Raw genomic sequence first — 244,962 nt, forward strand, 5'->3', positions numbered from 1 at the left:
ATCTGCCTTTGTTGTCTTTTTGGGGATGCCCTTTCTTAATTTAAACTATAAGGATACTGTATTGCCCCAATGCTATTGAATAAAAAACCAAGCTTTGGGACAATTGCCCTGAAAGATTCTGATCGGTGCAGGCTTGGAGGGCCGAAGGGCCTGTTCCTGTGCTGTAATTTTCATTGTTCTTTGATTATGAAAGGCTCTCTTTCACTGTGCAATTCATGTCCTTCTTTCTTCTCAGAGAGGAAGGAATGGTTAGAGATGGGATCATTTAGATCCAAAGATGAACTCTGTTTCTCACCACTAAAGCTGTCAGACCTGCTGAATTTGTCCAGCATTTTCTGTTTTTACTTCAGATTTCCAGCATCCACAGTATTTTGCTTTTATATGGTGAGAGATAGGATGAGGGGCTGGGTGTGGGCTTTCTTTGAGTAGAGGTAATTACAGTCGTTTAGAAGGATGGAACGATTGCTTGGAGAAAATGTTAGTGGGTATTGTGTCAAGGAGTGGTATTGTAAGATATGGTTGAGAGGAGATATGTCATGGAGATATAGAATTACAGCACAAATGAAGGCTGTTTGGCCGATAGTGTCAGTGCTGTCTCACCTCGGAAGCAATTCACATACTGCCACAACCCTCTGCCTCCCGCTCACCCCCATCCCTGCACATTCTTTCCAATTGCAAAAGTGTAGAAAGAATTACAGCACAGAGCAGGCCACTCTGCCCACTGTGTCCCCTTCAACTGAAAAACGAGCCCCCTTACAGACTAATCCCATTTTCCAGCACTTCATCCATTGCTCTGGAAGTTAAAGGAATTCAGGCACCGTTTACATTAATTAAGAATTTATGCCTCTACTACCCTTTCAGGCAGTGAGTTCCAGAATCCTATCTCTAGGTGAAAATATTTTTCCTTATTTTGCCTCCAATCCTTGTACCAATCACTTTAAATCTATGCCGTCTAGTCACTGAACTGTTTCCAAAGGGCAATGGGTCTTCCCCATCCACTCTTCATGCTCTGCTCAATTTTCCGACATCTCAATAAAATCTCCTCTCAGCCTTCCTGTTCTAAGGAGAACAGCCCAAGCCTATCCAATCTTTCCTCATAGCTGCAATTTTCCAGTCTTAGCAACGTCCTTGTAAATCTTGTACCTTCTCAAATGCAATCATATCCTTTCTATAATGAGGTGACCAGAATTGCACACAATGCTCAAGTTGTGGCCTAACTAGCGTTTTATATCGCTCCAACATAATGTTCCTGCTCTTGTATTTTATTTCTTGGCTAATAGAGGGAAGTATTCCAGATGCCTTCTTAACCATTGGTACAGACTATGGCTGAAGGCCTCTTTTTGTCCTGTAAAACACTATGATTCTATGACACCTTGTTGACCTGTCCTGTTACCTTTAGGCATCTGTGGACATATACTGTAAGGTCCATCACTTCCGTTACACCTCTCCGTATCCTTCAGTTTAGTGTGCACCCCTTTGCTTTGTTTGACCTCCCCAAATGCACCTCATACTTCTCCAGATTAAATTCCATTTGCCACTTTTCTGTCCCACCTGAACAATCCATTGATATCGTACTGTACATAAGAACATAAGAACATAAGAAATAGGAGCAGGAGTAGGCCATCTAGCCCCTCGAGCCTGCCCCGCCATTCAATAAGATCATGGCTGATCTGACGTGGATCAGTACCACTTACCCGCCTGATCCCCATAACCCTTAATTCCCTTACCGATCAGGAATCCATCCATCCGCGCTTTAAACATATTCAGCGAGGTAGCCTCCACCACCTCAGTGGGCAGAGAATTCCAGAGATTCACCACCCTCTGGGAGAAGAAGTTCCTCCTCAACTCTGTCTTAAACCGACCCCCCTTTATTTTGAGGCTGTGTCCTCTAGTTTTAACTTCCTTACTAAGTGGAAAGAATCTCTCCGCCTCCACCCTATCCAGCCCCCGCATTATCTTATAAGTCTCCATAAGATCCCCCCCTCATCCTTCTAAACTCCAACGAGTACAAACCCAATCTCCTCAGCCTCTCCTCATAATCCAAACCCCTCATCTCCGGTATCAACCTGGTGAACCTTCTCTGCACTCCCTCCAATGCCAATATATCCTTCCTCATATAAGGGGACCAATACTGCACACAGTATTCCAGCTGCGGCCTCACCAATGCCCTGTACAGGTGCATCAAGACATCCCTGCTTTTATATTCTATCCCCCTCGCAATATAGGCCAACATCCCATTTGCCTTCTTGATCACCTGTTGTACCTGCAGACTGGGCTTTTGCGTCTCATGCACAAGGACCCCCAGGTCCCTTTGCACGGTAGCATGTTTTAATTTGTTTCCATTGAGATAGTAATCCCATTTGTTATTATTTCCTCCAAAGTGTATAACCTCGCATTTATCAACGTTATACTCCATTTGCCATATTCTCGCCCACTCACTCAGCCTGTCCAAATCTCTCTGCAGATCTTCTCCGTCCTCCACACGATTCACTTTTCCACTTATCTTTGTGTCGTCTGCAAACTTCGTTACCCTACACTCCGTCCCCTCCTCCAGATCATCTATATAAATGGTAAACAGTTGCGGCCCGAGTACCGATCCCTGCGGCACGCCACTAGTTACCTTCCTCCAACCGGAAAAACACCCATTTATTCCGACTCTTTGCTTCCTGTCGGATAGCCAGTCCCCAATCCACTTTAACACACTACCCCCAACTCCGTGTGCCCTAATCTTCTTCAGCAGCCTTTTATGGGGCACCTTATCAAACGCCTTTTGGAAATCCAAAAACACCGCATCCACCGGTTCTCCTCCATCAACCGCCCTCGTCACATCTTCATAAAAATCCAACATGTTCGTCAAGCACGACTTTCCCCTCATGAATCCATGCTGCGTCTGATTGATCGAACCATTTCTATCCAGATGCCCTGCTATCTCCTCCTTAATAATGGATTCCAGCATTTTCCCTACTACAGACGTTAAGCTGACCGGCCTATAGTTACCCGCCTTTTGTCTCCTTCCTTTTTTTAAAAGGGGCGTAACATTAGCCGTTTTCCAATCAACCGGCACTACCCCAGAATGCAACGAGTTTTGATAAATAATCACTAACGCATCCACTATTACCTCTGACATTTCTTTCAATACCCTGGGATGCATTCCATCCGGACCCGGGGACTTGTCCACCTTCAGTCCCATTAGTCTACCCAGCACTGCCTCTCTGGTAACATTAATCGTATTAAGTATTTCTCCTGCTGCCAACCCTCTATCGTTAATATTTGGCAAACTATTTGTGTCCTCCACCGTGAAGACCGACACAAAAAACTTATTTAAAGACTCAGCCATATCCTCATTTCCCACTATTAACTCCCCCCTCTCGTCCTCCAAGGGTCCAACATTCACTCTAGCCACTCTATTCCTTTTTATATATTTATAAAAACTTTTACTATCATTTTTTATATTAATTGCTAGCCTAGCTTCATAGTCTATCCTTCCTTTCTTTATCGCTTTCTTAGTCTCTCTTTGTTGTTTCTTAAATTTTTCCCAATCACTTGTTTCTCCACTATTTTTGGCCACTCTGTACGCAGCTGTTTTTATTTTAATACTCTCCTTTATTTCCTTCGTTATCCACGGCTGGTTCTCCCTTTTCTTACAATCCTTGTTTTTTGCTGGAATATATTTTTGCTGAGAACTGAAAAGGATCTCCTTAAAAATCCTCCACTGTTCCTCAGCTAGCCTACCTGCCAGCCTGCTCTCCCAGTCTACCTTAGCCAATTCATCCCTCATCCTATCATATTTCCCTCTGTTCAAACAGAGGACACTGGTTTGGGACCAAACTTTCTCCTCTTCCATCTGAATCAGAAATTCGACCATATTGTGGTCACTAGACCCAAGAGGGTCCTTCACAATAAGATCCTTAATTCTACCTACCTCGTTACACAATACCAGATCCAAAATAGCTCGTTCCCTCGTCAGTTCCGTAACATGCTGTTCAAGGAAACTATCCCGACAGCATTCTAAGAACTCTTCCTCCATTCCACCCTTACCGACTTGAGTCTGCCAGTCAATGTGCATGTTGAAGTCCCCCATGATTATTGCCGTTCCGTTTTTACACGCATCCCTTATCTGCTTGTTTATAGCCCTCCCTACCTCAACATTATTATTCGGGGGCCTATATACCACACCTACTAGTGTCTTTCTCCCTCTACTATTCCTCATCTCTACCCATAACGATTCCACGTTTTGTTCCTCAGAGCCTATGTCATCCCTCAGTACTACCCTGATATTATCTCTTATTAATAGCGCGACCCCACCACCTTTTCCTTCCTGTCTATTCTTCCTAAACGCCTGATACCCCTGGATATTCATCTCCCAGTCCTGGTCACCTTTCAGCCACGTTTCTGTAATGGCCACTAGATCGTACCCACTTGTGCTGATTTGCACCATCAACTCATTCACCTTGTTCCGAATGCTTCGTGCATTCAGGCAAAGTGTCCTTATTCCAGCTTTTATCTGAACCCGCTTTGATGAGTCGCGAACACTGTCTCCCTCTACTCCCTTATCTAAATTACCGCCTTCATTCACTTGCACCCTCTCCTCTATCATTAATTTTGTAATTCCCCTTACCCCTGCATCCTCCCCCCCATCAATTAGTTCCTTGATCCTAGTCAACTCTTCTAGCTCCTCTCCCCCCAACCTATCTAGTTTAAATTCTCCCCAGTAGCCTTAGCCAACCTACCGGCCAGGATATTGGTCCCCGTAGTCCACAGCGTTCCTTCCTCCTCACTATCAACCACGTGACCAGATTTTGTGTTGGCCCCTAACATTTAAGTTCAAATCATTAAAATTTACCACAAAACCCCGTAAGTAGGAACGTTGAGCTGCCATTCTTGTCCTTCTTTAAGTCATGTTTCTGTAATAGCTATGATATCATAGTGTCACATTTCTACCTGTGCCCTCAGCTTGTCTGTTTTACTCGTTATATTCCTTGCATTGAGCACTGCCAACTCTTTTTTTTATTTTATAATCTTTGTTTCCTCTGCCTTCCAGACTTATTCAGCAATTTTCTGCCTTCCAATTCCATTTCTAATTTTGTCCCATCTGAATTCACCCTCAGGTCCCCATGACCATGCCAAGCTAATTTAAACCCTGCCTAATAGCACCAGCAAACCTCCTGGCAATATGATACTGTTAAATGTAGTGAGAAGATGGATAAGCCACAGAGATAAGTGGATAAAGTTAGAGTATGACAGGGTGGTGGAGAGTTTTGAAGTTGGCGGGGTGGGGGGGCTGTAGAAAGCTGAGGCGACCAAGTGGATCATTTTGATCTTTCATATGAAAAATATCCATGAGCTCATCACACTTGATGAGGATCAGAGAAGGATGCAGCTTGTCACCAAGAAGAGAGGTTTGGGATTATTTTTCATCCTCTGGGATAATCCCATATTAGTAAAAGGACTTGGCAGTAATGGAGGAAACACTTTTTTACTTAAGGTCGTTGAGCTACACCTAGTGGTGAATGATCAGGCCAATCATGTGCCTGGTGAGGTCAAATCTGGAGCTATCTCATGAGGTGAAAATTGACCAGCACTTAGTTTTGGAAATCAAGGCAGTACTGTTGCCGCAGCAAGGAAACAAGTAATTGCCTGAATTTGGCTGAATGAATGTAGTTCAGTACAAATGTGTGATAAACAAATCATGTTTGACTAACTTGATGGAGTTCTTCAGTGTACTTATGGAGAGGAGTGGTAAGAGTAGTGTGGTCGGTGTTGTGTATGTGAGCCTTTAAAAAGCATTTGTTAAAATACTATATAATAAACATGTTACAAAATTGAAGTCACTGACTACACAGAAACAAAGCTGGCAGAAAACAAAAGATTAGCAGTGAATCAAAAACAGAAAATGCTGGAAAATCTCAGCAGGGCTGACAGCTTCTATGGAGAGAGAATAGAGCCTATGATTCAAGTCTGGATGACTCTTCCACAGTCCAAAGATGTGCGGGTTAGGTGTATTGGCCATGGTAAATTGCCCCTTAGTGTCCAAAGATGTGTAGGTTGGGTGGATTAGCCATGATAAATGTGTGGGGTTACAGAGATGGGGCAGAGTGGAGGGCCTGGGTGGGATGCTCTTTAGGAGAGTTGGTGCAGACCCGATAGGCAGGATGGCCTCTTTATGCACTGTAGGGGTTCTATGATTCTATGGAACAGTAATGTAAGGTCTTCCCCATTCCGCAGCAACAGATGGTGCAAATTGCAGCGCAGCATCACAATTCAGGAGATCCTCACTGGGACATATTGAATTGTCTCACTAGAATGTTCTGGGCACCTGAATTTCACCTGCGGTCTGCTCAATGGTGGCTCAACTTGCAGCTTGGCATGACTTGTATTTCTTCTCTGTCTCCATCGTGGGTTCCTTGTTGGTGTCAACAGCCATCTCTGGGGTTTGAAAAGCATGGGCACTGAGAGTGTCAGAGTATGTCGGGGTTCCTAGGTTACCGAGCACATACCTGCAGGGTCAGTTGGCGATGTTCGCAGAGCAGTTGCACGTTGATGGAATGCAATCCCTTGCTGTTAATGAAGGGTGCGGGCTGGCCTGTGGGAGATTTGATGGCCACATATCTGCAATATATTATACCTTACACCTTGGGGAATCTAGTGATGGTGCTGAATCCTCTAGCTCTCCCAACCTAACTGTCAGTATTAGTTTGATTGCGTATGTATTGATTGGCCCTCCTGAAGAGGGCATCAATCACCACCTTGATGCCACACCCATGTCCAGTGGGAGCCTGGAATGAACTGGAGGTGTGGTCCGTAACAGACACTGGCATTGTATGACCACTAATGCCATTGGAGCTCAGCTCTTCTGTCATGATGGCGCACAACTCGTGACCTCTTGGCTTCTCTGACATCTGGAGGTAGTATGTCCTCTGTCTCTATATCCTTGTTGCATAGTACCTTTATTTGTGCCCTAGGGCCTACTCGCAGTCCCACCATAGCCTTCTGCCACTTCCCCATTCCAAGGCTGTCTGTGCAGGTGGCCAAAAGATTGCTGATGTCTGGATTTGTGTGCTCGCATGTCCTTCCCTTTCAGGTTCCCCTCCTTGCTGGAGGACCCATCTCCTGAAAGGATAGTTCTACCTGGGCACTGTTGGTCTGAAGAGCTAGTTGATCCCTCTACACTATCAAGCACCACCCTCTCTCAGGACTCTCAGTGAACCCAGAAGCTTGATGGAGACTTGACCCTAAATCTCTGACATTAGTTTCCCCTCCTCGATGCAAATAACTTTGGCAGCACTGCACCAGCCTTCCTGTGAAGGCAAACTGCCTGACCCAAGTCTGCCAAATGCAGCAATGACCTCAGCTGCTGCCCGCTTTTAGAACTACTCAAACAAATATGTGCCTTAGAAAAAAATTTCACACATTCCTCTCACATTGAAAGTATTGCACTGATACCACATTTGGATCTTATCTGTTGCCGAGCGAATGCTGCCTCCCTGTGGCAAATAGCTAGTGACTCATGAGCCTGCAACTACACAGGTCATTCAACACTTATACGGTGATCATGTTGCTGCTCCTCCAGTGCTTATGCTGTCAAAGTATGTGAGTTTAGTGAGAAGGCACCAAATCAGCATGCTGAAGCAGCAGTTAAAATATGCCTAAATCACCACGAGTAATTCATAAGCACCTAACCTCGGCCTTTTGGCTAAGATCAAGCGTCGGACCAAGCCCAAGATGGAGTGCAGTGCCTCATCTCATCAGCTTGGATCTTGTTTGTCCCTTTCATGGGGACCTTGAATTGGATTCAATTGGAATTTGAATTTAGTTTTTGGAGCAAGCAAGGAATGAATTTGGGTTTACCCAGTCCACTCTGAGCATTGGCTTTGTAACTTAAGGATGGAGTAAAACATTTTTTAAAACCTCTGCAACCTACTGGTAAATCTGGCCTTTAGTTTCAGGTTTCCCAGGGGAGAAGTAATAGGGTATGATGGTGGAATTTTGATGAGATGGAGTCAGGCCAGACCCTCGAGATGGATTCCATTGGCATCAGGCTAACAGCCAGTATGTTTTTTCTCACTGGGTATCACTTCAATGCCAGACCACAGATGTGACAGGCATTGGCTGAGGAAACTCAGCTTTGAGGAGACCCCACCCATAGCGATACCTTTTCAGGTATCAGGGAACAATGTTTGAAGTGAATGAAGGCCCAAATAAGTCATCATCATTCGTCCTTTAGTGTTGAAGAATACCATCTTCATTTGTCATCCAGACGTTAGGCTGTGTGGGTGCGAAGGTGGCTGCTGAGTCCTATCTTGGCACAAAAGGTTCTAGTGCAGTGATGAAAGCAAAAAGAGCCTGGCAGATAGTTAGAGGCACTGTTCTCATTAATTTTACATGCCTTGCGCTTGTTTTGGGCTGACACTATCTATTGCTGCTCGTATGCTGATGCGCCTTTGACAATTGCACTCCTCCAGGCTGAGTGACCCTGGACAAGGGTCTCCCATGATGCAGTGTCAATTTTAAAGTCCTAGGGGGAGGCTTTCAGGGTATCCTTGAAGCATTTTTTCTGGCCGGTCAAGGGAAGCAAATCCCCAACCATCTGAACATCCCAAGACTAAAAATGGACTACATTAAACAGCAGCTCATTGATGATCTAGAGAAGAGGCTAAATAACATTCAGATCCCCTCAGCCAAAAATTGAGGAAACCTGGCCTTCCCTATGGGATACTGTGTACACCAAAGCTTTAGAGATACTTGGTCCCACCAAGCGCAAGCACCAGGACTGGTTTGATGAAAATTACACTGAGATCGAGCATCTTCTTGAGGAAAGATACAAGTTACACAGAGCGTACCTAAATGACAAGTCTACACCATAAAAACTGCTTATAACAACCTCCACAGCACAGTGCAATGCAGAATCTGTGAGATGCAGGACAAGTGGCTGTGTCAAAAGGCAGATGAAATCCAAGTCTATGCTGATAAAAATGACATGAATCGCTTCTATGAATCTGTCAGGTTAGTCTTTGGTGCTCAACCAGCCAGCTCCTCTCAGTTACTCAGTGCTGAAGGGACCATGCCACTCACAGTGAAATCTCAGATCCTGGAGAGGTAGGCTGAGCATTTCAATAACCTCCTCAACAGACCATCCCACATCATAGACAAAGCTATAAATCGGCTGCCCCAAGTCAACACTAACCCTTCTGTAGACGTTTCACCCACACTGCTGGAAATAGAGAAAGCTGTATCAAGTGGCAAAGCTACTGGAGCCATTGATCTATAAATACAGTGGATTGTAGCTGCTTAGGAAGCTCACTCAGCTCTTCCAGTCCACGAGGGAGCAAGGGGTCTTTCCACAAGACTTTAAAGATGCCATTCATTGTTGACATCTATAAACACAAAGGCAACCACCAGTCCTGCGGCAATAACAGAGGAATATCTCTCCAAACAAAACCACACACATAATCACGCAGAATCACTGAGCAGAAACTGATAAACCAAGTTCCGCCCACATGAGTACGGCCTCAACCGGGATCTTGGGTTCATGTCACACTATCTGTAACCCCCACGACTTGCCTGGGCTTGCAAAATCTCACTAACTGTCCTGGCTGGAGACAATACACACCTCTTTAACCTGTGCTTGGCCCTCTCTCCACTCACATTGTCTGTACCTTTAAGACTTGTAAAGACTCGCATTCCAACCATTATCTTGTAAATTGAGTTTGTGTCTATATATGACCTGTTTGTGAACACAAGTCCTCATTCACCTGATGAAGGAGCTTGAGACTCCGAAAGCTAGTGCTGCCAAATAAACCTGTTGGACTTTAACCTTGTGTTGTGAGACTTCTTACTGTGCTATACCATCTACGATGTGGAGATGCCGGCGTTGGACTGGGGTAAACACAGTAAGAAGTTTAACAACACCAGGTTAAAGTCCAACAGGTTTATTTGGTAGCAAAAGCCACACAAGCTTTCGAGGCTCTGAGCCCCTTCTTCAGGTGAAGAAGGGGCTCAGAGCCTCGAAAGCTTGTGTGGCTTTTGCTACCAAATAAACCTGTTGGACTTTAACCTGGTGTTGTTAAACTTCTTACTATACCATCTACAACAGTGATCTCCAAATAGTCGATCGCGATCGACAGCTCGATCTTGGAGTCTCGGAAAGCCGATTGTCATTGGCTGGCAAACCACTGCCAAATATGCATGGGACTTCAGCTTCTCATTATGAGGAACGAATCAGCTCATTGGCTGCTGATCCACTGCCGAAAATGCATGGACTGGGCTTCTCATGATGATGAGCGAATCAGCTAAATGACTGTCGAAATGCAGGTGCCAAAATGTGGACTAAACTGAGTGAAGATAAAATGATGTGTGAGGTGCCAGGGACCTCCAAGAGGGCAAAAACCTACCAGGAATGGGAGAGCTATTGTTTTTTTACAAATGTCAAAGATAACCGCTAGTGAGCAAGGTTATTAACTTCTTTCATGCAATGACAATTGTTGTCAAGATCGTCAACTCAATTTGTGCCAGAGCTCTGCAACATCGTTTGTTCAAATCGTCACTCAATGAGCTAGATGCCACCTACTGTGAGCTAATCCTTCATGCAGATGTGAGATGGTTAAGTTGAGGAAAAGTCCTCCAGAGATTTTTAGATCTGCTCCCTGAAATTATCACCTTTCTTAAATCAAGAAATGAGGTGCACAGTGAGGCTGTCAGATAATGTGTGATTGACAAACTTGGCGGGCAGGATTTTATGGCTTCGCTTGAGCAAGACCGGAAATTCCCACCCGAGGTCAACGGACATTTCTGTTGTCCGCCCCTCGCCTGCTCCGATTACGTGGTGGACGGGGCGGTAGAATTCCGGCGGGCATTTCTAATGGACATAAGTGCAAAATTGAACAAGCTGAATTGTGAACTGCAGGGGAGGGACAGAAATTTGTCACACATGATCAGTATAGTAAATGTGTTCAAGTTGAAACTGGGCCTGTGGTCTTTCCAGTTAAAGAACAAAATTACTGAGCACTTCACAAATCTGGAGAAAATCCAACAACAGGTCAAACAGAAAGGGCTCCATCCATACAAATTCTGTGACCACCTGAATAAATTGGAAAAGAAATTCAACAATTTCAGAAGTTAGACAAGAAGGAACAAATCATTATGTTTGTCTCAAACCTTTTTCTTCAAATGGACATTGGAGAACTGACAGCAAAATTTCAGTAGATGTTCAAACAAAGCAGTGAACTTAACATGGAAATAATCACCATGCAAAATGACATAAAACTGAAAGCTAGGTCAAGGGACAAAGACTTTTGGGGACTTGTAAACAGAGAGAAGTATCCTCTTCTGGGATCCTTTGCATTCAGGATGAAGGTTTATTCTGTGAGGTGTCTTTTTCCCAGATGAAAATCATCAAGTCCAAGTATTACACTCAACTCACAGATGTACATTTGATGAACAGTGTGAGGCTGGCCATCTCAAACTGTGACCCAGACTTCACAGCACTTACAGCTAGTATGCAAGCACAGGTGTCACACTAAGTGAGCATTATGCATCAGTACATTTTGGGGGTTTTTAATAAAATCAAAATTTTAAAAATAGCTCTCGTGTTGCATTTTGATGCTAAAAGTGATCTTGATCTTTAAAAAGTTGAAGACCACTGATCTACAACATGCACTGTAGTAACTCATCAATGTTCCTTAGGCAGCGTCTTCCAAACTCACGGCCACTACCATCCAGAAGGACAAGAGCAGAAGATACCTGGGAACACCACTACATGGAGGTTCCTGTCTAAGTCACTCACCATTCTGACTTGAAAATATATTCATGATGTGGAGATGCAGGCGTTGGACTGGGGTAAACACAGTAAGGAGTCTAACAACACCAGGTTAAAGTCCAACAGGTTTATTTGGTAGCAATCGGCACTAGCTTTCTGCTCCTTCGTCAGGTGAGTGGGAGATCTGCTAACAAACAGCAAACAGGGCATATAAAGACACAAACTCAATTTACAGAATAATGAATAATGATTGGAATGCGAGTCTTTACAGCTAATCAAGTCTTAAAGGTACAGACAATGTGAGTGGAGAGAGCATTAAGCACAGGTTAAAGAGATGTGTATTGTCTCCAGACAAGACAGCCAGTGAGATTTTGCAAGTCCAGGCAAGTTGTGGGGGTTACAGATAGTGTGACATGAACCCAAGATCCTGGTTGAGGCCGTCCTCATGTGTGCGGAACCTGGCTATCAGTCTCTGCTCAGCGACTCTGCGCTGTCGTGTGTCATGAAGACCGCCTTGGAGAATGCCGAATATCAGAGGCCGAATGCCCGTGACCGCTGAAGTGCTCCCCAACAGGAAGAGAACAGTCTTGCCTGGTGATTGTCGAGCGGTGTTCATTCATCCGTTGTCGTAGCGTCGGCATGGTTTCCCCAATGTACCATGTATGGTGTTGTTAGACTCCTTATTGAAAATATATTGCCATTCCTTTACTGTCGTTGGATCAAAGACCCGAATTTCCCTTCCTAACAGCACTGTGGGTGTACCTACACCTGCAGCGGTTCAAGAAGGCAGCTCACTACCACCTTCTCAAGGGCAATTAGAGATGGAGAATAAATACTGGTCGAGCAGCGATGCCCACATCCCATAAAATGAATAAAAGAAAATGTGTGAACCATGGAAGTGATTGGTAGTGGGTTATTTCACTATATTGGAAGGGGTGTGTTGCATCATAGGCAAGTCTGATTCTGTTTTCACCTGATGCCCACATATGCACAGTTCCCATCAGGAGACACTGTGCATAAATTGAAACAGGAACCTGATATGATTTTGTCCCTACCTAACACAGGCAGTTACTGAGTCCGATTGTCTCACCGTTATTGTGATCCAGATTATAAATCGAATCTGCGACATTTTCATCTGTATTGTTGCACAATCATCTCAAGAGTGCTCCAAGGTTCCAGCTTCAGTTCCCTCTTATTTCAGGTTTCCATGCTGTCCTTTCACATGTGATGCTAATGATTGTACTGGACCCCAATACTACAGCTCTCAATTCCACAAGTGGGCTGCTTGGCTGACCTCAAGTTGTGATTGAGCCAAAATTTCACTGCAAACTTCGACAAGACCCCTGATGTTAAGAGGACATTATTAACAAATGGTCAATCCCAACTAATATCCTATAATAAGTAACTTAAATTGCAGTTGTCAGATCATGCTGAAGGAACTGTTCAATGCCATCTGGTGCCCTCTACTGGCAAATCCTTTCAGTGAATCATTAAAATCTTACTATGGCTATTAGATAATATGATCATTATTTGCGGATTGTAAAAAAATTGTTTGGTTTAATTATGTAAAATGTCAACATTTTCTTCAACTTTTGATGGAGTTGGGATTTGTTTTCACCAAAGTTATTAGAATAAATTCCCAAAATAAAACGTTTTGCAGGCTTCTGGCAATCCAATTTATTAATTGATCGCTTAATATAACTCAATGCCATTGAACAAAAAGATCCTACAAAAGTTTCCTTTTTTTAGAAGAAGAAAATCATCAAAAAAAGGCAAAGGAAACTTAACAATTTCAATAATTATTTTTCTACCCATGTGTGGTGAACCATCGTTGGTTCCCACTAGATAGTACTGAGCCAGGGTCTGGCCAGTACTACAAGTATGTATATATGTTGCTGTTGGGGTTAGGGATGGGTTGTTCTACTTGTTGCTGTTGGGGTTAGGGTTGGGCTGTTACACCTTGTATTATAGTTATTATGGTACATCCCAGTCGGGCTCCGCCTCCTGGGAGAGGTATAAAGGTCACTGCTCTGTCTGGGACCCCTCAGTCTGGGATCGTGTATATACTTAGTAGCTTCGTTGTAACAGCAAATAAAAGCCTTTATTTCCTGAGCATCTCAAGCCTCGTGTGTGATAACGCGCATCACCATGTCAGGCGCACTCCAGTCCCTGAGGTGGCTAGTGGCCATGGGACATCTCAGATGTGTTAGCTGATACCATGTGTTCCTTCAGGCATTAATGAAACTGCAGAGGTGATGTGATCACCCAAAAGACCCCCACCTCAAATAGATCTCCGGATGACCACCTTAGCCGTCCCCAGATCCACATGCTGGCCTTCTGACCTACCCACGCCCCTTTCCAGCTGGTCAAAGTGCAGGAGCACAGGACTGAAGTGCAGCCAAATATTCAGGAATCTTCAAATAACATAACGAGGCTACAACTTCCACGTTCCTTGTAGACATGTAAAGCTGACCCATTCAGAGCGCAGAAGTTACAAGTTCAAGCTCAAAAAATGTTTTGTCAAACATGCAATACTCTCCACTGCAGGGGAAAATTAGTATGTACAGAGCCCTTTATTAGGGAACCTGGCCTCTGTCAGACAGTGAGATGGCATGCCAGGACCAATTTGTAATGGTATGCAAGCACTCAGAAAACTTCCAGTTTCATGATGCTGTCAGAGGCGTGACTTTGAAGAATGCAGCTCAAAGATACCCAAGAAACCCCTCTACATTAGCATTAAGCAAAGTTCCCAATGGAAGGTCCTTCAGGTGGCCTGATGTGTTTATCCAGTAATTTGTTGTGATGTTTAAGTCCCAGACCCAGTAAATTTAATAATGAAGGAAATTCGGTCTCAATTCCAGCTTCTGATTGCTATCCAGCAGGAAAATGGATGTGATCAGGATTCTGATATGGACATTGCGGTGGGAATTTTACAGTACCTCATTGAGCATTTTTTTGCCAGAAGGTCACTTAAAATCAGACAAGTGGTTAGCACACTGCCTTTCTGCCCACTCACTTCCCGGCCCTCCTGAGCTGTCCCTCCATAATAGTGGGCAGAGTAAGGCATCAACCAGCCCTTAGCCTATGCAGGCCTGTAACTGACCAATTAATGGCGAATTAAAAGCTAATTCCATCTCGGTCTCTGTAATGGGCGGTAAAAGGCAGAAGGAAGTGACTGGACTGCTTTTTCAGCATTGGAGATGAAAATGTTGGAAGGGAGGGGTACCTCCTTAGGAGGGGTGCCCTGTGTATATCAGAATGGCACGACCCTGAGAAACACTGAGGATCAGAGGGACCTTGATGTGAATGTACACTGGTCCCTTACGGTAATAGGACAGCTGGATAAAGTGGTTAAGAAGGCATATGGTGTACTTACCTTAATTAGCTGAGGCATAGACTTTAAGAGCAGGGAGTTTAATCTGGAACAATGTACAATGTTGGTTAGGCCACAGCTAGAGTATTTGTGCAGTTCTGGAATCCACATTATAGGAGGGATTTGATAGCACTGGAAAAGATGCAGAGGAGATTTACCAAGGTGTTGCTTAGGCTGGAGAATTTTAATTATGAAGAGAGATAGGATAGACTGAGTATATTATGTGGCACACAGTGGCACAATGGTTAGCACTGCTGCTTCACAGTGCCAGGGACCCAGGTTCAATTCCGGCCTCGGTCATTGTCTATCGAGCTGTAGTTTGCAGTTTTGGGTTCCAGCATCAACTCCTGTAAGGCCATCTTCTGAGGAAGGTGCCCTGCAATGGTAAACAGGATGTGGAGATGCCGGCGTTGGACTGGGGTAAACACAGTAAGAAGTTTAACAACACCAGGTTAAAGTCCAACAGGTTTATTTGGTAGCAAAAGCCACACAAGCTTTCGGAGCTCTTAGCCCCTTCTTCCGGTGAGTGGGAATTCTGTTCACAAACAGAGCTTATAAAGACACAGACTCAATTTACATGAATAATGGTTGGAATGCGAATACTTACAACTAATCAAGTCTTTAAGAAACGAAACAATGTGAGTGGAGAGAGCATCAAGACAGGCTAAAAAGATGTGTATTGTCTCCAGACAAGACAGCCAGTGAAACTCTGCAGGTCCACGCAACTGTGGGAGTTACAAATAGTGTGACATGAACCCAATATCCCGGTTGAGGCCGTCCTCGTGTGTGCGGAACTTGGCTATCAGTTTCTGCTCAGCGACTCTGCGCTGTCGTGTGTCGCGAAGGCCGCCTTGGAGAACGCTTACCCGAATATCATTCGGCCTCTGATATTCGGGTAAGCGTTCTCCAAGGCGGCCTTCGCGACACACGACAGCGCAGAGTCGCTGAGCAGAAACTGATAGCCAAGTTCCGCACACACGAGGACGGCCTCAACCGGAATATTGGGTTCATGTCACACTATTTGTAACTCCCCCACAGTTGCGTGGACCTGCAGAGTTTCACTGGCTGTCTTGTCTGGAGACAATACACATCTTTTTAGCCTGTCTTGATGCTCTCTCCACTCACATTGTTTCGTTTCTTAAAGACTTGATTAGTTGTAAGTATTCGCATTCCAACCATTATTCATGTAAATTGAGTCTGTGTCTTTATAAGCTCTGTTTGTGAACAGAATTCCCACTCACCTGAAGAAGGGGCTAAGAGCTCCGAAAGCTTGTGTGGCTTTTGCTACCAAATAAACCTGTTGGACTTTAACCTGGTGCTGTTAAACTTCTTACCATGGTAAACAGAGCAAGATCTTCTGATGCCCACCTCATGCACCTGTACTCGCCAGCCATCAAACATGGGGTTGAATATTGTCCTACTCCTCTAATTGCCTCTGCATTGGATTTGTCTTCTCTTTTCTTTCCCTGCATACATCCCAACGGAAAGGCTGACAAACACCTGAAGGCTATTTCCAGCATATCAGGAAGAATTTCCCCACTCAAAAACACTGACAGGCAAATTCAAAGTCAGTGGAGGATATTTCTGGTAGCTACATTATTTTACATTTCTTAATTAAATTCAATTATCATCACCCCTGCCTCAGCATCCTTCTCTGCAGACTTGGACAATACTTTTGGTAAATTTGTCAAGGTCATTGAAGATGGTTCTGAACAGCAGGGGTCCCTGCTGCTTAGAAGATTGCTATTTAGCGAAATATAAAGCATTGTGAGTTGATACTGCGGTATTTGTGTTTCGTGCATATGAGCTACTTTGTAACTGAGAAACTGTATTAATCAAGTTGTCAATACCTTTGCTATTGGATATGGTAGCTTGTCCATCAGCATTGTTCTCTTGACCTTTCCATCTTTCTGATTTAATATCTTGCAGCTACTGAGTCCAAAGCTTTGTGTAAATAAGGTTCTGCAGGGGAAGATAAGATGCATCTGAGGATACTGAGGGAAGAAAGGGTGGAAATTACAAAGGCATTGGCCATATCCTGCCAATCCACTTCAGAAAAAGGGGCAGTACCAGACGACTAGAAAATTGCAAATGTCATACCCTTGTTAAAAAAAGGGTATAAGGATAAGCCCATCAGTTCGAGGCCAGTCAGCTTAATTTTGGTGGTGGGAAAGGTTTTGGAAACAATAATTCGGGGGCTGGGGTGGGGGGGGGTGGTGGTGGTGGTGGTTCACGTGATGTGAGTGTGGGAAATAGCTGTGTTTCCTGTGAGCTCTGGCACTACTCAGCTAGAAATCCTTTCATTTATTGTGCTCATACAGCCCATACTCAGCTAACTCAGGACTGAAAACTCCATATTATGTCCCTGGAAGCTTTTTGGTTAAACTTTGCTGACAAATTGCCGAGAAATATTAAGAAATCCAACGACAAGAGAGAGCAGCCTGGGGCAACTGGGGTGGAGTCGAACCTTCAACATGGCAACTTGGTGAATGAACCAGCTGTTGAGGCACTTTCAAAAGGTGTTACATCTGATGACTGCTAACATTATCAAGGTCATTGATGAGAAACTCGGGCAATCTCACACAGCTACCTTGACTACAGTCCTTCACACCCCTGTTCCTTAAGGACTCGATTGCATTCTCCCAGTTTCTTGGTCTCCCTTACATAGGTGCAGTTGATGCGACCATCCATACAGATACTTCCAATATGCCTTTCTTCTTTCTCACCTAAGGATTCCCCCCCAATCACGGTTGACAGGGCCCTTGACCAGCTATGTTCTATTTCATGCACTTCTGTTCTCATCCTACCTTCTCCCTCCCAGAACAATAATTGGGTGCTCTTATCCTCACTTTCCATCCCACCAGCCTCTGCATACAACAGGCCATCCTCTGACATTACTGCCACCTCTGGCGTGATGCTACCACCAAGCACATCTTCAATTCTCTTTCCCTTTCAGCCTTCCGAAGGGACAATTCCCTCCACGATACCCTTGTCCACTCCTCAGTCAGTGCCTACAGCACTGCAAACCCCCTCCCCCACTGCCCACTTTCCTATGGCATTTTCTAATTCTCAACTATCTGTGTGGACTCCAAGAGTATTATTGTGGGGCACAACTTTAAATTGGGTGTGCTGATGAGTGGAAAATGTTACACATATTACTCACTCACGACTGTATTTCAAACTTCCTAAATCAGTTGTGGCACCAATCAAATCAAATGTAGAGGAGCTCCACCTACATTGTCTTGATAATGTGCCTAAATACCAACTGCAAGTCATCATCCTTTAATACAACATTGTGACCGCTACCATTTGAATCTTTTAATCTTTTCGAGGGAAAACAAATCTGGCAAATATAAAGGTGGAATTTTGCCATTGGCTGATACCCATTTGAATTTGATTTGGCATCACTTCAAAATAATTTCACTTTGTGTTTTTAAATTAGCAAATAGCTGTTAGCAAAACCTAGAAAAGATATAAAAAGGACACTCACTTTCTGGTAATTGGATTGAAAGGTCTGTGTTCTATTTGGATCGCCAGGAGAGTTTCCAGTTTCTAGAATCCCTCTTTCTCTTGTCTTTTTGCCTTACATTCTCTCAGTAAGCTTCATCATGGGTGCTGCTCAGGACTGCTTCATTTGGATGGAAGAATACTTGGAGGAAGAAGAGCAGCAGCATCTGCACCTAGTAAAAATAACAGGTGAGGAAGATGTGTGTAAGCGGCAATACCCCATTCACAATGGGCACAGGCCTCGAGCCACTTTCCCTGGGTTTATCTGAAGAGTAGTGCATCGAGAAGCTGCGCTTGTGGCGGCACAGTGGCACAGTGGTTAGCACAGCTGCCTCACAGTGCCAGGGACCCACGCTCGATTCCTGGCTTGGGACACTGTCTATGTAGAGTCTGCACGTTCTCCCCGTGTCTGTGTGGGTTCCCTCCGGATGTTCCGGTTTCCTCCCAGACGTGCTGGTTAGGTGCTTTGACCTGAACTGGCACTGAAGTGTGGCGATTAGGGGAATTTCACAGTAACTTCATTGCAGTGTTAATGTAAGCCTTACTTGTGACTAATAAATGAACTTTACTTTACTTTGCCTTGGCAAGCTATTGCAAACCTCCACAGGCTCCTGCAACAGGACCTGGTAAATTGGGTCAGGGTAAGATTTGGATTCGTGCTTTTCCAGTGGTTGTCAGAGGCACCACAACCCTTAAATTGTTCATTCCAGTCCACTACAAGAGGCATCAACTGCACCTGTCAGTTAGCAGTTCACCGCTACATTAAGTAGATCACCGATGCTCTGTTTGTCAAAGCTGTCAAGAAGCAGAGGTAGTTTTAAGTGATATATGTTTGTATTGTTGGATATTAGAAACAAAATATAGATTGAAGTGAATTTAATTTAGTGTTTCTGTGTAAAGAAGGGTTAAACTCTTGTTAGATTCATATGAAACAAAGGTATCTGATGGAAAGTGAAGCAGTTGGGGAAGTTGGTTAGCGAGGAGTCAGAGACAGATCTAAAGGAATGGCAGCATTTGGTACCCTTATTTCCAGTCTTCAAAACAATAGTATTTTGTTGGGGACTGAGTACCTAAGGTTTTGTATGGATGTTTGGATGCCTGTGGCAATTCGAGACAAAGGAATACTGAAAGGAGAGTTGGAAAATCTGGATCCTTGCCCAAACAGCCGAGAAAAAACCTTGTTTAAGATGATAGTTGGAAAATCTGGAAGTGAATCCTTGATAAAAACAGTTGAGGGCAAGCAATGTTTGAAAGAAGATTTTCAAGCATGTCTTCTTGAGCATGGAGTTTGGAAATATTCATGTGACAATCTTCTGGGGATAATTTGAGGTGAAATTCACAGAAGATTGATTGAGTGGCACCTGCCGTTGGGTTTGAAAGTGGATGTTTTCTGACTACAGTTAGCCTATTGGGTTCTGGGGACTGTGCATTTATTGAGAACATTGTAGTATAAGGTATATTGTGTAACCTGTTTTATCCTTGAAATCTGAGTACCTTTATGAAGATAAGGGGGGAGTGAAGGAGTATTGTATTATAGTCACAAAAACAGATAATGTAAGTTTGTACCCAAACAACTGTCACAATCCTGTAACAGTCTACCACCCACCTACCCCCACCCTCCAAACATTTTTCCTTCCAGGGACATTGCAAATGGCTGCTGGGGACCAAGGGGTAAGGGAAACACCCGACAAATATGACTGTTAGTACCTCTCGATAACCCACCATGCCAAAGCGGGGTGAAGATGCAGATGTGGTGGCATCCTGAAAGATGGCACCATGCACAGCTCCCATTGTGTCACTGCCAGTCCTGTGGGGCTGGGGCTCATCACTTCCACTGACCTGCGACTGAGCAGACTGCTGAAGCTGGGTGACTTCTTAACTGTTTGATCCACCAAAATCTCAAAGTTTGACACCTGTCTCTGTATGGCACATGTCTACTTCTTAAAGCCACAGGAGACATTTGAGCCAAGGGTCAGCATGGCAGCCATATGAGCTTCCACTAAAGCTACAAAGGCTGGTGACTTTGACTTACTTTGAGAAAGCCTGTCTACTGAATCCCTGGAGGTGACCACAGCCACCTGGGTAGACTGCTTTTTCCATACAAGATGACATGGCCACACATTCAGCCATAGTGCTGAAACTCCTTGCCAGGTTTTCCAATGCCTCATATAACCTCATGTCCGAGGCCAGCAGTTTACTTTGACTGCTCCCCCTGTATTCCTTAGCTCTTTCCTGCACATCAGATCTGGGAGAGGATCTCATTCTCTAATGAGTTCTCAGTTGAACTGGCAGCTTTGTAGTTTAGACCTCTGTCTTATTATCTAACCCACACTGTGTGACAACTCGTGTGCGGGCATTCAGGGAAAGTGAAACATGTGATCATACGTCTTCAGGAGGATTGTGCTTCTCTGAGGTATTTTCTTGATAGGGCTTTTGATACTCAGAAGGACCTGGAGGAAAAAGCATTGATAAAAGAGAATGGCACTGAGAGGCTAGAAATCAGCAGGTAACAAACAGTCTTGAAAATGCAGCTTGAAGTTGTGAACATTGATGAATAATTGTTGAGTTGATAAGTAATAGCAGTCACTTTGCTCAGCTGGTTTCAGACTACACTATCTCAGCAATCTGTGCTGAAGCAGTCCTGGGCTGGCTGCCTGACAGACAACAGCAAGGACACAATCACAATGACAAGGCCAAAAGCAGCAATGCTGTCACCCAAGAGAGGACAGTAGGCTCCTGCGCCATGGAGGCACAGCCACTCTCTCAGGACAACACCACAGCAATGCTACTGGTCTGTTAGGAAACAAATTGATGATCTGTTGTGATATCCTGGGAAACTCGTGAAGTAGTGACAACCAGAGCCACAATGACAGCAGTCTGAGCTTGAAAAGCAGCAGTCTGAGGTTCCAATGCAGAATTCAATAGAAGCCGTGGTATCAGGCATCAAACACAGCTTCATGATGGGTTCCCCATGTGCACTGATGGAAATGACCACTCATTCCATCTTGGAAAAGATAGTGTCTAATAAGTTCTATGCAATGCTCTGCTCCACATTGGAGCTGGACTCCACGCACCTTGACATTGTGTGCAAGCTTTCTGGCAGTTTTTTCAGGGCACTTAAACATTTGGTTGTGTACGCCTGTCATCCTTCTTTTGTAGCATGGGCCATCAAATTCCTACTATAAAGAAACATTCTGAGGGGAGGACACAAGTGGTTAACTAAAGAAGTTAAGGAAAGCAACAAACTTAAGGAAAAGACACATACGGCTGCACAAAGATGAGTGACAGGTCAGAGGACTGGTCAGAATATAAAAAATGGCAGAGAATGACTGAAAGGTGAATCAGGAGAAATAAAATTAGAGTCTGAGAGGAAACTGGCTAGAAATGTAAAATTGTGTAGCAAAGGTTTCCACAGCTTTTTAAAAAGGGAGTAGTCAAGTGAGTGTTGGTTCTCTGGAGAGTAACAATGGGGAGTTAATAATAGATAATAAAGAAATGGCGGATGATATGAACAAATATTTTGCTTCTGTCTTTATTATAGAAGATACAAAAAATCGTTCCAGCAATAGTTGTAAGTTTTTAAAAAATGTTTATTTATTAGTGTGAAAAGTAGGCTTACATTAACGTTGCAATGAAGTTACTGTGAAAATCCCCTAGTTGCCACACTCTGAAAAAAGACCTGTTCAGGCACACTGAGGGAGAATTTAGCATGGCCAATGCACCTAACCAACACGTCTTTTGGACTGTGGGAGGAAACACACGCAGACACGGGGAGACACACAGACAGTGACCCAAGCTGGTAATCAAACCCAAGTTCCTGGTGCTGTGAGGCAGCAATGCTAACCATTGTGCCGCCGTGCTGGAAAGGTGAGAGGAACTTGGTGAAATTACAATCACCGGGGAAGTGGTACTGAACAAATTGTTGGAGCTGAGGGCTGACAAGTCTCTAGGTCCTGATGGACTTCATCCTAGGGTCTTAAAAGAGGCGATTAATGAGATAGTAGGTGTGTTGGTGTTAATTTTTCAAGATTTGTTAGATTCTGGCAAGGTTCCATCAGACTAGAAAGTAGCAAATATAACTCCTTTATTCAAGAAGGGAGAGAGGCAGAAAACTGGAAACTATAGGCCAGTTAGCTTGATGTTTGTTATGGGGTAGGTTTTAGAATCGATCATTAAGGAGGTTATAGCTGGGCACTTAATAAAGCCCAGAATATTTTATGGTTTATTAACTGCTCTTTCCACCCGTCCTGCCCCATTCAATGACCTATGCATCTATACACCCAGGAGCATCAGGGTGCTCCTGCACCCCTTTAAGAATTTCACCCCTTATTTTCTATTGTCTCTCCATGTTCTGCCTACCAGAATGAATCACATCACTCCTCCCCACATTGAACTTCATCTGCCTCCTATCTGCTCACTCCACCAACTTGACGATGTCCTTTTGAAAAAAGACACTTTCCGCTTCATAGGTTACAATATTTCCAAGGTTTGTATCATCTGAAAATGTTGAAATTGTCCCCTGCACATTAAGACCTGGATTATGTTATATTCCACCATGTCTGATAAGAAGGGCAGTGTGACACTGAGTCACATGCAATATGTTTGGCTAATGTGACTGCCATGGTTTTTTTTATGGCCCTGCTCTGGTCTTGTAGACACTGGGAAGTCCGGCTCTCTGTCACCACTGTCTATAGCCCTGCTGCCCTCATTGACTCTGTGAGGTCCTGCTCTCTGATATTGTTGTTTATAGACACAGTGCTCGTGCTGACTCCCGTAACATTCCAGAAATAATTGTAAATCATGAGGTGAAAGGAAAGGAGGAACTGAAAACAATTACAATAACCAGGCAAAGGGTACGGAAAAAATGATTTGTGCCAAAATCTGACAAGTTCCCAGGCCCTGATGGATTTCATTAATGATCTAAAAAGAAATGGCTGCTGAGATAGTAGATGTGTTGGCTTTAATTTTCCAATATTTCCTAGATTCTGGAAAGGTCCCACCATATTTAATCCCTCTATTCAAGAAAGGTGGGAGACAGAAAGCAGAAACTACAGGCCAGTTAACCTAACATCAGCCATCGGGGCCCAGTGAAGGTCTCCCAGTTAAGATAGAGATGAAGAGAATTTTTTCTCTCTCAGAGGGTCATCAGTCTGTGGAATTCTCTTTCCCTGTGGTTGGTGGAGGCAGTGTCATTCTATATTTTTAAAGCAGAGTTAGGTTCTTGACCAACAAAAGGTGGGGGTGGGGGGGGGGGGGTGATGGGGTGGGGTGGTAGGCAGGAAAGTAGAGCTGAAGCCACACTCAGATCAGCCATGATCTTATCAAATGATAGAGCAGGCTCGAGGGCCAAATGGCTGAATCTTGCTCTTAATTCATATGTTTGTATGTATGCTTGACGTAGCTGCTGTGTGCAAGAACTGTGAATTGTGGGTACAAGCATCGAAGGTGCTAAGTATGAGAGTGTGAAGTAAATCATGTGAATTGAAGCACTGAGTACTGATTGAGGGGGGTTGTTGGTAGATGGATGGTTAGGTGTAGTGAACTGAGCAACAGATAAGGCTAGTAGTGGAATCGATAGGATCTGCCATTTGAAGATTGATCTAATTCAGCTTAACAACTCGTATCATATCACTAAACTTCTTGCACTGCATCCATGTTTTTGTATTTAGAGTTATGTGCCTTGCATTGGTCTCTGCTGTTACTTCTATCCTCAAGAGATTACTGCCTCCCAAGTCAAGGCTGTCCTGCCATCCCTGCCAAGGAAGAACGTCCTTCCTTTTTTCTACACCTTGTGGTAATGTTTCCTTGCATATTGTCCACAGAGGCTTTTACAAAGAATTTTGATTATTTTGCAGACAAACTATCTTATCCAGCCACCATTGGGATCGCTCGATCATCAATAGATAAGCCGCTCCTTCTGATTTATTTTTTATTTTTTATTAACACTACCACATTTAACTTGTCAATGAGTATAGTGGGCAAATCAAGTTCTCACAAAGGTATCCCCAAAATGCAGTAGAGGTTGTAGCGGAATAGTGGCACAGTGGTTAGCACTGCTGCCTCACAGTCCCAGGATTCGATTCTGGTCTTGGGTAAAGGGCATTCCAGTTTCCTCCCACAATCCAAAGATGCACAGGTGAGGTGGATTGGCCATGTCTAAATTGTCCCTTAGTGTCCAAAGATGTGATGATTAGGGGGATTAGTGGGGTAAATGTGTAGGCCTGGATAAGATGCTCTGTCGGAGAGTTGGTGCAGACTCGATGGACCAAATAGCCTCCTTCTGCATGGTAGGGATTCTGTGATTCTAAAACATTTTAAAAATGAAAGTGCAAAGCAGGGAATGCAACATCACCTTAAGAGGTTCATTTCTGGTTTAAATAGATCTCATTGCATCTGCTAGAAATTGTATGCTTAAAGTGGACAGGCTGTCAGGTTCCTGACACAGTCAGTTTGACAGCCCAGCAATCAGATTAAACTGAGGGCTGAGTGGTAAAATTGCCTTACTCTGCCATCATCGCAGGGATTATCTGTTTGCCCATCACTCATCCTCATTGTCAGTTCAGTTCAAGTTGTCCAAGTTGAAACTGGAATCCATTGTCTGGATTTTACTTGTCCCTACTTAGCGTGTTTTCAGTGGCAGGGGATGAGTGGGGTGGGAACGTAAAATAGGGGTGGTGCCAGCCCACCAACCCCCTGCTCAACCCTAAGCTCACCCCTATAATAAGTAACTGGGTGGGTGCTGAAATCAGCAGCCTGTCCACCATAAGTCAATAGTCAAAGGTCATTTGAGCTTGTAAATAAGTCAAATTGACCCCATAATACACTGCCCCATGCCATTATATGGTTGGCATGTGCAGATATTTTTCAAAGGACTTTTTCAAGGAATGGGAAGGAAGGGGAGATACCATCTTCAGGGAGGTGCCCTTTGCATCTGGGATGGGCAGTCTATCTATGATAAAAACCCCTTTTCTTCCTACCTGCCTGATCTGTAAAACACACCACCCCAACCCTCCCGTGCTCCTTCCCAAGCTGCCCAAATCCTCCCCACCATATATCCAGGACTTATTTTGATCCAGGTCGATCTCACCTTCTTCTTGAGCCTGGCTGCAGTTCTGGCAGTGGCCACTAATGCGCTCTTGGTGCTGACCAGACTGCTTGAGCTGCCAGCCAATTTCTCCCCAGTGAGGAGTAGAGGTCCCACTGTCAGACCATTGTGCCCACCCGCAGCATGTGACGTGGGGTGGGCTGGCGTGGAGCAAGCCGACTTCACATGCCTTTGCTTCCAAAAGGGGGTGAAGCTGCCTGTGCACACAGTCCCATGTGTTGCCAAAGGATTAAAAATTAGATTATTTATCATCATCACTATTTCTGTTGCAGCAAACAAAGCTCTGAGTATCTTTCAGACCTGCAGGAGAACAGGAAGCCCACAGATTTCCAAATGCAGCAGAGGCCAATTGCAATGTCTCCACCATCTGAGATTGACTAACTCAACATAGGACGGTGCTCGAACCTGATGATTTGAGGTTTGTTGCTTTGTACTAGAGTCAATGGGCTGAATTTTCCTGGCCCTTTGGGGCTGGGGGTAGGCTTTGGGAGTGGAAACCAAAGTCTTTCTGCTTCTGTATCATATTGGCAGCCATGGGAAAGATGGCGATTTGAACCCCGGGTGGCCAGTTCAGCCACTTAAGTGATCAATTAAGGGTCACTTCCTGCATCCACAGACATTTTACCCGTGTCCGGAGAATCTGCCACTTTGTGGAGAGATTGCTAATTGAACCCTGGCAGTGTCAAAGCAGCTTCCTGTGGGGTGATCCTTCCTTTACAGGCTCTCGATGGCCCATGGAGAGTCCCCCCTCCCCCAATTGTAATGGCCACCCTCATGGCAACAGAACCCCCTGCCCACCTGATTGTCAAGGCCTCGTTGCCTGGCATGGTCTTTCCTCAACCTATGTCGGCACTCTGCAAGGGCACCCAGCCATTGAGGTTCCCTCTCCCTAGAGCTACAACCTGAGGAATAGCCAGCATTAACAGTGGTACTGTGTGGCTGCTGAGCTGCCGGAAGCTCTTTAACCTGCTATCTGGATTGGAAGTGGTGTTGCCTCCCGCTTTCGGCCCTGACAGTGTGACTTGCCATAATCAACAAAATTCAGCCCAGGATTTTCTCTCTAAACATTTGGAGAGGCATTTAGAATTGTTACTTGATGATTTATGGACGGCACAATGGCACAATGGTTAGCACTGCTGCTTCACAGCGCCAGAGACCCGAGTTCAATTCCGGCCTCGGGTCACTGTCCGTGTGGAGTTTGCATGTTCGCCCTGTGTCTACGTGGGTTTCCTCTGGGTGCTCTGGTTTCCTCCCACATTCAAAAGATGTGAGGGTTAGATTAATTGGCCATGCTAAATTGACCCTAGTGTCAAGGAATTAGTAGGATAAATATGTGGGGTTATAGGGATAGGGCCTGGGTGGGATTGTGATCGGTGCAGACTCAATGGGCCGAATGGCCTCCTTCTGCACTATAGAGATTCTATGAATTTGACATAATGTTTGTCTATCAATTTTTTTTAGAGTTTTTGTAAATTGGTGATGTATTGTCAACATGTTTGAGTTGTAATGCCTCCATCAAGAAAATATCTAGTGATTTAGAAAAAAATAATAAAATGACTGGAAGCAGAAAGAAGTTATTAACTTGCTGGAAGCAAACATTATCAATGTAAATTTTGTTCAGTAGGGCATGGGGATCACATGGCACCAGTCTCACATCATTGTGTTATCGAAGCTAGTTTGAAATATGCCAGTGATTTATCTAAGTACCTGTCACAAATCAAGCAAATGAGCACTGGTTTAATGAATTTTTGTCTTAAAATAGCTCAGAACATTTGAGCCTGTGCAGACCTAGTCCTTGTGACCCATTGGATAAAGGATACAAAACAACATTCTGGACAGAATGTTCTTGATCATTTTATGTATTGGTTCCCACACCATTTTTCCCATCCTCTCTGGCTAAAGGTGTTATATTCTTGCTCTGGTACATTTCACTGGGTTCTGCTTGCCTTTCGATTACCTCCTTCAATAGTCACTCTTTATGCTTTAACTGAATAGTGAATGTTCACCTATAGCTTTATGATTGGAGATCACACTCACACCCAGTGTTGACCTCAATGCCAACATGATGTCAGCACAACCATTTTTCCCTCTTTAACCTAGGGGTTCTGAGGGCAATTGTGTTCCCCCATCCATTGCCTTGGCTGAGATCAGCTGAATCAGTACAGATCAGGGATTATGGGATCTTCCTGGCCTGTGTGTCCAGCAACTTATGAGCTAAACTTGCTGGCCATTAGGGAGCCTCTTCTTGATTTTATTCAAAGCCTTTTAGTTCCAAGCACAATTTTTTAAAATTTCAGGATGGAAAACAACAATTATATTGTTAGCACAGAGACGTTTATCCACAAAATCAGGCAAGGGCAGATCTTGGATAGACTAGAGAGAATCCATCTCATACCCAGCACCTTGGAGGACCCTGCCTCAAAAATCACCTTAGGCTTATTTGTTTTATCTACTTAAGTATAGTTCCCCACTATTGGGGCTTTACCAACTTTAGCTGGAAAGCTAGAGGTTAGCTGTTGTTTAGGGTATATCAGTGTGAATTCATCACCCGAAATGTCCAACCTTCATTTTCCTTCAGTTCATTAAAAGGGAATCCTTCAGGCCTGCAATGTGTCAATGACCATTTCAAGGACTGATTAGAAGTGGCCTAGGAGTAGGTACTTGTTACATTTACAACTTGGATGTTGTGAAAAATAAACATTTACCCGATCTTAAGGCTTAAACATGCAAGAAAGCCCGTGTGTGTCTGATGTTAAACATCACAGCACTAAAGGTGTTAGAACACTCCTTCTCTAAAATACATCTTGTTGCAGTCAACAAAGAGATGAGAAAAAGGAGAAATTATCCAACATCTCCTGGTCCAGAACATATTACACAGAAGATTTTTAGAGCATCAAATGCTTTGACACAGAGAGCGGGTTTTCCCATCTGCGCTCACCCAAGACCTGAAAATCCTGCCCAAGGTCCCAACCTTTGCATGGTCTGCCCTGCCCACAATGATTCCCGTGGCGGGAGTGGTTGAAGTAGTTATTCCATTTTTCAAGGAAAGATTGGAGAGATATCTGCAGTAGATGAAGCTGCGAGTGAGCTGGATTTAGGAATTAAATTTCAGACACAGAGCTGGCACAGACAGAATGAACCAAATATCCACCATCTGTGTTGTAAACCTCAGTAGTGCTGCAACTATTGGTTAGGATTCTTTAAAAAAATCTTAGCTTCATATGGAACCAGGAGGAGTAAGAGTGCTTCTTTTGACTTCACAGGAGTTCTGAAGGTACTACCAGTCCCTGTTTGGCTTCCTCCCAATCATCTCTTCCCCTTTCAGCACCTACCTGAGGGTCATTGTAAAAACAACAGTGGCTCAAAGTTGATGTCTGCCTTGCCGGTGAGCTAACTGCAGAACTAATGTAGTTTAAAAGTGGTCTGCAGTCAAATTTTGAGCAGGTCTCAGATGTATTCATTCAGCTGTGGGAATTGTTCCTTACTCTCAGTTCATCCTGCAGGCTACGTGATCCAATTTCTATTCTTTGACATCTGCTGTAGGGCACAATGTCCTCAAATTTGCTGATACAGTTGTAGGAGCACTTGGACAGAGGGTTGGAGATAGGTTGGAGATTCTCTCTGGAACAAGGAGAAGGAAGACTCCTGTGACGGCAGTTCAAGGTTAATTAAGAGGTGACTATGGTTATTGATGCCAACTTCATGGGGTTTAATTTTAACTGCTCCCAACCAGATCGGTTATCAATATAGTTCTGGGACATTTACCATTCAATTGGACCCCAGAGGCCATTCTTCATGGGTAAGGCTGGGAAGTGAGCATAGGCAGCTTGCTTATTCAAGGAAGATATCAATGGTGAACTCAGTTCCATATGATATCCACATCTATAAGGTTTCCTGCATTGACAATTGTACAATGACCAGGAATGGTGGTGTAACTATCCCTCTGTATCCCAAAGATACCAAGAACCCTGCAACTTCCCTGACAAGGATGAGCTAGCTCAGCAAATGTCAGAGACTGAATCATCTCACTTCTATCTCTTTTTGCCTCACTCCTGTACCAGTCAAACCTTTTGACAACGAAGCTAGTGGGGTAATCCAGATTGCTGATGGTTTGGTTTTAATGGAATAACTGGTCTCGTTTCATTCCCAAGCTTTAAAAGAAAACCTAAGTTCTGTGTTTATAATAATTTCACATATACTAACATGGATATTGAAATAAAATCAAACAAAATATCTGACATTCTTACATTTTATAGCACACTAATCAAATAGACAAAATGTTCAAAGTTGTATCAATGTACACAGTCGTGAGCTTAACCTTCACAACTGACACAATTCTGTGATATTTGTAGATCATTCATCTCCACTTTTTTACTCAATACAACCATATGAAATGAGAACAGGAGTAGCCCATTTGGCCCTTTGGGCCTGCTCCACCACTCAATAAGATCATGGCTGATGTTTTGAGTTCCACATTCCCTTCTAACCATGATAACCTTTGATTCCTTCACCTAACAAGAATCAATCTATCTCTGCCTTAAGAATATTGGGCGGCCCCATTTCACCCACCTCCTGAGACAGAGAATTCACAATCACACAACCCTCAGAGAGAAAAAAATTCTCCTCATCTCTGTCCTAAAAGAGCGACCCCTCATTTTAAAACAGTGCCCCCTAGTTCTGACTCAACCACGGGAGGAAATATCCTTTCAACCTCCGCCTTGTCAGGACCTTTCAGGATCTTATGTAATTCAATCAAGTCATCCCTCACTCTTCTAAATTCCAGTGGGAATCAGACCAGTCTGTCCAACCTGTCCTCATAGAACAATCCCTGAATGACTTCTGAATCCAGTGCCTTTCTTTTTAATATCCCTTTCCATTTTAATATCTAAAGCTGTACAGAATATCAAATAAATGCAATTCAGCATACTTTTTTTTTGCATTTTTTTTTCTCTGAACAAAAGCTTGAAACTCAGCTGTGACGCAAACTAAGAGGGCAGTGAGTTGCAGAGACTGACATTTATTGTCATTTTCTTTCTATTTTATGCTAATGCATCACTTCAATTCAGACATGACCATTCCTGAAAAGTTCAATCTTTTCCACATGAAACCACTTTCTTATTGTAATAAGCAGCCAGGCAATGTCAAGAAAACTAAAGAATGCATTTTTATTCCTTGTGATGTTCGGAGTTTGGCAAACAGCTATCAAAGCTGTACCTCTCTCCCAACTTATAAATAGAAATGACATACAATGCATACAATGTAGCTGTGTGGTATTCTAGACTGCCCTGGGGTAGCTCTTCAATTACCAAATTATTCTCAGCTCCCATGAAAGCAGCTTTAACCTCTCGAGTTTCCCTTGTGTGTTTTCTTTCTGCAATCAAATGAGTCCTGCTGCTGCTGCCAGCGAGAATGGAGAATTTGATGTTCAGTCAAAACTCTATTCACTGCAGCTGGACTGGAGATCCCCAGCTGCGGGCGAGATCGGAGAATTCTGGCCCATTTCATAGGAGCATGATTAAACAAAAACTAACACCAGTCCAGATAAGGAGCTCTTAAGAAAGGTAATCACAGAGAAAGGTGTTAAGGAGTGTTTTAAAAGAAGGGAAAGATAGTAAGACAAAAAGTTTTTAGGAAGAAATATCAGAGCTTAAACATTATAGATCACTTGGGGAGGGGGAACTTGGCAGTGTCGGGGAGAGGGACCATTGAAATGAAGTCCTTGAGTTGAGTGGAGGGGAAGTGGGCTGTGACAGGTGAGCAGCAGCGATACTGCCATGGTGGTTTTGTGGGGAGGGTGGAGAGCTCCCAATAATTGTGCTATTGTGGGGGGAGTCGGGGGGGGGGGGGAGCTGGAGAGAGCCCCTGAAAATTGTGCCGCGGGAGGTGGGGGGCAACCCCCATACCTTCCTGCTGGAGGGTTATAGGGGGAGTTTAATGCTAGTTCTGATTGGGACGCCCTTTAAAGGTGGCATCCCAATCTGTGGAGCTGGCCTTGTCACCTTTTTCAGGCTCTGCCAGACTGATGGTGTGAACCAGACCCTCTAATTTTATTTTCGTCAGAGTGGCTCAAGATCTGGTTTGAAAATTTGGCAGTACATCTGGAGAGATACACACCAGTTTTCAACCAGAGCTTGGCACTGAAGCGAATTATGGGAAACTTCCACCCTATGAGTGTATTTTACAACCAAAAGGAACGAGACAGGTAAGGAACTCATTGAAATTCATGGAATTGGTTTTAAAAACAAAATTTATCAAAATCGGTTTTGGATCAAATTGAGAAAATCTCAATCCAAATGAGATTTGACAAGTCTGAATTCACATATATCTAATATTTAAATATATTTTCCTCTGCTCTGTGTCAATGCCATTCTTTATAAGGTCTCTAAGAGGTTAAGGGAGTCGCCTGATTTAATGTAACCTTCTGTTTTCTTATTATATTTTCAATTCCCTTCTTTTCATTGAGACACCACTTTACACTTGTGCCAAATTGAGAAGAAATGGGATGTTTAGATAAAAGATCTTCATGTTCACAACCTCTGGCAATTAAACAATGGAAATCATGACAGCTGTAAAGACAGCTCTACAACGTTAAGCATTCCAGACTTTGATTTGATCTGATTTGCCATGACTGGACTCAAAACTCAAAACACTCAAAACTGGAAGGGAGCAAATATCCTGGCTGGGAGTTTTGCTAGAGTGTTTCGGCAGGATTTAAACTAGTGTGGCAGGGGGGTAGGGAACAAAACAGGAGGTCAGTAAATACTGAGGCTGGGGTTGAGCTGGGGGCCAGGGCAAGGCTAGCTAAGAAGAGGAGCACTCTGGAGGAGGATGACCTGACTGGGCCTGGAGGTCTGGAGTGAATCTGCTTCAATGCGAGGAGCGTAACGGGTAAAACAGACGAACTTAGGGCCTTAATGCTTATGCGGAATTTGGATGTGGTTGTGGTGACGGAAACTTGGTTAAAAGAAGGACAGGACTGGCAGCTGAATATTCCGGGGTATAAGTGTTTTAGGCGAGACAGAGGAGGGGCTAAAAAAGGTGGGGGAGTAGCGATATTAGTTAAGGAGCATATTACCGCGGTGCAGAGGGTAGACAACTTAGAGGGGTCATGTACTGAGTCGCTGTGGGTGGAACTCAGAAACAGGAAAGGTGCAGTCACTATGCTGGGGGTGTACTACAGACCACCCAACAGCCCACAGGAAGTGGAGGAAAGGATATGTCAGGAGATTCTGGATAGGTGCAGAAAAAATAGGGTTGTTGTAGTGGGGGACTTTAATTTCCCTGGCACAGACTGGAAAGTGCTTAGAGCTGGGGGTCCGGACAGGGAGGAATTTGTAAAATGCGTACTGGAAGGTTCTTTGGAACAGTATGTAGATAGCCCGACTAGAGAGGGGGCTATACTGGACCTAGTTCTGGGAAATGAGCCCGGTCAGGTCGTCAAAGTTTCGGTAGGGGAACATGTGGCAAATAGTGACCACAACTCTGTTAACTTTAGGATAGTAATGGACAAGGATGAGTGCTGTCCTACGGGCAGGGTGCTAAATTGGGGGAAGGCTGACTATAGCCGGATTAGGCAGGAATTGGTGGATGTTGATTGGGAGAGGATGTTCGAGGGTAAGTCCGCGTCTGGCATGTGGGAGTCTTTTAAGGAACTATTGATAAGGCTGCAGGATAGGCATGTGCCTGTAAAAAGGAAAGATAGGAAAGGTAGGATTCGAGAGCCGTGGATAACCAGGGAAATTGAGGATCTGATTAAAATGAAAAGGGAGGCGTACGTTAAGTCCAGGCAACTGAAAACAGATGGAGCTCTGGAGGAATACAGAGAGAGTAGGAAAGAACTCAAACGGGGAGTTAGAAGGGCAAAAAGAGGTCACGAGATGTTCTTGGCAGGCAGGATTAAGGAGAATCCTAAGGCATTCTATTCATACGTTAGGAACAAAAGAGTTGTCAGGGAGAAAATCGGACCTCTCAGGGACAAAGGAGGGGAATTATGCTTAGAACCCAAGGGAATAGGGGAGATCCTAAATGAATACTTTGCATCGGTATTCACGAAGGAGAGGGGCGTGTTAACCGGGAGTGTCTCGGAGGGAGGTGTTGACCCGTTAGAGAAAATCTCCATTACAAGAGAGGAAGTGTTAGGTTTTTTAGGGAACATTAAAACTGACAAAGCCCCAGGGCCTGATGGCATCTATCCTCGACTGCTCAGGGAGACGAGAGATGAAATTGCTGGGCCTCTGACGGAAATCTTTGTCGCTTCTTTGGACACGGGTGAGGTCCCTGAGGATTGGAGGATAGCGAATGTGGTCCCGTTGTTTAAGAAGGGTAGCAGGGATAACCCAGGAAATTATAGGCCGGTGAGCTTGACGTCCGTGGTAGGGAAGTTGTTGGAGAGGATTCTTAGAGACAGGATGTATGTGCATTTAGAACGGAACAATCTCGTTAGTGACAGACAGCATGGTTTTGTAAGAGGGAGGTCGTGCCTTACAAATTTGGTGGAGTTTTTTGAGGAAGTGACAAAAACGGTTGATGAAGGAAGGGCCGTGGATGTCGTCTATATGGATTTCAGTAAGGCATTTGACAAAGTCCCACATGGCAGGTTGGTTAAGAAGGTTAAGGCTCATGGGATACAAGGAGAAGTGGCTAGATGGGTGGAGAACTGGCTTGGCCATAGGAGACAGAGGGTAGTGGTCGAAGGGTCTTTTTCCGGCTGGAGGTCTGTGACCAGTGGTGTTCCGCAGGGCTCTGCACTGGGACCTCTGCTATTTGTGATATATATAAATGATTTGGAAGAAGGTGTAACTGGTGTAATCAGCAAGTTTGCGGATGACACGAAGATGGCTGGACTTGCGGATAGCGAAGAGCATTGTCGGGCAATACAGCAGGATATAAATAGGCTGGAAAATTGGGCGGAGAGATGGCAGATGGAGTTTAATCCGGATAAATGTGAAGTGATGCATTTTGGAAGAAATAATGTAGGGAGGAGTTATACAATAAATGGCAGAGTCATCAGGAGTATAGAAACACAGAGGGACCTAGGTGTGCAAGTCCACAAATCCTTGAAGGTGGCAACACAGGTGGAGAAGGTGGTGAAGAAGGCATTTGGTATGCTTGCCTTTATAGGACGGGGTATAGAGTATAAAAGCTGGAGTCTGATGATGCAGCTGTATAGAACGCTGGTTAGGCCACATTTGGAGTACTGCGTCCAGTTCTGGTCGCCGCACTACCAGAAGGACGTGGAGGCGTTAGAGAGAGTGCAGAGAAGGTTTACCAGGATGTTGCCTGGTATGGAGGGTCTTTGCTATGAGGAGAGATTGGGTAGACTGGGGTTGTTCTCCTTGGAAAGATGGAGAATGAGGGGAGATCTAATAGAGGTGTACAAGATTATGAAGGGTATAGATAGGGTGAACAGTGGGAAGCTTTTTCCCAGGTCGGAGGTGACGATCACGAGGGGTCACGGGCTCAAGCTGAGAGGGGCGAAGTATAACTCAGATATCAGAGGGACGTTTTTTACACAGAGGGTGGTGGGGGCCTGGAATGCGCTGCCAGGTAGGGTGGTGGAGGCAGGCACGCTGACATCGTTTAAGACTTACCTGGATAGTCACATGAGCAGCCTGGGAATGGAGGGATACAAACGATTGGTCTAGTTGGACCAAGGAGCGGCACAGGCTTGTAGGGCCGAAGGGCCTGTTTCCTGTGCTGTACTGTTCTTTGTTCTTTGTTCTTTGATTTGATTTGGTTCATTATTGTCACATGTATTAGTATTCAGTGAAAAGTATTGTTTCTTGCACGCTATACAGGCAAAGCATACCGTTCATAGAGAAGGAAAGGAGAGAGTGCAGAATGTAGCATTACAGTCACAGCTAGGGTATAGAGAAAGATCAACTTAATACGAGGTAGATCCATTCTGTAGACTGATGGCAGCAGGGAAGAAGCTATTCTTGAGTCAGTTGGTACATGACCTCAGACTTTTGTAATTTTTTACCCGAAAGAAGAAGGCAGAAGAAAGTAAGAAAACCCAACATCTCAATTTCAAAATGTATTGGGTCTATATCGAATACCGACTAAACTTGATTCATAGAAATCATAGAAACTCTACAGCACAGAAAGAGGCCATTCGGCCCATCGAGTCTGCACTGACCACAATCCCACCCAGGCCCTACCCCCATACCCCTTCATATTTTATCCCACTAATCCCTCTAACCTACGCATCTCAGGACACTAAAGGGCAATTTTAGCATGGCCAATCAACCTAACCCGCACATCTTTGGACTGTGGGAGGAAACCAGAGCACCCGGAGGAAACCCACACAGACACGAGGAGAATGTGCAAACTCCACACAGACAGTGACCCAAGCTGGGAATCGAACCCAGGTCCCTGGAGCTGTGAAGCAGCAGTGCTAACCACTGTGCTACCGTGCCATCCCATATTTATAATTATTATTTTATCTTAATTTGTAACTAATCTTAATGGGTGGGCCATTGGCGAACACAGTGTGACCATCAATGGCAGCATGTTGTGTGACGGAAGCACCATTTCAAGGTGTTTACAGTGTGGCTATGAACTGGAGATTTTCCTGATTAGGATAACATGAAGGGGACGAAGCCCAGATCAAAGCCCACAAGACTGATTTCGACTTGTCACAAATATAGAATATCAACTGTTGATATTCGTACTGATTGCTGCAGGCTGCAGGAATGCTGACCAAGTCTGAAACATCTCATTATATTACATATAAAAATACATACAAATTTGGAGAAATTTTGGAGAGGACGTAAAAGGAAATATTGAATTTCAGGAATCAAATGATAGAAACTGAGGAAAGTTCCTTTCATAGTTTATGGAGGGAAGGTTTGTTTGCATGACACTACCTCATACTGAGGGTAGACTGTGCACCCAGCCACCATCTGCACAACTATGTGGGTTTCTTGATATATTTGGAAAAAACACACATGGGTCAATCAATTAACAGCCAGCGCTATCTGTTCCCAGCGAATTGATTGGTCTACTTAGCACTGCTTGAAGTGACACTATGGATCCTATTTTACCATTTTGATTCTAAGTGCTGGGCGGACTTGAAACTGAGAGTGTTTCAGATCGGACTTTTAAACCCGTTCTCAGGCGCCCCATATGCACTCTGCCTGAAAAAATATCAGCAATTCCAAATCGCGCTGCACAAGCCTGTGGGTGGGGCTTAATGTGCCTGAAACCCTGCAGCTCCGATCGGCGTCTCCAACTGCGCATGCGCAAAAAAAAAGATAGAATGCGGCTCCCCTAGCCCAGATAGTGCCTCCCCCTGGCCCCCACAGACATTGCCCCACCCCCACAACATTACTGACCCCCCCCCACCCCCCTACCGATCTCAAGCAGAGAGCTGTTGGACGCTCAGCACTTACCTCTTCACTAACTGAAGCGCCCGAATCGGACTTTTGCGGAGCATGTCTGTTTTGTGCTGATTCCAGATGGGTGAACGCGGTGATAAAGGGGGAGGTGCCGGTAAGGTTGGGCGTGCAGTCCACTAAGTCAATTTAAATGCATACAAATGCATTTGTATCAGAGGCAGAATGCCTTGGCTGCAGATGTGTTCCTCAACTGGAAGGGAACATTCTTGCCTGGCGATTGTCCATTAATCCGTTTTGTAGCGTCTGCATGGTCTCCCCAATGTACCATGCCTCGGGACATCCTTTCCTGCAGCATATCAGGTAGACAACGTTGGCCGAGTCGCATGAGTATGTACCATGTACCTGGTGGGTGGTGTTCTCACGTGTGATGGTGGCATCCGTGTCAATGATCCGGCACGTCTTGCAGAGGTTGCCATGGCAGGATTGTGTGGTGTCGTGGTCGCTGTTCTCCTGAAGGCTGGATAGTTTTCTACAAACAATGATCTGTTTTATTTACTTTTACTTACCTTTAAATGAGCAGAAAGAAAATCTTGGTTTAAATAGTTTATGATCTCTGTCATGTTTTATGGACATGACAGATCAAAGTGACCCTTGATATAATTGTGAAAAACAATTTGTATTTCTTATAGCAGCTATCATGACCTCAATGTCCCAAACCTTAGACAATCACAATTGAAGTGTTGGCCCTGTTGTAATGTTGTTCCTCCCAGATATTCACAAAAGAATTCAGCAATTGATTTTAAGTAGTGGTTACTGTCAGTAACAAAATGATTATTGATAATCAAATAGGATCAAATTTCAGGGTGCTGTTGAAATACCTCGGTTGGAATTTTTTGGCCTTTCATGCTTGTTGCAGCTGCAAGCTGGGACAGAGAATTTGGCACTCAGACTGATCTCCATTCACTGCAGCAGGACCAGAAAATCTCGCTGGCATGAATGGCTGGAAAATTCTGCCCCTAAAGTCTTTTTAAAAAAGTGTTTCTATCTGAAATAGAAAGTCAATGTTTCAATAATTCATGGTATTTCAGTGGTTCAAAAGTTTGCTAAGAGCATGATCTTGAATGAGATGAGCACATGGAAAGTTCTTTAATTTACAAGCAGAAACTGGATAACATGTTCATGACAAAAGGGGAATGATAGCAACAATTGTTAGGATGAAAATAGATTCCAGGCAACATTTGCCTATCATTATAATTTATTATACCGCGAAGTAGAATGGAACTACTAGTTCGCAACCCTAATCGCACTGAGCTAAAAGCATGCCGGGAATTGGGCAGTGTTTAATACAAAACTTTTTTGGCTTGTTGTAAGGTGTCTGGAGATAAGTAAACCCAACCATTTTAATCTGTGCCTGTAAAATTCTTAATGACCTTGGCATTTATTTTAAGGAATAGAGAGTGTGGGAAGCGGAGGAGGAAGAAAAAAAAAATCTGTTACAAGCATACACTAACCAATCCCTTCATTAACACTCCCTTTAGATACATGATTTGTGCCATTTCCTTGTGCTGAAATTGTCACAAAACCATACACTTAAAAAAAGCTGTTAATGCCTCTCCACTAATTGTACATTGGCGTTGACTGACTCACCTGATGAAGGAGCAGTGCTCTGAAAGCTCATGATTCCAAATAAACCTGTTGGACTTTAACCTGGTGTTGTGAGACTTCTTACTGTGCCCACCTCAGTCCAACGCCGGCATCTCCACATCAATTGTACATAGCACTCTCTTTGCAAATATTCTGCTCCCTGATTGTTCAGTCAACTTGTTCAGTGAGTACAAGGGATTCTCAGTTCCAATCCCTAGGCCTGGAATTTACTCTCAGTAAATTTTATTCCCGAAGGCAGCATGGCGAGAGCGGATCTAAAACCTGCTCCTGCCTAAGATCACATTGTTAATGTGATATTATGCTGGGAGGCCAATTAAGGCACGACAGCATGTAACATGTCTATTGGTTGGGTCTCTGTGGGGGCGGGTGCAGGAATGCATCGCGCGTCAGGTCCAATGCGGACCTGGCAGGGGTGTTTAAAACCAGAGGAGGCAGCTCCCTGATGGCTGCCAGGAATAGTGGGGGAGGCTGAGGGCACTGTGTGACTTGAGGCAAATAACTTACCATCCAGCAATATCATCAGCGCCAGGAGGCCATGGAAGGCAGGAGATTATGTTGGATAGGGTAAGTGCTCCCTACTAGCAGGAGGTCAGTACCAGGTGCAACATCCTGATGCCCAGGGACGACAAGAGAAGGCCTGGACCGAGGTTGCTACCCAGATCAGTGGGCATGACATTGTGCATTGCACCTGGCTGCATTACCGCAAAAGGTTCAACAATCTTTTGTTGTCGGCAAGGATAAGTGCAGAGATGACATGGTCCTGTATGGAGAGGTGTAGTTGGGTATCCATTCCCCTGTGTGTTCAGGGGTGTGTATGCAAACTGACATTGAAATCTTTGATGACAAAGCTGGACTGTGGCAATGCATTGGCGGGAGAGTGCCACAGTGAAATGGCCACTGAATGTCCATGTTGGGTGAGGCATCTGGAATGAACCTCAAGGAAGATGGAGCACTAATGAGCCTTTCCATTGTCCCCTGTCAGGAGAAGACAGGCCACAATACTGCAGATTGCCACCAAACTGGTAGGAGCATCCCCAATCTGCTGGTCCTGACTCAGAGTGAGAAAGATGGCCTGAATTTCGATTGCCCCCGGCCAGCTTGCTCCTCTGGTCCTGGTGAGACAGGGAGTCTGGGATGAAGGTAACTGTGTAGGTGCCAGATGTGTGTGCCGCAGGTACGGGAGAGGTCACAGCCCCCTCATCAGAAAGTGAGCTTTCCCAGCCAGGGTGTCCATTGAAGTTCCAATGAAGATGTCACCATGCAGCAGATTTCTATTGTCCCAGCCGGCCACCTCGCATGCATAGTGATGATGATGATTAAATTCACTGATATTGTGCCTTCCTTCTGCAGAGGAGTCAATCATACCACTGCAGGTGGAAAAGATGTAACTTTAATCTCCACAAAATCTTGGCTCCAGGAAATACTGCTGCCTAGGACCTTTAATGGACCTCCATAAATAATTTACAATTCCTTGGCGATGATATTTGGGAAAATACTAGAGAAAGATTCTAAAATTACATGTCATGGCTGCCAAAAAGTCAGAAATGCCTGCCGCGACACATCAGTATGACGCTGGTTGCCAGCCTGTCTCCTTTGAGGAAAACTTATCACTTTGTCAATTAATGTCAGAGACTCACTGTTAAATAGTTCACTTGATGGATGGTACGTTAATCTGCATGTGTTTGTTCCCCAAATTTCTGTTTCTTATCAAGACCTCTCACATCTTTTCTTTATCATAGATAAATCTACACATGCTGATCGTGTTCATTGTGCCAAGTGATAAAATACTCAATAATACTTGACTAAATGAATGTCTTCAAGGAATCGAGGGAAATGGGAGATAGAGAGGAGGTTGGAAAGAAGGCAAAAGTGAAGAGGGATTATTTACTGGATTGTTCATGTATACCTCCTGGTGAATGGTCAAGGGCAACCCCAGCTTTATGTTATCTAAAATAACAAAAGGAGAAGGTCATTGAAAGGTATTCTTTTTAATGTGATATGGATGTCAATAAAACAAGACTTTGGCCTTGAAATTGTTTGGATGTTCCAGTGAGCTCTTGCTGTAACTCTGACATCAGGTCTGGGGTGTTAGGCCACGGTTGGGGCCTGAACCTCTGAAGTTTCCATTTCTGACAATGATCCAGTCACCCATGCTGAAAATGAAGACACGATTACCTAAGCTGTCCCACTAAATGGTGCATTATTGTCATAGAATCATAGAATCCCTACAGTGCAGAAAGAGCCTATTTGGCCCATCGAGTCTGCACCAACAACAATCCCACCCAGGCCCTACCCTCATAACCCCACGTATTTACCCTGCTAATCCCCCTGACACGAAGGGGCAATTGAACATGGCCAATCAACCTATATCTTTGGACTGGTCCTGGGACCTCCCCATCAACCAAAGAGAATGAAGCTTTCCCAAAGCACTGTCAAGTGGAAATAATATAACCTTAATCTCCACCTTGGTATCTGAGAATGTGCAAGATATGTCATCTAAGATATGTCATTCATCTGCATAAATATCATACAATATCTTTGTGATGGTGCATCCACAGTTGGAAAATGCTCCTCGGGGAGAAATTAAAACTTGTTTTGAAGCGCTTGACCACAATCTACCACTTTCTGAGGGGTGGGGAGGGGGGGAGTTGAACCTGACACCTCATGGGGGTCAGGGTTTGGGGTGGTGTGGGGGAGACTATCGGTGTGCCCTCACACTGTTGAATCCCTGTTCCTACAGACTTCTCCCACTGAAGTTGCAAGCTTTTTCATGGTCATTGGTGGAACCCCATGGTGGATATAATTCTAGTTTTACATCCAGTTGTAAATTCGTGGGTCCTACTGAGGCACTTCTGCTCTTCACCGCTCCACAGCAATATTTGAATAATTTTTTAAAAACCTATTGGTTGTGGGTGTCTTTCTGGCATTGGATCATTTCATCTTCCCATTGCCACTATCAGTGAGGCCAACATGGGCGAGCTGCCAATGGAGTTGTGGCGGACGCTGATAGCTTTCCCAAATAACGTTAGCGAGTTAAGGACAACTTTTCAGCTACTCCTGGTTGGGGTACGTGATCTCTGCATGATCAGACAGAATGACTACAAAGACGTCTTCGAACCTACTGAACTGTAACCAACATGCTACAGCATGATGGAAGGTTGTGGAAAAACCCAAGGCCGCACAGGGCAAACTAAAATGCAGCAAGATGGAGGAAAACAATCAGCAAAACAGTCTGACTTGTAAAGAAGCTCCAGAATCAAAGGCACAGAGGAAGAATAGCCAGGAAAAAGCTCCAAAGAAAGACTTGGAAGTGGAAGGTAGATGTTTAAAATTCCTCACTGCAGTAGAAGACTCCATTGGATTTCTTGGAAGCCCAGCTGCACAGTCAGCAGACCCAGCAGGGGTGAGCTAAGACTTTTAAATTCCAGGAGAAAGCAAGCCCTGAGAAACTCTTCAATAGTTCAGTGGTCAGACTGCCTCTTCAGTTGGAAAAGCTAGATCCCTGAGACAGCTTCCGAACATGTGCTGTTGTACTCACTCCAAAACAGCAAAACAAATTCATTTTTAAGCATGTGTGAGAATCTTAATCTCTAAATGCAGCTGAGAGCAAGCAAGCAGAAGCCAGGATTCAACAAATTCACAATATTAAAGTACTAAACAAGAGAACTTTGCAGGATGTTGACATTTTTGTCCAAGCCGAGCACGATTGTATCGGGACCCACCAAAGCTGATAAGAATGGGAAATTCCTTTGTCTTTGACACCAGCCGGAATTCTCCCAAAAAGGTTCCAAGTGTCAAATTTGTGTGAAAACTGGAGTAAATCACGCAGGTTTTTTCAGTGGGAGTTCAAAGGTCACTAGCATGAATATCATTAAAGCTCAGTGGGCGGGGCCTATTCTCGCTGGAGAGACTGGCAGCATAACGCTGAGCGGGCTACTGCACATGCGCCGATCTGTCAGCGCCGAGATCGGCGCATGCACAGTAGCCCTGCACTGCCAGCCTCCCGATTGCTGGCCAGTTCGATCGTTGGCCAGTCCTGCAGCCCCTGCATTGCTGGCCCTCTGTCCCACCACGGCCCAATCACTCGACCATTCCCGGGCCAGCCCCGAACTCCTGAACCCCTCCCTCCTGGCCTGCCCTGACTTCCAGCTCCCCCCCCGATTCCCCAATCCCGCAATCCCGACTTCCCCCATCCACCACAGTCCCGAGCCCTCCCTGCACACCCAACCCCCCTCCGCAGTCCTGACCCCCCCAGCAGGCTGATCCCTTTCACTGCACCCCCTCCCCAGCCCGCCCCAGTTGCTGGCCTCCCTCCTTCCCCCATTGATCCTGTCTGCAGTGTGGCAGCAGGACCCCCACTGATCACCCACCAGGCCCCACCCCCATCAGGCCCCTGCCCCCATAGGCCCCTCCCCTTTGGCACTGCCCTATGTCTGATGGGTGGTAACAAGATGCCCCCTGGCATTGGCACTTTACCCCTTGGGCAGTGCTGGGAACACAGGCTGGCACTGCCAGGGTGCCAATGCCCAGGGGGCACCCCCCCTGCCGCCCAACCCTCTGGGGGCCCCAATTGCTCCCCCTTTCACCCCATGGAGATCGGGCTGCTAGTTCCCCGAAAGTGGTGAGTTACTGTAAACCCCACTGGAGTGAACCACTCTGGCGGGACGGGGGAGATGCTAGCAGGCCTGGAGATTTCAGACCCGGGCCCAGTAACCTCATTTAAATTATATTGAAATTAACATTTAAATTATTTCTGTGCCTCCCCGCCAATTTCCGGCGCAGAGCTGACGCCGCCGGAAATCCGGCGTTCGGAGACGCTAGTGGGTCGCGAACGCATGCGCGAACTCCGTGAATTGGCCGTGGGAGAATCTCCTGGCCCGCTGCGCTAATTTTTTAGCGCAGCGGGATGGGAGAATCACAGCTACTATCTTGAAATTCAACATATTGAACCATGGGTCAGAAATCCACATTTTCAGATCAAATCTGACCAATTCAGGGTCCAGATCAATCACATATTTGGGGAGTTTGGAGGAAAAGATTCCTAACAGAGCAGATTAACAAAATACTTTACTCGGCAGGCCCGATTGCAGACAATATTACTGCAAAACAGAGAATTAATGAATAATCTGCTGTATTTGAAGAAGTACTAAAATTATTTGATGTTTATTTTAAGCTAAGAAAGAGTAAAATACTCAGAAGAGCTAAATTTAATAAGTGAGTCCAGTATCCAGGAGAACCTGCCAATTCATTCATCAATGATCCGTACAGGATGGCAGAAGGTAGCGAATGACAAGATTAAATCTGAATTTATCAGAGACAGAATAGTGGTAGGTGCATTATCTAATCTCATGCAAGCAACAGAAGGTTTAACCCTGGAAAAGGCAAACCAGACAGTTTGGCAGTCAGAATCTGTGAGCAGCACAGAACCAGCTTAAGAGGTGAAAATAAGCAGAGGCTAAGTTACAGTTCAGCTCGGAAAGCAGCAAAGACACAGGACACTTCAGGCTAGGGAAAGCAATTCCCAAACCAGCCAGCAGAGTGACCATTCTAACGCTGTGGAGAAATGTGCTCCCAAAGGTGAGACCAATGTCCTTCACTTTCAGCCCAATGCTCCCAGTACAACAGGATTGGACACTATAGCAAACTACGCAAGATAAAAACTCTGAAACTCACAGAAGGTCCAAAGATTATCCACAAGATCGAGACTGCAAGCATAGAAGACACATAGCTAATTTTAAATTTAAGTTTATTTGTTAGTGTCACTTACAAAAGGCTTACATTAACATTGCAATGTAGTTACTCTGAAAATCTCCTCGTCGCCACACTCTGGCGCCTGTTCGGTTATACTGGGGGAGAATTTAGCATGGCCAATGCATCTAACCAGCATGTCTTTTGGACTGCGGGAGGAAACCGGAGCACCTGGAGGAAACCCACGCAGACACGGGGAGAACGTGCAGACTCTGCATAGACAGTGACCCAAGCCGGGAATCAAGCCCGGGTCCCTGGCGCTCTGAGGCAGCAGTGCTAACCACTGTACTATGTTTTTAATTTTTTTAAATTAATTCGTGGGACATGGTGTCACCGGCTGGCTGGCATTTGGTGCCCATCCCTAGTTGCCCTTGAACTGAGGGCCTCGCTCAGCTATTTCAGAGGGCAGTTGAGAGTCAACCACATTGCTGTGGCTCTGGAGTCACATGTAGGCCAGACCGGGTAAGGACGACAGATTTCCTTCCCTAAAGAACATTAGTGAACCAGATGGGTTTTGCTGACAGTTGACAATGGTTTAATGATCATCAGTAGATTCTTAATTCCAGATATTTATTTTTATTGAATTCAAATTCCACCATCAGCTGTGGCGGGATTCAAACCCATGTCCCCAGAACATTAGCTGAGTTTCTGGATTAATAGTTTAGCAATAATACCACTAGGCCATCGCCTCCCCAATGTATTTGGAGTGAGGTCAAAGATCTTAGTTTATCATTTGGAATGCAGATATTTCAGTCAATGGCCGTTTCACAAATGTTAAATTAGACCCGAGTCCTGTTGGAAAGAGAACAGTGGCTAAAAGACCCTTGACTTCAAACAACAGACCCACCAATCAATGGACCAGAGCAATCTGACTTCTAGTCATAGACATGATTCAAGAACCAGTACTTGGCAGTAAACAAATCTTTGAGCTCTTGTACATCATCCATAACCTGCCTTTCTCTTTCTTGAGCAGGTATGCCTATGTAGCCCTACATCTCTCAAAATAGCAGAAGATGCCAAGACAACCAAGACATTGTTGTTAATCATCCAGAACTGCAGCTTCCTGAGTCCCCAAACAAAAAAGGAACATCCTGACAGGGGATTCGCTCCGAACTGTATTCTCGCTTTGCAAAATAGGTTGCCCAATCTCATTACAGTTGCTGGAAAGCCCTTAATGGTCAAACCAGCCAACCACCCAAGAAGTAACCATAATGCCTGCAGTGAAGGATGTAAAAGAGAATGAGCAGCAGTCTGATAAACCTCAATGTCCAGCAACGAATGAAAACATACCCAGATGCCAGTACAACCTCCAAACCTACAGGAAGAACTCGTAGGGGCGGCACGGTAGCACAGTGGTTAGCACTGCTGCTTCACAGCTCCAGGGACCCGGGTTCGATTCCCGGCTTGGATCAATGTCTGTGTGGAGTTTGCACATTCTCCTCGTGTCTGCGTGGGTTTCCTCCGGGTGCTCCGGTTTCCTCCCACAGTCCAAAGATGTGCGGGTTAGGTTGATTGGCCAGGTTAAAAATTGCCCCTTAGAGTCCTGAGATGCGTAGGTTAGAGGGATTAGCGGGTAAATATGTGGGGGTAGGGCCTGGGTGGGATTGTGGTCGGTGCAGACTCGATGGGCCGAATGGCCTCCTTCTGCACTGTAGGGTTTCTATGATGATTTCTATGAGCGACAGGGCCAACCATTCCTCTGATAGTAGTGTGAACAAGATGCAGAAGGGTTATAAGCCCTCCAGACTGCCTGAATCTTTGGATTCAAGGACTTGAAGGGAGGAAATGGGGTAGTGATAATGTGCTAAGTACAATGTAAATGTTTGAATGTGTTGAATAAAGATTTGGGAGGAGATTTGGCATAACGGTCTGGCACACTAGGGTTAACGTGGGACTGAGCACAGTGCCACCCACACAGTGATGTAAGAGAGCACATGACCTGCACTCAGGTCAGTCTCGTGTTGGGCAGGTGGTGTGTAGCAGCAAGCATGGAGACAGTTCCTAGCTTGTACCTTTACAGTATTTGTGTAAATAGTTTTAAGATTCAATAAAGATCTTAGAGGGTGCAAAAAACTTCTTCAGACCTACTGAACTGTAACCAACGCCCGACAACATCTGACCAGTACATACTTGCTGCATACCCTAGGCTTAATAAAAGGTAAGAGAGAAGTTGACTATGTCAATAATGGGACAACTGTGAATCCAACCAGAGAGAATGAGGGGCATAAAGAAAAAAGAAAAAACATTATAAAGAAGTAAAGGCAGAATCACAGAATTGTCACAGTGCAAAAGGACGCCATTTGGCCCATCATGCTTACACTGGCTCTCCAAATGAATATCATGGCTTAGTGCCATTCCCCTGTCTTTTCCCTTTGACACAGCACATTGTTTCTATTTAAATAATTGTCTAATGTCCTCTTGAATGCCTCGATTAAACCTGCCTCCATCACAATTCCAGGCAGTGCATTCCAGACCCAACCACTCACTGTGTGAAAAAGTTTGTTCTCACATCACATCTGCTTCTTTTGCAAATTGCTTTAAATCTATGCCCTCTCATTATTGGTTCTTTTATGAGTGGGAACAGTTTTTCCCTATCTACTCTGTCCAGTGCCCTCATGACTATGAACTCTATCAAATCTCCTCTAGGCCTTCTTCTCTCTAAGGAGAACAGTCCTAAGCTCTTGAATCTATCCTTATGACAGAAGTTTATCATCCATGGAACCATTCTTGTCTTCTGCACGCTCTCTGATGCGTCACATCCTTCCTATAGGGTGAAGTTCAGAACTGTACACAATATTCCAGCTGAGGTCCAACCAATGTCTTGTATAAGTTCAGTATAACCTCCTTGCTCTTGTACTCTATGCCCTATTAATAAAGCTTTCTCCACCTGTCCTGCCACCTCAATGATCTATGCACATATACACTCAGGTCCCTCTGCTCCTACACCCTTTTAAGAAATTTACATTTTATTTTATCTTGTCTCTCCATGTTCTTCTTACCAAAATACATCACCTTACACTTCTCCACATTGAACTTCATCTGCCACCAATTTGTCTATGTCTTTTTGAAGTTCTACACTGTCCTCTTCACAAGCCCAGTGTCATCTGCAAACTTTGAAATTGTACCCTGCACACCAAGATCTAGATCATAAATCAGACTTGAAGAATGTGAAGAAGAACTGGATTCAAAATATAACCATAATACAATGAGAAAAGCATGAAAGCAATACAAGGAGAGGGTGCAAAAGCAAAAGCTAAAAGGGGATTAGAGAGACACAGCCCCCCCCCCCCCCCCCCCCCGCCCCCCGCACATTACCCTGGGGTGGTTGTAAAATTGTACGTTTGATTTGATTTAATTTATTATTGTCACATGTATTAGTATATAGTGAGAAGTATTGTTTCTTGTGCGCTATACAAAACATACCATACATAGGGAAGGAAAGGAGAGGGTGCAGAATGTAGTCTTACAGTCATAGTTAGGGTGTAGAGAAAGATCAACTTCATGCAAGGTAGGTCCATTCAAAAGCCTGATGGCAGTAGGGAAGAAGCTGTTATGCATGGATCGTTGTTCCTGGCATCCATGCATGCCCCAATACAATTTTACCAGCTGCAGGGAAGACACTGATTGATATAATTTTTAAAGCCTGGACAAACTTAATCAAAAAGATTTACTTTGGGTGAATTAGAGTTGGGTGATCCCTGAGATTTGTGTGATTTTCTCTAAACTGACATTTTATACTTGTTATCTAGATAATGCTTACAACACAGATATATCATTGAGCATTTTTAAACAGTCAGTCAAGGTCTTCAGGACAGGAGGCAATGGGAAACATTGACAGGGAAAATTGGTTGAGCAAAACTCTGTCGTGAATGAGTACAGCTCCCCTCGTTCAGTGAGGTTTCAACTGCAATGTAAACAAATGATAGTTACCAACCAAAACAGAAATGTTGCAGCAGAGTCAAGCAATATAATCGCAATCTAGTTCTCAAAGATAATTAGTATGCTCGTGCGCTACAAATTAGATTTGCTTAGAGATGTAACTTTTAAGTAGGTGCTGGCATGCTGATTAGGTTTCACTAGCTTTCCTTCAGAGAGTATGGGTGCTACTGACTCTCTTCTACTCAAACAACATTAACTCAAAGGCATGATGAGAGATTTATCAAATTAACGCTGTAGCTTCGGTACATCGAGCTTACACTCGACATGGATTCTGTTTCTCAACATCCAAATCTATCATTACCTACAATTAATTTATTTTTCTTCTTCCATTCCTTTCTTCATTGTTTTTCATAGAATCATAGAATCCCTACAGTGCAGAAGGAGGTCATTCAGCCCATCGAGCCTGCACCGACACCACTCCCACCTGGGCCCTATCCCCGTAACCCTATGTATTTACCCTGCTAATCCCCCTGGCGCTAAGGGGCAATTAGATATGGCCAATCAACCTAACCCACACATCTTTGGACTGTGGGAGGAAACCCACACAGACACAGGGAGTATGTCCAAACTCCAGACGGACAGTCACCCGAGGCTGGAATTGAACCCGAGCCTCTGGTGCTGTGAGGCAGCAGTGCTGACCACTGTGCCACCATGACATTCTTTATTTTCTCCTTCTCCTTTGTGTAGAATGCCAGTCAAGAGTGCTTTCAAGCTGTGGCATCTACTGAGATTAAAAGAAGCAGAAATTGGATATGTAACACTGGAGATATTTTGTTATTTGTTTGTCAGCATATGGGAATATCTTTGACTAAGCCACATTAACATTAATCTGAGGATTACCCAGCCGTGACAGAACCTATCCAATTTGTCATGAAATCAATTTGTATTTTTTGTCCCTGTGTGTTTTGTAAGCTAGCATCCATGGAGATTATAACATTCAGGGCACGGGATGTTCCCATACTTGTTATATTTGATCCTGGCTAGTAATAGTGAGACCTTCTTGAAGTGTTTGGTTCGGTTACTCAAATCAGTTCGCGGATTAGTGAAGAGCAGTTCAAAGATCGGTCAGTTTTGGTCAGAGTGCAGAACAGGAGAAGAAGCCCCATGCAGCTAAAGTGCTGCTGTTAGCTCTAAGGAGCTGGATTGGCAGTGATGCCATCACTGGAAGTGAAGTGTGTCATGTGATCCAGTCTCAGTTTCACATTGACCTGTGAGGAGAACACAGCACTCACAACTCTGCTTCTGATGTCTTTGAACTTGTACCTTTGCACAGCTGTTCTTATGTACCAAGTCTAAATAAATGAACCCACAACATAGTTACACCATCCTTTCTGAGTGTGGTGCCTTTAAATCATTATAAAAATGAGACATGATGTTCAGTGATGGTGACGGTAAGATTAAGTACAGGTATGATATGATAATCAGCATGTTACATGACATGAGACCGCAACAAACTTGCAGCCTCAGACACTGTTTAATCACAGGAGGGTGACTGCGCAGAAGACACGACATCGAGATAGTGTTCAATTAAAACGTTAGTAAGTAGATGAGTTCCTCATGGTGGGATTGCAGTGCATGGCATGTGAGTTCAGTAAGCGGGATTGCAGTGCATCAAGAGGACTAGTACAGGTTTAGCTCAATCGAGAAAGATGAGTGACCGGGTTGTGGGCTGGAAGAGAGTGAGCAAAAGAGAAAGTCAAACAGAAAAAAAACAAATAAAACCATCAAAAACATTGGCCAGAGAAAGTTGTGATTATAACAAATGACTTCAGCAGTGGCTGAACAATAAATTGAATAAAACAAAGAAGGTTAGAGGGATCAAAAGAGAAAATCTCAGCAGGTCTGGCAGCATCTGTAAGGATAGAAAAGAGCTGACGTTGAGTCCAGGTGACCCTTTGTCAAAGCTCTCCTTCTCTTTTGGTTTCAGATTCCAACATCTGCAGTAATTTGCTTTCATCGAGGGTTAGAGGGATATTGTCAGAATGTCCGCAAAATTTGCCAGTTTGAATTGGGATGCAGCTGACCTACTATCCAAATTGAAAATGTTTAAACAGCTTACAGAGCTACAGCGGGAGGGCGGGGGGGATACTCCCAAAAGTGCTGAACTGGCGGCAAAACTGGTCTAGATTGCGCCAGTTCTGACAGTTCAGCTTCTCACCTGAATCTCCGCACTCTGCAATGTAGAGGGCCCAGTCCTGAATCTCACTAAAAACCCAGGGGGGGTGGGGCCTATTCATGCCGGAGTCTGACAGTTCCAGAACTCTGCGCATGCGCAGTGGCCCCAAACTGTCAAATTCCCATTTGCTGGCCTGCCCGATCGTTGGCCAGCCCGGGACCCCCGCAGTGCTGCCCCTCCAGACACTCTCATGGCCCGATTGCAGCCCCCACAACAATTCCTGGGCCAGCCCTGACCCCCTCCCCGTCCTGGAGTGCCCCGATGCCCAGGCCCCAGCAGTGGGATTCCCCAACAGACACCCCCCCCCCCCCACCCGACTGACACCCGAGGGTCTGACCTCCCAGGGTCAGACCCCCCCCACGGAGACAGTCCCCCCCCCCCCCCAGCAGACCACTCCCCCCTGCCTGCCCCAATCGCTGACCTCCCTCCATCCCAGACCGATCCCAATGCAGAGTGGCAGCGAGAACCCCACCCCCACCGATCATCCCTAGGCCTTGCCCACAATAGGCCCCACCCACTTGGCACTGCCCGATGCCCAATGGGCAGTGCCAAGGTATCCCCTGGGTATGGGCACTTTACCCCTTGGGCAGTGCCAGGAGGCACAGGCTGGCACTGCTGCAGGGTCTCCCGCTAGCTCCCCGAACGTGGGGAGCCAGTCTAACCGCCGGAATGAAGTACTCCTGGTGGGGTGAGAGATTTGATCGGGACCTGAAAGGTCCCAATAATTAACACATCTAGATATTTAAAATAGATTTAAAAAAGATTTACCTGCCTTCCTGCTGATTTCCAGCGTGGTCTGGCGGGTGACAGCTCGCCGGCCCTGGGAGATGCGCATGCATTCCCCAAGCATGCGCAAATCCCCTTTCAAGGCCACAGACACGTGTCTCCCAGCTGACCTGCCAGAAAAGTGGCAGGCGTGGATGGGAGAATCGTGGCCATGGTTTCTTGATTGAGATGTGTCAGAACCAGACAAGCAAGCTATAAAAGGTTACCGAGCATATGGGAGTGTGGGTCCACACAGCCTGAACATATCAGGATTAACAGAACATGGAAAGGTCTGTTGACCTCGGGCAGGATTTTCCAGTCTTGGTGCGACCATGGCCAAGCAATCCCACCCATGGGCCTCATTGGAAGATCGTATCAGAACTTTTGTAATCATTGATTAGAGTTTATGTCATTTGCAGAATGTTATGATCCTTGGCCAAATCTTGGATTGTTGTGGGGTGCAGGAGTGGTAGGCGGAAGGGAGCTAGATCTGGTTTGGGACCAATGGCGCTTTGTTTAAAGTCGACAAAGTTTGAGATTCAAGACACTTACTAAGTGAATAAAACCACAAGGGCAATTTAGCATGGCCAATCCACCTAACCTGCACATCTCTGGACTGTGGGAGGAAACCGGAGCACCCGGAGGAAACCCACGCAGACACGCGAAGAACATGTAAATTCTGCACAGTCGCCCAAGACTGGAATTGAACCCAGGCCCCTGGCATTGTGAGGCAGCAGTGCTAACCGCTGTGCCACCGTGCTGCCGCTTGCAGGGTTTCAATTTCACCTTCTGAGATTTGCCCCTCTTCTTGATTTCTGAGTACACTAAAGCATCCTCTTGCAAGCACAATTTCAGGTATTTGGCAGTGCTAAACGGAACACCATTGCTCCAAAGGGCTACTCCTGCCCCAGTGGCCTGCAGCACGGAGTCAACAAATTTTGGCTGCCTTCTCAGATCTTCATGGTCTTCTCTTGACATAAGGTCTGTTTCCTGCAACATTTCCTTTAAGTTGAAGCCTATTTCTCTGCTCCTTTCTTTTAACTTAATTTCATGGGACTTATTTCTGTCCCCTGTCTTTGTCCCATCCCAGGCACCTCCGTTTGGGATCTCTCCCTGTCTCCTTCCCTGGTTTGTGACCTCTCCCTACCCACCATTCTGCTCCCTGAAAAACTCACTCAATAATGGCGCTCCTTCCTGGTTCATATTAATATTTTATGGGGTGTGGGCCTTGCTGGCTAGGCCAGCATTTATTGCCCATCCTAATTTCCCTTGAGAAGGTGGTGAACTGTCTTTTTGAATTGTTGCAGTCCTTGTGGTGTAGGTACACCTACAGTGCTGTTGGGGAGGGAGTTCCAGTACTTTGATCCAGTGACAGTGAGGGAACAGAGATCTTGTTTCAAGTCAGGATGGTGTGCGACTTGGAGGGGAACTGCCAGCTGGTGGTGTTCCCATGTGTCGGCTGCCCTTCTCCTTCTCGATGACAATGGTTTGGGTTTGGAAGGTGCTGCCTAAGGAGCCTTGATGAGTTCCTGCACGGCATCTTGTAGAAGGTACGCACTGCTGCCACTGTTTGTTGGTGTTGGGGGGGAGTGAATGTTTGTGAAAGGGTTGAAAACAAGCAGGTTGCTTTGTCCTGGATGTGTTGAGCTTCTTGAGTGTTATTGGTGCTGCACCCATCCAGACAAGTAGAGAGCATTCCATCCTGACTTGTGCCCTCTTGATGGTGGATAGGCTTTGGGCAGTCAGGAGGTGAGTTACTTGCTGCAGGATTCCTAACCTCAGACCTGCTCTTGTAGCCACAGTATTTTGGTGTGCCTAGATGATAGAAACATCAGTAGCAATAATGGCCCTTAATTTGTTGGTAAGCTCTTTCAGGATATGTGTGACAAGTGGAATATCGATCACACATCGATCTACATCGGAGAGACCAAACTCAGACTGGGTGATCGCTTTGCTGAACACCTTTTGTCCATCCGCAAGCAGGACCCAAACCTTCTTGTCGCTTGCCATTTCAACACACCACTCTGCTCTCCTGTCCATGTGTCCGTGCTTGGCCTTTTGCAATGTTCCAGTGAAGCCCAGTATACACTGGAGGAACAGCGCCTCATCTTCTGATTGGGCACTTTACAGTCTTCCAGACTGAATATTGAGTTCAACAACTTCAGAGGATAAACTCTCCCCTCCACCTTCACCCTGTTTCCATTTATTTCATTTTATTTCTTTTTTTCATCTTATTCATCCATTTTTATTACTTTATATTCTTATTTTTATTTTTCCACTTCTAAAATCTCGCTTCCTATCTTGTTTTCCATCCCCACCACAGTCCTCCCCACTTCACTAGGGCCAACTGTCACATTTCTTAGGTTGTCCTTTGACACTCTGCACCTTTGTTCTGCTATTCACACATTCTGATCTATTAATGGACGCACTTAGCACCATTCTCAGCCTTTTATAATCACCATTTACATTCCCTTTATATTTTTGTCTATGATGGCCCTATCAATTACAGCTCTCCCAACCCCTTATCCTCACCCTCATAGTATACATCTTGTCCTATTTTCCATGTCTTGAGCTCTGACGAAGGGTCATCCTGACTCAAAACATTGGCTCTATTCTCTCTCCATGGATGCTGTCAGACCTGCTGAGATTTTCCAGCATTTTCTGTTTTTGTTAAAGATCCCATTGCACCATTGTAATAAAGAGCAGGGGAACTGTCACAGTGTCCTGGCCAATATTCATCCTTCAAGTAAGGTCACAAAAACCGATGATGGGGCCATCAACAATTGCTGCTTGTGAGAGCTTGCTGTGTTCAAATTGGTAGTTGTGTTGCCTACATTAGTGATTACACTTTAATGGCATTTTGGGACATCCTGTGGTCAGGAGGAATTGCACTATATAAATACAAGTCTTTTTTCTTTCCATACCCATGGTGATCTCAATCTTTTAGGCCATAAGAACAGTCATACCATCTCTCATGAGTGCGGTCAGTGCTGCCATTGTTCTAAAGCCCACATTCTGAGATGAAGTCTTAACTGTCTTCAACTTACTTGGAGAAGGTCTTCCAGAAATCATGAAGAAGGGATTCCTGAACTTCATAAATACCCATTGTGCAATGCTCAGATGGATCGGATTTCATAAGACATATGGGGGCATTCAAGTCTTGGAGGAGGTGTTGCTTTGCTCCTCCAATTAACTTGGCTCATGTAGATCAGGCCCAGGACAGGGTGATTTGGTCGCTCGCCCTGTCTTGTCAGCCTGGATCTGAAATGTCTCAACTTGTTGAGACTCTGAATTGGATTTGATTTGATTGAATTGGAAAAGTATTAAAAAAAAGACATATGGGGGCATTGCCTAGGGAGGCATTTGTAACTTATTTTGTTAATACTGACAAGACCATCAGTGCAATGACTCTACACCAACTCCAGCAAGGAGGGCTCTTAGCATCAGATGTCTTCTCAGGGATTGTCCTGAATGCAAGTGGCAGGTTTTTATTTGACAAGTAGACTGTCAGTATCTCTACTCCATCCACTAGAGTAAATAGGAGTGGAGCACGTAAACAACCACCATAGTGAGCAAAGTTGCAACAGCAAAACACATTAAGAATATACATCACAAACATCCCCCAACTGGATTGAATTAATTCACTCTTATTGTACTTGCAATCAATGTTTTGTTCAATATGCAGAAAAGAAAGCGTCAGTTGTCTAAGGGGCAAACAAAAAAAAAAGAATATCTAAATCGTGAAATTCCCCCTCTGGTTGCCTAGAAAGTCCTGTGGCATTGAAGTTCAGAGTAATGCTGCTCTTCATTATCATTGTTTGTATATTGACTTAGTAAGGACTATTCTTTCACGATAAAGGAAATGTCCCTAATTCCCCTGTAACCATCAATGCCTGCCAACCATGAGACGTGTCAGTATATTTAGCTCTCTGACGAAGCAACAAATAACAGCGATGTACAGATGAATAAAGTGAAACCAATGTAATGTGAAATATTTACAAATGAAAATTAATTTTGAAAAACATCCATGTCACCTTTGTGCTCTCATGTTAACAGGAAAGTTGTGGCCATGATGTAGAGCGTAATGACTTTACTGAGGCCCATGGTGTGGACATCTTAGAATATGAGCTCCCTGATGAGGGCAGTAATGGCTTGTCCAACCAAGGAGCCCTGCCTGTGTATATAATATGGAGTGTCAGGATTACTGGCACTCCGGGTTTATGCTCTGCATGAGGAAGTACCTGCCTGAGTGTTGCTGACTATGCAAATACATCTACGTTTGGTGAAAGGACACTAGCCTCGGAGGAGTTATCTCATTGTATCTCCCTGTTTGACCAGAAGGCTCTTTAATAGGCCACCAATACCTGCTGCATTGTCAGCTGACATCAAGTTTCATCAATGAAAAACTTTCCCTGGCTTTGAATTGCATGCATTTCCCATGCACGCCACCCACACTTAGAATTTTAACTTCATATAGGAAATGGGAAAAAGTGAGAGAAAGTAAGTGGCACACAATTCTGACTATGAAGTTAAGAACCACACACTGTTGCCAAAATACCGGCCACTGTCTCCGTGGTTCAACTGGTAAATACATTGCTCACTGTGCTAAAGAAAAGGAATAACTTTGCATTACAATCATGGTCTTATCCTTTCCTTCGGATTTCCCAAAAGTGCTTCATCGTCAGTGTTACTGTTATGGTACAGTTGATTTCAGGAAATAGGTACAAATATGATTTACTCGATTATTGTGCAACTATTCACGTTATTAATTTGGTTATTGTTATTTCCTGCAGCTTGAATAAGCAGCAGATCTTAGCAAACACACGTCGGAATTCTACCGCTTCGCCTGCCACTGAATCGGAGCCGGCGAGGGGCGGACAATGGAAATGTCCGTTGACCTCGAGCGAGGCTGTAAAATCCCGCTCAGATATTTTAGTGCATTCAGTCTTGTTAAAAAAGTACCAGAAAGTTATATCTCCTCCTTTTAAGGAATGACAATGACATACTTAAGAATAGGGCTGTTCTCTTTAGAAAGAGGTGCAATCTATAGTTAACATGGTAGATGTCCCCAGTCCCTCTCTGCTAATTATACTTCAATAAATTCCTTGCAAAACTCCAGTTGTCACTTTTTGTTTCTATTTGCACCATGGTCGTTCCTTGTGTCTGCAAATAAACATTCCATAGTTAAAGCATGCTCTCACCATGCTGATGTATTAAGAAGGTTAAAAGATGAATGGATAGTACATGTCCATTCTACTATGCAGTAAAATTGCAAAATAACTGGCTGGCTACAAACAGCAGATGGGGATAACTCTAAGTCTACACACACAAAACGTGCAATTGTAAAAGTGGAAAGGGGAAAGGTTTAAGTGTGACTTACTGTTCACTGTTTGAACTAATTCAAACAATGTAAAGCTCCTATTAATAATCCTGATCAAGTACCATACTGGAAAGCATCATGAAGACATTTGATCATCTGTCAAAACACAATCTGATATGCTTGTGTTAATTATTGGAGAGGACAAAATGTGGAATTTTGCCTGCAGTTTTTGGCACCCCATCATCAAAGATAACTCCCTAGAAAGACAGAGGAGACAAAAAAGGTGAATTCTAATTTTAGGTTGAATTTGATCTAAAAAAAGCAAATAGGAATTAACTCACCAGGCAAAATGAGAAGAGGAATATGATGCAGGGTTTAAAAATACTGACAAGAATGGAAAATGCATCGCTGAATAGATCATTTAACTTGGTGGCTCCCCATACCACCCATGTCCGACTAACCCCCTTCCCCACTACCCTCTCTCGACATCCGATCCACCCTCCCGAAGTCCAGTCTCTACGTGTGGGGATGTCTGATCCCCAAATTAGAATGGCAGACAGACAGCGATATGGACCCGACGTGGTGATTTGCAATGGGAATGACGTTGCTGTGGTAGACGTCTCAATAAGAATCGAGGACAATAATAACTCCTTGGAAAAAGCATGGGAGGAGAAAGTAAAGAAATATCAACATCTTACCGAGGAGGTCAAACAGCTAATGGGTGGATCTACCGTGAAAGTTTTCGGGTTTATCATAGGAGCCGGGGTAAATGGTTTACACAAAATGGTTCATTGATGAAATTCCTCAAAATCCAGAAATTCAAATCGTTCGCAGAACAAGTCACCTGATTGGCGTTATTAAAGACTATAAAAATTTACAGATTTTTATGGACAACTAAAGTTGCCCCACTCTTAACCACTTTTATTGATTTTTTTAATTCTTTGCATGTTTTAAAATGCATTTTCTCTTTTTATATTTTTATATAGTTTTAGTCAATAAAGTCTATTGTTTATATTATATATTTATATGCAACAGTGGTGTCACTTGTCAAATGATGAGGGATTAATTACCTTTTGTCAAAAGAAGGGTTTTCTCAGCTCTTTGTTACCCCACTTGGTTTTTATTCTGTGGCAGCAAATGTGACTAATTTAATATTTTACTAATTTATTCATTTGAATTGTGTTACCTCCCCAGTTCGCTCGGTAGATGGATTTTTTTTTGCGTGGACATGCCACAAATAAAAACATAGAATGTGCATCATAATTTGTGATGCTTTTCAATAGTCCCAAGAGCTGACGCTGCCAATGTCCTACCACCACTGATGTTCAACTTCACCTCCAGATTTCTGACCCTCACTAACCCCTGTGACAGATCCCCCATCTCCTGGATGTCCGACCCTTCCTTGATGTCTGAACTCCCTTGTCTGATCACCCCACACCCTCTGTCTACACTTCCCACTGCCTCAGCAAAGCAGCCAGCATAATTAAAGACCCCACACACCCCGGACATTCTCTCTTTCAACTTCTTCCTTCGGGCTAAAGTTTGAGGTCACGTACCAACCGACTCAAGAACAGCTTCTTCCCTGCTGCTGTCAGACTTTTGAATGGACTTACCTTACATTAAGTTGATCTTTCTCTACACCCTAGCTATGACTGTAACACTACATTCTGCACTCTCTTGTTTCCTTCTCTATGAACGGTATGCTTTGTCTGTATAACACGCAAGAAATAATACTTTTCACTGTATGTTAATACATGTGACAATAATAAATCAAATCAAATTGTTTATGTATTATTCTTGAGTCTGTGTTTTCATATTTTTCTATTCCTTCACATTCTTTGTTCAAACAAACTTCTTCCTCTTCAATACAATTTTCTTTGACCCTTTCATCCAATTCCTGTTTTCTGATGATCTATTTGCTTCATCTTCCTTCTGTGCTCCAGTAGGTCCAATATTTCACCCGTTATCCACTTTTGTTTTGTTCTCTTAATTTAATTGGACTGGTTCTTTTTAATTATTTTAACAGTGATGTTTTGAACACTTCCCATGTTGAAGAATTTTTTAGCTCTTCAATGTGGTTTTTTAGAAGATAGAAGAACATGAAATGCTATCTTTATGGGACTGATACAATCAGAAAGAGCCATAGAGATGAAAAATGATGTATTAATGTAATTTATTGATTATAGTAAGATGAAACATGAAGAACTGGTAGTCATGTTAGAATCTTTTGACCTTAATGGCAAAAATCTTAGGATAATAGGAAATCTTTATTAGGTACAAACTCCAGCTGTAAAAGTTGTAAAGGATCTAAAGAATCTAATTGGGTGGCACGGTGGCACAGTGGTTAGCACTGCTGCCTCACAGCTCCAGGGACCCGGGTTCGATTCCTGGCTTGGGTCACTCTCTGTGTGGAGTTTGTACATTCTCCCTGTGTTTGCGTGGGTTTCCTCCGGGTGCTCCGGTTTCCTCCCACAGTCCAAAGATGTGCAGGTTAGGTGGATTGGCTGTGCTAAATTGCCCCTTAGTGTTAGGGGGACTAGCTAGGGTAAATGCATGGGGTTATGGGGATAGGGCCAGGATGGGATTGTGGTCGGTGCAGATGCGATGGGTCGAATGGCCTCCTTCTGCACTGTAGGATTCTATGATTCTAAGGGATTTTGTGAAGATTTAAAAAGGGGTCAGACAAGGGTGGTACCACCTGCCCCCACACTCGCCCCCCGATGTATTCAATTTGTACAGTGAAAATACTCCTGGAGTGATTGAAAATTTTCCTGGATTATTAGCTGCAGCTTACAACTGTAATAATGTAAGATTCACTGATGATACTGTTCTTCTCTTCCACCTTCTTCTGTCGGGAAAAAGATACAAAAGTGTGAGATCATGTACCAACCGCCTCAAGAACAGCTTCTTCCCTGCTGCTGTCAGACTTTTGAATGGACCGACCTTGCATTAAGTTGACCTTTCGCTACACCCTAGCTATGACTGTAACACTACATTCTGCATTCTCTAGTTTCCTTCTCTATGAACGGTATGCTTTGTTTGTATAGTGTGCAAGAAACAATACTTTTCACTGGATGCTAATACATGTGACAATAATAAATCAAATCAAATCAAAAAATTTTACTACTGACTGAAGAGAAACCGCAAAAGATTTTGGCTAGAGTAGTGAGTGAAAGTGAGAAGAAAGAGCTGAGGATAAATGGTGAGGAAACAAAATGCCAAGTAGTCTCCAAAAAGAAAATTATCGTGGCAAATAAGATCAAAGTGAAGAATGAAGAAGTAAAACATGTAACAAACTTTGTTACGAGGAAGTATGTTAACGTCAGACAGAGAGTGCAACCAAGAAATAAGACAAAGGATTGGAATGGTCAAAGATGCATTTCAAAAACATGAAAAAGAAAATGATCAACACAAAATTAGCCCTGAAAACAAAACTGAGAATATCTGGAATGGTACATCACACCAATTTTGACATACACAAGTGAATGTTCGGGTGATTAATGAAGTAACACCGGGAAGAATTGACTTTGCCAAGTTGAAGTTCTTGAGACGAATAATAAAAAGATCTTGCACTACCCATGTGCCACATTGCCGGGTAGATGTCAGTGTTGTAGCTGTACTGGAACAGCTTAACTAGGGGTATGGAGAGTTCTGGAGCACAAGTCTTCACAGTATTTCACAGTAACTTCATTGCGATGTTAACGTAAGCCTACTTGTGACACTAATAAATAAACTTTAAAACTTTAAACTATTATTGCCTGAGTATTGTCAGGGCCCATAGCCTTTGCAGTATCTAGTTCCTTCAGCTGCTTCTTGATATCACGTGGAATGAATCGAATTAGCTGAAGACCGACATTTGTGATGCTGGGAGCCTCAGGAGGAGGCCAAGATGGATCATCTACTTTCCACTTCTAGCTGACAATTGTCGCAAATTCTTCAGCCTTGTCTTTTGCACTGATGTGCTGGGCTCCTCCATCATTGAGGATGGGAATATTTGTGGAGCCTCCTCCTCCAGTGAATTGTTTAATTGTCCACTATCATTCACAACTGTATATGGCAAGACTACAGAGCTTAGATCAGATCTGTTGGTTGTTGGATCGCTTAGCTCTGTCTATCACTTGCTGCTTCTGATGTCTGGCATGCAAGTAGTCCTGTGTCGTAGCTTCACCAGGTTGACACCTCACTTTTTTGTATGCCTGGTGTTGCTCCTGGCATGCCCTCCTGCACTCTTCATTGCACCAGTTTGATCGCCATTTTGATGGCAATCGTAGAGTGGGCAGAAGGAGTCCATTTTTGCACTAGCAGATATGGTGGACCATGTGGGTTACAAATTATGGTTGAATACAATTTTGCTGCTGCTGATTGTCCACTGCACCTCACCAATGCCCAGTATCAAGCCCAAGATCAGGTGCAATGTGGTTTCTTGTCAGCTCGGATCTAGTATGTGGGGCCAATCAGTTGGATTCAATTTGAATTGTTTCTTGGAGCAAGCAAGAAGATGGATTAAGGGCTTGCCCAGTCCGCGGTAGCACAGTGGTTAGCACTGCTGCTTCACAGCTCCAGGAACCTGGGTTCGATTCCCGGCTCGGGTCACTGTCTGTGCGGAGTTTGCACATTCTCCCCATGTCTGCGTGGGTTTCCTCCGGGTGCTCCGGTTTCCTCCCACAATCCAAAGATGTGCGGGTTAGGTTGATTGGCCAAGCTAAATTGCCCCTTAATGTCCCGGGATGCGTAGATTAGAGGGATTAGCGGGTAAATATGTAGGGATAGGGGGATAGGGCCTGGGTGGGATTGTTGTTGGTGCTGACTCGATGGGCCGAATGGCCTCTTTCTGCACTGTAGGGTTTCTATGGATGTTTCTATGGATGTTACTCCGCGCATTGGCGTTGTAACTTTTATAAAGGTCTTGAGTTGCTAGATCTGTCCTAAATCTATCCCATTTAGCATGGTGTAGTGCCACACAATGCAATAGAGGCTTTCCTCAATGTGAAGATGGGACTTTATTTCCTACCAAAACTGTTAAGGACAAATGCACCTACACAGGTAGATTGGTGTGGACAAGGTCAAGTAGGTTTTCCCCTCATCACCTGCTGCATATTTGCTTGTTATTAGTTTTTGCTATTGTTCCCATAACAGATTTTTTTTGCCATAAGTGGATAGGGTTACATTGCCCATTCCAGCAATGCATGTACTGATCCCTGTATCTTTCAAACCACACCTCCACATATGTATATGCAATCACTAAGAAGGCTTAGGTCCAGCTAGCAGAAGTCAACCCCGTGCCAGGAGCAATAGGACGGCTAATATTAGTGAAATGAATCCAGATTTAAGAAGCGACAGGGTAGAAGGAATTAGAACTTTAACTCAAGTTTTTGCAAATTGCCATTTCGCCGCATTTCGCTGCTCTTTTACCTGCAGTTGAATCGGCCCTGACTGCTAAGTGCGAGGGACTGCTTGCTTGCTCCCGTCCGAGTGCTATATTTATCAATCCTCCTGGCCATAAAAGGTCGGGACTCTGCCTTTGACATTCCACTGACGGGAGACATTATTTTTGTCCAAGCCTTGGAGCGAGTCTGCACAGCCTTCTCCCTGCCATCGCTCCCCTGGATTCACCATCCCGAGTCTTTCTGGACAGCATTCACGCCAAAAAGCCCAGGCAGACATCTGACATTCGGTAAGGGCGCTCGGTTCTCAATCAGAGCGGAGTTTGTGATTTAAACGTTAGGCTTTGGTCTGTTTAAAGTGTCCGCCCCCCGTCAGCAGCCGTCCGCTGCTGTTCTAAATGTACCTCCAGAACTTAGCTGGGTGGGCAGCCCGCCCTCACAAACACTGAAGGGTTTTTTTTAAAGATTATTGGTTGCAAACAGGGAATGAACTAAGATTATTGAAGATTGGATATCAGTTTTGTCAGAGTATTTTCCCTGACTGTTTTGAAATAGAAAAGCAAAGGCAGAAGAAAGGAAAGTTTGACCAAAGACAAAATATTGTATTTACAGTGAAATTGTGGTTATTGTTATCTAAAAAAACATATTCGTGTCAATCACAGCTGATTTTGAATTTGCACAATCCAGTTCAAACCATTATGGGTGATTCGAATTGATTCGAATAGATCTCATTGTATTTCACATATGTACTAGAACATTTCCAAAAATATATACAGCAGATTTGCATTTCTGATAATGTGGTGTAAAACGTAAATGCATTGTTGCACACTGTCTACTGAATAAGTTCTTTGAAACCTTAGCTGCGGCGGTTTAAATGTTACTTGGCTTTGGCCATCCAAGGGCCGGACCAGAAAAGGGCAGAAAACGAACCGGGCAGGCAGGCAGAGAATACGAAGTCCCTCACATTTTGGAACGAGCGCACTCCTCTCTATAAAGCAACAGGCTCACATTCCCCATTGCTGTCTTAGCAACTTTTGACATTCATCTACCCTTGTTTCTCCGGTCCCCTGAGTGTTTCTCGATTTTGTCCATCTGTGACCAGGTTTGGAGAATTCGCCCAGCAGCCCGGGAGCGGTTTGCACTCTTCGTGCCCAAGCATGTCCTCGATGTCTCTACCTTTCTACCAGAAGCAGCACCGGCACTATGACCGCGCTTACCGCGACTCCACGCTGTCCTCCACCATGCAGCAGTACCGCCAGGAGGAGAAGCGCAGCACTGCATCTCACTCCCACAAGTAAGTCTCACACACACACACACACCGTGCCCGCCGGGGGGGCTGCAACACCAACACAAACCCGACAACCCAGACTTTACAAAAACTCCACAGATGGAAGGCTGATACCTAAACTATGTCATAGAATCCCTACAGTGCAGAAGGAGGCCATTCGGCCCATCGAATCTGCACTGACCACAATCCCACCCAGGCCCTATGCCTGTAATCCCACCTATTTACCCTGCTAATCCTCCTGACACTAGGGTGAATTTAGCATGGCCAGTCAACCTAACCCGCACATCTTTGGACTGTGAGAGGAAACCGGAGCAGCCGGAGGAAACCCACGCAGACACGGGAGACTGTGCAAACTCCACACACACAGTGATCCAAACCGGGAACCAAACCCAGGTCCCTGGCATCGTAAGGCAGCAGTGCTAACCACTGTGCCACCATGCTGCCCATGTTGATGCACAATTATCTCGATGCATAAACAAGCAAAATAATGCGGATGCTGGAAATCTGAAACAAAAACAGAAAATGTTGGAATAATTCAGCATGTCTGTGGAGAGAGAAACAGAATTAACCTAAACAATCCTTCCACAGATCAATCCATTCCTCTTAAAAAGGATCTTTATAAATTAATGCGTTGTTTGGACCTGGAATACAGGGAACGGTGTTATAGACAAACAGCCTGTTAGATTTTCATTATCAAACTACTCCAGGATTCATCTTGCAGTGCAATCTAAATTAAAAAGCTCAGAAAACTGGGCAGTTATGTGCAAAAGGTTTATTGCTGGCCTGAGGTGAACTTTTATGATAGGTTGACTATATTTAGTCGGCTGTCCTTTAGACACTTGAAGCTATGATTTATTCATTAAAAAGGGATCAGGCAGCCTTGGCAATCTCTTCTAATTCAACTGCCTTGACGTTGAGAAGTTTGACTTTCTTTCTGGTCTTGCTCACTTACATGTTGCTGCATCCCTGTATTTCATTCAATTTCCTTGGATAGATTGGCTAATTTTGAATTTACACTGTGATTTTACAAAAATGCTGGCAATCTGAATGAAATGTAGAAAGTATTTGAAATAAAATACTTGAAAAGCAAAGAGCAAGCTAACAGTTTGGGCAGAATGATTTTCCAGGAACTCAGTTCTGATGAACGATCTGTTCCAGAAAAGGTAACCCTATTTTTAAGATGCTGACAACCCCCACTGTTTACTTTCAGCACTTTTTTTTGTTTTGAATTTATGTTGAGACTCTTGTTTCTTGCGGATCTCTAACCCTGCGGTAGATTATTGTGGATTTTAAGTTGAAATCATGTTATGCGGTTTCCCAAAGCCTCAAGAGAAGAATGCTATGCAGAGAGGGCGCCCATGGCCAACCTTAGCATCTCACCAGGCATAACTCCTTGTCTGTTTTGTTGATTGCAGTAAGAGTTTTAACAACACCAGGTTAAAGTCCAACAGGTTTATTTGGTAGCAAATACCATAAGCTTTCGGAGTGCTGCTCCTTCGTCAGATGGAGTGGATATCTGCTCTCAAACAGTGCACAGAGACACAAAATCAAGTTGCAGAATACTGATTAGAATGCGAATCCCTACAACCAGCCAGGTCTTAAAGATACAGACAATGTGGGTGGAGGGAGCATTAAGCACAGGTTAAAGAGATGTGTATTGTCTCCAGACAGGACAGCCTGCAAGTCCAGGAGGCAAGCTGTGGGGGTTACTGATAATGTGACATAAATCCAACATCCCGGTTTAGGCCGTCCTCATGTGTGCGGAACTTGGCTATCAGTTTCTGCTCAGCAACTCTGCGCTGTGGTGTGTCGTGAAGGCCGCCTTGGAGAATGCTTACCTGAAGATCAGAGGCTGAATGCCCGTAACTGCTGAAGTGCTCCCCCACACATGACAGCACATTTTCACTCCATCTGACGAAGAAGCAGCGCTCCGAAAGCTAATGGTATTTGCTACCAAATAAACCTGTTGGACTTTAACCTGGTGTTGTTAAAACTCTTACTGTGTTCACCCCAGTCCAACGCCGGCATCTCCACATCATGTTTTGTTGATTGTCAGGGGGTTAAGAAAAGAAACCCATGCAAATTGGCTCAAAGCAGTCAAAAGGTGCATCACTCTACCCCCCACACAATAAACAAGCGATTAAAGAATCTTTAGCACATTCGTCAAACAGAACTAATGATGCACACATGGCATGGGGAACAAGGGAAGCACCAGTCTTACCCTAAGAGGGAATGAATTAGGTTAAAAAATGCATGCATGTGAATAGAGGGAGTATGATAAATAAGATAGTTGCACCAGACATAGATAGGCACGTAGGAACATAATGATGTGGTAATAATGGAGTCCTAACTCAAAAACAGGGAAAGACTGGAATATAAATATTCCTGCATACAAGATGTTCAGGAAAGACAGGGAGAGGAGGAGAGGTGGTAGTGTTGATTAAGGAGAATATTACTGCTGGAGAGAGAGGATGTCCTAGCGAGGTCAAGAGCAGAATCTATTTATCTATAGAGCATTGCAACAATAAAGGAGTGGTGATGGCCACATGGTATTATTGCTAGACTATTAATCCCAAAGATCAGCTCATGTTCTGGGGACCTGGGTTCAAATCCCATCACTTCAGTCGGTGGAATTTGAATGTGATAAAAAATATTTGGAATTAAGACTCTACCGATGACCATGAAACTATTGTTGATTTTTGGAAAAAACTCATCTTGTTCACTACTGTCCTTTAGGGAAGTAAATCTGCCGTCCTTACCCGGTCTGGCCTACATGTGACTCCAGAGCAACAGCAATGTGGTTGACTCTCAACTGCCTCCCTGAACAAGGGCAACTTCGGATGGGCAATAAATGCTGGCCAGCCAGCGATGCCCATGTCCCACGAATTAATGAAAAAAAGGGTACCATTATACTATGGAGTGTATTTTATAGAATATCAGTTAGTAGGAAAGGTATAGAGGAATATGTTTGCAAGGACATCTTGGAGATGTGCAATAACTATTGAGTAGCTATGGAGTCTTAATTATCCTAATATGGTATAGATTAGGATAGTAATAAGACAGAGAGGAGCAACAGTATCTGAAGTGTGTTCAGGAGAATTTTCTTGATCAGTGTGTTTCTAGCCCAGCAAGGAAGGAGACATTTCTGAATCTGGTTCTGGGGAATAAGGTGTGTCAAGTGGATCAAGAAGTACCAGTATGAAACATATAGAGAACAGTGATTATTCTGTCACAAGATTTAGCTTCAGTATGGAAAAACAACAAGGAACAATCCAGAGTAAATACAATTAATTGGAGGAAGGCCAATTTCAATGGGATCAGAATGGATTTGGACCAGATAAACTGGAATCAAAGAATAGTTGGAAAAACTGTATTGGAACAATCAGCTCTCTTTAAAGAGGAGATGGTTTGGTACAGTTGGGATACGTTTGCATGGAAGGGAAAGGTAGGACAAGGAAAATCAGGATTCCCTGATTATGAATATTACATATTTAAGTGGTCGCACATTGCTTTAAAGAAACCACATGATTTGATGGTGACATCATTAGGGTGTTGCACAGGCCGCTGTTTTACTTTCAGTTTGTACTCCGGAAGGCAAGAGGTCTTAGAATAAATCTGTTGTTGTTAGTTTGAATGTAGGTGTGCAAACCATAGATTTTTCTTTTTGGTTAAAACCCATAACCCCTAACATAGTTAGGACATTATATTGAATGAGACAGAGAGCAAGATGAGGCAGGAAAAAGAGGTGTATGACTGATGTCAGGTTGATATTTTCAGTGAGAAACAGTCTGAACGTAAAAAATTCAGAAGAGAAATGAAAAAGAAGAGGATTTAAGAAAGAATTTGAGAAGAGTTTGACAGTTAATATAAAAGGGAATACAAAAGTTTTCTATAGGTATATAAATAGTAAAAGGGTGGCAAACGAACAATAGGACTGGCAAGGGACCAAAAAGGGGATTTACACATGGAGGCAGGGGCATGACCGAGGTACTGAATGAATACTTTGCACTTGGCTTTACCAAGTCATAGTAAAAAAGGAGGAAGTTGAGACACAGAGTGGACTAAAAATGGATAAGGAGGAGGTATTAAAAGACCAGCTTTACTTACAGATAATTCACCAGACCTGGACAATATGCATCTAAAGATATTGAGGGAGATAATCAGGAGGCAATGGCCCAAATCTTCCAGTCCTCCTTAGTTGTAGAGGTGGTGCAAAAGAATAAGAGAATTGAAAATTCACATCCTTGTTCAAAAATAGATGTAAGGATCAACCCAACAAATAGAGGTCAGTCAGTTTGACCTTGGTGGTGGGAAAACTTTTGGAAATGACAATCTGGGCAAAGTTAACAGTCACTTGAACAAATATGGATTAATTAAGGAAAACATGCACAAATTTGTTAAAGGCAATGATTTAAGATAATTTGATATTATGAGGAGGTAACAGAGAGGGACAATGAGGCTAATGCAGTTGATGTGGTGTACATGGACTTCCAAAAGATGTTTGATAAGGTGCTTCATAACAAAAACTTAAAGCTCTTGGAATAAAAGGAACATGGATACAAAGTTGGTTGAGTGACTGGAAACAGAAAGCAGTCAGACTTGATGCTATCAGACCTGCTGAGATTTTCCAACATTTTCTGTTTTTGTGTGAGAGGGCAGTGGCGATTGTTTTTTATTTGGATTGGTGGAAGGTATACAGTAGCATTCCCAGACTTGGTACTAGCACCCTTGCTTTTCTCTACTAATTACCTAAACTTGGGTCTGCAAGTCATAATTTCAATATCTGCAAATGACTAAAATGTGGAAGTATTATGAATTGTAATGAGGAGAGGTCAGGGGAATGGATGGACACATGTGGGCAGGAAAGTGGGGTTGGAAGTTTTGAAAACAAGGATGAGAATGGTTCCAGGGATGAGGAACTTCAGTTATGAAGATAGAGTGGAGAAATTAGGATTATCTTCCTCAGAGAAAAGAAGGCTGAGAGAGGATTTGATAGATATGTTCAAAATTATGAGGAGTCTGGACAGAGTAATAGGGAGAAACTGTCCCCACTTATGAAAGGATTAAGAATGAAAGGATTGAGAATGAGAGGGCACAGGTTTAAAGTAATTCATAAAAGAAGCAATACTGATATGAGGAGGAACCTTTTCATGTAGTGAATGGTTAGGGTCTGGAATGCTCTGCGATATCCACTCCATCTGACGAAGGAGCAGCGCTCCAAAAGCTAATGGCATTTGCTACCAAATAAACCTGTTGGACTTTAACCTGGTGTTGTTAAAACTCTAAGAGTGTGGTGGAAACAGGTTCAATTGAAACATTCAAAAGGGAATTGGACTGTTATCTGAAAAGAGAGAATGTGCAAGGTTACAGAGATGGAACTCAGTGAGTTGCTCACTCAGAGAGCCAGTGCAGACATGAGGGGCCAAATGGTCTTCTTCTGCACTGTAGCAATTCTGTAACTCCGTGAATTTTAAAAATCAAGGAATTGCCAGATTGGCAGTGTAGGTCGGTGAATGCAGAAGTGATGGGTAAATGGCACTTGCTGCAAGTTAGGTTACAAAGAAAATTATGAAGAGAAAATAAATTCCACTGTGAAATATTCGTAACAAGTACCTTAATGTGATTGTGTTAAATCAATTTATTTAACTGTTCTGGCAAATATATTAATCTACTTTTGAAAACACCTTTTTAACTAATATCAAACACCATGTCAACTCCTTGATATTAATTTATTTTGCCTTTGCCATTGTTACTTCTAGACATGACTATTTCAATGCATTTCTGGTCAGCTTGCTCCATTCTGCCCTCCATAGGTTTGCAGTCATCCGAAACCCTTGGCCTGTGTCTGAACTTGGACAAAATCCCATTCACCCAACACCCTGATCTTGCTGACCTACATTAGCTCCTGATTAAGCAAAATTCCCATCCTTGATTTAAAATCCCTCCATGGTCTCACCCTTCCTTTTCTATGTAATTTATTCCTTACTTCTTGAGAATCCCTGATTTTAATTACTCCACCATTGGCAGCCATGTTTTATTCTCCCTAAGCCTCTCCACTTTTCTTCCTCTCTTTCTTTAAGATGCTCTTTAATACCTGTTTCTTTGTCCAAGTTTTAGATTATCTGTCTCAATATCTGGCAAATTTTGTTTTATGACCCTTCTTTGAAACAGCTTGGGATGTCTGACTATGTTAAAAGTGCTACAAAAAATACAAGTTGTTGCTGTTGTTATCTGCATATGCTACTAAAAGCTACAAATGAAAAAGAAATTCAAGCATGTACATAAACCTTTTTTTTGTTTCTGGGCAACCACATCTTTTGTTCTGGTCAGCCTATTCATTTAAATGCATGGGTCTCTTTACATGTCTTTGTGTGGTCACACATGGGTGGTAACTTAAAGGGGCTGACTTGTGCTTGACCTGTGCAGGAACATTTGGGTGGCTGCACAGCTTAGAGGAAACTTCATTGGGCACCAATGGAATGAATTTCAAAGCCACCTCGGCTTTTTGGCTAAGATGAAGCATCAGATTAAGCCCAAGATGGGGTGCAATGCCTCATCTTGTCAGCTTGGTTCTTATTTGTCTCTCTTGTGGGGTTTGGTGAATTGGATTAAATTTAAATTTGGTTTTTTGGATGGAATAAAAATGGGAAAAAAAACATTTTTTTAACTACTTGCCCTATTTAAGATTTAACTGAAATGACCAAGTTCATCCAGAATAATGCAGCTGTAATACGGGCAGGGTAGGAGTGCGTAGTTAGCCGGTGAAGGCTCTTGGACATAAATATAAATGGGTCACTTTGCCAGCAGGAGGATGAAGGTGTGAATATACAGAACCACCAATAAAATATAATAAAACTATTGCAATTGAATCAAGAATCTTCAACTTGAGTAATGGGATAACAACAAGGCACTAACAAATCGAAAAGTTGCATCAATGTTATAAAGTGATTGAGCCTTGCTTATCTTGCCATCACCAATATGGTGAACCTCGATATACATGCTCCCACTTTTGCTATATTTTCACATGTAAGCGCACGCATCTGACTCTCAGAAACAATTTTATTAAATTCTTAGTCAATCTATTTGCAACCACAGCAGTTATGTCAGACACTATTCTATGGCTAAATTACACGATTTAAATAGGAATATTATCACACCATGTGAAGAAAAACAAAACCATGATGAGCATTTGTGCAATCTGAATTGCGGTGACCTTAGGCTTTATTTTGCAATGCATTTTCCCGAGACTGGCCATCGAAATTGCAATAATATGGCATAAGTATTTAGGTAGCAAGAATAGAATACCAAAAGACTAGTTGCTTTATCTCCCTAACAATCTGTGCATGAAAATTCTTTGATGTAATAAAACACTGAATAGAACTATTTTGTTGAGTTGCTGATTCAAAAATAATGGGCCAGAATTTGTACTTAGTGACGAAAGAATTAAGGAACAGAGCCAGTTGGCTCACAGACTATCTATGGGGGTTTGAACTGGAATTTGCTGTGATAAGAATGCTATTTGCATGTAGTGCCCTCTACAGGGAAACTTGGTATGAACATGGCAATCAGCTGTGTGTTTCCTTAACCCCATCAGACTGAAGAATCATTAATGAGCCACACAGAATCAGAACCAGGAAGTGTCAATTACAATATTTAATTCAAGATCAAGAAAATAAAATAAAAAGAGGGAAAGAATGGTAGGATTAAGAAAGAGAGAAAGATAAATGAGACAGAGAGAAAATGTGTAAAAAAACTCCAATAATAATTAAAATCTAAAAGAATCAATTGGGGAAGCACTAACTTTGCCTGGTGACAAAGTGTATACCTACCACATATGAACAGAAATTTCACACCATACTGTTTCTCAGTGCTGAGTCTCTTCTTAAGATGCTATTCTGGTGCAATTCTGGATGAATAGGGTAACTCTGACAGCAACTTCCTGATTTCTGCACTTAACAGTATAGCAATTTCCTACAAGTGCATATATGTCGTTAAATTTGGAAATCAGGATGATTTCTGATGAAGATGACAGGCTTTGGGGAGCTGGGAGGTAGAATTTGCAGTAGAATTCCCAGTTTCTGATCTGCTTTTTTTAGCCAGACTATTTATATGTCTCCTCTAGTTCAGGTTCTGGTCAATGTAACCCTCAGGACAGAGGCAGAATTACAATTCGTGCTGTTCTGTGACACCCTCCCCCACCCCCCACCTCCAAACCTCACATCCCTCCCAAAACACCCAGTCTCGGCCCACAGAACGCAAAGGTGGCCCACTTTCAATTTTCTGTGTTTTTGACGACCAGATGGATAGTGTCGCTTCATATTATTAAAGAAACTGATGTTAATTTTAATGCAGCATCTGAAAGAGCAGGCGTTTGCCCAGTCCACCCATGTTATTATAAGCTTCAATTCAAGCTCTGCATAAAGCGTATTCATGTTTTAACTATGAAGCTGTGATCTAGATTTCAAACAATACTCATTCTACTCTTCTGTCCTTTCCCCCTCACAAACTCACAAACTCTCCCTCCGCATGGACCCCCAGTCCTATCACAATGTCTCCCTCCTGCCATAATGCAACTGGCCCTCACACACTCTCCCTGGAAGTCTGCAACCCTGATTCACCCCCTCGCACGCTCTTCTCCTCACACACCCTCACACTTTTCCTCCCCCCATCCACTCACAGTCTCCCATTCTCACAATCTCACTCATAATTCTCGCCTGGGCTCTTCAAGACAGCCTCCTGCCTCACTCATCATCTCCTCAGGGCTAAGGCTTGATTTAGTGCCTCGTGCCTCACTGTTGCTGGCCTGCCCTGCGTCAAGTTGCAAACCTGCTCGCCTCACCTGCTCTCTCAGTGGCTGACATCACCTCGTAGTGGTTTTCGGCACCTCGCTCTTCACTGTTGCTGGCCTGCCCTCAGCCTTGGGCCAAGTCGCCTGCTTGCCTTGCCTGCCCTGCTTGCTCGGCGGTTGATCTCACCTTATGGTGGCTTTCGGTGCCCTCACGTCTCACTGTTGCTAGCCTGCCCTCAGCCCTGGGTCGAGTCACAAATCTGCTTGTCTTTGGCAAAAAGAGCTTCTTGGCCTTTTGGCTAAGAACAAGTGTAAGTGATCAGAGTGGCCAGTGAGGTTAAACTGAAACTTCACCTGATGCAATTCTTTAAAGCCATCTAGGCCTTTCAGCTAAGGCGAAGCTCAGATCAAGCCCGGGAGGGGGTGTAATGCCTTATTCTGTCAGCTTGGCTCTTGTTTGATCGAGTCCAAGATGGGACGTATAATCCTGTCTTGTCAGCTTGGATCTGTTTTGTCCCTCATGTGTGGATTGGACTTAATTGGTTTTTTGATTAGGAATAAAGTACCAAAAATCCCCAGCAAAACCTCAGCAGCCTCTGCCTCTCCCTCCTCACCTAGTTGCCGCTGTTCATTTGTTGCACACGAATGCCTCAAGTTCACCATTCTTATGGTTTGGACCAGTGTTTTCCTGCTCTTTCAGACTCACCAATCAGATTCTGCTGTTGAGCCTATCAGCAAACGCAGAGTAATCAGGCTCCAATTGGCTGCCCAGTGTACTGGCTGGTGTGACCACTCCCCCTCCCCCCCGTTTGGTCAGGGCTCTGTGCCTAGGCATGGTGTGCTTCATTGTAAATCCACCCCAACCTCAGGATGTTATTAATGGGGGATTCAGCGACAGCAATGCCTTTGCTTGTCAAGGGGAGATGCTTAGACTCTCTTTTGTTGGAGATGGTTATTACCTGGCTTTCATGTGGCACGAATGTTACTTGCCGTTTATCAGCCCAGACCTCAATGTTGTCCAGATCTTGCTGCATTTACTCTTTAATAATGGTGAGTAATGACTCACTATTCAAGCATAGGTGATGTCAGTAATTTATCTTATGCCTCAAAAATTTACTGTTTGTCCATGTCGGACATTTTGAATGACCAGGCAATCAAAGTCATTGCAATATTACTTTTCAGTTATTCTAGACAATACCATTAATTATGCAATTATTGCAGCACACGAATAACATTGTGAATACTTTGAAGAAAGCAGATTAGAAATCAGGGCACATGAGCCCAACCCCATAATTTTCAGCTTATTAATTTTATTCCTGATGTTCAAAATTCCAATGGAAGTTTAAGGTTGTAAAATTATCCTTTATACAAAAAAGATGGTCGAAATCTTGCTGAGTGAAATGCTAATACCATTATTGGTGAATACAACTTCATTTGTTACCATCCTGACATCAAGGCTGTCCATCATTATGACTGGGTCAAAATCCTTGAATTTCCCCCCCTATCAGCACTGTGGGTGTATCTACACCACATGGCCTGCAGTGGTTCAAGACGGCAGTTCACCGCCACCTTCTCAATGGCAATTAGAGAAGGGCAATAAATGCTTGCCTAGCTAGCAACATCCACATCCCTTTAATGAATAAAAAAAAACAGCCTTTTACAATAAGTCTATTACACAAGAGATAATATATAGATTTACAGGCTGCAAGTCCAATAAAATGGACTTAATCTTGCAATTGCCTTGAAAAAATTTGATAAATTTTAAAGACTGTAGAAGATTGGACAAATGATTTAGTCATAGAGGTATACAGCACAGAAAAAGACCTTTGGCCTATCGCACCTGAGCCGTTCAAAAACAAACTACCCAACTATTCCAATCCCAGCATGATTTTGTTGGTTAAAATAGCCTAAATGTAGGAACGTTCCAATCACCCTCGTTCATTGTTATTGAGACACAAAACCAACTTAGGTTTCAACTAGAATTTAAAAATTAGTATTTAAAAATGACAAAAGGAATCTTCAACAATCTGTTTACTTTTGATATGGTTCAAAAATGCCATGATGTGTTCATTTAACTTTGATGAGAATCAGTTCTGTATGCTTGTTGGTGTTGTATTTGAAGCTTGGCTGAAATTACTTAATTTAAAAATACCATATAAATACTTTACACAAGTTCGGGTTCTTCTTATCGTGCTCTGTTATTGACTCATAACACAAACATACCAAACACTATGACAATGAATGATAAACTTAAACTGTTAAATTCTTTACTACTGAGTGGTATCCTCAAGATCCACAGACAGGCATCAGGGAACACAAGTATTTATTGCAGGTCTTACTCGTTCCACACTCCAAACCACAACTGCCCTCTCCGGCCAGTCCCTGGGCAGATGACCCCACCCCCAGGATCACCTGACTCATTCTGTTAAAGGGGCTCCACCCCAACATACATAACATAAACAATGGGGTCTTTATTGAAAAATGCCAGACGAGCTCGTCATACACGTGATATCTGCTGATCAATCCTGCTCCAACATCTATATCACATGTTAACTTTCATCACTTTCTCTGATGAAGTTTACAAAACTATTTACATATTCAGCAGTATGCTAATCAGTATGTTCCATCAGCAATATTGCAACAGTCACTGAAATATATTTTGGCAAAATAGGTGTTTGACAAAATTGAAACTTCTTTTTCATTCCTCTAATTTTCTCCCCTCCTTTCCTGAAGCTGATGACTTGTGCTAGGGGACAGCACCTCATGTGATAATTCTTCACTTGTGATCCTAGGCAGTCAGAATGAGTTTGGGACTATCACAGGCAAATCGGATACTGTTCTTTGCTGACAGTTACTACCTAGCACAGGCCAGAAGAAGATTAAGGGGTGGCCTAGATGTTAAAGGGGTGAAGGAAGCCATTTTCACACAAACGGTAATAGAAATTGGGAACTCTCTTCAGAAACAGCTGCCCAAATGGATTGTAAAATAATTGCTACTTTCAAGGCTGACATTAGATTTTTGTCAGTTAGAGTTACCAAAGAATATGGAGGGCAGGCAGCGGCTCAATGGTATTGTCGCTGGGCTAATAATCCAGACACCCAGGATAATATTCTGGGGACCTGGGTTTGAATCCCACCATGGCAGATGGGGAAATTTGAATTCAATAAAAATCTGGAATTCAAAGTCTAAAGATGACCATGAAACCATTGTCAATTGTTGTCAAAACGTATCTGTTTCATTAATGTCCTTTAGGGAAGGAAATCTGTCATCCTTACCTGGTCTGGCCTACGTGTGACTCTAGATCCACAGCAATGTGTTTGACTCTAAAATTCACTCAGTGGTGGGTAATAAAAGCTGGCTCAGCCAGCATCCTATGAATGATTAAAGAAAAGGCGGGTAATTTGAAAACAAAAAAGAAAATACTGGAAAATCTCAGCAGGTCTGGCAGCACCTGTAAGGAGAGAATAGAACTGATGTTTCAAGTCCAGATGATCCTTTATCAACCTTTGTCAAAGCTCGACCCTTTGTTGAGCTTTGACAAAGGTTCATCTGGACTCAAAACGTAAGCTCTTTTCTCTCCTTACAGATGCTGCCAGACCTGCTGAGATTATCCAGCATTTTCACTTTTGGTTTCAGATTCCAGCATCTGAAGTAATTTGCTTTTATCCAGGGTAGTTTGAAGAGGTGGCTAGTGGACAGGAGAATATATGTTATAAACATGGATGTCCAGAGACATTTGGTAAGTTTCCTCATAAAAGGATTTTAGTTAAAAGTTGAAGCTGATTGAACTGAAGGTGAATCATTGATTTGGATATGAAATTGGAGCGGCAGGAGACAGAGAGTAAGGATAATGGACAGGTACTCTAAATGGGAGGGTGTGATTTGTAACGTCCAAAAGGGATCTGTGTTTAGGCCTAAAATATTCACCGTATTTATGAAAAACTTAGATGATGGATTAGAGAACTAATATCCAAGATTTCTGATGACAAAACGATAGGTAGCAATTAGAAACAGTGTAAAATCACAGAGAAATATTCATATATTAAGTGAATGGGAAAACTGGCAAATAAATTTCTGTACATGCAAACGTGAAATCATCTACTTTGAAGCTAAAAAGGGTCGATCAGAGTACTAAATGATAAAAAGCTATAGATGATGGATGTATAGATCATTAAAACGTTATGAGCAAATTACGGTGGATGCTTAAATCCAGCAGAGATCGATAACTTTCAAAAGAAAATTCGAACTTCCAGTGAATGGCTGAAAGGATCACATGACAAGACTTACTGGAATGAACAAACTAACGGCAACATTAATCGAACAATATTTCAGCAGGCAACTTGTATTCTAAACTACAGAATAGGTTTTCCATTTAATATTTAAAACAACTGAAAATCTCCCTGCACAGCAATACTTTACTCTGTCCCTTAAGTAGACAATTCAGTCTCCAGGAACAAGTCCAAAGTGATTCTTGGCTCCTTTTCCCTTTTTTAGCTGGATAACTTTGAATCCCCAAACTGCCTTTCACTGAGTTGATTACTCTGGAGAAACATTCCTCGAGCCAAAGCTAAGTGTACCTTCTGGCTTCATTTAAACTCTCACAATTTTGATCTCTTCAATCCGGGTGCAAGCCCCTACACATGTTTTGCATGGTGAACAAGAGAGACTTGTTACCTCTGTCTCTAATTCTTGCAGATTGACCCTGTCTATGAGGTTCAGTGATATTTAGGAAATATGCAATCTTAACTTATCATTGCCTCCGATGGACTCTTCCCTTCCCAAAGCCCATCTCCATGGCAACATGAATCACATGGGCCTTGTATCTAGGTAAAATACTAATTAGTTATCCTCTAACTATTCAAACTCCATTTTATCTTGGAATTATAATGACAGTTTAAAGTATAACTATTTATAAAGCCTAACATCTCTCAGGGATTTGGAAACTAAAAGCCCAACAGCTACTCAGGTCATTATTTACACATGTGAATACTTTACACCTTCTTCCCAATAAAAAACCCTTTAACAACTGGTTGCAGGTACCTTCATTCCTCGATCTTATCCTAAATTAAAGACACAATACTGAAACATAACAATCTTATAAAACCTTGCATTTATAACACCTGAAATAAAAACAGAAAATGCAGCAAACACTCAAGGTATTCTGGTGAAAGTTCATCCAATGTTAACACTGTCTTTCTCTTCATAAGTGCTGCCAGAATTACTCAGTAGTTGCAACATTTTCTGTTTTTATATAAAATATCATGAAGAAGATGTAAGGGCAAATCATCAAAAGCTCGGTCAAAGTGGTAGACTTTAAAGAGCATCTTACTACTACTAAAAAGAATCCTCACAACTATTAAAATTTACCCGAGCTGTGAAAAATAAATGGGAAAAATACTCACCAACCATCAACTAATTGTTTTCTGGGATGTCACAGCTTGATTTTTCTCAGAATGAGGTTGGTCTGATTTGGAACCACAGATTAAATAGCTTTTTTAGGTAATCAAAAAGGCTAATTAAATCCTACATATTTATCTAGAGGATTTTTATCACTTTTCTAAAGTCATGCGACTATTACAAAGCCCTGGTTAGACCACATCTGGAGTACTTTGGTCAACTCTGCACACCACACCTTTGGAAGCAGACATTGGCCTTGGAAGGAGTTCAGCATAGATTTATCAAAGTGATGTCCATCCATCAAGGGTTAAATTGTGATGAGAGATTAAACAAAATTGAGTTCTACTCCCTGTAATTTAGAAGATTTGAAGGTCTAAATGGCCTTCTCCTGTTTCTGTGTTCCGACATTTCTACATGAAGTTCATCTAATTAAGTAGCTGTAGCAGGTTTGGAGACTGAATGGCCGACTACTATTCTTATATTCCTAAAAGAGCAATCAGGATTCGAAATGTGGGGGACTTTTCTCAACCTCAGTCCAGAGACATTGAAGCCAATTGTCATGCCTTATTGTAGATCTTATTGAGATCAGTAAATGCAGCAAAACTGGCCTCCCCAGCGCTACCCCCTCCACCCTGCCACCACCCCCAAGTCCTCCACCCCGTCACCACCCCCACCCCCTCCACCCCGCCACCACCCCCAACCTGTGGCATGTTTTGCGGCGGCATTGGCCACCAGTTTGTCATTGGCCGATGGTGGGGTCTTCCAGTCCCGCTCTGTCAACGAGGTTTCTCATTGTTTGCATCTTCCACTGCTGGGGAGCGCTTGGCGGAGGGTTAACCATCAGGAGGTCCGGAAGATCCCATTGGCAGGAATGGCTGGAAAATTCCACCTAATCATGATTTTTAATCAGCTCAGTTTCACATTAAGTATTTGCTTGGTCACCTAAGTAAGCAGGGTATCAGTCTATAACTCATTCTAATCATACCAGAACTGAATCATAGAATCATAGAATCCCTACAGTACAGAAGGAGGCCATTCAGCCCATCGAGTCTGTACCGACCACATCCCACCCAAGCCCTATTCCTGTAACCCCACACATTTACCCTGCTAATCCCCGACATTAGGGTTAATTTAGCATGGCCCATCCACCTAACCCGCACATCTTTGGACTGTGGGAGGAAACTGGAGCACCGAGAGGAAACCCACGCAGACACAGGGAGAAAGGGCAAATCCACTCCAAACCTGAGGCCGGAATTGAACCTGGGTCCCTGGCACAGTGAGGCAGCAGTGCTAACCATTGTGCCACCGTGCCACCCACTGGGTGATTCGTGGATGACTTAAAATCAATAAAAACTTTAAATATTCTACCACCTAACAGAATATTTTAGATAAATTCAGGAATTCAAGCGCCATGAGCTTTTGGTTTGTATTTCAGGTTGGTTGTGTTAAAACAATAAACTGTAGTTATATAACACCTTGAACATAATAAAACATCTCAAGGTGCTTCACAGAAACATCAAAGCAAAATCTGATAACAAACCACTGTGGTGGACCTCAGTTGTGCCTTTGTCCTATTTGGACCACCGTTGTGTGTGTTTGTCATACCTGGACACACCCCCTTCCAGTTTGGTTCCTCCCCTCGGCACCTAGTATAAAGGTGGCTGTCTCCTTCCCCTTGTTCAGTCCAGGTCGGTTATTTGTTGGGATCTGCTCCTGATTCTGTTGTGAATAAAAGCCTACACTTGTATTGGCACACCGGTAGTCTTTCGCCTTATTGATAGCGCATCAATATTATTCACAACAGTTGACCAGCATGGAGCAGTTTCTAAAACCCGACAAGTTAGCATTAGACCCTCAAGAGGTTGGAGCCTCTGATAAATTTGATCATTGGCTGGACTGCTTCGAAGCATTCGTCGACATCGCTACGGCCATCGACACCGACGACGCTAAACTCCACGTGCTCCGCGCCCGGGTAAGCGAAGCTGTCTATGGAATCTTCCGGGACGCTGCTACGTACGCGGACACTATCGAACTCCTAAAAGGGCAGTTCCGAAAGAGCCCTAACGTGGTTTACGCCAGACATCTCATAACTACCCGCAAGCAGCAGCCAGGAGAATCGTGCGCCCAATTTCTGCACGCCCTGCGGGTCCTAGCTCGAGCTTGTGACTGTAAGGCTGTTACAGCAGCTCAGAACACGGAGGACCTGATCCGCGACGCCTACGTTGCGGGCATTGAGTCTACATACATCCGGCAGCGCCTGCTGGAACAAGATGACCGAGATCTCCGAAGAACAGCCACAATGGCTGAAACGCTAGAAGCGGCCTCTCACAATCTCGGGTCTTACCCTGCATCCCGTTCTATCGACGGCTCCACCGCGACGGCTGTTCCGGCGGGGCCCAAATGTTACTTTTGCGACCTACCCAAGCACCCTCGGCGTCGCTGCCCGGCGAAGGACGCGATTTGCTCCGTATGCGGTAAGCTAGGCCACTTCGCTAAAGTCTGCCGGGCAAAGCCACTTCCGAAGCCTCGGGGCGTCACGTGTGTTCCGCGGGCGCAGACATCTTTAAGGCAGGTGGCGGCTGCGCGCGAATCGCCATATTTAATGCGGTCACTGGAAGTGCGGGAATCGCCATCTTTGATGCGGTCACCGGAAGCGCGGGAATCGCCATCTTTGAGACTGGCATCAAGACGCACTGAGCAGGAAGCTTTATCCGTGACGTCATCAGACGGGGACGAAGATGGATTCTTCTTGGATTCGACGGTGGCATCGATTTGCCTGGACCAGTCGCAGCCTCATCAACTTTCCAAGTCCATAATGGAGATCAAGGTAAATGGTCATGCAGAAAACTGCCTGTTCGACTGCAGGAGCACGGAGAGTTTTATACACCCTCGCACAGTGTGTCAATATGCCCTTCCCGTGCGACCCTGGAGCCAGACCATCTCCATGGCCTCGAATTCCCACTCAGTGGAGGTCCTTGGGTGCTGTTTGGTGACGCTGACGGTACAGTGCACAGTCTACGAATGTTTTCGGCTCCTTGTGCTGCCACGACTCTGCGCAGCTGTACTGCTGGGGTTAGATTTCCTCAGCCATCATAGGAGCGTCACCCTGCAGTATGATGGCCCTTATCCCCCGCTCTCCGTCTGCAAGGCGCCGTCACTGCAGCACCCCTCGCGCACCACCTGCAGTCTCTCGACCCTCAAGATCACCCCCCCCCTTATTTGATAACCTCACCCTGGATTGTAGGCCTATAGCCACCAAGAGTAGGCGCTATAGTGCGGATGACCGGGCCTTCATTCGGTCCGAGGTACAACGTTTGCTCCGGGAAGGGATTATCCAGGCCAGCACCAGCCCCTGGAGGGCGCAAGTGGTCGTAGTTAAATCGGGGGAGAAACACCGCATGGTGATTGACTACAGCCAGACCATAAACAGGTATACCCAACTAGATGCGTATCCTCTTCCCCGTATCACGGACATAGTCAACTGCATCGCGCACTATAGGGTTTTCTCGACGATCGATTTGAAACCGGCTAACCACCAGCTCCCTATCCGCTCGGAGGATCGCCCATATACTGCCTTTGAGGCGCACGGTCGCCTCTACCAGTTCCTCCGAGTCCCCTTTGGTGTCACCAATGGGGTCTCAGTCTTCCAGCGGGTCATGGGTCAAATGGTAGATCAGCACGGGCTACGGGCCACTTTCCCGTATCTGGATAACGTCACCATCTGCGGCCATGACCTGCAGGATCATGATGCCAACCTACAAAAATTCCTTTGTACGGCCACTCTCCTGAACCTCACATATAATGAGGCGAAGTGTGTTTTCCGGACACGCCGCCTCGCCTCCTTGGGTACGTGATAGAAAATGGTGTCCTTGGCCCCGACCCAGCCCGTATGCGTCCCCTTATGCAGCTTACCCTCCCTACTACCCTCAAAGCACTGAGGAGATGCCTGGGCTTCTACTCCTACTATGCCCCGTTACGCGGATAAAGCCCGTCCTGCTTTGGAAGCATGTCCGGACCCATAAGGCAGATCCCTTGGTCGAGGAGGTCCAATTGCTCCACGCTAATCCTCAATACGCTTATGTAGCGTACCCTGATGGGCGGGAGGACACGGTTTCTGTCCGTGACTTGGCACCCGCGGGTGCCCCTGAGGTCACCACGTCCTTCCGCCCCACGCTCCCTGGTGTTGTCCACTTGGAGGTTGCTACGCCTCTTCCTCCCTCAGTCCCTGTCTCCAATGTAGTGCGCCCAGAGCCTGTTGCGGCCCCCCACCCCCTAGCTCCGGTTCCCACTGTTCCCCATACGCCACCAGGGCCACTGCTCACTCCTCTCGCCCCTGTGTACACCTCGCTTGAGTCGCCGGAGCCGTCGCCACGCAGTACCCGACTACTGGATGGGACGACGGATCGGTCCGCTTCACACCATCTGGCGCCTTCTCTCGACGCTCACTGTACGGAACCTGGGCCGACATCGCTCCCTGCTCGGACGACTCTGCGACCTGCACTACGACGATCGCGACGGCGGATCAAGCCACCGGTTCGTCTGGACTTGTAATATTGTTTCCGCTTCACCCCCGTGTTGTTTTTTTAAAGGAAGGGGTGAATGTGGTGGACCTCAGTTGTGCCTTTGTCCTATTTGGACCACCGTTGTGTGTGTTTGTCATACCTGGACACACCCCCTTCCGGTTTGGTTCCTCCCCTCGGCACCTCGTATAAAGGTGGCTGTCTCCTCCCCCTTGTTCAGTCCAGGTCGGTTATTTGTTGGGATCTGCTCCTGATTCTGTTGTGAATAAAAGCCTACACTTGTATTGGCACACCGGTAGTCTTTCGCCTTATTGATAGCGCATCAGCCACATAAGAAGATGTAAAGGCAAATCACCAAAAGCTTGGTCAAAGAGGTTGAGTTTAAAGAGCATTTTACGACTAAAAAAAAAAATCTCAATTATTAAAACTTACCCAAGCTATAAAAAATGAGAAAAATACTCACCAACCATCAACTGAAAGCTTCTTGGATATCACATTTTAATTTTTCTCAGAACCAGGTCAGTCTGCTTTGGAACCACAGCTTGAATAGTTAGTTCAGGTGCTGTTGTCTGTTTGTCTCCAACTCCTTCCCTCTCCCGCTCCTTTATGTGCTGCTGTCTGTTTCCGGATCTTCCAGTCTCTTCTGCTTTTTTAGGTGCTGCTGATTGTCTCTATCTCCTTCTCTCTCCCATTCTTTTATCATAGAATCCTTACAGTGCAGAAGGAGGCCATTCAGCCCATCAAGCCTGCACTGACAACAATCCCATCCAGGCCCAATCCCCATAACCCCACGTATTCACCCTGCTAATCTCCCTGACACTAAGGGACAATTTAGCATGGCCAATCCACATAACCCTGCACATTTTTGGGATGTAGGAGGAAACCAGAGTACCTGGAGGAAACCCACACAGACACATGCAAACTCCACACAGACAGTGTGTAACTGTCTGTCTCCAGCTCCTTCTCTCTTTCCAACTCCTTTAGATTCTGTCTCTCTCCAGCTCCTCCCTCCTGCTCATTTAGATGCTCCTTTTATAAAAAAATTTTACTCCACTTTTATAGGTTACAAAACCAGAGTGGACCAGGCAGACCCAAATCCATCTCCTTGCTTGCTCCAAAAACCAAATTCATATTAAATCCAATTCATGGTTCCCACAAGAGAAACAAACAAAATCCAAGTTGACAAGATAAGGCCTTGCACCCCATCTCGGGTTTGACCAGCGCTTGATCTTAGCTAATAGGCCGATAAGCGACAGCTCCTTCTCTCTCCGGCTCATTTAGGTGCTTGTTGTCCATTTCAGCGTCCTTCTCTCTCCCACTCCTTTAGGTGCTGTTGTCGATCTTAGCGTCCTTCTCTCTCCGGCTCCTTTAGGTGCCATTGTCTATATCAGGGTCGTTCTCTCTCCGGCTCCTTTAGGTGCCATTGTCTATATAGAAGAAATCATAGAAACCCTACAGTGCAGAAGGAGGCCATTCGGCCCATCGAGTCTGCACCGACCACAATCCCACCCAGGCCCTACCCCCACATATTTACCCACTAATCCCTCTAACCTACGCATCTCAGGGGCAATATCAGGTCCTTCTCTCTCCCACTCCTTTAGGTGCTGTTGTCCATCTCAGCGTCCTCTCTCCCACTCCTTTAGGTGCTGTTGTCCATCTCAGCGTCCTCTCTCCCACTCCTTTAGGTGCTGTTGTCCATCTCAGCGTCCTCTCTCCCACTCCTTTAGGTGCTGTTGTCCATCTCAGCGTCCTCTCTCCCACTCCTTTAGGTGCTGTTGTCCATCTCAGCGTCCTCTCTCCCACTCCTTTAGGTGCTGTTGTCCATCTCAGCGTCCTCTCTCCCACTCCTTTAGGTGCTGTTGTCCATCTCAGCGTCCTCTCTCCCACTCCTTTAGGTGCTGTTGTCCATCTCGGCGTCCTTCTCTCTCCGGCTCCTTTAGGTGCTGTTGTCTATATCAGGGTCGTTCTCTCTCCCACTCCTTTAGGTGTTGTTGTCTATATCTGGGTCCTTCTCTCTCCCACTCCTTTAGATGCTGTTGTTCATCTCCAGATCCTTCTCTCTCCCACTCTTATGAAAGAGGAAAGAGATAGAATGGTGGAGAGATTTGGGGAGGGAATTCCAATGCTTAGGGCTGAGGCAGTTGAAGGCTGGACAGTCAGTGGTGGGGTAATTAAAAATAGGGATGCTCAAGAGATTAAAAGAGTACAGGTAGCTTGTAGGGTTGTGGAGCTGGAGGAGATTACAGAGATAGGGCAGAGGGGCGAGGCCATCCCTCATGTTTGACCTATGTATGCAACAACAACAATAAACCTTGTTTCATTTTGTTACTATTGCAGAGTAAGATCCAAGTTTTCAGATGAAATGTTAGAGACCTCTTCTGGAAGCCCCCAAATGAAGAGAGCAAAGCAGAACTACCATTCTGCGGGGTAAGAGAATAAAGCTGTTGGTTATACATACTTCAGAGGATGGTATGACTGAACGTAACATGATTATCCAGACAAGAGAATTCTATTACTGTTTTAGGAATTAGAAAAGTGTTCAAGAGAGTGTTCTAGCATCTGTAGGTGCGTGTCAAGTTTAATTGAACACTCTTGAGATCACACATAAACGCAAAGTCTGAATATGTTAATGGCAGCCTATTACAATCATTACTTATTTTATAACTGTGAATACTGTATAATTTCCAGATTTGTACATTTTCCACCAGTTAAACATTGGTAGTCTGCAGTTATTGAGGGAAACACCACTTCACCCACAGAGCACCACTTCATCTGATTCACTGGGGCGGGCATCACTGCGTGCCCCTACCTCTGGAGCCTGTGTGGCATATACTCCATTGATAACAATTAGGAATACCACATGGAGCAGCTTGCCACACTGTTTGTCACTGAGTGACACTACACAAATGAAATTTTCCCCCATTATCTTCAAACCTTCCTCTGAACCTCGTGCCCTTTTCGTATTGATTCCAGCCCCTTTGTTTAAAACTGTTTTCTGGTTCAAAACAGATGTAACATACTTGGATTTCCAAAAGGCATCCAACATAAAAAGTTAATGCGCAAGATAAGGGCCCATGGAGTTGAAAGTAATATGTTAGAATGGATGAAGGATTGGTTAACAGACAGTTAGTAGAGAGTAAGGGTGGGATTCTGCCAGCCTGCCCATGGTGGGCTTCATGACAGGCAGGTGCAGTGAATCTGGTGGGATTCATGTCAGAACGTCAGAAATTCACTGGAACAAAATTCTTCCAATGGTGTGTCGACCATCCCATTGGTAGGTGGCACAAACACCATTTACATTGATTTGCATCACATGAATGTCAGGCCTTCCAATCTTCTGTCACGCCAACAGGAAATCACGTTTCCTTCATACCCGATTGATAAAAGGTGGTGTGCACAAGCTGGCCCTCAGTTAGCCAGAGATTTTGAGGTGAGTGCAACAAAACCTTTCTGCCGCAGTGCTGCGCTGTTCCTGATGTGTTGTACACCACTCTGCTGAGGCAGACCAGTTCTTGCCCTCCATCTCCATGCCGAGCAGCGCTGATGTTCATTACAGGAAAGGGTTCCATTCCCTGAACGTTCAACTGATGTACGATTATCAAACTCACAGAATGCATGTTTGCGCCAGCTACCCTTCCTCAGAAATCTTTGTCTTTACCCGTCAAATTGGCAGCTTGCTCCTCAAACTGGGACAGTTTCTGGACGTCTGCCCTCCCTCCTCCCATGTGGGATACTGTCCTCCAGTTGTGGGCGAGATTGGCCTGCATAAAGGAAGCGAATGTGATGAGGAGAGATGGGGGGAAGATTGGGAAGCATGCCTGCTGAATGTGCTGAGCACTCCCTGGTAAGAGCTGAGGATATAGACTTTATGCGCTATGGTAGATGAGATGCTGGTGATGTGAAAGTGTCTGTGAGACAATCGGTGCTAATGTTTCCCCTGCAGATATTGTGTGAGACCCCTGAGCAGTGGAACCCTTTGAATGCATGATGCCAATATGAGGGTGTGAGATTGGAGTAGCTGAAGGTTGACTTACCCTGGTGGAATGGATGAGATCATTCATCCTCTTCCTGAATTGAATGGCCTTTCTGGGACAGTTGTCGGATGAGCTGACCTCCATTGTAACCGCCTCCCAGTCTGGCGCGGTGAGGTTGGTGGGCCTCCGGGAGCCATCCCTCAGGCAGAGGACATCCTGGTGCTGGCAGACTCCATGGATGAGGGCCTCCAGGGAGTCATTGCTCAACCTGGGAGCAGTTTTTTTCAAGAAGTTTCCTACACACAGCTGGCCTGCTGATAGTGAGTGTGTGTGTTAGGTGACGTTTAAATATGGTCTACGACCCCAGTAAGTGTTGACTGGGTGGATGAATCAATGCTTCAGAGAGCTACTTGCTGGTGCATAATTAGTGAGCTTCCAAGCGTGAAATCAGGCGTGGGTTCCTGCCCTGCCACTCAGCAGGAAACGCACTGTGAAACTCACCTGTACTCCAAATGGAAAATTACACCCAAAGTGTTATTGGAGCATCAAATGTTTTGTCACATGGTTGAGGCAATAGGTTCTGCACATGCTACAGAAAGCTTGGGTCAATATTTGATGCAGAGCAAGATAAAGGATTGTGGGGCACCAGCAGACAATGAATTATGAATTATGAATGAACAGAATGGGATAAATGACTTCCATCAGTGCTGTAAAACTCTATGGTGTTAATTTCATGGCTGTAATCGATCAAGAACAATTACAAGGTTTGTTGTAATAAAGTTAGTCTGTCGGTATAGAAGAGCATGTCCACTGGCAAATAGACAATAATGGAGTGAAGTGACCAATTACAACGTGAAAGAGAAATACAGAGGGAGATTTTTCTCCCTCTCCGCGGCCTATTTTGCTGCGGTGGGAGGTGGCGCACCGCTTGCTGGCAGCGGGATCTTATGGTGCTGCCATTGTCAACGGGGTTTCCTGTTGAACGCACCCCTTGCTGCTGGGAAACCCGTGGCAGGGATCCGCAGTTGGCCAGACCGTAAGATCCCACCACCGTCAACAGCAGCAAGATTTTGACGACAGCGTTAAAGAAATTGGGGCAAGCAATGCATGTTAAACAGTAATTGTTAATAAGAGAGATTGGACTTATGTGTTGTTTTTCTTTGTTTAGCCATGAGTATATCAGTGGATTTACTGACACAAAAGATGAAAGAATCAAACATTCTAAAGCAAATCTTTTCGCTGGAGAATCTCATTATTTTGAAAGGGATGCTACTGAAGAACATAGTGTTCAGAAGACTGCAATGCACAAGTCAAGAAAAGTTGCTATCCGGGAGTCTGCTGAACGCGTGTCCCTGAATAAACATGTGAGTATAAAGAACAATATTCAATCAAACAGTGGGCATCAGTATCTGAGCTAGTGTCAGCAAACAAAAATCAGTTTACTTCAGTGAAAGGCATAATAATGTGAAAGAGTTTTTAGAAGCAGGAAGTGTTTGGATACCACAAACCCATCTCCTTGTGAAAGGTCAGCCCATTTTCTCCCCATATCCCACAGTCCCTTTCTTTTAAGGAAGTGCATCAAGTTGCCTGTGGAACCCATTAATAACAGAAGGTTGATGGTCTTTGCTGGAAATTATTCCTCAGTTCTACAGCTATTGGTAAAAGTGTTTTGCCTTCCTCTCCTTGTTGCTCCTAATTCTCTAATTTGTAAGTGCTTTGTGATATTGATTTTCTCCCCCTTTCCTGCCCTCTTCCATTTTTGAAGAGCGGTAAGCTCCCCTGACCTCGGCATCGAGAAGCATGGGAAATTTTACCTTCTGGGACCCCAACTGCCTGCCTTTGATTAAAACCTGCAGGAAACAACAGATGGCCAGTGGGCCAGGTTGGAATGTCACATGGTGGAATGCCTGAGAACATAGGAATGACTGCCAGCAATGAGCAAAGAGTGGAGGTTTTGGAAGGGTCTTGTAAAGGTGAATGAGTTGTGTGGGAAAGCACAATCAAGGGCATATGGTAGTAATGAGATAATCTGCCATGAATGATGTTTTTCATTATTACGTACTATACACATATGTACAAAGCAGTAAATGGGGAATAATAACAAACAACAGATTAAGGCATTGCAGTTTGAAACTGTAGAAACCAAGAAGGTGTGAATGCAACTTTTTGTTACTGTCTCAGTGTGTTAGTGACAAGACAGCTTCTGGCTCTACACTTTGAAATTTGAGCTGAATTTTTCCAATACATTTAAAAACTTGTGGAGGCAGCATTAAGTTTCTGAACTTAATGCCCTTGGTCCATTGAATATGTCCTTTGCATCTTTATTTTAGAACATTGGAATTACATTTAAGCAGTGTGCTTTATTTTTTGGCACAACATTCTTTCCCTGTTAGCAGGCGTGGTTATGACAACCATTTATATTTACATAACACCTTTAGAATGACAAAACGTCCCATCGCTCTCCGTTGCTCAACATCAGGCCAAAGCAGAAATAGGAGTTTAATTTAGAGAGCTGAAAGGTTGGCCAAACAGATTGGTTTAAGGATGCTTTTGAAGGTGGGGTGAGATGTAAGAAGGGGAGAGCATTGAGAAGGAAGTGGGGGTTAGTGCTAGAGTGTTGCGACGGCCACCTGAAGTAACACAATTAAAATTGGGGTAACTTAACCAAGCAGGAATGAAAGCATGGAGGATGCAAACTGGGACATTGGACTGGGAGAGGTCGGAGAGGCAGGATGAAGTTTTGAAGTTCGCAAAACTGAGGAATATTTAGCAAAGATGCAGGGGAGATAGGAGAGGTGGGTCACAAGATGGCTAGCAGAGTTCTAGATATATTAGCATTTATGGAATTTGGAGGAATGAAAAGCAGGACATCAAATCACATTTAGTCTTGAAGTCCCAAAGGCATTAATAAGAGCTGGGTCAGATATGGATGTACAGTGGAACCCCGATTTAACGCGACCCGATTTAGCGTGAATTCGGATATAACACAATGAATCATTGGCCCCTTTTTCCCCCGCTAATAATTGGCAAATTTAGCGCGACCCCGATTTAGCACGACCCCGCTTTTATGGACCCCAACCATCATGTTATAATGGGGCCGCACTGTATTTAGTACAAATAGTCAGTTTTGCATGACTGTGGAGTTTGAAGTTCAGCTCAGGGTTGAGCACCACACTGAGATCAAACAACTTTGAGGCAGTTTTGATTGAGAAGAAGGTCAGACTCAGGATGTGAGGCACAGAATCAAAAACACCAAAGGTGGCTTTGGTCTCTAATGTTGAGCTGCAGGAGGTTCTGCCTTATCCATGAATTGGTCTCAGATGGGTAGTCAAATAGCAGAGTAGCAGCCAATGAACCCGGGTAATAGTAAAGCTGTCAACAGTTGACATGATGGCTAATGGGGAGGCAAATGACTGAGGGGCAACATAGAAGGATCCTTGTGGATGAAACACTGGTGAGTCCACATGGGTATTAAAAAGAAGACATTGCAGAAGATGTGCTGGATGCAACGGAAAAGGTAGAAATAAAACCATGTGTAGACAGTGCCAGGAAAGGACAGAGGACTGGTGGAGGATAATGGTATGGTCTACTTTACAGAGTGTTGCAGAGGGGTGAGTAGGATGGTGATAGGTTGTGCTCTATAGGATGGCATGGTGGCACAGTGGTGAGCCACTGCTGGGATCCGGGTTCGATTCCCAGTTTGGGTCACTGTCTGTGTGGAGTTTGCATGTCCTCCCTGTGTTTGCATGGATTTACTCTGGGTGGTCCGGTTTCCTCCCACAGTGCAAAAGACGTGCTGGTTAGGTCCATTGGCCATGCTAAATTCTCCCTCAGTGTACCCAAACAGGTGGTGGAGTGTGGCGACTAGGGGAATTTCACAGTAACTTCATTGTAGTGTTAATGTAAGCCTACTTGTGACTAACAAATAAACTTTACTCAATTGCACATAACATTATAATGACTTTAACTGGGGTGGTGTGGGTGCCATGGCAATTTGGAGCCAGACTGAAGATATTTGATGAGGGAGCAGTGGGGCGGTGAGTACTCAGCTGGGTAGTCTGTTAGAGAGGAAGGAAAGGCTGTCGGTGGACTGGACACAGGGATGGAGGATAGATCTTTCTTTGAGCAATTCCGATAGGGAGAGGAATCTCTTAAGAATGATTGACTACATTAAGGAGAGTAGTCTTTATAGAAACAGGTCTTTCATAGAACATAGAACAGTACAGCACAGAACAGGCCCTTCGGCCCACGATGTTGTGCCGAGCTTTATCTGAAACCAAGATCAAGCTATCCCACTCCCTATCATCCTGGTGTGCTCCATGTGCCTATCCAATAACCGCTTAAATGTTCCTAAAGTGTCTGACTCCACTATCACTGCAGGCAGTCCATTCCACACCCCAACCACTCTCTGCGGAAAGAACCTACCTCTGTTATCCTTCCTATATCTCCCACCACGAACCCTATAGTTATGCCCCCTTGTAATAGCTCCATCCACCCGAGGAAATAGTCTTTGAACGTTCACTCTATCTATCCCCTTCATCATTTTATAAACCTCTATTAAGTCTCCCCTCAGCCTCCTCCGCTCCAGAGAGAACAGCCCTAGCTCCCTCAACTTTTCCTCATAAGACCTACCCTCCAAACCAGGCAGCATCCTGGTAAATCTCTTCTGCACTCTTTCCAGCGCTTCCACATCCTTCCTATAGTGAGGTGACCAGAACTGCACACAATATTCCAAATGTGGTCTCACCAAGGTCCTGTACAGTTGCAGCATAACCCCACGGCTCTTAAACTCCAACCCCCTGTTAATAAAAGCTAACACACTATAGGCCTTCTTCACAGCTCTGTCCACTTGAGTGGCCACCTTTAGAGATCTGTGGATATGGACCCCAAGATCTCTCTGTTCCTCCACAGTCTTCAGAACCCTACCTTTGATCCTGTAATCCACATTTAAATTAGTCCTACCAAAATGAATCACCTCACATTTATCAGGGTTAAACTCCATTTGCCATTTTTCAGCCCAGCTTTGCATCCTATCTATGTCTCTTTGCAGCCTACAACAGCCCTCCACCTCATCCACTACTCCACCAGTCTTGGTGTCATCAGCAAATTTACTGATCCACCCTTCAGCCCCCTCCTCTAAGTCATTAATAAAAATCACAAAGAGCAGAGGACCAAGCACTAATCCCTGTGGCACTCCGCTAGCAACCGATCCGAAAATGCCTCCAATCCGAAAATTTTCCATCCACCACCACCCTCTGTCTTCGATCAGACAGCCAGTTACCTATCCAATCGGCCAACTTTCCCTCTATCCCACACCTCCTCACTTTCATCATAAGCCGACCATGGGGGACCTTATCAAACGCCTTACTAAAATCCATGTATATGACATCAACTGCCCTACCTTCATCAACACACTTAGTTACCTCCTCAAAAAATTCAATCAAATCTTTTTCTGATGCAATGAAGTGGCTCAAACCAATGAAAATATTTCTTGCGTTGACATGAAATGGACACTATAAGCATGTTGTAAATGGTGTGGGTAACCGCTGACAGCATGAAAATGTTACGAACCATGAAATTTAGCACAGGGCCAAAGGTACATCGTTGCTGGGGATAATGGATGCTGTGGGTATTGGGGGTGTGGGGTTTAGACATTTTGCTTACCCCACTTAGCCCTAGAAGGTCTCCCTGGAAATTCATCCACTTCCTGTCGCTATAAGCAGTTACACTGATCATGTACAGTTGATAAGAGGATTCACTATACCTTCTCTGTGAAATATTAAATGATGCTGACAGGATTGGGCCCAAAATTTAAGGGCCCCCAAACCAGAAGGATGGAAAGCGAACCCCTTTTCCCATCGGTTCTGCAGTGGAACCTATAATCACTATCATTACATTACAAGAGGTTAAATGCAAAAGCAATGCTCACAGTTTGCAGGTCGTAAGCTCAACTGCCCCCCACAGTAAAATTTGAATCTGAAAGCTGAATCAATTTAATAAAGATAAAATGGTGAAATATAAAAACAAGGATTGGCCAAGATTGGTGCCAAGGTGCTGGTGTGTCTATTTGCACGGATGGACCACAGGAATCACCAACTTTTCATTAGCAATAGGAATCATTCATTCTCCATGTTGACATCATAATGGTTGGGATTTTCCAGCCTCCCCTGTGCCATGTTTTCTGATGGCAGAGGCAATTCGCCATTGGCCGCCGGTGCGATCTTCCAGTCCAGTCCAGCTAACGTCAATGGCCATTTGTGTTGCTTGCTGGCCGTGCCGCTGGGGAACCTCCTGCCGGAGGTTGGCGGGGGTGGGATCGGAAAATCAGCCAATGTTTTTGAAAAGACCTGTCAGTTGTACTGCCACAGCAATGAGATCTACAGAGCTACACACTTAGTTGGGCTTGCTCATTTTCTTGCAACCACTGGTTAGGCCGCATCACACCATGGAAAATCTGAGACAAGCGCGTCTTCTGAGGGTAGGCTATTTCCCTGAAGGTTCCAGAACAGACGTTATGTCAATCAGTTATATATGGAAGGGTCCTAACATCTGTTTTAAATAGCCTGCCCAGCTATCCAAACAATCAGTTATGGAAAAATCCCTGCTGAGTGAGAACAGACGGAGTGTTTCAACTCGCCCAATTTGACAGCCCACCTGCTGCAAAGAGGGTTAAAATACCCCACATTGACTCATTGTCAGAACCCGTGCAGCATGACATTGTGCACTTATCTACAGACTACTGAAGATGTCTACATACTTTTCCATAAAGATCTTGAAGAATAATGACTTTTCTTAATTGCATGTGCTAATATTTTCTTTTGGAATGCAAATTTGCCTATTTTTTCTGGTTAATCTGTAAACAAAAAGGATGTACAAAATTTAAATGATAGTATTGCTAATGCTGAATTTTTTGCATTGGATCAGCCTCATGTTCTTCTGCGTCTCACCTCAGATTTACGATACTCAAGAATTTCACAGAAGACTGAGGGAGGATAGCCTGCTTCGCGTGCCTGAGTTTATAATCAAGCCAAGATCGCACACTGTCTGGGAGAAGCAGAATGTGAAGTTACACTGCACTGTCTCAGGTTGGCCTGAGCCTCGGGTTACATGGTAAAGAAACACCTTTATTACATTCAGACCATATTTCACCTCTCCCACAACACCCCTGTTTGTTTACCAAAGTAAGATAAAATTCTACCTATTTAGAGGAAGTAAAACAGCAGTCAACTCTACCTTGTCTTTCTAAATATGTTCCTGAGGTAATATGGATTTAAAAGTTGAGCTACAGGCTAAACATTGTAAAGTGCAAGTATATTGCTGTTAGATACAGGGAGAAACTTACCATTGGTTGGAGGGTCAGAATCAGATAGACATAGATCCCAGAATCTTAGAAACTAACTGCTCAGAAGGAGGCCATTCAGCCGATTATGCCTGTGCTGGCACGCTGAAAGAACGGTTGTACTTACCTCCCCATTCCCACTTTTTGTTCGTTAGCCTGTAATTTCTGTATCCTCAAGTATCCGTCCAATGGGGCAATAAGTGCTTGCCTTGTCAGCGATACCCACCTCCTGTGAATAAATAATAAAAACTGCTGTTTAAAATTATTTGTGGAACATTTCCACCACATTTCCAGATAGAGGGACCCAGGTCACAACAACTCTCTGAGTGAAAGAAATTCTCCTGTTCTCCCATCCAGATCTTTTGTCAATGGTTCTGAGTCTTTGGTCTCAATTATTGACCCACTTGCTGGATGGAATATATTTTCTCTATCAAAACCTCTCATTATTTTGGAAACCTCTGTTTACCTCTTAATTTATCAAGGAAAATATTTTCAACGTCTCCGAACTCTAGTCCCTCATCCTCCGTGGTTTGGAATGTTGTTCATGAAGAGTTAATGCGGGGCTCCATTATTGTTTAAATTTTTAATAAATAAACTGGATTTGCATTTGAACAGTAGCATTATAAAGTTTGCAGATGATCTGTAACTTGGTGAGATGGTAAACAGTAATGAGGATAGTTAAAGGCTTGAGGGTGACAGCATGGCAAAATGGGCAGAAATAAGGCAGGTGTGACATGATGCAGTTTGGGGGAGCTAACACTGAAAGATACTGTACTATATAAATGACAGAATTTTCAAAAATGTGGATGAGCAGAGAGACCTTGGTGTCCAAATCCACAAAGGTGGTAGGGCATTTTGATAAGGTGATTATAAAATATATATATCACTCAAGTAAACTCTTGGCCTGATGTTTGTTATTCTTTCAGAGGAATGTGGGCATCTTGAGGCCGGCATTTATTGCTCATCACTAATTGCCCTTGAGAAGGTGGTAGTGAGCTGCCTTCTTGAACCACTGCAGTCCATGCGGTGTAGGTACACCCACTGTGCTGTTGGGGAGATAACCAGGACAAAGCAGCCCGCTTGATTGGCACCCTATCCACAAACATTCACCCCCTTCATCATCAATGCATAGTGGCAGCAGTGTGTACCGTCTAGACGATACACTGCAACAACTCATCAAGGCTCCTCAGGAATCACCTTCCAAATCCATAACTACTACCATCTAGAAGGACAAGGGCACAGACACTCGACTATCACTACCTGGAAACTCCCTTCCAATTAACTCACCATCCTGACTTGGAAATATATCACTGTTCCTTCATTGTGGCTGGGTCAAAATCCTGAAACGCAGGTGTACCTACACCACATGGACTGCAGTGGTTCAAGAAGGCAGCTCACCACCACCTTCTCAAGGGCAATTAGTGATGAGCAATAAATACCGGCCTAGCGATCCTCACATTCCTCTGAAAGAATAACAAACATAAGGCCAAGAGTTTACCGCTCTGCCATAGTGTCTCTATTGTTGCCTGCTTTTCTCTATGCTCTCTTTGGCCGGATATAATGGGCCCTATTTTACTTGCGCGTTGCGCCCGAAAATGGGTGCCCGACAGGGTAAAGTCGGGTGTGAGGCCATTAACGTGATCCGCGCCCGTGTCCGCGCAGATGGCCACTTTACCGAGACCCGGGAATGGTCACGATCTGATTCGCGCCCGAAATGGGCGCAACGATGATTTAAACGCATTTGCATGTATTTAAATTGAATTAATGAACTGCCCGCCCAACTCTATCAGCATTTCCCCCTTTACCACCACGTTCGCCGATCCGGAATCGTGCCGAAATGAACCTGCTGAATAAAAGTCTGAATCGGGCGCTCTAGCTGCTGAAGAGGCGAGTTCAGCGCATCCAACGGCTCTCTGACTCAGATCAGTGGTGGTGGGGCGGGGGGGGGCAGATCATTCTCTGGTTGGAGGGGTGGAGGGGAGTGAGGCCAGATCATTCTCTGGGGGGGACGGGGGGGAAGGGGGGGAGTGAGGCCAGATCGTTGGAGGAGGAGGAGGAGGGTCAGATGTATCTCTGGTAGGGAGGGGGGGGAAGGGAGGCCCGATCGTTGCCTGGTTGGGGGAGGGGGGAAGGCCGATCATTGTCTGGTGGCATGGGGGGGAGGGAGGAGGAGAAGGCGGGTCAGATGTTCCTCTGAGGTGGGGGGGACTGAGGCCAGATCATTCTCTGGGGGGGGAGTGAGGCCAGATCGTTCTCTTGGGGGGGGTGGAAGGGAGGAGGGAGGCAGGTAAGATGTACCTCTGGTGGGAGGGGAGGCCCGATCGCTCACCAGATCGATCTCTGGTGTGGGGGGAGGGGTCCGCTGCCACTCTGCGGGCGATCGGTGGGGGAAAGGGGGCAGGGGGTCGCGATCGGTCTGGGTAGCCGGGGGATGGGTGGATAAGAGGGACAGTGATGTCTGTGGGGACCATCGCTCCCGCTTTTCGCTCCCGGGCGTGCTTTATCAAATTTTTTTCTAAGTGCACATGCGCAGTTCAGAGCTCCGATCGTTTCGGGCGCGATAAGCCCCGCCCACAGGGCGAATGGTACCCGCAATTTTTTTTTTTCACGCTGAGTGCATATGGGGGCGCCTGAAAGCAGATTTCTAAGTCGGATCTGAATTGCGCCCAGATTCAGCACTTAGAATGAAAATGGTAAAATCAGGCCCAATGTGTCCATTGTGACAGGAACCATGGTGGTTGGGCCCACTTAATCACCGAAGGGCCCCATATCAGTGCCCTGGTGGTAGCAAAATCTCCCCCATTAAGTCAGAGGGCAGAAGATGTTGACACATCTGATTCCTGACACAGGCTTTGGCCCAGGCAGCTGGAAACATCACAGCTACTGGTGAAGCATACAGTACCCTTTCTGAAACAAATGTGATTGTTTCCCATTTCCACTTTCTGTCCCAGTTATTTTTACATCCAGTCTGCTACATCTGGATAAGTGCCCACTACGTCTGGATTGAGAAAATGCTGGATAATCTCAACAGGTCTGGCAGCATCTGTAAGGAGAGAAAAGAGCTGCCGTTTCGTGTCAGATGACCCTTTGTCAAATCTACCACAAATCCTTTCATGTGCCTCCAACATTCTGCCTCCAATTGGACACCCCTCATTGGGACAATTACCCGCCCTCGATCTTTTCATTGGGAATGGTTGACGGGACATTGGCCGTCTTAATCTTTCTGCCCCCCTCACCCATTCCAACCTCTTACAGATGCTGCCAGACCCGCTGAAATTTCCAGCATTTTCTCAGATTCCAGCATCCGCAGTAATTTGCTTTTATTAAATCTGGATTGATGTTTCTTCAGAGTATTTAGCAGGACATTAATAGACTTTTCTTAATAAAACCATGCTACTGAACAGTACCAGATGACATTTATATTTTAGTTATTTTGAGGAATTGATGTCGATATCCCTTTTATTTTTGGATTCGTACAGTTTACTTGCATATATAATGTTCGTGACTGGAAAAAGTGTCAGTGTAAAGCAGTGGTGATACTTTAACTCCATTTTTGTTTTTAACACTCAGGTCCAAAAACAATGTGACCATCAATGTCCACACTGATCCTGGGAAATATGTCATCGACAGTAAATTTGGAGTTCATTCTTTGGAAATTAACAAGTGAGAAGCTATTTTCTTTCTTTAATCTCATAGTTGGTGTTAAAAAAGGAAATATTGTCAATGATTCAGTAACAGCTGCACTGTGACTCAGACACTAATGGAGGTGGAGAGTTATATCTAACAGGAGTCCCTTGGCAGTCAGTTGTTTTGCTCAGAGCCCTGACATTTACTAAATTCCTAACGGACACAATTAACTGGGATAGGTGGAGTGAGATAATCAATTTTTCTCTTTCTTTCCCACCTTTCTCAATTGCACATATCAAACAGTGGGCTAGAATTTGCTGTAGCCGTGTATATAAGAGTGAATGGGATTCTCTGGCATCCCCGCAGCGTCTTGCTCACGGTAGGAGGCGATTTGGGATTTCCCATTGATTCTGCCCCACATAGCCGGGAAACCCATGACGAGGTGCGCCATCGGCAGCACCAGAAGATCCTGCCGGCGTGAACAGCCGGAAAGTTCTGTCCATTGTCTGTCATTACCTCTCCTGACCTTTCAGCTCATAACATGTTTGCCCACAAAGTTGCTGAAGGTAGGAACTGATAGTTGTTCAGTGAGGGATGCAGGGCATTCATGGACAGGGAAAACAACAAAATCCCCTTAACCTAGGAGATTTGACAAACAGAAGAAGAACTGAGAAAATGGGTGAAATAAAGTGAATTAATTCAATGTCAAATCAGGTGCAGAAAAATAATGGGAAAGAAAGATTTGATTGATTGAGAGAGAGAAAAGCGAAAAAAGAAAAGAAAATAAAAGTAAAAATTGACTTTTTAAAAATCTCCCCAAGATATTCAAAACTTAAAGGAATAAGACTTCAAACTTGCAATAATTCATTTTCAATGCTCAAGAAATTGATTGGCAGCAATTTACATTTATCGTGTCAATAAAAGTATTCTTATATAGCCTTAAATATTTGTGGCAGATTTAATTTATATCTATCACACATACAGTAACGACATGACATTCAATGCATGTTGATGCTGAAGTTTGTGAAAACAGCATGTTTGCAAATGGTGGAGTGGTGCAAATCATCCAGCAACATTTGAATATTTGCATTTAATCGTGCATCTGCTCCTCACCTGATGTTGCTGTATCACCTTCCCATCAATAATGGTCAATGACATTTAGTCTCACCGTTAATTTGACAGCAAACACTGGCAGTTGTAAATTTGATAAGCCCTTGGCGAGACTGTGAATGGTGCAAATGCTGAGCTTGGATTTCACGTTACAGTAAAACTGACAATTGCACTGTTATGATTCGCTGCTGAATTTGGCCAGCTGTAGGTTCTGCCTCTACAGGTGATGCTTTCAGCTGCTTTCCAGGCTGAACACAGGACATTTTCCCATTTGTTACCTGTGATGAGTTATCTTGCATGCCACAAATGCACATCGGAAAATAGTTGGGACATTTTCCTGGCAGACAAGGTACCTGACTGAGTACAAGCATTTGGAAGATCAAGAAGAAATCTGGGCGGCATCAATGCCACCAAATAAGCAAAGAGAAAAGTTTTAGAATTTGTCACTAAATTGAAGGCAAGATACAACAGTTAGCTTCACAACCAGAATACAGTGTGACACAAGTTGAATATTCAGGTTGCCATGTTGCTTGCATGCTATTAAGACTTAATTCTTTTTATTTTTTTATTATCAAGCTATGTTACAAGTTACTGTCAATTACGACATGAGCCAATAATAACTATGACCTTGTAATTACTCTACATGAATATGAATGCCATACACTTAATGCATATAGTTATTTTAACAGACACAAACTCTTTTATTAAAATTCCTGTGTTAAACGAGTGGACAAAATAAATTCAGCCCAATGCCTTAAGGCATTGTACCCTAATTTAGTAATTATAACTTTCAGGCTTTGTGTGTTTTCCTTTGTATTTTTAAAATTTTCTATAGGCTGAAGGATTAGTTTGATAAAATTAATAATCATTATCTTTAAGAGATATTTAGACCATTGAATGACAATCCAGAATAGTTTGATAGCTTAATTTAGGTATGACAAATAAAGAAGAGGGAAATAGAAGGCAGGCACTGGAATTTGCAGATCATTTTACACTTGAGGGAGTTAGAAAAAATCTTTCTGTAGAATAAAAGAAAGTGTGACATTTGGCATAAATGAAATTTGGATAAAATTAGGTTTAATTGTTCTTTTTCGAAGAATTTGCATGTACATTACATACTTCAGTACTCCCCATTAAAACGTAGAAAGAAACAGAAAGATTTATGGTGGAAGGAGACCATTTGGCCCATCATTTGAATGCTGGCTGAATAAGAGCTAACCAGACAAACCCCATCTTTCAGCACTTGGTCAGTAGCCCAGTAGGTTGCAGAGCCTCAAGTGTATATCCAGGCATGTTTTCTAAATGCATTAATGGTTTCTGTCTCTCCCACCTTTTGAGGCAGTGAGTTCCAGGCCCCTACCACCTTCTGGGTGAAACAAATACTCTTCAGCTCCACTCTAATCCTTCCATTAATTACTTTAAATCTATGCACCCTGGTTAATGCCCTCTCAGCTAATGAAAATAGATCCGTTCCATCCCATCTATTCTATCAGGCATCTCAATTCTGTACACCTTAATTAAATCTTCCCTTAGCCTCCTCAGTTCCAAACAAAACAATCTCAGCCTATCCGATCTTTCCTCTTGGCTAGATTCCTCCTTTTCTGGCAACATTCTCATAATTCCATTTTGTACTCTCTTGAGTATGATCACATCCATCCTGTAATCCAGTAACCAGTGCACAGTACTCAAGCTGCAATCTAACTAGTATTTTATGTAGTATAAACTCGCCGCTCTTATTTTCTAAGCCTTGGTCAATAAATGAAAATATCCTGTATACTTGACCACCTTATCGACCTATACCATCAGGGGTTCTGTAGATTCTCTGTTCCTGTCCGCTTTAGAATCCTAACATTTATTGTGTATTTTTTTTGTTTTGCTTGCCCTCCCTAAATACATTATCGCACACTTTTCTGGATTTGCCACTTTGGAGTCATAGAATTCATAGAATTCCTGCAGTGCAGAAGGAGGCCATTTGGCCCCTCGGGCCTGCACCAACAACATTCCCACCCAGGCCTGATCCCCATAACCCCATGTATTTACCCCGCTATTCCCCGTGACACTAAGGGACAATTTAGCATGGCCAATCAACCTAACCCGCACATCTCTGGACTGTGGGAGGAAACCAGAGCACCCGGAGGAAACACAGACAGGGGGAGAATGTGCAAACTCCACGCAGGCAGTCACCCAAGGCTGGAATCGAATCCGGGTCCCTGGCGCTGTGAGGCAGCAGTGCTAACCACTGTGCCACCTGCCCATCTGACAAGTCCATTGCTATCTTCCAGCAGTCTACAGCATTCCCCTTTACTGTCAACCACATGATCAATTTTCATATCATTGACAAACTACTTAATTATGCTCCCTGCATTCAAGTCTAAGGGGTGATCTTACCAGCTTGTTCTGTCGGTCAATCTGCATGGCGGCTGGTAAAATTGAGTGTGAGGCGAAAAATTAGATTTGCACCTGGTTTTTTGCCTCTGGCAATGTTACCGGCACTGATTTGCCGGTGAAATTGGCTTCGTGTCCAAAAAGGGCACAAAGCCGATTCAATATTCATTACATCATCTAAATATAATAAGTGAGACCCAGGCACTATCAGCCGGGCTCACTTGTACTTACCCTCGAGGTCCTCACCCAACAACAGGGATCAGGCATGATGGCCTCGCCGGTGGGAACGGAGGCCATTGAAGGCACCCGAGTGGACAGGGACAGGGTCAGGTAGAGCCCCTTGGGGTTGATCAGGCTGGGTCGGCGGTCAGGGGGGTGTGGGGGTGATCACTGGGGTGACAATCAGCGGGGAGACTGGAGGGGATGATGTCCGTCGGGGTGGGAGGTGGTAGTGGTGGAGTGGGGAGTGACAGGAGATCTCCCAGTGTACTGTGTACACTGTGTACACTGTGCACTGCGAGATCGGGGTGCTGTGCAATGGTGCCCCTAGAGCTCAACAGTCGGCTTCTTAGCGAGATTAGGCTCCGCCTCCTCCCCTGCTGGCGAGAATCACATCCTGGCTCATTTTTGTCTTTAAGTGCCGTACGATTGCTACTGGAAGCTAGCCCAAAAATTGGCACAATTCTCTCCCAGAAGAACATAAGATCATAAGACCATAAGACCATAAGACATAGGAGCAGAATTAGGCCACCGGCCCATCGAGTCTGCTCTGCCATTCAATCATGGCTGATATTTTTCTCATCCCTATTCTCCTGCCTTTTCCCCATAACCCCTGATCCCTTTATTAATTAAGAACCTATCTATCTCTGTCTTAAATACATTCAATGACCTGGCCTCCACAGCCTCCTGCGGCAAAGAGTCCCACAGATTCACCACTCTGGCTGAAGAAATTCCTCCTTATCTCTGTTTTAAAGGATTGTCCCTTTAGCCTGAGGTTGTGCCCTCTGGTTCTAGTTTTTCCTACCAGTGGAAACTAGTAGGAAACCATTCTCATGCCTGTTTGGCACTTTTTTTGGTAAGGTCATCCCCTAAATCTTTGATCTATGCCATGAACCTCAAGGGGCCCGGACCTGAGCCCTGCGTTACTCCCCTGGAAACAGCCAACCAGTCACTTAAACAGCCATCCACCATAATTCTTGCTTCCTGCCACTGGGGCAATTTTAGATCCAATTTGCTGCCCTTTGATCCCATGAGTATTTAATTTACTGACCTGTCTACCATGTGGGACCTTGTTAAATGGCAAGCTAAAATCCATGTAGACTGCACTAAATATGCCACCCTCCTTGTTACTTCCCCAAAATATTCAAAGAAGTTAGTCAGACCTGACCTTCTCTAAACAAATCAATGCTGATTGTCCTTGATTAACTCACGACTCCCTAAAGAACGATTTATAGATTCATAGAATCCCTACAATGCAGAAGGAGGCCATTCGACCCATCGAGTCAGCACCAACCACAATCCCACCCAGGCCCTATTCCTGTAACCCCACATTTTTACCCTGCTAATCCCCCTGACACTAGGGTCAATTTGGTATGGCCAATCAACCTAACCCACACATCTTTGAACTGTGGGAGGAAACCGGGGCACCCGGAGGAAACCCACACAGACATGGGGAGAGTGTGCAAACTCTACACAGACAGTGACCCGAGGCCGGAATTGAATCCGGGTCCCTGGTGCTGTGAGGCTGCAGTGCTAACCACTGTGCCACTGTGCCTTATACTGTGCCTCGGAATTTGTTCCAATACTTTGTTCACCACCAAGGTTAGGCTGATTGGTCTGCAATTTTTCGAGTTATCCCTTCCTCCCTTTGTAAACAACAGCATAAATATTGGTCGTCCTCCATTCCCACAGTGACACACCTGCGGCCACAGAGAATTGCAAAACCATGGTCAGAACCTCTGCTATTTTTTTCCTTGTTTCTCTTAGCAGCCTGGGATACATTTCATTTGGATCTGGTTATTTGACCACTTTCAAGGATGCTAACCACCTTAATATTCCCTCCCTCACTTTGTTTGCCCTATTCAGTATTTCACAGTCCTATGTAACTGCTTCATCCCTCTCTTTTGTGGAAACAGTTAGAACATATTCATTAAGAGCCATGCCCAAGTCTTGCACCTCCACACAAACGACCTCTTTGGTCTCTAATCAGCCGTACTCTCACTCTTGTTCTTTATGTATTTTTAAAACATGGGATGGAATTTTCCATCCTGGAGATTAAGGCCAGGATTTACTGGCCCTGACGTGGTGGGACCTGTGTGGGAGATTTGGCGGCCCAGCCAAAAGTCCATTGACAGCATGTTTGATTGCTACCCATTCCACAAACATTCAATCCCTCCACCACCGATTAACAGTGGCAGCCATGTATACCATCTGCAAGATGCACTGCAGGAACTCACCAAGGTTCCTTAGCCAGCACCTTCCAACTCCATGACTATTACCATCTGGAGAAGGACAAGGGCAGCAGGTGCCTGGGGAACATCACCACCTGGAGGTTCCCCTCTAACACACTCACCATCCTGACTTGGAAATATATCGCCGTTCCTTCGCAGTTGCTGGATCAAAATCCTGGAATTCCCTCCCTAATAGAATGGTGGGCGTACCTACAGCTCAGAGACTGCAGCGGTTCAAAAGGCAGTCTACAATAACTTTCTGATGGGCAGTGAGGGATGGGCAATAAATGCTGTCCTAGCCAGTGACTCCCACAGCCCTTAAATGACAAAAGAATGAAGGACAACCACGAGAATCATCATGGAATCTACAGTGCAGAAGGAGGCCAATTGGCCCATCGTGTCTGCACCAACAACAATCCCACCCAGGTCCTATCCCCATAACCCCACATATTTACCCTCCTAATCCCCCTGACACTAAGGGGCAATTTATCATGGCCAGTCAACATAACTTGTACACCTTTGGACTGTGGGAGGAAACTGGAGCACCCAGAGGAAACCCACGCAGACATGGAGAGAATGTGCAAACTCCACACAGACAGTCACCCAAGGCCAGAATTGAACCCAGGTCCCTGGCACGGAGAGACAGCAGTGATAACCACTCTGCCACCGTGCCACCCCTACATTTGGCATTACTGCTCCAAAGAAGCCAAAATGTCAGTGTCATACTGGACTATGCTAATATTGTCAGTACAGCTACTGCAAGTTATGCCCCATTCAGTTCCTATGGTTCAATGGTTCAGACAGAATTTGGATCCTTGGTATATTTTCAATTGCTGAATTACATGCTTTGTTAATTCAAAGTCAGTGTGGCTTTTGAACTCTTGGTGCTCACAGACACAAAACTTTAAGGACAGTGATTTATGATTTATATATCACACTGAATAGTCAAAAGATTCCTAATAGCAGCTAATGCAGCCCATTAATTGCAACAGAAAATATTTCTGAGATGGATGCCTCAATGGCAGTAAGATATTTCAACACATATATAAATATCACTACATGACTCAATTCAAGCTACTGAGGATTCTTCAGTCCATGTTCATTATTTGCTGGCTGGCAATGGCAACCATTTAACCTAGGGGTGGATCCTGATGCGTTTTTTAAAAAATCTGCTGGATATAAAATGATTTATTGTATAGCACTGTCCAATGTTGAAATTCATTCATTCATGCTGGCACTTCCAAGGCCCGACTTAACTAGAACTGCTAAGCTAACAGCTTACAATCAAATGGTGCAGGAATCTATTGTCACCAGTTATAATTAACTAAATGATAACATCAAAACTACGGAACTGGTCTGTTTGTTTAATCAAACTCGCTCCCTTCTGATTTAGGCTACGCTCATTCAGCTGTTAAGTTATTACTTTAACGGAGTGTTGCACATAGTGCTGTAAATTCATTTAAGTAAGCTCACTCAAAAAAACAGATGGGAAAACCTCCCATTTTCCCATCTGTTGGGCACTCAGAATGTTTTTGGGAAAATCGCGCCCATGCTCTTTGTTGTATTACTACACAATTGATTTGCAATTGTAAAAGTCTGGAGTACATTTGAAATACAGACACTGTTGCAACATGAGGAAACACAATAGCCAATTTGCACAGAAATGTCCCTCAACAGCAGTGAGATAAATAAGCAAATAAGCTGCCGTAGCAATGTTGGTTGCAGGATAAGTGTTGGTTCACACCACAATTCCCATGCTGCTCTTCACATAGTGAAATTAGATTCTTTACATTGGTGTACACAGAGTCTTGGTTTAACATTTCATCTGAAAGACAGCACCTCTGACATCACATCACTGAGTACGACACTGAAATGTTAGCTTAGATTATGTGCTGAAGTCTCAGAATTGGTAAGAATGTTCCTACTAATCAAGTGCTGACTCAAGAAAAATTGTACTGCCGCAGTTACATTTCCTAACTTTATTGCCTCCTCCAATTTTGTCTCTGATTTTCTTGCCTTTTGTGAGCCGCAGACCATGACTGCACTAAACGTTTGACGGTAATGCAAAGTCAATTTCTCAATAAAGCCACACAGGTTCTGTGACGAGCAAATGCAGATTTCGCTCAGTCATCAGGGTCAGGGAGAAACTATGAACTCTGTCTGCGCGCCTCAGATAAGAAGCATTAGAAATATCAGTGAAGAAAGCAGAAATCAAGATAAAGGCCGGAATTCTCCCAAAAAAAGTGACAAAATTGGGGTTAAAAACTGGAGTAATTCACATTGTTTTTTTCAATGGGAGTTCAGAGAAGAATCTCCCACACTCTGCACTGCAGAGGTCCAGCATGTATATCATTAAATTTCAGAGGCCGGGGCCTATCCCCACTGGAGAGGCTGAAATCAGTGTGCTGAGTGGGCTACTGCGCAAGCACCGGTCTATCAGCACCGAGATCGGCACAATGTGTAGTGGCCCCACACTGATGGCCTTCCGATTGCTGGCCAGCCCCGCGACCCCCACGTCGCCGGCTCTCCGCGCCCCGACGGCCCGATCGCTGGCCCCCCCGACCATTCCCAGGCCCAGCCCCGAACCACCCCCATCCCAGCCCCCCGCAATCCTCATCCCCCTACAGTAACCCCTTCCCGACAGTAACCCCCCCCCCCCCACAGTGCCGACCACCCCAGCAGGCTGACCCCGCCCCCACAAGCCCACCCCGATCGCTTCCTCCCTCCTTCCCCCATCGATCCCTATGCAGAGTGGCAGCGGGACCCTCCCACCCACACCGATCACCCTGTAGACTGCATCTCCATCACACCCTGCCCCTAGGCCCCACCCCTATATGCCCTAGCCCCTTGGCACTACCCCATGCCCAATGGGCAGTGCCAAGGTGCCCCCTGGGCATTTGCCCCTTGGACAATGCCAGGGACACAGGCTGGCACTGCCAGGGTGTGCATGCCCAAGGGCACCACCCCCTTGCCACCTGACCCTCTGAAGGACACAATTGCCCTCCCCTTCACTCCAGTGGGGTCGGGTCGTTTGTTCCCGATTAGCAGGGAGCTACTGTAAGCCCCACTGCAGTGAACCACTCCAGTAGTGGGGGAAGGTAAGTCTCCGGGCCCGCTAATTGTATTTAAAAGATATTTAAATTGGCATTCAAATCATTTCCATGCCTCCCCTCCGATTTCCAGCGCAGAGCAGACTCTGCCAGAAATCCGGTGCTGGGAGACGCAAACAAGGGACGAACGCTTGCGTGAACCCCGCGAATCGGCCGATGCGAAAATCTCCCAAGATGGAAGAATCACGGCCAAAGTATCCACCGGCTAACACTCACGGGAATAACGTGGTGGATCTCATTGCAATTGGCAAGTGGTGAGATCACCAGATAGCAAACTAAGTGGGAGCTAAGCTCAGAGTTAGTTCCATTCGTAGAATCCAGGTTGTTAAGTTCAATTGTGGTGCTCCTGTCACTTCTGCAGCTACCTCAGCACAGAGCAGAGGTTAAACTGGCAACTACAGGCAATGCATTTACTGTGCTATCTGAATCACTCGCTGAAGACCTTAACATGCAGATTTCACTTTAGGAATTAAACAAAATAAAAGCTTCAGAACTTACTTTTTCAAAGACATGGCAAATGGAGCTGGTGAGATGCGAAATGATGACCACCACTTACACAACCATATCCCAACTAGCAGGGTGGGGGGAGGGGGGGCTGGTGTGTGGTGAGGCAGCGGTGTGGGGGGTGATGGTGGTGTTGGTGTCTTCTGGGGAGGAGTAAAGGGAAAAATGTAGTGAATTTGAAAGCTAACTGTGGAGATAACTTTGCCAAATGCTGTATACAGTTTTGTGTTTTTTTTTGTGTCTAATTCTGCCATCTGGTTCCATTTCAGTTGTGACTTTGATGACACTGCCCAATATCGGGCTTCAGCCATGAATGCAAAGGGAGAACTTTCAGCTTTTGCATCAATTGTGGTAAAACGTACGTCCATGAAATTAATTTGTCACATAATCTGTTTTAGTAGCTTGGGTAGTGCTTTGCACCAACAAACCTCCATCTGTTCTTTATTTGTTTCAGGATTCAAGGCCGAGCATGGTGATATCTCATTCCATTCTGGAGGACATGCACATCATTCTTGTAGGTATCAAGCTTATTCGTAGAACCAGCTTTAATATAGATATCCTACTCCTGGATAAAGAAAACAGAATCATATCTGCTCTAAATGTTGACATGCGTCCAATAATCTGTGGACTTTAAAACCTGAAACATGGCATTGCCGAACTAATATGTTTTATCAAGTTTTCTGCTTTTTTTAACTTTATTGATAATCTGGCCCTTCATAGTTTTCTCAATTAAAAATAACACTGCAAAAAGTTTGGAATGAATTCTGTAGCTGCTGATATTGGACCACTTCAGGTTTGGTAGATTAAAGAGGGTGCAATATGCAGAGTACCACAAAAATATCATTCAAATTAGTTGAAGACATAAAGACAAAGAATCGTACGCTGTAGAATGTTAAATCATTAGTCGACATTGTGAACCTTATTCAATTAAAAAATAATTTAATTAAAAATAACCCTTAAAAAATTCAACTTCAACATTATCCAGGTTTGAAAACGTTCTGGTCAAGCTGAATCAGCAATACTGAGGCACAGTTACCATTAAAAAAAAGTGAAAAAAAATGTATGTAGTACATCTGGAGTAAAAAAAAACTATGCTAGAAAAGTATAACTGGCTGATCAGCATTTTGAAGAGACTTACAGATTAAAATGTAGTTGGCTTCCCTAGAATGAATGAACTTGAAATGGACACAGCTGCCGGAATTTTACCGCCTCGCCCGCCCGAGGTTCGTAAGATCCCGTCCGAGACCAATGGAGGATGCCGTTCTGCGAGCCTCATCTGCCCCAATTTTGGGGAGGGGGTGCCAATAAAATTTTGGCATGCAAGTCAATGGACTAGGACAGATTTGAATTCTTGGTGACCACTGATTATTCCCCACACCCTTTGGTTTTGAGAATGCCTTGACATCCCTGTAGTCTAACCAAAAGTGTTTCTCTAGCCTAACTCTGCAAACTCTGAACAATGAACAGATGTAAAATATAAACCTTCCAGATGCGGATCAAACTTGTTCTCAATTCTAGCCTTTGTTTTTATTTTGCACCTTTCTGTGCATTTAGACCTGGAATTTTAACATAAAGAAAGCAGTATCATTATAAACATAGTTTCATTTAGTTTTGAAGTCTAATGGTGTTTTATTATATCTGAATTTACTGTTGAAAAATGTGTATTGGCAACTGCGATCATATGGGTGTCTTTTCTATTCCATAAAGTTGAGGCATCGCCATGAGACATTTATATTTAATTAAAATATCTAAAGTAGAAAAATGTCATAAATATAAACATTTCCAAAAAATCTGGGCACAATCTGCTGATGAACACTTTATTCCATGTAATAAATAGGCCATCAGCCTGCTTTGGTACTAATATCACTAGTGGTTTGGTTGACTGTTTTGAGATATGTACCCACATCACACTGATATAACTGGTTCTAACCTCAGCCTTGCTAAACTTACTGAAGTAGCTGGCAAAGACTTAGTAAATAGAAAATAAAGAGGAAACCCTATCTCCTATTGGACAGATCTGGCAACCCTGTACCTAATTGTAAACCTTCCATGGGGGTTGATAATAATACCTGGAGAGTACGACTCACAAACTCTTTGCAGAATATCCCAATTCCAAATAATTGCTCGCAAGGGCCTCTGTCAAGAATTACTTACGAGAATGGGAAAGGGAAAATTGAAAGAAAATGAAATAAAACAAAACACAACGGTGAAAGAGAAGTGTTAAAAGAAACTAATTCAACTTCTTTGTCGAACAGATGACTATTTCCCTGGTGATCCTCATATGAAGTTTGATGTGCACATCGTTGAAAAGTTTGAAGTGTCATTTGGTAAGGAAGGCGACACCTTGAGTTTGGGCTGCACTGTGGTCGTTCATCCCAGCCTAAAGCGATTTCAGCCAGAGATTCAGTGGTGGCACGATGGTAAGTGTTGCCTGTGTGAATGTGGGAGAGGGACCTAGCATGAAATTGCAGTTAGCAAGAAACCAAAGATCAAACCACTTTAAAAAGATCTTTAGTTATCTCCTCTCCTTCCTCACAGCATAGAATATCGCTATTGTTCATGCGGTTCACACCCAGATAGGTGTAAGAAATAGCATCTTCAGCCGGCATACAAGTTCCCTGCCTCTATCCTAATGCTGGAGCATTTTTCTGGAGGCAGGACAGGAGGCTGCTGGATTGTAAGCAATGGGAAGCTCACCAAACTCATTAAACCCCAATTAAGGCCAATTGGAGGATGCAAACTGGGATTTTTCAGTCAGCCTCCAGGTTCATGAGGAGGTCAGTGTGACTGCCCCGAGGCAGCGAGAGTCCATTATTCCAGGCTGGGCCATCTCTTCCAGCATGGGCCTAACAGCAGCTGGAAGCCATTATGACAAGGGGTGTCCTGGTAGACTGCCTGTAAAAACCTTCTGTAATTTAAATGTTGAAAAGGTTGGAGAGAGGGGCCTCCATTTTGAAGCACCCTCTTACCTGTAAGAACATCCCCCTACTCTTTCAATCTGCTGGGGGAGTAAATGACCCTCCAGCTTTGAAAGGCAGCTGCCACCATTAACTTTTCAGATTGAAGGATTGTAGACAGTGGTGTTCTCCGTGGGTCTGTGCGAAGACCACTGCTTCTCTTGCTATATATAAATGACTTAAATCTTGGAATACAGAGTAGAATTCCAAAATTTGCCAATGATACAAAACTCGGAGGAGAGGCAAAAAGATGAATTGACTGTAATATGGTATAGGCTGGCAGAATGTGTAGGTGAATGGCAGATGGGATTTAATATAGAGAAATGTGAGCGAATGTATTCTGACAGAAGGGTTAGGGAGAGGCAATAAAGACTGAATGGTATCGTTCTAAAGAGAGTGCAGGGGTAGAAGGACCTGGTTGTACATGTACATCAATCTTTGAATGCGGCAGGACATATTGAGAGCGCGGTTAGCAAAGTATGTCGAATCCTGGACTTCATAAGTAGACATTGGAGTGAATTCCCCCGTTCCACCCACCAGAGGAATAGTAGCAGGCGAGGGGTGGACCATGGTGGAGGGCGTGAATGTTTGTGGAAAGGGTATCAATCAAGTGGGCTGTTTTGCCCTGGATGGTGTTTATTTTGTTGAATGTTGTTTGAGCATCACTCATCCAGGCAAGTGGAGAGTATTCCATTACACTCCTGACTTGTGCCTAGTAGATGGTGGACAGACTTTGGGGACTCAGGAGGTGAGTTACTCACTGCAGAATTTCTATCCTTTTACCTGCTCTGGTAGCCACAGTATTCATACAGCTAGTCCAGTTCAGTTTCTAGTGAATGGTAACCCCCAGGATGTTGAAATAATCTTTTTATAAAGACCTCTACCGAGATTTTCCAGTTTCGGGGTGAGCGCAGCTGGAAAATCCCACCCATTGATTATGAAAGCAGGGAGGCTATGCTGAATCTTGATAAAGTTTTGGTTAGGCCCCAACTGGAGTATTTCTGGTCACCACATTTTACGAAAGCTGTGAGGGTCCTGGAGATGGTGCAAAAATGAGCATGGTTCCAGGGATGAGGGATTTTAGTTACAAAGTTAGGTTGGAGAGGCTGGGGCTACTCTCCTTGGAGCAAAGGAAATTGAGGGAAAGTTTGATAAATGTATACAGGATTTTGACAGGTTTGGTAATGTAGACAAGGAAAATAGAAAACTCAAAAAATAATTGCCATTTACAGAAGAGAGTTCCAAATTTTTACATAGAGTGGGTGGTGGAAGTGTTTCCTACTTTCAATCCTGAAAGATATGGATTTATATTTACATGCTCCCTTGTCCTAAACTCGCCAACCAGTGGAAATAGTTTCCCTCTACGCTATCAATTTCCCTTCATATCTTGAAAACTTCAAATAAGATACTCCTTGACCTTCTAAACTCCAGAAAATAATCACTCCTTGTAAGTTAACCTTCAAAGTCCAGGTGTCATTATGATAAATCTAGGCTGCAATTCCTTCAAGGCTAATATTTCCTTTCTAAGATGTAGTGCTCAGAACTACTCAGTGACCCACGTGTGGTAACCATGGCTTTGTATAGCTCAAGTATGACTTTGACCTCCTTGTATTCACGTCTCCCAGATATAAAGAAGCGATCTTACCCTCTCACCCCATCGGTCGATGGGTGGTGCGAGCCAGTATGATTGTGAGAGAATCGGAAAATCGGGTTCATGCCCGATTTCTCGCTTCTCGCAATTTTGCCAGCACCTGATATCTGGCGAGATCAGGCACAGAACTAATTGTAATATTTAAGTTCTATTTAATCATCTGGGCTCACTTGCCTTTACAGCCTTGCCAGTGAAGATCCTCACTGGCGAGGATCACGTATGGTCCCCATTCACGGAGATCTGTCATGAAGGCCTCGCCAGTGGGGACCGGAGGCCATTGAGGCACCCCTGGGAGGTCAAGGGCAGAGGGAGTGGGGCCTAAGGCAGATGCAGGTGCAGGACACTGCACACTCTGCAACTGGGATCGGGGGTGAGGGAGGCTGGACGATCGGACGGTCTGTGTGGGGGGTGGGGGGGAATTGGCCGTGGGCAGCAGAAATAGCAGCGGGGAGGCAATTGGCTGCAAAGGCCAATGGTAGCTGGGGGAAGGTGACTGACAGATCTCCCTGGTCTGCGCATGCACAATGGCACCCTCTGCTGCAAACTTCCAGGCGAGCTTAGGCCCCGTCCCCATCCCTGCAGGCTGGAAACAGATCTTACTTCAATTTTTTCCTCAAAGTGAGGTAAGATTCAATTTCTAAGTTGTCCAAAAAAGTGATGCAATTCTTTCCTGTTCCATTCATTTGGCACTCAGAATGTTTTTGGTAAGATCGCGCCAAAGGTTAATTTTCCGTTAGTCTTTTTGAATTATTTTCTGTACCTGTTCACGGCATTTTAATTATCAGTGTTACTGGCCCTCCATATCATTTGGATCTTCACTGTTTCTGGCTTTTCACATTTAGAAAGTGCCCTGTTCTATCCTTTTTATGTCCAAAATGGATGGCCTCACATTTGCCGACAATGCCATAGTTTTGCCCATTCTCTGAATCTATTTTTTAAAATTCATTTACGGGATGTGGGCGTTGTTGGCTAGGCCAGCATTTATTGCCCATCCCTATTTGCCCTCAAGAAGGTTGTCCTGATCTGCAGTCTTGAACTGCTGCAGTCCCTGAGTTGTAGGTACACCCACAGTGCTGTTAGGGAGGGAATTCCAGGATTTGTCCAACTGACAATGAAGGAACACCGATATATTTCCAAGTCAGGATGGAGAGTGACTTGGAAGGAAAACCTCCAGGTGGTGGTGTTCCCAGGTATCTGCTGCTCTTGTCCTTCTAGATGGTAGTGGTTGTGGGTTTGGAAGGTGCTGCCTAAGGAACCTTGGTGAGTTCCTGCAGTTCATCTTGTAGATGGTACAAACAGCTACCACTGTGCATCATGGTGGAGGACGTGAATGTTTGTGGAAAGGGTATCAATCAAGTGGGCTGTTTTGCCCTGGATGGTGTTTAGTTTCTTGAATGTTGTTTGAGCATCAAGGCAAGTGGAGAATATTCCATTACACTCCTGACTTGTGCCTAGTAGATGGTGGACTGACTTTGGGGACTCGCAGTTACTCGCTGCAGAATTCCTATCCTTTTACCTGCTCTGGTAGCCACAGTATTCATACAGCTAGTCCAGTTCAGTTTCTGGTGAATGGTAACCCCCCAGGATGTTGAAATAATCTTTTTATAATTTTACACTTCCTTCTAGGCTGCTTACAACACTGCCTAACTTCTCAAGGAGTTTATTGCTTTCATTGTTGTTAATCTTGTGTATTTATGATTTCACATTTAGCAGTTATAGCTTGCAGCAAAAACTTAGCATGTGGAAAGAATGTCAAGTGTATATGTAAAGACAATAAATTTCAAACATCTAGGTTGAAATTCTTGCGTTGCACCCACCACAGGAATCGTCGCGAGTGAAACAGAACATTTGGCAGACCATTTAAAGTTCCATTGAGCTTGGATGGGAAATTCCGTTCTTGGAACACCGCGAATTATAATCTCCTGCATTAACCTCCATACCTGCTCCATTCTGACATTCCTACTCTTCTCTATTTTCATTGTCAGGTGTTCAGTTAAAGCCATCCGAATGGGTTCAGATGCACTGGAGTGGTGAAAGTGCCACACTGACTTTCACTCACCTAAACAAAGAGGACGAAGGATTGTACATCATGCGTGTACTGACAAAGTCTGGCTATGAACAGCATAGTGGATATGTGTTTGTCAGAGGTATGATTGCAAATAAACATAACAGCCCACATGTCATGAGAGTGCCTTGCCTTCCCATTGTGCGACTGATCAAATTCAGCCCAATTTTGTTCTCACTCAGCACCACATTGTGCACTAAGAAATCAGTAAATAATAAGCTGTTTACTGCCCCACAACCACATCCCGCAACTAGAGGCACTGAGAACAATTGTAGCAATTGTGCTACCACCAAGATAGCAACCAACAAACTCAGCACAGAGTAGTGATTGTAGTGAGGGTCTTTCTCGTCTGATAGTAAAGGTGATAAGGAAGGACTGTAGGAAAAGGGATAATTAGCCATGGATATCAAAGGAAATAAAGGAGGGTATCAAATTGAAAGAAAATGCATACAAAGTGGAAAAGATTAGTGGGAAATTAGAGGATTGGGAAATCTTTAAAGTCAACAGAAAGCCACGAAAAAACTATAAAGGAAAGTAAGATAGATTACGAGAGTAAACTAGCTTAGAGTCATAGAGGTTTACAGCATGGAAACAGGCCCTTCGGCCCAACTTGTCCATGCCGCCCTTTTTTTTAAAACCACTAAACTAATCCCAATTGCCCGCATTTGGCCCATATCCCTCTATGCCCATTGTACCCATGTAACTATCTAAATGCTTTTTAAAAGATAAAATTGTACCCGCCTCTACTACTACCTCTGGCAGCTTGTTCCAGGCACTCACCACCCTCTGTGTGAAAGAATTCCCCCTCTGGACACTTTTGTATCTCTTTCCATAGTTTTAGACTCCCCTACCTTTGGGAAAAGATATTGACTATCTACCTTGTCTATGCCCCTCATTATTTTATAGACCTCTATAAGGTCACCCCTCAGCCTCCTACGCTCCAGAGAAAAAAATCACAGTTTATTCAGCCTCTCCTTATAACTCAATCCATCAAGTCCCGGTAGCATCCTAGTAAATCTTTTCTGCACTCTTTCTAGTTTAATAATATCCTTTCTATAATAGGGTGACCAGAATTGCACACAGTATTCCAAGTGGCCCTTACCAATGTCTTGTACAACTTCAACAAAACGTCCCAACTCCTGTATTCAATGTTCTGACCGATGAAACCAAGCATGCTGAATGCCTTCTTCACCACTCTGTCCACCTGTGACTCCACTTTCAAGGAGCTATGAACATGTACCCCTAGGTCTCTTTGTTCTGTAACTCTCCCCAACGCCCTACCATTAATTGAGTAAGTCCTTCCCTGGTTCAATCTACCAAAATGCATCACCTTGCATTTGTCTAAATTAAACTCCATCTGCTATTTGTCAGCCTACTGGCCCAATTGACCAAGATCCCATTGCAATTGGAGATAACTTTCTTCACTGTCCACTATGCCACCAATCTTGGAGTCATCTGCAAACTTACTAACCATACCCCCTATATTCTCATCTAAATCATTAATATAAATGACAAATAACAGTGGGCCCAGCTCTGATCCCTGAATATAAACACAGATAGCAAAAGTTTCTCCAAATATATAGAACGAAAAAGAGTGGCTAAGGTAAACATTGGTCCTTTAGAGGATGAGAAGGGGGATTTAATAATGGGAAATGAGGAAATGGCTGAGGCATTGAACAGGTATTTTGTGTCGGTCTTCACAGTGGAAAACAAATAACATGCCAAACATTGATGACAAGGAGGCTATGGCAGGTGAGGACCTAGAAATGATCATTATCACTAAAGAGGTAGTGTTGGGCAAGTTAATGAAGCTAAAGATAGACAAGTCTCCTGGCCCTGATGGAATGCATCCCAGGGTACTAAAAAAGATCTTATAAAGGTCTATAAAATAATGAGGGGCACTGATCAGCTAGATAGTCAATATCTTTTCCCAAAGGTAGGGGAGTCTAAAATTAGAGGGCTTAGGTTTAAGGTGAGAGGGAAGAGATACAAAAGTGTCCAGAGGGGCAATTTTTTCACACAGAGGGTGGTGAGTGGAACAAGCTGCCAGAGGTAGTACTGGAGGTGGGTACAATTTTGTCTTTTAAAAAGCATTTAGACAGTTACATGGGTAAGATGGGTATAGAGGGATATGGGCCAAATGTGGGCAATTGGGATTAGTTTAGGGGTTTAAAAAAAAGGCGGCATGGACAAGTTGGGCCGAAGGACCTGTTTCCATGCTGTAAACCTCTATGACTCTGCTGGAGGAAATAGCAAATGTGCTCGAGGTAATTTACCAATGTTCATTGGACTCTGGGGCGGTTCCAGCAGATTGGAAAACAGCAAATCTGATGCCACTGTTTAAAAAAGGAGGTAGACAAAAGGTGGGTAACTATAGGCCAGTTAGCTAACTTGTGTAGTGGGGAAAATGCTTGAATCTATCATCAAGGAAGAAATAGAGAGACATCTGGATAGAAATGATCCCATTAGGAAGACGCAACATGGGTTCATGAAAGGCAGGTCATGTTTAACTCGTTTCCTGGAATTCTTTGAGGACATTATGAGCGTGGTAGACAAGGGGAACCGGTGGATGCGGTGTACCTGGACATCCAGAAGGCATTCGACAAGGTGCCGCACAAAAGGCTGCTGCATAAGATAAAGGTGCATGGCGTTACAGATAATGTTTTAGCATGGATAGAGGATTGGTTAGCAAAGAGTGGGGGTAAATGGGTGTTTTTCTGGTTGGCGATCAGTGACTTGTGTGTTTCAGGGATCAGATTTGGGACTGCAGTTGTTTACAATTTACATAGATGATTTGGAGTTGGGGACCAAGTGTAGTGTGTCAAAGTTCGCAGATGACACTGAGATGAGTGGTAGAGCAAAGTGTGCAGAGAACACTGAAAATTTGCAGAGGGATATAGATAGTTTAAGTGAGTGGGCAAGGGTCTGGCAGATGGAATACAATGTTGGTAAATGTGAGTTCATCTATTTTGGTAGGAATAACAGCAAAATGGACTATTATTTAAATGATAAAAAATTGCAGCATGTTGCTGTGCAGAGGGACCTGGGTGGCCTTGTGCATGAATCGCAAAACATTGGATTACAGGAGCAACAGGTAATTAAGAAGAACGCAAATGGAATTTTGTCCTTCATTGCTAGAGGGATGGAGTTTAAAAACAGGGAGGTTATGTTGCAGCTGTTTAAGGTGCTGGTGAGGCCACACCTGGAGTATTGTGAACAGTTTTGGTCTCCTTACTTGAGGAAGGATATACTGGCACTGGAGAGGGTGCAGAGGAGATTCACGAGGTTGATTCCGGAGTTGAGAGGGTTGGCTTACGAGGAGAGACTGAGTAGACTGGGATTAGATTCATTGGAATTTAGAAGAAAGGGAGGGATCTGATATAAACATATAAGATTATGAAGGGAATAGATAAGATAGAAGCAGGGTGGTTGTTTCCACTGGCGGGTGAAACTAGAACTAGGGGGTACAGCCTCAAAATAAGGGGGAGCAGATTTAGGACTGAGTTGAGGGGGAACTTCTTCACCCAAAGGGTTGTGAATCTGTGGAATTCCCTGCCCAGTGAAGCAGCTGAGGCTACCTCATTGAATGTTTTTAAGGCAAGGATAGATAAAGTTTTGAACAGTAAAGGAATTAAGGTTATGGTGAGCGGGTGGGTAAATGGAGCTGAGTCCACGAAAAGATCAGCCATGATCTTATTGAATGGCGGAGCAGGCTCGAGGGGCCAGATGGCCTACTCCTGCTCCTAGTTGTTATTTTCTAATGATAGGGAGCTGTGCCATAGTAAGTGTGCATTTAATGACTGAGCAGGCTTTGGGTATCTGCTATATTGGCTACATTGAGCTGTAAAAGCACAAGAGAGCACAGTTTGCCTGTAGATACTTGGTCTTTGTGAGAGAAATGACTTGGATACTGTCAGAGAGGAACACTGGAGCATAGGAGCAGGAGTTGGCCATTCAGCCCATTGAGCCTGGTCTGTCATTCAACACGATCACAGCTGATCATCACTTCAATGCCTTTTCCCCACACATTCTCTATATCGCTTTATGTCATGAGTATGTAGAAATCTGTCAATCGCTGCCTTAAACATACTCAATGACTGAGCTTCCACAGCCCTCTGGGGTAGAGAATTCCAAAGATTCACATCCCTCTGTGTGAAGAAATTTTCCCTTGTGAGCTGGTCATCATCTCCTTGGATGATGACATGCCAGCTGTGAGTCTGCCTCAGGGTGAGTAGAATGCACCATATCCTGCTTTTCAGTTATCAGTGACCAAGGTGCTGACACCGGCACAGTGGCACAGTGGTTAGTACTGCTGCCTCACAGCGCCAGGGACCCGGGTTCGATTCCTGGCTTGGGTCGCTGTCTGTGTGGAGTTTGCACATTCCCCCTGTGTCTGCGTGGGTTTCCTCCGGGTGCTCCGGTTTCCTCCAACACTCCAAAAATGTGCAGTTAGGTTGATTAAAGTTAAAGTTTATTTATTAGTTTCAACACTGCAATGAAGTTACTGTGAAAATCCCCTAGCCGCCACACTCCAGTGCCTGTTCGGGTACACTGAGGGAGAATTTAGCATGGCCAATTCACCCAACCTGCTCATCTTTGGATTGTGGGAGGAAACCGGAGCACCCGCGTAGACACAAGGAGAACATGTAAAATCCACACAAACAGTGACCTAAACCGGGAACCGAACCGGGGCCCTGGGCGCTGTGAGGCAGCAGTGCTAACCACTGTGCCGCCCCTGATAACCATGCTAAATTGCTCCTTAGTGTCAGGGGGATTAGCAGAGTAAATATGTGGGGTTATGGGGTTAGGGCCAGGGCGGGAGTGTTGTCAGTGCAGGCTCGATGGGCCGAATGGCCTTCTGCTGCACTGTAGGGATTCTATAATTCTATATTGCTGCTGCATTTCCCAGGAATGAGAGAAACTATAATGTAGCCATTGTAATCAATGAGTTTGCGCCTCGTTTACAGATGCTGATGCAGAAGTTGCAGGTGCCCCGGCAGCTCCTTTAGATGTCTATTGCTTGGATGCCAATAAGGATTATGTGATTGTAAGCTGGAAGCAGCCGGCAGTGGATGGTGGTAGCTCCATCGTTGGTTACTTTGTTGACAGGTGAGTGATAAAAGAAATTGATGGCTGGGATATTTCTCACGATATTCATTTCTGGATACTTTGGGTTCTGATTGAATAAACAGGAATTCTGAAAAAGTGGATCCTGTTACATTTTTTTTTGTTTCTTCCCTCCTCTCCTAAAAGTTTGGATTCGTGTCAGAGTACATTTCCCTGGGTGCTGTCGTTCTTCCACAACCCTAATCAAACGCTCTTTCCTTACATTTGAATAATGGCGGGCTCCGGGAGAGTGTTAGGAGTGTGTTTGATATTCAAGTCCCCAGTTTGTCTGGCAATATCTTCAGATTGATTTGGTGGGCAAACACCCGCATTTTCATTCTATTCAGAAGGTCTCATACACAGTGACAGTACTCAGGCAGCTGATCGCACGACATGAAAGGTATTAAGTGTAATACTGTGCAGTGATGCATGAAGTCATCTGCCCTAAGAATGAACAGAGAAACTCTGTAAACATTTAAATTTATATTTATAGTATTCTTGTTGATCTCTCATGCTACTGCTCATGGTCAGTTGGAGGATATTGCACTCTGTAACCTGTCTTTATTGTCTCTGTGGGGCTATTTCTCTCTTTGTCTTACCTCTTTTTCTTCTATTTCTCTGTTCTCATCAAGACTGTAAAAAGTAAAAGCAGGCATAGGTCACTTGGCCCTTGTAGCCTGTTCTGCTATTCAATACAATCAAGACAATCTGTTCCTTCAATCCCACTTTTCCGCACTATCTCCAAATCCCTTAATTTCCTCAGTACCCAAAAAATCTATTGATCACCAAGTTGAATTTTGACTGACTGAGCATCCACTGTTCTCTGGGGTCGAGAATTAAAAAGATCCACAACTGTTTGAGTCAAAAAATTTCTCTTCAGCTCAATCCTAAATGGTCACCCCATTCTGGACTCCTCAGCCAGGGAAACATCCTCCCAGCATCTACCCCATCGAAACTCTTAAGAATGTTAAAGGTTTTATGCCTCTTATTCTTCTAAATTCCAGGTAACAAAGGCTTTGTCTACCTAATCTCGCCTCAGAGAACAATCCCCTCTTCACAGGAATCAATCTAGTGAACCTTTGTTGCACTCACTCTAAGGCTTGTGTATCCTTCTTTAGGAAAGGAGATCAAAGCTGTACATATTTCCATAGGTGTGGTCTCATCAAGGCCTTATACAATTGTAGAAAGACTTCTTTATTCTTATCCTCCAATCTGTTAATAACAAAGGCAAACATACCATTTCATTACAGCTTCTTCCCTGCTGCCATCAGACTTTTGAATGGACCTACCTCGCACTAAGTTGATCTTCCCCTACACCCTAGCTATGACTGTAACACTACATTCTGCACTCTCTCCTTTCTTTCACTATGAACAGTATGTTTTGTGTAGGCATGCAAGAAACAATACTTTTCATTGTATAATTATACATGTGACAATAATAAATCAAATCAAAATTTTAAAAAATTGAAATAATTTATTTTCCTAATTACTTGCTATACTTGTATGTTCGTGTCCTGTGATTAATTTGCAAGGACATCCAGGTCCCTCTGAATGCCAACATTTGCAGTCTCTCACTATTGAAAAATATTCTGCTTTTCCAATTTTTTCCTCCAAAGTGGAGAACTTCACACTTTCCCACCTTATATTCCTGCCCATTCATTTAACCTGTCTATATTTCTTTGCAACCTCTTTGGTTCATCCTTGCAACTTACATCTTCAGCATCATTGAATGTGTTACACTCAGTACACTCATCTAAGTCATTGATAATATCTCTTCTTCTTCCCTCCCTTTAGCTCTTTGCTTTTTTTCTGTCATATCCTGTTGCTCTTTGTCTTACTGTACTTTCCTTTTGGGTGGGAGGTAGGCAGTATCCTGGTGATGTAGCAGATAAAAGAGTCACTCATGGCTCCAGGCTGCTTTGGGTATGTGAGTTCTACAAATGATAAAACAAAATTTAGAATTTTAATAAGAAAAAAATGGCAATAAAAATAATTTCAGAGAACATATTAGCAACTCACTGGAAGCGATGGCTGGATTATGCAGCCAAAGGATTATAGACTTTCACCATAAAGGCACCATGGATAATACTTATCATAGCATCACCTGCAGGAGTAACAGTAGGAACTTGAAGTGATTTTAAAAATATTTCCAAAGTATCAATTTTTGAGTGTGCGCTTGTGGTGAGTAGAAAATCAGACTTGTGCATCTTAGACGAGCTGCCTAATAATACTCCCTCACCTCCATCCTTGTTATAATGTGCCATCAGTGATAGGGCTGTTACTACAGTCTGAATTTTCTACGCTTGCTGGTGCTAACTAAACTTTGCCCAACAGCGGAACCTTCCAGAATGATCCTTTTCCATCTGAGCTTCCACATGAAAATGTGCATCTGTTTGAGGTAACCAAGGAGCTGTATACTTTTTATCCATAACCTTCAGGAGAGAAGAATAAATAGGAGAAAATGTGCAAGTAGCACTAAAGAAAGTGTTTAAACAGTAAATAAATGCCCTTACATATAATCTGTGATGTTTTTGTATAGTAGTGATGGCAGAATGAGTTTCAGAATGGTAATTGACTAGATTTCCTGTTTGCTCTAACAAACAACTCAATTCCTTTGTCTACAGATGTGAAGTACGAACCGGTCACTGGGTTCAGTGCAATGACACCCCAGTGAAGTTTGCCCGCTTCCCTGTCACCGGGTTGGTAGAAGGTCGTTCTTACATCTTCCGTGTGCGTGCTGTCAATCACGTTGGAATTAGCAGGCCATCCCGTATATCTGAACCTGTTGCAGCCTTGGATCCCTCTGATAAAGCGAGGCTGAAAGGTATGTCTTTTTTTTGACTACTCACTCTGAGAAAGAGTGACTCCTTTGATATCTTCTTTAAGAGTTCATGTTTGGCTACACTCTTAGTATGAAGGACAACAGGCCAAATAGTAAATTCGACGTTTGCTACTCAGAATAAATTTGTGCTGCATGCAATGTGATAGAAAGAGAAACTAAAACACACCAAAGCTGTGGCAATCCTTTGTGTTTATGGGAGCAAAGTACATTAGAGCACCAAGACCTGGTGCTATTGAAAAGGTGAGACACAGGCCGGAATTTTACCGAACTGCCCGCCTCGAGAATTGGAGTGGGCGAGGGGTGGAGCATGGGAAGGACCATTGATCTCGGGCAGGATTTTATGGTTTTGGCACGAGTGAGGCCATAAAATCCCATTCAAAGATTTGAACTACCATTGGGAATGAGTTCCCAAATCAGGTGAATCAGCCGAAGGTAGGATCTCCTTCGAGATAGATGGAAAGCAAAGAGGATGAAGAATTCATGTGGACCTGGTCTCTGGTCCAGAGCAGTGTTGGAACTATACCTGGTTCCTTATCTTAAATCTCAAACGTACGCAAATATTGTGCCTATCAGTGCTAGTTGATCCATCTTAAGCTGCACAGCGCAGTCAAGATACAAGGAAGGGTTAGGTACTTTGGCCAAGGTTGATTTTATTCTCTCTGGAAGAAGGTGCAATGGGTCAGGCCCATTTTCTTCACAGTAATGTGAGTAAGGATGAATTTCATTGAGTCAGGCTCATTCCCATCTCTATGGGAGAGGAAGTGAATGCTCTGACCTGCTCTTCCTGAAACAGAATCCAGGGGCCAATGCACATCACAAGTATACTGGCCCCGTTTTGAAGCCATTGCCTCCCCATTAAAGCCAGTCAAGGAAGTTCAAATAAGCCACTCTAAACTTCTGCTCTTTATTTATTCTCTTCTGAACTGTTTTAATCCAATTTCCTTCTGTTCTGCTAAGTCCTCCCCTTTAACTTTCTCCAATCAGTGTGTAACTTTGTCAAAGGGTTTCTGAAAGTTTATTTACACTCCAGCCACTGCATTTCTGTCAGTGGGCAGAATCTTTCAGTCCCTGCCAACAGCAGGAAGCTTGGCAGGCTGGGGAACTTCACTTAGCCTGAGGCCAAAAATCAGTTTGCCAACGTCAGAATGAACCTTTGGAATTCTGTTCTTGGGACTTTAACGGTGGACTGAAGGTGGGCTGAGCTTCCTGGCAAACAATGTCCAGAAGCCCTTTTGCATACATTAGCATATCATACATGCTGATTGAAAGACTAGCACACCAGAATTAAATTGCTCGTCCAAATTAGATGGACAGGATGGGAGGGCAGGCGAGAAGTGGCGGGGGGTCGGGGGTGGTGGGGGGGAGGTAATGGGAGCAGACTGCACAGGTGGCTCAGATATTGGGAGGGGTCAGGGTGGGCATGGATACAGTAACAGGCATTCGCTCTAAGGGAAGGGAAGGGTTGTGGTGGTGGATCATGATAGGGTCCAGGGTAACGGGGGGAGGTTCACGGGTGACAGAGGAGAGAGAAGTGGTGAGATTGGGTGGATCAAGGGTGATGAGGGGAAGTTGATGGGTGACAGGGGAAGGGTAGATGGTAGTGGAGTGAGTCTGAAAACAAACACGCACCACTTTTCAAGTAACAACTATGCAGCGATGTAAAAACTGTGAGATCTCGAAATAGGGGGGAGTATCTTTTTGGGTGGTTGGTGTCAAAGACCAGCACAATTGGTCAACTATAAAGACACCATAATAATCATGAGGCAACTGGATGTCAACACTGCTCAGTAATGTTCGCCTCTTTATGGTGAAGCCTGCGCTGCAGCAGGTTTTAAAAAATTCATTCAAAGGATATGGGCTTCGTTGGGTAGGCCAGCATTTATTGCTGTCTCCTTGAACCACAGCACTCCATGTGGTGTAGGTACGCCCACAGTGCTGTTCGGGAGGGAGTTCCATGATTTTGACCCAAGGAGCAGCGAAATATTTCCAAGTCAGAATGGTGTGTGATTTGGAGGCTAGCGTCCAGGTGATGGTGTTCCCATGTATCTGCTACCCTTGCCATTCTAGATGGTTGTGGTCATGGATTTGAAAGGTGCTGCCCAAGGAGCCTTTGTGAGTTCCCGCAAAGTTTGTTCCTGACGGATGGGTCTCACAACCTTGAGATCTCAGTGATGTGCGGAGCTGCTGTTCATTCTGTGCCATTGACCATTGGCTGCAGCCAGAGGCAGCAATGAAGGGAGGGAGGGAGGTGGATACCTCTGAGCAGCAAACTCCTGACTCCAAATCTCCATCCTCTGGGGATTGATCATGTCTGACAAGGGCTCATGTGGTTCATTTTTCTATGCTGCCAAGGCAATGGTTTCTCGATGGAGTCTCGAGGGTAGCGGAGGCAAGCTGAATAGTGTTAGAGGATGGCTTCTCGCACATGGTTGTCATCACCTTGATTAGAAGGCAATATCTCCATGCATAGTCAGGTCTGAATGGGAATAACACTCATCTCTGCTCCTCCAGGAGATCCTGTACCTGGAAGGGTTGGGCTGCGGATTCTATGTCTATAAGGACTGGGGGAAATCTCATTCTTGTAGCAGTGAAGGTCGTTACCACCTTAAATTCCTTTGCCAGTTGCTCCTTCCGGCCTCCACTGGGAACCTGTTTGGCACCTCCCAGTCAGCAACACACAAATGCACCTGGAAGGTGACAGATACCTTGTCCAGGTTCACCTGGTTCTGAATAGCCAGGCTGTAAGACCACTAGGATTTTCAGCAACCTCGGGTTTACCACAAGTGCAAGGCACAATGAACTGCATACATGTGGCAAAGAGTCTTGTGCAGAGCTCTTATCAGGGCAACAGGCCCGTGTCAATATGATAGCTACCAGATTCCAGGCAGTGTAGACTGCTGACACATTCTTTAACGTTATAGTTTGCTATCCTCCACTGACTGGAAGGCTCCAGTTTCTTTTTGTTTGGAAACAATATACTTTGTTTGAATATACCTCTATTTATGACAGCTGAATTAAATTGCACTGTCTGCTCTTCTGGTGGTTTGCATGTGCCAAATGCTCGCATTAAAATCTGCACAGCACTCCGTTCTCTTACGACCTCAGGCACCTGTAAGTGGAATTGCGATTTTATCCGTGACCTCACAAAGCCTGGGAGCCTGACAACTTGGAAGCACTATCTAATTTGATCAGAGCAGGGATACACTCATGTCCATCCTCACACCTGTTCCCAGTGTGGGGCAGACCTTGCAGAGAGCTCTTTCAGCTGGAGCCAGAAATAGGGGTCCACAGGGAGGAGCAGAATGAGAACACCATTTAGCCTCTCGGCATCACTCCACCAGACAGATTGATCAGAAAAAATCGTGTTCCTGCCCTGATCATCGCTTTTCCACATTAAACAGATATCCCTGGACAATTTCATCATGATGAGAAGTTTCAAGGTTTCTTTGCAGTCCACTCTCAGAGAGTGCCTCACCTACACTACAGGTTGCTGAGTTGCAACCACTCTGGACCCTTTGATCACAGGGACTCCTTAGCATTAGTTCAAGACTGATCCATCATTGTGGATACATAGAAACATAGAAGATAGGAGCAGGAGGAGGCCATTTGACCCTTCGAGCCTGCTCCACCATTCATCAAGATCATGGCTCATCATCCAACTCAATAGCTTAATCCTGCTTTCTCCCCATAACCTTTGATCCCATTTGCCCCACATGCTACATCTAGCGACCTCTTGAATATATCTGAGCCAAGGTTAGCATCTTTCCTGTCTGGACCCTGCAGGGACCTATTGGGGCTTCTAACGCTTCAGATGAATAGCACACAGGCCCATTCTACTCTCCCACATCTCATGCACTAAAACCTGATCCTTCAATGAGGTCCCGTGCATGTTGATTGCAAACCCGTTATGAGAGATCTACAGCTGCGTTTAGTAGGGGGATGAGCAGGCCAAACAAATCTATGTGCGGTCTCACAAAGGCATCAGTCAACTGCACACATTCTTCCTAAATCCTATATTCGTATCTGTCTTGAATTAAGATGTCTTCCTGCCTACTTGTTGCCTTCACCTACATATTAGCTCAAAATGGGTGGGAGCTGGAGTGTTAGTGAGGAGCATAGCAGTTACTGGGGAAACATGGTGATTGTGGGAGAGAGGGGGGGAACGTGGTGCCTGGTATTGTCAAAGGTCAAGGTGGCTGAGTGAGAGAAAGGGTTGGGGGTGCAAGGGGTATGCAAGGGGTCCAGTCGGAGACAGGGTGGTTCGCTTACCCTGGCTGGGCGAAGAAATCATTCACCTTCTTCCGACATTGCTGCCTTACCCTCTTCTGTAGTGCACTTGCACCGGCCAGGGCTGCCACTGCATCCCAGGTGGAGGTGATGACTCTGCTGAAAGGCCATCTCCTGGAGCAGGGATGGAGTGTGTTCTGCCTCTGCTGTACTCCATCCAGTATTCGGGTGAGACCCCCCCGCCCTGCTCCCGAAAAGCACGGTGCTGCCTTCTTGCCTGCTATCCTCTGCAGTGGAACAAATGCTGGGGAGCTGTTTATATGGAGCTCCCCAGTGCTTGCAGCAGTTAAGTTGTTGCAGGTTGGGCAAATCAGAGGGAACTTGCCACTGGAGCAGCGTGATTCTCATGGGCAGAAAATGTATTTGTAAAAAGACAGAAGATTTGGCCAGAAAGCCATCAGTGGGAATCACTCCGTGTTCACGCTGGAACCAACACTTTGCCATTTTTTGGCAAGATTTCACCCATGGTTATATATTTTAAAAAGATCATGGGCCAAAATGCTGGGATGTCATGTGCCCTGCCACCGCTGCCAGTGAGAAAGGAGAATTTGGCGCTCAGCCAAATCCCCATTCACTGCAGCGGGACTGGAGAATCTCAGCCTATAAGTAATGCTATATGTATGCACATTTTTCTGAGTTTGTTTAACTCTTTTCCTGCACAATATAAAGGCTTTGAAAGTTCTTCCTAAGATTTGTTCAAAACACTGTTTTATCTTTTTGTGTTATTTAATTTCAGGACTTCCATTAGCCCCATGGACAGGACAGATTATTGTAACGGAAGAAGAACCAGCAGGTAAATATGCCTTTTTCTAATCTGTAAGATTAGACCTGTAACAATGTGGGATCAATCAAAACATTTATTCCCCATAACCTGTATTTTCCATTTTCTTTCTCTCAACAGCGTTTATTAAACTTTTGAGAATGGGTATTATCTGTCATAACTGATGGAAATTTTAACTTTGGGTAGGTGACTCATGGAGCCAGTCAGTGCCCATTCCAGTGACAAGGAAACCAGAACTATTTTGAAGTTCAAGCCTCATTTAGCTAGAACCAAAAAGCTGTAGATGCCAAATGGGCACCAAGTGGCCCCTCCCCCATCCCCCTCCTCCTCCTCCTCCTCCTACCCCCCCCCCCCCCCCCCCCCCCCCCCCACCATGAAGCTTGTTTAGTTCTGGCTGGGGCAAAGTTGGCTGTTATCAAAGTAAATCCTGGGGAAGGTTGTGACAATAAGAGTAGGTGCCAAAGGCCAACAGTACCACTGTAGTTTTTGTTGGGCCTAAAGGGACATTCCTGCAACTGGCAATGCTGAGGAAGAGTATAGGAGACTTTTAAAATTTGAAGGCAGGCCCATTTTGACAAGTTCAGTTGGTTGCACTCAACCAATTATCTTCGCAGTAATTGCAAAAACTTAATGAAGCTCATAAGATCTTCCTTCCATGACCATTCCAATTTTCAAACTCTCTCCCATCCAGCCCCCATCCCCCCACCTCCACCAGCCCTCCCCACACCTGCCCCCAATCCCCACTTCATCCCAACCTGGCGTATCCCAGTTGCACTATAAATGGGTCTAACATCTGCCTTTCATATGTAAGTACACTTGAGTTCAGGAAATTGTTCAGAGTCAGGGATATGCAGGCAAGGTGTGGATAGAAGTCCCATGTGCCAAACCTCCACAGAACCTGAGTATGAACATTTAGACCTAAATGTTTTGGAACACTTTTGAATGAACCTACCTCACATTAAGTTGATCTTTCTCTATACCCTAGCTATGACTGTAACACTACATTCTGCACTCTCTCCTTTCCTTCCCTATGTATGGTATGCTTTGTATAGCACGCAAGAAACAATACTTTTCACTGCATACTAATACATGTGTCAATAATAATTAAAATCAAATCAGAGTATCTGTATGTATTTTGAGCCTAGCAGCATCAGAGCCTTTCTCTGCACACTGATCAGGAGGGGAAATCTCTGGACAATTTTTCACCTCCAAAGTAAAGGGTTGTTGTCTCATTCCTGTCCCAACAGAGGGTGTGGTGCCTGGACAACCTAGAGAACTTACTGTGACTGAAGCCACCAAGAGTTATGTTGTCCTCAGCTGGAAACCCCCTGGTCAACGTGGCCACGAAGGAATCATGTATTATGTAGAAAAGGTAAATACCTCAAGATGCATGTGCAAAAAAGTAACACCCTTCCCAAACCTGTTTAAACATGCACGGGTAAAATTGTGATGTGGAATATTAGCCAATGATCATCAAATTACATTTGCATGAAATTCCTTTGGCTATGGTTTTTTAAAACACAGGAATTAAGCTATTTAAGAAAAATTGAGTCAAATTTTACTGATGCAAAATTTAAATGTGACTGTGTAGATACACATCACTATTTTCTCAGTGTATTTGATGAAATGAATTGCCACCTTTTCTAAAATTGCTTTTATAAAGAGTATTGATGTGAAGAGAGTGCTGTATTATCCATACCAAGCCAATTTTCAACCCCCTTTTTAGACTGATAAAATGAATTATGGACAAATACGTAACATTCCAATTTGGATGCATTACTACAGCTTTGATTCAGCATCAAAGGGCATCTCTGAAATATTGGCAATTACTCATAATTATTTACAGATAAATGACATGATGCTAAGTGTTGCATCAGATATCATTGTGTCACTGTGCCTGACAACATCAATGTGACATAACATTCTTAAAGTAAAATGTTTATTTATTAGTCACAAGTAATGCTCACATTAACACTGCAAGGAAATTACTGTGAAATTCCCCTAGTCGCTATAATCTGGCGCTTGTTCGGCTCAAAGCACCTAACCAGCACGTCTTTCAGAATGTGGGAGGAAACCGGAGCATCCGGAGGAAACCCATGCAGACACGGGGAGAATGTGCACACTCCACACAGACAGTGACCCAAGCTGGGAATTGAACCTGGATCCCTGGCGCTGTAAGGCAGCAGTGCTAACCCACTATGCCACCGTGCCTCCCCCTAATATTCGACTCTTCAGTCCTTTCATCTTTCTACAAACAATTTTCCTGATGGGGCCACCCAAAGGAGGAAACCCAGTGACAATGCAAATACTTCTAGGAATTTCCCCAGTCACAAGTAAATTAGTCCGACCCCAGCAGATTCACCTGTGGCGATGCTCACAGGGAAAATCCAGCTCCAAGTGAGCAACTGGTTCCATTGAAAGTACTCTGCTTCCCAACTGGTAGCTGTTTTAAGTATTCTGAATTTGTCTTTCTTACTCCTGAATTTCTAAGCTTGTTTGCCCTTGCTTGCGTTAGTGTGTTGCAGGCACCGAGGACTGGCAGAGGGTTAACCCAGAAATCCCTGTGAAGTCTCCACGGTTCGCACTGTTTGATCTGGCTGAGGGTAAATCATACCGTTTCCGTGTCCGCTCCGCAAACTCTGCTGGCATTGGTGAGCCTTCTGAGGCAACAGAATTTACTGAAGTAACAGACAAACTTGGTAAGTGTGAACAATACATGCACCTTAACTCACCCGGCTACCTTCCGATCATTGTTGTTCCCTGGTCAGAACTGTACACAGTATTCCAGGTAGGGATTGGATCAAATGCTTTGTACTTTGTTAACTGTCGCTTCCCGTGATTAATGCTCTATCTGCCCGCGTGTGCGGTCTAAGGACAGAATTCTCCCCCAAAAATTCTAAGTGTTGAATTTGTGGGAAAACTGGAGTAATTCACACTGGTTTTTTCAGTGGGAGTTCAGACAAGAATCTCCCACACTCTGCAATGCAGAGACCATGAGCATGAATATCATTAGTAATCGGGGGCGGGGCCTGTTCCTGCCCAGGAGACTGAAACCAGTGGGCCTCTGCGCATGCGCAGTGGCCCCAAACTGTCAGCCTTCCAATTGCTGGCCAGCTCAGTCACTGGCCAGCCCGGGAACCCCGCAGTGCTGCCCCCCCCCAACTCCCCCACTGAAATAAACGTGACTGTTTTGGTGGCACAGCACGGTGTTCACAGTGCCAGGGACCCGGGTTCAATTCCGGCCTTGGGAGACTGTCTGCGTGGAGTTTGTATATTCTGCCCGACCGGGGGGGGGGGGGGGGGGGGGCGGGGGGGGAGGTGCCCGATCATGGCCCCCCCACCATTCCCTGGCCAGTCTCGAGCCCCTCCTGTCCCAGACCGACCCAATATCCAGCTCCACTCCTCACCCAAATTGCCAATCCTCCCCAGACCCCCACAGGCAGATCCCCTCTCCCAGGCAGAATTCAGTCCAGGCCCGCTAATAGCATTTAAATAGTATGCAAAATACTATTTAAATGCTGACCCCGCCTCCCAGCCGATTTCCCCGTGAATCAACTGACGTGCGATTCTCCCGGCCTGCTCTGCTGAAAAATTAGCGCAGCAGGGTGGGAGAATCACGGCCTAAATCTTGTTTGTTCTTCTCTTTACTGCGATTGCACATGCTTTTCCATGTGGCACTACCTCCTCAAAAACAGAATAATGAGACTGGACATGCCCCTCAAATTCTGAAGGATGAAGCTTTAAAAAGTACTCTGTTCCAGAGAATTCCTTTTCTACTAAATGCAAAAAAATACAGTTGGCAATTATCTTTAGTCAACATTCAATTATACAGCCTACAAGGCCTCTGAGATGAGTCATGGAATCATAAAATCCCTACAGTATAGAAGCAGGCCATTTGGCCCATCAAGCCAACAATCCCACCCAGGCCCTATCCCCGCAACCCCACATATTTACCCTGCTAATCTCCCTGATACTAAGGGGCAATTTAGCACGGCCAATCCACCTAACCTGTACATCTTTCGACTGTGGGAGGAAACCGGAGCACCTGGAGGAAACCCACCCAGACACGGGGAGAATATGCAAACTTCACATAGACAGTCTCCCAAGGCCGGAATTGAACCCGGGTCCCCGGTACTATGAGGCAGCAGTGTTAACCATTGTGCCACCGTGCTGTACGATTGAAACAGTCACATTCGTTTTCGTACTTTCTAAATCTTTTTGTCTTTCTTCTTTCAGATATTCCAAAACCTCCGCAGCATGTTATTCCTTCAAGGAACACAGACACTTCTATGGTTGTCACTTGGGAAGAGTCAAAAGATGCGAAAGAGTTGGTAGGATACTACATTGAAGCAAGCATTGATGGATCTGGAAAATGGGAACCATGCAACAACAAGCCAGTGAAAGGGAAAAGGTAGTGATGAAGGCTATCAGAGAGTCTAACACAAACAGATCAAAATGAATGAGGTAGAGGGAGAATGAGTGAAAAGAGTGTTTGATTCATAATTTGTCAGTAAACATTAATGGGGAGGAGGTGGCGTAGTGTTATTTTCACTGCATAGACCCAGGGTAATTCTCTGGAGACCAGGGTTCAAATCTCAGCACAGCAGATGATGAAGTTTGAATTCAATAAAAATCTGGAATTATAAATGACCATGAAGCCATGGTCAATTGTCAAAAAAAAAACCTCTGGCTCACTAATGTTGTTTCAAGAAATCTACCATTCTTACCTGGTCTGATCTATATGTACCTGTACATCCACAGTAATGGAGTGGACTCTCAAACACCCTCTGAAATGAAGGGCAATAAATGCTGGCCCAGCCAGTGGCGCCCACATCCCAAGAAAGGAAAAAAGATGTTTTGATGGTCTTGCCTAGAGATGCTGATGTAATTTATGTCTAATAGATGCTTGTGTGTGAATTAAAGAGAGGAGTGAGGTAGGAAAACCTTCTGGTTTTCCATATTTTTATTGTTTCAGCTACTGCTCTTCTGTATAGCACATACCCATGCTAGACACTGAGAAAATGCCTATGATTACACCAAACCCATTCTATTTGTCTTCATGACTGGTTCCTCATAATGCAGTCTATTTGTTTGATATTTTTCTCATATTTCATTTAATATTCCTACATTTTGAAAGAATAGAACATAGAACATTACAGCGCAGTACAGGCCCTTCGGCCCTCGATTTTGTGCCAATCAGTGAAACCAATCTAAAGCCCCTCTAATCGATACTATTCCAATATCATCCATATGTTTATCCAATGACCATTTGAATGCTCTTAATGTTGACGAGTCCACTACTGCTGCAGGCAGGGCATTCCACGCTCTTAATACTCTCTGAGTAAAGAACCTACCTTTAACATCTGTCCTATATCTCTCACCCCTCAATTTAAAGCTATGTCCCTTCATGTTAGCCATCACCATCCGAGGAAAAAGGCTCTCACTATCCACCCTATCTAATCCTCTGATCATCTTGTATGCCTCTATCAAGCCACCTCTGAAACTTCTTCTCTCTAACGAAAACAACCTCAAATCCCTCAGCCTTTCCTCATACGATCTTCCCACCATACCAGGCAACATCCTGGTAAATCTCCTCTGCACCCTTTCCAACACTTCCACATCTTTCCTATAATGCGGCGACCAGAACTATACACAATACTCCAAGTGCGGCTGCACCAGAGTTTTGTACAGTTGCAGCATGATCTCCTGGCTCCGAAACTCAATCCCTCTACCAATAAAAGCTAACACACCGTACGCCTTCTTAACAACCCTATCAACCTGGGTGCCAACTTTCAGGGATCTATGCACATGGACACCCAGATCCTTCTGTTCATCCACACTACCAAGTATCTTACCATTAGCCCAGTAATCTGTATGCCTGTTACTCCTTCCAACGTGAATCACCTCACACTTTTCCACATTAAACTCCATTTGCCACCTCTCAGCCCAGCTCTGCAGCTTATCTATGTCCCTCTGTAACCTGCCACTTCCCTCCGCCCTGTCTACAACTCCACCGACTTTAGTGTCATCCGCAAATTTACTAATCCATCTTTCTACGCCCTCATCCAGGTCATTAATAAAAATGACAAACAGCAGTGGCCCCAAAACAGATCCTTGCGGTACACCACTAGTAACTGAACTCCAGGATGAATATTTCCCATCAACCACCACCCTCTGTTTTCTTACAACTCGCCAATTCCTGATCCAAACCACTAAATCACCTTCAATCGCATGTGTCCGTATTTTTTGCAAAAGCTTACCAAACCTTATCAAACACTTTGCTGAAATCCATATACACCACATCAACCGCTTTACCATCATCCACCACTTTGGTCACCTTCTCAAAGAACTCAATAAGGTTATCCCTAATCAAATTATTCCTTTCTAGGTGATTATAAATCCTATCTCTTATAATCCTTTCCAAAACTTTGCGCACAACAGAAGTAAGGCTCACTGGTCTATAATTACCAGGGTTGTCCCTTCTCCCCTTCTTGAACAAGGGGACAACATTTGCTATCCTCCAGTCTTCTGGCACCATTCCTGTAGACAATGACGACACAAAGATCAAAGTCAAAGGCTCTGCAATCTCCTCTCTAGCCTCCCAGAGAATCCTAGGATAAATCCCATCCGGCCCAGGGGACATATCTATTTTTACCCTTTCCAGAATTGCTAACACCTCCTCCTTATGAACCTCAATCCCATCCAGTCCAACAGCCTGCATCTCAGTACTCCCCTCAACAACACTGTCCCTCTTCTGTGTGAATACCGACAAAAAATATTCATTTAATGCCTCTCCTATCTCTTCAGACTCCACACACAACTTCCCACTCCTGTCCTTGACTGGCCCTAATCCTACTCTAGTCATTCTTTTACTCCTGACATTCCTATAGAAAGCTTTAGGGTTTTCCTTGATCCTACCTGCCAAAGTCTTCTCATGTCCCCTCCTGGCTCTTCTTAACTCTTTCTTTAGGTCCTTCGTGGCTAACTTGTAACTCTCAAGTGCCCTAACTGAGCCTTCACGTCTCAACTTAACATAAGTCTCCTTCTTCCTCTTCACAAGAGATTCAACCTCCTTAGTAAACCACTGTTCCCTCACACGTCTGCTTCCTCACTGCCTGACAGGTACATATTTATCAAGGACGCGTAGTAGCTGTTTCTTGAACAAGTTCCACATTACAATTGTGCCTATCCCCTGCAGTTTCCTTCCCCAACCTATGCCAGCTAAATCTCACCTAATCGCATCATAATTTCCTTTCCCCCAGCTATAACTCTTGCCCTTTGGTATATACCTATCCCTTTCCATTGCTAAGGTAAACATAATCGAATTGTGGTCACTGTCACCAAAGTGCTCACCTACCTCCAAATCTAACACCTGGCCTGGTTCATTACCCAGTACCAAATTCAATGTGGCCTCGCCTCTTTTTGGTCTATCTACATACTGTGTCAGGAAGCCTTCCTGCACACATTGGACAAAAACTGACCCCTCCAAAGTACTCGAACTATAGCTTTTCCAGTCAATATTTGTAAAGTTAAAGTCCCCCAGAACAACTACCCTGTTACTTTCGCTCCGATCCAGAATCATCTTTGCAATCTTTTCCTCTACATCTCTGGAACTTTTCGGAGGTCTATAAAAAACCCCCAACAGGGTGACCTCTCCTTTCCTGTTTCTAACCTCAGCCCAATCTACCTCAGTAGACGAGTCCTCATCAAATGTCCTTTCTGCCACCGTAATAGGAAATCAACAGGCTGCGATCGAACAAATGGAACACATTCACCTTGTCAGTCGAGATTGAAAGCACATTGGGATCAGCAGGCAGGTTCAGACAGTTTGAGATTGGTCTCTGATTGTTTCAAAGCTGCGACCTCCATTATAAGGAGTAGACCAGTGTATAAGTCCTCAATATCAGTGACATGACCAGTGGCTCCCGGAAAAGGGAACATAAAACGTGCGTGTTTTTTTGGGCAGCAAGTTTGAATTTTTTCATTTCATACCTTTTTTTAAAAAAAATGGTGGTGGAATAATTTGAACAGAAAGTATTCCACCTCACTTTTGATTTCTATGTAAACCTTCAAGGGATGGATTTTTCTTTTAGTTTATGAATAAAATCATGGCCCCTTTCAACTGTCCCCCCCCCCCCCCGCCCCTCCCCCCATCCCCACCCCTCCATTTTGGCTGCAGCACAGACAGATTCGAAATCTGCTCGATCTAGATTCCACGCAAAATCCCATGCCTCACCCAGTCAACTTTGCCAACCTGTTCCAACCCAGGAATTTTGGTCCATTATTTTAGGTTGGTTAATGGCTTTGCTAAAGACAAATTAATTTCATACAAAAGTATCAACATGCGAGGTTGGCAACCTTACCCAATTATCGAGTCTCCAGCAATAGAAGATTAATCTCCTGGATACTGGGCAAAAATCCAGAAGAATTTGTGATTTCTGCCAGTATGCATCTTGCCAATAGTTTGCGCTTGCAAGAAAAATCATATGACAGCTTCAAATTCCAGCCTTGTACCCTGTCCACTCCATGTGTCAGGAAAGAGAACTCAGCTGCACGGAACACTCAACATCAGGGAATTGGTATGGGCAGCATGCCTGAGGTTACAAAATTTAACCAAAGAGGAATCAATGCACAAAACACATTGGGCAGGATTTTATGGCCTCACTCGTCCCAAAACCGTAAAATCCTGCCTGAGGTCAACAGACCTTTCCGTGGTCCACCCCTCACCCGACCCGATTCCCGTGGCGGGCGGAATGGTAAAATTCCAGCCATTCAGCCAAAACAGGGCTAAAACCCAAATATGCATGAACATGCCTAAGTAGCGGGGCATACCACAAGATATCCACTCCAATAAAGTATGGTGAGATAACATTTGCAAACTATGGGCAAATGTCACATGATTTGACCTGCAGGAATGCATCCAACCAGAATTGATAACCCTTGATAATAAGCTAGTACCACACAGTTTTGCTTCATCTTATTTATGTAATACTCATTTTACCGTTTTTAAAGAATACAAGTAGGCTTACATTAACACTGCAGTAAAGTTACTGTGAAAATCCCTTAGTCATCACACTCCGGCACCTGTTCAGATACACCGAGGGAGAATTTAGCATAGCCAATGCACCTAACCAGCACGTCTTTTAGGCTGTGGGATGAAACCGGAGCACCCGGAGGAATCCCATGCAGACACGGGGAGAATGTGCAGAGTCCGCACAACGTCCCAAGCCGGGAATCGAACCTGGGTCCCTGGCGCTGTGAGGCAGCAGTGCTATCCACTGTGGCACTGTGCCACCTGTACAGAAAATGGGAAAACACCCAATGAAAATAGCATTGTTTTGTAATATAGTTATCCATTGAATGAAAACATTTACGTATTCAGGCACTTGCAGCCAAAAGAAAGTAAGAAAAATATTAACTGAAACATGAATAAATAACTACCGTGACACATCTTTATAAATCTATAAAAACAATAATTGGTGTTGGAAATGAAGTATTTTGTTTTACAGGTTTATTTGTCATGGGCTACAAACTGGACAGTTATACAAGTTTCAAGTTAGGGCTGTCAATGCAGCCGGACTTAGTCAATTCTCACCTGAGTCTGAGGCACTGGAAGTCAAAGCTGCTTTAGGTAAGTTGTAACATTTAAACTGTTGCCATTTGCAGCTGTGTCTTTAAAAGTGCATTTACTTATTTTTGAAAATACACTTATTTATTTTTGAATCGGATTTAGTTTGAAAATTCATCTATTTATTTTTGAAAGTGTGTTTATTTATTTCCAGAAATGAAATAATTTACTTTTGGAAGTGCATTTATTGATTTTTGAGTCTGCTTTTTAATTAATGACACACTATTTTCACAGTGCCATCTGTATCACTTTACCATCCATGATGCCATAAATCGTTGTTCTGCTCATGCACTGTGCCTGTATCACATGGAAAGCGTATTCTCTTTCATTCAGCCTATCCATTAGCCACTGTAAGAAATCTCACTTGAGTCTGCTTCACAATCATACGTCACAAAGCTTACCTGAACTATGGATTACCAACCTTGCTCCAGCGTAATGTAATGTATCCCATAAACACCACCATGTGCATATCTTATACATAAAATCATCTAACTTCTTTTCTGATCTGCATTTACGACAGTTTTTGCTTGCTGCCTGTTTAACAGCGCAAGAGCACAATTAATGCCTGCTCCCACGACTGCTGATGCCTGCTTTAACAGATTGTTTCACCTTGTGTAAGCAAGCATTGTCCAAGCTCCATTAAGTCTATGAAATGCTCCATCCGCAAAATCCTGCATTTGTCAAAAACTAATCCATGCACCTCTTATTATCATTTCGCATTTTCATGTTCGGTTTAAATCAATCAATTAAAGTGGTAATAAATATAAGGAGATGTATTTAATGATTAATGAGCATTGTAGCCTTTCAACCCAGTTCCAGTTCAATCAGCAATTAGTTTACTGAGTAAATTGTGAGGTCTTTGTTGGGCATTAGATACAATAGTATGTTGTGATGATCAGATTAAGTAGCTTTGTTGTAATAAATGCAGCTATTTAATAAAACACATTACAGATGTAAGTTATTTTCTTCAGTGGCCAAATATGTAACAATGCTAATAGATCTTCCAGAGCGTTGCTCATGAAGAGTTCTGCCACGTCGGACTCCGTACATATTAACTGTACTGAACTGATTTATTTTTCACTCAGGTGTTGTAGTTATCTTTAAAGACATTTGTCAGGACAGAAGTTGGACTAGGAATAGTTTGGGGTGAATTTCAGGGCCAAGAAGCTAAAGGTCAGGCAGGTTTTACTGGTGCTGCTCGTGGGGCACTTAACACTATTTTAGAAGGAAAGCATATGAGAGTTTGGGAGCCTATTGTTGGATTTTTTGGTCCATCTCAAGAGATTTAGGACCCAGTGGAATTGCAGCGCATGACTGTGTACTCTAGTTCTCCTTTTCTTCCTACATCTTTCTTCCTGATAATCCATCTTTCCTCTCTATCGTTCTCCCTCTCTCTTTCTCTGTTGTGGGGTGTTTTGCAGGTGGAAATTGCAGAGGGGACAGAGAATTGAGCGGGAGATTCGAAGTGGCTTTTACGCCAGCAGGATTATCCTTGCTCGATTTTCCCCACCCCCTGACAATGACATAACGGGGATCCCGATTTACATGTGATTAACAGTGCAGATCAGGTGTTTATGTCTGGTTCACACCCCCCCATGTCGGGCTGTCCATTCACATTGGCATGCAATCACAACAGGTCCTCCATGACGTACACCAGAACATGCCAGAGGCGCACAGGTAAGTACAGCACCTAAGGGGGAGAGGCTCATGCCTGGGCAGTACCCTGGCACTGGCGGGGGGGGGCACTGCCAGGGGGCAATGCCAGGGAGTTCTGTGGGCTAGGTGCTGGGTATTCTGTGTCCATAGCGGGGGTTCTGATGGTGGGCAGGGGGGGGGGGGGGGGGGGGGGGGGGGTGGTGGGGGGGGGTGGTGGGGGGCAGTGGTTCCTTTTAAAAATAAATTTTCTCTATTGGCGCCCCTTTTGAAATGGCGCCCAATCTTTCACGAGCCTAAGTGGCAGCGCAGGTTTTTCCAGAACCTACCCCACCTGGAACCCACCTTTTTTTTTACTAAGTGTCAAAGCATTTACAAAGCCAGGTGGTGCAGCGGTGGGCTACAGTGCACTTTTCCCACCTGAGTTGACACCTGACCAAAAAAAGGCCAAATTCAGCCCGTTATTTTTCACTTGTATCTCCCACTGTCACTTTCCCTCCTCCTCTGGATGAAACTTATCCTTGTCAGCTGTGTGTTTGTGAGCAAATTAGGAGTCTTTTTATATGGTATCTGATTTGCTTTCCCACTGAGTTGATGGAAACAAAAGTGGAGTTTGGTAGAAAATAGACTGCCTATTCATTGAGCGCATTATGTTTACTGACAAAGACAAATTTCAGACCCTGGGTGGGATTCTCCAGTCTCATCCATGGTTACCCCGCTGTAGGTGAGAACGGAGAATTTGGTGATCCAGCCAAAATTCCATTCACTTAGAAATGTAGAAACTAGAAGCAGGAATAGGCCATTCAGCCCTTCGAGCCTGCTCCGCCATTCATTTTGATCATGACCGATCATCAAATTCAATATCCTGATCCCCCTACTTCCAGTGGCACCAGAGAATCCCAGCCTCATACAAGGACAGAGATTTTCAGCGCGTGTTTCTCCCTCATGGTCACATCTCCAATATTCTTCATTAATCTACCCATACCTTTCCCTTCGAAGAACCTAAGAACATAAGAAATAGGAGCAGGAGTAGGCCATCTAGCCCCTCGAGCCTGCCCCGCCATTCAATAAGATCATGGCTGATCTGATAGTGGTTTAGTTCCACTTACCCGCCCGCTCCCCATAACCCTTAATTCCCTTATTGTTCAGAAATCTATCTACCTGTGACTTAAACATATTTAATGAGGTCGCCTCCACTGCTTCAATGGGCAGAGAATTCCAGAGATTCACTACCCTCAGAGAGAAGAAGTTCCTCCTCAACTCTGTCCTAAACTGACTCCCCCTTATTTTGAGGCTGTGTCCTCTAGTTCTTGTTTCCTTTCCAAGTGGAAAGAATCTCTCTGCCTCTACCCTGTCTAGCCCCTTCATTATCTTGTATGTCTCTATAAGATCTCCCCTCAGCCTTCTAAACTCCAACGAGTACAGGACCAATCTAATCAATCTCTCCTCATAAGCTAACCCCCTCATCTCCGGTATCAACCTGGTGAACCTTCTCTGTACTCCCTCCAAGGCCAATACATCCTTCCGCAAATAAGGGGACCAAAATTGCACACAGTACTCCAGTTGCAGCCTCACCAGTACCTTGTACAATTGCAGCAAGACCTCCCTGCTTTTATACTCCATCCCCTTCGTGATAAAGGCCAACATTCCATTTGCCTTCTTGATCACCTGCAAACTGAGTTTTTGCGATTCATTCTCTTTTTTGATTCTTTTCTTCCGGCTACTTATCTGTTTCTGTGTTACTTTGATTCTTCTGAGTTTCTCTATTTGCTATTTTCTTGATGTGTCTCCAAACAGTGATCTTTTCTCGATGGATTTATCTCACTGTTATTGTCCCATCGTACCTGGTGCTTTCCCCCATTATTCCAGTCGTCATGGTGAATTGCATTCTTTTTGCTTTCACTAAACTGCGATTCCCGATTGTTCCTCTGGTGATCTATGATGATGGGATCTGGAGTAGTGATCGAGCAAGAGAGTGCGGCACAGCCAGACTCAGAGTTTTGTGGAGAGCGATGAGGAGAGCGTGGAGAATCAGAGATAGCCCTGGAAGGTGGGGAACCAACAAAGTATTAAAGTGAGCATGCCTTTAGGCTTTTGTCAGGTTATGCAGATGGGGAGTACATTATAATGTTTTCCCACATTAGAGACATTATAAGCACAAGTTGTTGTTGCTGCAGCAAATATATTCTTCATGTTGGCCGAAGGATGACAGGGAATGAATTACACAAGTGTAGGAAGTTGTCATGTTTACTAACTGGGGATGGGGGCGGGGTGGGGCGGGGGGGGGGGGGGTAGTTGTATCTACAGTAAAGGTTGTTGATTTTGTGTGGAAAATAGGGGAAGGCACTGGGTGAAGGGGTTGTGGCAGCATTATGTGTAAGCGGGAAACTTATTTTTGTCAATTATTGTTTTTGTGATTCTGTGGTGGTGTGTTTTTATAGATTTGCTGTGGGATGGAGGAGAAGCTATGTCGATAGATGCATCTTCGGGAATTGTTTACGTTTATGTTGCAGAACAATTGAACAGAAGTTCTTTTGGAAAGGGAAAAGTTCTGTGCAATAATATTGATGAAGCATGAGAGTAGAAACACATTTGGAAAGGAGAAATCCCAGTCATTTATCCAATGAGGAAAAAGTAAACTGATGGACATTCAAACAATTGTATGTTAAATGCTGTTCATGATAGATACTAGATCCAGAAGATGAACTGGAGTCATGATATTTACTGTTGACACAAACCTTTTCATTTTATAAAAAGAAAGACATAGGGGGGAATGCTCCAGCTGTTCACATCGGCGGGATAAGACCATAAGCCATAAGATATAGGAGCAGAATTAGACCACTTGGCCCATCGGGATTCTCTGATCCCACTGGCAGTGCCCCTCCTGTGGGTTTCGTGGTGGCATGGGGTGACGTCAGTGGGAAATCCCATTGACAGTGGCAGGACCAGAGAATCCCATCGCCGGTGAACAAGGAGAAACACGCGGCTGGGAGGCTGGAGAACTCCCCCCATGTTTATGGATTCTCATAATTACAATATCATTATTGAAATGTTATTATTGAATGTTATTAGACTCTTCAAAACAAACATTACTCTATTTAACACATGTCAGTATAAAACTATTGCCGACATAAAATCTTATTCTCGTCTACATTCGAATGTGTAATGATATATGTTGATGGTCAGAGCATTGTGTTTCTGTCCATTACAGGAATAGGTGCATCTTATTCATTATTTTGAGCTTTGCTTGCTGCCATATTAAATGTTGGGCAAAACATGCTTTTGTATCTCTTTCCTTGTTCTTTGTGTGACTTGTTTGTCTTCATTTCTTCATCCTTGAAAAAATGGAGTATATCTTGTTGCACAATCAGATCTGTTCATGAATGCCTGATTAATTACTTTATTTAACTCTAGGAGGAGGAGTACCTCATGGTGTGTTTCCTGAACAAAGTGGTAACATTGGTGGACTAACAGAAAGAGGTGCACGCTGGGATGGCAAGCATGAGGCATCTCAGCCCGCACGTGACACTTTACTAAGTTGTGATGCAGTGCTTAACAGACACCTGCTACCCACTGGCTATGATAATTTGCCATGCGTAGAACGAGATACACCAAAGGAGGTAAATGCAGAACGGACAAGCAAGTCTAATCTCAGAAGTCAAAAGGTACAAGACATGTACGAGGAGGTCCCAAAGACCAAAGATAAGCATGAGAAGGGCCCAGAGGTACAAGATATGCACGAAAAGGGCCCAAAGGTACAAGACAGACATGAGGAGGGTCCACAGATAGAAGATAAGCATGAGAAGGGCCACGAGGTACAAGATATGCACAAGAAGGGTTCTAAGGTACAAGATAAACATGTGAAGGGCCCTAAAGTACAAGATATGCACGAGAACAAGGATAACCTAGGTGAGAAATCAGGGAAACAATATTAAAGTTAAACACATAAAGAGGTAGAATAATATTCTGAGAAGAATTTATTTAGTCTCAGTGAATGTGATTAATGTTTAATTGTTAAGGAGGTTGTATCAATTGTAACAAAAAGCTACATACCTTATAAAAACCTCTCACATCGAAGGAAGTGTTCAAATACTTTACAAAGGGCAAGAAGCACTTTGAGCAGATTGATGGTAGAACCAAAACATGGTTTAAGAAGGTTTCAAAAGGAAGAGGGAGATACATATCAGTTAATTGTTTTTATACAGCATTTCAAGGAGTAAAGTTTAATAGCAGAAAGGTGTGTGTGTGGCGGCTCAGGAAGAAAAGGAGCAAAATCATAATGTGCTGATAGATGCTTTGTTGGGAATGACCTTGTGAATTGAACAGTTCAACCAGAACAACAGTTGAACAGATTATTTCTTCACTTTGTGCCACTAGGCAATCATTGCTATTCACGAGCACAACAAACTTCAGTCGTCATTCTCTGTAAGGTATTACTATTCCTCATGACATTACTTTCAAAATTCCACTAAAAATAAAGCTATATGAAAGATACTTTAGCACTTCATTTGATAAGAATCATTTAATGTCCAGTGATAAATATTTTTATTTGTTTGGATGTGGGAAAAGCAGTACTCATTGTATGTGCCTCGGTTCCCTAAGAGAATAATTATATGTAAACAGTGAGAACTGTATAAGATTTAAGGAAGATGTAGACAGATTAGCAGAATGGGTGAGCAGGTAACAATGGAACAATTTAATGTGGCTAAGTGTGAAGTAATACATTTCGTGATCTAAAAAAAACAAAGAATAGGAATATATGCTTAATACAAAGACACGGAAGGATGTGAATGACCAGATAGATCTTTACAAGTGTTAGTGAAGAAGGTTAAAGTCTGCGGAAAAGGCAGTTGAATTTTGAATTTTATAGATAGGGGCACGGCACACAAGCGTAACAAAGTAATAATGATTTTTTATTTTACAAACATTAGCTCAACACAATTAAAGTTATGTATACAACTTTAGGCATAAAAAGTGAAAATTCATCTATTATTTTTAATAAATAAAAAAAATGTTTTCTAATCATTGAAACTAATTGTACCTAAAGAGTAAATGCTAATAAATAATTTTCCTTTTAACCTAATGATATGGATTAGTACGATCCACTTCCAGGAACGCAGTTTCCGTAATTTACTCAGTTCAACGAAGAAATGTAAAGCCAGCTACTTCATTTTACATTTAATTGTGGGTCTAAATCCTGATCATGGCTAAAATTACAGATTGAAGATTCATACATGTAATAAATATTAATCAAATAGGTTCAGCTTCTCATCTTAGGGATAATTTCAAATTCTGTTTGTGTTATCTTTTGATTACTTAATTCTTCCATCATCACTCCTGTGCTCGCTAATGTGTCCCGATCCAACAATGACTCACATTTAAAGTTCTCATCCTTGATTTCAAATTCCTCCATGGCCCCACCATTTCCCCATTCTGAAGCCTTTCCGATGTATAACCCTCCAAGAACTTAGATCCCTCCAATTATGGTCACTTGAGCATTTCTGGCTTCTTTTGATCCCCCACTGATGTCCGTGCTTTCAACTGCCCAAGCTCCATGCAATGGAATTCCATCCCTGAGCATTTCCACCTCTCCACTTATCTGTCCTCCTTTAACACTGTCTTTAAACCTACCCTTCTGATAGAGTTTTTAGTTCCCTGTCCCAATGGCTCCTTCTTTGACTCACTGGCAATTTTTAAATATCTGATGACAATCCTGTGAAGCATCTTTGGATGTTTTAATACATTAAAGATGTTGTTATAGTGATAAAATAGCATTTTTGTTTTGTTCTAGCATATAGAATCAATTTTATTGTGGGATTTTTGACTTAAAGCATGAAGGAAGGCAGTTGAAGAACTAAATAAACAGTCTAATGAATATACAACGGTGCAACTAGGAATTATTCACCATTGGCTATGCATGTTAATTCATTTCCTTCAAATATGTCAGAATTAGCAATATAAAACTCCTAATAATTCTTTAAGACCCACAGTTTAAATAAAACTATTTGAAGGTGGTACAGCTAAATAAAAAGGCAGTAATGTTAGTTGGATTATTTTTTGTAACTGTGTAGTTCTGCGAGTGAATAAATATATATAATATATGTAGATAGTGTGAATAGTTAGTTTCACTATCTAGCAATGTGGTAGTTTACCAATATGTTTCAAAGTTTAGTCCAGTTCTTCATGGAACGTGCCAAGTACTGCAGTATTAACAATGCATTATAGATGTCCTTTCACTTGTGTGAAACACCTTTGAACTCATAAACACAATATTGTTATTTGGTACTTTTAAGCAAATGATTCTAATACACTCTCACCAGTATGATACTTGATGAAAATATGTCATGTTTTCAAATCTGTTGATTTTTCTTGAACATGCTTGTCTTCCTCCAATCTGAAAAATGCCAATTTTTCTTCTTTCAGTACCCTTTTTTGTATTTTGCCACTCTCTAACTTCCAACCAGGGCTCTGGCACTCAGTGACTGGCTGGTGAGAGATGAGATTGAATAACCCTGGATGTTTCACAATATAATATTCCCTCTTGCTCTGTGGAGACATACATAGGCTCCACCCTGACACACTGGCATTTTTGAACTGGAAAATCCACATTAATTTGAGCCATGGGTGTGAACTCTTATGTGGTATTAGCTCTTATTTTAAAATGGGTTTGAGCCTCCTTTAAAACACTGGACAGAGCAATGATATCAGAACCTGCTAAGCATTCTGTAGCTAATATTGTGATAACAGATTCCAACTGCCCTGATACATTTAATTTCTAAACTGAAGGTTAAGTGGAATTTGATTCCCTATGTGATCTAGTGAAGTATTATGGGGTTTATAATGATTATTAAATGTAAGAGAAATGAATGCTATCTGAGTGATGACAGTAAGCAGGGGCACTCCATGGTTTAACAGCTAATTGAATTATCACAAACATTGGTTTCTCTCAAGTTACATAGTTAGTTATTCAACTTAAACATTTTTATTCAAATGGTATGACTAACCGGCAGCAAGATGAATCTGAGCTTGTGAAGCCTGATTCTTGGAGAATTATAGATTATTTTTTGCAGTCATTTTTCCCACTTTTCTTTCCCTCTCTTCTGAAGTCATTGACTTCTGCTCAAGTTATGCTCAAGACACTGCCAGCCAGCCCTCTTTCAATTTGTGAAACATAAATTCATGTGTAAACGGATACAAAGGGCCCTATTTTACCATTTTGATTCTAAGTGCTGGGCAGACTTGAAACTGGGAGTGTTTCAGATCCGACTTTTAGACCCGTTCTTGGGCGCCCCCATACGCACTCTACCTGAAAAAATATCAGCGATTCCGTATCGCACTGCACAAGCCTGTGGGCGGGGCTTAATGCACCCGAAACCCTGCAGCTCCGATCGGAGCCTCCAACTGCGCATGCGCAGAAAACAATTATAGAACGCGGCTCCCCTGCCACATCGCGCCCGGGCCAGGTAATGCCTCCCCCTGACCCCCACAGACATTGCCCCACCCCCACAACATTACTGACCCCCTTATCCCCCCATTCCCTCTGCCAGACTGATCCCGGGCCCCTCCTCCTTCTCCCCTCACCGATCTCAGGCAGAGTGGCAGCAGACCTCCCCTTCCCCCTCACTGATCTCAGGCAGAGTGGCAGCGGACCCCCCCACTGATCTCAAGCACAGAGCCATCAGACGCTCGGCACTTACCTCCTCACTAAGTGGAGCGCCCGAACGAGACTTTTGGATGGGTGAACGTGGTGGTAAAGGGGGAAGTGCCGGTAAGGTTGGGGGTGCAACCTATTAAGTCATTTTAAATGCATGCAAATGCATTTAAATGGCCGTCCCGCCCATTTCGGGCACGGTCCCGATCGCGGCCATTTTCGGGCCTTGGTAAAGGGGGAACCGGTGCAGAGGCGGGTGCGGATTGCGCAACTCGCCTCACGCCCGACTTTACCAAGTTTTCATGCCCGAAAACAGGCGCAACTTGATGGTAAGATCGGGTCCAATGAATGTCAGCAAGCTTCTGAGCATTGGAGAATCTAAACCCAGTATGATCTTATTTTCATCTGACATTGGCACACAGGTGCTTTCCAGCAAATGTCACAGGACATTGATCAAGAAATGGCACCTTAGCTGATGTTCCTTGCACTAACATAGGGCACCAACACCAGTTTTAATGTTCCAATGGTTGCCCTGGTTAAGTTCAGCTTACTGAGCACATACTGAGGATCACAGAGAAACCTGTGACTTTCTAGTGGTTTATATAGCTCAGTTACATATTGCATTTACCAGCCCATTCCAGGCAGCCCAAGGTGTGGTACATTTGTTTTTTGTTTATGTTCTACCATGCACCAATAACTGCACAGTATACTTTATACAATGCCTTCCATCCTTTTTCACACTACACTGAGAAATATTTGCGTGATATTACACTACCTGATATTGGTAATGAATGTGTTAATTCATTTGTATGCACACTCTTGACAAAGGTGCTAACATATTCATTATTAATATTGCACATCAAGATTTCAATCTATTTGTGTGGAAATATTATTATCTTTTTGCAGGAAATGAATTGTAATGGTATTCCAGGTTGAAACTTCAAGAAAGAGCCACTGCCAAGCCATTATTTCTGTTTCAGTAAAAGATGAGTAAGAGACACTTGTTCAAGTTTCAAGTTTCACTGGCATTCCTTCTTAAGATTCCACCCCGATAGAAAGTCATAAGCAATACATTACATGGAAAACTCACTGTACTGATTAGACCCAAGTTTACTTCACTCATTCCTTGTAAAATATACAGTAGACTTCCTTTCTTTCAAAATGTTTCACATGGCCAGACTTGCTCTGAAAAGGTTGAACAGTTAAGTGGAATTAAATATCAACTTAATGTACTCTATCTTCAAACAGCTCCTCCAACCCCACCTTATGGAATTACAGTTCTTGAAAGTGTCCATGACTCTATGGTGCTCGGATGGAAGCAACCTCAATTCCAAGGTGGTTCTGACATTACTGGCTACTTTGTGGATTATCTTGAAGTAATTGATGGTATCCCTGGAAAATGGAAAGAAGCCCATATCAAAGCCATCACTGATCGGGCCTACAGAGTAAGTGAAAGAAGACTCATTTCCTGAACATGTGTTTAGAAATTGTAAGGGAGAACTCTCAGTTCAATATTCTTCTCAAATGTCTATCTAAATGTAAGAAAACATATAATATAGTTATTGAAATAAGTTAGATTTTGTTCCCCACTATTTCGGGTCTCCTTTATTACACTCGACTTGCATCAGTTGTGCAAGAGATACTAGCTGCCATAGAAATAGATTGCAATTGGATACTGTTACATAATTAACATACACATACAACTGCAGAGTCCAGTACCCTGATGCTGGAATGTGTTTGAAATATGCCTGCATAGAATTAAATGGACTATAACTTTTCTGGAATAAGTTAATCAATGTGAAATAAAAACTGGAAAGCTGGAAATACTCAGCAGGTCAGGCAGCATCGCTGGAGAAACAGAGGGTGGAATTTAGTCAATATCAACACCCCGGGGCTAGGAGTGAGCTGTCAACTTCCCAACCCAATGAAGTTTGGGGTGGGAAGGGTCAAGGTTGCCCTAAGTGGCCAATTCAGGGCCTCAACCTGCAACCTGAAGGCGGGGCACGGGAGGCCATGCCATGAGGGCAGGCCACCAGGTATATCCTGGCAGCAAATGCTGTCTCTACAGGAAGACCCATAGCTCTTTAATCAAATCCCCTCCTCTCCTTGATGGGACCTACCTGACTGACTCTGATGAGGTCTTTCTCTTATCTGTGTTCCGAGGCGTGATAACTGCTCCTCATCCCAGTGTCCATTGCAGTACTGGCAGTAGCCATCATCAGGCGCCGGAGTGTGACGACTAGGGGAATTTCACAGTAACTTCATTGCAGTGTTAATGTAAGCCTTACTGGCAACTAATAAATAAACTTTTAACTTTACTTTTCCCATGGTGTGTTGCTATTGAAGAGCTGCCAGCCTCTGATTTTGGGACATCCATGGCTTAGGCCCAGAAACCATCACATCAATCTGTAGGTACCTGATTGGCTTTTTATTGCGTTAGGTCTCCTGGAAATGGCAGGATTACCGCTAGTTCTGTAGCAGGTGGGCTAACCCATCACCAGAGACATGAAAGCCAGCCCAGTATTTCAGAGTGGTGGCCTTTCATCAGAACTGAGATGGTAGAGATGAACAGATTTTTAGCAGAAACAAAGCAAACGACAAATGAGGGCTGGGAAAGCACAAAAGGGTCTGTGATCGGATGTAGGAAAAGTGTGATTAAATGTCAGAAGGGATGAGGGTGTCAGGCAATGGGGGTGATATTGGGACAGGTAGAACAAAATGCATCCAGAGGAATTGTTTTTGGTTACAGTAGAATAGTAAAGCCGGGAGAAAGTATGGAAAATCTGGCAGCAAAGAGGGTTGCTCTGGACTGGAACATGAAACGTTGGGTGGGATTTTATAGCCTCATTTGAGCAAGACAGGAAATTCCCGCCTGAGGTCAACAGACATTTCTGTTGTGCATCCCTTGCCCACCCCGATTCTGTGACAGGTGAGGCGGTAGAATTCCGGCGGTTAACTCTGTCCCTTTCTCCACAGATGTTGACCTGCTGAGTGTTTCCACCACTTTCCATTTTTATTTCTGATTTCCAGCATCCAAAGTATTTTGCTATTGTTTTAATAATAATCAATGTATCTGGTGAAGTATCTGTCCCATCTTCCTCTAATGTTTGATCTGACTACTTACTTATTACAGATCCATGACCTGAAGGAAAACATGGTATACCAGTTCCAAGTCCGTGCAGTGAACATGGCAGGAGTTGGCCTTCCATCCCTGCCGAGTGACAAGTTTAAGTGTGAAGAATGGACTATCGCTGTTCCAGGCAGGTCTACCTGCTTTTTGAAATAATATGCTTACAAGGGTGATGCAAACAGTTAGAGCAACAATAAGGGACACATGTTCATTAGGGAAGAAAATGTGCTTGCGATCAGGGCACAAGAACAGACTGGAAGTCAGCCAGTAGATTTTTGTGGGCCGAGAGGAACTGCCCTGCTGTTTGTGGTCCCACAAAATTTCCAAAACAATCAGCGCCTCTCCCTCCTACTCCCCCTCCCCCTCATCCCCGCCCTCAACTGGTATATGCCATGGGTGTTTTTCTGGTTGGCGATCAGTGACTAGTGGTGTGCCTCAGGAATCAGTGTTGGGGCCGCAATTGTTTACACTTTACATAGATGATTCGGGGACCAAGTGTAGTGTGTCAAAATTCGCAGATGACACTAAGATGGGTGGCAGAGCAAAGTGTGCAGAGGACGCTGGAAGTCTGCAAAGGGATATAGATAGTTTAAGTGAGTGGGCGAGGGTTTGGCAGATGGAGTACAATGTTGGTAAATGTGTGGTCATCATTTTGGTAGGAATAACAGCAAAATGGACTACTATTTAAATGGTAAAAATTGCAACATGCTGCTGTGCAGAGGGACCTGGGTGTCCTTGTGCAGGAATCTCAAGGAGTTGGTTTGCAGGTGCAGCAGGTAATTAAGAAGGCAAATGGAATTTTGTCCTTCATTGCGAGAGGGATGGAGTTTAAAAACAGTGAGGATATGTTGCAGCTGTATAAAGTGCTGGTGAGGCACACCTGGAGTACTGTCTACAGTTTTAGTCTCCTTACTTGAGAAAGGATATACTGGCACTGGAGGGGGTGCAGAGGAGATTCACTAGGTTGATTCCGGAGTTGAGAGGGTTGGCTTATGAGGAGAGACTGAGTAGACTAAGGCTATACTCATTGGAATTCAGAAGAATGAGGGGAGATCTTATAGAAACATATAAGATTATGAAGGGAATAGATAAGATAGAAGCAGGGAAGTTGTTTCCACTGGCGGGTGAAACTAGAACTAGAGGGCATGACCTCAAAATAAGGGGAAACAGATTTAGGACTGAGTTGAGGAGGAACTTCTTTACACAAAGGGTTGTGAATCTGTGGAATTCCCTGCCCAGTGAAGCAGTTGAGGCTATCTCATTGAATGTTTTTAAGGCAAGGATAGATACATTTTTGAACAGTAAAGGAATTAAGGGTTATGGTGAGCGGGCAGGTAAGTGGAGCTGAGTCCACAAAAAGATCAGCCATGATCTTATTGAATGGTGGAGCAGGCTCGAGGGGCCAGATGGCCTACTCCTGCTCCTAGTTCTTATGTCCTTATGCATTCTCTACCCATTTCTCTTCATAAGTTGCAATCAGGGTTATCAGGCTTTTATAAGAGGCGAAGGGGCTTGATTTTCATAACTAAACAGCCTTCACTTAAAGGGTGCCTGAAAATTGCCTCAGGTGGAAAAATAGACTCACAAGGTGTTCCCTAAATTTTAAATTGTTGGTCGTCCATTTTCAGGGAGTAGCCAACAGATGAACTTCTTCTCCTCAGTCTCCTGTGCACTGTATGCGGGAACATAATAGCAAATTTCTCTTCATACTTTGTGTTATACGATATTGTTTGCATGTGCTGAGCCTCTTAATTATCCGCAACACTGCCAAACATATCACAGATGGGGCACAGTGCTAACCATGTGATTAAAATATTGTGGCAACAATTGATAACATAAGATCTCATTAAAATTCCTCTGGTCCCTATTTCTAGAAGAACGTGTTTACATTTACACTAGAAATATCCAGCACAATGTAATGGGGATATTCTTAGGGATTATTTATTCAGATCTAATATAATTTATTGAATTGCAGCATATAATGTTTAGAGAGGACACCAATTGGTAATGCTTAAAAGATTTACCATAAGTAAGCTATCATTACCATCCTGCCCTGGCTATATTTTATGTGAAGTTATGTATCTTACAAACTAATGCAGGGCCACCTCATGACGTTATGTACACTGAGGTCAGGAAGAATTCACTGGTACTCCTCTGGAAAGCTCCAATCTATACGGGTCGTAGTGAGGTGACTGGGTATTATGCTGACATTCGGGAGGCAGACGCAGATGACGAAAAGTGGAGAAGCGTCAACGAAACAGAGACATCAAAGAGATATATAAAGGTAAAAAAAAATTGGAATTCCCATTCTCTTAAATTAATTTGATGAACACAATTTTTCAGGTTACGTTTGTTTGATGAAATGTACACAATTTGCATCATGTCGACATTCCAATTTTACAAAGGGGACTACATATCAATTATCAAAGGCAGACCATCTAGTCCTCTTCTGAGGTTGACATTTCAGTTATTTTAGCAAAGTCTGATCCATATGGCATTTACTGTTTATCCAGAAAGGTGCTAACTGGCCTCACTGGCTGTCAGTTTGGCAGATCACGAGTGCGTGTTCAATAAGCACCATATTTGTAAAAGCCAAAAAATCGGTGTGCAGTGCCCACGCCTGAGACAACAGTCAGGATCTTTGCATTTGTGAACAGGAGGCGCCACATTTGTTTGAGGGCTCCACTGCAAGGATGTTAGACTTCTTCCTTTGATGCAGATTGTTTACTACAAGGCCCTGAGCTGAAGGATGTGGAAGGAGATGGGTATTTAATTGCATGTGAAAGTTGGCAAGCAGCTTGATGTTCTCTATCATATACATTGGTGAAATGTTGATCAAAAGCCACTGACAAATTAAATTTTAAATCATTTCAAAGTCTCACTCATACCTTAATATCGCCAACAGGTACAAGGGCTGAAAGAAGGCGTGATCTATGTTTTCCGTGTGCGAGCTGTGAACAGGGCAGGGGTTGGAAAACCATCTGATTTAACAGAGCCAGTCACCGCAGAAACACCCCCAGGTTTGTTTTGCCAGTTTGCAGAAACAAGTGACAATAGAGAAATTATCTTATTGACAAGGGGGCGGCATCTTGTGGAGGCAATCAGGTTCTCAGCCATCTTGGCTGGAGAGCTGATGAGTTTACATTGCCCCTCTTCGGGAAGATCCACTGCATTATGCACCAATCAGGCACTTGATAGGCCAGCAGTGGGCCTTGCCCAGGATCAAAGATGCCAGGGATGAAAGTCCACCTGCCAGGAAATGTTGGCCAATCAGAAAGTATTCGTTCTATTGAACAGCAGTGCCATGGGGAAGGCAGTGGCTGCTGTTGGTATGACACCAGTGCCGGATTTAGACTTGGTGAGGCCCTAAGCTATATAAAGCTTGGAGGCCCCTTGTTAAAAAGTTACACCAAAAGGTCTCACAAAGGTGTGTACCAAAACAGGACCTTGGGTCGCCACAAAAAAATTGAAAACATAATTATGCCTTTTAATTATTTAATAGCAAGGTATTTAAAGTGAAAAATACAAATTATTTTCAAATGAATGCATTTACTGATAACCGAGGAGTTCATCCTCGGTTAAGACACCCCATTGACCTACATCATTGAGTTTCATGAATTTTGTTGTTTCAACTGTGGATGTCGGCTCTGCAATGCTCACATTTGCACCACTTCCAGTGTTTTCCTCAGCTGAGATTCCAGACTCTGTTGTCTCAGTAGCAGAGGCACTAGGCTGTGGTTGTTTTGGACTTTGCTGATCACCTTGGGTTTGTGGATCCTTATCTGTTTCTGGAGTAAAGTAACTGTCAACTTTTGGTAATTTTTTGAGTTGCTCTTTTGCTCTTCAAGCTGGTGCTTTCTTTTTCTTTTCTGGTATCCGCTCTTAAATGTTCTCTTCATTGTAAACCTTCTGAAATTTTGTGAGGCCCCTGCGGATTGTGAGGCCCTAAGCTGTAGCTTGTTTAGCTTATGCTTAAATCCAGCACTGTATGACACCCACCTGAAGCCCCACTCGATGCCAGATCAAGACGAGTAACAGCAGGGTAGGGGTCATGGGGGAGGGGTGTGGATGAGGATTGGAAACAAGGGCAGGTCAGTGGCCTGCTCCTTCCTGATGCCAGGTCCCTCGACTATGCACTGAGTACCTTTGAATGAGGGGTTCCCCTCTGGGAGCTGCAGACAAACCTGCCAGGGTTTGCTTGTGCTCCTTGCATGGCAAACTCTCTGTCTGCTGCTGTTTTTATACCAGTAGCCATTAAGGGATGAAACTCTTAAGTAACCATTAATTGGCCACTTAAGGGCATTAGTTGGCATTGGGGTGGGATGGCCATCCATGGGCCTTCCCACCATGGACTGAATCGATAAGGTCCCCACCTGCCACCCTCAACCCAAGAGCCTGATTGAAGTTAAATAAGTAAGTGAGTTTTGATTTTAACTCACTCTGCACTTGCTGAGTTAAATAAAGCAGATTATTGACTTGGACCTGCCCTCATCTCATTCAGGTGCTATTGCCTTGCTGCTTAAAGAAGTGTAGTTGAAAACAAATGGGGAAGACACAATATTCAATTCAGACACCAAGAGTTTACCATCCATTTCGTGCCCTGGGTTCAATTGCTGTATGATTTGATATTGAGCCTACATATTCCTTAATATATTCTGCAGACTGACTGGCACCACTAAACCTAAGAAAATATCTAACACAAATCCAAAAATTATAACACCCTGTCTGTGTTGAGTTAGCTGATTCCCAGCTGTGACAGCAATTAGATATTGCAATTAACCCGAATGCCCCTGAGAGAGAAGAAATTTGACCAGGGTTCTCCACCTGATAGTGATCCAGCTGAAATTATTCTGTGTGCGAGCCAGGCTCAGCTCTGATGCACTGTGAGGTTACATAGCTCACTGATATTATCCAGTCTCCCACGTGAAGAATGTATACTTAGGTAAGGTATTAGAGGGTGCCTGGGACGTCTGGCATTGAGCCAAGCATGAATCAAACGTCTTAATGAGTTGATATTTCCCTGCTTAGTCCAAAAGCACCAAGGCATTCTGCTCTAACTCGGGTTATCTTGGTTAGCACAACTCTAGGGCAGGATTTTCCATTTTGGGTTAGGATCCCAACTTTGGCATCATGTGCGAGTCCCAACCTTGCACCTTGTTAAGAGCACAACTCGACATTGTTAGGCCAATTCTGACAGAGGGCAAGCTCGCCTTCAGTTAAAGATGGTGACAGATGGACTTTTGAAGCTACATGGCCCTGTAGGAGGCACAGAAGCAGCTGGAGCCTGCTTTTGTGGGTAAGTGAGTGAGGGGGCACCTCCATCTGTGCACGTCCTCTCAGTACTCTTAAAATATTTGAAATAAGAAATGGCCACAGCTCCTGGACCGCTGTTATGGAGAGGGTCCTCCCACAGGATGGCCTAGAGCCATATCTGTGGCTAATTACGTGGAAGGACTGGGGTTGGGGGGACCTCAAAGGCATCCTGGAGCATGTGACGTTCTTGGGTAGAAACAGTAAGATTCAGTAAGAAACATTCAGAATCAAAACTACAAATGCTGTTCAAACCAAGATTCCTTTATTCTCCTTCTAGACTCCCTGTCCTGGTATATGAATGTATCGTTGCCTTACATGGACAAAATGCACAATGCAATTTCAATACGCTACAAAGCACTTGTTTCTCAGTCTGCTACTGGGAGACCACCTCCGGACAACTGCAATGCTCCCAAAACTGGCTTGGTGGGGTCTGGGGTGCTGTCAGCCTCTGATTAATAGATTCTTGGAAATAACTCGATTGTGAGACAGTGTTGAAAACTAGAACAATGGCCAACAGCATAAAATTACACCCACCTACCTTAGTTCCCATCCCTACTGGCCTTTGAACATCCTGTTCCCAGAATTAAATCTTATATTTGCTGGTTTGTATAACTCAGGTTGTTATTACCAACCCAGCTAATGAGCAAGGTTTCCGCATGTTCTGTTTTTAATTACATATTTTCCATTCTTTGCTTATCCTGCTATTAATACTGACTGCAGGGTTATCAACTTTGGATAATTCCTGGAGTTTAACTTTCAATTTTGAGTTGTCTCCCTTGGGAACTATCCATAAAAAAGCCATAAAGATGGTTTCAAAGATCATCATGTGTTCATTAGAGAACTAAACAACCTCTTTGCTAATCTCTTTCCAAAAATATCAGAGAGGAGCAATAAAATTCTCAAGTTTTCTTTTTATACAAAAAGTTTATTGTCTGTCAGATTGGAGGATCATGGAAATTAGTGGATAATTTGGACTCCCAATTGTTGGTCTTATATGTATGGTAGTACAATATAGCAATGAAAAAGGACAATTAGAAATATATATTATAATCCAGAAACCTAGGGTATTGCTCTGGGGACCCGGGTTCAAATTCCACCCATGGCAGATGGTGGAATTTAAATTTAATAAAACATTAGGACCGGAATTTTCCTGTCCCGGCTGCCATGCGAATCGGAGTGGGCGGGGGCAGACCGTGCAAAGAGCCGTTGACCTCAGATGGGGTTTTCCAGTTTTGGGGCGAACGCGGCTGGAAGATCCCAAGTCTAATGATGACCGTGAAACGATGGTCATAAAAACCCATTAGGTTTACTAATTTCCTTCGGAAATCTGCTGTCCTTACCTGGTCTGACCTATATGTGACTCCAGACGTATGGCCTCTTTGGGGCTCCAGACCCACAGCAATGTGGCTGACTCTTAAATGCCCTCTGAAATGGCCTAGTAAGCCATTCTCCTGTGCAATAAATGCTGGCCCACATCCCATAAATGACTTTTTAAAAAAATTCTAGAAATAAACTATTCTACAAATAAAGGCAATGTTTTGTGTAAGGCTTTTTCTTATGCTACCCAGAGAGGTAATCTAAAATGTAGATAATTGTAATGTGGATAGTAATTTTTGTTGCAAAAACCTGCCTGACAAACATACTTAGGATTTCACTAACTCCTGTGCACAACATTGGGGGAATTGTTACGACATGTAAAACCTTTCTCACACAAATCTAATGGTAAATCACACAAACAGTGTGTTCAAAGAGTCAGTACTCCTGAAAATTACCTCAGAGTGGGTAGAGAGAGGCAGCAAGCCATAGAATCTGGGTGGGTAGAAAGAGGTAACTATAACATTGGAACCCAGATACCAGTTAAGAAGAAACAATGGCAGCATTGAGACTTGAGCTTCTGTTTTCAAAAAACCGCTCCAACCCCTGAATATATATATATATATATATAAACATAAGAACATATAAATTAGGAGCAGGAGTAGGTTACGTGGCCCTTCAAATCTGCTCTGCTGTTAAATAAATTCATGGCTGATCAGATTCTGTGCTCAATCCCACTTTCAGTCTACTTCTGAAAACCTTTGACTCCCTTGTTAGTCAATAATCTATTTGCCTTTGCATTAATATACAATGACCTTGCCTCCAGGGAAGCGAGCTCCAAAGACTCACAACCCCCTGAGAGAAAATAAATGTCTCCTCATCTCCATCTTATTTTTAAACTGTGTCCCCTAGTTCTAGTCACTCCCACAAGGAGAAACATCCATTCTGCATCCACCCTGTCAAGTCCTCTTAGGTTCCCATGGGCGCCATCTTACCTGCTGTTTACGCCACACTCCTGCTGCAGCGAAGTTGGAGAATTTGGCGGCCAGCCAAATTTGCGTTCACTGCAGCGGGATGGGAAAATCCCACCGGCATGAACGGTGGCAAGATTCCAGCCCATATGTTTCAATAAGATCACCTCTCATTCTTTTAAACTCCAGTGGATGCAGGCTCAGTCCAAACTTTCCTCATAAGATAAGCCCCCCATCCCAGTTATCAGACACGGGAGCCTTCTCTGAACTACATTTATATCCTTTCTTAAATAAGGAGACCAAAACTGTGAACAATATTCCAAATGTGATCTCACCAGTGTCCTGTATAACCGTAAGAAAAATTCCTACTTTTATACTCCATTCCCCTTGCAATAAACAACAACATTCCATTTGCCTTTCCAATCACTTGCTGTAACTGCACCCTTGCTTTTCCCAATTTGTGTACCAGATCCCCATGTACAGAGTTCTGCAGTTTTGGAATCTCTCTGTTTAAATAAGATGCTGATTTTCTATTCTTCCTGCCATAGTGACAAGTTCATGTTGTCCCACATTTTACTCCATCTGACAGTTTTTTGTCCACTCACTGAACACATCTATGTCCATTTGCAGACTCCTTATATCCTCTTCACAACTTACTTTTCTACCTATCTTTGAAACAGCAAATTTTGCAATCATACATTCTGTCCCTTCATCCAAGTCATTGATATCATTTGTAAATAGTTGAGGCCTCAGCACTGATCCCTGTAGCGTTCCATTCATCACAACTTGCCAACTTGAAAATGACCCACTTATGCCAAACCAAAAGAGAAAATGCTGGAAAATCTCAGCAGGTCTGGCAGCATCTATAAGGAGAGAAAAGAGCTGACGTTTCGAGTCCAGATGACCCTTTGTCAAAGCTGGAGGGGTCAGCTTTGTCAGCTTTGACAAAGGGTCATCTGGACTCGAAACATCAGCTCTTTTCCCTTCTTACAGATGCTGCCAGACCTGCTGAGATTTTCCAACATTTTTTTCTTTTGGTTTCAGATTCCAGCATCTGCAGTAATTTGCTTTTATCCACTTATGTCAAATCTCTATTTCCTATTAGCAAACCAATCTTCTGTCCATGCAAATATGTTACCCCTACACCTTACTTTGCATCGTAACACTTGATGTGGCACCTTATCAAATGCTTTTTGATTGCGGCACATCTGCAGGTTCCCCTTTATCCACATTGCTTTTTACTTCCTTTGGTCTGCAACTCCAAATTGCATTTGTCACACAGCAGAAAAGATCACATGACCAAGAAGGCCTGTCTGTTTAGCTCTGTGCCATGGGGAAAGGGGTTCTCCTGAATAGATGTGGGATTGCAAGAAGTGAAATCATGTGAGACTCCCACCAAACACACTGTTCTGCAGGCAAGTCAGGATATGTGGGAAAAGTTCTTTTTCACAAGTACTGACAGTCAGATTGATCAGTCCCCCCCTGATGTATAAGGAAAATTAGAATTCTGCAAATAATCCTTTCTGTCTTTTTTCAGATACTAAGGAGATTGCTGTCAATGTGGATGACGATGGAGTTATTTCTCTGAACTTTGAGTGTGCCGACATGCCTGATGGTTCGAAGTTTGTTTGGTCTAAGAATTATGAAGAACTCATTGACTCATCAAGAGTTACTGCGGAGACAAAAGGCGGAAAGTAATTATATTTTTCTGTTGTTATGTTGAAACCTGCTGCCAACCTACACTGTTTCTTTCAGGGAGATCCTGTTATTTTATTTGTAGTGCTGGATACAATTGGTGAAATAAAAAGCAGTTTATGTAGGCAGAGAAAAGAATGGCATCAACCAAGGAAAAGATGTTCTATGCTTGGAGATAATTGAAAATATGTGAAATCAAAAATGTTTAAGTAGGCTCCATTCTGCATCAGTGTATTTGACTCTCCTGTGTTTGCCAATGGGCAGAATGTAATGTTCCCCCCACCTCTCCACCCGCCCACGTTCAGTTGAATTTGGAGCTGGGTAATTGGGATGTTGATCAAGCAGGAGAATGTCGGGTGGAGATCTGGTCGTCCCCGCCTCCCTCCAGTTAAATCCAGGGCACAATATTTGGGCAGATTTTCCATTCAGAGGTCAATTCAGGCCCTTTAGTGGCCACTTACAGACCTCGCTCATCCTGCCATTGCTGGTATTTAACCAAAGGAGGGTGGGGGACTTACCATCTGGGGAAGTCGCCCAGCAAATCTTCTTAGGTTTTCCAGGGGATTCCCTCATTCATGGGCACTCTGTGTCTAATCGAGAGACCTGGTATCGGGGTGGTGGGGTGTGGGGGAAGGGGATGATGCAGGTTAAGGGGCGGTGCAATGAGTTACATGTCTGCCCCTGCTTCTGACTCCCTTCCAACCATTGCCAGCGACACCTTTCCCCTGATCCCCATCCCACTCAAACTCACCTCTTTCCAGTGATTCGATGGTAATCCCTGGTTAAGGCCTGGTTTAATATCGGCAGAGGCCACCACTCCTGGAGTGTCAGGAGAGGTTGGGGGGGGGGTGTTCCTTGATACTGAAGATCTGCTCTGATTGGCCAGCAGCTCTCAGGGTGGTATTTCCGTTCTACTCGGGGCTTAATTGGATGGGAGGCCCAACACTGCCCGATTGGAATGTAATTGAGTCGGGTCAACAAGAGAAAAGCGACCATTGGGAGGCGAGATCCCTGTCATCCACATTATTTCCAGGGCTATGTATTTATTAATTACATCAGAACATTAATAAGATAAAAGATTATTGAAGCATTTGTTAATTCATCAGTGTTTTGGCCTGGAGAGCGTGCAACTTGATTTATCTGATTGTCCAATGCGCACGCTGACAGATGTACTATTATTAGTTTGATATCTAGTGCTGCATACTTCAACAAGCTTTGTCACACTGTGTTGCACCATATCGAAGTTTAATCATTATACTAACAATGTTTCATGGAAAAGTCATTTGTTAAATAGAGAGAAGGAAAACAAAAGGAAATAACACAACTAATACAAAACTTTACATCGAATATGCTACTCAACAACATATATACAATGTGTTCAAATATCGTGAATTCTTTCTTTCTCAAATAGGACTAAAATGATTTTCAATGACCCAGGGAAGGATGATTTGGGTATATACTCTTGTGTTGTCACTGGGACAGATGGAGTTTCTTCCAGCTATACCATAGATGAAGCAGGTATATTAAATTGTATTTACCAATCCAATTTACAGATACTGCTAATAGATTTTTAAGACAATGCTGAATGAAATCAGGCCTAGAGCTACGGTTCCCGCTGCATTTTTGACCATCATGGAGAATATAAAAAACGAAGGCGCTCTATGCAGAAGTTGGATTTCTCATCTCAGTTTTAAACGGGCAGGAAGGGCACATCTTCAGACCAGGCAGCCTCCTTTTTTAAATGTGAAGATTGGGTCCAATGACATCAATCAGGCCTGATTGCAATTTGAAAAAGTGGTCTGAGTGGCAAGGGTACTGTGCCTTTCTTGCCAAGTGCCAAGCGAAGGAATTGGGAACAGGAGTTAGGGATGACTCCTGAAGATATATGTTTTTTTATATCTTTTCTTAAAACTGGTGGGACTAGGAGGAGCCAGACTGCTCCTTCATCTCCAGAAGGAAACTTCAGGCCACCTGTGGTCCCTGGCTCCCCCACTCCTGGTTGCAAGGTTTTCTAGAACTTGCTCTTTGAGATTTACCTTGTCACCAAATATCTTCTATGTCTCCTTTTAATAAAGTATTGCTCCTGAATAAGATGCAATATTCTTAAAAAGTAGGAAATAGTGTTAAATTCAGAACCTTTTCAGCAGTAACCTCTGTGGTCTGTATCTGAAATGTGGACTGTGCATTCCTGGTAAAGGTCTGGCAAATGGTTGCAGCTTATTGCAACCAAATAATTTGTTGTTGAAAATGATTTAAAGGCTTAGCGTGGCTCCTTTCCATATATGGACATGAAAATTTGACACTGACTGTCTGTGGGGGCAGAGGGGAGGAGGGAGAGAAGGGGCCGATGATCTGGGGGAGAGAACAGGTTGATGATGGGGGGGCCAAAGGGTGGGCATGATGGTAAGAGAAGTGCCAACTTTGTTTGGGGGTGGGGATGGGAGCTGCTGAGACCTCCGTGGTGGGCTGGCAGGAAGATTTATTCACGTTTAGATCAAGGCGCCCTTTAAAGATGGCGATCCAATCTCAGTGCAGCCGGGCTTTGCGCAAATTGAGGCTCCGCTCCCGACGGAGTGAAACATCCCTCCTTGCTTTTTTTTGACAGAGTGTGGTAGATTCTGGGGAGAAACCCGATGTGTTTCTCTGAGAAACATGTCGGTTTGCGCGCTGGAAACAACACTGCCATTTTTTGTAAGATTCCCCCCAGTGAGTTTGGAGTTCCCAAATGCAACTCGTTGTTATTGTGTCACTGAATCCATTTCAATAGATTGCAACCTGATTTTATGGTTTTATATTTAAGTTAACAACTTGGGAGGAAGATCTTCATGTAGCTTTCCAGAAATTATTAAAATTGTTAAAACTTGTTTTTCTCTTGTCTTTGCAGAGCTACTGCGTCTGCTTGAACTTAGTCACGAACATAAATTCCCAGGTAAGCATTCTAAACCTCGTCATCTCCTGGAGTTATGCTTGTTGTAATACTTGTGATTTAATGTCAGAACTCTATTTAATGTAACATAAAGTTGACAGAGTGATAAATGATCATATTGCTTGTGTTAACAGTTGTACCTCTGAAGTCAGAACTAGCAGTTGAGCTACTGGAGAAGGGACAAGTGCGGTTCTGGTTGGAGGCCGAACATCTCTCTCCAAATGGACAATGTAAATTTGTATTTAATGACAAGGAGATTAAAAATGACGAGGTGGGTTTCTTGCGAATACTTGAAGCTCAGAATTTATTTAACAAGAATGTGTACTTATTTGTCGACTCTGTATCACCAGAGTTAAGGATAGCAGTACTGAAAATGGATTTTGAAGGAATATGTTAACAGTTCCAGTAGAATTAGTAAACACAGGAAATTGTCACCAACACATTTACAATTCTGGGATATCTGGAATGGAGAAATTCTTGAGGTTTCAAATGTGGCCCAGGAATGGAGTAGAAACATCATCCAGTTAGCATAACTATTTTGAATTTTCAAATCATAGTAAGCGTATTTTACTCCAGATATGTCTTCTTAAAGTTAATATCCTCTGCCAGCCCCCCTTTCCCTCACATTGATTACACAGCCATTCATCAGTGAGGATAGGAAACAAGTGTATTTTGGATTTTTTCATCCTTTCCTCCACCCGTGGTTTAGTTGGTAGGAGCTGCTCTCAAGACAACAGAGTTTTGATGAAAGGTGATCAACGTGAAATGTTCACTGTCTTTCCCTCTTCGCTGATGCTGCCTGTCCTGCTGGGCATTTCCAGCATTTTGGGTGCTCGAAACACAGTATTGCATGATATCAGCAGACCTACTTCCATGTTGTTGTCTAACTTAGAAACAATGTAGAGTGTGGTGCTTTAATCGCAATGCAACATTATTGGCACAGACAACCTGCTCATCAACCCTCAATCTTGCTCAAAATAATGGATTGATTGTAAAATAGCCTTTCCTTGACCTAGCTGTTGAGATGGATTTTTAAAAAATAAAGGAGTGGTCAGAGAATCGTAGGATTCCCACAGTGCAGAAAGAAGCCATCTGGCCCATCGAGCCTGCACCAACAACAATCCCACCCAGGCCCTATCCCGGAACCCCACGTATTTACCCTGTTAATTCCCCGACACTAAGGGACAAATTAGAATGGCCAATCCACCTAACCTGCACATCTTTGGACTGCGGAAGGAAACCAGAGCACCCGGAGGAAACCCACACAGACACGGGGAGAATGTGCAAACTCCACACAGACAGTGATCCGAGGCTGGAATTGAACCTGGATCCCTGGCGCTATAAGGTAGCAGCGCTAACCACTGTACCACCATGCTAACGTTGAACTATTCAGGCAGTCACAGTAACTGAGGTCAGGATTTTCTGGCCCTGTCGTGGCAGGACCCCTGCCATGAGAGAGGGTGGTTGTAGAGAGTTGTTTTTCAAACTGGAGGCCTGTGACCAGCGGTGTGCCTCAGGGATCAGAGCTGGGCCCACTGTTATTTGTCATTTATATTAATGATTTGGATGAGAATATAGGGGGCATGGTTAGTAAGTTTGCAGATGACACCAAGATTGGTGGCATAGTGGACAGTGAAGAAAGTTATCTCCAATTGCAACGGGATCTTGATCAATTGGGCCAGTAAGCTGACAAATAGCAGATGGAGTTTAATTTGGACAAATGTGAGGTGGTGCATTTTGGTAGATTGAACCAGGGCAGGACTTACTCAGTTAATGGTAGGGCATTGGGGAGAGTTACAGAACAAAGAGATCTAGGGGTACATGTTCATAGCTCCTTGAAAGTGGAGTCACAGGTGGACAGAGTGGTGAAGAAGGCATTCAGCATGCTTGGTTTCATCGGTCAGAACATTGAATACAGGAGTTGAGACGTCTTGTTGAAGTTGTACAAGACATTGGTAAGGCCACACTTGGAATACTGTGTGCAATTCTGGTCACCCTATTATAGAAAGGATATTATTAAACAAGAAAGAGTGCAGAAAAGATTTACGAGGATGCTACCGGGACTTGATGGATTGAGTTATAAGGAGAGGCTGAATAGACTGGGACTTTTTTCTCTGGAGCGTAGAAGGCTGAGGGGTGACCACGGAGTTGGGGGTAGGGTGTTAGCGTGGATTGGGGATTGGCTATCTGACAGGAAGCAGAGAGTCGGAATAAATGGGTGCTTTTCTGGTTGGCGGATGGTAACTAGTGGCATGCCGCAGGGATCGGTACTGGGGCCTCAACTATTTACCATTTATATAGACGATCTGGAGGAGGGGACTGAGTGTAGGGTAACAAAGTTTGCAGACGACACAAAGATAAGTGGAAAAGTGAATCGTGTGGAGGGCGTAGAAGGTCTGCAGAGAGATTTGGACAGGCTGAGTGAGTGGGCGAGGATCTGGCAGATGGAGTATAATGTTGACAAATGCGAGGTTATTCACTTTGGAGGAAATAATAGTAAATTGGATTATTATCTAAATGGAAAAAAATTACAACATGCTACTGTGCAGAGGGACCTGGGGGTCCTTGTGCATGAGACGCAAAAACCCAGTCTGCAGGTGCAACAGGTGATCAAGAAGGCAAATGGGATGTTGGCCTATATCGCAAGGGGGATAGAATATAAACGCAGAGATGTCTTGCTGCATCTGTACAGGGCATTGGTGAGGCCGCAGCTGGAATACTGTGTGCAGTATTGGTCCCCTTATTTGCGGAAGGATATATTGGCCTTGGAGGGAGTGCAGAGAAGGTTCACCAGGTTGATACCAGAGATGAGGGGTGTTGATTATGAGGAGAGACTGAGCAGATTGGGTTTGTACTCATTGGAATTTAGAAGGCTGAGGGGGGATCTTATAGAGACCTATAAGATAATGAAGGGGCTTGATAGGGTAGAGGTGGAGAGATTCTTTCCACTTAGAAAGGAAGCTAGAACTAGAGGGCACAGCCTCAAAATAAAGGGGGGTCAGTTTAGGACAGAGTTGAGGAGGAACTTCTTCTCTCAGAGGGTGGTGAATCTCTGGAATTCTCTGCCCACTGAAGTGGTGGAGGCTACCTCGTTGAATATGTTTAAATCACGGATAGATGGATTCTTGATCGGTAAGGGAATTAGGGGTTATAGGGATCAGGCGGGTAAGTGGAACTGATCCACTTCAGATCAGCCATGATCTTATTGAATGGCGGGGCAGGCTCAAGGGGCTAGATGGCCTACTCCTGCTCCTATTTATTATGTTCTTATAGAGGTCTAGAAAATAATGAGGGCCATAGACAAGGTAGATAGTCAATATCTTTTGCCAAAGATAGGGGAGTCTAAAACTAGAGGGCATAGGTTTAAGGTGAGAGGGGAGAGATACAAAAGTGTCCAGAGGGGCAATTTTTTCACACAGAGGGTGGTGAGTGTTTGGAACAAGCTGCCCGAGGTAGTAGTGGAGGCGGGTACAATTTTATCTTTTAAAAAGCATTTAGATAGTTACGTGGGTACGATGGTATCGAGGGATATGGGCCAAATGCGGGCAATTGGGATTAGCTTAGGGGTTTTTAAAAAAAGGGCGGCATGGACAAGTTGGGTCGAAGGGCCTGTTTCCATGCTGTAAACCTCTATGACTCTATGACCCAGCGCGGGAAATTCGGCAGCACAACCAGAAGTCCGTTGATTTTCGATGGGAGTGGATGATCCCGGCAGTGGGCAGGGCCAGTAAATGCAGCCATAAGCTCGATTAGGCTGGCGGAGGTTCACATTTCATAAGCTTCAAGGCCAAGCTGGGGAAGATGCAGACTTGATTGTCAGTCATGATACTAAAGAATCGAGATGTATTTTTTGGGGATGTAGGAGAAGAAGTTAATTGGATTTGTTTTTCCTTTTGCTGCCTTCCTCTCGAATGCAAGAAGGGAGCTCTGTTGGGCTGAAACTTCTTTGCAGCTCTGGTACCTCACATAAATAGCTATTCAGCATGTGTGAACCGAGGCAGGCTATTTGACAGTGGGATATAACTACTCAGCTTCACCCTCTCCTCATCGAACATCTACATTTTCAAGCAAATTATTGCAGATGCTAGAATCTGAAACATAAACAGAAAATGCTGGAATATCTCAGCAAGTCCGACAGCATCTATGGAAGGCTCTATTCTCTCTCCTCAGATACTGTCAGACCTGCTGAGATTTTCCAGCACTTTCTATTTTAGATCTACATTTTCAACTTTGTGTACCTGCACTATGAAACTTGGACTTTCACTTATGTTTCTCAACAATAGCAATAGGGGGATTCATTTTGGTAGGACTAATTTAAATGTGGATTACAGGGTCAAAGGTAGGGTTCTGAAGACTGTGGAGGGACAGAGAGATCTTGGGGTCCATATCCACAGATCTCTAAAGGTTGCCACTCAAGTGGATAGAGCTGTGAAGAAGGCCTATAGTGTGTTAATTTTTATTAACAGGGGGTTGGAGTTTAAGAGCCGTGGGGTTATGCTGCAACTGTACAGGACCTTGGTGAGACCACATTTGGAATATTGTGTGCAGTTCTGGTCACCTCACTATAAGAAGGATGTGGAAGCGCTGGAAAGAGTGCAGAGGAGATTTACCAGGATGCTGCCTGGTTTGGAGGGTAGGTCTTATGAGGAAAGGTTGAGGGAGCTAGGGCTGTTCTCTCTGGAGCGGAGGAGGCTGAGGGGAGACTTAATAGAGGTTTATAAAATGATGAAGGGGATAGATAGAGTGAATGTTCAAAGACTATTTCCTCGGGTGGATGGAGCTATTACAAGGGGGCATAACTATAGGGTTCGTGGTGGGAGATATAGGAAGGATATCAGAGGTAGGTTCTTTACGCAGAGAGTGGTTGGGGTGTGGAATGGACTGCCTGCAGTGATAGTGGAGTCAGACACTTTAGGAACATTTAAGCGGTTATTGGATAGGCACATGGAGCACACCAGGATGATAGGGAGTGGGATAGCTTGATCTTGGTTTCAGATAAAGCTCGGCACAACATCGTGGGCCAAAGGGCCTGTTCTGTGCTGTACTGTTCTATGTTCTATGTTCTACACTGAGCTGTCAGCACCAAAACTGGATAATTCTCAGCAGTGGGAACCCGGTCTGATTTCTGCCACCTTCCTGTTCTGACATATTTAAACAAATTGTGCTGTCCCTGTCAATTATTTGATTTGATTTATTATTGTCACATGTACTGGATACAGAAAGTATTGTTTCTTGTGCACCATACAGACAAAACATACTATTCATAAAGTACATCGGGGAGAAGGAGAGGATAGGGTGCAGAATATAATATAGTCATAGCTAGGGGTATACAGAAAGATCAACTTAATGTATGATAGGACCATTCAAAAGTCTGATGGTAGCAGGGAAAAAGCTGTTCTTGAGTCGGTTGGTACGTGATCTCAGACTCTTGTATCTTTTTCCCGATGGAAGAAGGTCTAAGAGAGTATGTCCAGGGTGTGTGGGGTCCTTGATTATGCTGGCTGCTTCTCCAAGGCAGCGGGAAGTGTAGACGGAGTCAATGGATGGGAGGCTGGTTTGCGTGATGGACTGGGCTATGTTCAGAACCTTTGCACTTTCTTGCAGTCTTGGTCAGAGCAGGAGCCCTACCAAGCTGTGATACATCTGGATATAATGCTTTCTATGGTGCATCTGTAAAAATTGGTGAGAGTCGTATCGGACATGCCAAATTTCCTTAGCCTCCTGAGAAAGTAGAGGTGTTGGTGGGCTTTCTTAACTATAGTGTCGGCATGGAGAGACCAGGACAGGCTGTTGGTGACCTGAACACCTAGAAACTTGAAGCTCTCGACTATCTCCACTTCATCACCATTGATGTAGACAGAGGCATGTCCTCCACTACGTTTCCTGAAGTCGATGACTATCTCCTTCATTTTAGTGACATTGAGGGAGAGATTATTGTTGTTGCGCCATTTTACCAGATTCTCTATCTCTTTTCAATGTGGACCTGATATCGGGTAGCTCAATCAGTGCAAACCTGTGAGCATATCTGGTACTCCCTGGCCTGTACAATTCAGTACTATTACATAGTGCATTTACTCAGTGAGCCATAAGAGAGCTTATTCACGAAATGATGAAAGTCAATATGAACCTTCTTTTTTAAAATGAGTTCATTTTTATTCCATTTTTAGCCAACCTACAGGATTAGTGTGAGTCTAGTGTTGATAAGGGTTTTATTCTCAAGTGATTCAGTGAAAGCATGCATTCACCTCATTGGTGATCTAATTATGGCCATGTATTATGGCCTTCCTGTCTCTGGAATGTTCTGCGAGGAGTTTCCACGTTGACGGAGGTTCAGTGGCAATCCAGTTTTGCAACTATCTGAGATTTTCACTAATCTTTGGGAAGTTGCAGTAGTTCTTTGTTTGGATCCTGAGGAAATTCCCAGAATTTGTTTTTCAGCTGTAAGGCCAGACTTCAGCATGATGACTGTGAGTGACTATCAAGAAAAGAAGATGCAGTGGACAAGTGCAAAATATCAGTTATTACCTCCCCACCCACTCCATTCAGCAGCCAAGTAAATACAAGCCAAATCTCTTTCCAGCAATAGCTGCAAACTATGGAATGACCGCCAGCCCTGGTATTCAAACCAGCAGACTCTGTTACAAGTCCGCTTATTTTTGGAAAATTACATTGCCGAGTTGATATTTAAAGTATTATTGAAGCAGGAAGAGAGCCAGTAAATGACACCAATATTAATTAATACTGGAAAAGTATTTTAATGTTTTTAATTGTGGCTTATCACATAAGATAATAAGGTTGGGATTTGGTGGAATCCATCTTGTTTGGGACCAAAAGTTCAAATTCAGGCTAATTTTCTGAGGTCAGCTTGTTTTTTGAAAATGTTAGGCAAGTGAGGAATGCTGCAGTGAATGTTTGGCCTTTACTGTCGTATAACTTAGTAAGCAACCACAAAGCTGGCTATTTAAAAAACACCTTCGCCTGTGCAATAGATCACGCTGCAATCAACTGCATTGGCCCAGATGGACCTTTAACTTTTTAAAATTTCATTCCGCTCCATAGCAACACTAGATGACAGGAATATGCGCATTAGTGGCTAGGAATACACATATTCCTGTCATCTAATGTTGTTAAAGTGCAAATAAAGGCAATGTTCTGGATGATGTATCTCAGTCAGCTGACTGTCCTTGCAAGACACTAGCCTATGGGTAGAGATGTGCATTGTAAAAGTGGATTGCATAGTGCAAGTAGTGCTGACACCGTGGGAGTCTGTTCTCCTCAAAAATGGCGGATTGTCCACTTGCCGTGCTGATCACCATGTTGTGAAGGGCGATAGCAGGGACGTCTCATGCAAGCATCAGAAGCATGCAGAGGAGACAGATAAGTTAGTGTGTAAATGCCCTCCTTGTCATTTGGACATCGCGACCCCTGTTGATGTTTCTTGTAACCATGCAGAGCCAAACTCCATGAACCCCCTTCTCCCCCCACTCCATCAGCCCACCGATGAGTGCTATTTAAAGGGATCACCATTCACTGTTCAGGTGAGGTGGTTTTGGCTATCTATTTGCCGCTGCACAATTAGTGGAAATATTGTGTTGTCGGGGGAGGTGACAGAAACTTTTTCAGTCAGAAGGGATTAGTGCTGGGACCCTCGGAAGAAGGAGTTGCGTTGTTTAGACAGGCCACTCTCTTTCTCCCAGTCATGGAGATTACAGTTGCAATTCCCTTTGAGTTGCTGCGGTATGGGTAATGGGGCAGAGTCAGGTGGGAAGAGGGAGAAAGAAACCCACTCTCTGGCCTGATGTGTCATCCTCAGGTTTCTTCCTGCTCCGAATGTGTTTTCCTGCAGGTGGAATGAGCTCCTGCTCCTCCTCCTTCCCTTAAAATAACGCAGGCTAGCTTTCGGAGCTGCAGACTTTAGTTTTAATTGGTACTAACTTCATACAGACTTGGGGCCCTCCAGCTGAGCATGGAGCCATTCAGGAGCACAGTTAGTGCTGGACTGAATGCCACCATCATGAGCAACCAGCACTAAGCTTGCATGTTGCCTGCATTACTTTCAATAGATGCTCATTAAACATGAGGGATATGAGAGTATAGAGGGATATGGGCCAAACGCAGGCAATTGGGACTAGCTTAGTGGTTTAAAAAAAGGGCAGCATGGACAAGTTGGGCTGTAAACCTCTATGGATCTATAACACACATTGTGATTCCCATGCCCACTAATCAGCCTTAAACTCGTCATACCTTCCCTGTTACTTACCGCGCAAAATCTTGGTGAAGAGGTGAAGGAAAACAGAGGGCCAGCACAGTATTTTCTGGTGAATTTCTTCCTGCATCTGCTGGAGATACAAGAGAAATCTCAAACAGAAAACACAGCCCTGAAAACCTGGAGGTCAAAACAGGGTCAAAAGCCAATGCCACAAAATGGTGAGATACAGATTGATTCGAGTAGTTTCCACACATTGAGCTTTCAGTTTTAACTGAGGAACTGAGGAAGGCTCCAAGCAGAGGGAGAAAGAGGAACCAGAGCAGCCTGGCAGAAATCTGAATTCCTTGTGTAGTTGCAAAATAGTTCACAGAATAAGGAAACCTTACGTAAAGCTGCTTTTTATTTTGTTTCAAGCTCCCTTTTTGCTTTTCAGAAATATAAGATAAAGGTGGATCCAAAAACTGGTTTAGTGGAAATGACAATGGAGAAACTGGAGGATATTGATGAAGGCACTTACACTGTACAGCTCCAGGATGGTAAAGCAAGTAACCAATCTAGCCTGGTTCTGATTGGAGATGGTGAGTCCTTTTACTGCTTTTGTCTTCACGAAAATAAATCATAAACAGTAGAGTTGGGTCACAATGGATGCTCTAAGTGTGAATGAAGCGTCTAGTTTTAAGTGCAGCTATTAGCAATGCAACCTGCATCACCTCCAAGTCTTTTTCTAAAGCTTGCAATGCCCAATTATTGATCAAATGCAGATGACTCCAGCATGTCATTTACCTCTACAGTATATGGCCTGAAGAATAGTTCTTGGTTCTCAGTAAACACCACTTGGTTCAATTTTCCCTGCCTCTTTCCTTTGAGGCCCATAGCCTTAGAGTTAATGCATGGCATGAAAATGGGTTCACTTTTACAGAGGAGAAAATGAAGCAGAACAAAGCAGCAAATGATTCCATCCACCCTACCATCTCCAAAGTGCCCATTCCCCAAAGATCCTCATGGGGCCTTTCATTGTATCCCCATCTTGCCCATGCACACCTGGCTGGTCCAATTTTTTTATGTAACCTTTTCTTGTTGGTGTCCAATCCAATTCCTTCTCCTGGACCCTCAATCATCACATCTATGCTCCCGTGGAAGCCTGCACATCTCATCTGATTTAGCGTTCCAACCTCCAGTACTACGGCAGTCACCGACTGTGCCTGGAAAATGTGGGCGTCCAGTGTAGGAGATCCTGACTCTGGCTGCACTCACATCCTTCTCCATCCTGACATCACTTATCTTGGACAAGGGGATGTGAGCAGCATTGGCAGCAGTCCAGCAGAACCAAGTTCTGGCCATATTTCAATGGATTTTAGCAGACAGTAAATAAATAGCAGGTCTGACTAGACATTGGCATTATCCCCTTCGAATTATTTTAAGTTGAATAATGTTCCCACTGCTTTAACAGAAATAAATGGTCTGAACATTAACGAATTCTTAACAGGCTTTTCCTTCTCTTTTTTTTCAATGTTTGCACTGCAATGCTTTGCAAATGTGAGGGAATCAATGCAGTGTAAAGAGAATTTACCAAACAGCTTTGCACTTGTATGGTAACTGTTCACATCATCAGGAAAACACAGGTCATTTTGACTATATTTGTCAAATTAACAACAATCTATTTCAAAAATTATCAAACGTTTGAGCAACTCTGTAAAAGCCTTCAGTAACACAAATGTAAGTGGGATGGAAATGGATGCATAATAACAAAACCACTTGCAAAATTTGAAAGCACGCTTATGCATAATTATCAGATTTCACATTGATTAATTTTAGCTTCAAGAAAGTTGATTTCATACAATGTTCAACTGTCCTGCTGTCTAAGTCTTTATCTTTCTTTTCAGTGTTTAAGGAACTGAAGAAAGAAGCGGAATTCCAGAGAGGCGAATGGATCAGGAAACAAGGTAATGGCACAATCGGAGTAATATATTGCACAGCAGTTAATATTTCCTTGTTTTAATCAATAAAGTAAGACAGAATAGAGACAATATTAACTCTGTGTTTTCCGTGCGAAGCAGCTGGGCAGGTGGTTAGAGTTGCTTTAGAATTTATCTGACGCTGACCCCCTTATTCACTGCGGTCTTCAATTTTAACCTGTCCTACCGAGCAGGCAGAAAGGACAGCTGCCGGAAATGGTTGGGTCTTTAAGCATGCAGATTGGCTCCCATGATATCACTGGAGCCTGACTGTGATTTTAATAAGAGGCCTGTAGCCATTGTGGCTTTTCCATTGTGCCAACCTAGCTGTGCAGAAGGATGTAGGTTAGAAGAAACACCAAAAGGTAAATTGGAAGAGCAAGTGTGCCTCTCTTGTCTGCACAAAGAAAGGTTACCCCTCAGGAGGTCCGGTAGCATCTGCGGAGAGAAATAGAGTCAAATATGATTCTTCTTCAAAAGATGACATATTCAACTCGAAACATTAACTCTTCAGTTTCTCGCTCCATGGATGCTGCCAGACCTGCTGCCTTTTTCCAGCGCTTGACTTTTGTTTCAGATTTCCAGCATCTGCAGTATTTTACTTCTGTTTAAGGTTAGACATCCCCTTCCCCAGGACACCCCGCTCTGTTGATCACAAGGTCCTCGCAATTGCTTTACTAGCTACATAGTAGAGTGCCAAGGAGCTCCTCTCAGTATCTAGCAGCTCCCTCCTGTTGCCTGATTTTCTTCTGCTGCCCACTGACCAGCTGCAACCTCCTGTGAGAACCTCACTGAGTCTACACAGCTGAAGCCCAGCACAGGATGGCTTGCTGTTTGCCTCGGTGCCCACTTTCATGACTACCATGAGGCAAAATTGAGATGATTATCCCAACTCTTCAAATCTGGTACAATACCAGTTTTAAGTGAAACCACTTAATATAACATCATTGCTTCGAATGCAATACTTTGTACACCAGCGAAAAACAATTTGAATAAAATCATTAAAGGATTTTCCTCAAAGGTTAAGCCAGAATTTAAACTTGGATCAATGAATTCCATAGTTACCATTACTGTGCGATAAAAATGTGATTTTTTTTTTCTATTTGTAACGATATATCTCCTGTGCTAACAGGTCCTCACTTTGTTGAGTATCTTGGATGGGAAGTTAATAATGACTGCAGTGTACTTTTGAAATGCAAGGTAAAAGGAACAATTCTTAAATATGCTTTTGTTGCTACGGAAAAGTATTTAAAAAAATAGTTCATATTTAAGTTGTTAGAGCTGGATATCTTGGTCTGAATGGAAAGAACACCATAGCGGGGAATTCTCCGCTCCCATTTTCCTCAGATGGGAATCCCGGTGACGGGAATGGAAAATCCAGCAAAAGACCCAAATCACATTTCAGGCCGATGTAAAGGCAGGACACAATTGTCCCTGCCCCCCCTCCACCACCAGTGACGTAATGGGAATCCCGACGTTCAACATCGGTAAACCCATTACAATAAATTAGCATCTAATTATCAGACTTCTCATCCTGATAGTCTCCCCATGTTACATTATCCATCCATGTTGACTTGAAGGCACCCACAACGTGCGCCTGGCAAGTACAACCTGCCAGAGGAGTCCAGGTGAGTGCATCATGCAGAGGGAAGAGGGTCATGCCAGGGCAGTGCCAGGGAAAGTGCTGAGGGCAGCACTAGAAGATAGTGCCTGAGCAGTGACAGGGGGAAGTGCAGTAGGGGGGGAGGTAGGAGGTGATGGGCTCTTGTGTATGGGGGGGGGGTTCTATTTTTAATTTTTGTATTAGGGTGGCCTTTAACAATGTGCCTTAAGCTTTAAAAAATACTAAACTCACCCCAGCACTGTGATGTCGTGGGACCCACCCCTTGCAGGTTTTTATCAATCAACCAAGAAATACGGCTGAGAAAGCTGCCACTGGGGTCGGCAGTTTCAACGCCACCCAAGCCTGCATGTAGGACACAGAGCCTAACCCACAAATCTCGATGCCACAGAGTCTAGCTCCAGCTAAACAACTCTCCATGTTTGGTGAACACAGGAAGCTTCAAGTCACAGCTCCCAGACCAGGTCATGGCTCACTGCAACTCTGCAGCTTGCATCTGTTTTTAATTACATCTTCACCAAAAATCCCAGCATGCTTAACTCTCAGTCGCCATTGCTTTTTAATGCTAATATTGCCATTATTATAGTTAAAATCATTGCTGTAGTCATTCTTTCTCCGTCTACACTGCTCGCTGTGACACTGCATATTTTAGGGAAAATTCTGCCCATCGTCTTAAAAACGTTGCTTATAAATTTCCACTTACAAGTATTCAAGATATTAAGAACACTGTAGGTAGGGAACCTCACTCTTTGTTGGGGACAGAAAATTGGAAGGGTGTGTCCATGGAAATCTGTTTTGGCACATTTAAATGATGTAATGATAAGGTTAAATATCATGTTTTTTCTCATTATGCCTTAATAATGCTTGAAGCTAGTTACACTTGTAAAATGTTATATTGTATGTGGTATAGCTGTTGTGGACACAACAACATAACGGTTCTACAGTATCTTCCCCCATCCACCGTGCGTGTTACCATTATAGAGATTTGTGTGAGAAATGTAAAGCACAATTGTTCCTTTTGAAATCTGCCGTGACTGAAGGCAGTGACACACCAGCTGATTTGCTGAAGAGTTAACCTCCTGGGCAGGCTTTACACCTGCTCTAAGTAAGTCTGTGTGAAAACCCAGATAAGGAAAGCATGAATAGCCCAAGTATATGTGGATACAGCCATCTCATCCCTCTGTTATAGCGAATCATACAGCCGTCCAGCCAGGAGTAACAATAGCAATCAGAAATGGAAACTTCCTGAGTATCAGGGTGGCCTTTAAAAATGTGCCTTAAGATTTAAAAAATACTAAGCTCACCCCAGCACTGTGATGTCGTGGGACCCACCCCTTGCAGGTTTTTATCAATCAACCAAGAAATACGGCTGAGAAAGCTGCCACTGGGGTCGGCAGTTTCAACGCCACCCAAGCCTGCATGTAGGACACAGAACCTAACCCACAAATCTCGATGCCACAGAGTCTAGCTCCAGTTAAACAACTCCCCATGTTTGGTGAACACAGGAAGCTTCAAGTCACAGCTCCCAGACCAGGTCATGGCTCACTGCAACTCTGCAGCTTGCATCTGTTTTTAATTACGTCTTCACCAAAAATCTCAGCATGCGTGTGCATGTTCAAGACTTCCTCAGGGTCCAGAGGCACATCAGTGCCTTAAGTTGAGTCATTCGCTGTTCTGCATATCGGAAGATTCTGGCCAATTGTTTTTCTAACCTTCATTGTTTGAGTTACTGCAAGCTCCTGTCCCCTGCAGCAGCAATAATTTCCAACACAATCCCCCACTTCCTTTGGTGAACTCCAAATTTAGACCAAAACACTGGGAGACCACCCAAAAATATCCATGGTTCAGAGTCCGAGAGATAGGGTCAATGATGGGTGAAACATCTAGATGCTAAACTATAATATCAACTTATTGCCAGCGATCCTGCCAAGAGGGAAATCTATGTTTCGAAGTGTGGAATAATACGGAAGTGCCGAACACTAAGGGAGTTTTAAAGGCTTTAGTAGTTTCAATCAAATCAACAGGATGCCTGTTTGTTTGCATTTGTGATTTAGTCAGTAGATCAAATTCCCCATGCTGCAGGGATATGTCCATTGATCCCCATAGCTCCCTAGAGCACAGAAACTTTAAAACTGCTGATTTAACTGCCACTATTTGCAATTTACATGGATGGCCTTCCTGGTCCACTGTCTTTAAGTGGGCAATTAATGCAAGCAATTAAAGCAAAATTAATTTCCATTGCTCAAGAGTTTGAGCTATGACTCAGGTCTGAAACCTGAGATATATTGCTCTTGGTGATGGCTTAGTGGTATTGTCACTAAATTATTAATCCACAAACTCAGCTAATGTTCTGGGGATCCGGGTTCAAATCTCACCACAGCAGATGGGGGAATTTGAATTCAATAAAAAATATCTGGAATTAAGAATCTACTGATGACCATGAAACCATTGTCGATTGTCAGCAAAACCCATCTGATTCACTAAATGTCCTTTAGGGACCAAAATCTGCCATCCTTACCTGATCTGGCCTACATGTGACTCCAGAGCCACAGCAATGTGGTTGACTCTCAAATGCCCTTGGGCAACTAGGGATAGGCAATAAATGCTGGCCAGCCAGTGACTCCCATGAATGAATTTTTTAAAACTCCTGACAGTCCTGAGGCTAGTGTGCCTCCTTTATCTTGGTGTTGGACTGGGATGGGCATCGTAAGAAGCCTCACAACGCCAGGTTAAAGTCCAACAGGTTTATTTGGAATCATGAGCTTTCGGAGTGCTGCTCCTTCATCAGGTAAGTCCAATGGGAGTCCATTAAAATTACCATGTAATTTCAGCCCCTCATTGCCAAGGCCGGTATACATAAAATAGGAACTTACATGGTTACAGGAGATAGCCAAGGTATATAGAACCATCATGCAATACGAGTATTAGAGGTTAATAACTCAAAATGGGTCAGTACCAAGGGTTAATTTTTAAAAAAGGGTTGTTTGGAAATTTGGATCAAGGAACAAAAACAAATAGAGAAGTCAAATGTTATTTTTGTCGAAAGGTTCAGAATAAAACAAGAGCCAAACCATCCTGTGATCTAACTTCTCTTTTCTTTCTACTTAGGTGGCTAACATCAAAAAAGAAACATCCATCATCTGGTACAAGGATGATAGAGAAATAATGTTTGATGAGAAGCATGACTTCAAGGATGGTGTGTGTACTTTGCTGGTTCAACAGGTACAGAAATAATGTTTAACTACATCGCTGAGCTCTGTCTTAGTAAATGACTTTGGGACTGCAAATTGTTTAACGAAATAAATGGTATTACCACTCGTTAACAAAATCTAGCACAAGATCATCAGTAAGCGGTGGGAACTAAGGCCGAGGGAACAATGGGAAGGTTTGGCAGAGACTAAAAATTGGATGGGGCCTGGAAACACTGATCTCCGTGCAGAAGAGTAGATGGGGCTAATTCCTGCTGTGACCTGAAGTGGATTGAGGTTCTGTCCATCCCTTTGAAGGTCATGATGCTGAAAGGAGACATAGTTGATGGGATGTCTTGAACCTGTTGACTTCTTTATACCAGGAAGCCTGAGTGTCAGCAAATTATTTGTGTCCATTATCAATAGATAGGTAGAAATGGCATCAAAAGGAGTCTCCAGGCCCAGAAGCATTTAACTGGCCATCCAAAACAGGCCCAATTAACAGTTAGCAATGGTCATTTAAATGTCCATCAAACAGTTTAGAAGTACGACTTGTTTGTCACCTCCCTCATCCCTTACACAGTGACACTTGGAAAGAAATTGCTAATCAAGCATAAATACAGAGAAAACCCACAAAATGCTTATATTTGAATCCAATAGTTTGCCCTCTCCCTCAGACAACTGACCAGATATCAAGCCCATAATTCCATTGGGGATTTCCTGGTCTCTTGCTGTAATCCCTGTGGTAATCCCCAATGAAAAACGTAAAAGACTTTTTTCAGACTTTTACACTTTTTCACTGTATCACTAATCCTGTAGGGAATTATGGAGGGAATTCACAGAAGCTATGGAGTTATTCCTAACCAGCACAAGCTGCTGGAATCTGAGTGAGAAGAAATGCAGTTAAGATACAAAGGGGAATTTATCCATTCAGTTCCCAACCTAATGCGGTCATTTGTAATTCTAAATTGCAGACAGTACAAACAGCCATCCCAGCTCTCTAACTGGATAGTTTGCATTCAAATTATATAGACTGATTCAACATCAATTTTTATCATATTTGGGGAGCAGTGATGGCTTCCCCAACAGACGACAGTTTCTGGGATCTGGATTCAGGACCAGAAGTGTGTCAAAAATGTGTAAATATTTATTTCAGGTTTTCTTGTGTGATTTCCCCTGCCCAAGGCATCCACCTCCCATCCCCGAGTCCTCCAATGCACTTATCTTGTGTCAGGGGCCTTCTCCTTGGGGTCTTTAGTTGCATCCTCTGAGCTGCCTGTTTTTTATCAGCTGCACTACCACTTCCAGTTGGCCACCTGGCATTTTGTTGGGAAGTCAGTAAGCAAGATGTTAATGACACCTGGCCAAGCCTTCCTGCTTCTGTTCCCCCAGGCACTCCCAATGCTGCATTACTCCCAGGAGTCAAAATAAACCCCATCCTGTCCATTGTATCAAAACTAGCTGGGCCACTTTCCATAAGTGAACTTGGTTTTGCCCCATTTTTATCACGGACAGAAGCATGATACGTTATACAGAAAAAATCCTTCATTTTTATCACATTTGATTTGTTCCCATTGTGACTATATCACTGAATTCTTGTTGCTAACTGCATCATTGTGAGGACATGCTGAGTGGGGGCCAGGCCCTTTCCTACAGTGAAGAAGGGAAATTAAGCAGGTGCTCAAGACTGCTCATATTTGCCTCCTTGTGACTGGTCACAAACAGCAATGGCAGTGGAATCAAATCAGTGATTAACCATAGCCCACAAAGAACCACAGGTATCTCCATCCATCAGAGAGAAAGAGAGAGAGGAAATTGGTTAGTTAATATGAGGGGCACCACTCCACATAAAGCATGGAGCAGACAAGGAGGCAGGCCTCCATGAGCTAGCTTGGCCGATACAGGGATTGAACCCATGCTATTGACGCCATTCTGCACCCCACTCTAGCCAACTAAGCTAACCAGCGTGGCACAGTGGCTAGCACTGCTGCCTCACAGCGCCAGGGACCGGGGTTCAATATCGGCCTCGGGTGACTGTGTGGAGTTGCACATTCTCTGCGTGGATTTCCTCTGGGTGCTCCGGTTTCCTCACACAGTCCAAAGATGTGCGGGTTAGGTTGATTGGCCACGATAAATTGCCCCTCAATGCCAAGGGAATTAGGAGGGTAAATAAGTGGGGTTACAGGGACAGGACCTGGGTGAGATTGTTGTCGGTGCAGTTTCATGGGCAGAATGGCCTCCTTCTGCACTGTAGATTCTATGATTCTATACTTGTCCATTTTTTTGACTGTAGATGTGTGTGTTATATAGAGGACAGGAGAGTGATAAAAAACAGACTTCTATAGTGGCAGAAAAATCAAGGTATATGCCAAAGTGTTGGCACAGAAATTGTACCACCAAATGTCATCCAGGTATATCTTTCAATCAGCAATCCTTTAGCAATGTTTAACAAGCTTATATAAACTTCCTCAGAAAAGTTAATGCACTGTGGAATCCAATATGAGCAATTAATTGTTCATGTGGGAACATTGGACATCAGAAAATATAGCCCATAATTCCAAATGGTTTCTGAGATGTAAGTGTGATTATGATATGCGTAAACAGACACCATCGTTCCACTAAAATATTTTAAATATGCCAACAGTTTTCAAAGAAGGATGCGGGTGTTTATGAAATCGTGCTGAAGGATGACAGGGGAAGAGATTCAAGTGTGCTCCGACTGCTTGAAAAAGGTACATTTCGCAGAGTTAACAATGTCTCAGCAATGTTGGACAAGCTTCAATAAAACAGAAAAAGTCCATTAAACATAACCTAAGGTGAAAAGGCATGGGGTTGAAATTTGTTTACATTTTCATCAGAGCAATTAGATAGATCTTAGGCCCAAATTTAACCGTGTCCACTCAGGAGGAGAGAAAATGAGAATGTGAAATGTCTAAATAGTATTGCATATTGGGGCGGCACAGTGGCACAGTGATTAGCACTGCTGCTTCACAGCTCCAGGAATCTGGGTTCGATTCCCGGCTTGAGTCACTGTCTGTGTGGAGTTTGCACATTCTCCCCGCGTCTGCATGGATTTCCTCTGGGTGCTCCGGTTTCCTCCCACAGTCCAAAGATGTATGAGTTAGGTGCATTGGCCATGCTAAATTGCCTCTTAGTGTCCCAGGATGCATAGGTCAGAGGAATTAGCGGGGTAAATATATGGAATAGAGCCTAGGTGAGATTGTTGTCGGTGCAGACTCGATGGGCCAAATGGTCTCCTTGTGCACTATAGGGTTGCTATAATTTCTATAATGCCACTATGTCCTATCATAAGCCCTCCATTAGCTTGTGACTTTAATGATATGGTTACCGTGAGTCTAAACAAAGGCAAAAATATTCTCATTCTGCATTTTGTCGTCCTGATGACCAGATTTAATCTTTCTACAATAATACAAAATAAGGACAAAATGGTAGAGGAATGGATAGGACAAAACAAGTACAACAACAAAGCTTCTGACTGATAATGGAGGGGAATTCGCTGAGGATGTGTCGGTGCAGACTCGATGGGCCAAATGGCCTCCTTGTGCACTATAGGGTTGCTATAATTTCTATAATGCCACTATGTCCTATCATATGATTTGCGAAAATATAAACATCATAGTCATGAATACCGCAGTTGAAAGTCCTTTCAGCAAAGGACTTGTGAAAGGATTCATGTGGTGATTGAGAAAATGCTGTGTAAAATGTTAGTTGAGCAACCAAGTTGCAATTTGGCAACATGGGCAATTCATGCAAAGAACTCATTCAAGATCATTAAAGGGTCAATTAGTCAATGGGTGAAATCCCAAATTACCTTATATGCAAAAGTCTTCCTGCTCGAGAAGGTACTACACTTCATCCCATTTTTCTGCACATTAGAAAGCTTCATATTCAGGAAGATGAGTTTACAAGATGAGGTCTCACAGAAAATTTAAAGAGCATTGAGGTACCATATAAATCCATCTGAGACAGAAATTAATTCAAGAGATTTGGTGCATCGTAAAAGGGAGGGTCATAGGGAATGGAAAGGCCCTGCTTAAGGTCATGATGGTAAGGCAGTACTTCTTAAACATGGCAATCAAACCGTTAAGGTTCATTCCTCACAATTAACTGGAATTAATTACTAAATTATGGACTTTGGAATAGCTGACAGAAGTAAATACACATATGTCAAATATTCATGTGTTTGTGATGAGGGTTCTGAGGAACAGAATGCTGTAGATTAAGAGTTGGATAATGGTAATGTAAATGCTTGAGACACACATGACAGAGCTATCACATCCAAACATCACTTGTCCCAATGAGTTCTCAGTCCAAAGATGTGCGGGTTAGGTTGATTGGCCATGCTAAAAATTGCCCTTAGTGTCCTGAGATGCGTAGGTTAGAGGGATTAGTGGGTAAATGTGTAGGGATATGGGGGTAGGGCCTGGGTGGGATTGTGGTCGGTGCAGACTCAATGGGCCGAATGGCCTCTTTCTGTACTGAAGGGTTTCTATGATTCTATGATTCTATGATGACAATTCCAGAGGGATTTAATGATTGGAAGGATATAACTATTTTGGGATGTGCTGGAAAAGCTAATGGCAAATATAAATATTGCTTGAATGTTCTGGATGATGACCAGGAAGGAAGTTACATGGACATGTGGAAATTAAGTGAGAGAATGGACAGTGCACGTTTTAAGAATTGAAGATGTTTGTATTGGAAAAAAGATCACAAACGGCCTAAAGAACTTCCGATAGTGCAAGAGGAGTGATTCTAACAGACATATAGGCTGGAATTTTACCACCTCATTAGGCTCGCAGAGTGGAATTCTCTGTTGGCCTCGGGCTGGGTGGGATTTTATGAACCTCGCCGAAGCGAGGTCGTAAAATCCCGGCCATAGGCTGGAATTCTCCGACATCGGTCGCCCCGCCACAACTGCCAGCGAGAACAGACAATTTAGCGCTCAGCCAAAACTCCATTCACTGCAGCGGGACCAGAGAATCCCAGCAGGGAGTGAAGTCGGAGAATCCCGGCCATAATGAAAGTTGAGGCCGTGGCTTGAATTGTTTAGAAAATGAAATAAAAGTCACAGAACAGTCTCACAATAGAGCAAGAAGCTGAAGTCCTCATGACCAGGTGGTTTTGGTGGTTGCCAATAAACCTGAGAATAAATTAATAAGGGAAATAAATAAAAAGGGAGTTAGCTAGTTGGAAAGAGTTTGGTGTTTATTCTGAGATGCCGGTTAAGGGTCACTGAAGTAGATTTCTACTGAAAACGTTCTTGTAGGTGGGGCATATAAGGCCAAAGCAATGTTAGCTGCTAGATTAGTTGCTAGGGACTTTAAAGAGTGACTAGGTGACACAGATGTAAGAGTGGATTCTCTCACTACTGGAAAATCATTAACCATTTTTAGCTCTTCTAATCACATATTCATGGGAGTGTAGATTGTTGAACATAAAAGCTATTCTGCACCGCAATATTTTTCAGAGAGAAATGTTTCTGTTTTTGTGGCCTGAATGAAGCTTCGAGGCGATGGTATTTTTTTGGTGAGATCTCTTTTGCTGAAAATAGGTGACTTTTTCACTAAAGCCAGATACCGCAATGTTTTATTTTGATATCATAAACAAAAATTATCAGGTGTCTTCACGATGCATGTTTATGAGTTCTAATGGGGTTGTTCTGTGGAATTTGAGAGAGGTGTAGAATGGAGTAGAATTTAAAATTGGGAGTCAGGCTTGTGGGGCTTTTAAATACATTGGGCAGGATTTTCCGTACTCTCGTGGCATGTTTTCCGGTGGAAGAGGTGACTCGCCATTGGCTGCGGGTGGGATCTTTCATTTCTGATAGTACCTATGGCATTTTGCGTGGCTCACCCACCCTTCTGCCAAGGAACCTGCAATGGGGGTCACCTTTGGTGGGACTGGAAGATCCCATCAGCAGGAAGGGCCATAAAATCCTGCCCGTTATTTTAGATAATAAGCAAAATAAGATTCGGAATAACTTGATCTCAACAATCCCATTTCAAGAGTGTCGCTCCCATTTAGCAAGATGATAATACATTGTAAAGACAAAAGGGTTCTTATAGGGAGAATCAGAAAGAAATGGATAGGATAAAACAAGTGCAACTACAAAGTTTCTGACTGATAATGGACTAAATCATCACAGAAAGATGGTGTAGATCAAATGAAATAGATCGAAGAGACAGAACAATTGCAAAGCTTCGATTCTGCTTTTCCTACATTCTGGAATTCCCACTTGACTGTGTAAGAAACCCACACTTTACAAGATCATTTATATAGAAATACAGAGTTCTGAAGCAGAGAATGTGTAAGCAGGGAGTTCCTACATCCCCAGGCCAGGAGGGAGTTGGTATAGCATCTATGCTCAGTGACACAAAACATAAGGGCCTCCAGAGAGCTTAAATTACAGGAAAATTATCCTTGTAGAAATCTGCTCAGCACCATTATATATTTGAGGTTGTAAAAAACCTTAAACCCAAAGGAATACAGGCTTAAAAAGACAGACAGGCTTTCAGAGGGAATTTCTTTCTTGGTGTGGTGAACATGTCATAAGGAGATCCCGGGAAGACAGGTAGTCTGAAAAAAAAGGACAATTGGCACAAATAATTAATTGAAATAATTAATTGAAATCAATGTAAAATCTTGATCTATAAGCCTGCAATTTTCTGAAAAGTGCCCTCTGCAAATGTTGTTCCACACTTGAAATGCCCAGAAACGGATCAGCACTAATGTATCTAATGATGATACAGAGGCTGGGTGGAGAGGGAGAAGTTAATATCAAGATGCAGAATGTGAAGCAGAGCACAATACTGTAAATTTAAATGTACCAATACAATCATGAAATTTAGGGTAACTGTGATGTAAAGAATTTCATTGTATTGTGAAATCTGCCATATTCAACTTGTTTAATCTTAATTTTACAGCTTTCAATGATGTGATAAGTGAAGTTTGCCGTGCGGCTGGTAAGTGTTCTCAGAAGAAGCCTTGCCATCACTTTCCGGTGCTTATAAATTGGATGTAAAAACTATGTTTCTGTTAACAATACAGCTCAGACTGCAACAGATCTGAAGGTACAGAGTACAGAACATGGTATCAGAATCTACTCTTTTGTTTCTTACTACTTGGACGATTTGAAGATCATCTGGTACTACAGGTAAGAAATTACTTTCCTCAGTACATTTGGCATTGGAAAATTGGAAGCAGTGTAAGCTGGAGGAAACTGACCTCCATTTCCAATTCACCAGCCCATGATCCCCACAAGTGAGACTCACAAAACTTACCCCTCTTTATTATATTTTTACAAGGGAAAGAGTTGACAGATGTGGAGGTTTTGTGCCTATTATTGGAACTTTCATCTTACTAGATTGCGGGGAAGCTAGAAATAAAACACATCATAAATGTTAGGTTGATTTCTAACACCTGCTGTCTTTCCCCAGAGACACAAAGCTTGCATCCACAGACCGAGTGAAGAACGGTGTTACAGGAGAGCAGCTCTGGCTTCAGATCAATGAACCCACCGAGAAGGATAAAGGCACCTACACTCTTGAACTCTTTGATGGAAAAGCAGGACACAAAAAATCAGTTGAACTATCAGGGACAGGTAAGAAAAACAGATCTACTTCCAATCGCGTTTAGTTAATATTGTAATAAAATATTACTGTTGATCCATCCACTTGTTGATACGGACCCAGCAGTTCTGGGGGAGGACCTTTGGCAGCAGCTCTGGGAAAAACCACAGTTCCCACATGGATGTAGCACATTCCTCACACACATATGTGTTCAGGAAACTTTACACATTGCTGGCATCCATGCCACTTTTGTCTTAATATATGAACCATGCTGTCATGACAGTTAAAATGACACTGACAACTTTTCTTTTCTGCAACTTGAATTCTGTTGTTAAAGGGAACAGTTCCCTCTTCTGATCATTGCAGATTTCCTAAGGAAAATGTGTTGGAATCTCAATGTTTCTCTGGTGGACATTTCACTTAGAAAGACAATAAACCTAAATATCATCACCATAGGTACAAGAATAGGCAGATTTGGGATTCTGGTCTGTGCTTTTATATTCAATCAAGGGATGTGAACCAGTATTTATTGCCCGTCCCTAATTACCCTTGAGAATGTGGTGGTAAGTTATCTTTGTCAGAAAGTGATACTGGCTGCAGGAGTTCAGTTTCTGGTCAATGGTTAACCCCAGGATGTTGATAGTGAAGCTGTTGAGGAAGCTTTCCGCACTGTATATTGAGTTGAGTGTGTACAATATTAGTATGGCCAAAGGTGGAGAAAAGGTGGAGAAAAGGTGGACATTCCATTCCTCTGACTGACATTGCTCTTCATTATAAGTAGGAACAATTCCTAACATTAAAAACAAAATAAAAATGATAGTGGCAAATACAAGTACAACAAACGTTATGTAAACTTTCTTGATGCATGGGCTTATTCATAACGCATAATGGTTCCATCCATCAATAGAATAAGTTAAGTTTATTTATTAGTCACAAGTAAGGTTTACATTAACACTGCAATGAGGTTACTGTGAAATTCCTAGAATTTCATCTACTAATTATGAGCGAATGAAAAAGTTAACCTGTGTCAGTTGGCTACAAGAATAAAGATATTATGCAGAGGTATATGAAGCTGACTCCTGGGTGATGATGGAATCATAAATACTAGTTATAGTATTGATGCCATCTGACTGTTATCATCCAGTTATAACACCCAGACACTGTGTTAAAGCTACTTTGCTTATAGAAGGTATCGTTCAAACCATAGTTGTTTACGTATGAAAATATTTTTCTTCTATTATTAGTTTTATTTCTATTGGTGGGTGTTTACTTGCTTCTGACAAGTACGGTAAAACACCAGAATGAAAGCTACTTATAGGTTTGATTGAACCATTTGCTGATTCCTGTCTGCTACACATTGTGCCATGCCTTTGAAATTCCTCAGTACATGAGGCTTATTAGCAGGTCTTAACCAAACGGGGACTGTCAAAACCAGGAGTAGATAATTCAGCTAATTGAACCTGCTCCACCGCTTTATTGACCATATACACTAAAGCACTTGCCTTCATTTAGATCTTTCCATAACATCTGGCTCTCCACCAGATTAGGACAGGTAAATGTCCTATTTTAAGGCATCAGCTGCATGAGGAGATGGTCTCCGATTACAATGGTTATTTATTCATCAGCGGAGTGCTTAGTCTTCAGTTTGGTGACTTCAGCTTTCCCTTGATCTCATATCATGCGGACATTAGTGCAGCGGCATTGAACCTCACTGGACTATACTTTCTGTTATCTAAAGAGAGTTGTGACCTGTGAAAACAAGTGAAATCTGACAGCAGCAGGAGTGATAAAGTAAGCATATTGGGTGGATTTTCAGATGGACGTCTCGGTGTGAATTTGGCGTTGCCAATTGACAGCTCACTTGAGTCAGGTAGAAATCAGACAGTTTCTGTGACAGGCAGCTGATCTGCAAAGCCAGTTCTTTACCGAGCATGAAATGGAAATGATTTTCATTGCAATGTAATTGGTGAACTAATGTGTTATATACTCATTTAACAACCCTACTATCTCTCTTCTTCTTAAAGTATTTGATGAAGCCTTTGCAGAATTCCAGAGGCTGAAGTAAGTATACCAATTTTACGAAAAACTACTTGTCTGTATTTTTTAAGTTGATTTTTATTTCTCTCCACTCCCAAAGACTTTGATTCCTTGCTGGAGTGGGACTTGGAGTGGGACTCCACAGGTGGTTTCCTTCATAACTTCATTCTTTATATGATCTTTGACAGGGGATGACAGCCATATGCTCTGTATGCAAACTTAACATTTTATAGAGTTTAAGTTAACATCTAGCATCATTTTAAAATGTTAAGTGAATTACTGTATTCCATTTCTTAATGCATTGAAATCATATCAAATGCTAGGGTTTTAAATTTACCAGCAGCACTCATTTTTCCTGTAGGTGGTGCTATGACATTGCTTTTGCAATGCTACTTGTGAATATTAGGAACATCTCACTGTCATAGGCTTGGGCCTGCAGCAGTTTTTGAACTCTTTTTTTGCCAGATTTCAGAACATCTAAATGTTTTTTGAAGCTGTTAAACCATTCCATCAATTCGTAAATCTCTGAAAGTAACTATGCCCACCCTCAGCCATCCTTTCAACTTCACCAAGTACCCAACTGGCTATTCCCTTGGGATATTAGTCATTCTCACTCACAGCAATGGGATACCTTTTGTGTTCCTGCACCTCACACTCATTCAACAGTAGAGCAACCTTGACATCAACCTCATTTGCATCCCTTTAATGGGATGCAGATGAAGGCCCAACCCCTTCTCCTCCGCTTCCCCTGCCCCCCCCATATTCTCCGCGATGCCAGCGGGAAAACAAGTCAGTGCGAAACACATTCAGAATAACATGGCGTGCAGATGTCAGAATTCATCTGAACAACACCTGGGGCTGCCCCTGAAGGGGGCCCATCTTCCAGCCTCAGAATGTTACTGGAGATCCATCTTTGTTGTCAGGAGATCCAGCTTTTTTCTTCAATGCCTTCGGTGATGTTGAGGCACCTTTTCAATATGGCACCCGGACAACGGTGGAGTACACACCATCCCGCCACACCCAGGCGCATCATTAATGAGGTCTGCAGTGGGAAACATTTCATATTTCTGACCCCGACACGGGAGAATTGCACCCTCTCTTTGAAATGCCATAGGTGATTTAGCAATATTTTTTCAATGCTGCTGGCTTAATAATTTTGCCTTTTATATTTATATCAAATCAGTTACTAATTTAAAGAACTATGCACATTCTAATGGCCTACTGATAGTGAAGAAAGAAATCATAAAAGACATTGTAAAATGTGCTCAATTTTTCTTATATTGAAATTGTGGTCCGTTTCGTCAGATTACCACCAAAGCAGTGAAGGTAAAATATGAGCCCGAGTATAACTAAAACAGAGGCATGAAAACTACTGTGCTCATCCAGGAAAATCCATTTAGGAAGAGGCCAGTTCTCTATCCATCAACAAAGGGAACTTTAGTTATTCCTGCAATTGTCCCACATTCTTCATTCTGTAAAGTGGATTAAAACAACTAGGTGCAAAAGTGAATACATTCACAACTTGTGCTCTTTTGCTGGTAACGTTTTCTCCTGTTTGATCTATGTATGCGTCAATTCTCCATATTTTAACAAAACTTATGGCAAGTAAACACTATAAAAAATATAAGCAAGGAATTACATGCCCATTCTAGTTATTAGTGTCACAAGTATACTTACATTTACACTGCAATGAAATTACTGTGAAAATCCCCAAGTCACCACACTCTGACGCCTGTTCCGATACACTGAAAGAGAATTGAGCATGGCTAATGCATCTAACCAGCACACCTTTCGGACAGTGGGAAGAAACCGGAGCGCCCGGAGGAAACCCACGCAGACATCAGGAAAAAGTGCAGACTCCACACAGACAGTGACCCAAGTCGGGAATAGAACCCATGTCCCAGGCGCTGCGACGCACCAGTGCTAACCGCTACGCCACCGTGCTGCCCTTAGTTTGAGAGTTAACAGAAGAAAGGCCCAATTACTGAAAGTGTGATGAATAAAGCTGAATAAGAAAATTAGCAATAAACTAAATGTTACTCAGTCTCCACCCAAGTGGCCACTTGTAGATAAGTCTGATAACATAATGGTTTCAAACAAACACATGTCCGGTAGAATATAAATTCAAGTATATTTAAATTGCCAAAACTGACAGCAGATTTCAGTTGTGAGTCTCGTTAAAACCGTACTGTCAGATTGGTCTGCTGTTTTAAACAAGCTTTCTAAATTTAGTTATGTCTGATGCATATTCAAATAGTTACCTCTGTAATGGAACCAGAATGTGCTGGAAAGGATCAGCGAGAAACAAAGACGAGTTAAGACAGAGTCAGCCTTTTTACTGTAGGCAATGGGTCAGATTGAAGGGGAGAGCACCTTTGGGGAAGGAGGCAGGCTGGGAGTGACAACGCAGGCAACTTTAAACCAAACAATAATTTGGAGGTTTGTTGAAAACTGTTAAACTTATATGCCATTTATTTTCCCTGCTTCTAGAATTAAAAAAATGAAGGAAAAAAACTGTTTTGAAATTAATTGTAATGTATCAATTTTCAGTGTATAATTTGGAGTGAGGAAAGAGGGATGTCCTTTGACTACTTTAGAAATGTTCCCAACAATGGGTGGGCAGTGGGTTCATTGGGATATTGGGGTGGGGTCGGTGGGGCGGATGGCAGTGGGGATTGGTTGTGGGATCAGGTGGCATTTGACACAACTGAGTAAACCTGCAATCTCCAACCCTCAAATTAGATCATTCAAGAGTTCATTCAGTCTGTTGTCCGTGTGTATGCATTTTCAACAATTGTTGTTAGATGGTAGTTTGAAGCAGCCTTATGTTCAATTTTTCATTTCCAAATCTTAGCACTTGCACTAATGCCCATGCCCAAATAAGCAAATAAAACACATGCTGGAGATTAATCCTGGGATGTCCTGGGTCTGTTTGAATGATCTTCTCATACGAACATAACAAACCGTCAGATTGAAAAAGATTATCGGCTTATCTAGTTTGTTGTGTATCACATCAAGAGAACCCACACCCCTTGAGTGCTGTGTAGTCTCTTGGGAGAAGTGTAAAGCAGACAAGCAATTAGGGGAAAGAAAGGTCTGGAATATTTGTGATTCTTTTATGCGATTATAATAATTTCAGGAGATTACAACAGCCACAACAATGTACTATTTAGGACCTTCTTCTTGTACGATCATTTGGGAAGTACTGCACTGTTCTTTTGCATTGGTTTTTCACAGACCTTGCAGTAACAGTAAACCAGTAATAACTGTAAGAAAGTAAAGCATTTGTAGACAATTATATTTCGTCCACAGAATTGTCATCAGTTATCAATACATTGTATTTGTATCTTGTTTTTGTAAAAGTTTTTACATTTAGTCATAGAATCATAGAAACCCTAGAGCACAGAAAGAGGCCAATCAGCCCATCGAGTCTGCACCGACCACAATCTCACCCAGGCCCTACCCCCATATCCCTACATATTTACCCACTAATCCCTCTAACCTGTGCATCTCAGGACACTAAGGGCAATTTTAGCATGGCCAATCAACCTAACCAACACATCTTTGGATTCAGTCAGTCACAAAGAACAGCTAACATCAGCACACTGATTGCTTCCCATTTCTCTTTTTTAATGGATTTCTATTTTTACCACCAATAGAAAAATCAAGCAAAGTCGATTTTTTATGGCATCCCTTTTCTGGCAATATCAAAATAACTTCATAATTCTCACTATGTGTGCATAGAATTGCTTCATATGCAGAGTAACACTTTATGCTTTAATTTTTTTTAACTTTCTTTTTGATTTTTTAATAAACAGACAGGCTGCAATCGCTGAAAAAAGTGAGTATCATATTTACAGATATTTTATAAAGGTAACATAAGTAATTTTATAAAGTTAAATGGCTGTTTTAATAAATTGATTATTCAGGTAACTGGCAATGGTTGTACTTAAAATTGTTTTGTGAGGGTCTAAATTCAATATTTTCTCTGAAAATTTCATAATTTTCCTGGCAATACATAGGAACTTATGGACCGGAGGAGACCAAGGAGGTCATTTAGCCCTTTGAGCCTATCCAATTAGACTATTTCAATTACAAACCCACAGCTTTGCAATTCCTTTCTGAGATACCCATGCAGGAATGTATGATGATTGATTTACCCTCCAATATTTCTCAGCCCCACATCATCAAAACACAGAATTCCCACCCGGGTTATCCCCAGAGTGATCATGTTAAAAGTGGGGAATTAAATTTGCTTTTTTCCACTGTCTGGTTCTGACTATATTGGGTTACTGTGGCACTTATTAATAACTGTGTCATCTTGTATCAGGAAATCTGTACATTAAGATGTCCCTTCATATTGTCATGCCTAAGAGAACTTTCTTTCCTGTTAGATCGTGCTCGTGTTATCGGCGGTTTGCCTGATGTTGTTACAATCCAGGAAGGAAAGGTAAATAAAAGCAGAAAAATGCTGGAAATGCAACACCTGCAATATTTTCCTTTTTTTAAGGGAGGGTACATGTTGTCAAACTGCTGGCTGACAAGTCCAACTCTGTTCTATATTTTAATTGTGGCCTTTTAGAGCAAAATACGATGAAACAATTGGAGTGCAGAAATTTTGCATTACATTAAGGAGTTTGGTTGGTATTCATAATCACTCATCATCGAAGATGTTTCGCCTCCTTAGGTAAAGGTAAAGTTACCAAAGTCCCAGATGACCATAGATTGCTCTCCTCTTTGAGGGGGAGAGCTGACTAGTCATGATTTAACCTGAGGATCACCACACCTCAGGTGTGGGGCAAGTTGAGGAGGCAGGCCTTCATGAACAACCTCAGCCGGTACAGGAATTGAACCCACGCTGTTGATATCATTCTACATCACAAACCATTGCCTAACTAACTGAACTAAACAAACCCCTGTTAGCCTTTGAATGGTAAGAAGTCTCACAACACCAGGTTAAAGTCCAACAGGACTTTTCCTGTTGAACTTTAACCTGGCGTTGTGAGACTTCTTGTGCTTACCCCAGTCCAACACCGGCACCTCCACATCAAGCTTTTGAATGATCAGCAGAAAAATGTGGGAACTAGTTTTAAAATCTAATCCTTGTTCAAGCGGGTGAAACCATACACTGAAATGAATAAGATATGTTGGAGTTTGAAGTAATTGCATTTTACCATTGAAAAATGATTTTTTAAAATTTCTATTTTAGTCACTTAACCTTACTTGCAATGTCTGGGGAGAGCCTGTTCCTACAGTCTCCTGGCTGAAGAATGACAGGGAACTGGTGGGAGATGCTCATCTGATACTGAAGTTCGAGTCGGGAAAGTTCGCTTCCTTCACTATCACCGATGTCAGGACCACGGACTCCGGCAAATACAGCATCCTGGTGAAAAACAAATACGGCACCGAGACGGGTGACTTTACTGTAAGTGTGTTCATCCCTGAGGACGAAGAGCTGCAAGCTGAACAACAACAAGAAGTAAAGAAAAAGTGAGGCAGTTGTACTGAGAAAGAGCAAGCTCAGGCTAACATATATTATCAGCAGTGTGTACGTTTTGTTGTGGAGGGTAGATTATTGTAACTTGAAGAATGAAGGTGAGGCTGGAGGATTGAATTTCAAGCAGCAGTTTTTCAGACTTTCATTGGCTCTACTAAACTAGTCACTGAGTGCATCTGAAGCATTGAGTTAGAGAAGTAGAATCCCTATAGATAAGTTGTTAGCCAATTGTTTCTTTTTGTGTCCCAACTTTCAATGTGAACACCGAATGATGCTGTAATCAATAAAATCCCATAGCAATACATGAATAAAAGGTACACATATCTTTCACACTTACCTCCACCTTGTTCCACTGTGTCTTCTTTCGAGGAATGTAGTCACGTTTGTTCACCACTTCTTTCTAATTCATCAGCTCCTGTGTTGTATTTAAAATTACAGTGTCTCTTGCCCAACTCAACTTTATCCATTCAAATTGATACACCTAATGCCGGGCCCATATTGGAATGAATCTTGGATGGTTGCTATTCAAGGGTAACTCGATTGTAGTACGGTCATGCGATAGATAGGTCCTGTTTCACCTGTGTCGAGACAGTTCCAGTTTGGTGAGTTGGAGTCACTACTCTGCCATCTTTGATGGATTCTTTGCAATTAAATCTCCACATTCTTCAACATCGTCATATCCAAGCTCCAGACAGTGAGTTAGTTCCTAGAGACAGCTTGCTGAGTGACTCTGAATAATTTGAGAAACTACACACTCGGCTCCTGCAACCAAAAGAGCATCACTGTTACAAGAAGAATAACTCATGAAAGCAAGAGATTCAAAATGCAAATTGATTCTGTATTTCAGTAATAGATTAATACAAATGCCCAGAAGAGACACTGTGATTTTAACTTGTTCAACATGGGATTAGCAATGTGCACAAACTTATTTGAGTTAACACATGTTTGTCACTGGTAATTCTTTGTATGAATAAATTTACGCAATGGTATTTATCCTCCAGTGGTTTCATGTGGTAAATGTGGTTTGACTCACTTGCATGGGTGTTTCATGTAAGTCACACTGAATTGAGAGCATTCCTTTGGCAAGGTGAAAGCTTAGCTTTAAGATTTCAAGAGAGAAAACATTAGTGTTTGTTACATTAACTCATCCCTTGATTATTAAACCCATTACTGACTTCACTCCTATCACGACAGCAATGATTTATTCCTGCCACAGTGAAGCACAGCAACTTCTGGATGTGAACACCTTACTAAACCCATCCTTTATTGATTATGAAACACATACTTTTTTGACATTTTCACATACATGCACAAATGTTTCTTCATTGCTCATGAGTAAAACTTCAATACACATGATTTTGAATGTGGACTAAATACAAGATGTGGAAAGTAACTTTTGACAAGATTTAGAAAAAAATAATTAAAGGAATAAGGCAGTGATGATTACCTAGATTTGCCTTAATGAATCCTGACAAGAATTATTAGTAAAAGGTAAGCAAAATAATTTCAGAGTTATACTAAGTAATATTTATATGATATACACACACCTTGGGAAACTGTTGTTACCTTGAGACGTGATGATGGGATCAGACAGAATTGGCCTTGGCCTATCCTATTGTATTTGAGTCGTGAAACTTAGGTGTAAAAGGATGTGATTACAATAATTAACGGATCTAAGACTCAACCAGGGGAATGCTTTCATGAGAACAGAATGATCAGTGTTTATTCACCGATTACTTGTTTTATTTAGCATTAATGGCCCAGAACTTGCTAGAAAAATAAAATCAGGAAGGAAGGCCTTCCCAGCTCCCCACCAATTAAGTCTGGTGTGGTGAAGATCGAGGCAGTCAATTTATGGGCAGTTATGACCCTTGTCCCTCTGCTATTGCTACTCTTTTAGTGGCAAGGTCACCAGATGTACCCTGGTGGCCTCCCTGCAGGCTTGAGGGGATGTGCCTTCCTGAATGGACATTGTGTGCCCCTCGGAGGACCACCCCCACCTTACTGGCAGCAAAGGCTGCCCCTGCTGAACGAGCCCCCCCAACATTCATAACTGCACCACCTCTCCTCATTGGGATCTGCCTGACTTGCCCCATCAAGGCTGTCCCGCTCATGTGCCTACTGGGGCCTCCATCATGGCTGTGGCTGGGTTGTCGCCGGTGTTCACTGGAGAACAGGACCAGCACCAAGGCCATTAAATTAGTGTGGAAATAACAATTCTTGGCAAGGGAGAGACACACGATGAATTGCAAATCCGCACACTTGCTCTGAACTTCATAAAATCACGACCATGCTGTCAAACTTCTCAGGAATATCAAAGAATTGTTGATAACCACAAAGTAATCTCATTGCAGACATTTAGGGTTAGTATTTCATGTTGCAAGTGCTCTGGTAAAGTGATTTGTGGTCCTAACAAGCCACTGAACTTTGGAGAACAATTAAAACAGAAGACAAGTAAATTATTCCCAGGGATTGTTCAAAGTTAAAATGTTTACATTTTTTTTTCTTAATTATTCTTTCTATCTCTTTTATTTCCCTTAATCCTCCATTGCCTCCCTTTGTTTCTCTTTCTTTATCTGTCTGGACTCTAATTCACCTTTGTTTCTCCTCCATTATTCATTCTGTTTCTTTCTATGTCCTTAAGTTTCATTGGATAAGGAGATAGACCATCAGATCCAAAATCCATAAAGTCCCAGTTTTACCAAGGCTTTTGTTCAACGGTCCTCTTATTGAATCCGGAGTTTAAGTTTTAAGTTTTATTAGTGTCACAAGTAGGCTTACGTTAACACTGCAACGATGAAAATCCCCTAGTCGCCACAGTGCGCCACTTGTTTGGGTATACTGAGGGAGAATTTAGCATGGCCAATGCTTGTGGGAGGAAACTGGAGCACCCAGAGGAAACCCACACAGACACGGGAGAACATGCAGACTCCGCACAGACAGTTACCCAAGCCGGGAATTGAACCCGGGTACCTGGCATTGTGAGGCAGCAGGAATCAACGGAGGAATTACTGATGGAATTTCTCTGGCACTCTTGTATGTCACTGATACACAATCCAGCTCTCGCTGTCGTGTTAACATTAAAGGGTAGCTTTCAGTTTCTGGGGTGGGCTACAGGGATAAGACTCATGGAGTTGGATGCAGATCCCCATGATCTAGCCTCTCAGGTTTTGCTTTCTGTTATTGTCGATATGAGAAACTACAGCTTCTTCCAGAAAGAACACGATCTAGGGCCCATTATGTGGCTGCTTGCTTTGGTTGAGGCACCTGCTTGAATCAGACTGGAACTGTATGAATATGCTTAGCTGGAACCCACGTGTAACTTTAATTGTCTACTCCGGCAGACAGGAGGCGATGGTTTAGTGGTATTATCGTTAGACTATTAATCCAGAAACTCAGCTAATGTTCTGGGGACCCAGGTTCAAATCCTGGCACAGCAGATGGTAGAACTTGAATTTAATAAAAAAATCTGAAATTAAGAATCTACTGATGACCATGAAACCATTGTCAATTGTTGGAAAAACCCATCTGGTTCAATAATGTCCTTTAGGGAAGGAAATTTGCTGTCTTTACCTGATCTGGCCTACACGTGACTCCAGAGTCACAGCAATGGTTGACTCTCAACTGCCCTGGGCAACTAGGGATGGGAAATAAATGCTGGTCAGCCAGCAACGTCCATGTCCCATGAATGAATTAAAAAAGCGCTTCTCTACTTTCCATCTGCAAAACATCCTGAAAGCCCTCCCAGCTTACAATTTACCCAATTGCCAGCCTGGCAAACTCTGTGTCACCTGATTTTCGGAAACCTAAAGATGGTGGGCTGCCTTGTTTCATCCATTTTGGGCACAGAGTTGGCAATGGGATCTTGATGAGACCTGGCCATTAACAAGGAGCTAGCCTCCACTGCAGCTTTTGGGAGGGGTTGAATTGTGGCCATTGAATCTTGCCATCTTCTTGCCCAGAGGTGAAAGTTTCCCACTTGGGAAATGGAAAATCCAAGCAGAGTATACAACTCATGGCTAATGTGATGCCACCAGATTTACGTTCCTATCAATGTTGAAAATTGTGATATTGACCAATGATGAATATAACACAGAAAAAGGCCCTTCGGCTCATCTAGTTTGCACCGACAATATCTACCAATAAAGGCCCGCTAATCCCATTTTCCAGCACTTGTCCCATATCCTTGATAACTTAGAATCATAGAATCCCTACATTGCAGAAGAAGGCCATTCAGCCCATCGAGTCTGCACCACCTCTCTGAGAGAGCATCTTTCTGCCATCCTACCCCTATAACCTTGTTTCCCATGGCCAATCCACCTAACCTACACATTTTTGGATTGTGGGAGGAAACTGGAGCACCTGGAGGAAACCCACGCAGGCATGGGGAGAATGTGCAAACTCCATACAGACAATCACCCAAGGCTGGAATTGAACCTGGGTCCCTGGCATTGTGAGGCAGCAGTGCTAACCACTGTGCCACAGTGCATCCTATGGCTCTATGACTCTATGTTGGCAAGGTTCAGAGTGTGCAATGACTGGAAGAACAATATTCTATCATCGATTTCATAGAGAAAATAATTTAAAAGCTTGATGGTACATTTACCCAACCTGTGAAAAGAGTAAGACTATACCTGACAATATGAAAAAAACATACAGATGGGCACCAGTAATCAACTAAGTTTCCTGGTTATTACGTATCAGTTTTTGGAGCTTTCTCAGGAGAGAAGGCTGTCATCTGCTGGAGAATGGACACACGGATATCCAGCATTGCCCTGGTGATTATTATTCATGTACAAGCTGTGAGTATCAGCAGCTGACTGCACCATGGAGACATTACTATCTGTCCTCCCTCAATACCCACAAGTGAAAACTTTACGGCACAGGTCACTTATTGGCATTTCAGAGTGGAAAACTTCCCATCGTTATAATGTGACTGTTGGTCTTCTCTAGATCAGCTACAGAGTACATTGGCAGTAATTGGAGTCCATTGAAGTTTTTTTATAGGCCACAAAATGATGACCTGCTTTTTTTTTGAAGTGCTTTTAAATGTTCAGCATTCCAATTTATTTAAAGTAGATTCTAAAGAACATTATACCTTCCAACATGCTGAGTATACGCAGAAAGAGAAGCTGCCAAGTGTATTTACTGTGGTGTAATAGAGCCTTCTGCTGCAAGATTAGACCAAGACAAAACACAGTCTGTGGCACAGGAGTGGAGAGAATGGTAATGGGTATATTAGTCTATTGGGGTGTCCTTTGAGGTCTGAAAGATATCGACACATTACACTCCATTTGAACATTCATTTCAAACACTGCTACAAAATATGGATTGTCGGGATGGTGTTGATTACAGAATGTGTCTGTTCAGGAAAACTTCATAGCCTTCTGTATGTTGACAGCAATTATTTATTACCTATTTGTAATTATATACAGATATGCAGTAAAGGGTACAGGCAAGGAGCTATCTCAGTCTTAACATGTATTTGTGCAACGCCACACTGCACTAGGTCTGGGTCATGTGCATTCTTCCAACATTGTGTAGGTGATACTGTACTCAGTCCCACATTAACCATGTGTGTTCCAGACTTTTATACTACACATCCCCTCAAGTCTTTGTCCCATAGATATGAGTTACACTATCTTACTTCATGTGATACATTGTTATTAGTCTTCTGTATTTATCTTGTTGTTGCTGTCTAAATGCTATTCCAAGATTATTGCTATTACTGTAATAGCATTAACAACATTCTCACTAGTCCATTCCCCATCTTCCCCTTTCAAGTCCATGAATTATAGGTTCAGGCAGTCTGGAGGCCTTATAACACTTCCACATCTCATTTGCTGTCCTATCAGCAGAGTGGATGGCTCTGTTGGCTTGGAGGTTAAACTGGGCATTTGGATATGCTTTCACTCTTTTTCCCCATGCATTTACCCTAGCAAGTCCCCTTGACACTAAGGGGCAATTTAGCATGGCCAATCCACCTAACCTGCACATCTTTGGACTGTGGGGGGAAACCGGAGCATCCAGAGGAAACTCACACAGACATGGGGAGAATGTGTAAACTCCACACAGACAGTGACACAAGCTGGGAATTGAACCTGGGTCCCTGGTACTATGAGGCAGCAATACCAATCACTGTGCCACCCTACATTTGGTCAGCTGTTGCATTGATCCATGATTACTGTTACCCTCATTTATTTCTTGCATTGTGGACAAACAAGATATTTATCTTCTTGATGCTGCTTGCTCTTCTCCTTTCTCTGTGTGGGCCATCTTAAAGCCCTCTGAAGCTGAGAAAAAAATGTTCCTGTGGTGAGAATTTGATTTAGGGGTACGCTCACCTCTGCACTTTGTTGTCGATTATGATCAGGTTCCAGCATCGCTTGTGGTTGTGGCATGCCAGCTGGAAGTTGTAGTGTGCGCACAGTGATTGTTATATTGACCAACTGTACCATCATCAGAGCTGGAGGTGGAGGGTTCTCAGAGTGCAGATCATTCTCTGGTACTGCTTCCACTGAAGGCATCGTGGTAATCTCAGAGGGGCAGTAGACTGGTCTGACCATTGGGGACTTTCCAGGCCTTGGAATGAGAATGGACAAACCTGCTCCGCACAGAGTGAAGGGAGATCGAAGGTGAATTCTGAGTCTGAATACTCATTAGTTTTGAGAACCATGCTGTTCTGGCTGGTTAACAACGGTGATAGATGGCACCGGACTTCTTGCTAGCTGTGCCCAGCATATCCTCTAATTCTATCTTTTACTCTGGTTACATTCTGCACCCTCTCCTTTCCTTCTCTATGAACAGTATGCTTTGTCTATATCGTGTGCATGAAACAATACTGTATACTAATACGTGACAATAATAAATCAAATCAAATCCTCTGCCATCTGGAGGAGATCCAGGGTGACAATGGCATCCCTGCTCAGGAGAAAGAAAGGCTGGTTAGGGATGACATACATCAGCTCAAAGATCTGTTTGCTGTCATATCTCAGTGGTTAGAGGATGGTGACAATGACTGGGAGTTGGAGTCCCCCACTCTGTATAATAGAGTGTCTGTTGTATGAAGCCAAATGTCGTTGAGCGATGGTTCCTCATCTGTCAGGACTGTGATGCTGGCATTAGAATCTAATATAAAATTTATGAGATGCATTTACCAGGATGTTACTGTTCCAAAATGAAGAACCACAATATTTGACCTCACCCAAGAAGCATGGCATCAGGGTTTTTGCCCTCAACCCTGGGATTTACCCTTTGGCTAACTGTGTGGTGCTGGGGTTTTGACTTGCACAGTTTGACAAGATATCGTTGTCTCTCTGTTGCAGTGGAAGCATTGGGCTGTACTTCCAGGACTCTCTCCTGTGAGGGCACTTCACACAGCAGCACTGGCGAGGTCTCTCCACTGGGTGATTCAGTAATTGCTTTCTCTGACTTGGATTGTCCCTGTGTCTTTATGACCTGATAAGCTGGACTGAAGGTTGGTTTCCACCTCCATGTTGTTTTTTTCCACATAAGACCATACGACATCGGAGCAGAATTAGGCCACTTGGCCCATCAAGTCCGCTCTGCCATTCAATCATGGCTGATATTTTTCTAATCCCCATTCTCCTGTCTTTTCCCCATAACCACTGATCCCCTTATTAAGCAAGAACCTATCTATATCTGTCTTAAAGACACTCAATGACCTGGCCTCCACAGCCTCCTGCGGCAAAGAGTTCCACAGATTCATCACTCTCTGGCTGAAGAAATTTCTCCTCATTTCTGTTTTAAAGGATCGTCCCTTTAGTCTGAGGTTGTGCCCTCTGGTTCTAGTTTTTCCTACTAGTGGAAACATCCTCTCCACATCCACTCTATTCAGGCCTCGCAGTATCCTGTAAGTTTCAATAACATCCCCTCTAATCCTTCTAAACTCCAACGAGTATAGACCCAGTGTCCTCCACCATTCCTCATACGACAAGCTCTTCATTCCAGGGATCAATCTTGTGAACCTCCTCTGGACCCTTTCCAAGGCGAGCACATCCTTCCTTAAATATGGGGCCCAAAACTGCTCACAATACTCCAAATGAGTTCTGACCAGAGCCTTTTACAGCCTCAAAAGTACATCCCTGCTCTTGTATTCAAGCCCTCTCGACATGAATGCTAACATTGCATTTGCCTTCCTAACTGCCGACTGAACCTGCATGTTAACCTTAAGAAAATCTTGAACAATGACTCCCAAGTCCCTTTGTGCTTCTGATTTTCGAAGCATTTTCCCATTTAGAAAATAGTCTATGCTTCCATTTCTCCTTCCAAAGTGCATAACCTCACACTTTTCCACATTGTAATCCATCTGCCACTTCTTTGCCCTCCTAGCCTGTCCAAGTCCTTCTGCAGATTGTCCTTGCATGGGATTGTTCTGAGCTGATCGGGTATCTCAGACAGTCTGACTAGCCGGATTGCCTTGCCTAGGGTAAGATCATCTTTAGCTTGTCGGAGGTCAGAGAGTGAATCATCTGCCACACCCACTACAATTCTATCTCTGATAAGTTTAGACTTTACATATTCACACCCCTCTGCCATTCTCTAGTGATCATTTATGAAGGAATCCATAGGTTTAACAGACTCTCACTGAATTCAGTATTCTCCAGTATTTTGTTGGATCACAATTTGTAATAAATGTCAAAGGATTTTTAAAGCTCAACAAACTTGACAGATGACTCATTAATATTCCGTTGTGCCATGATATTGTCTGCTATTGGTCCTATCGAATAAAGAAGTGTGTTTAGCTGTCTGCTTTTTTTTAGTTCAGTGAATTACTGTTGTGAGTAGGGAGGCATTCAAATTTAACTCAGGCTTGCTGTTTAATGAATCGACAGTTGTGACATCCCTGAAAGCTGAGTAATTTAATTAATAATGCTCTTTTTCTATTTGGAACCCAAAGGTCATGCGCTGAGGCTTGGAGTTCTGGGTCAGGTTTAGCAATGGCTCTTGTGCAAATGGTGCTTCTGACTCTGGATTATTAGAAGGGGCTCTCTAAACTAGCTGCAGCCAGAAACGTATAAAGATTTAGCTCACCTTTGCAGAATGTAGACTCTGCATGCTGAAACTGGACTTGCAAGGGAAGTTCTATGGAATCTTCAGCTGCAGCAAAATATCTGCCTTTAGCTTCCAGGCTCTTTTTTCTGGAACTGTTTCTGGAAAATTTTCTCAGTATCTTCAGCTTCAATTGGGAACTTCTTTCAGGTCAGAATTTCCATTGAAGGTTTTCTTTTTGTGAGGTTGAGTGTTTTTGATCCCAAACTGTCACCATGTTGGGGTGATGTTGGTTACATAGAAATAGAAAAACAAAGAAACATAAAAATAAAAGCAGGAGTAGGCCTTTTGGCCCTTCAAGCATGCTCTGCCATTCATTTTTTTAAAAATAATTTGCGGGATCTGGGCGTTGCTGGTTGGGCCAGCATTTATTGCCTATCCATAACCACCCTCCAATTCAGAGGGGATTTGAAAGTCAACCACATTGCTGTGGGTCTGGAGTCACATGTAGACCAGACCAGGTAAGGATGGCAGCTTTCCTTCGCTAAAGGAGGTTATTGAACCAGATGGGTTTTTAAGACAATCAACAATGGTTTCACAGTCATCATTAGACTTTCAATTCAAGACTTAATAAATTTAAATTTCACCATCTACCATTGTGGGATTCAAACCCAGTTCCCCAGAGCATTATCCTGGGTCTCTGGGTTACTAGTCTAGTGACAATACTGCTACCCCAGCACCTCCCAAATATGATCATGGCTGATTCTCTATCTTAATGCCAAATCTCTTGTTCTCTCCCCATACCTCTTGATGCCTTTAGAGTCTAGAAATCTATTTCCTTTGTAAATATATTTGGTGACTTGGCATTCACTGCCTACTGTGATAGAGAATTCCACAGGTTCACCCCCATTCTGAGTAAAGAGGTTTCTCCTCATCCCAGTCCTAAATAGCCTATCCCATATTCTGAGACTGTGACTTCTTGTTCTAGACCCCTGAGCCAGAATAAATGACACCCCTGCATCCAATCTGTCCAATGCTGTCAGAAATTTAAATGTTTCACTCAGATCACCTTTCACTCTTCCAAATTTCAGTGCATATGGGTCTAGTCAACCCAATCTCTCCTGATACAAGAATCCTGCCATCCTCAGAACATATCTGTTAAATAAGTCTTTTAGTTTTCTGTATGTCAATAGCAAATCTTTATTAGCTTCTTATAACTATATCCATATATATGCAGTAAAACAGAGCGTAGCTTGTAAGCAGAGTAATTATAGAATCGTAGAATCCTACAGTGCAGAAGGAGGCCATTCGGCCCATCGGGTCTGCAGTGACCACAATCCCACCCAGGCCCTGCTCCTATAACCCCAAGCATTTACCCTAGCTAATCCCCCTGACATTAAAGGGCAATTTAGCATGGCCAATCCACCTAACCTGCACATCTTTGGACTGTGGGAGGAAACCGGAGCACCCAGAGGAAACCCATGCAGACACGGGGAGAAAGTGCAAACTCCACACAGACAGTGACCTAAGCCGGGAATCGAACCTGGGTCCCTGGCGCTGTGAGGCAGCAGTGCCAACCATTGTGCCACCATGCTACCCTTGAATTAGATATGGGGTTTGGTAAGGAAGGGATTCAGTGAAGTGGGAGGAGGTGCTCCTTATAATGTTTTCCTTACTTTAGTGCACTGGAAGGAGCTGGTTGGTGAGTAACTGGTAAGCTATTCTACTTATAATAAAGTGTCTGTAAAGTTAAGGAATGGCAGAGAAGTTTGGCTGAGTGGAATGTACAGCCTGTGGCATGTGGGGAGTCATGGAGAAACACATCTGCAGGAAGTGTCACCCACTACACAAGCTTGAGCTCTGGGTTTCAGAACTCAGGTGGTGACTGGAGTCACAGTGGTACATCCACAAGGCAGAGAATTACATGGATAGCACGTTTAGAGAAGTGGGCACATCTGTGACCTATCCATGATTGCAGTTGAAAATTATCACAATTCCCAGTTACCCCCTCAAGAGGACTGATTTTTAGCCATGAGTATACTCGAAACTGCAGCGTTCACTTCACTATTATGTACAGAATTATGGATAGAAAATGCTAATGTGCATCAGATCTCCAAATGAATTAGAATTTAGAATCAATGAATATGAACAAACTGCACTATTGGATAAATATTCTGATGCTCCATTGGGGTTGAAGAGCTCCCTTAACCAGGAGCATGAGTTAGAAACATTGAAAATAGAAGCAGAGGAGGCCTTGCGGCCCATCGAGCCTGCTCCGCCATTCATTTTGATCATGGCTGATTAAATGGACTGCATGACATTCATGTAATGGCTAGAAAATTGCAGGTACCATGTGCTCAGATTTCTGCTATGCTCTCAGTGTATGAAGCCCTGCAAAAATAAAGCATTGCAATGAGAATTTACTGCATTGCATGCTGGCTTTGGAATAATCACAAGGTGAAGGGAACCAAGCAGTTATGGGAAATGTACTGAAAGACAAATATGCATTCTTTAAAACAAAAGTGACAAATCCATCCCAAAAAAGATAAGCAAATGCACGAAGATGTGATACATGAGAAAGTTAACGGATGTAGGAGGGCAACGGAGAAAAGGTTTAATGATCCAAAGTCAGTGATTTAAAGGAAACTGAAATATAATAAATGAACAATAGACCCAGAGAAGCACAGACGAGTCTAATCATATCTTAATTTACTCAATGCTTTAAATTGTTCCACTGGGGGAAAGTGCATTCCCAAAGTCTCAGGAGTATAATAAGGAGACAAGACTGTAGTGCTTTATTAACACACAGTCCATTCATTGTGTCCTGCCTTGGCACAGCTCCTAACTTAAAAAAGGAAAGACTTGCATTCATATAGCGCCTTTCATGACCACATAATTTCTAAGCATTTTACAACCAATTAAGTTCTTATGAAGTGTGGTCACTGTTATAAAATAGGAAACATATCAGCCAATTTATGCCTAAGTTGAGAAGTTTAGGAAGAGAATCAGAATTCAGGACCTTGTCAGTGAGCAGGTGGGTGATGGATGAATGGCACTTAGATTTTCAGATGAGCAGAAGGTCATGGAGGGTGGGAGATGGGAAGCCAGCCAGGAGTGCGTTGGAATGGTCTTGAGCTAACAAAGGCACAGAGAGGAGTTCAGCACCAGCTGAGGTAAAGCAGGTATAGAGTTGGACAATGTTACAGAGGTGGGAGTGGGTGTCCTTAGCAGTGATATGGAAACATGGTCAGAAATTCATCTCACGGTCAAATATGGCACCCAAATTACCAACAACGTGACTCAGCCTCTGACGGTTTTCAGGGAGAGGGTTGGAGACGTTGGCTAGGGAATGGAATTTGTAATGAGGATTGAAGTCAATGGCTTTGGTCCTCCCAGAATTTAGCTTGAGGAAATTTCTGCTCATCTGCTACCAGATATCAGACAAACATTTTCACAATTTAGAAAGAGTGGAGAGATGGGGAGAGGTGGTGGTGGTGGTGGGATAGACCTGTGCATCATCAGCACAGATGTGGAAAGTGATGCTGTATTTTCAGATGATGTTGCTGAGGGGCAGCACATCGATGAGAAATGTATGGGGGAGATGGGTGTGTGTGTGTGTGGGGGGGGGGGGGGGGGGGGGGAGGGGGGCGGGCGGCGGCAAGGTTAGACTTTTAGTGGACTCCAGAAGAAATGGTGCAGGAGCAGGAAGGAAAACAATTGCAAGTGATTCTCTGCTATGTCTGGATAGGTATGAATGGAACCAGGTAAGTGCAGTACTGCCAGCAGAACACTGAAGAGATGTTGGAGGAGGATGGTTTAGGCAATGGTGTCAAAGGCTGCAGACAGATTGAGAAAGAATCATTTACCGCTCTCATAGTCATTGGTCCTGTGATGGGCAGAAACCTGACTGGAAGATGTGAAATATAGAGCTCTGGGAAAGACAAGCATGGATATGAGAGGCAACACATCCTGAGGAGAATTTTAGCCTGTTAGGATGGGCGGGCAGGTGATAGGTTAAGTGATCAAAGTGTTGGGAAGCAGGCAGGAAACAGATGCCTTTCGCATTTAGCCTGAGTGCATTGTTAGTACACGTGAAATACCCCCATGCAATTGGCGGGTCTGGGATTTAAATGGCATTTAAATGCTGTTTTAACCCAGATTAACTCTGATCACAAGGGTGTCCTGGGCTTCCGGGAGCTCACTAGATACAAATAGATGGAGGACAGCAGAGATTGCTGGGTCTGAGCAATTGAAATTCAAGGATGGCTTTGAAGACTGAGATATGCCAGTTGCTTCCTTGGCTAAGTGAAAGGTTTTTGCTCACAGGGCGTGTTCTGAGAGTGTGCATTCACTGCTTTGGAGGCGATTTCCAACACTTTCCACGTCATTTCTGTTACCTTGGAGATTATTTGCCTTTGACTTGCATTTCCAGCTGTCAACCTTCAGATTAACGTGAGAGCCACTTGTGCAGCTCTACCTTACACCCCTGATGATGAGCAAGAGGAGCAACACCAGCAGCAAGAGCAGCGGCTGCCTTCACTTCAACCTCCTGCTGCTCCACTGAAGAGGGGACGGACAAAGAGCTCAGCTCCAAGAGGGCAAGACTTCCAGCCTGGGGTATTCAGATAGGAGATTAGCTTGTTTGACAAGCCTGAGAAACAGCACCTCAGGCGCTTCAGACCTTTGTGCCACCTAGTTCCTGGTGTGTAGCTTCCTGAAGAAAACTTCCTTTCATTCACCATGGCTCCTCCCAAGGATCTGCTGGTAATATTTGTTTGCAAGTGCGTCTTTCAGATGATGGACGTCATATTTGGCTTTTGCGCACTTTGCTATTGATGTGGCCAGTCAGCTTGAAAGACCCATGGATTGACCTGTGCTGGCTCGGTTCCCACTGATGTAAGGAGCTGTAGATTGCTCACATTTGGCAATCAAGATGCCCACAGATCACTGAGCAGTATTCATCAATAAATGGGTGGCACGGTGGCACAGTGGTTAGCACTGCTGCCTCACAGCGCCAGAGACCAGGGTTCGATTTCCGGCTTGGGTCACTGTCCATGTGGAGTTTACACGTTCTCCCCATGTCTGCATGGGTTTCCTCCGAGTGTTCTGGTTTCCTCCCACAGTCCAAAGATGTGCGGGTTAGGTGAATTGACCATGCTAAATTGCCCCTTAGTGTCAGGGGAACTAGCTGAGGATAAATACATGGGGTTATGGGAATAGGGCCTGGGTGGGATTGTGGTCGATGCAGACTTGATGGGTTGAATGGCCTCCGTCTGCACTGTAGGGATTCTGTGATTCTATTAAAAAGGAATCCACTTCATCAATGTTTAGTACCACTGAAAGCTCAGCATGCATATCTGTGCAAAATGCCTTGGGAGCTGCATAATGTCTTCATCCTGCACCAGTCAAGTCTCCCACAGATCTCTGCATCTCCAGCAAAGTCTGTGAATGATTCCTTGGAGACCTGGTTAATGACACCTTGGAGGAACCTGATCACAGATACCCAGGAAAGAACACTGGTAAAGTCAGTTAAGCACCAGAGTTGTCATTGAGAAAACTATTGATGCTGAATTTTCGATCCAGGTGTCTGAACAGATCTGTGGATGCCCTTGAGTGTGCACCATGTCAGGAGATGAATGACAGCTCTCGGGGTATGTGTTGTTTTTGGAGTGATCAATGTTTCTGTGGCTGTAGAGTCCAGTTAGTGAGTGGCAGTCTCTTCCATAGCTGGCACAGCTGAATAGTGTTGGCTCGAGGTTGACTGATGTTGTTTTTCTTCCGGTGGCCTCTCTTTTCCACCATCTGGTAATTTCTTTCATCTTGTTTTTTGTCAATGCCCTTCCTGATTGCTTGTCTCCAGGCGTTCGGGTCGGCAGCAAGGCCTTCCCATGCATCAACTCCAATTCCAGTCAACTTGAGGTCTCACCGACAGATGTCCTTGCATTGCAGATGTGGGTGACCTCTTGGTCTCATGCCAGTAGCAAGCACACCATAAATAGGATGTCCCCAGTCATAGTGTTCTGTTGCTCCTTGCACAACGTTACTCAGCAGTGATGCAGGAGCTCCGGGAGAAGGATGGTGATAAGTGCTCTGCATCTACAGAGGAGGAGGAACCTGATGTACCGAAGGAACTTGCAGCACACAGTTAACTGCCAGGTATGCCAGGAAAGGACTGATTAAGACACATTTCAGTTCGTTTGAACGCTAAATGTGAACCTCTTCAACCCCACCCCTCCACAAGCCCATAGCACAAAGCAGTTCTACCAGTCTCAATTTGTGCCTCTCAAGCACATTGCTTGTCTTTAACTCATATCATACAATTCTTCACAAGGCAGAAGGCCACTTGGCAGCCATCAGGCAAAAATGGGCAAGACAGGACAGTAGAGCTTTGAATTAAAGTTTATGACTGAAAAACTGGGGTGGCATGGTGGCACAGTGGTTAGCGCTGCTGCCTCACAGTGCCAGGGACCCGGGTTCAATCCTGGCCTCAGGTCACAGTCTGTGTGGAGTTTGCACATTCTCCCGGATCAGCATGGGTTTCCTCCGGGTGCTCCGGTTTCCTCTCACAGTCCAAAGATGTGCAGGTTAGGTTGATTACCCATGCTAAATTGACCCTAGTGTCAGGGGGATTAGCAGGGTAAATGTGTGGGGTTACAGGAAGAGGGCCTGAGTGGGATTGTGATTGGTACAGACTCGATGGGCTGAATGGCCTCCTTCTGTACTGTAGGGATTCTACGATTCCATGAACATTAAACAGAATTGTAACACTTTTGCATGGTGTTAAACACCAAAGTGAATACTCTTGTGCGACTACAAATCCTTTTTATTTTTAGTGTTGACTGTGACTCAGTTGGTAGCAATCTTGTCTCTGAGTCCCAAGATTCCATGTTCAAGGCTCACTCTCAGGGCTTGAGTACAAAAATCAAGGCTGACACTCGAGTACAGTACTGAGTGAGCACTGCACTGTTGGAGGTGCTGTCTTTGAGAAGAGACAGTTAATCATGGCCCCATCTGCCTGTTTGGGTGGATGTGAAAGGTCCCACGGTACTATTGGGAAGAGTGGGGAAGTCACCTTCAACCTATGCTTATTCCTCCATCAACATCACTGAAAACTGGTCATTATCACAATGCTGTTTCTGGAAATTTGATGTGCACATCTTGTCTACCGTGTATCCCACACAGTGACAGCATTTCAAAAAGTACTTACTTGGCTATAAAGCATTTTGAGATATCAGGCGGTCATGAAATGTGTTGTAGAAATGCAAGTTTCTTTCTTGCCTTTTTCTGGAACTCCAATATGGTGCAGCCCCTGCATAGCTGGAGGCAGACTGCTCAGATCCCTATTCTGGCCACCCAATTGCTCTTGGCTGATGTCCTCTGGGTTCTTGAGCTTATCAGGGCCCTGCCAAAGACTATCCCACCTGCCCATGTGTAGGGGTAAACTCAACCAGTGGGAAAGGAGGCAGAATGTAGGACTCTGACTGGTGAGGTGATGGGGGAGAAGAGTGGGCAAAGAGTCAGGGCTGCAAGCTGAATCACTATTTCTCTATGCCCTATCTCCATCTTCCCTCTTGTGCCCCATCCTCACTTTCCAACTAAACAAACCTGGGAAACACTTTGCAAGATTTTAATAAGACATTGAATGGCCGAGGCAAGGATTTCCTCAATCCTGCTTAAGATGAGCATGAGTATGTAGTCCATTGATGAGGATCAGCATGCATTCAAGGTGTAATGTTCCTTGCAGGTGACCACTCCTTCCCGAAAGAGAGGGTAGAGGGAAGCTATGAGTGTGAGAAGTGGAATGTTGTGAGGGGATGGAGGACATTATTGTGGAAGGTCACTGTGAGGGATGGGTGCAGCATGGCCATCAGATGAGGATGGTTGCACATCAGTGGCAGCTGGTCAGATGGGAAAATGAGGATGTGCCGTAACAGAAAAGGATGGATGCACATGTAAAGTTTGTTGGCTGGAGAGGTAATGTACAGATCGCTATGTAGGGCAGAGTGAGAGGGTTTGTACTGGAATAATGACATGCCCTAAACATATCCAATATCCAATTGCGCGACACACACTCATGCTATTGACTTCCTCAGCTGCGTCTGTTTGTTCTCTGCAGTAAGCTTCTTCCTCCCATCCATGGGCAAGCAAATCTCCCTGCAGTTGCTTTACAGCCGCAACATGAAGTTCAGAGATGCATCTGGAAAGTGTGGTGTTGCCTTTGCATGTTGTCCATCTCTCCAGTTGTTGGGTCTGTTTTGATACTTTGACAATGTTTCCACTCTGACCCTCTCATGATAGTTCTAATTAGTGGAGCTGAAACAGATTACTGTGGGACATCACCATGCCTACTTGCTCTAGTTGGTTAGTCAATCCAGAAGTGAGATGCAAATGCTGTGTTTGAGTTAAAAACCAACTGTCAGACTTGTTTCTGGAACTTCCCAGTTGCAGATGAGGTGCTGCTACCACCCTTGACCCCCTTCACCCCCCCCCCCCCCGCCGCCCCCCCCCCCCCCCCCCCATCCCACCTCAAGAAGTCTCACAACACCAGGTTAAAGTCCAACAGGTTTATTTGGTATCATGAGCTTTAGGAGCGCTGCTCCTTCATCAGGTGAATCACTTCATCACTCACCTGATGAAGGAACAGCACTCCGAAAGCTCATGATACCAAATAAACCTGCTGGACTTGAACCTGGTGTTGTGAGACTTCTTACTGTGCCCACCTCAGTCCAATGCTGGCATCTCCACATCATGGGCATCGCCTCAAGTGAGCCAGAAAGTCAGGATATAGTGTGGAAGACCTGTGGAAGTTAAAAAGTCCAGATTGAAGTTTCATAGTTTGGAAGTTAAATTGTGCGGAAGTTAAAGTGTTCAAATTTTAAAAATCATGCTTTCTCTGTACAGTAGTGCAAAATGTTTATCAGCTTACTGACCTTCAAAAGGAGTCAATCTCTGCTATTTCTTCACAGGCCCCCATAACAGTTTCCTTTTTTCGCCTTCACCAGAGGGTGAACAAGATCAGATTTTTTCCATAACAAATACCAAAGGCAAGATATGGGGATATGCTATGCAAATGAAGGATTAGCAGAAGTCAATTTTTTATCGAGGGCGAAAAGTCAGGATTTAATTGGCAAATGTGTATGTCAATGAAAGATGTGAAAAATCTCTTGTTCCTGATTTGCTGTCATTGACTATAACTGCTGAGCTGATTCTCTGTAACCTCAGAACTGCTCCGGTCAATCCGATTTGGCCATGGAGAGTTCTCCTTGTGCACAAGTAATTGAAGACCTTGCATTGGATGCATGGTGTCCAGCGCTGTTTGTGTAAGGAGTCGTCTGAGTGCCTTTAGATTGCTGTTACTCAAGAGGACTCTAACAGATCTTTCAGCCGATGAATTCTCATCATTGAATTGAATTGATTGATTTATTATTGTCACATATACTGGGATACAGTGAAAAGTATTGTTTCTTGCATGCTATACAGACAAAGCATGTTGAAAAATAGAGTACATAGGGGAGAAGGAAGGGAGAAGGTGCAGAATGTAGTGTTACAGTTTCCCATAGGGTGAAAAGAATGATCAGCTTAATGTGTGATAGGACCATTCAAAAGTCTGATAGCAGCAAGATGTTCTTGAGTGGGTTCATAAGTCCAAATGGTTGGTAAATCCAAAAATAGGGATGACTAACATATTGTTTGCATAAATACCTTGCAGTCCTTTTAAAAACAGTGATACGATAACAGTATTCTTTTCTCGTCACTGTTTCCTCTGTGCAAGCATTGACTTTCTCTACTCATGGGATGTGGGTGTCATTGGCTAGGCCAGCATTTATTGCCCATCCCTAATTGCTGAACTGAAATTTCTAGGCCGTTTCAGAGTGGATGGCAGATTCGTTAGCAACAATGATTACTATCATCAACAATCATCATTAGACCTTTAGTTCTAGATTTCTACAGAATTCAAATTTCACCATCTGCTGTGGTGGAGTTCGAACCTGGTACCCTGGGGCATTACCCTGGGTGTCTGGATTATTAGTCCAGATTATTCGACAATACAGTGGAGCCCCATTTTAACGCGATGGTTGGGGTCCATAAAATGTGATCGCAAATGTTATCGGGGTCGCGCTAATTCACTAAACCAGAAATAGTTTAAAAAAAGGGTCCGTCGTGCAATCGCGTAATATCCGTTTTCGCGCTAAATCAGGGCGTGTAAAATCGGGGCTCCACTGTACCACTACACCGCCACCGTCCCTCTGAATAGCGAATGTTTCTGTTTTGACTTTGTAGATCATTCATGCACAAATTTGCAGTTTCTTTTCATTTGTCCTGTGTTCATTTCTATCTCCTGCTTAAATCTCAAGTGGCAATATCTGACATTTTTTGGATATTAACTCTGCGATATTTAATTTTCTTTTAAGCTACCCATATAAAAGATAATTCTGTTGCTCTCCAGGTGGGGAGCAAAACCTGCTGTATCGCTGGTAATGGTCAGTTCATTGTCTGTGATTGCTTTCTCCTGGAAGCGACAGAGTGTGTGTTTGTCATTTCCTTGGATATGCTCCCTGTGAGTCTTACTCCCCACTGAGAGCATTAGACCTTGAAATCACTATTAGAATTGAAAATCTTGCATTGAATGTGTAGAATAGCATCAGATCTATTTATAGAAGGAAAATATCAATGGGTTGATGTTACCAATTAACATCCCCAACACGGGGCTGCGTGCTCGGAGGACAGAATCAGGGTTGGGTCCACAGAACCACATCACATTCAAAGTAATCTGTCACTATTTATTCTCAAAACCTTTCAAAGTGTTGGTGGCACAGCAGTTTGCATTCTGCCTCACAGCGCCAGGGACCCGGGTTCGATTCCCAGTTTGGGTCACTGTCTGTGTGGAGTTTGCACGTTCTCCCCGTGCTTGCGTGGGTTTCCTCCGGGTGCTCTGGTTTCTTCCCACAGTCCAAAGATGTTCGGGTTAGGTGGATTGGCCATGCTAAATTGCCTCTTAGTGTCAGGGGGACTAGCTAGGGTAAATGTATGGGGTTATGCGGATAAGGCCTGGGTGGGATTGTGGTCAGTGCAGACTCGATGGGCTGAGTGGCCTCCTTCTGCACTGTAGGATTCTATGATTCTATATTATCATTCCCACAACCATCCCCTGTGCACTGACCTGCATTAGCTGCTGGCCCAGCAATGGTTATCAAATTCTTATCTCTTTATTCAAATCTCTCCAAGGCCTTACTGCTCACTATCTGTGTAATCTGTTCTAATTCAGCAAACCTCCAAGGTCTTTGCACGCAACCAATTCTGGATTCTTGTGCGACCCCTCCTCTGGAGGCCCTGCCTTCAGCTGCCTAGGCATCAAGCTCTGGAATTCCCTCCCTTTCCAACTTTCTCCCCTTTATTAAGACATTCCTTTAAACCTACCCTTTGATCACCTGCCTTAACATCCCCTTATGTGGTCCAATGTGATCATTTATTTGGTAGAACTCTTGTGAAGCACCATAAAATATTTATATGAAATTAAGTTGTGGCTAATGTGCAGAGTGTCCAAGTTTATCCCACAAAGAAAGCACACGACTGAAACTTGTAAACTTGGAGCATTCTTTATGGTAGCCAAGGAGGTTGGAATAGCGATGTTTACGATTATAAAGAGTAAGTATTGATGGATTGTTTTCATTGTCAGCCCTGCGAGGACATGGACACTTCGGGCCTGATTTTACCATCGCGTTGCGCCCATTTTCGGGCACAGAAACTTGGTAAGGTCGGGCGTGAGGCGAGTAGCATGATCTGCACCTGCCCCTGCGCCGGTTCCCCCTTGACCAAGGCCCGAAAATGGCTGCAATCGGGACTGCGCCCGGAATGGGCATGATGGCCACTTAAATGCATTTGCAAGCATTTAAATTGACTTAATGGGCTGCATGCCCAACTTTACTGGCACTTCTCCCTTTACCACTACGTTCGCCCATCCAGAATTGGCACGAAACAGACATAGAAATCATAGAAATCATAGAAACCCTACGGTGCAGAAGGAGGCCATTCGGCCCATCGAGTCTGCACCGACCACAATCCCACCCAGGCCCTACCCCCACATATTTTACCCACTAATCCCTCCAACCTACACATCCCAGGACTCTAAGGGGCAATTTTTTAACCTGGCCAATCAACCTAATCCGCACATCTCTGGACTGTGGGAGGAAACCGGAGCACCCGGAGGAAACCCACGCAGACACGAGGAGAATGTGCAAACTCCACACAGACATTGACCCGAGCCGGGAATCGAACCCGGGACCCTGGAGCTGTGAAGCAGCAGTGCTAACCACTGTGCTACCGTGCCGCCCACAGACATTGCCCCACCCCCACAACATTACTGACCCCCTTATCTCCTCACACCCCTGCCACCCCAGACTGAGTGCAAGCTCCTCCACCCTTTCATTGTTTTACTTATCAATGTCCACATGCTCCATAGAAGTCCGATTCGGGCGCTCCAGTTAGTGAGGAGGTAAATGCCTAGCGTCTGATGGCTCTCTGCTTGAGATCGATGGAGGGGGGGGGGGGGGGGGGAAGGGGGGTCTGCTGCCACTCTGCCTGAGATCAGTGGGAGTGGTGGGGGGGTGGGGGGGGGGGGGAAGTCCCCTGCCAATTTGCCTGTGATCAGCGGGGGTGAAAGGAGGTCCGCAGCCACTTTGTCTGAGATCGGTGGGGGGGTAAAGGGTGGAGGAGCTTGCACTCAGTCTGGGGTGGCAGGGGTGTGAGGAGATAAGGGGGTCAGTAATGTTGTGGGGGTGGGGCAATGTCTGTGGGGGCCAGGAGGAGGCATTATCCGGCCGGGGAGGGATGTGGCAGGGGAGCCACATTCTATCATTTTTTTCTGCACATGCGCAGTTGGAGCCGCCGATGGGAGCTGCAGGATTTTGGGCCGTTAAGCCCCATCCACAGGCTTCTATAGAGCGATTTGGAATCGCTGATATTTTTTCAGGCAGGGGCCCCTGAGAACGAGTCTAAAAGTCAGATCTGAAACACTCCCAGTTTCAAGCCCGCCCAGTACTTAGAATCAAAATGGTAAAATAGTACCCTTCATCTTTGTTTATTAATGAAAAGTATTTACATAGTTTAAAAGGAGTTTATGAAGAACATTCTTGTACATTTTGACCAAATTTAATGCTGTGGACATGTTTGATACCCTGGATAATTTCAAAGACCAGTTCAAATTCAATAAGATCAAATGTTGTCCCATGCTGTTTTTAGTATGAGTATTTATTGCTGCTATAACTTCATAAAAATATTAGGAAGTATAAATTTGTCCTGGGTGGTACTGCAAACAGGCAATGGCAAATCACAATAGTGACTATACTTCAAAGTGCCTGTGATGTGTTGAGGTTCTGAAAGGCCCGATTGAAATATGTCTTTGTTTAAGCTCAGCTTGCGACCAGATGGAAAAGATCACTTTCAAACCAGTTGGGCCCATTTTGCACTCCACCCAATTTTATTTTCTTTTGATTTCATTAAGCTGGTCCATCACCACTCCTAGAAATAAGAACAGAGCATATAATACGAGCCACCCCACTAGCTTGTGTCTTATTGTTGGATGGCGACAACAATTAACACTTGTACTTTAGCTTTAAGGTAATGCACCAATCCAAGATGTTTACAGCTTTGTGAGTTGTAACAGTATTGCTGCCCAGAATATTGTTAGTACATAATGCCACTTACAATGTTAAATGCAGCATTTATCAATCAGCATTCACTGGAAGACATGAAACCAGGCTGATAGCCTTAATAATTTGATGTTTTACTTATCAATAGAGAGATGTACCTGCCATGAAACTGTTTATTTATAAACATAATTTGTGGAATGAGTGTGCTCTCTTGTATAGTCCTTTTTAATGGCTCAATACAGAGATAATACCATTCCTTCAAATTGCCAACAACGTTTATACATTGACATTTGTTAATTTTTTGAGGTAGCTTTTTTTCATTATGTCAAGTGATAACTCAAGGCAGAATTTATTCCAGGTGATAGGAGTCTCTTCCGCCAATGAGAGAGCAGGCTAGAACCCTGCATTTCCTACTTTGGAGCAAGTCTGCCTTATTAAATACTAATCAAGCACATAAGTGTCTAGTAACAGGCATTCCCCAGGATCAGAGACCCTGGAGGCAGAAATCCCTCCCTTCGATAGCTGCTAGCCATTCAGAGTCCAGCAGCTCCTCATTAAAGTCATGAGGGGAGCGGAGATACTTGTTGGCAATTGACCCACCAGAGGCCCAGGATCAGCGAGGAACTGAAGTCACAGGTGAAGGAGGATGGGATGTGGGCATCGTTGGCTGCTGGAGGTGGGGGCAGGAAGGGTCAGATCAAATGGCAGGGGGTAACTCTCAATGGACCCCCACATTCACAATGCTGGGTCCCTTGATGAGGTACTGAGTGACATCTCAGCCAATTAAATGCCTCATCACCTCCAAACGAGAGACACGTGCCTCATAGTGCCAGAGACTCAGATTCAGTTCCAGCCTTGGGTGACTGGGGGGAAACCTACGCAGACACAGGAGAATGCGCAAGCTCCACACACAGTCCAAAGATGTGCAGGTTAGGTGGATTCGCCATGCTAAACTGCCCCTTAGTGTCCAAAGATGTGTAGGTGAGATGGATTAGCCATGGCAAATGTGTGGGGTTATGGGGATAGGGTGAGAGAGAGGAACTGGGAAAGATACTCTGTCAGAAAGTTGGTGCATACTCGATGGGCCAAATGGCCTTTTCTGCACTGTAAATTCTATGAAACCTGCCTCATAGTGGCAATAAGTGGGTAATTACAATAATCTCTTGGTGGGGCGAGGGAGATGCAAAATGATTATTAAAGTTTTGCTTCATCTCTAAATTTCATTGCCTTTGTGCTAGGTAAGATATTTTCTCATAACCAATTGATGATTTTTCTGACTAGGTGATGATTTCCAAATCCTGTGGAGAACTTTGTGTAGCTATGTACATTGCTGATGCTGCTGGAAATGTTCAGGAAACGTTAACCAAAGATGTAGCAAAAACCACAACTGGAAGAAAACTTACTGTTGATACAGATGTAGGTGAGTACACCTGTTGTTTCTGTTTGCTGGAAAGAAGTTTGGCAGTGTACTCTACAATGGCACTGGCACAGCTTGACTTATACAACCACAGACAGTCCTCGACTTGATGACGTTTGAGTTACAGCAAACGGAACTTACAAATTGAAACAAACTTACAAATTTATAAATTGACACCCCCTGTTTCAACTTCACAACATCAGTTGTGACCTTTTGATGCCATGCCAGCAAACATGTTCAGACGTCCATGCACCAGTGAGCTGACGAATGGCAGATGGAGTTTAATTTAGATAAATCCGAGGTGATGCATCTTGGTCGATCGAACCAGGGCAGGACTTACTCAGTTAATGGTTGGGGAGAGTTATAGAACAAAGTGATCTAGGGGTACAGGTTCATAGCTCCTTGAAAGTGGAGTCACAGTTGGACAGAGTGGTGAAGAAGGCATTCGGCATGCTTGGTTTCATTGGTCAGAACATTGAATACAGGAGTTGGGATGTCTTGTTGAAGTTGTACAAGACATTGGTAAAGCCACTCTTGGAATACTGTGCACAGTTCTGGTCACCCTATTATAGAAAGGATATTATTAAACTAGAAAGAGTGCAGAAAAGATTTACTTGGATGCTACTGGGATTTGTTGGTTTGAGTTATAAGGAGAAGCCGGATAGACTGGGACATTTTTCTTTGGAGCGTAGAAGGCTGAGGGGTGATCTTATAGAGGTCTATAAAATAACGAGGGGCATAGATCAGCTAGAAAGTCAATATCTTTTCCCAAGGTAGGGGAGTCTAAAACTAGAGGGCATAGGTTTAAGGTGTGAGGGGAGAGATACAAAAGTGTCCAGAGGGGTAATTTTTTCACACAGAGGGTGGTGAATGTCTGGAACAAGCTGCCAGAGGTAATAGTAGAGGCAGGTACAATTTTGTCTTTTAAAAAGCGTTTAGACAGTTACATGGGTAAGATGGGTATAGAGGCATATGGACCAAACGCAGGCAATTGAGACCAGCTGAGGGGTTAAAAAAAGGGGTGGCATGGACAAGTTGGGTCGAAGGGCCTGTTTCCATGCTGTCAACCGCTATGACTCTATCAGCATTGAGGCTCTGCACCGTCCATCTTTAATATTTATATTATATATTGGATCACTGACCCCGAACAGGTTGTAGACCAGCACTTTTAAGAATTTATTTTGCAATGCTTTTCCTAAAAACACAAAAGAACAAAAGCACAATATACAATCGCAGACAGCAGATGGAATGTTCATGATGGTCGGGAATTTCCACTCCTGATCACATCAGGTGGGTTTTGGCAACGGGAGCAGGAAATGGCAAAAGAGCAGCTAAATCGCGTTTCACGTTGACATGAATGTGTGATACGATTGTCTCCTCCCCGCCAGTGACGCCGCAAATGTCATTTGAATTAATTTGCCAACACAATAACCCCCCTATAGGAGCAGAATTAGACCACTCGGCCCATCAAGTCTGCTCCGCCATTCAATCATGGCTGATATTTTTCTCATCCCCATTCTTTTGCCTTTTCTCCATAACCCCTGATCCCCTTATTAATCAAGAACCTATCTATCTCTGTCTTAAAGACACTCAATGACCTGGCCTCCACAGCCTTCTGCGGCAAAGAGTTCCACAGATTCACCACTCTCTGGCTGAAGAAATTAAAGGATCATCCCTTTAGTCTGAGGTTGTGTCCTCTGGTTCTAGTTTTTCTGACTAGTGGAAACATCCTCTTCATGTCCACTCTATCCAGGCTTCGCAGTATCCTATAAGTTTCAATAACTTCTACCCTCATCCTTCTAAACTCCAAGTACAGACCCAGTGTCCTCAACCGTTCCTCATACATCAAGCATATATTATGCAAGGGTCCCTGATGGCAGTAAAATTGGAAATTCCAAAATGTGATAAGGTTTATAGACTGTTTTGAGTGGCATATTAACAAATATTAATTTAATAGCCTGATTAACACTGCCTCATGAATCTACTGTCAACTGTTAGAAACTTGAAGAATGGAGTTGTCACTTTTACCCCTCTTATCTACCTTAGATATCATTATCGAACAACTAATCCTACCGAAGAGTTCTTAAATTAGCAATCAGAAAATCTAATCAATCATAAAGCATAATACAAGTCATTTTCACTTTATTTATAAATCTATTTAAAGTGATCAGAAAAGGAGGAATTAATTAAACCTTTTGTTCTCAATCTGTCATCTCTTGACGTTCTTCTGACATTGCAGCACCCTACAGCAAATGATTATTCCATGACTGCTATCATCTTTTTATGGTTATTAATACTAAATCAACCATAAAACAATCATAAACTATTATATTATTGTTGGATTTTTATGAGAAGCTATTTTTTTGAACAAATGATCCCAGTGTAAACTGCTATATATAATTTTGCATTAATTGTTTTCAAACAATTAATCCAAAGATGCTGTTCCAGAAAATATGAATGAACATTTAGGCTTCGGTATTAACTGGGAGGCGGTGAAGGGGCTGGAGACCAGTTTTATGGTTGGGAGTTATGACTTCAGGTCTTGCCAAATTTACTGACAGGATCCAATTGCCATTTTTGCAATCTGTTTCCCAGCCATAACCAGTAAGATTGAGAGGCTGACTGCCTGTAGGATGGTAGGATCAAGCCTCTAGCACCCAGCTCGGGCACAAAGAGGAGGGGGAATAGAGTTGGAGAGGGGCGGGGAGGGAGAATCATGGGAAACATTGATGGGGTATCAATGGACGATGAGGATAAGAACACAAAGAGCAAAGAGAGGATGGGAGAAGGATATGGAAGGTTGGAAAAATTGGAGAGTGGTGGTAGATCAAATGATGTGAACAACTTTGGAAGGGCATCAGATCATTGGGGTGTGGCAGCGATGAGTCCAATCATTGACATGGTGCTACTTGGTGGGCCAGAGAAAGCACACTTCCTGACCCACAAGCAGTGCTTTAAAACACTTATCTAAGTGATGCAGCAGTCCTCATGTCTCTTTAATTACGGCGTTTCCCAAAACCCATAAAATCTGGTCAGCCAGAACTCAAGCTGGAAGAGGGGGAAAAAATCTGAGCAACACAGCCTCATTAAAATATTTAAATAAGGGATCCACCTCATGGGAGCGGTTGATCATCATCCTCCCCTACCTCCATTTAAACTAGATGTTGGTGAGTTTAAGGAAGATTATTTTACACTTTTGCATCCCACCTGGTTTTGGCTTCATCATTGACTATGTTGTTGATCTGTAATGCCTACAGATTTGAGAAAGCCATGCGTGGAAGAGTTTATTGCAACTGAAGAAACTCCTGATCCAATATTAATTCCTGAATTGCCTGAGGAGACAGCGCCAAGCTCAACTACAAACAAAGAAACAGTTGGTGAAATCAACACCTCCGTGAAGACTGAGCAGCTGTTGCAAAATCCAAATGACTGAGGGAATAAAGAGATGATGTTACAAAAATATTTTAAAAAACATATATTTAAAAATGAAGAAACCTAATTCACTCAAGAATTATCTGATCAAGATTTCATGACAGACAGAAATTATGTGTCATGCATCAGTGTAAAATATTGGGTACATAGTACATATATAGAACAAGTGAAAGGGGTACTCAGTAGAGTGCATACTCTGCCACTCTGTTGTAACTCAGTGCAGTTCTTCCTTTAGGCTTTTCCCTGCCTGGTCAATGCTCTGTAACCACATAGTTGAGAAAATAACTTTTATTAAGATCTTCCTTCTCAGAGCAGGCTTCAGGCCAATCAATATTCAACAATTGACCCCGAAAACTCTGGTCACATTTTGACAAATTCCACCACAACAGCTGAGACAATCCATAACATTCTAAAACAATCAACAAAATTCAAAATACAGTCCCACCGTTGTTAAGTCTCGCCATTTGCAACTTCCTCTTTTATGAGTTTGCTTATTTATGCAGAAGTCTTTATACACCAGTTCACACATTGTGGGCTCAGATGTTCACTTATCTACAGTTTTAAAGATAGCCATCATTAGAGAATGCTAGGGGAAAAAAAACCCCCACCTAAATAAAGCTGTAAAAAGTTCATTTCATATTTCCTGCAGTAGAAAGTGCACACCGCATGTTGCAAAACCTGCTATTGTTTGCACGTAGGTGTTTCCTGGCTGCTGTAATTAAATTCCTAATCACAGTTCACCTCCACTTTCAAGTAAAGCACTGTGAATGTGATAAATATTACATTTTTCTTGTTTCATTAAATAATTTCTCCAGTAAATTTCTCTTGAAATTTATTAAAAAACCTCGGGGCGATTCTCCCAGCCCACTGCGCTACCCTGGTAGTGGCCTCCGCATGTCTCTGGGCCCCGGATTTCTGGCAAGGTCAGTTTCAGGCTGGAAAGCGGTGCGGAGCTGATTAAAATATTTAAATCGGGTTTTACATTTCATGAGCAGCCCTGACTGAAGTCTCTGGGCCCACTTCCCTCTCCCCCCTCCACCAGGAATGGTTCACCCCAGCGGGGCTTACTACAGCTCCCAACGAATGAGGAGCTGGCAACCTGACCCCGCTGGAGTGAAAGGAGGCTATGGAGGCTCCCCAGAAGGTCGGGGGTAAGGGGAGGTGCCCCCAGAAATTGTCAGCCTGGCAGTGCCAGCCTGGTCCCCTGGCACTGCCCAAGGGGCAAACTGGCAATGGCCAAGGGGCACCCTGGCATTGCCATTGAGCATCGGGCAGTGCCAAAGGGGTGGAGCCAATTGGTGGGTTGGGAGTCCCGCTGTCACTCTGCACTTGGAGTCAGTGATGTGGAGACACATTTCCACTCCATCTGACGAAGGAGCAGCGCTCCGAAAGCTTATGGTATTTGCTACCAAATAAACCTGTTGGACTTTAACCTGGTGTTGTGAGACTTCTTGGAGTAGGTAACAGAGGAAGGGACTACAGCATTCGGGCTGGCCATCAGGGTGGGGGCGGGTCAGGGCTGCCGGGGGTGGGGGGAGGGGCAGAACTGGGGGGGCAGGGGGTGTGGTCAGGGCTGCCGATGGGATGGGATGGAGATCGAGGCGGGCTGGGGGGGGGGGCGTTAGGGGGTGCAGTCGGGGCTGGCTCAGAAGTCCAGGAAGCCAGCAATCGGAGGGGTGGGGGGAGGTTCAGAGGGGCAGCGATGGGGGGGTCGCGGGGCTGGCCAGCGATAGAGCTGGCCAATGATCAGGAGTCCAGCAGTGCGGGGCTGCTGCACATGTGCCAGTCTCTGCTCTGACAGATTGATGCCTGTACAGTGGCCCGCTCAGCACTATGCTGTCGGCCTCTCGGGTGAGAATAGGTTCTGCTCCTGATTTTCAACGTGAATCTCACTGGGGCATTCTGTGAACACAGTAAGAAGTCTCACAACACCAGGTTAAAGTCCAACAGGTTTATTTGGTAGCATTCTGTGATGCACAGAGTGTGGGAGTTTCATATTGAAAATCCCGCTAAAAAAACCCAGCAGGCATTACTCCCGTTTTTAAGTGAATTCGGCACTTCGAATTTTTTGGGAGAATCCCAGTCCTAGTTTTTATTGCCTTTGATCCTTTCTACATGTAAAATTTTAGGATGGCTGCAAGCTATCTAATTGTAAAATATGTTTGTCATTTACAATTTCACCATTTGCAAGTTTTTGCAGGATCGTAACCCCTGCTGAATGGCCCCTTCACTGTAAAACAACCCACCACATTCTAATTAAAGTATCAATTCTCCCCATCACCTAAAATTAAGTGATCCTTTCATAAATTTTAGGATCCAGATCTGTGTCTGCATCTTTACCAAAACTAATCACTTCTTTCTTGGACCAGTCCCATAAACCAAGTTTCGTTGAAATCTGTCCATTAGTTTTAAGGTGTAGTTCACAGAAAACAGATTAACAGGATGAAGAAAACATATCTCCACCCACCCTCACCCACCATAATTGGATTATGGTACAAAATGTATTAAAGGATTCTCCCCCCCCGCACGAGTCTAACACCATTAAGATAAATTTCAAACAGTTTATCATGTCATCTGAATTCTCAGCTGTGCTACATTCTTGAGACAGACGCTTTTATAATGAGCATGTGAAGGTGGAAGTGGTGATTTTAGGTCAAGTCCAGTGAGACTGAACAGAGAATCAGGGCTGTAGATTTATAACACTATCTCCAGTCTGCACTCGTTTCCACAAAGTCCGACTCCATTATGAAATTTGGCCTCTTTATTTCTTCCTTGATAGCTGACCGCTCAGTCACTGATTCCCATAATTAAATCATGATCTAGAGTCTCGTTGTGCCATGTAACCTGAACGATAGCATTATTGGGCGTTAATTCACTGCGTGTTAAAGTATACTGCATGAAGGTAATTTTAGAATATCACCTTTTTACTGGTGAGTCTGACCCACTGATCAAATGTCTTGGTTTCAAGACTTGTATTCTCAGCTAGCAAGGTTCCTAGAAGCAGTGCAATGATGTCAAATTACCCTCTTCATTTATTATTGCATGATAAATTGCGCTGTTTATTCAACTGTTATAAGATATCCACAATATGTATTCACAACATACCTACACCTGCTGAAAAACCATCTTACTGTACAGATGGTACTGGAATTTCTGTCGGAATTACTTGGCGATTTAACGGAAGACCAATAGAATTCCTGGAAAAATGGTACATTCTGTACCTACAGGATTTTTCCTGACTGTCTATTGAAGTTTCAATAAGTGATCAGGCCAACCCCTCAGAGATTCGCCCCCATAAATTGCTATGGAAGCTACTTGAGCTCCACTCTAACCAAACCAAGTAACTTACCTGAACATGGGATCAGAAAGAAAAATGCTCCGCCAGCTTCCATATTCAAGAGCACAACCACCATCTGACCTCTCCCTTATCACTTCTATTCCCCTCCTGATCCATAATCCAAATTTCCCTCTGTTCCTTATCTAATTTGTTATTCCCAGCCCCAAAGTGCGACATCACCTCCCGCAATCTCCTACCCCAACCCAGACCTAGAACCCCAATCCACAATCCCTCACCCTTGATTGCTGAAACTCGAAACTCCAACCAAACCCTTGAACCCATGCATTCAAGTAATGCAGGCTTGAATTTTTAATCACTCACAACGTGTTTAGTCATTCTTCATCAGAGTTGGCCCTGCTTTCTGTCAGAATTTCTCACTTCTCCATCCACGCCTCAATCCATTTGCCACAGAAACCATCATCCACGCTTTTCTGACTTCCAGGCTCGATTATTCCAGTGGAGTTGAATGATTTCTTGTTTTCCAACTCGATAAGCATGAACTCATTCAACAATCTTAGAAAGCAGAGATAACCCCTTCCTTTTCTCCAACTGTCTTCTTAATCACTTCTCCCCAGCTCTCAAATAACAACAGAGAGAGGCTCACTATCTTCATCACCACCAAGGTGTGGACCAATTGTTCAGCTGCTTTTGCATGATTCATCCCTCTGCCCGAGCTCGGAGCTTGCATTTCTATGAAATCATAGAGTCAAAGGATCCCTCCAGTGCAGAAGGAGGTCATTCAGCCCATCCAGTCTGCACCAACTCGCCAATTGAGCACCCAGGCCCTATCCCCGTGACCCCAAGTACTTATCCCACTAATCCCCCTAACCTACACATCTTAGGACATGAAGGGGCAATTTACCATGGCCAATCAACCTAACCTGCACGTTTTTGGACTCTAGGAGGAAACCGGAGCACCTGGAGGAAACCCATGCAGGCACAGGGAGAATGTGCAAACTCAGCACAGACAATCACCCAGGCCAGAATTGAACCCAGGTCTCTGGCGCTGTAGGACAGCAGTGCTACCACTGTGCCATCCACTCACTCCTTTTGCCCTCTTTTCTGGCTTGGTATCAATATCTTTGCTGATCACGCTTCTGTAGAATGCCCTGTGATCTTTTCCTACATTTAAGGTCTTATATTAATGCAAGTTGTTATTGCTTTTGCTATTTCGAGACACAATTATTCCAATGGTCACCTGACTTGCCTTCCACCCTTAATAAACTTCAATGCATTCAAAACTCTGTTGCTAATTCACAGAATCACACAGTGCAGAAGAGACCCTTTGGCCCATCGAGTCTGCTCCAATATATGAGAAACACCTGACCTACCTAATCTCATGTACCAGCACTTGGCCCAAAGCCTTGAATGTTATGACGTGCCAAATGTTCATCCAAGTACTTTCTAAAGGATGTGAGGCAACTCGCCTCTACCACCCTCCCAGGCAGCACATTCCAGACTGTCACCACCCTCTGGGTGAAAGAAGTTTTTCCTCACATCCCCTCTAAACCTCCTGCCCCTCACCTTGAACCTATGAGACCTCATCACTAAATCTTCAAATAATCGGAACACCTGCTTCCTATCCACCCTGTTCATGTCCCTCATAATCTTGTACACCTCAATCAGGTCACCCCTGAATCTTTCCTGCTCCAATGAAAATAACCCAAGCCTATCCAACCTCTTTTCATAACCTAAATGTTCCATCCCCAGCAACATCCTAGTGAATCTCCTCTGCACCCCCTCCAATGCAATCACATCCTTCCTATAATGTGGCGACCAGAACTGCACACAGTACTCTAGCTGTGACCAAAGTTCTATGCAACTCCAACATGACTTTCCTGCTTTTGTAATCTATGCCTCGACTGATAAAGGCAAATGTCCCATATGCCTTTTTCACCACCCTACCAACATGCCCTTCCGCTTTCAGAGATCTGTGGACAAACAAACCAAGATCCCTTTGTTCCTCAGAACATCCTAGTGTCATGCCATTCATTGAGTACTTCCTTGCCAAATTACTCCTTCCAAAGTGCATCACCTCACACTTTTCAGGGTTAAATTCCATCTGCGACTTATCCACCCATTTGACCATCCTGCCTTTATCTCCCTGTAGCCCAGGATATTCAACCTCACTGTTAACCACCCGACCAATCTTTGTGTAATCCACATAATAAACATACTAATCCTACCCCCCACATAGTCACCTATGTTGTTTATATAAATGACAAATAATAGGGGGCCCAGCACGGATCCCTGTGGTACGCAACTGGAAACTGGCTTCCAGTCACTAAAGCAGCTTTCTGTCATCACCCTTTGTCTCCGACAACTAAGCCAGTTTTTAATCTATCTTCTCAAATTACTCTGTATCCCATGTGTATTTGCCTTCATTATATGTCTCCCATGTGGGATCTTGTCAAAGACTCCTCTGAAATCCATACAAACAAGACTCTTTCACCCATCGTCCCTGTACTTGCTGACCTACTTTCCCAGTCTGGAAATGCCTTAAATTTAAAATTCTCATCCTAATGCTCAAATTATTCCAAGCTTTGGTCATCTGCATAGTATCTTCATATGTGGTTTGGTGTCAATATTTGCCTGATAACACTCTTGTGAAACATCTTGGGATATCTGCCTATGTTAAGTATGTTATATAAATGCAAGCTGTTGCTGTTATAAGTGCAAGCTCTTTCTTTTTTTAATGTACCACAGACAATCTGTTTTACACATATATTAAAACAGATACACATGTTGAGGTGGAGTTTCTGCTAAATTGTGCCTGATATTGCACTAGTTTTCAGGAATGCCTTTTTATCCTTCTGTTTTCTTTTACTCCATTTACATAATTGGGCAATATTTTAGAATGTAATGTTTTTAAGTATTCTGTGATATATTTAAGAGTGCTGACATGATAGCCTAATACAGCTGAAAATGCTTTAATCACAAAAACAAGCATTTTAATCAATGTTGAGTTTATCACCTGCAAGTAACCTATTTTGACGAACCCAAATAAGTGAAAATAACTTTAAAGCACAATATAGAGTCGTTATTAGTTACATTCATGTACTGTAGTCATGTTTTTCATAGATTAAAAATTAATTATGTTCAAATCTTTCAAACTGTGTCTGTATATGCCCCGTGCCTAAAAAAGCTTATTTTATGAGTTTCCTTTAAAGTTTAAAATGGGCTTCTAGCTTAACGCTTTTTAAACTAACACATAAGAGAAATAATTCCTCAGAAGCCAGTGTCCCTTCACCAAGTTCCCTTTACTTACAAACTTATCTCCACTCGTAAAAGTGTTTCAGGTAAGATGTTAGAATCCGGAGTGCCAGAAGATCTGACACTCCTCATTATATACACAGGTCAGACTCCCTGATTGCGCAGGCAATCATTACCTCAATCAGGGAGCTCATACTCCAAGAGGCCCACCTCATGGCCCTCGCTGAGGTCATTACAATAAGATCGTGGATACTCAATTTATGCTGAATAGTATTTACACTTGACATTCTGCGATCTTTTGAGCTGGTTTCCCTGATTTCGGGTGAATTGCAATGAGAAAGCTAGTGCAACTGAGTGGAAAAATCTAGGTCCTTATATTTGATGCATTCAGGTTAATGCAGATTTTTTGTAATACTGGTTGATACACCTATACTGTGTGATACTTTATTAAACGTTTGCAGTGATATTGGTGCACATTCAAGTTATTTGACCTTCAAATATTTCACCAAAATAGCAAGTTATTTGAAAGTAAAGTTTAAAAGCACAATATTAACTTGATACAAGAGTTATAATACTCCAAAATCTGGACCAGGTGACTTAGCAACTTTCAGTAATGAAGATCTTTTTGGTACATCTTCTCTCTCAATTATTATCCTGTCCATAACTCTCCACTCCCCTTTCAGTGTAACCTTCACATGATCTCCTTACATATTGAGGATAAATATAAAGTAGTAATTTAGTACTTTACCCACATCCTCTGTCTCTACAGGTCGAGTCTCCGTTATCCAAAACACTTGGGGCCAATTAAATTTTGGATTTCAGATTATGTCAGTTTTTGAATATGACATGCAAATTTACATTTCAATAGTCTAAGTCCAGACTAGCTGCAATGAAAATGAAATAAAATGGCTAGAGAAGTAAGTATCACTGAATAATGAAAACAGGGTAACTATAATAAGTTTCTTTTTGACACGTTTACCACAAAAATCACAAGGTTAACAGAGCAAACAAATAACTAGACTTCCCGTGCTAATTGAATCTACATTCCAGATTCTAACCACTCGTGCAAAACATTTTTTCCGCATGTTGCCATTGCTACTTTTGTCAATGACCTCAAATCTGTAGCCTTTGGTTCTCAATCCTTCCACCAATGGAACAGTTTCTCCAAACCTACTCTGTCCAGATCCCTCATAAGTTTGAAAACCTCTATCAAATCTTCTCTCAAACTTTTCTTCTTCAAGGAGAACAGTTTCAACTTTTCCAATCCTTCTCTGTTACTGAAGTGCCTCAACCCTGGAACCATTCTCGTGAATCTTTTCTGCACTCTCTGATGCCTTCACACCACAAGTGTGGTGCCCAAACTGATTGCAATACTACATTCAAGCTGAACCAACACCTTGTACAGGTTTAACATAACTTTCTTACTTTTGTACTCCATTCCCCTATTGATAAAGTCCAAGTGGCTGTATGCTTTATTAACCACACTTTCTGCTCTCCCACCTTCAGTAGTTTATGCACATATATACCCAGGTCCCTCTGCTCCGGCACCCACTTTAGAATTTTATCTTTTTTTATTGTTTTTCTGTATTCTTCATACCAAAATGAATCACTTCACATTTCTCTACATTAAATTTCATCTGCCACTTGTCTGCTAATTCCACCAATATACCTATGTCCTTGAAGTTCTACACTATTCTCCCCATGCTTGACAATACTTTCAAGTATCTCACCATCCACAAATTATGAAATTATGCCTTATTCACAAGGATTGTTCATTTGTACCAGGAAGCGCAGGTAACCCAACATCAACTCCTGGGAATTCCACAATAAACCTTCTTCCAGTCCAGAAAATAACAGTTCACCACTATTCTTTGGTTCCTATTACTCAATAAATTTAGCATCCATATTACCACTGTTCATTTTATTCCATGATCTCTAACTTTCCTCACAAGTCTGTTGTGCAAGTATGTATCAAATGCCTTTTGAAAGTCCAAGTACACCACATCAACAGCATTATCCTCACCAACACTCTGTTACCTCTTCAAAACAAACAGATTGAGTGAACACAATTTGTTCTTAACAAATCCATGATGGTTTCCCTTGATTAACCCGCAATTGCCTGAGTTATTATTAATTTTGCCCTGAACATTGTTTCTAAAAAATTCCCTACTGAAAAGTTCCAGAGATGTAGAGGAAAAGATTGCAAAGATGATTCTGGATAGGAGTGAAAGTAACAGGGTAGTTGTTCTGGGGGACTTTAACTTTACAAATATTGACTGGAAAAGCGATAGTTCGAGTACTTTGGAGGGGTCAGTTTTTGTCCAATGTGTGCAGGAAGGCTTCCTGACACAGTATGTAGATAGACCAACAAGAGGCGAGGCCACATTGGATTTGGTACTGGGTAATGAACCAGGCCAGGTGTTAGATTTGGAGGTAGGTGAGCACTTTGGTGATAGTGACCACAATTCGATTATGTTTACCTTAGCTATGGAAAAGGATAGGTATATACCAAAGGGTAAGAGTTATAGCTGGGGAAAGGAAATTATGATGCGATTAGGCGAGATTTAGCTGGCATAGGTAGGGAAGGGAAACTGCAGGGGATGGGCACAATTGAAATGTGGAACTTGTTCAAGGAACAGCTACTACGCGCTGTTACAAGTTAGCCAGGAAGGACCTAAAGAAAGAGTTAAGAAGAGCCAGGAGGGGACATGAGAAGTCCTTGGCAGGTAGGATCAAGGAAAACCCTAAAGCTTTCTATAGGTATGTCAGGAGTAAAAGAATGACGAGGGTAAGATTAGGGCCAGTCAAGGACAGGAGTGGGAAGTTGTGCGTGGAGTCTGAAGAGATAGGAGAGGCACGAAATGAATATTTTTCGTCAGTATTCACACTGGAGAGGGACAGTGTCGAGGGGAGTACTGAGATGCAGGCTGTTGGACTGGATGGGATTGAGGTTCATAAGGAGGAGATGTTAGCAATTCTGGAAAGGGTAAAAATAGATAAGTCCCCTGGGCCGGATGGGATTTATCCTAGGATTCTCTGGGAGGCTAGAGAGGAGATTGCAGAGCCTTTGGCTTTGATCTTTGGGTCGTCATTGTCTACAGGAACAGTGCCAGAAGACTGGAGGATAGCAAATGTTGTCCCCTTGTTCAAAAAGGGGAGAAGGGACAACCCTGGTAATTATAGACCGGTGAGCCTTACTTCTGTTGTGGGCGAAGTATTGGAAAGGATTATAAGAGATAGGATTTATAATCACCTGGAAATGAATAATTTGATTACGGATAGTCAGCACCGTTTTGTGAAGGGTAGGTCATGCCTCACAAACCTTATTGAGTTCTTTGAGAAGGTGACCAAAGAGGTGGATGAGGGTAAAGCGGTTGATGTGGTGTATATGGATTTCAGCAAAGCGTTTGATAAGGTTCCCCATGGTAAGCTTTTGCAGAAAATACGGACACATGGGATTGAGGGTGATTTAGTGGTTTGGATCAGGAATTGGCTAGCTGTAAGAAAACAGAGGGTGGTGGGTGATGGGAAATATTCATCCTGGAGTTCAGTTACTAGTGGTGTACTGCAAGGATCTGTTTTAGGGCCACTGCTGTTTGTCATTTTTATTAATGACCTGGATGAGGGCATAGAAGGATGGGTTAGTAAATTTGCGGATGACACTAAAGTTGGTGGAGTTGTAGACAGTGCAGAGGGAAGTGGCAGGTTACAGAGGGACATAGATAAGCTGCAGAGCTGGGCTGAGAGGTGGCAAATGGAGTTTAATGTGGAAAAGTGCGAAGTGATTCACTTTGGAACGAGTAACAGGAATACAGAGTACTGGGCTAATGGTAAGATACTTGGTAGTGTGGATGAACAGAGGGATCTGGGTGTCTATGTGCATAGATCCCTGAAAGTTGGCACCCAGGTTGATAGGGTTGTTAAGAAGGCGTACGGTGTGTTAGCTTTTATTGGTAGAGGGATTGAGTTTCGGAGCCAGGAGGTCATGTTGCAACTGTACAAAACTCTGGTGCGGTCGCACTTGGGGTATTGCGTACAGTTCTGGTCGCCGCATTATAGGAAGGATGTGGAAGTGTTGGAAAGGGTGCAGAGGAGATTTACCAGGATGTTGCCTGGTATGGTGGGAAAATCATATGAGGAAAGGCTGAGGGACTTGAGGTTGTTTTCGTTAGAGAGAAGAAGGTTAAGAGGTGACTTAATAGAGGCATACAAGATGATCAGAGGATTAGATAGGGTGGATAGTGAGAGCCTTTTTCCTCGGATGGTGATGGCTAACACGAGGGGACATAGCTTTAAATTGAGGGTTGATAGATATAGGACAGATGTTAGAGGTAGGTTCTTTACTCAGAGTAGTAAGGGCGTGGAATGCCCTGCCTGCAGCAGTAGTGGACTCGTCAACATTAAGAGCATTCAAATGGTTATTGGATAAACATATGGATGATATTGGAATAGTGTAGGTTAGATGGGCTTTAGATTGGTTTCACTGGTCGGCGCAACATCGAGGGCCGAAGGGCCTGTACTGCGTTGTAATGTTCTATGTTCTATGTTAAGATTAAACTAATTGGCTTGTCATTGCTGGGTTTATCTTGACATTAGTTTTCGAACAATGGTATAATATTTGAAATTGTCCGGTTCTCTGGCAGCACCTCTGAGTCTAAGAAAGACTGGAAAATTATGGCTGATTCATAGGTTTGCATGATATACAGCGTGAAATTGTCTGATAAGGGTAGCCATTAACCTGCAGGATGCCTTTGATTTCAAACGATCATTGCGTACAGTTCTGGTCGCCGCATTATAGGAAGGATGTGGAAGGATGGTTAACTGTCAGTCACCATCAATTGGTGCATTCACCCTGGCAATGTCTCTACTAATCAGAATCTACCTGTCAACCAATCAGCACCCATACAGTATAAATTAGTTGATTTCCCTTACATTGTATTCTTGCAAATATCCTGATGAGTGCAAGATGAAAAGCTTCAACAAAAAAGGTATTTGTTTCAGCAAACTCAAGGTCCCCCAGTGTTCCTGGTTGCATCCCATCAGGCCTATGGATGTTCCATCAGATCCTCATACACCTCATGCTGCGGATTGAACATCTGTTGCATTGTTAACTCCAGAGGCCTGTCCCACATCCCTGCCAAGTTAATCTAAGCCCTCCCCAAAAGTACAAGCAAATCTCCCTCAGAGGAAATTGCTCCCGGGTCTGTACAGGTGCAACCTATCTGACCTGTGCAGGTCCCGTCATCACCAGAACTGATCCCGATATCCCAACAATCTAAGCTCCTCCCTCCTGAGCTGTCTCTCCAGCCACATTAATCAGCTCTATCCTCTCTCTGTCACAAAAATATGCTTTATACTAATTAATGATCTTTTTATCCACCAACTGGAAATCTGAATTGAACTTTTAGAAACAGAAACTTTTTTAAAAAACAGAGGCTTCTTAGAATAGAGACAATGGCCAGAATCTTACCTCCATTTACACCGGCGGAATTTTTTGATCCCGCTGCAGTGAATGGAGATTTCGCCAGGTGCCAAATTCTCCATCCTCGCTGCAGCAGGAACAGGGTGTGAACAGATGGTAAGGGCGCGCCCAATGTGTGATTTGAGCATGCAGCCAATGATGGCTGTCCAATTTTCATGCTGTATCCTGCACATTCCAATCCACTGAGAAGGAGACACACCTGCAAAGATCCATTAAGAACAATGACCTCAGGAGAATATGAGTGAGGCGCATATCCTATCTCCATTGAGAAGGCATCAAGGCAATCACCTGAGATATTCAACAGGGAATTCCCAGACATCAACAGATTAAGTCACAAGGGGAAATACTAGCAACAACCAAGTTTAAATCCCTGCGTGGTAGTCAAGCAAGAGGCCAACCCTTTGTGTTTAAGCCTCTGCTCTGTCTGCAGTAGAATCACTACAGTGCAGAAGGAGGCCATTTGGCCCATCGAGTCTGCACCGACAACAATCCCAGCCAGGCCCTGTCCCCATAATTATCCCACTAATCTCTCTAACCTACACATCCTGGGACACTAATGGGCAATTTAGCATGGCCAATCAACAAAACCCGCACATCTTTAGACTTTGGGAGGAAACCGGAACATCCGGAGGAAATCCATGCAGACACGGGGAGAATGTGCAAACTCCACACAGACAGTGAACCAAGCCGGGAATGAAACCCAGGTCCCTGGAGCTGTGAGGCAGCAGTGCGAACCACTGTGTCCATGTTGTAAGAGAACAAGCAGCTGAGATGCTGATGAGAGAAGACTCGAGTGGGTTCCCTCCTCCCTCGCTCTCTCCTTAACACAATTGGGAATTCCGGCTGGGCTGATTGGCCCAGTAGAATTACTCCAGTGCCACAGTCAACCAGAAGTCTAAAGTTGGTGTTCCCAAGTGAGCTAAATGTTTCCATTGCCTTTACCAGGTATTGCATCTTTGTACTTATTGTAATTAACTTAATAAATTCTGTGAAACCTGTGACAACATACTTATACCCAGCATGGTTTGTAACTAGTCGGAACTGCGGGTCCCTTTTAGATCAGTTCTCAGAAATCAGTCTAACAATTGTCATCGTCTTAAATCATACAATTAGGTCCTGAATGTAAATATTTCCAAGTTTGCTGATGATACAAAACTAGGGTGGGAAGTGAGTTTAAGAGGGTGCAAAAAGGCTTCAAGGGGAATTAGACAAGAGATTGAGCATTAACATGGCAGATGGAACAAAATTGTAAAAATAATTAAAGTTATCCACTTTGGTAGGAAAAATAAAAGTGCAGAGCATATTTTAAATGGTGAGAGATTGGGAAATGTTGATGTCCAAAGGGATCTCGTAAGTTCCCTGTTCGTAAGTCATTGAAAACCAGCATGCAGGTGCAGCAAACAATTAGAAAGGCAAATGATATGTTGGCCTTTATTGCTTGGAGCTTTGAGTGCAGGAGTAAAGATGTCTTGCTGCATGGAGCCTTGGTGACACCATCCCTGGAGTACTGTGTACAGTTTCCTTACCGAAGGAAGAATGTACTTGGCATAGAGGGAGTGCAACAAAGGTTCACCATACTGGCATGGTGGGATTGTCCTAGTAAGGAGAGATTCAGGAGACTGGGCCTATAGTTTCTGGAGTTTCAAAGAATGAAAAACAATCCAATTGAAGCATAAAAGTTCTTACAGGGCTCGATTAGGTAGATGCAGAAAAAATATTTTCCCTAGAATGAAGGAACACAATCTCAGAAAAGTGGTGGACCATTTAGGACTAAGATGAGAAGGATTTTCTTCACTGAGAGGGTGGTAAATTTTTATCTCTATCTCCAGATGGCTGTGAAGGCTCAGTCACTGAGTATGTTCAAGACAGATTGATAGAATTCTAGATAGTAAAGACATTAAGAGATATGGAGATAGTGTGGGGAAATGGCATTGATGTAGAAGATCAGCCATGATCTAATTAAATGGCCCAGCAGGCTTGAGGGGTAGAATGACCTACTCCTGCTCATATTTCCTATGTTCGTAACCATATAAAACACAAGTAGACCACCACTATAATGTTCTGGTCATTGCATACAGGAAGAATGTGATCACATTAGTGAGGGTACAGAGGAGATTTGTGAGGATGTTACCAAGAATGGAGAATTTTAGCTCTGAGGAAAGATTGAATATGCTGGGGTAGTTTGTGTTGGAAACGAAGAGGCTGAGGGCGTACAAAATCGTAAGGGGCAAGATCAGAAGTTCACAAAAGTTATTTATTGTGCACCCATTTCTAAATCCACCAGCTGTTTCTGTGCCCCTACTGACATACAGGTTAAATATTTTAACCCTTTCAATGCCGAAAACATTATACAACATGTGTGAATTATATTGCACTAATACAACTAACACAATGTCTAATAGTATTTTTCACCATTCCTACAATGGATGAGGTTGTTTGTTGGAGCATAGGCACATACTGTTTGCAGTGATAGTTATAAGATGTTCAATAAATTGATTCCTGAAGCCTAATAGCAATTTTTTGTGCATTCTGCAGTTGGGTGAATAATATTTTTGTTAAGCCTTTGCATCCACACCCTCCCCCACATCCCACAACCCTCATCTTTAAATTCTTTCAGTCGGTATTTTGAATTGTTGACAATGGTCTGACAATGCCTGGGAATACTTTCTGCTACCACCGCACACCATGCTGTGGAGATAGATAAAAATGAAAGTGCTTCTCACTCATGCCCCTCCCTTACAGCACAGAAGGAGGTAATACACAAATCCATGTAGTTTATACAAAACAAGGAATGACCTGACCAGAATACAGAACCCTGGAAGACCCCACAGCATCGTTCTCTACAATTCTGAAAAATATCAATTCACCAGTGCAACCCGACTCCTATTTCTTGGTGCAGAGATTCACACCTGAATTATTCCATCCCCTTTCCAGCTCTCCTGCTGCCAGTGTACCCCCGTCAGCAAAAAGGTTTAATATTTTAATCCCTTTTATACCAAAGCATTGCACAAAATATATAAATTATAGTCCAAACATCGAACTCAGACAACAGTATTATGATGGATGAGGTTGTTTGTTTGAGCGTAAGTGCATACTGTTTGATTGATAGTTAATAGTGTTGCGTGATAAATTGTTCAGTGAATTGGATTCTGGAGCCTAAAGGCAAATCTTTATACGTTCTGCAATTAGTTGAACTATAATTTTGTTAACACTCTGCACCGGCCTTTTCCCACCCCGGAACTCTCCTTCCTATTTAGCTTCTTTCAATTATAGTTTTTAGTTATTGGTTTGTTGCCAATTGGACTCCAGACTGTGGGGACAGATAAAGCTGAAAATGGCATTGTACACGCCACTCCCTTCGACTGTTGGAATCTTAATGCATGGAAATAGATTGTACACAAATCCACATTGCATTTCTTGTTTTATACATATGTATATATATATATATTACGTGTATATAATACAATGTTCCCAATACCAAACCCTTGGGGCCCCATGGCATTGTTCTCCCTACTCAGTAAAAATATCTGTACACTACCACACTCTGACTCCGAGTCATTTAGTCAATTATCTACTCAAGTTAGTGCCATCCTTTCAATTCCAAGTGTTTCTATTTTACAAATAATTCTGTGTGTAGTACTTTATTAAATGCCTTTTGAAAGTGTAATAAATGTTGTATATATGAACCATCTTCATTATTCCTCAGGCTAACTGATCAAATAAATTAATTGCACCATACTGGCTGACCCTTATTAAACCGTGCTTCTCCAAGCATTGATTTCATCCACTTCCCAGCCACTCACTCACATTGAAACAAACTGTTTGAATTCTTTACATTCCGACACTGAGGGCGGGGTATTCCGACCGCACTCGCCCCAAGACTGGAAAACCCCACCTGAGGTCAACGGACCTTTGCATGGTCCGCCCCTGCCTGCTATGATTCCCATGGCGGGCGGGATGGGAAAATTCCGCACTGAGTTCTGATTTAAATCCCATATCCAAACCACCTTCAACATGACCCATTTCCACCTGTGCAACATTGCTGCTTTCTGTCATTGAAACCCTTATCCATCCTTCATCACCTCTAAACGTGATTATTCCAAAGTCTTCCCATCTTCCACAAACATCCACTTGTTCAAACACAGCAACCTAGATTCTATTCTGCACCAAGTGAGTTAATTACCGACCGGTGAGTCTAACCTCAGTGGTTGGTAAACTGATGGAGAAGATCCTGAGGGACAGGATATATGAGCATTTAGAGAGGTTTAATATGCTCAAGAATACTCAGCATGGCTTTGTCAAGGGCAGATCGTGCCTTACGAGCCTGGTGGAGTTCTTCGAAAATGTGACTAAACACATTGACTAAGGGAAAGCGGTAGATGTGGTTTATATGGATTTTAGCAAGGCGTTCGGTAAGGTCCCCCATGCAAGGCTTCTAGAAAAAGTGAGAGGGCATGGGATCCAAGGGGCTGCTGCCCGGTGGATCCAGAACTGGCTTGCCCAAAGGAGGTAGAGAGTGGGTATAGATGGGTCTTTTTCTAAATGGAGGTCGGTCACCAGTGGTGTGCCCCAGGGATCTGTTCTGGGACCCTTGCTGTTTGTCATTTTCATAAATGACCTGGATGAGGAAGCAGAGGGATGGGTTGGTAAGTTTGCCGACGACATGAAGGTTGGTGGGGTTGTGGATAGTCTGGAGGGATGTCAGAAGTTACAGAGGGACATAGATAGGATGCAAGACTGGGCGGACAAGTGGCAGATGGACTTCAACCCAGATAAATGCGTAGTGGTCCATTTTGGTAGGTCAAATGGGATGAAGGAGTACAATATAAAGGGAAAGACTCTTAGTACTGTAGAGGATCAGCAGGACCTTGGGGTCTGGGTCCATAGGACTCTGAAATCGGCCCCACAGGTGGAGGAGGTGGTTAAGAAGGCGTATGGTGTGCTGGCCTTTATCAATCGAGGGATTGAGTTTAGGAGTCCGGGGATAATGATGCAGCTATATAAGACCCTCGTCAAACCCCACTTGGAGTACTGTGCTCAGTTCTGGTCGCCTCACTATAGGAAGGATGTGGAAAAGATTGAAAGGGTGCAGAGGAGATTTACAAGGATGTTGCCTGGATTGAGTGGCATGCCTTATGAGGATAGGCTGAGGGAGCTCGGTCTTTTCTCCTTGGAGAGACGAAGGATGAGAGGAGACCTAATAGAGGTGTGTAAGATGTTGAGAGGCATAGATCGGGTGGACTCTCAGAGGCTTTTTCCCAGGGTGGAAATGTCTGCTACGAGAGGACACAGGTTTAAGGTGCTGGGGGGTAGGTACAGGGGAGATGTTAGGGGTAAGTTTTTCACACAGAGGGTGGTGGGTGAGTGGAATCGGCTGCCGTCAGTGGTGGTGGAGGCGAACTCAATAGGGTCTTTTAAGAGACTCCTGGATGAGTACATGGAGCTTAATAGGATGGAGTGTTATAGGTAGGTCTAGAAGGTAGGGATGTGTTCGGCACAACTTGTGGGCCGAAGGGCCTGTTTGTGCTGTAGTTTTTCTATGTTCTATGTTCTATATTCTAAGTCCTATTCACCTATCATTGATCTACACTAGCCTGTGTCACAAAATGCTAAAATCCTAATTGCTCCTTCTTACTATACATGGTCTTGCTGCACCCTATCTCTATCACATAACACACACATTTTGACATAATTTCCATTCAACAGCATTAATTTGACACTGACTGCACTCAAAAGCACTCATGTAGCTATCATTTAACATTGCAAGTAATGTAACTGACATCAATTGCCCCAAACCCCGTGATTTGTAAAGGCTACCCAAGCTTGATTTCCACCCCCCTCCACTTGGTTAGTTGAAAGCCCTCTTTACTTCCCTAGGTCAGTGGGTGGAGCAGTTGACACCCCACTCCTCCAAACCATTTAGTCGATCGTGAGGTGAGGGCTCTGGAACCTGAGGAAACTTCCAACAGTTGGTGCATCGACTCATTTCTCAGATACAAGAACACGTAAGTGTGGGTGATGGTCTCCTTTTCCCAGATGGTGCATATTCCAGGTGACATTGTTGGTTCCAAGCAGTTTGGAAGAAGATGAGTTGTCTGTGGAGAAGTCCGACCTCTGACCCACACTCGAAAGGTCAAAGAATGGGCTTAGAATCTTAGAAACCCTACAGTACAGAAGGAGGTCATTCAGACCAGGCCTGCACCGACAACAATCCCACCCAGGCCTCATCCCCGTAACCCCACGTTTTTACCCTGCTAATCCCCCTGACACTAAGGGGCAATTTATCATGGCCAAACCACCTAACCCACAGTGTGGGAGAAAACCAGAGCACCCAGAGGAAACCCTTGCAGACACGGGATGAATGTGCAAACTTCACACAGACAGTCACCCGAAGCTGGAATTGAACCCGGGTCCCTGGCGCTGTGAGGTAGCAGTGCCAACCACTGTGCCACCCAGTGTTGCCTTTGGCCAAATGGTACAGAGATCAAAGACCAGGATAGCCTATCTCTATGGCCATGGTGTGAGCCCTTGCATTTGGAAAAGATATAACAGATGAAGCAAATATTCACCAGAATGTCCTAACATTTGTCTCTTTGCACACACATGCAATGAAAAGCTAATCAATTAAAAGGAAAGCGGAAAGAATGGTGCGTGAGAAAGATATAGACGAGGTGGTCAAATGGACGGATAAGTGGCAGATGGAATTTTAAAAAGTGTGAGGTGATGCACTTTGGAAGGAGTAATTTGATAAGGAACTATGAAAGATCTGACACTGGGAAGTTCTGAAGAACAAAGGGACCTTGGTGTGTTTGTCCATAGATTTCTGAAGGCGGAAAGGCAGGTTAATAGGGTGGTGAAAAAGGCATATGGCACACTCGCCTTTATCAATCGGGGTATAGATTACAAAAGCAGAGAGGTCATGATGGAGTTGCAAAGAACTTTGGTGAGGTCACTGCTGGAGTACTGTGTGCAGTTCTGGTCGCCACATTATAGGAAGGACGTGAATGCACTGGAACGGGTGCAGAGGAGATTCAGCAGGATGTTGCCTGGGGTGGAACATTTAAGTTATAAAGAGAGGTTGGATAGGCTTGGGTTGTTTTCTCTGGAGCAGAGAAGACTGAGGGGCGACCTGATTGATGTGTTCAAGATTATGAGGGGCATGGACAGGGTGGATAGGGAGCAGCTATTCCCCTAAGTTGAAGAATCAGTTACTAGGGGACACAAGTTAAAAATGAGGGGTAGGAGGTTTAGGGGGGATTTGAGGAAAATCTTTTTTACCCAGAGGGTGGTGACGTTCTGGAAGGCACTGTTTTGGGGGGTGGTGGAGGCGGGATGCCTCACATCCTTTAAAGTAGTACCTGGATGAGTATTTGGCACGCCATAACATTCAAGGCTATGGGCCAAGTGCTGGCAAGTGAGATTAGGCGGGCAGGTCAGGGCCTTTCATGCTTGGGTGCAGACTCGATGGGCCGAAGGGCCTCTTCTGCACTGTAGGATTCTGTGATTTGGTGAGCTCATAAATCCAGCATTAGACAATTTAAACCCACATACCTTGTCTTGTGTACACCCAGGGGTACACCCCTGTGCTAGGCAGTCAGATCGCTACTAAACTAGTTAACTGAGTCCATCTCACAGTATTGGTAAGATTGTCTCAGTTAAAAAAAATGTATAGTCTTTTTCATGACCACTGGATATTTCAAAGCACTTACAGCCAATGAGGTACTTTGTGAAGTTTGATTTGATTTATTATTGTCACATGTATTAACATACATTGAAAAGTATTGTTTCTTGCGCTATACAGACAAAACATACCATTCAAAGTGAAGGAAACGAGAGAGTGCAGAATGTAGTGTTACAGTCAGAGCTAAGGTGTAGAGAAAGATGCAAGGTAAGTCCATTCAAAAGTCTGACAGCAGCGGAGAAGAAGCTGTTCTTGAGTTGGTTGGTACGTGACCTCAGACTTTTGTATCTTTTTCCCGAAGGAAGAAGGTGGAAGAGAGAATGTCCGGGGTGCGTGGGGTCTTTAATTATGCTGGCTGCTTTGCCGAGGCAGCGGGAAGTGAAGACAGAGTCAGTGGATGGGAGGCTGGTTTGCATGATGGATTGGGCTACATTCATGACCTTCTGTAGTTTCTTGCAGTCTTGGGCAGAGCAGGAGCCATACCAACCCGTGATACAACCAGAAAGAATGCTTTCTATGGTGCATCTGTAAAAGTTGGTGAGAGTCGTAGCTGACATGCCAAATTTCCTTAGTCTTCTGAGATAGTAGAGGCGTTGGTGGGTTTTTGGTGATCTGGACACCCAAAAACTTGAAGCTCTCAACCCTTTCTACTTCGTCCCCATTGATGTAGACAGGGGCATGTTCTCCTTTACGCTTCCTGAAGTCAATGACAATCTTCTTCATTTTGTTGACATTGAGGGAGAGATTATTGTTGCCGCACCAGTTCACTAGATTATCTATCTCATTCTTGTACTCTGTCTCATCATTGTTTGAGATCTGACCCACTACGGTGGTGTCGTCAGCAAACTTGAAAATTGAGTTGGAGGGGAATTTGGCCACACAGTCATAGGTGTATAAGGAGTATAGTAGGGGTCTGAGAACACAGCCTTGTGAGACACTGGTGTTGAGGATGATCATGGAGGAGGTGTTGTTGCCTATCCTTATTGATTGTGGTCTGTGGGTTAGTGTGAAATCCAACAGCTAATTTGCAGTCACCAAAATTTCACGAACAACAATGTGATGATAACCAGGCAATCTCTTTTTTGTGATGTTCACTGGAGGATAAATATCTTAGCCAGGACACCAGCGATAACTCCCCTGCTCTCCTTCGAAATACAGCCCTGTGATCTTTTACATCCAGGTGCGTGTGCTGCCAACATCATACATGTGTGGTTGTTTGTGAGGTTGCCATTTTTATAGGGGGCAATGCATAGCAGGGAATTGCACACATTACAGAATCAGCAGCATCAGGATAACATTTTTAATAATATCCTCCATCCACAGAACATCCAGAGCAACTGGAAAATGGGACCCACTCCATCCGCCTATCCTCACCACCAATTAAAATAATGCATCACGGTGTCTTTCCAGAAATATCTTAAGAGATGAAATATCAAAAGAAATGGCTGGGAAGAGATAAAGCAGGAGAGACAGAGACAGTGAAATGGCCATGCTCAGCGTGTCTAGTGTACCCACTGCAGGAAATGTGGAATTGCTTGAAATTTCAGACCACCCATCTAATTTAGTTCAGAGAGATGAACAACCTGGTTGCGTTACATTTGTTTTACTGGCATAAATCATTTTGGGGATATATGGGCAATGAAATAAATTTATTAAAAGTGTGAAGGCTGCCGAAAAGAAGCTGTCACTGTTTATTTGTGTCCCCTGCAAATGCCGTCATTAGTCTTTGTGCATGCGTGTGCTGGCAGTAACCATCTTGCACTGGTGGGAGTTACAGTGTTTACCTGAACAGGCAGATAGGGCCTCGGTTTTGCATCTCATCTGAAAGACAGCATCTCGGAAACTGCAGCACTCCCTCAGCACTGCACTGGAGTGTCAGTCTTGATTGTGCTTAAGCCCTGGAATTAGACTTGAACCTAGAACCTTGTGATTCAAAAGCAAAAGGTGTAGGGTAACATCAGGGCAGCTCTATATAAACTACTGTAACCAGTACCACCCTTAATGTGACAGAATACTAAAGAGGAGAAATTAATCATACTCTCAGGTATGCACTAGAAACACTGTGGCTGGCCTTCAAACTAGGAAGTGACTGAGAACATTAATATACAGAGAACACGATACTGCTCAAGGCTAAAAACCATTGGAAATTATTGAACGTAAAACATTGCACTCATATCAGCAGGGAGACTTATTGTTTTGGAACAGTTGGTTTTAAGATAAGAGTTATGAAACTGCCAGTCTGAAGTGAGAAAGGCCTCAATCAGAATTGCTAACAACTGCCCACAGGAAACAAGACCATTTTTAAAATCTCCAAGCCCAGGAATCAGGTATGCACATTACTTGCAGAAAAACGTTAAACAAAACTTCAAATCTGCCTGACAGCAACACAATGACCACAAAACAAAAAAGCATAATGTCCTCCTTTCGTAGAGAAAGTGAGGACAGTAGAGAACGTTCAAGAACTGCCACACTGACTGATGCTGGAGGGTAGAGCTCTACTCAGAAAAAAATTGCAAAACTGTTGAAAGCTCCCATCACTGTTCAACAAGTCACTGAAAAGGCAGAGGAAGACATTCTTGGAAAAATTTGTGACAACCTCAACACATCTGATCTAAAAGTGATTTGTGCACTTTTCCATTCTGCTTACTACCTGGCTTGCTGCATCTTCAAAGTGCAAATGATGTTGATATGGAAACTGAGTTGTATTCCCGCTAAAGTGCTGCAAACATTATTGACCATATAGCTATCTAGATGAGAAAGAAACTTTTCCAACATAGCAGATTAATCAAGGGTAAAATTTCATATGAACAAGAAACAGGAGTAGGCTATTCGGTCCCTCGAACGTGCTCCACCATTTAATAAGATCATTGCTCATCTGATAGTAACCTCAAATCTGCATCCCACCTACTCCCGATAATCTATCATCCGCTTGCTTGGCAAGAATCTATCCACCCCGGCCTTAAAAATATTCAAAGACTCTGCTTGCATCGCCTTTTCAGGGTGAGCATTCCAAAGATTCACCACCCTCTGAGAGAAAATATTTCTGATGTGGAGATGCCGGCATTGTACTGGGGTGAACACAGTAAGAGTTTTAACAACACCAGGTTAAAGTCCAACAGGTTTATTTGGTAGCAAATAAACCTGTTGGACTTTATTTAACCTGGTGTTGTTAAAACTCTTACAGAAAATATTTCACCAGATCTTATATGTTGCAATCAAGTCGCCTAAATTCCAGCAAATACAACCCTAAACTTTCCAACCTTTCCTCATAAGATAACACGTTTATTCCAGATATTAGTCTGGTAAACCATCTCTAAACTGCTTCCAATGCATTTACATCCTTCAATCAGTACTGTACATGATGCTCTAGATGTGGTCTCACTAGTGGTCTGTATAATGAAAACATTACCTCCCTACTTTTGTACTTAATTCCCCTTGCAATAAATTATAACATTCTATTAGGTTGCCTTTTGATTCTTATTGATGAATGTACAAGCCTAAGTAACATGACACTTGAGTTGTTTACCTGACATGTAAAAGTGATAAGAAGGATGATCCACGCTTCATGCTTTTAGATCTGATTGAACTTCCAGATCAAAAATCTGATACATAGTTAAGTATCTGTTTGAAACATGGTTTTAATGACTCCTACCTGAAGCAGCATTTGTAACATTTGCAAGTGACGGAATGAGTGTTGTGGTGGGCACCAAATCAGGTGTCGCTAACAGATTTATGGAGGAATGCCCAGATCTTATTATTTGGCATTGCCTGAACCATAGATTAGAATGGGCGATTCGCTGACAGAAGTTAGTGGAATGAACCATTTCCATTCCTTTATGGACAAATTAGATTCTGTGTACAACAGATCACCTCTCAATCAGAGCCAACTGGCAGAATGCGCTGCTGAAATAAAACAACACATTTCCAAAATAGGCTGCATTTTAACCACCAGATGGGTAGCAAGTTCATTTTGAACAGTGTCGACAGTGTGGTGCAACTATGAAACATTATGCACTTATTTTAAACTGGCAATGGAAAATGAAACAAGGTCTGCATATGACAGGGAAACCTATGAGGGTCTGTCTGTTCAAGAGAATTTCCTCAGAACAGTTTCTCTTAGACTTAGCTCCGATGTGTGACAATCACTTGAACTTGGCATGGTCTCGGAGTGCTTGCACGACAATGATTGTGTATGCAGATCCTTTGCAGCACACTCTTTTTGCGCAGACTGAAAGAACAACCTGGCACAAAAAACTCTTGAGGCCAAAGTTGCAGCTGCACAGGAAAAGTTTAGAATGGTCCCAATCAGGAGCAACAGCAAGATTATCAGCTTCAACTATCAGCAGTTTCTTATCGGTCGTGTTAATAATTTAGAAAATCACACGTTCACAACCAGGTCATTGAAAGGCTCTTGTTCAGCCTCTGCAGCCCAATCTATTTATGCATCTCTGATCAATCAATTGCGTGTTTTTGACAAAGGATATTGGCCAGCTGAAATGCCACGTGGTTATGAAGAATTGACAACAGCTTGTTTCTGCAAGCAGTATAAATTGCCATTTACTTCTGCATTCAATGTGGGGGAAGCTGGACAACACATTCCTCACAATTTATGCCCAATAAATTGCACACAAGTAATTCCAAGCGGTATTGTAGAATGTGAGTGAGGATTCAATCAAATGAACGTAATTATAACATCAACACGCTCAAGAATTTTCAGAAGCAGGATATCAGCACTCATTCTGACAGTCTATATTGACACTCCCCCCCCTACCCCGACACTTTGGGGTCCAAGACCATATGTCACAATCCATATGACTGCAATGTCACCAATTGGCAGAGGACTCAAAGACAAGAGTCACGATTGCGAAGTGTTGGTTGCAGAAATTCAAGAAATGTCATGGAATCAAGCATTTCAAAGTTTGAGGTGAAATAACCTATACAGATCATGAGGCTGTTGGAAAAGCTATTGATGAGTTTGCTATGCTAGCTTCAGATGAGAGAAGCCTTTTGCCTGAGAGAATTGACAATGCTGATGAAATGAGTCTGTTCTAGTGATGCGCCTCTAAGAAAACACAAGCAACAGCTGAGGAGATTGCACCAAATGGTGTTAAGGGTGCTAAGGATAGGTCAACTGTCCTTGGTTGTGCCATTGTGCTGGCACACACAATGTAAATTGGCTGTAATTGGGAAGAGCAAATACCAAAGGAGCCTCTACGGTATTCAGACATTACCTGTTCACTATTTTGCCAATAACAGAGCCTGGGCAACCAGGGACATGTTTTCTGATTGGTTTCACAACCACTTTATACCAGAGGCATGTGTGCATTATTGGGTACAAAGAACAGTACAGCACAGAAACAGGCCCTTTGGCCCACCAAGCCTGTGCCGATCACGTTGCCCTATCTAGACCAACCGCCTGTATCCCTCTATTCCCCACCTGTTAGCAGGTATATCCAGATAAGTCTTAAATGTTGCTAACGTGTCTGCCTCAACCACCTCACTTGGTAGTGCATTCCAGGCCCCCATCACCGCTATGTAAAAAAACCTCCCTTGCACATCTCTTCCCCCCTTACCTTGAACTTGTGCCGCCTTGTAATTGTCATTTCTGCCCTGGGAAAGATTCCAGTTGCCCTGGCAACTGTTCACCTTATCTATGCCCCTCATTATTTTATAAACTTGTATCAGGTCGTCCCTCAGCCTCCATCTTTCCAGGGAGAACAATCCCAGTTTATTCAATCTCTCCTCAAAACTAATACTCTCCATACTAGCCAGCCTCCTGGTAAACCTTTTCTGTACTCCCTCCAAAGCCTCCACGTCCTTCTGGTAGTGTGGTGACCAGAACTGAACACAGTATTCCAAATGTGGTCTAACCAACGTTTTATCTAACTGTAACATAATTTGCCAATATTTATACTCAATGTCCCGGCAGATGAAGGCAAGCATACCATATGCTTTCTTCACCACCTTTTCCACCTGTGCTGCTACCTTTAAGGATCTGTGGACCTGTGCTTCAGATGTGTGTGTGTGTCTATGCTCCTGGTGGTTCTGCCATTTATTTTATAGCTCCCACCTGAATTGGATCTACCAAAATGCATCACCTTGCATTGTCCAGATTAAATTCCATCTGCCATTTCCCCCCCCAATTTTCCAGTCTCTCTATATCCTGCTGTATCCTCTGACAATCTTCATCACTATCCACAACTCCAGCAATCTTAGTATATTCCACGAACTTGCTAATCAGAAAAGTCATTTATATATATTACAAACAACAAAGGTTCCAGCACTGATCCCTGTGGAACACCACTAATTACAGACCTCCGTTCAGAAAAACTCCCTTCCACCGCTACCCTCTGTCTTCTATGGCCAAGGCAGTTCTGAATCCATCTAGCTCGTTCACCCTTGATCCCGTGTGAATTACCCTTTTGCACCAGCCTGCCATGAGGGACCTTCTCAAATGTTATACTAAAGCCTATGTAGACAACAACCACAGCCCTTCCCTTGTCAATCATTTTTGTCACCTCCTCAAAAAACTCAATCAAATTAATGAGACAAGACCTCCCTCATACAAAACCACGCTGTCTGTCACTAATAAGACCATTCCATTCCAAATGTGTATAGATTCTATCCCTAAGAATCTTCTCCAACAATTTCACTATCACTGACATCAAGATCACTGGCCTATAATTACCCGGGTTATCCTTGCTACCTTTCTTAAATAATGGGATAACATTGGCATCCTCCAATCCTCTGGGACCTCACCTGTAGCCAACAAGGAAACAAAGATTTCTGTTAGATGCCCAGCAATTTCCTCCCTTGTCTCCCTCAGTAATCTGGGATAGATGCCATCAGGCCCTGGGGATTTGTTTACCTTAATGCTTTTTAATACACTTAACATTTCTTCCCAAGTAATGATGACTTGCTCTAGAAGGTTTACACACCCCTCTGAGATACCATCAATCAACGTGTCCCTCTCGTCTGTGAGTACCAATGCAAAGTATTCATTAAGAATCGCATCCACTTCCTTTGGTTCTACGCATAATTTCCCTCCTTTGTCCTTGAGTGGACCAACTCTTTCTCTAGCTACCCTCTTGTTCCTAATAT

At 43.6% G+C, this 244,962-nt stretch overlaps 1 protein-coding gene and 1 long non-coding RNA gene across 3 annotated transcripts; one reads left to right on the top strand and one right to left on the bottom strand.

The window, feature by feature from the left end:
• Positions 1–16,903: 16,903 nt before the first annotated feature.
• Positions 16,904–62,169, bottom strand: LOC144495718 (uncharacterized). Its single transcript, XR_013498313.1, has 3 exons — positions 62,105–62,169; positions 18,619–18,808; positions 16,904–17,090 (listed from the first exon to the last, which is right to left on the bottom strand). It is a non-coding gene; the product is annotated as an uncharacterized LOC144495718 (long non-coding RNA).
• myom1b (myomesin 1b) lies at positions 61,914–191,638 on the top strand. Of its 2 annotated transcripts, XM_078216063.1 has the most exons (37): positions 61,914–62,366; positions 63,179–63,370; positions 84,408–84,497; positions 87,213–87,408; positions 92,997–93,154; positions 96,954–97,046; positions 106,839–106,927; positions 107,024–107,083; positions 108,825–108,989; positions 113,163–113,324; positions 118,210–118,351; positions 120,973–121,172; positions 126,214–126,270; positions 127,506–127,630; positions 128,774–128,957; positions 130,495–130,669; positions 135,768–135,889; positions 146,439–146,635; positions 148,324–148,450; positions 150,420–150,604; positions 151,226–151,340; positions 157,456–157,612; positions 159,025–159,131; positions 160,498–160,542; positions 160,674–160,810; positions 169,182–169,326; positions 170,632–170,691; positions 171,836–171,903; positions 175,433–175,546; positions 178,157–178,244; positions 182,460–182,498; positions 182,584–182,689; positions 182,973–183,136; positions 185,129–185,165; positions 188,960–188,982; positions 189,536–189,591; positions 190,351–191,638. In XM_078216063.1, the coding sequence occupies exons 2-37, from the start codon at positions 63,234–63,236 to the stop codon at positions 190,633–190,635; spliced, it is 4,410 nt and encodes a 1,469-aa protein (XP_078072189.1). In that variant the 5' UTR covers positions 61,914–62,366; positions 63,179–63,233; the 3' UTR covers positions 190,636–191,638. The 2 variants fall into 2 exon arrangements, with proteins under 2 accessions (XP_078072189.1, XP_078072190.1); XM_078216064.1 differs by lacking the exon at positions 84,408–84,497.
• Positions 191,639–244,962: the final 53,324 nt, after the last annotated feature.

This window comes from Mustelus asterias, chromosome 7 (genome assembly GCF_964213995.1).
Source record: "Mustelus asterias chromosome 7, sMusAst1.hap1.1, whole genome shotgun sequence".
Taxonomy (NCBI): Eukaryota; Metazoa; Chordata; class Chondrichthyes; order Carcharhiniformes; family Triakidae; genus Mustelus; species Mustelus asterias.

Bases quoted from the DNA above. Each gene is read 5' to 3' on its own strand.
- myom1b (XM_078216063.1), top strand. From the start codon at position 63,234: ATGTCCTCGATGTCTCTACCTTTCTACCAGAAGCAGCACCGGCACTAT. The intron at 84,498-87,212 runs GTAAGAGAATAA...TTCTTTGTTTAG, and splicing joins CAGAACTACCATTCTGCGGG to CCATGAGTATATCAGTGGAT. The intron at 183,137-185,128 runs GTAAGAAAAACA...TTCTTCTTAAAG, and splicing joins AGTTGAACTATCAGGGACAG to TATTTGATGAAGCCTTTGCA.